Genomic DNA, 288,358 nt, shown 5'->3' with positions numbered 1-288,358 from the left:
ATAGGAATATCGTCAGGTGAGGCCAATAAATGACGTCAGAGAATAGGGCAGTGACGTCAGACACTCACCGGTATTTCTTGGGGTCACTGGGAGATTTAATGATTTCCACGTCCTCGGTGTTCTCTCCTGCCTCAGACTCCATCCTGCCCCCGGTATTATCACGCCGAGTGGCGGGGCACGGGCAGGCGGCTTTGTGAGAGTTCCTGGCCGGCATGTCTCGCTGACTCGGTGCCCAGAGTTCTCTGGCAGCCGGTATCCCAGGCCTCGCAGTGCCGGGGGTGAAAGCCTTGGCCAATCGGAGACTTACGAGAAGTGCACGTGACCTGCTCATGCTCTGCCAACAGGGAGCGAGGGCGGGGCTGAGAGTGGGAGGCGGGGAGGTGACCACGTGACATGGATGCGGAAGTAGGTACACGTGGTGGTGTGGGGATCATAGTGAGTTCAGTGTGGTGGATGGAGGAGGGGGATGAGTATGGAGGGGTCAGGGGCTGTACGGAGGGAGGGGGGATTTGGTACTCTCTGCTTTCATTGTACTATAGATACTATGGAAGGAGGTTGTACATTGTATTTTCTGAATTCCTTAGGCTGTTTGCTTAGGTGGAGTAGGGGATGGATGCAGGTAGTGTGCTTTCAGGACATTATGGGAGAGATTTACTAAAATTGGAGCACTCAGAATCTGGTGTAGCTGTGCATGGTAGCCAATCAGCTTCTAACTGCAGCTTGTTCAATTAAGCTTTGGCATTCGATCACCTCTGCGGTTTTTATTTTTTGCTAAACAAATAAAAAAAGACCGAAAATTTTGAAAAAAATAAAAGTTTTGCTTTTGTTTCTGTTAAAAAATTTTGTAAATAAGTAAGTTTTCTCTTTCACTGATGGGCACTGATAAGGCGGCACTGACATTGGGCACTGATATGCAGCACTGATGGGCATTGATAGGCGGCACTCATGGGTGGCACTGATAGGCTGCAAAGATGAGTTCTTATGGGTGGCACTGATAGGCATCCCTGGTGGCACTGGCAGTGGTAGGCATTGTGAGTGGGCACTGATTGGCAGCTGCCTGGGCACAGATTAGTATTTCCCTGGGGGTCTAGGGGGCATACCTTGTGGTCCAGTGTGGATGGCTTCCCTGGTGGTCCTGGGCGGCTTCCCTGGTGATCCTGTGCTGATAAACAATCAGCACAGACCCCCCCCCCGTCAGGAGAGCAGCCGATCGGCTCTCCTCTACTCGCGTCTGTCAGACGCGAGTGAGGAAAAGCCGATCACCGGCTCTTCCTATTTACATCATGATCAGCCGTGATTGGACACGGCTGATCACGCGGTAAAGAGTCTCCGTCAGAGACTCTTTACCTAAATCTGTGTTGCAGGGTGTCAGACTGACACCCCGCAACAACGATTGCCGCGATGCGCGCCCCCGGCGCTTCTCGGCCTTTTGGCTAAGATCAAGTGTAGTATCTGTTCTTATCAGTTTCCAGAGGAGGCGCTGTGTCACTCTCGTTGGGGAGGGCCAGCAAATCCAATGGTGTCATAGTACCTGGAAAGGTGATACTCAGCAGGGACTACGCCGTGTTGCCCGACAGTATACTGGGGACCGGCCAATGATTGAGTCTGAGCCGCCTGGAAGGGTGCTCCTGGTAGGGATGGGTGCTGCATTTTGGTCTGGCTGAAGGGTCGGGTCCCTGGCCTTCTGGCCTGGATTGTGGTGGCTTTAGCTGCTGACAGTTATTTGGGTAGGAGAACGCTTACTCCCCTTTTGCTGGAGGGGGGGAGTGGCTAGTATCCATTTACCCAAATGTGAAACTGGAAGAGGTGATGTGAGTGACGGTGGAGCCTTCGGGGCAAGGGCTCTCACCAAGCTTCCTGAACCTCATGCCTTTTCTGTCTGCGGTGGGGGCTGCCGTGGTCTAGGCTGTGGGCCAGGGTAGGTCTTGAAAGCCTATGGAGTAGTGTCCCTGGAGTGGCAGTCCAGGGGTGCCATAAGATCACTGTGAGTGGCAGTCACTTTGATTTTGGGCACCACGGTCACTGCACCATAACACAGCTTTTTTTGCACCTGCCTCTTGGGCCGGGCCTTTTGGCTAGGACCAGAGGAATTTTTTATTCCTGGCCGGAGGGCCTGGTCATTGTGTTACACAATGGCCACTTCTTTTCACTCTCCTCTCCACTATCCCTTCCCCCACTTTTTTATTTATTTTTTTTTATTGAAATCCTGTGTTGTCACGTCTTGTTTTACACGTTTGTCCCACTGTGTGTTGTGATGAGTAAGGATGCGGGTCCTCGGGCCAGCCCTGAAAGTCTTGGGAAGGGGTGGACATGGCCTTTTGGCTTAGTTCGCCCTCTCTCATGGGGTCTCCCTTCGGGGGAGCCCCACCTAGTACTTGGGTGGGTCCTGTCTTGGCAGGCCCTCCAGAGAACGGGGTCTGTCTGGTTTCGGCCAGATAGACCATTGTAAGTACCTTTGTCCCCACAGGAGCCTAACGCCCCGGGGGATCAGGGAATTGGCACGTCTTGTGTACCCGTGGCACTTTTTTGTGAACACTCCTTATGTGTGTGCACATTTTTTATGCACCGGGTGAAGTTTTTTGGGGTGTGTTTTGCACGCCATAGGCTTTAAAAAAAAAAAAAAAAGGAGGGGATGGATACAACACCTGTCAATGGGGTTTATTTACTAAAGCTGGAGGGAGCAAAATCAGGCTCACTTCTGCAAAGAAACCATTCAGCTTCTGTATTTTATTGCTAAAGCTTAATGGACAGGGCAGATCCAAGGGTCACAGACGCCTGGGTGCGGAAATATTTTGGGTGCCCCCATGTGGGCATGGTCAGCTTACTAACTCCTGCAGACATGTTACAAGAAATGGTGGGAGACTGCCCAATCAGTGCCCATCAATGCAGCCTCACCAGAGCCCATAAGCTTAGCCTCATCAGTGCTGCCTCACCAGTACCCATCAATGCAGCCAGATGTGGGGGGTCAGCTGTGTCAGGGTCTCTCACCTCAGCGATGTCAGCTCAGCAGGTCCTTGCACGGCCTCCTGGGGGGCTGATTCTCCTGGTCCTGGGGTCAAGTTGTTGCAAACCAGCGTCTAGCTTCACAACCTGAGTGTGTCTGGTGTGCCCTGCCTCCAAGACTCTGGGAGTTTCCTCTGCACCGCTCTCAGTTCTCCACCCCCTCCCATTCTGCACAACTCCCCCTAGTCTGTTCAATCCCCCTCACCCCCAGTCTGCACCCCCCCGTCTGCCCAAATCCCCCGTACCCCTAGTCTGCACAAGCCCATCTCCCCCCAGTCTGCATAATTACCCCCTCCCCTAGTCTGCACAATCCCCCCTCCCCCCACTCTGCACAGTTACCCCCCTCACCTAGTCCGTACAATCCCCCCCTCACCTAGTCCGTACAATCCCCCCCTCACCTAGTCCGTACAATCCCCCCCTCCCCTAGTCTGCACAATCCTCCCCTCCCCCCAGTTTGCACAATCCCCCCTTCCCCCAGTCTGCACAATTACCCCCTTCCCCCGTCTGCTCAACCCCTCCTTCCCCCAGTCTGCACAATTATCCCCCCAGTCTGCACAATTATCCCCCCAGTCTGCACAATTACCCCCCAGTCTGCACAACCCCCCACTTCCCCCAGTCTGAACAATTACCCCCCCCCCCCAGTTTGCACGGGGGGGGAGTAAGAAATGAGAGAGAAGTAGAGGCAAAGCAAATAGAATTCAGGGGAGAGAGGGAGTTGTGCAGATAGCTCATGTATCGTCCCCCTCGAGTTAGTCTCCACAGGAGTCCATGCAAAAGACTGGAGTGTGGGCGGGGTTTGAGCGGAAACAAATGGGAGGAGGAATGTCGGATTGGACAGGAGGCCGAGTGGGGGAGGAGCTAGGAAGACAGTGGCGACGGGCGACAAGCAGATACAGCCCGACTCGTGTGTTTGTGTGTGAAACAAACAAGGAGAGGGAGGATGGAAGGGAGCATTCTGGCACTTTGGCGCCCCCACCTCTGCAGGCGCCGGGGTGCACCGTGCACCTGCCTCGGATCAGCCCTGTTAATGGAACAAGCTGGGGTTAGAAGCTGATTGGCTACCATACAAAGCTGCACAATATTCTGAGTGCAGCGGGTTTAGTAAACCTACCCCAGTGATGTAGTAAACACACAGCAGGGATAGTGGGAAATCTTCCGGTAGGGACACTTCTCTCAGTGACCCCCATGGGACAGTCTGGCCTCATGCACTTCGGGGGGGGTTTGCCCGGATCTTCTGAACACCTTATTCCTGGCAGGAAAAAAGCATTGTTAAAGCAGAGGTTCACTTCCCCACAAAAAAATAAAAGTCAGCAGCTACAAATACTGTAGCCACTGACTTTCAATATATGGACACTCAGCTGTCCAGGGAGCCCGCGATGTTGGCACCCCAGCTGATCTTCGGATCGGGTGCTGCCACTGCCATTCCTAGTAAGGGAACTCGGCAGTGAAGCCTTCACAGCCGGTTCTCTACTGCACATGCAGGAAACATGCCGCGCTTTCTAATTGGTCCAGCTGAGGAAGGAGGAGGGGGCTGAACTTCCGAGAGACCGGGCTGCAGGCCCCGTCTCCCAGAAGTGGGGAACGGTACCTGTCAAAAACAGGTCCCGTCTCCTACCCCCTGAAAGGTTCCAAATGTGGCACCGGAGGGGGGAGGAGACGGGTGAGTGGAACTCCGCTTTTAGGAGCATTCAGGAGTTCATTCATTGGACAGAAAGTGCTAAACACACCTAACGCTTAGGCCAGGGGTCAGCAATCTTTTTCCACCTAAGGGCTGAGATTTAATGTATGTGAATGCATGGAGGGCCATATTCACCTGCTAATAAATAAAGATAATAATAATCCTAACATAGTGACAACAACAGTACAGATTTACCTCACTTTAAGGTGCTTCACTAATACAAAGCCAGTTCGCCCTGAGGGAGCATGTGGCTGCAGATTGGGATTTTACTGCCTCGCCCCCATTCTGGCACCCAACGGTGGCTGATGCCAGCCAGCATGGTCTGGAGATGGGGTTCCTGTGCCCAGGGGAGATGGGGTCCCTAATAGGGTCCCCCCCTTTGTAGTGTCCTTTGTCCCCTTTCACATCACTCTCATAGTGTCATCTGCCCCCTCCTCTATAGTAATTTTCCTGTGCCCCCCAAAACAGTGTCCTCTGTCCCTGCATCCCCCCCCCCCCGTAGTGTCCTCTGTCCCAATAGTATCCTCTACCCCCATAGTGCCCTGTGTCCTCTGCCCCCATAGTGTCCTTTGTCCTCTGCCCCCATAGTGTCCTCTGCCCATAGTGTCCTTTGTCCTCTGCCCCCATAGTGTTCTCTGCCCCATAGTGTCCTCTGCCCACATAGTGTCCTCTGCTCCATAGTTTCCTCTGCCCCCATAATGTCCTCTGCCCCCATAGTGTCCTCTGCCCCCATAGTGTCCTCTGCCCCATAGTGTCCTCTGCCCACACAGTGTCCTCTGCCCGCATAGTGTCCTCTGCCCCCATAGTGTCCTGTGTCCTCTGCCCCCAAAGTGTCCTCTGCACCCCACCCCACAGACACAAAAACACACCCTGTGTAGGTAGAACTCTCTTGCCTTACACAGGTGTAGAGCACAGCGGCGAATGGCTGGTATCACAGGGCTGAATGGGGACAGGAACTGCGTAAGTTAACTTTTTAAATCAATAATAATAAATAGCAGCGCTAAGTAAACTAAAAAATGTACACCAATATTAATATATGATGTGAAACAATAACAGTGTATGTGACATAGACAAAAATAATGATACAATAATGTGATAAACTAGCCCATAAACTCCATTGCAGTGAATTTAGAAATGGCAACTCTAAAATGGTCATTAATCAAGTCCATCTAGATGCAGATATAAAAAGTCCAAAAACTTAAAATGTATTCTTCATAATGATGTTGATAAGTAGCCAATTGATTCCACCACCGCACCACTGTAATAACACCAGTAAAATAATGTGCTTACCACAAGGCAAGCTCAAATAGGCTTGTGACCTTAACCCGGTCGGGGCCTTTAACCAGAGGGGATGATTGGAAGGCGATAATCCACCAAACCACCTAGAAAGATCAGCCACAGCAACGAACCCTTCGTGCACACCTCCAAGAAGCTAGGCGCCACCGTCCTCTCAGCCCTAAGATCCCGTTCACATGCAGATCACCGCCCCGTCCCCACGCCGGGGAAGCCGTCAAATGCTGCTTCTCCACAGCTCTCGCCACTTCCGTCACGGCGACGGAAGTGGCGAGAGCTGTGGAGAAGCAGCATTTGACAGCTTCCCCGGCGTGGGGACGGGGCGGTGATCTGCATGTGAACGGGATCTTAGGGCTGAGAGGACGGTGGCGCCTAGCTTCTTGGGGCCCATACCCAGGGAACTGCAGGTGGCATGTACAATCAGCTAGAGAAGTGAATGACTGATTACGCTATGTCGATTCCCTCTTTTCTCTTGGGGAACCCCTGAGTGGTAATTGTTCCGGTGCCTTGGAGGTGTGCACGAAGGGTTCGTTGCTGTGGCTGATCTTTCTAGGTGGTTTGGTGGATTATCCCCTTCCAATCATCCCCTCTGGTTAAAGGCCCCGACCGGGTTAAGGTCACAAGCCTATTTGAGCTTGCCTTGTGGTAAGCACATTATTTTACTGGTGTTATTACAGTGGTGCGGTGGTGGAATCAATTGGCTACTTATCAACATCATTATGAAGAATACGTTTTAAGTTTTTGGACTTTTTATATCTGCATCTAGATGGACTTGATTAATGACCATTTTAGAGTTGCCATTTCTAAATTCACTGCAATGGAGTTTATGGGCTAGTTTATCACATTATTGTATCATTATTTTTGTCTATGTCACATACACTGTTATTGTTTCACATCATATATTAATATTGGTGTACATTTTTTAGTTTACTTAGCGCTGCTATTTATTATTATTTATCTGAATAGGTGTGTATCTCACTTATAGCAGCAGCTCTTTTAGGTGCAATTTTATTTTATTTTTTTAGGTCAAAAACACTGTATATTGGTCTTTTATCACAGCGCGGTATTTTCTGTTTTTTAACTTTTTAAATCAACAGGCTAGTGATTGGTTACTAGGATCGCCCTGCAACCAGTCACCTGCTGTTTAATGTAAAAAGTTAACTTCAGCAGTTCCCGCCCCAATCCAGCACTTGTGATACTGACGGACCGGACAATTAGCAGTGGCTGGCCAGGTGCGGGCCACTAGTTGCCGACCCCTGGCTTAGGCGCATATTCCCGTGTTTAACATTTAAGCCTGGGTTCATACTATTGCGAACACAGACATTGCATGTGATTTGCACCACATTACTGTGCAGATCACATGTGATGTCTGTGCAATGTGAATTGAACTCGCATTGGATTCACACAAAAATAGTGCAGGTATCTTTTTTTCCCACACTGGAATCGAATCGCATGGGTGTTCACACCCATGCGACCTGACTCCTGTCAGAATTCAAGTTTGTATTGACACCCACAGCGGTTAGCAGAGAGCAGTGTGAACTGCCTGCAAGGGAGATGCGATGCGGGAACCCACACTAGAATTGGTTCCTGCATAGCAACAGTGTGAACCGGGGCTAGACGCCAATGTGGGCATGGACAAAAAGTCACAAACCTTAACCACTTGCCTACTGGGCACTTACAACCCCTTCCTGCCCAGGTCAATTTTCAGCGCTGTCACACTTTGAATGGCATGATAATGCATGATAATGCAACACTTTATATTTATGACATTTTTATCATTTTTTTTTTTTTTTTAGATAGAGCTTTTTTTTTGGTGGTATTTAATCACCACTGGGTTTTTTATTTTTTGCTAAACAAACGAAACAAACAAAACAAAATGAACAAAAATTTGGAAAAAAAAAATTAAAAATCTGTTTCGTTTCTGTTGTATAATTTAGTAACTTATGCCGCGTACACACGGTCGGACTTTTCGTCTACAAAAGTCCAACGGACGCTGACGGACTAAAGCTGGCTGGTAATCCGATCGTGTGTGGGCTTCTCCGGACTTTCAACGGACTTTTTTAGCCTCAAATCCGACGGACTTTAGATTTGAAGCATGCTTCAAATCTTTACGTCGTAACTACGACGGACCCCGAAGTCCGCTCGTCTGTATGCTAGTCCGACGGACAAAAAAACGACGCATGCTCATAAGCAAAAACTAAACGGAAGCACTCGGTCTAGTAAAACTAGTGTTCGTATTGTAGGTAGCACATTCATCACGCTGCAAAATCTGTGATCGTTGAATGCAGCGCATTTTATTTCTTCTTTACGAAGGCTCTATAAAGAACGAAGGTGTTTTGCTGTTCATAATCAGAGTTCTCCCAAACTGATTTCTGGATTCTTTTTCTCTTTGATCTCATGAATGATATAGTATGCATTTTAAAAACAATGTTTCCATACTAATAATACTTTTTCCCCTTTTTTTTTTTTTTTTTTTAGGTTTGTAAAGTTACCACAAAGAACCCATTATTCTGTTTTTTTTTTATAGTGATTATTTTTTAGTTTTTAGATAAAGTTAACCCAAAGCACCGTTTTTGGTTATGTAAATTTTTTTATTTTCAAGACTTACCACTTGAACATTATTAACATTAGTAATGTATTTTTGGTGTGTTTTTTCCAAACTCAATGAGATTGTTGTCCCTTGTTAATTTAACATTGTGTGTAAAATCAATGATTTCAAAGAAAACACATAAAGTCTTTTGCTAAACTCAAAAAAGATCCATTTATTCATGGTCAAAATAAAATAAAGAGGAAGTCAACGCTGGAAAAAGTAGGTGTACCAGAAAATTGGGATCTTGCGGAGTCCATATAAGAGGGAGCACAATCTGGTCCAAGAATCCCAGAGATCAACAGCACCAGCAGATGATCTAGATGTCCCCAGACTGTGGTCCTACAACAGCCTGCGTCTTCTGTCAGACCAGACTGAACCCAGGTCATCACTTTCTTCTCTTCCCTGCAGCCTTTCCTCCACGCTGCCCTGCAGCCTTCCCTGTAGCCTTCTTTTGAGGCTGTGGCTCTGGTGTTTCAGTTGTGGCAGGAGGAGGAGGAGGGGGGGCTGCCTCATGTAGTTGGGTGTTTTGTGTTAGCGTGCCCTGCAGCCCCTTATGGATTGTTTCCCCAAATAGGCGCTCACAAATGTGGCGCTGCTCCCAATCCATCTGAAGAAGCCTGCTGGCTAAGTAGCAGCCATAGGATTCTTCCGCTTCGGGGGGGCTCCTTAAAAAACGGGTGGCCTCTTGCATGAGGCGCAGGGATGCGTCCTGTGTGACCATCCCCTTCCTGGCCCTTTTTTTGGGAAGGTGGAGGGGAGGCACTTGGGATTCGGTCAGGCTCCTACTGGGCCCAGCCACCTCACTTGGCCCAGCCACCTCACTGGGAGCAGCCACCTCACTGGGAGCAGCCACCTCACTGGGAGCAGCCACCTCCTGCCTGACACTGGGCCCAGCCTCCTCCAGGATGATGGTGAATCAGGCTGTCCATGGGCCCGGTCTCCTCCTGCCTGCCACTTTCCCCACATTCCTCCTGGATGGACTCATCCTGTGTATAAAAAAAGGACAATAGTTTGAGTATATTTTTTTGGGTTTATCAATGACACACAGTTTGCTTCTCATGACTAGCAAATTCAATGTGAATACATCTCTTTAATAAAAGAGTCTAATCAGACACCCTAATTATTTCAAGCAGGTGCCAAACATATTTAGCCACTACTGTCAATTGATATGTATACACAATTTTGAGTGCCAAATTATTTTAGACAATTATAACATCCAGTTAACATCATTAATATTAGTACAGTAAATATTTGTTAAAATAATTTACCTGACTCCAGATGGTCATATCTGGTTCATCCAGGATGGAAGACCCAGCTTGCTCCTCATCAGCCTCTGCTGGGGTGGAGGGAAGGGTGGAGGGAAGGGTGGAGGGAAGGGTTGAAAGTGATGGCCTGGCTTCATTCTGGTCATCCAGAAAACGGAGTTGATTGTAGTACCACAGCCTGGGTACATAAACATCATCTGCTGATGCTCCTGATCTCCTTGATTCCTGGATCTTCTTATGCTCCCTCTTATACATGTTCCTCAAGACCCCAATTTTCTTGAGCAATGTCTCCATTGTTGCTTCCGGGATGGTCGCCTGGACAAAGGCCAGAAGTCTCTCCAGCGTTGACTTCCTCACATGCTTTGCATAATACTGAGGGTGTTTCACCTCCCACAAATTCCTCATCTCTCGATATTTCGAAATAAAAGCTGTAAGGAACTCTGGATCCTTAAATAGGGGATTCATTATATCTGGAAAAGATGAAATCACAAGACAAAAAACACTTTTATTATAGGTTTCTGCTAACCCCTCATCATCTTCTCCCTATGTAGGCCTCATCAATCTATCAAGCCATATAGGCCGCTTGCTACAAAGTCATGACCATAAAACCCAAAAAATATATATCTAAAATTACCTTCGTTTTGTAACGTCCTGGTCCACTATCACCTACCACAGAACGTACGTACGACACGTGCGCAAGGGCCCTCTTTATACACTACGCATGTGTGAAACTCCGCCTGCGTCGCCCGCCCCTGACGTTCGAAATTAACTCATGTTCTCCGCCCCCTAATTCGACGCACAGAACGTACGTACGACACGTGCGCAAGGCCCCTCTTTATACACTACGCATGTGTGAAACTCCGCCTGCGTCGCCCGCCCCTGACGTTCGAAATTAACTCATGTTCTCCGCCCCCTAATTCGACGCACAGAACGTACGTACGACACGTGCGCAAGGCCCCTCTTTATACACTACGCATGTGTGAAACTCCGCCTGCGTCGCCCGCCCCTGACGTTCGATTTTAACTCATGTTCTCCGCCCATTTTTTGTTACGGCGCGTAGTGGAGTTAAAGAATGGCGGAGACACCTGAAATGTTGACGACCTCAGGTAGTGGAGACAGCCCGGAGGCTGGAACGTCAACGAAATCTATGAGGCCTAGATTTAAGGCCTCTAATATGAGTTTTAAAGAGATGGTGGAGATGGTGGCCATTCTTCACAAAGACGACTATGATGGCAATTATGGGCCGTACGCACGGCCAAATTTGCGCAAGGCCAAAATAATGGCGAAGGTCGTGGAGACTTTGCAGGCATCTTTTGGGGTCCAGCGCTCCAAAGATCAATTGAGAAAAAGATGGTCTGACCTGAAACTCAGGGAGCCGGATCAATACCGACGTATCCGGAAAGTTCTTAAAAAAAGTAAGTACTTGTCGTGTTTTTCTCTTGTGTTTATTACCTTGTATACTGCTCCATGTGCTTTTCCTTCCTATACGATTTTTTGTTCATCGTTTTAAACGATCTTTTAATAAACCTCGTTACATATCTATAGATAGATCTATATATATATCTATATCTATATATAGATATATAGATAGATATATATATCTATATATCTATCTATATAGATATATAGATATATATATCTATATAGATATATATATATATATATATATATATATATATATATATATATATATATATATATATATATATATATATATACATATCTATATAGATATATACAGATATATATATATATATATATATATAGATATATACAGATATATATATATATAGATATATACAGATATATATATATATATATATATATATATAGATATAGATATATAGATATAGATAGAGAGAGAGAGAGAGAAATATATAGAGAGAGAGAAATATAGAGATAGGTAGATAGATAGATATAGAAATGTAAAACATTCTTTTTGAATATTTGAAGTTATCTTAATTTTTTTGCTTTACATTTAGTTAGATATTTAGAGATTTTGTTCCAGATATAGAGAGAGATCAAAAGATTATTAACTATATTTTGAGATATTGATATCTATCTATCTGATATGTCTTTATAATTTTAAATATTGAGGTAAAATAGGAACTCTACACAAACCACTTCACTACAAATGTTGGAAAATTACTATGTACTAAAATATCTGTGTGCTAATTAGATTAATAATTTTTTGTTTCACATAGGGGAAAAATCACTCAGCCAACAACAAGAAGACAGTCCACCCCAAGCAAAACATGATTGGGAAATCAGCCCAAGTCCCATTGAGGATGTGGAGGAAGGAGAGGTGGGCGACATGGGCACCCCACCAGGTGAGTGTCTGACACACCAGCTTACGTTAATCTATGCATGGCTGCCTTTTGTTTAATGTAATTTGTCTACTCTATTTTAGGGGATCTGGTTGTGCTTCATTCAAGCAACAGTGCCACCCCCGAGGATGTGGAGGAATTAGGCTACATGGGCACCCCACCAGGTCAGTGTCGGAGACAACAGCTTTATTTATGGTAAGGTAAACTATGTATGTGTGCATATTTCTAAAGACATTTTTTGGTTTCATTCCACTTTAGGTACAACAACAAGAAGTGACTATTTCACCTCTGAAAGTGCCCAACGGCTAATTGGTCAAATAATGGCCTGGAATAAAGACATTGATGAAATGCGTAATCGGCTGGATCGTATGCAGCAGGAAATGAAGGACATGATTGATGTTTTGGGTCGAATCTAAATGCCCTTTTTTAAACCCCAAAACATCAATCATGTCCTTCATTTCCTGTTTTGCTGACCCCATTCTGGGCCTTCTCTTTCTTTTTTTGGCAGAACATAAATGGCTGTTTAACCTAATGTAAAAAAGGAGGGCTGTTTCTCGTAAATACCTCAAAAATCCACAAAAAAATAAAACTTGATTTTCTAAAAAACACAAAAAAAAAAAAAAAAAAAGTGATTTTAAAAAACCAAAAAAAAAAAAAAAATTGATTTTAAAAAACCAAAAAAAAATAAAAAAAATTGATTTGCAAAAACCAAAAAAAAATAAAAAAATTAATTTTAAAAAACCAAAAAAATAAAAAAATTGATTTTAAAAAACCAAAAAAACTAAAAAACTTGATTTTAAAAAACCAAAAAAAAATAAAAAAACTTGATTTTAAAAAACCAAAAAAAAATAAAAAAACTTGATTTTAAAAAACCAAAAAAAAATAAAAAAACTTGATTTTAACCACTTGAGCCCCGGACCATTATGCTGCCTAAGGACCAGAGGTCTTTTTCCAATTTGGCACTGCGTCGCTTTAACTGCTAATTGCGCGGTCATGCAATGCTGTACCCAAACGAAATTTGCGTCCTTTTCTTCCCACAAATAGAGCTTTCTTTTGATGGTATTTGATCACCTCTGCGGTTTTTATTTTTTGCGCTATAAACGGAAAAAGACCGAAAATTTTGAAAAAAAATGATATTTTCTACTTTTTGTTATAAAAAAAATCCAATAAACTAAATTTTAGTCATACATTTAGGCCAAAATGTATTCGGCCACATGTCTTTGGTAAAAAAAATGTCAATAAGCGTATATTTATTGGTTTGCGCAAAAGTTATAGCGTCTACAAACTAGGGTACATTTTCTGGAATTTACACAGCTTTTAGTTTATGACTGCCTATGTCATTTCTTGAGGTGCTAAAATGGCAGGGCAGTACAAAACCCCCCCAAATGACCCCATTTTGGAAAGTAGACACCCCAAGGAAATTGCTGAGAGGCATGTTGAACCCATTGAATATTTATTTTTTTTGTCCCAAGTGATTGAAAAATGACAAAAAAAAAAAAAAAAAAAAATATTTACAAAAAGTCGTCACTAAATGATATATTGCTCACACAGGCCATGGGCCTATGTGGAATTGCACCCCAAAATACATTTAGCTGCTTCTCCTGAGTATGGGGATACCACATGTGTGGGACTTTTTGGGAGCCTAGCCGCGTACGGGGCCCCGAAAACCAATCACCGCCTTCAGGATTTCTAAGGGTGTAAATTTTTGCTTTCACTCTTCACTGCCTATCACAGTTTCGGAGGCCATGGAATGCCCAGGTGGCACAAAACCCCCCAAAATGACCCCATTTTGGAAAGTAGACACCCCAAGCTATTTGCTGAGAGGCATATTGAGTCCATGGAATATTTTATATTTTGACACAAGTTGCGGGAAAGTGACACTTTTTTTTTTTTTTTTTTTTTTTTTTTTTTTTTTTTTTTCATAAAGTTGTCACTAAATGATATATTGCTCACACAGGCCATGGGCATATGTGGAATTGCACCCCAAAATACATTTAGCTGCTTCTCCTGAGTATGGGGATACCACATGTGTGGGACTTTTTGGGAGCCTAGCCGCGTACGGGGCCCCGAAAACCAATCACTGCCTTCAGGATTTCTAAGGGTGAAAATTTTTGATTTCACTCTTTACTGCCTATCACAGTTTCGGAGGCCATGGAATGCCCAGGTGGCACAAAACCCCCCCAAATGACCCCATTTTGGAAAGTAGACACCCCAAGCTATTTGCTGAAAGGCATGGTGAGTATTTTGCAGCTCTCATTTGTTTTTGAAAATGAAGAAAGACAAGAAAAAACATTTTTTTTTTTTCTTTTTTCAATTTTCAAAACTTTGTGACAAAAAGTGAGGTCTGCAAAATACTCACTATACCTCTCAGCAAATAGCTTGGGGTGTCTACTTTCCAAAATGGGGTCATTTGGGGGGGTTTTGTGCCACCTGGGCATTCCATGGCCTCCGAAACTGTGATAGGCAGTGAAGAGTGAAATCAAAAATTCACGCCCTTAGAAAGCCTGAAGGCGGTGCTTGGTTTTCGGGGTCCTGTACGCGGCTAGGCTCCCAAAAAGTCTCACACATGTGGTATCCCCGTACTCAGGAGAAGCAGCAGAATGTATTTTGGGGTGTAATTTCACATATTTCCATGGCATGTTTGAGCAATATATCATTTAGTGACAACTTTGTGCAAAAAAAAAAAAAAAAAAAATTTGTCTCTTTCCCGCAACTTGTGTCGCAATATAAAATATTCCATGGACTCGACATGCCTCTCAGCAAATAGCTTGGGGTGTCTACTTTCCAAAATGGGGTCATTTGGGGGGGTTTTGAACTGTCCTGGCATTTTATGCACAACATTTAGAAGCTTATGTCACACATCACCCACTCTTCTAACCACTTGAAGACAAAGCCCTTTCTGACACTTATTGTTTACATGAAAAAGTTTTTTTTTTTTGCAAAAAAATTACTTTGAACCCCCAAACATTATATATTTTTTTAAAGCAAATGCCCTACAGATTAAAATGGTGGGTGTTTCATTTTTTTTTTTCACACAGTAATTGCGCAGCGATTTTTCAAACGCATTTTTTGGGGAAAAAACACACTTTTTTTAATTTTAATGCACTAAAACACGCTATATTGCCCAAATGTTTGATGAAATAAAAAAGATGATCTTAGGCCGAGTACATGGATACCAAACATGACATGCTTTAAAATTGCGCACAAACGTGCAGTGGCAACAAAATAAATACATGTTTAAAAGCCTTCAAAAGCCTTTACAGGTTACCACTTTAGATTTACAGAGGAGGTCTACTGGAAAAATTACTGCCCTCGATCTGGCCTTCGCGGTGATACCTCACATGCATGGTGCAATTGCTGTTTATGTTTGACGACAGACCGCCGCTTGCGTTCGCCTTAGCGCGAGAGCAGGGGGCGACAGGGGTGTTTTTTTTTTTTTTTTTTTTTTTCTTTATTATTTTTTTGCTTTTTTAATCTTACTTTTAAACTGTTCCTTTCATATTTTTTTTTTAATCATTTTTATTGTTATCTCGGGGAATGTAAATATCCCCTATGATAGCAATAGGTAGTGACAGGTACTCTTTTTTGAAAAAATTGTGGTCTATTAGACCCTAGATCTCTCCTCTGCCCTCAAAGCATCTGACCACACCAAGATCGGTGTGATAAAATGCTTCCCCAATTTCCCAATGGCGCTATTTACATCCGGCGAAATCTAAGTCATGAAATACTCGTAGCTTCCGGTTTCTTAGGCCATAGAGATGTTTGGAGCCACTCTGGTCTCTGATCAGCTCTATGGTCAGCTGGCTGAATCACCGGCTGCATTCTCAGGTTCCCTGTTGAGACAGGAGAGCCAGAGAAAAACACGGAAGACGGTGGGGGGGGGGGGGGGCATTCCCTCCCACGGCTTGTAAAAGCAGTCTAGAGGCTAATTAGCCGCTAGGATTGCTTTTACATGAAAGCCGACCGCTGGCTGAAAAGAATGATACCAAGATGATACCTAAACCTGCAGGCATCATTCTGGTATAACCACTCAAAGTCGTGAATGGCGTACCTGAAGACAAAAAAATGGTTAACAATGGTTAACAATAAAGCACAGTAAAGTGTAAATAATTACACACCTGAAAAACAAACATGATAAAACATAATAACAATAACAATAAAACATTGCAGAATAGAATACAGTAAAAAAGAGCAGAACAATAGAGAGAGAGAATAGAGAGAGAGAGAACAATAAAACAACAACTATTTTTTTTTATTTCATATTTTTTTTTTTTTTACACTTTTTTTGTAACTAACTTTTATAACTGTAACCGGTTCCAGGTTCGGGTCTCTCAAAATGCGATGGCATCTTGGGAGACCCTGTGAAAGTGTGCCTAGTCTGTGCAATGCTGTACCCTACGCTAATACTCAACTAGTGAATGGTAGCGTTCAAAACATTCACCAATGCAAAGACCAGGATTGTCAGGACAGGAGGGACAATAATAGCGGGTGTCACGCCTATATCCGCGCTTTTTTGGGGGTTCGTTGGGTAGGGGTACTCGGGAGGACATAAAAATGCCTCTCATGCAGCCGACTGCATTTGGTTGGGGATGTGAATGGGGGAAGTACGGGCGCTGCAGAAGCGGTGGGTTCCCAATTAGGATTGGCGAATGCAGCAGGAAGGGCACTATGGGCACGATGGGCCTGTGTTTGTCTTTTTGGTGACAGCGGGACACTACTTGTGCTTGCCACCTCACCAGCTTCAACTGCACTTATGGGACTCGCCACGTCACCAAGTGTTACTGCAGTGCTGGTTTGACTACGACCGGGGTGTACTAGGCCGCTGGCGCTTGCCAGTTCACCAAAACGCTACCAAAAAACGTTAGCGATCGCAGGGATCAGGCCTGACTCTGCGAACGCTGCAGTTATGCGTTTAGTGTTTTGTAAGTGACAGTGATCGATCGATACTGCACTTGGGTGGGCTGGGCCGGGCCGGGCGGAGGGGCAAAACGCAGGTGCTAGCAGGTATCTGGGCTGATTCCGCTACCACTGCGTTTTTGGGAACCCTAAACTGCTGGGGACGCTAGTATAGATCTGATCGGATCAGATATTGATGCGATCAGATACTATACCACTAAGGGAGGTGTACGGTGCGTGCGTGGGTGTTAGCGGTACTGGCGCTAATCTGACGCTGCCTGGGGCTGGTGCTTGCCAGTTCACCAAAACGCTACAAAAAAAACTGTTAGCGATCGCAGGGATCAGGCCTGACTCTGCGAACGCTGCAGTTATGCGTTTAGTGTTTTGTAAGTGTCAGTGATCGATCGATACTGCACTTGGGTGGGCTGGGCTGGGCCGGGCGGAGGGGCAAAACGCAGGTGCTAGCAGGTATCTGGGCTGATTCCGCTACCACTGCGTTTTTGGGAACCCTAAACTGCTGGGGACGCTAGTATAGATCTGATCGGATCAGATATTGATCCGTTCAGATACTATACCACTAAGGGAGGCGTATGCTGCGTGCGTGGGTGTTAGCGGTACTGGCGCTAATCTGACGCCTGGGGCTGGTGCTTGCCAGTTCACCAAAATGCTACCAAAAAAACTGTTAGCGATCGCAGGGATCAGGCCTGACTCTGCGAACGCTGCAGTTATGCGTTTAGTGTTTTGTAAGTGACAGTGATCGATCGATACTGCACTTGGGTGGGCTGGGCGGAGGCACAAAACGCAGGTGCTAGCAGGTATCTGGGCTGATCCCGCTAACACTGCGTTTTTGGGAACCCTAAACTGCTGGGGACGCTAGTATAGATCTGATCGGATCAGATATTGATCCGATCAGATACTATACCACTAAGGGAGGCGTATGCTGCGTGCGTGGGTGTTAGCGGTACTGGCGCTAATCTGACGCTGCCTGGGGCGACGCATATCACCGCCGGGCAATCAGGGGGCTAAACCTTTATTTGGTAATAAACGGCGGGTGCCCTGACACTATAAAAAATAAACAAACTAACCAGCGTCAACCGTAACAGTTATACGGTGATCAGTGGTGAAAGGGTTAACTAGGGGGCAATCAAGGGGTTAAAACATTTATTAGGTAGTATATGGGGGTCCCTGACGCTATAAAACGCTGACGGCGAACCTAAATATTTACCTCACTAACTAGCGTCACCAGCGACACTAATACAGCGATCAGAAAAATGATCGCTTAGTGACACTGGTGACAGGGGGTGATCAAGGGGTTAAAACTTTATTAGGGGGGGTTAGGGGGGTACCCTAGACCTAAAGGGGGGTAATACTCACTGTCCCAACACTGTAACTGTCACAAACTGACACTATGCAGTAATCAGAAAAAAAAAAAAAAAAAACTGCTGGTGTCAGTTTGTGACAGGGGGGGGGGGGGTGATTGGGGGGGGGATCGGGGGGCGATCGGGGTGTTTTGTGTGCCTGGCATGTTCTACTGTGTTGTGTAGTGTTGGTGCACTCACATAGATGTCTTCTCTCCTCGGGCCGGAACGGAAAATACCGACCCGAGGGGAGATGACATCACTTCCTTTGCTGCTGTTTAGCATACAGCAGCAAAGGAGTGTTTTCATTGGCCGGCGGCGATCGCGAGGGGGGGGCCACGAACGGATGGTCTCCCCCTCATCACCGATCGCCGCTGGACAAAAGACGACCGCCTCGGGCACCGGGGGGGGGTCCGATCGGACCCCCCACCCGCGGAAGGCAAATCACGTACCCTGTACGTGATTTTGCCTGTCCGTGCCACTTTGCCGACGTACATCGGCGTGAGGCGGTCGTCAAGTGGTTAAAAAACCAAAAAAAAAATAAAAAAACTTGATTAAAAAAAAAAAAATAAAAAAAACTTGCTTTTAAAAAAAAAAAAAAAACAAAACTTGATTTTCCAAAAAAAAAAAAAAAAAAGCCTGTCTGCGAAAATCAAAAAGCCAAAAATATTTTTTTGTGGATTAGGTAGAAATATTTAAATATAATTATATTTTGCTACATTATTAAGATATCATTATATTTTTGTCTATGAACATTTTATACTAAATGCAGACCTGAATGCATAACAACCATTAATAAAAACATCTCCTTATAGGATTTTAAAAAATGTGTGGTTTGTTATTTCAAGGCTCAGTATCAGTTTGGTTATAATTGTAAAAAAGTTGTTTACAGTGGCAATGGAGCTTATTTAGACATTTTTTAAATTAAAATACAGTTGGCACTACAACTGCTCGACCATAACCTAGGAGACAGCCCAAAAGAAAGGCAAGCAATAAATATAATGCCAGATTTCCGCAATATTTTTTTTATTGTAAAAAATTATATATCCTGGCCCATTGCAATGGCCCCCCTACCCATAAAATAATTAACATATTGCTGTCTAACTTGACGGGCACTTTGGGGGGCCAAGCCAGGACGGACAGTATCCAGGCCTGTAAGGTTGGCTTCTATTTGTCCGGCCTCAGGCCCAACTGTGCCTATATAATTGGTAGAATGCTTGTTTAAAAAGTTGTGCAGAATGCAGCACGATAAAATGATAAAATTAAGTTTGTATTCCGCCAAATTAATGGCTGTTTGAAACAGGCGGAACCGGCTGGCCAGAATTCCAAACGCATTCTCAACCACTCTTCTAGCTCTGGCCAGCCGGTAATTAAAAACCCTCCTCTCAGGGGTGAGGGTTCTTTGGGGGAATGGCCTCATGAGTTGCTTGCTGAGAGCGAAGGCTTCATCGGCAATGAAGACAAAGGGGAGTCCTTCCACGTTATCCGCATCAGGTGGCAATCCCAGGCCACCACTCTGGAGACGCTGGCAGAACTCCGTCTGGGCAAATACTCCTCCATCCGACATCCGGCCATTCTTCCCCACGTCCACATATAAAAAATCATAGTGTGCCGACACCACCGCCATTAAAACAATACTGTGGAACCCCTTATAATTAAAATAATATGACCCCGAATGGGGTGGTGGCACAATGTGGACATGTTTCCCATCTATAGCCCCTCCACAATTGGGAAAGTCCCAACGGCTGGCAAAATGGGATGCCACAGTCTGCCATTCCTGTGGCGTTGAAGGAAACTGGGGAATCAAACAAGAAAACCAAAATCAATTAATTTGGAAGCTAACATTGCAAGAAAATTAGACAATTAAAAACATTATTCCCCAGCATCAGTATAACATTCAATAATTTAATTCTTCTGGAATAACTAATATGGAAAGGCACACTTATCAGATTGCTCACCCCCTCTGATGGAACATTGATTACATTTTAGGGGGTTGTGAAATCCCTAAAAAAAATTACTTTTAGGACACGCAGGAATTTAGGGACTAAAAAGGCTACAAGACTGCAGTTGTCGCACTCTGCAGGTGCAGTTGCTAACCAGCTTACAGTAAATGAGGTAATGTAAAAAGGCATTCATGTTGCAAGGAGTACACAATCACAGGCAAGGGCAATTAATGAAAACACTTTGAGGCTTGCATATGATTTGATGATGGAAATCAGCAGAGCTTCTGCTCATTTACTAAAGCACTGGAACAAATGCACTTGTAGAGTGCACATGCATTTTGCAAACTGCAACATATATTTGCTTTAGACAAATCAACACACAGAACATTCAAGCAAATTTTAACGAGGGTGGGGGTGGGGGGGGTTGTGAAATCTAGATAATTGCTCATTAGCAGCACACTATTTGGAGTGAGTTTAGGTGGGGGGGGTGGGGGAGTTGTGAAATCTAGATAATTGCTCATTAGCAGCACACTATTTGGAGTGAGTTTAGGTGGGGGGGGGGGGGTGGGGGAGTTGTGAAATCTAGATAATTGCTAATTATAAGCACACTAAATACACTCAAACAAAATACATTCAAAATGAGTAGACTAGGTGGATATGTTCCCATCACTTCATGCTGGGAAGGTTATTGAAGGAAAATATACATGCATGACAAAAAATAACAGGAAAAAATTCCAGCATGTGTGAGGATAAAAAGGGGACATTCACACTATATTGCAATGATGGTAAGTAGTGTTTGAAGCAAGAAATACATCACATTATCAAAGATTACATAAAAGAACATGTGATGCTAATAAAAGAAAAATATCTTACCTTAATATAGTCCTTCTGCAGGACCTGTATGATGGCAGAACAGGTCTCTGGGATAATGATCCCCAGAGCCTGGGGGGAGATGCCTGTCGAGAACTTAAGGTCCTGCAGGCTTCTCCCTGTGGCCAAATACCGCAAGGTAGCGACCAGCCTCTGCTCCGGAGTGATGGCTTGCCTCATGCAGGTATCCTGCCTGCTGATATAGGGGGTCAGCAAAGCCAACAAACGGTCAAAAACGGGGTCCGTCATCCGGAGAAAGTTCCTGAAATCCTCAGGATTATTCTCACGGATCTCACGGAGCAAAGGCATGTGACAGAACTGGTCACGCTGAAGCAACCAATTCTTGGTCCATGAACTCCTCCTCGCCCTGTTCATGGACTGGTCTTGGGCTGAAGAATAAACTACAGCACCAAGCACATACAATGCACGAGCTCTACGACGAGTACGTACAGGTAACATGGCTTCAAAACGGTCGGCTGGTCAGAACGCACTAAACAGAACGCACTGAAGAACAGCAAGGCCTGTGAAGAACGACCTGAAAATCAGGAACGAGCGGCCAATAAAACAAAGATTTCTCAATGCCAACTGACCAAACGCACTGAAAAGCAGATACAAACCTCACAAGCACAGACTGAACAACAGTTAAAACGAACTGAAAAATACGAGTCTCACAAGCGCGAATCGTCTCTCACCAAACTTCTACTAACACGAGATAAACACGAGATTAGCAGAAGGAGCCCAAAGGGTGTCGTACGGGCTATTGAACTTCCGTTTTATAGTCTCGTCGGACTTGGTGTACGTCACCGCGTACTAGGCTGTCGTACTTTTGTGTGGTCGTGTGTGGGCAAGTCCGTTCGTAAGAAAGTCTGCCGCGGGGGGGCGTGGCCTGGACATGGCTGAATAGGGACGTGAGTTGTGTGAGCTCCCGGCCGTCTCCCCTCACCGCAGCTAATCCAACCGTTTTTTGCAAGCTATGCAACCATCCAGAAAGAGAACCGGGAAGAGGAGCGGTAAACAGCCTAAAATAATCCCACAGCAGCCCTCTCCTAACGAACTAAGGAGGCGATTTCAGCTCTCCCTTCTCGGCTCGCCGGAATTCAAGATGGCGGCGTCACGAGGAGACCGCGCAGAGAGACAGACGGCGAGCGGATCTGTGTCACCGCAGGGAGATTCACAAGCAGGCGGTTATGATGGCCTCCCTCCGGATCTCCGCTTTGGCCTCGGTGAGTCATCTCAACCCGTTTCTCAAATCCCTAGAGGAGATGAGGATCTGCGCTCCATATTGCTAGCACTACCCACTAAAGCTGACATTACAGCCCTCATAGCAACAGTAGAAGCATCACATAGGAAAGAAATGCAAACTGTAAAAGCTGAGGTGCGCGCCTTAAACTCCAGAATAGAGGCAGGGGAGAGCTCCCTGGTGACATTGGAACGTCGCATGTCAGCCATAGAAAGCAAACAGGAGACGCACACAGAGGCACTACAAGAACAAGCATTGAGATTGGAGGAAATTGAGGACCGGAGTCGCAGGAACAACTTGAGACTCCGGGGTCTGCCAGAAGCTACGGGACCGGAGGATTTGATGGATACAGCTGTGGCCATCTTCCGCAGCCTCCCAGGGATTGACCTACCTGACCGCATTGAAATAGACAGGATCCACATGGCCTTAGGCCCTAAACCTACTGACCCCCTGAGACCCAGAGATGTGATCTGTAGGATCCACCACTATATTCATAAAGAGCAGATCCTGCGGAAGGCCTGGGAAGCGGAAGATCCGGAGCTAGATGGGGCTACAGTCAAAATTCTTCCGGACCTCTCGCGTGCAACTTTACAGAGACGTGCGATAATGAAACCCCTTCTGGACTTGGCCAGGCGAAAGGGTGCGACATATAGATGGGGATATCCTCTGTCTGCCACATTTAGAAAAAATCAGAGGTCTTTCACTCTCCGCAAACCAGATGCACTACCAGCCTTATTCACCTTCCTGGAGGCAGACCCAATCGCCGTACCAGACTGGCTGGGCCCTCTCCCAAGACCACCTGGACGGCTAGCTGCACCTAACATGGGACAGAGCTTCCAACCAAGGCGGCAAAGAAACCGCCGTCAATCCAGGGCCTCTTCCCAAGAAGACACACGCGAGTCCTGAAACATGAACACCCCTTGTAAAGTTTAGGAATTTCATTTCCAAAAAATCCCTTTTTTCTTCCTGGTTAAAGTAACAGTGACCGAGTTTTTTGTTCTTTTTAAGATTGGAATGTATGGGTTAAACCTTCCCTATAAGGAGCACTAATCCGCCCAGGATCAACAGACCTTATGGGACACTCAGAGGAGTCCATTTTCTGAGCGGCTTTTAAAGTGACTCACAGAGTAAGATGGAGACTACGCCCTTAAACAGGACACATTCAATGGAAACCACACGACCCAGGGACTGTTCCCTAATCTGTGAAACCACAACGCTGGTAAGCAAAGTTGATCACTTTTACTACCTAGAGATGTGATTAAACCTACGGGACTACCTGCGGCCACCCCGAGGGTCTACGAGGAATTTCAGTTTGCTGTTCCGGCATCAATTATGGAAAAGAGACAGCCATGGGATACCCATGAACACTTGCTCTTACCCAAATACAGGTGATATGATGGCTTACAGAACCGGTATGAGATGGTTCAATGGGAGGGCATTTCAGCTCCTCTTTGGTGGAGTGACGAGATGCCTGCCCGGTAACCATGGAATGACACCTCATGCAGGACTTTCATTTTTTAAGATAATATACATATTTGCACACAGAAAGGTTTAAATGTGTTAGATATCTCAGACAAAACCAACAGGAGGGGATATGAGATAACTGTCATTGGATGGCGTAAGGAGAATTTAACCCAGGTTAAGCTATATACACGTTTAAGTTTATATTGAGGTTTTAATTTTGTTTATACTCAGTTACATTACAAAAAACCAACCACAAGGGTTATCTGTTTGGTATTATAGAACTTTAGAGACTCAATGATCAAACGAAATGCATAGCTTTTTTCAGGATTAACTTTGTTGGACATGCTGGGACGGGGGGATGGACGGGAAGCTCGGTTCTCTGAGCCTTGTCCTACCTCGCTTCCAACTAGGCCAGCATATATCTGCGGGGGGCAAAATTTGTGTCCCCTGGCAGTTATATGCAGAAATAACACCCCCTTAATCTAGGGGGAAAGATTATAGACAGGACTCTAGGCCCTGTCTTTGTTTGGTAAATTTTCTGGTACTCTCATTTTTCTAACTCTCCTCTTTTATTCTCTATACTTACCCTCCCCTTCCTTCCCTAGCTTCATCCCTACCCTCCCTCCCCCTCTCTTCTCCCTCTTCCCCCATCCCAATACAATATGGCTGTAAGCAAGATCAATGTGATGTCCCTTAATGTAAAAGGACTTAACATACCCGAGAAGAGACGCATGTTACTAGACGACTTAAAACGAAACCGTACAGACATAGCTTTCCTCCAAGAGACACATTTTAAGACCAACAGACTGCCATACTTACAAAATAGACACTTCCCGACTGCCTTCCACTCTATGAACCCAGACTCCAAATCTAAAGGTGTCTCCATCCTCATTTCAAGTAAGATCCCATGGCAACTCCAGAGTTCCTCGATAGACCCGACAGGAAGATACATCTTCCTCAAAGGCACAATTGGAACTATAAAAGTAACACTGGCAACCCTGTATGCCCCCAATGAACAACAAGCCACATTCCTACAAGAAACACTAGAGAAACTACGAGACTTTAAAGAGGGACACTTGATCCTAGGAGGAGACTTTAATACCCCCTTGATCCCCTCTATGGACACGTCGTCAGGCACAACATCAGTACCACCGAACCAACTTAAAAGGATAGCTAAAACGTTCCTTAACTCACAACTGATAGACGTATGGCGATTACAACATACAGGAGAGAAGGACTTCTCCTTTTATTCCCACATACATCAAATCTATACCAGAATAGACTATTTCATGATTCCTCATTCACAACTTCATGCTGTCGAACAAACATCAATCGGTAACAGGACATGGTCAGATCATGCACCAATATTCCTGAGTTATCGCCTATCAGATACTCACTCACCCAGACATCGCTTCTGGCGACTTAACGAAAGCCTACTACAAATACCAGAAGTACTAGCAGATGTGACTAAAACTCTAAATCAGTATTTTCAAGAAAATGACCAAACAGATTGTGACCCAGGGATACTGTGGGAGGCACATAAGGTAGTTCTGAGAGGTACCCTTATTTCGCATGGAGCCCGCATTAAAAAGGAAAGGAATAAAATTCTTTCCCAACTCTTGCAGGAACTAGCCACTTTAGAAGCCAGACACAAACACGCCCCAACTCAAGCGTCAGAAACACAGTTATCGACCATTAGACTACAAATCACAGATATCCTACAATACAGAGCAAAGGCGGCCCTACAGAGTGGCCGAACAAAAAATTACGAATTTGGAGATAAATGTGGAAGACTTTTAGCTAACACGATCAGAAGCCATAACCAGTCGACATATATCCCCCACATTACCACATCAGGCGGTAAAAAAGCATCCCTACCTACACATATATCTGAGGAATTCCGGCAGTTCTACTCTAAATTGTACAGTCTATCACAGGGAACCCCCCCCAATGCAATGATTGAGGAATATATTCGTTCCTCCCAAATGCCAACCCTGGCTCAGGAGCTTAGAGAAGAACTAGACTCGCCCATAACCATAACAGAAATCCAGAATGCCATAAAGACAATGAAACCGAGTAAAGCCCCAGGCCCAGACGGCTATACGTTACAATATTACAAAACCTTTTTGCCTATTCTGGGGTCCAGATTGGTTACATTATATAACAAGATTGGATCGGGGGCAGTCTTCGCAAGGGAAACTTTAGGAGCTCACATTTCGTTAATTCATAAAGAAGGTAGAGATCCGACAGCATGCGGGAGCTACAGGCCCATATCTTTATTGAACCTAGACCTTAAGATCTTTACTAAAGTTCTTGCTGTCAGGTTGGCGCAGCACCTCCAGAATCTTATTCACCTGGACCAGGTCGGTTTTATACCCTCCAGGGAAGCTAGAGACAGTACTACGAAAGTGCTGAATCTGCTATATATATCTAGATCCAAGAAGACCCCTTGTGTCCTTATTAATACAGACGCAGAAAAGGCCTTCGACCGTGTCAGTTGGCCTTTTATGAACGCGGTACTCCGACACATAGGCCTAGGGGAGGTGATGCTCAACCGGATAGCGGGTATTTACTCTACCCCCACAGCACGAGTGAAAACGAACGGTATTCTTTCGGACCCCTTTGTAATTACAAATGGGACAAGGCAGGGATGCCCCCTATCCCCTCTCCTATTTGCACTCTCTCTCGAGCCATTTCTTTCCAACATTAGGCTGAATCCCAACATACACGGAATACCAGTAGGGCCCCTGCAACATAAAGTTTCAGCGTACGCGGATGATTTACTTTTCTCGTTAACAGATCCAATAGTGTCTCTACCCAACCTACTAAAAGAATTTGAAACGTATGGGAAATTGTCAAATTTAAAAATTAATTTTTCGAAATCAGAAGCCATGGGTATATCTATACCAACCACCGATCTTACAAATTTACAATCAAGCTTTAGGTTCAAGTGGACTACTTCTGCCCTGACTTATCTGGGTACGAAAATACCACCGGATCCGGTACTGATATACGACAGTAACTTCCCCCCCCTATTAACGAGAGTCAGACTTCTATTGGAAGAATGGAATAGGGGTCTACACTCCTGGTTTGGGAGGTGCAATCTAATTAAAATGTGTATACTGCCCAAGTTTCTGTACCTGTTTCAAGCCCTGCCAATCAAAATACCACCTATATACTTCAGACGCGTCCAGACTCTCTTCACTCGCTTTGTTTGTTCTAATAAGAAACCACGCATCCCCAGAACACAATTATCCAGGCCTAAACACCACGGAGGGATAGCACTCCCGGACATCCGGAAATATTATTTCGCAACACATTTAAGTAGAGTGATAGACTGGATTAGGAACAAAAACCATAAATTATGGACACAAATTGAACAACAGCAAACAGACATACCACTAGAATCAGCTTTATGGTGCTACGAATCACTTCCACTAGAACTGAAATCCCACCCCTTTATAGGTAACACCATACGGCAATGTCTCCATCCCACTCTACAAACATCAGTATCGACCACAGAGTCCCCCATGACCCCGATATTGGGAAATCCAAAATTCCCCCCGGGAATGTCATCTGGACAGTTCCAGATACTGAGAAACTCTGGATACACCAGAGCTTCACGGTTTGTGACGCAAGACAGATGGCCAACCATGACAGAATTAATAGATCCAGACGGCCCGTTTAAACTTACATTTTGGAACGCAGCCAAAATCCACCATTTCCTTCAAACAATCCCAAACCCACAATCCTACACTAGACCACTGACGACATTTGAAGATATATGCTCAGACACGGAACCGATCAAACAGTTACTATCCCAGACGTACGCTCTATTGAACACTCCTTTACAAACGCCTGATCTACCATGTATTACAAAATGGGAAAAAGACCTTCAGTGTACTTTCACATCAGTCCAGAAACAAAATATAATAGTTCTCTCTCTTAAATCCTCCATATGCACTAAAATACAGGAGACAAATTTCAAGATCCTGACCAGGTGGTATTTAACACCTAGTCGCTTACACTATATGTTTACTGAATCATCAAAATACTGCTGGAGGTGCCAGAGAGAAGTGGGAACGATCTTACATGTGTTTTGGTCCTGCCCGCACTTGACAAATTTCTGGACTGCTGTCCGTTCCATTTCCCAGAAGTTCACTGAATTTCAGATCCCGAATGACCCAGCATTTTTCTTACTGCATGTGTCCTCTATTCCGCTAAAAACCTATAAAAAATCCATACTAAGACATCTAACAAATGCAGCGAAGTCCTGCATACCTGTAATGTGGAAAAAACAAACCCCCCCTACAGTATCAATGTGGCTACGGAAAGTGGAAGACATAAATAATCTGGAAGACCTAATTCTGACATCACAAAATAGACAAACAACTTACCAAAAAACATGGGCACTATGGAATATGTTCAAATATTCAGAGGAAGGTAAGGTCCTATTTGGAAACTCGAACTAATTAATAGACCCAATATATGTAAAGGGTGACACACAAACTAGAATCCCCAAATGATCAAAATAACATCCTGACAACCGTCCCTTTTCCCTCCCCAGCTCCCTCCCCACCTTTCCTACTTCTCTTTCCCCAACTTTTCCTTCTAACTGTTTCTTCTATTTTATCTTTATTTTGTAATACTATATTTAAGTTGCAATCTCTTGATGGATATCCATCAATAGGCATATTGCATATTGGTAGAATGTGAAATAATTTAGTTGCTGATCAATCTCCCTACCCATAGTTATTAAACAAGTTAAATGATAACAGCAACGGGAGACACATATGCACCAATAAGAACACCATGAGACAAAGATTTACTAGTATTATGTCTGTAAAATGCTGATGTATCACTCTGTCGTATCATCGGGAGGCTGCGACCTTCTCTCCCCCCCTCCCCCCTCTTTATTGCTTGTATTCCCGGGCTTTGCCCAAAAACTTTTGAAAAATAATAAACTATATATTTGAAAAAAAAAAAAAAAAAAAAAAAAAAAGAAAGTCTGCCGCAAGTCCGCCGAAGGTACGTCGGAAGTATGTCGGACAGGCTGTCGGACTTTTGTAGGTGAAAAGTCCGACCGTGTGTACGCGGCATTAGTCATTTTTCTTCTTTGCTGATGTGCAGTGATGAGGCTGCACTGGTGGGCACTGATATGTGGCATTGTTATGTTGCACTGATTATCAGTGTAAATGCGCCCTGTCACAGGAAAGCCGGTTATTGGCTTTCCTTTCCTTAGACAGTGAGAGCGCTTAGAAAAGCAAATACTGATGTAGCTGGGAGCTGGCTATCTTACCTGCAGTATCAGATGACACTCTGCAACATTGTTTCAGTGAGATGGTTTCCCTTAAGAGCCCTTGCACACTGGGGCGGTTTGCAGGCGCTATTGCGCTAATAATAGCGCCTGCAAACCGCCCCGAAAGTGCCGCTGCTTTCATTCCAGTGTGCAAGCCCCGAGGGCTTGCACACTGGAGCGATGCGCTGGCAGGACGGTAAAAAAAGTCCTGCCAGCAGCATCTTCGGAGCGGTGAAGGAGCGGCGTGTATATCGCTCCCTTACTGCTCCTGTCCATTGAAATCAATGGGACGGCGCGGCTATACCGCCGGCAAAGCGCCTCTTGCGGTGGTATTTAACCCTTTCTCGGCCGCTAGCGGGGGGGTAAAACCCCCCCGCTAGCGGCCGCATACCGACGGTAAAACGCCGCTAATAATAGCGGCGTTTTACCACCGCCCCCCGCCCCAGTGTGCAAGGGCTGTTAGTGCCAGCTAAGACTTTGTGTCATCACATCTTGTCGGCAGAGTGATTACCACCAGGGAGCAAAGCATAAAGGGAATTGTAGTTCCAGGACTCAAGTTTCACATTCAGATTGAACTGTATGGAATTGCAAGAGCCAGCATGCTCTGGAGAAGAGGAACTAAAGACTCCATCTTGCTTTGCTGAGGGATTTTCAGAGAGCACGAGGCGGAGGAAGAGATCAGACCTAAGGGAGAGGTACTGCCTCTTAGGTGATTTCACCATGCGATTTAGGCCTCCACCGTCAGTCGGGACATCCAGCCTGAGAGTCGGGACATCCAGCCTGAAAGAAGTCAAATGGACACTGTATACAGACATCATTGCTGTTAGTCATCTTGCTGACACTTGTAGTGCCACGGGGCTAAAGATTATTCTTTGATGTCTGTATGCAGTGTCCATTTGACTTCCTCTGTGGTGCAGTGTCCCCGTTTCCTGCAAATGGGCAAAAGCCCCCTCACCCAATCCTGTGATCAAGGCCCAACGAACATCCTGGAACAAGCAGGTTCTCCTGGCGACCCGACTGGTCACCTCACACTGGAACGCTTCACCGTCGGTGCAGGTGCACCTGGACGTGCAGGTGTCCCCGGTCATCCATTCCCAGGGACACTGTATACAGACACCATTGTCCTTTCACATTGCTGAGAAAGATCCTGCCTTCCTCACTTGATAATCCTGGCCAGTTGTGTTGTTTAGCCCTGCTTTTCAGGAGTTTAAGTGCACCAACGAAAGTGGCAAGCTGAAGACACGAGGGGTTATTTACGAAAGGCAAATCCACTTTGCACTACAAGTGCAAAATGCACTTGGAAGTGCAGTCGCTGTAAATCTGAGGACTAGATCTGAAATGAGGGGAAGCTCTGCTGATTTTATCATCCAATCATGTGCAAGCTAAAATGCTGTTTTTTATTTTCCTTGCATGTCCCCCTCGGATCTACAGCGACTGCACTTCCAAGTGCACTTTCAGTGCAATTTCAAGTGCACTTTGCACTTGTAATGCAAAGCGGATTTGCCTTTCGTAAATAACCCCCAAAGTAAATAAACTCCAAAGTTGGACCTGTGGTGTCAGGGGACAGAAGAGAGAGGTCTGACATAAGAGGGTCATTCCTCTGCTCTCCTCCTGCCTGGACTCATAGAGCCGACCTGAGTAAAGGTAACAAATCTGGTACAAATTTCCATATTGTGATTTATTGTTATTGAAGTGTTTGCCTCTGTTCTTGGGGTTATTCTCAGGTTTTGAATCTCCTGAAAGCAGCCTGAATATTGTATTGAGCTATATTGCTCTTAATCTCAGTTATTGCTCTCCAATTGCATGACTTGAATATATATGGTTACTGTTTGTTACTGTTTTCCACAAAAATATTGCAGTAAAGACATAGTTGCCAACATTGAAAAAAAAATATGTGGGACACTTTTTTGGCTGCAGGCGGAGCCGTACAATAATTAGGGGCGGGGCATTCGTTGTAGGTGTGGCTTAGGAAAATTGATAAGTGCGGCGCGCGAAGCAGCGAAAAATGGGCGTGGCTTACGTGAAAAGTGGGCGTGGTTTATGTGAAACGTGGGTGTGGCGTACGTGGAAGTGGACGTGGCTTAAATGGGCGTGGCTCAAGAGGGTGTGGTTAGAGTCTGAGATGAATGAGGGACGGAGAGGGAAAGGGGGAGAAGGAAAGGGGGAGAGGGAAATGACGGGACAGCAGCCCCAGATCCTACACAATAGAAATATATGTATTCTAGAAAGTTTAACAATCAGCAGATAAAGATACTCCAAACGCCTGGTGTTAACGCTTCAATCATCCTGGCACCATGGTTGTTATGGTGTCAGGATGATTGAAGCGCATTATTTCTATTATTACATTGTAATATAAAAATTAAATCATTCAACTCACCATAATGCCGAATCAGTGGGATCCCTGAGCGTGTCACCTGCCACGTCGCCTGCCACCAGCAGAGTCTGTCCTTGCATCAGGTGCCCCCGGCAGAGTCTGTCCTTGCATCAGGTGCCCCCGGCAGAGTCTGTCCTTGCATCAGGTGCCCCCGCCAGGGTCTGTATAGGCCCCCTCAGTGCAGACCCCCTCCATCAGTGAAGATCCCCTCCATCAGTGCAGACCCCCCCTCAGTGCAGCCCCCCCTCTATTATTGCAGCCCCCCCTCTATTAGTGCAGCCCCCCCTCAGTGCAGCCCCCCTCTATTAGTGCAGCCCCCCCTCAGTTAGTGCAGCCCCCCCCTCAGTGCAGCCCCCCCCAGTTAGTGCAGCCCCCCCTCAGTGCAGCCCCCCTCAGTTAGTGCAGCCCCCTCAGTTAGTGCAGCCCCCCCCTGTTAGTGCAGCCCCCCCTCAATGCAGCCCGGCCCCCGCTCAGTGCAGGAGCGGCCGGTGTTCTGCCGAGAAAGTTCCACTCGGCAATGGAGGACCCCCTGTACTGCGCAGGCGCAGCGCTTGCGCAGTACGGGGCTGGGAGCTTTCAGCAAGACATGGCGACGACGCCGTGTCTTCTGCTCGCTTCAGTGGAGAGGGGAGGGGCCGTGCAGCTAAAGAAGGTGCTTCATTGGCTGCACGGATCGAGCCCACTTTCCCTCTCCACTGAACACTAGAGGAAGAGAGAGCGGCGGCGCCGGCCGCCATTTTGCTGGAGCCCGCTGCTCCAGAAAAAAAAAAAAAAACAACATTCCCGATTTTCCTTATGGAAAAATCCCGATTCGGGACACTCCCCAATCGGGACGAGGGTCCCAAAATTGGGATTGTCCCGGGAAAATCGTGACTGTTGGCAACTATGTAAAGACAATTTCTGAGTTTTATCATAACGTGTGTGTTTCTTATTGGTTGTTGCACTTACACTATTGCCAGGTGTGCCAGAGGGGCTGAGACTGTTCTTAGGTTGAGAGGCAGAGTACAGAACCAAACATACTTAAGCGACTCCTCCGCGGATAGCGCTACACTGATAACCAGCATTTGTTTACATGTGATGAGCTGTGATTGGACACAGCTGATCACATGGTAAAGGGCCTTTTACCTTCATCTGTGATCAGCTGTGCCTGAAGAACACAGTGATCACAAAGCGCGCCTGATGTGCACCTGGGTTCTGGGAGGACATCAATAGACGCCCTCTTAGAAATGTGCGACCACGCTGTAGCTGTCATTTGGCTATAGCACGGTCCGTAAGAGGTTTAAAGTGGCATTTTTTAAAGCCCAGTGTGTATGAGGCTTTGCACATCCTGACGTTTTCATGTTCTAGGGAGGCAAAGGTGTTGCTGGACGCTGTACTGAGTGATGCTCGCATTTAGGGCCATGTGTGTTTGAAGACATATTCCCAGAATAACACTATATATTGGGGGAATTTAACAAACTAGAGCAGACAGAATCTAGAGCAATGGTTCATTATAGGCAATTAGCTTCTAGTTACAACTTGTTCAGTTAAAGTAGAATTTCAGTCTAAACCTAAGTAATCTTAAAACTAGGGATGCACCTATAGCAGTTTTTTAAGACGAGTACCGATACTTTTTCTCAAGTACGCGCTGATACCACTTACTGATACCTATTTTGCCCTTGGATGCATTTGTTTTTTTATGGTTCGCACCAGTGCAATTTGACATTTCAAAATCGCATGACAAGTTGCCTGCAATGGAACAGTTTACATCACTGTGACTCACGTTGTAGCGACTTTGAAAAAGGTTCCTGCACTACTTTGTTGCAATTTCATTGTGATTTGCATTGACTTATGTTAAATGAAGTCCCAAGCCGTATTGAACTCAGAGCTCCAAATCGTACTGAGCGGCTTTGAAATCGTGCTACTTCACTGCGACTTGCATTGCCTTCTGTTAAATTAAGTTGCAAGCCACAATGAAATGGGAAGTCCAAATTGCACTGATCTGCGGCTTTGAAATTGCATTTAAGTAGTGCAGTTTAAAAGCTGTAGATCAGTGCAATTTGGACCTCTGACTTCATTGCAGCTTGTAACTTCATTTAACAGAAATCAATGCAAGTCACAATGAAATTGCAAAAAATTATAGGAGCATCTGTACAAGTACAAGTGCTTATGCAAATGCTTAGTATCTGCACCAATATTGGTATTGGTACAACACTACTTAAACCTGCCCCCCCCCCCCCCCCCCCCATCCTAACTCCTATGCTGACTAACCTGTATAAAGTGGGGTGCACACAGACAGGTTTTTTTTTTTTTTTTAACAAGCAGGTTGTGGAAACAGGGATCTCCTCCACCGTGCTCAGATTTCGACAGCGGTGGCTCCTCCCCCATCAGAATGCACAGATCAGCACTGCAGCCGCTGTTGGTTGAAATGGGAGATCACATGACTGGACTAGAGTGGACTGAAAATAGGTAAGTACATAGCTGCCAACTGTCCCGAATTTCCCGGGACATTTCCGGGACTTGGACTTCATTCCCGGATTTGTGGTGTCCCGGGAAATGTCCCGAAAAATTCGGTTCCGGTTTTTGAAACCGCCGCCGCCGCCGCTAGAGGTTGGCGGCCGGCGGAGACATTGTCTCCGCCGGCCGCCATTTTGTTGAAGTTCAGGAAGACGGCTGGGGGGAGGCTAGACGAAGCTTCTGCGTCGCCGCCCACCCCCTGCCCCGCTCCGCCTCGGCCCGCCTCGGCCCGCCCCGCTCCGCCTCGCCCCGCTCCGCCTCGGCCCGCCTACCCCCCGCCCCGCTGCCAGTCTGATATGGAAAGGGGCGGGGGTTCTAGGTGGGGGGTGGGACACGATGTGAGTGGGGGGGGGCACTGGGGACACCTGATGTGAGTGGGGGGGGCACTGGGGACACCTGATGTGAGTGGGGGGGGCACTGGGGACACCTGATGTGAGTGGGGGGGGGCACTGGGGACACCTGATGTGAGTGGGGGGGGCACTGGGGACACCTGATGTGAGTGGGGGGGCACTGGGGACACCTGATGTGAGTGGGGGGGGCACTGGGGACACCTGATGTGAGTGGGGGGGCACTGGGGACACCTGATGTGAGTGGGGGGGGCACTGGGGACACCTGATGTGAGTGGGGGGGCACTGGGGACACCTGATGTGAGTGGGGGGGGCACTGGGGACACCTGATGTGAGTGGGGGGGCACTGGGGACACCTGATGTGAGGGGGGGGGCACTGGGGACACCTGATGTGAGGGGGGGGCACTGGGGACACCTGATGTGAGGGGGGGCTCCGCCGGGGACTCCTGGTGTGAGGGGGGCTCCCTTGGGGACTCCTGATGTGAGGGGGGCTCCGCCGGGGACACCTGATGTGAGGGGGGCTCCGCCGGGGACACCTGATGTGAGGGGGGGCTCCGCCGGGGACTCCTGGTGTGAGGGGGGGCTCCGCCGGGGACTCCTGGTGTGAGGGGGGGCTCCGCCGGGGACTCCTGGTGTGAGGGGGAGCTCCGCCGGGGACACCTGATGTGAGGGGGAGCTCCACCGGGGACTCCTGATGTGAGGGGGGGGCTCTGCCGGGGACTCCTGGTGTGAGGGGGGGCTCCTCCGGGGACTCCTGATGTGAGGGGGGGCTCCGCCGGGGACTCCTGATGTGAGGGGGGGCTCTGCCGGGGACTCCTGATGTGAGGGGGGGCTCCGCCGGGGACTCCTGGTGTGAGGGGGGCTCCGCCGGGGACTTCTGATGTGAGGGGGGCTCCGCCGGGGACTCCTGGTGTGAGGGGGGCTCCGCTGGGGGCACCTGATGCAAGGACGGACTCTGCTCGGACATCTGTAGCAAGGACGGACGGCTGGTGGCAGGCGACGTGGCTGGTGACACGCTCAGGGATCCCACTGATTCTGCATTATGGTGAGTTGAATGATTTCATTTTATATTACAATGTAATAATAGAAATAATGCGCTTCAATCATCCTGACACCATAACAACCATGGTGCCGGGATGATTGAAGCATTAACACCAGGTGTTTGGAGTATCTTTATCTGCTGATTGTTAAACTTTCTAGAATACACATATTTCTATTGTGTAGGATCTGGGCCTGCTGTCCCGTCATTTCCCTCTCTCTCCCTCTCTCTCCCCCTCTCTCCCCCTCTCCATCCCTCATTCATTTCAGACTCTAACCACACCCTCTAGAGCCACGCCCATTTAAGCCACGCCCACAATTCGTGTAAACCACGCCCATTTTTCGGCACTTGTCTGTTTTTGCCAGGCCATGCCTGCTGACGAATGCCCCGCCCCCTAATTATTGGACAGCTCCGCCTACAGCCACAAAAGTGTCCCACGTTTTTTTTTTTACAATGTTGGCAACTATGTAAGTATATAGAAAACCCGCGGGTACACTGCGCTGCGGTCAAACCACACTGAATCAGTGTGAAAGGCAGGAATTCTAGCTTTCATTTTCAAAGTAGAAGTAGAATTCCAGCCTCAACCTAAGGCCCGAAAGCTAGAAGTTGATGGGTTACCGTGTACAATGTGATTGGTGTGACATGTAAAAAAAACTCATGTGATATCTATCTAAAAAATAGTTTACTAATAAACGTGCCCTATATAACAAACAGGAAAATATTAGCTGTCCCCTCAAAATAACCCAACACACAGCCATTAATGTCTAAACTGCTGGCAACAAAAGTGAGTACAACTCTAATGCCCTGTACACACGGTCGGACATTGATCGGACATTCCGACAACAAAATCCATGGATTTTTTCCGACGGAACTTGTCTTGCACACACACGGTCACACAAAGTTGTTGGAAAATCCGATCGTTCTGAACGCGGTGACGTAAAACACGTACGTTGGGACTATAAACGGGGCAGTAGCCAATAGCTTTCGTCTCTTCATTTATTCTGAGCATGCGTGGCACTTTGTGCGTCAGATTTGTGTACACACGATCGGAAAATTTTATATCCTGCTCTCAAACTTTGTGTGTCGGAAATTCTGATGGAAAATGTGTAATGGAGCCCACACACGGTCGGAATTTCCGACAACAAGGTCCTATCACACATTTTCCATCGGTGTACAGGGCATAAGTGAAAATGTCCAAATTGGGCCCAAATCGCAAAAAGTGCTCTGGTCAGGAAGGGGGTAAAATCTTCCGAGGCTGAAGCGCTTAAATACCGCATGAAACCACGCAGTAAGTTATCGCAAGCATCTGATATGATGCTTTTTCAAAAAAACGTATGACAGTCAGCAATTTAGACATGGCTGATATGGCATGGCTTCTCTGTGTTGAGTGCTCAAGGTACCCTATGAGATGAGTGTAAAGCTCCATGATAAGGGCTTAACCCTTTGATCGCCCCTGATGTTAACCCCTTTCCTGCCAGTGCCATTAGTACATGAACAGTGCCTATTTTTAGCACTGATCACTGTGATAATGTCACTGGTTCCCAAAAAAGTGTCAGTTGGGTGTCTGATTTGTCCGCCGCAGTATCGCAGTCCCGCTAAAAAAAACGCTGATCGCCGCCATTACTAGTAAAAATAAATAAATAAATAAATATGGCAAAAAAATATCCCATAGTTTCTAGACGTGATAACTTTTGCACAACCCAATCAATATACGCTTATTGGGATTTTTTTTTACCAAAAATATGTAGCAGAATACATATTGGCCTAAATTGATGAAGACATTAGATCTATTTACATTTTTTTTATTTGATATGTCTTACAGCAGAAAGTAAAAAATATTGTTTTGTTTTTTTCAAAATTGACAGTCTTTTTTTTGTTTTTTGGCAGAGGTGATGTAACGTAGTGCCGTATCGCAAGAAATTGCCTGGTCATGAAGGGGGGGGGGTTCTAAAACCTTTCCGGGGCTGAAGTGGTTAACGATCTTTTTGGTGTTTGCGGCTAAATACTGCATACGAGCAATGGTGAATTGACATTTTCATTATCGCATGCGTAAGGTGGTCACGTGACCGTCGTAACGCATGCGATAACCTTAAGTGAATAGTGCCCATTGCCCCAAATGGAAGTACCAGTGTCTGCACTATCCAGCCACAGCCGTTGTCAGGATTTCATGCAGTTTTAGAAACTGACTGAGGCACCTGTGTCCTCCGTCTACACCTAAACGCCAGAGCCGGATTCACAGCGCCCAGTGTGCATGGTGCCTAAGAATGTTTTCATAGATGCATAATATTTTTGTGTGCCTTCATTTACAGAACAATCCCCTCTAGTACAATGTTATTTATTTACATGCCTGAGCTAGGGGCAGAACATTTCCACACTGATACATTGATTTCTTTTGCAGAGTTCACCCCATTGTTATTTTGTACATTCCTAAAATATTAACTGCCTGTACCATGAGATAAATAATAAATGTGCAGGTTTTTTTTTTTTTCTTCTGCAAATTGACCAATGTTTTTTTTAGAACACATTTGCAGTATGTACCTTAAAGGGGTTGTAAACCTTCGTGTTTTTTCACCTTAATGCATCCTATGCATTAAGGTGAAAAAAATGCCTGGCATTGACCGGCCCCCTAGCCTCCCCCCGTTTTACTTACCTGAGCCCTGAATTTTTGTCGCCACAGATATGCTCTCCCTCTCTCCACAGGGGCCTGGCTCTTGATTGGATAGATTGATAGCAGCGCAGCCATTGGCTCCCGCTGCTGTCAATCAAATCCAATGACGCGAGCGCCAGGGGGCGGGGCCGAGTCCAGCATTCGTGTCTATGGACACAAGTGCAGGACTCGGGAGCGCGCCCGCAAGGTAACCCCCCCGGGAGAGCGCTTCTCCTAGGGGCTTATCTGATGTGGGGAGGAGCCGCCGGGGGACCCCAGAAGACGAGGTTTCGGGGCCACTCTGTTCAAAACAAGCTGCACAGTGGAGGTAAGTATGATATGTTTGTTATTTAAAAAAAACAAAAAACAAACCCTTACTATCACTTAAGCGCCCGTTCACACCGATGCGGCTTTGAAATCATACTAATTCAGGGTGATTTCAAAGCCGCACATCAGAGCGATTTGCACTGCCCATTTCATTTCAACTTCATACAACGGAAGTCGCAATAAAATCAGTAAAAAGTAGTCAATGAACTTTTTTCATAATGTCGCAGCGATATAACCAGTTTTATTGCCGGCAATGGGGTGTGACTTGTCATGCGATTTGGAACTGTCAAATCGTATGACAAGACGCACCGGTGTGAACGGGGGGCTAAATGTGATATTTAACATTGATGAGTCAACTTCTTTCTTATTGCATGCGATATTTCTAAAAAAAAAAAAAAACACAAATCTCATGCAATTACCACTAGTGAATTGACCCCATTATAATAAAGCAGAAGTGGTTTAGGTGTATATTTGTAAATCTGTATGCAAGTCACACTGCCTCGTCAAGGCCCCTCTGCTCTAAACAAAGACTGCGGCTGGTAAAAACACGTGGCTGAGACATTTTTTATTGCTTTTCAACTGCTCCCAGTTATGCCCCGTACACACGGTCGGATTTTCTGACGGAAAATGTGTGATAGGACCTTGTTGTCGGAAATTCCGACCATGTGTAGGCTCCATCACACATTTTCCATTGGAATTTCCGACACACAAAGTTTGAGAGCAGGATATAAAATTTTCCGACAACAAAATCCGTTGTCGGAAATTCCGATCGTGTGTACACAAATCCGACGCACAAAGTGCCACGCATGCTCAGAATAAATAAAGAGATGAAAGCTATTGGCCACTGCCCCGTTTATAGTCCCGACGTACGTGTTTTACGCCACCGCGTTCAGAATGATCGGATTTTCTGACAACTTTGTGTGACCGTGTGTATGCAAGACAAGTTTGAGCCAACATCCGTCGGAAAAAATCCTAGGATTTTGTTGTCGGAATGTCCGAACAAAGTCCGACCGTGTGTACGGGGCATTAGAGTGGTTGTAAACTCCTTACATATAGCCAGTGATGTGACAAGCCTCAGGTGATACACAGGGAGGAAACAAATCCTCCTATACAAGTTGCACATGTTTATCTGCAACCCTCTCTTCTCTACAGCCTCCTAAAGGCACACATTTTACACAGCTTTACTGAGCTTCGGAAGGCAGGGTTCTGATGTCACACACTGCACAGAATAGAGCAGAATAGGGGTGGTGGGGTCTCAGGATTCTGTGGTGTCCTTATAACCCATCAGAAGTGATTCATGCAGATAGCATGAGGAGGAGAGAGCAGATAGGAACCACACTAAGTGCTTTGGATTGAGGTTAGTACACACTATAGAATGATATGCTTTGTTCATTTTCCATTACAGAGGTTTACAACCACTTTAAGCCGCAAAGGCAGTGGACAGGGGTATACTTACGAAGAACTTATTCTAACTGTCACTCTCAACAATTTGGGTTTTTAGGGGACAAAACAGACTTATTTCATTATGTCTCCTCCTTAACACCTGTCAAATGCCTTCTGAAGAGCAATCCACTGCATATTGCTCTTCAGAGGGCAACACAAGTGTAAACAAGCCCTAAAAAAAAGCATCCGTTGTGGAACCCATACAGCAATAAATACACGAGGGAAGGTATATCTTGAAGGAATTAATTCCTCCTTAAAGATGCAGAGACACACCAGAAATACAGCACAAAGGTAGCTGAAGACCTCCAGTGTGTCCCAGCAAGCAGTGACTAGCTTATAATCTTTTTGTTGCCAGAGCCAATTTCATACTTTTTTTGCACACATTTAACTGCTTCAGCCCCAGAAAATTTTCCCCCCTTCCTAACTAGAGCACTTTTTGTGATTCGGCACTACGTCGGTTTAACGGACAATTGCGCGGTCGTGCGACGTTGCACCCAAACAAAATTGACGTCCTTTTTTTTCCCACAAATAGAGCTTTCTTTTGGTGGTATTTGATCACCTCTGCGGTTTTTATTTTTTGTGCTATAAACAAAAAAAGAGCGACAATTTTGAAAAAAACGCAATATTTTTTACTTTTTGCTATAATAAATACCCCCCAAAAATATATTAAAAAAAAAAAAAATTTCCCTCAGTTTAGGCCAATATGTATTCTTCTACATATTTTTGTTAACAAAAATCGCAATAAGCGTATATTGATTGGTTTGCGCAAAAGTTATAGTGCCTACAAAATAGGGGATAGTTTTATGGCATTTTTATTGTTATTTTTTACTAGTAATGGCGGCGATCTGCGATTTTTATCAGGACTGCGACATTATGGCAGACACTTCAGACAATTTTGACACATTTTTGGGACCATTGGCATTTTTACAGCAATCAGTGCTATAAAATTGCATCGATTACTGTAATAAAGTCACTGGCATGAAGGGGTTAACCACTAGGGGAAAATCAACGGGTTAATGTGTTCCCTAGTGTGTGTTCTAACTGAAGGGGGGAGGGGACTGTGTAAGGGAGATGACAGATCGCTGTTCATACTCTGTATGAACAGACAATCTGTCTGTTCTCCCCTCAGAGAACCGGAAACTGTGTGTTTACACACATGGATCCCGGTTCTCCGTGTGCCCTGAGCGATCGCGGTCCTCTGGCGGCGCACACGCACCCCCTAGTGGCCACAGTGCAAAGCGACGTTACATAATGTCGTTTCGCCCAGCCGTGCCATTCTGCCGCAGTACAACTGCGGCGGATGGTCGGCAAGTGGTTAAACATTTATTTTAGGCCTATAAATTCATTAAACCCCCCCAAATGCCATTTCTGAAAGCAGAGACCCTGAAGAATAAAATAGTGGTAGGTAGAATTTATATGTCACGATATTAGCTTAGCAATTTATCAAGCACACATTTTCAGACTAAGTATACTAACATTAATTTTAGTGCACACAGGCACAATATATAATTTAATCTATTGGTAAAATATAGAAGATGAGGTTGGACCAAGTAAATACCCAACCTGTCACTCCTTAAGAGCCCTTGCACACTGGGGCGGGGGCGGCGTCGGCGGTAAAACGCCGCTATTATTAGCGGCGTTTTACCGTCGGTATGCGGCTGCTAGCGGGGTGGTTTTACCCCCCGCTAGCGGGCGAGAAAGGGTTAAATACCACCGCAAAGCGCCTCTGCAGAGGCGCTTTGCCGGCGGTATAGCCGCGCCGTCCCATTGATTTCAATGGGCAGGAGCGGTAAAGGAGCGGTATACACACCGCTCCTTCACCGCTCCGAAGATGCTGCTGGCAGGACTTTTTTTACCGTCCTGCCAGCGCATCGCTCCAGTGTGCAAGCCCTCAGGGCTTTCACACTGGAATACAAGCAGCGGCACTTTCGGGGCGGTTTGCAGGCGCTATTATTAGCGCAATAGCGCCTGCAAACCGCCCCAGTGTGCAAGGGCTCTAAGCTGCGTGTGCCTGTGAAACAACAACAAACGCTGTTCTCACTCCAGCATGCACGACAATATGGAACATGTAATGCAATCAACAATTTCTTATGTAGGCATCTCCTATTCCTGCATATGGGGACAGGTTGGGCTCAACATTTTTTTTAGAGGGGGGGGGGGGGTTTAAGTGCTTGGGGGTATTTTTTTACACTCTCTTTATAATGTATATTTCACTTGCCAATATCCCCTATGTGATAGCATTTTTTACATTGACAGGTTCGTTTTATTCGGACATCAGGGGTCAGTGGGATGAAGGAGAAGGCTGAAGGACACTGACATCTTTACTGGAGGCACTGTGATCTATACTGGTCACCTACACCCCCCCCCCCCCTTCTTCTCAGTGTGTGTTACAGAAGTAGCACAGTTCCCAGCACACTATGCAGTTAATTTACTAAAATTGGAGAGTGCAAAATCTAGTGCAGCTCTGCATAGAAACCGTTCAGCTTCCGGGTATTATTGTCAAAGCTTAATCGAACAAGTTGAAGTTAGAAGCTGATTGGCTACCGTGCACAGCTGGATATGATTTTAAGTGAAGGGTTAGTGTGTGGGTGTGGCGCTGTCCTAATTTATAGAAATACTTGGTAAATTGTGTATAGCCAAATCCCATATGTAAAGTCACATAAACCAAAATTGCAAATAAAAAATTCAACGAAAATAAAACCAAACATAAAACAGCAAAGTGACCCCCTTTGGAGTGTGTAGGTGTAACGTTGTCCTAGTTTAAAAAATACTTTGTAAATCGTGTGTAGCCAGATCCCACATGTAAAATCGCATGTAAATTATAAACAAAATATAAACAAAATCACATATAGCAAATATAATGGCTAGGTTGGCCCCCTTTGAATTGGGGGAGGGGGAAGGGGAACAGGGGATGAAGTCAAAAAATGACTTTAGCCAAAGCTATTCCATCCGCATAAAAACCCCATATAGTGATTGACAAACATAACATTGCTGAATAATTACATAGGTTAAATCGTGACTAGTGCTCAGTGCAGTTTAAGTGAAAAACTTGACATCTTTGTAAAACAAGGCAGGTATTTGTATTAATTTTGGTGACCAGGTGCTCGTGTCTTGTGATCATGCGGACACTCACCAGCTTCTTTAACCCCTGCGGGGGTAATGCGCAGTCACAGTGTATGCCACTGTGCGGCAATCCACAGGCTGTTTCTGGGTCACGGTGACGTTTTAGGCATAAGAGAAGAAAGAGGAGATTCCATAGCGTAAAACCATAAAACACTCTTTATTGAACGCAGATGACAGAATGGTACTCACATTTAAGCAGTTTATAATAGGCAACCAAATATCATCAAAACAGGAGAGCGTCAGATTTAAGTTGGTGATCCTCTGGGAGATGATGCAAAAGCGTCAGAATAGGCCACGCCCTACGTGTTTTGTCATAGGGACGTCAACTGGAGCGTCAACTGGCACGCTCCAGTTGACGTCCCTATGACGAAACGCGTAGGGCGTGGCCTATTCTGACGCTTTTGCATCATCTCCCAGAGGATCACCAACTTAAATCTGACGCTCTCCTGTTTTGATGATATTTGGTTGCCTATTATAAACTGCTTAAATGTGAGTACCATTCTGTCATCTGCGTTCAATAAAGAGTGTTTTATGGTTTTACGCTATGGAATCTCCTCTTTCTTCTCTTATGCCTAAAACGTCACCGTGACCCAAAAACAGCCTGTGGATTGCCGCACAGTGGCATACACTGTGACTGCGCATTACCCCCGCAGGGGTTAAAGAAGCTGCCTAAAATGTCACCGTGACCCAGAAACAGCCTGTGGATTGCCGCACAGTGGCATACACTGTGACTGGGCATTACCCCCACAGGGGTTAAAGAAGCTGGTGAGTGTCCGCATGATCACAAGACACGAGCACCTGGTCACCTTGCTGTTTTATGTTTGGTTTTATTTTCGTTGAATTTTTTATTTGCAATTTTGGTTTATACTTTATATGCGACTTTACATATGGGATTTGGCTACACACGATTTACCAAGTATTTCTATGAATTAGGACTGTGCCACACCCACACACTAACCCTTCACTTACCTTCTGTTTTTTCCACCTTGGTGGAAATCACATTTGTGGAGGCAGCAGTCCTTTATGCGATTTCTTCCATTGTTTCCATTTTTTTTCATTTTCTCCACTTTTTTCTCCACTAGGACAACGTTACACCTACACACTCCAAAGGGGGTCACTTTGCTGTTTTATGTTTGGTTTTATTTTCATTGAATTTTTTATTTGAAATTTTGGTTTATGCGACTTTACATATGGGATTTGGCTACACAGAATTTACCAAGTATTTCATTAAATTAGGACAGCGCCACACCCACACACTAACCCTTCACTTACCTTCTGTTTTTTCCACCTAGGTGGAAATTACATCTGTGGAGGCAGCAGTCCTTTATGCGATTTCTTCCATTGTTTCCATTTTTTTCCATTTTCTCCACTTTTTTAATTTTCTGTTCCGTTGCGCGGATACACCACTCATATTTCATGGATATGATTTTGCACGCTCCAGTCTTAGTAAAGGAATGTATGTCACAGTTCCTGTCTCAGTGGTGGTGGATCCTGCTGTTGATCATTAAACACCCATGCATGGCCTGGCTGCTAGCCCTGTAGCAACCGCTGATACCATGCGACTGAGCCGCACAGCGTCGTGGGTCTCTATAGGCTGCATAACAATCTCTCAATGGGTGACCATGCTCATTCCTCCACAGTATCTATGGAGGGAGACATGGGCTGCTCACCTAATATGGACTACAAACATGTCCATATCTCCATCTTCATAGCATGGGGCAGGGCAATTGGTAGTTTACATAAAATAGCTAGGAATGAAGATATTCTTCTGTGTAACTTACAAGGAGTGACAAGAACATCATATTTCTGGCAAGATCAACAGGTATTTTCTGTATTTGCAGAAATGTTCTTAGCTATAACGCTATAACTTTTGCGCAAACCAATTAATATACATTTAGGAGAGAGCTCCGCCGCTCAGATGGATCCACCTGCAAAAATGTCCTTGATCTCCAGAGAGAAGTAGAGCCCCAGGTGCTGGCTATTGCATTGTAGATGAGGATAGACGGAGAAATTCTGGGCAGCCGCACATCGGTAGAATTTTCTTATGCCTTTATTTGTGAACCAGGATCACAAAGTATGTATGACACCAAAGCAGAGTGGTACAGAAAGACAGTTGACGCGTTTCACACTTTTACCAAGTGCTTACTCATAGCTTATTAATTAATATACATTTATTGCAATTTTTTTTTTTTACCAAAAATATGTAGCAGAATACATATTGGCCTAAACTGATGAATAAATTCGTTTTTTTAGATTTTTTTATTTGGATATGTATTATAGCAGAAAGTAAAAAATATTGGGTTTTTTTTCAAAATTGTCGGTCTATTTTTGTTTATAGCACAAAAAATAAAAACAGGAGAGGTAATCAAATACAACGACGCAGTGCCGTATCACAAAAAAATAGCCTGGTCATTAAGGGGGTAACTCCTTCAAGGGCTGAAGTGGTTAAAGTGGTTGTAACCCTAAACAAAAACAAAAAATTAGGGCTGAAACAACTAATCGATTAATCGACAACTAATCGATTATGAAAATAATCGATTACTATTTTCATAATCGATTAATCGGCCAGTAACATAATGGGGTTAAAAAAAAATTAAATTGAGCCTTTTATAGTACAAAAAGAGCAAATAATCGCTACTGTAAATGTTACTTTCACAGTTCTACAGTAAAAAAATGAACCCCTTACAATAGAGATTATTTGCTTTTTTTGTACTATAAAGGGCTAATTTTAGTTTTTTTTAAACCCCCATTATGTTACTAAACCTCTTAGACGTGGTTCACATCTGTGTGTTTTTTGGTGCTTTTTGCAGAAACGCACTGCAGTTCATTTACATGGTTTCCTATGGGACACGTTCACATCTATGCTTTTTTTCAGCTGCTGCGTATTTGGAAAGGTTCAGGGACTTTTTTTTATGTAAAACGGTGCTTTTTTGGTTCAATACACTTCAATGGAAAAGCTGCAGAAAAGCATGTAATGCGTTTTTGTAGCAATTTGTGTTTTTTAATCTGCCCAACAACAAATTGGGCCAAAAAAATGCAAAAAAAAATGCAAATTGCAGCAAAATCACGTGCGCAAAAATCAAAACGCACAGCAAAAAGCATTGCAGAAACATATCAAAAGCAAACTGCATAGGTGTGCACCGAGCCTTATGCTGGCCACACGGATCAATTTTCAGAAGAGAATATTCAGATGAAAAATCTTTGTACATTCGCTGAATGAAAGAATGTTTGAAATTTTCACTTGTTTTTAACATTCTGTTTTTAAAATGAACGAAAACCACATACACCGTCTGAAAATTCCTTTGACCAAGAAGTTTTCTATTTACAAATTGTCACCATGGTTGAAAATGAACGTCAATTTGACCCCACTAACAATTAAAAAATTGAACAAATGTTCTTAAAATGCCATTTTTTTTGAAGGAAGACATTGTTTGTTTTTTAAATAAAAAAAAATTGATCTCTGAGTCTGATGATATTTACCAGATTCACCCTTTTTTAATAGTATATATCCTCTAATAGTATATACAGTATATCTCTCCTCTAATAGTATATACAGTATATCTCTCCTCTAATAGTATATACAGTATATCTCATCTAATTGTATATACAGTATATCTCTTCTGTCTGTTATTCTCAGAGTGGATTAGATATGTTGCTCCCTAACCATATAGTTATTTATATTTACCACTGCATAGAGATATTTAAGAATAAATTGCCTTTTTTTTAAAACTTTACATATTAACTAAATTATACACAACACTTTTTTTTTTTTTTAAGCTTATCAACCGATTAATCGATTAATCGAAACAATAATCGGCCAACTAATCGATTATGAAAATAATCGTTAGTTGCAGCCCTACAAAAAATACAGCATAGTGCTTGTGCATTGTCATTTGTCCCTCTCTATGCTGTAAAATACCTGGTTGATCCTGCCTGTTCCTGTGTCCCCCTTAGTGTGCTGACTGCGGTAAACATGGCTGCTGTTCCATGATACCATGGTCAGTTTACGTGCCTCTGTCATCCTGCTACTCTCCCCTCCCTCCCTGTCTGTCAGCTCGGGAGTGTGTGCCTGTGAGCCATCTCCTCACCTCCCCTCCCGCCGCTATGGCTGAAAAATCACTAATCCCAAATTCTGGAAGCCCCTCTGTTACAGAAAGATATACTGTGCAGTATCTAAGTTTTAAAAAAAATACCCGATTTCAGAGCACCGCTGTGCACTCATGTGACCTCCCGCCACTCTTCTCCTCTCTTCCCAGCTGATGTCAATGGGGAATCTCAGCCCCTCCCTCTGTAGTCCTCAGATCGGGGAAGGAGAGCGCCGAGAGGTCACGTGAGCACATATTGGCACTCTGAAAAAAGGTATTTCCCTGCATAATTTTTAAAAAACAGACACTGCACAGTATATCTTTCTATAACAGAGGGGATTCCAGGATTTGCGATTAGTGACTTTTCAACCACTTAAAAAAAAAAAATTAATGCAGTCATCACATCTAATGACTGTAAGCTGCAATATATTAAATTATTGTTCTTAGGTTTTGTTATCCTTTAGTCCTTCTGTTGCTAGACCATTTTTTAAAATTTTTCACTCACATGCTAAAATGTGTATTCTTGACATGAAAATTTACTTAAAACTCCCCCAATATATAACTTGCCTAAAGAATAAAATACCTTTACAGCTCATCAATTTACAGCTAACCATAAATAATGGCCCTAAAATTCCTACGGCATGCACTGGGATATCTTATTTGTTACTTCTGACACTGACAATTTACTGACAGAAAAAAAGTAAAAAATATTTTTTTTTTCAAAATTGTTGGTCTTTTTTTTTTTTGTGGAAAAAATAAAAAACCCAGCAGTGATTAAATACCACCAAAAGAAAGCTCTATTTGTGTGAAGAAAATGATAAAAAATTTGTTTGGGTACAATGTAGCATGACCGCGCAATTGTCATTCAAAGTGTGACAGCGCTGAAAGCTGAAAAATGGCTTGGGCAGGAAGGGGGTGTAAGTGCCCAGTAGGCAAGTGGTTAATATGTGTGCAATGTTGGGGCTTCTTTAAAAACCTGTTACATTTTTCTTGCAGTATACAGTATTTCACATTTAAAATTTCATCATAGTTTTCTTTATTATTCTCTTGGCATCAAGGTTCTTCTGGATACATGGGGAACATAGACTGACCTTGTGACATGGCCAAGACGTCCAGGGAAATGAAAGACTTGTCCTTGGCTAAGTTGTGTGTCGCCTTAATGTCTAATTCTTTTTTTTTTTTTTTTCAGTATGCATCAAAAATGTATCTGAATGAGCATACCATAATTTAAAGATGCAGTCATGGGTCCCAAAACACTATTCTAAGATATACTCTACTAAGTACTTTATATAACATAACTATCATAAATTCGGAGAACCTGTTAGGTCCTTGCACAGCCAAGCTTATCGACTAGCACTGGAGGGTGTCATTGACTAACCTGTTATTGTGGTGTTAGTCCTGAGGCTGAGTAATTCTTCAGGTATATATACAGTTAGATCCATATATATTTGGACATCGGCACAATTTTCATACTTTTGGCTCTGTATGCCACCAGAATAAAATTAAAATGAAACAATCCAAGTGAATTTGAAGTTGCGACATTCAGCTTTAATTCAAGGGGTTGAACATGTACATGTTGGTCAAGTATAAATTTTAGGAACTGCAACCATTTTTGTACACAGTCCCCCCATTTTTAGGGGCTCAAATGTAATTGGACAAATGAATATAATCATAAATAAAATGTTCATTTGTAATATTTTGTTGAGAATCCTTTACTGGCAATGACTGTCTGAAGTCTGGAACCCATGGACATTACTGTGACGGAACCACTTCTCACACTCCATTTGAGTGCTTCCGTCAGTTTATCGCTTCCTAAACTCTAGAACACGAGATTAATGAATCTGGCTATAGTTACCCCAAGAACGAGGCAACACCAGTTCAGTTTTGGAGTAAACCAGGATAAGAACTGTTTATTTGAACAAGAATACAGGCTTTTATACACCCCAGGAGGACATCCCCCTCCTGATCATATTACCCCAACAATACAAACTGCAACCAGGAATATAATTACAACAACCAACATATACTATAAACATTACGTTAATTAGCCACCTGGATGACTCGGAGGTTTCATTGTAGGTACAATACACATTATCATAAGTACAAACACAGAACACCTTCAGGCAATAGCAGGAGATCCCAGTAGCAGACTGACTGGCTCCTACATTGAACAGATTAGTTCTCACTTATACATGTGGGGCAGAGGTCATTGACACTGTCCAGCTGCCAGCGCTTCAGCTGGGTGGTTTTTACCATTCAGTGGCTCGGTCTGCTGCTGGGGAGAGGGGCTGATCACCCCAACTCCCTGAAGATGTGGAGACACTTTAGGTGCTAGGCGGAGGCCAGCAGCGCTCTGCCCTTTTGCCAGAGATTCAGCTGGGGGTAGGAGCTTCACTACATCAGCTTGTTGCTGGGGAGAGGGGCCGACTGCCCTGGCTTTCTGGAACCCTGTAGTTGTTGCCAGTGCTGGGCAGAGCTTGGCAGCACTCTGCCCTGTTGCCAGCACTTCTGCTTGGGACCCCACATAATCTGCTCCGACTGTTAGGGAGGGAGGTCAATTTCCTTCAACCTGGCTGACTGTTGGGGAGGAAGAACAACCTCCTCTGCCTTCTCCCCTGAGGGGTCACCAGCTTCTCACCCTGGGCCTCTGGAACTGCCACAGGTGTGGGGCAGAGGTCTTGGACCCTCTGATTGTCAGTGCTTCAGCTTTGGGGACAGCAATCTCCAGAGTTTCCACTGCCGATTCTGGGGCATGGTGCTGAATGTGTTCTAGCAGTTTCCTCTATTCCCTTTCCAGATGCTGTTCTTTCCTTGGCAAATATTCCAGATCGGGTTTAAGCTCTGAGACCCCTACAAGACAGAGCATAGTCTCTCTGTATTCTTGCAGGTCCTCAAAGTTCAGGTTCTCCTTCATCGCCAAACACAAAAACATTTGTAAGGCTCTCCCACAGCAATCCAGGGCCGCCAAAGTCATATCCCTCTGGAGAGCATTCTGTTTTACCTAAATATTCCTGCTCTGCATGCCATTGCAGAGCCCGATATCGATTGTCCAGCTCTATCTTCTGCTGGACCAGCCTGTCCAACTCACTCACCCATTTCTCCTGGGGCTGCTCTCCCAGGAATGCCATACGCAACTCCCGTTGGTCACTGACCTGTTGCACTGGGGTTGGAAAGCACCTGCCCTGGTGTATACCAGTGACCTGTTGGGCTCCAATCCCTACTCGAATCTGCTGCCTGAGCTCCAGGTATTCATCCACAGACACAGTCAGGAGTATTCTGAAAGGACAATCTGCAGCCCCAGGAACTCTGATACCAGATCCATTTCTCCGCTGGGGTGACCGAAGTCTGCTATCCAGATCTTAATCCCAGTGAAGGTTTGGATGTCCAAGCCTTCAGGAAGCATCCCACTGCTGCCAACCAAATGTGACGGAACCCGGACAACCTGACTGGGTATCTCCGCCAAGACATTGCTTCCCAAACACAAAACGATCTGTTTATTTGAACAAGAATACAGGCTTTTATACACTACAAGAGGACACCCCCCCCATCATATTACCCTAACAATAAAAACTGCAACCAGGAATATAATTACAATAACCAACATATATATATATATTACGTTAATTTGCCACCTGGATGACTCAGAGGTTGCAGATCAGACTTGCCAACTTCAAGCTCAGAAGGTACAATACACATTATCATAAGTATAAACACAGCACACCTTCAGACAATAGCAGGAGATCCCAGTAGCAGACTGACCGGCTCCTACATTGAACAGAGGCCAATCTGATCAGCTCTTTCAATTAACATGTATAGTTCAGAATCAGACAAACTAGGAATAGTCTCTATATATTTACTGGGAGATATTGTGGATAAATATTACTGTCCCATCTGAAGTAATCCACACCACATTCTCAGTGTCCATTAAGTGGTGGTCCATCGTTAGAAAATGATCTGCTCTCTCCCTGGGCCATAGTCAGTGGGTAAGCGGTTTGCTCCTAGTCCTCTCCAGAAGCCCCTATCTTAGTAAGGTCTGTCACAATTATCAAAGACTGGTTTTCCTCCTTTCTGATGCTTTGCCAGGCTCTATTTGCAGCTGTCTTCAGTTGTTCTTTGTTTGTGGGTCTTTCTGCCTTTAGTTTTGCCTTCAGTAGGTGAAATGCATGCTCAATTGTGTTGAGATCAGGCGACTGACTCGGCCATTGCAGAATATTTTACTTCTTTTCTTTCAAAGGCTCCTGGGTTGCTTTTGCAATGTGTTTTGGATCATTTTGCCCATCTGTACTGTGAAGCGTCATCCAATCAACATTGTTGCATTTGGCTGAATCTGGGCTGACAGTATATCTCTAAACACTGCAGAATTCATCAGGCTGCTTCTGTCTTCTGTCACATCATCAATAAACACCAATGACCCAGTCCCACTGGAAGCCATGCATGCCCATGCCACCACACTGCCTCCACTATGTTTTACAGATGACATTGTGTGCTTTGGATCACAAGCTGTTCCAAGCCTTCTCCACACTTTTTTTCTTCCTGTATTTCTGGTACAGATTAATTTTAGTTTCATCCGTCCAAAGAATGCTTTTCCAGAACTGGTCTTGCTTTTTTAGATGTTTTTTGGCAAAGTCTAATCTGGATTTTCTATTCTTCAGGCTTATGAATGGGTTGCACCTTCTGGTGAACCCTCTGTATTTGCTCTTGTGAAGTCTTCTCTCGATTGTAGACTTTGACAATGATACGCCCAATGATAATCTCCTCCTGGAGAGTGTTCGTCACTTGTCTGGATGTTGTGAATGGGTTTTTTTTTTTTTTTTTTACCATAGGGAGGATACTGCGATCATCCACCACTGTTGTCTTCCGTGGACATCCAGGCCATTTTATGTTGCTGAGCTCACCAGTGTGTTCTTCTTTTCTCAGAATGTACGAAACTGTTGATTTGGCCACTCCTAATGTTGCTGTTATCTCTCTGATGGATTTGTTTTGTTTTTGAAGCTTTACAATGGCCTGTTTTACTTGCATGGACATTTCCTTTGAACGCATGATGTAGGTTGACAGCATTAGATTCCAAATGCAAATACCACACTTAGAATCAACTTCAGACCTTTTACCTGCTTAATTGATAAAGATATAACGAAGGAGTAGCCCACACCTGGCCATAAAATAGCTTTTGATTCAATTGTCCAATTACTTTTGGTCCCTTGAAAAAGAGGGGATGCCTAATCTTAGGAGCTGTAATTCCTAAACCCTTCCTCCGATTTGAATGTATATACCCTCAAATTAAACCCGAGAGTGTGCACTTTCAGCCCATATTCATTGTATAACTATAGTTTGAATATGTTTTGGTAAATACCTGAAGAAAACTAAAATTGTGCCTGTGTCCAAATATTATATATATATATATATATATATGGACCTAACTATACCTGATTAAGGAGGGGGTGTATGGGACCGCAGCAGAGACAGCAACAGTCCATAGCTACATGTTACTGAAGGGGGGGAAAGGCTCTGTTAGTGGCAGTGCAAGCATTCTTATACTGATATGACAGCTAAGACAATGGTGTTATATTATGCTGCACCCTGATGGGTGAGATTTTGTATACAATTTTCATTTACCATCTTTAAAAAATTTGGCGTTTGATAGTTAAATGATGGTTTAGGCTTGGTGGTAGAGGTTCTTTGCAGAAGAGACATGCAAACAAAACAAAAACTTCTTCCTCTTGCTCCTGGCAATTTTGCTATTTTGATTGCTCTACCTGTAGTGTATGCACAATGCAGTGTACACTCCTAGCAAGATATGGGGAATGAAGCCGGGGGCATGTACCATCTAACTCCAGCACATATGCACGTGTGTTGCGCCATTAGTGGCAGACTCAAACGCCAGTCACACTAGAAGACGATATGATGCAATATAAAAGGTATAAGCCCAAGTTCATTCCTCCAAACAGCTGTGCAGTGTAAAAGATCCAGCTGAGTCCACCATCGCCCTATTCCTGATGTATAGTTGAAGTTTATCCCTTGTGGCTGGTGCTGTGTGTAGCAGTCCAGTCTTTGCACCTTTGCTCCTGAGGAAGCAATATGCAAACTTTATGTGAATGGATGGTGGCAATTCCTGGACAATCATATCTGTATCTTTGATCTGTATGTGTATGAGTGCGAACTCTTACCATAACGAGGGGTCACCACCATAACCAGCATAATGGTGCAGGATGCTACTACATTTCACTTTTAATGTGATCTTAATTGATTTTAATTGTGCATTAACAAAGATTGTATTCACTTTTAAACACATTTGGTGTTCTGCCTATAAAGTCCATAGACTGCGGTCCACTATTTCTTCTAATTGATCATTCCCTTAGGAAAGTTGTATTCTGAGCATCAGCTGGAGGCCACCATAAGTATGGCTTTCCCATAGGAGTGAATGGGCGTCATGATGCGCATAAGCAGTGCAAAAGGGGACAAAGGCTCTGTAGTGCGGAGCAGGGCTGAAAGTGATGGGAACTCTGAAATTATATAGTTATCCCAGGAACAGGAGTAGAGGAGAAAACTTCTAAATGGGACACTTCTTGAATAACTCCTGGCAGTAGTGGAATTTCTATTTAGTTCCTGTTGTGTCTGGGGACAGAAAGTACAGGGAAATATCCCCACGAGGACACAGCAATAAAAAATCTAATAGAAGCACTATCCCTTGTATCTGAAATAACACTTCTGAATGCTACTTTAATCCAGAAAGTTACAGACTTGGCGAATGCATGGGTTAATCTGGAGCTGATACATGTTCAAGGATGTTTCCTTGTGACGCATTTCATTTTAAAGTGAATCTGTGAAGACAAAAATATGGTAACTCCCATTGCTGACTTGTTTTTAAAGGTTATTCTGGTTCCAGTTTTAAAACCGGGTTGGCACTAACCAAAAACAAGACTGCTGCCAGTGAAGTCTGAAGAGGCTCAGCTCCTGTCCTGTATACTTGCTTCATGTGAATGACTCAGTGGGTAGCAATGCCAGAACCATAGCAAAAGCAGCTTCCATATCTCAATACTTTCAGGTTCTCTATGAGGAGAATCACTTCATGCTGCAACTTCTCGTTCCCCTTCAGTTACTATGCCTTATATGAAAAGCAGACAGTCAGATGACTGTGGCGCAACAGATAAACTGTCATGTGGAGATAAGGAAGGGATTATTCTAATCAGAGAAGATTAGGCGGAAGAGAGACATCACAGCAGGAGGAAACAAATTGCATATGTTGTGTCTGGATCCACCTAAAATCAGCAATTTAAACATGGGAGAAAAAGTTGAAATTATTAAGGATTAGTTTCACATGCAATGTCATAGTAGCTTTGGTTCTGCACTAAACAAGATGCATTGCCTGGCATCGACAAAACAGGCTCACCTTAAAGCGTAGTTCCACCCAAAAGTGGAACTTCCACTCATTTGTCTCCTCTCCCCCTCCGGTGCCACAATTGTCACCTTTCGGGAGGGAGGGGGACAGGATACTTGTCTTTGACAGGTATCCTGTTCCCACTTCCGGGAGTCCGAACCGCGGCCTGTGACATCACTGCGGGGCCCCCTCCTCCTCCTCTCCCTGTCGCCGGGCCAGTAGGAGAGAGGAGCGAGGGCTCGCGCACGTGCAGTAGGGTTCCCGGCGTGAAGCCGTAAAGTTAAATTGCTAGGTACCCTTACCCACAATGGCTGCGGCAGCACCCGACAGCTGATGGAAACATCGGCTGCAGTGCCGACATCGCGGGACTCCAGGACAGGTAAGTGTCCTATTATTAAAAGCCAGCAGCTGCAGTATTTTTTTTTGGGGGGCGGAACACCGCTTTAAGTCCTTATGCACACTGGACGTTATAAAAAAAAAAACAGTAACGTTAGCTGTAGAAAGCTGTAGCTGTAGAGTGAGTTTTTCAGAATTTTTGGCGTTTAAGCTGTAGCGGCATTTAGCAAAACTATACTCCCATAAAAGCCTATGGCTCAAAAACGCTGCTAAATGTAGAATAGCTGTGTTTTTCAGTGTTTTTAAGCTGTTTTCATCTTTTTTTTTTTTTTTTTTTTTTTAGAGGTTTTTTTTTTTTTTTTTTTTTTTTAAGAGTTAGAGCGTTTTTACAGCTGAAAACGCCTCTCAAACCTCACTAGTTCTGTTTTTTTTTTTCCCAGGCAGGAAACGCCCCTGCCAAAAACTGCTGATAACAGCCTATATGTGCATAATTAATAATAATTTAAAAAAAATATTTGAAATCCATGCTCCCCCATACCTTTTCTGTACATCGCTTCCGGGTGGACCAGAATGATTCTGGTCAGCACCTGCACAATGAATCTCTCTGATCCATGCCGGAAGTGCTGCACAAGGTAGAGGGAAAAGAGGGATTTCAAATCACTGGACCGGCTGAAGTAGCACTGACAGCTCAGCATAGCTGGAGGTAAGATCAATTGGGGGGGGGGAAAGACCGTCCAGTGTTCACTTCTTCATTTTTTTTCTGTAAGGGTGAACAAACATTTTACGTAGAAGATGTGCAGCGACAAGGTCTCTTTAAGCTATACTAGCTAATGATAGTAGTAAGAGTCCTGGTTTGGTAGAATACAGAAGGGTGCTGATTGCTGAGTGTAACACTACTTTCATGCAATGATTTTCATTGATTTTTATTCTCTGTTCTTGATCTGTCCAAATTTTGTTCAGCATTGTTGAAATTTATTACATACAAAAATGAAAAAGAAAACATACAACCAAGATTCATTCCTAACAAAGAATGACTTTAATGGCAATGTCTTTAGATTTAACATCAAAATATATTTATATATGTACATTTCTAAAACATTAAAAAATACCTGCAAACACATTGAAGACACAAAGATTTCAACAGTAATAAAAATGCAAGTTTAAGAACAAAAACTAACACAAATCACACAAGTAAGACAATGTAGTCACTGTAAGTGGGCAAGGGCATGCTGCCACCTTCGAGACTCAGCATACACAGTTGGCACGGCATGCTGGAACTTATAGTTCATCAACTGATGAACAGCTAATTCTTACGTCTCAGTGAAAAAGTGGACTTCCACCAAAATTCTGTCCCAAATTTGACCATATGTAGTTGAGACCATTGCCCACCTTTGGTAAAATGTGTTTTTTGTCACATAAGATCATGACTGGTCAATTTTGGGACAGTTGGGGTGTATATTGTAGGTTGCCCTTGCTTAAAGCATAATATGACACACAGGAATTACCCTTCTTTTGCACACAGAGGTCAGCAGCTAATTTCTAGGGATTGATATTCTGCTTTGTGGGATCAGATCCCAGCCCTTTTATCTGGGGAGAGTTCTACGTATTGGTATAGTGGCTCCAATGAAAATGTTAACATGGTTTGGAGTTCAAGGGGTTTTGGTTGGTCCCAGACAAGGTGGTAATTGGGTTAACATGAACACTTTTGTTGTATAGGGGGACTGGAGTCAAAGCGCAAGTTTTTGCCTCCACTGGCCGCCGAATGCTCATTTTCAAGACTCTCGGACATCTTGTCGCAGATGATATCAACAAGGCGTTCAAAAACCTGTTTCACCTGAATATTCTCCTTGGCACTGGCTTCAAAGAATTCAAAACCTGTGTGTATAAAAAAATATGATTAAGGACTGAAGTCGGTATATATTGGGCACATTTAGGTGGAATATATTAGGTACATTAGGTGGAATTATACACAAAATGAAAAAAATACATATACAGTGCCTTGAAAAAAGTATTCATACCCCTTGAAATTTTCCACATTTTGTCATGTTACAACCAAAAACGTAAATGTATCTTATTGGGATTTTATGTGATAGACCGACACAAAGTTGCACGTACTTGTGAAGTGGAAGGAAATTGATAAAGGGTTTTCAATTTTTTTTACAAATAAATATCTGAAAAGTGTGGCGTGCATTTGTATTCAGCCCCCTTTACTCTGTTACCCCTAACTAAAATCTAGTGAAACAAATTGCCTTCAGAAGTCACCTAATTAGTAAATAGAGTCCACCTGTGTGTAATTTAACCTCAATATAAATACAGCTGTTCTGTGAAACCCTCAGAGGTTTGTTGGAGAACCTTGATGAACAAACTGCATCATGAAGGCTAGGGAACACACCAGACAGGTCAGGGAAAGCTGTAGAGAAATTTAAAGCAGGGTCAGCTTATAAAAAAAAATTATCCCATCTCACGGTGCACTGTTCAATCCATCATCTGAAAATGGAAAGAATATGGCACAACTGCAAACCTACCAAAACAAGGCCGTCCACCTAAACTGACAGGCCGGGCAAGGAGAGCATTAATCAGAGAAGCAGCCAAGAGCCCTATGGTAACTCTGGAGGAGCTGCAGAGATCCACAGCTCAGGTGGGAGAATCTGTCCACAGGACAGCTATTAGTTGTGCACTCCACAAATCTGCCCTTTATGGAAGAGTGACAAGAAGTAAGCCATTGTTGAAAGAAAGCCATAAGAAGTCCCGTTTGCAGTTTGCGAGAAGCCAAGTGGGGGACACAGCAAACATGTGGAAGAAGGTGCTCTGGTTAGATGAGACCAAAACGCTATGTGTGGCAGAAAACTAACACTACACATCACCCAGTCTGAGTGCTGACGCTGTAGAGAGCAGACCTCCAGTGTAGCAGCTCCAGCCATCCGTCCACCCAGTCGCCTAGGGCTCACCCCGGACTCCCCCAGCAGAACTGCACCGGGACCCCCCCTACCTATCCATCACGCCGTCCACACCATCTGGACGCTGCGTTCAGTCCACCGGCCACACAGGCCCATCCCGCAGGACACTCCGTGGCTCCGGCCAGCTCCGAATTGCCGCCTCACCTCCCACAACTGATCGGCTGGCCCACGCTCCCCCTCCTATCGGATCCATCCTCTCACCGGATCCATCCTCTCACCGGATCCATCCTCTCGCCCATCATAGTAGCCGGACCGGGTACATAGCGCTCGGATAGCCCGCAGCTCGGGCCTAGCCGGCGGCCATCTTGGTACTCCCTAGCATCCGGACGGCCCGCAACTCGGGCCTATCCGGCGGCCATCTTGGTCCTCCCTCCTAAGGCCACATGCACTCCACCGGCCCTCGGTGAACATTCCCGCCACCTCCAGGTAGGACCCACCATCCCACGGACCCCCTCTCTGTTCACAGTCCCGAACCCACTACTACCCCCCCAGGGCACCAAGGGCACCACCGCAGCCGCCGTCCAATCACCCTGCTCTCCAGCCACTAGACTCAGGGGACAGACCACGGCTGCGGCCTAGTTCCGGCCAGCCAGCCACCTCATACCCCTCCCACACTTGTCCAGCGGCCCCTGTGCCCCTCTACACCTGGAACACCCCCTCCTCGCTACTGGATCTCACTGCAGGGGCACAGGTTGACACCAGAGACCAGGATATCCACGGCTCTGGCCCTGCCCAGCATCCATCTTAGATCCTCCTAGACGCAGCCGCAGCACCAGTCCAACCAGTAAGTAGTGGCCAGATCCCCCTCACCCCTCCACTGCCCCCCCTCCCCTCCTCTCTCCCGTCTTTCTTCTGGACCCTGTACAGGTAAGCCCACCGGGGTACCCTAGCAGTTGATCCAGGGTCCTCGAGTCCGATATCGCCCCTCGGGGGGGGGGGGGGGTCAGGAAGGAATTTTTTTCCTCTGCTGTAGCAACTGGCCAGCTCAGCTAGGGGTTTTTTGCCTTCCTCTGGATCAACAGGAGGACGGTAGATAGCCCCTTCATCACCTCCTCCAGAACTTTCCGCACCATCATCCAGCCCGTCAACTACACTACTCCAGTAGCAGTGGCAGCCATCTGATACCTCTATCCCCCAGCAAACTCAACATCGCTACATCAGTACCATCATTAGATCATCCTTCCTTCAGCAACTTTGTCTCTCACCATGTGCAATTTCAAATACACAGCGGACGCCCTCCACAGGCTAAGAAACACCACCTTAACTTTACCAACCGCCACTCAAAAAAGACTAAAAAAAGAAAAAATTACTAAGGACCAACCCACAATCAACCATCAAATACAGGGGGACACCAATCCAACCACAACAACTAGCATGCGCCCTGATCAACACCAGATCTGCAGTCAAGCACAGACTGGAAATCCACAACTTCATCATCGAAAACAACATAGTTTGCCTCTTCATTACGGAGAGCTGGCTAACATCTGACTGCAACACCATCCTAACTGAATTGGTGCCTGAGAACTACAGTATCCTAACTGAGCATAGAATAGGAAAAAAAGGAGGAGGCCTAGCAGTGATCTTCAAATTGCACCTTGTGTTCACCAAACCAACTTTACAGAACTCAGTGCCTTTCATGGAGACACTCTCCCTGCATCTTCAAACAACACTCCAAGACACCATTCACATACTACTATGCTACAGACCACCAGGACCAAAGACCAATCTCCTTACACCACTCGCTGAATTCATTTCAATACACACCCTGAAAACCAAAAACTTTCTGGTACTTGGGGACTTTAACCTCTGGGCAAACTCTACCCAAGACCCTATCGCGACCGCCTGCATTAACCAACTGGAAGAACTAGTTCTTCAACAGCTGATAAATGCTCCCACGCACAGTTCAGGACACACTCTAGACCTCATCTTCAAACAGAATATGGACATCAACATATTCGACAACACACCACTACCATGGATGGACCACCACGCTATCAAATTTAAAATCACCAATAACACCACCCTCCAAAAAACAGAAACACGCAACAACAACACACTGGAACAGATCTCAGAAGAAACTACACTCTGAACTCTTCAAAACCACATTATTAAACAAAATACCATTGTTAAAAACTTAAACCTCTCAACGGAACAAACACTCAACTCCCTAAACAAGGCATTACTACAAACAGCAGACTCAGTGGCGCCAAAACGCAGAACACTCATCCGCAAAAAAAACTCGAGATGGTTTAATGGCACTCTCACCCTACTCAAGCAAGAATGTAGAAGAGCTGAAAGAGCATGGAGAAGAAATCCTACCAAGGAAAACCATACAAACTACAAAGTACTCACTGTGAAATACCACAAAGCAATCTTCAAAGCCAAAAACATTTCCCAAACACCATCTCAACTGCCTTAAACCGGCCGCGGGAACCTTTTAAAATAGTCGCCTAGTCAATGAACCCAACCTGCTTAGAGTCCCCAGCAAACGATACTCAAGAATTCTGCAATGAGTTATCAAATTTCTTCATCGACAAAATCGACAACATTCGGAAATCAATTCAACAGAAAAAAACAACCAACCTCACTCAACCAAAGCAAAAAGAGGATATCGACACGAACATCACACAGCCACCGAATTTCTCTTTGACCCCAATCACTGACACAACTAAAAAACATTATTAAAAGCCTTCGAGACAGCACATCACCAAACGACATAATTCCCACAAAACTCCTGAAAGAATGTTCCGACATCTTGGCCCCTACTATAACACACCTCATAAATCAGTCGTTCAAAGAAGGGATTGTTCCAACCACCGTCAAGCAAGGCATCGTCAAACCCCTGCTAAAGGAACCCAATCTCGACCCTAAGGACCCTAACTACCGCAGACCGATAACAAGCCTCAACACCATCTCCAAGATTATGGAGAAAGAGGTGGTACAACAGCTACAATGCCACCTGGACACACACCAACTCCTGGACCCTCTGCAATCAGGCTTCTGCCCAGGCCATGGCACAGAAACAGCACTTCTCAAAATATGGGACGATGCCCTTGAAGCAGCAGATGACGGAGAATCATGTCTCCTGGTACGTTTAGACCTCAGTGCAGCATTTGATACAGTGGACCACAATACTCTACTTGTCCGCCTCACAGAAGTAGCAGGAGCCACAGATTCTGGTCTAAAATGGTTTGCATCCTTCTTAGAGAATCACTCTCAGACAGTTAAACTAGGAGCATTCACCTCTGAAACACGCACAATCTCCTGTGGAGTCCCTCAGGGTTCACCCTTGTCACCAGTGCTATTCAACATCTACATTCGCCCACTCCTCAAAATCATCAGAAAATCGGACCTCTGCTTCCACTCATATGCTGATGACACCCAACTCTACTTTCCCATCGCCGGACAAAAAGACCACCATCAGCAATTAGAGAAATGCCTCACTTTGATAGATGACTGGATGACCATTAGCTCCCTCAAACTCAACGGTTCAAAAACAGAACTTCTTCTCCTACACGCTAACCAAAATTTCAAAACCAAGACTCCGTGAACACCTCCCACCATTTTTGGACAGACCATCTCTCCAAGCACCAAAGCCAAGAGTCTCAGATTCATCTTTGACTCAGAAATTACAATGTACGCACAAATAGGATCAGTAGTTAGCGGATCTCACCATCTCCTCCGCCTGCTACCTAGACTCATCCCCTTCATCCCAGAAGAGGACAAAGCAGCAGTAGTTGGAACAATCATCAATTCCCGACTCGACTACGCAAACTCGCTCTACATAGGATTACCCAAATATCAGCTTGCGCGCCTACAACTCATCCGAAACGCGGCGGCAAGACTGCTAACAGGAAAAAACCCTGGGAGTCCATTTCCCCATCCCTGAGGAGCCTACATTGGCTAACTGTAAAGAATCTGATCACATTCAAGACCCTCTGCCTCACCCACAAATGCATACAAGGAAACGCTCCTCAATACCTTCGAGAGAAAAAAAAACACTACACACCCAATCGCAATCTTGATCATCTAACCAAAACCTCCTCCTCATTCCCAAATACCGCTACAAAGCAAAGGGAGAATGAAGATTCGCAGTCCAAGGACCTCGGCTATGGAACGCTCTTCTGACTTACATCCGCATGGAAGAAAACCATCAGGCCTTCAGGAAAAAACTTAAGTCCTACCTCTTCTAAGAAGCTGACAACACAGAATGCATCTAGCTCCTTGAGGCGATTCAGTTCGCATTTGCAGCACTTTACAAATCATTCATTCATTTATTCACCCTGAACACACCATCCCCACCGTGAAACATGGTGGTGGCAGCATCATGTTGTAGGGATGCTTTTCTTCAGCAGGGACAAGGAAGCTGGTCAGTGTTGATGGGAAGATGGAGTAAAATACAGGGCAATCTTAGAAGAAAACCTGTTAAGAGTTTGCAAAAGACTTGAGACTGGGGTGGAGGTTCAGCTTCCAGTAAGACAACAACCCTAAACATACAGCCAGAGCTACAATGGAATGGTTTGGATCAAAGCATATTCATGTGTTAGAATGGCCAAGTCAAAGTCCAGACCTAAATCCAATTGAGAATCTGTTGCAAGACTTGAAAATTGCTGTTCACAGACGCTCTCCATCTAATCTGACAGAGCTTGAGCTATTTTGCAAGGAAAAATTGGCAAAAATGTCACTCTCTAGATGTGCAAAGCTGGTAGAGACATCCCCAAAAAGACTTGCAGCTGTAATTGCACTGAAAGGTGGTTCTACAAAGTATTGACTCAGGGGGGCTGAATTCAAATGCATGCCACACTTTTCACATTTGTTTGTAAAAAATATTGAAAAACATTTTATCATTTTCCTTCCACTTCACAACTGTGTGCCACTTTGTGTTGGTCTATGACATAAAATCCCAAAAAAACACACTTACGTTTTTGGTTGTAAGTAATATGATAAAATGTGGAAAATTTCAAGGGGTATAAAAAAACAAGGCACTGCATATGCTGTTTTTTCCTCTGGTGGTTGAGTCAAATCAGTTTTTGCTTAATGGTCCTTACTGAGGTACTCCCACTGATTTGAGGAATTTACCATTAAGTATGAAAAATATACATGTTATTAATGGGGAGAACCTGGAGTGCTCAATTCAGTGTATACAGCTTTTGTTAATACAGCTTACATATTTTTTAATTTTTTTTCAAGAGTCAAGAAAAAAATTGGTGCAACTGCTGCAGTTGGGCATTTTTGCATGTCTTTTTCATGTGTAAAAACGTGTATCATGTGCTCATGCGTATCATAGGCTCTGCCATTGAAGTTTATGAGGCCAAAAATGTCTAATATGCAAAAAAAACAAAACAAAAAAAAACGCTCATGTATTTTTTGAGCATAGGGCAACTGAGTGTACACGGGTAAACAGGGACAATTAGAAATATGCATAATAAACATAGTCAGGCATGGGGAAATGAGCAGAAAAACTCCAGTGTGAATAGGGTCTAATAGGTTTGTGTTAACACAGATTACATGTGTTGGAGTGCCGCAGTGCCAATTACACCCCAATACATCTGTGTTACAGTGCACTACAATGCATTGCCAGGCAATGCACTAGTAAAAATGCAGCAGTGTAATTTTTGGTCCATTGTGGTGCATTAGGCAGCCTGTTTAAATGAACAGACTGTCTTTATGCAAAGCATGTTATTATGCAATGTAATCCATGTTAAATGCACTGCAACAGACTTGATGTGAATGGGCCCTTAAATGACCTGTCTATAGGGCAACCCTTATAAGTTAATTGCCTTCCTCCCAAACTGGCCCTCGTGAATGTAGTAGTGGAATTAGATTGTAAGCTCCTTCAGTGGACACAGACTGATGTAAATTGTTCTAAGTGCTCTGTAAAGAACTGTGCAATAAGTCAGTGGTGTATAAACACAGGACATAAAATAGGTACTTTCCAGTGTTTTGATGAGGGATGAATCTAAAGCTTCAAATTTACAAAATTTAAATAACTAAAGACATTTTTTTTGGAGAGTGATTAAAGCACCTTTCAGTTTTTTACTGCTGTCTGTTCCCTATTGGGGAGATCATGTCCTTCAAAGTGAAGTAAAAGAAAATCCCAAATTTTGGGTTATCCGCTGAACAGCAAGAGTGGAAATCTTCTAATGGAGACACAAAAGTTTTGATGACAACCAGGGATGCCCTCACTTTGGAGAAATTTACACTTGCTCCCTAATTGGTATTTGGACAGGATATAAAGGTATATTTCCCAATTGGACAAAGATGGCAAATCATTAAAAAAATTGACTTTAACCCCTCACGCCAGCGGTACGCATATATGCAGCCTCTCGGCGAGCGGCCACATATATGCGTACCAGAATGTAAACAGAGCTGTGTACGCCACTTGCGATCGAGAGCTTTTCCATCATGTGACAGTTGTTACAGCCAATCCCGGCGGTCACATGATAAGAAACCCTGCTCCGCCTCCCAGCATCAGAAACCTCTTAAAGGGCTGGGAGGCACCGGCGTTAAGGTTCTTGCATAAGCCCAGTCATAACTGGTTCTCTTCAAGGAATCTGCAAGATATGATCTTATGTTTTTTTTTTTTTTGGTTTTTTTAATATTTCAATTTTCTTGAGCTTTAGGACATGCTTATCAACAGAAAAAAAATTAAATCTTACAGGACTTTAGTGACTGGACATAAAGGTTTCATTAGAGATGGATAGAGCATAGTTATGTTTTGCCCCTATCTAGTCTGGATCAGAAGCTGGGATGGCTCTGCTAGCTATACAGCAGGTTTACAATGTAGACTGATGACTAGGGATGTTCTATAGAACAACACTACAATGCACACAATCAGCTGGAAGGATAACAAAGAGGAGCATGGATTTCAGCTGATGCTGTACTTGTGACTTCTTTACAAAACCATCAGTGGCCATTGTCCTCTAGTGCTGATCGGAGCTGCAGGATGATGGAGAAAACGTGGGGACATGTGGTATACCATACTCATATAGCAAGAGACCTGAATCGCTGCAGGGCTCATTCAGGCACCACAGGAGTTAGTCTACCCCACTTCTACAATATGACTTGCACCTCTCCTTCAGAAAAAAGAATTTAAATGCACCACACAACAGGGCTGTAGATTCTCCCTCCAGGAAAGATGAAATCCTGGGAAGATTGCTTTGCAAGCATCATGCATATCCTCTGCTCAGTACAGGTCAGAAAAAATCCTGTAGGGTGTCTGCTAAAAGCTGATCTAAAATTAAAGTTCAGGTCTGCCTTAAAAAAATAAGGGGTTGGGAAGGTGCACAAGGGTGTTTAAAATCTGTTTAGCACTTTTATAACTAGGTCACGTTCATGTTATTAAAACTGATGGCCAAGTTTTTAAGTGCATCGTTATGCCTGCAAATACCTGCATTAGTCTTAAAACTGAGCTATGTACCCCATAGAGCCCTTGGAATCCTAGAACCCAGTCTGTACATGGATTCTCCATTTCATCTGTCATGCAAGGCCTTAATAATCAGTACAGGCTCTGACATTTGACAGCCGAATGATGGAACAGTGGTGGTCAAGTTTCTTAATATGGTGGGCTTCAAATGTGGTCCTCAATATCACCAAATGGCTGCACATAAAATTCAGTGAATATTTAGCATAAGAAACAGCAGACACACAACAGGATACAAGAGATGGTTGGAGACGGCAGACAATGGCACAGGAGAAATTCAAGGACTGCAGACATGATGCAAGAGATGGTCAGAGACTACAGACGTGATTCGAGAAATGGTCAGAGACTGCAGATAGGATACAAGAGATGATCACAGACTGCAGACGTGGTACAAGAGATGGTCAGAAAGTGTGGACATGATGTTCGAGATAGTCAGAGACTGCGGACATGATGCTAGAGATAGTCAGACACTGCGGACATGATGCTAGAGATGGTCAGAGACTGCAGACATGATACAAGAAATAGTCAGAGACTGCAGATATGATACATGAGATGGTCAGAGACTGTGGACATGGTACAAGAGATGGTCAGAATGTGTGGACATGATGGTAGGGATGGTCAGAGACTGTGGACACGATACTAGAGATATTCAGAGACTGCAGACATGATACAAGAAATAGTCAGAGAGTGTGGACATGATGTTCGAGATAGTCAGAGACTGCGGACATGATGCTAGAGATAGTCAGACACTGCGGACATGATGCTAGAGATGGTCAGAGACTGCAGACATGATACAAGAAATAGTCAGAGACTGCAGATATGATACATGAGATGGTCAGAGACTGTGGACATGGTACAAGAGATGGTCAGAAAGTGTGGACATGATAGTAGGGATGGTCAGAGACTGTGGACACGATACTAGAGATATTCAGAGACTGCAGACATGATACAAGAAATAGTCAGAGAGTGTGGACATGATGCTAAACATGGTCATAGATTGCAGACATGATACAAGAAATGGTCATAGCCTGCAAATATGATACATGAGATGGTAAGAGACTGCAGATATGATGCTAGATTTATACATGAGATTGTCAGAGGCTGAGAACCTGCTAATAGAATAGTTGCCAATAGTCCCGATTTCCCGAATTCACGAATTTTGGAGCCTCGTCCCGATCCTATTGTGTCCCGCTATTTGTCCCGAATTTTTGCGCTTGTCCCGAGTATCGCAAATTTTTGGGCAATAAAGCGTTAATTATTATATCGCCGCAGCCTCGTATCCTCCCCCTACAACACTGCAGAGCTTCCCCTCTTGCCTCATTTTGTCCTTCTTGTCTTCTATTGGACAAGGAGGACACATGCTCTTTCTGCTTGCCTTGATTTGCCAAGTATGGCAAGCGGGGGCGTGGCTACTTAAGTTACCACGCCAGCCCGCCCAGACCCGCGCAGTCGGGGCACATGGATGGATGGGGGAGGAGGTGCGCCGCTGTGTCACGCTGTCTGACTGTTGCTGCGGCTGCTGTGTCAGTGCCAGGACTCGGAGGAGGTTCGCCTTCTCCTGTTTACACTGCTGCCTCAGGCTCAGCCTGGGAGGGACCCCGAGGAGGAGAATTTGAAAGGTCCGGGGGAGCCCGAGGCCAGGACCAGGGAACACTCGGTGCCACGTGGAGGGAGCGAGCGAGTCACTTTACACAGACACGGTAAGTCAAAGTGCTCCCAGCTTCTGTTTGAGGGGGAAAAGAATAAATTCTCCCTCCCTTTTGGGGGGGGGGGGGGGTTGGTACAGCGGGTTAGTGTGCTCTCTTAGGGGGAAATTGTGTGGTGTTTTGTTTTTTTTTCGTGTTTTTTTTTTTTGGGGGGGGCACAAAGAGTTCAGTTTTTTTTTTTTGGGGGGGGTGATAGGAAGCGACAGTGAGCACAGCCTTGATGGGTGGGATTTTTTTTTTTAGGGGGGGGGATAGGAAGTGGCAGTGGGTGACCCCCTTATGGTGACAAATAGCTGATGTTGGCCCAGTTAGATTTTTGTGTATTTAAAAAATGAACAGGGTCACCCACCGCCACTTCCCATCTACCCCCCCCCATCAAGGCTGTGCTCACTGTCGCTTCCTATCACACCCCCCCCAAAATGGAAAAAGAAAAGGAGGGGTCCACCTTCAGCCCTCCAACCCCATAAAGGCCACCTACTGCCGTTTCCTATTACCGCTCCCACCCCAAAATTTTAATTTTTTTAAATACACAAAAATCTAAGGGGTGGGGGGCGGTAATAGGAAGCGGCAGTGGGTGGCCTTTATGGGGTTGGATGGCTGAAGGTGGACCCCCTCCTTTTTCTTCTTTTTTTTCACATTTTGGGTGGGTCTGATAGGAAGCGACAGTGAGCACGGCCTTGATGGTTTTTTTTTTTGGGGGGGGATAGGAAGTGGCGGTGGGTGACCCCCTTATGAGGACAAATAGCTGATGGTGGCCCGGTTAGATTTTTGTGTATTCAAAAAATTAACAGGGTCACCCACCGCCACTTCCTATCCACCCCCCCCCATCAAGGCCATGCTCACTGTCACTTCCTATCACAACCCTCCAAAATGTGAAAAAAAAGAGGAGGGGGTCCACCTTCAGCCATCCTACCCCATAAAGGCCACCCGCTGCCGCTTCCTATTACCGCCCCCCCCCCCACCCCCTAGATTGTTGTGTATTTAAAAAAATAAAATAAAAATTAGTGGGTGGGGGGTGGTAATAGGAAGCGGCAGTGGGTGGCCTTTATGGGATTGGGTGGCTAAAGGTGGACCCCTCCTTTTTCTTTTTTTTTTTTTTTCTTTTTTTTCCATTTTGGGTGGGTGTGATAGGAAGCGACAGTGAGCACGGCCTTGATGTTTGTTTTTTTTTTGGGGGGGTGGGGGAGATAGGAAGTGGCGGTGGGTGACCCCCCCTTATGAGGACAAATAGCTGATGGTGGTCCGGTTAATTTTTTAAATACACAAAAATCTAACCGGGCCACCATCAGCTATATGTCCTCATAAGGGGTCACCCACCTCCACTTCCTATCCCCCCCCCCCCCAAAAAAAAATAAACCCATCAAGGCCGTGCTCACTGTCTCTTCCTATCACACCCAATGTCAGTTCTTTCTTTCTCTTTTTTATTCGCTGTCCTTTCTTTCTCGCTGTCCTTTCTTTCCTTCTCTCTTTCTGTCCTTACTTTCTTTCTGTTCTCCCTCTGTCTTTTCTTTCCTCTCTCTTTCTTTTTGTCCTCCCTTTTTTCCTTCTTCCTTTCTCTGTCCTTTATTTTTTTCCTTTCTCTCTTTTCTTCCCTCTGTCCTTTCTCTCTGTCCTTTCTTTCTGTCCTTTCTTTCTGTCCTCCCTCTTTCCTTTTCTTTCTTTCTTTCTTTCTTTCTTTCTTTCTTTCTTTCTTTCTTTCTTTCTCTGTCCTTTCTTTCTGTCCTTCTTTCTTTCTGTCCTTCTTTCTTTCTCTTTGTCCTTCTTTCGTTCTCTTTCTTTCTTTCTTTCTTTCTTTCTTTCTTTCTTTCTTTCTTTCTTTCTGTTTCTTTTCTTTCTGTCCTCCCTCTCTTTCTTTCTTTCTTTCTTTCTGTCCTCCCTCTTTCTTTCTCTTTTCTTTCTTTCTCTCTGTCCTTTCTCTCTGTCCTTTATTTCTTTCTGTCCTTCTTTCTTTCTGTCCTTCTTTCTTTCTCTTTGTCCTTCTTTCTTTCTTTCTTTCTTTCTTTCTTTCTTTCTTTCTTTCTTTCTTTCTTTCTTTCTTTCTTTCTTTCTTTCTTTCTTTCTTTCTTTCTGTCCTCCCTCTCTTTCTTTCTGTTTCTTTTCTTTCTGTCCTCCCTCTCTTTCTTTCTTTCTGTCCTCCCTCTTTCTTTCTCTTTTCTTTCTTTCTCTCTGTCCTTTCTCTCTGTCCTTTATTTCTTCCTGTCCTCCCTCTTTCCTTTTCTTTCTTTCTCTGTCCTTTCTTTTTGTCCTTTCTGTCCGTCCTACTTTCTCTCTGTCCTTCTTTCTTTCTCTCTGTCCTTTCTTTCTCTGTCCTTTCTTTCTTTCTCTCTGTCCTTTCTTTCTTTCTCTCTGTCCTTTCTTTCCGTCCTTCTTTCTTTTTCTCTGTCCTTCTTTCTTTCTTTTTCTTTCTGTCCTCCCTCTCTTTCTTTCTCGTTCTTTCTTTCTCTCTGTCCTTTATTTCTCTCTGTCCTTTATTTCTCTCTGTCCTTTATTTCTTTCTTTCTTTCTTTCTCTTTCTTTCTTTCTTTCTTTGTCCTTTCTTTCTTTCTCTGTCCCTTTTTTTTTCCTTTTCTTTCTGTCCTCCCTCTCTTTCTTTCTTTCTCTCTGTCCTTTATTTCTTTCTGTCCTCCCTTTTTCCTTTTCTTTCTCTGTCCCTTCTCTCTGTCCTTCTTTCTTCTCTCTCTCCTTCTTTCTTTTCTCTGTCCTTTCTTTCTTTCTCTCTCCTTTCTCTCTGTCCTTCTTTCTTTCTCTCTGTCCTTTCTTTCTTTCTCTTTCTTTCTCTGTCCTTTTTTTTTTTTTTTAATTTTCTTTCTGTCCTCCCTTTGTCCTTTTCTTTCTCTTGTCTTCTCTCTGTCCTTTCTCTCTGCCCTTTCTCTCTGTCCTTCTTTCTTTTTCTCTGTCCTTTGTTTCTTTCTCTCTGTCCTTTCTTTCTCTCTCTCCTTTCTCTCTGTCCTTCTTTCTTTTTCTCTGTCCTTCTTTCTTTCTTTTTCTTTCTTTCTTTCTCTGTCCTTTTTTTTAATTTTCTCTCTGTCCTCCCTCTTTCTTTCTCTCTGTCCTTTATTTCTTTCTGTCCTCCCTCTTTCCATTTCTTTCTGTCCTTTCTCTCTGTCCTTTTTCTCTGCCCTTTCTTTCTTTTTCTCTGTCCTTTCTTTCTTTCTCTCTGTCCCTTCTTTCTTTCTTTCTGTCCCTTCTTTCTTTCTTTCTTTCTTCTTTTCTTCCTTCTTCCTTTCTCTCTGTCCTTTCTCTCTGTCCTTTCTTTCTTTCTCTTTTTCTTTCTTTCTCCTTTTTTTTTTCTTTTCTTTCTGTCCTCCCTCTGTCTTTCCTTCCCTTTCTCTCTTTCTTTCTTTTTCTTTTCTTTGCAATGTAATAGAAATAATGCACTTCAATTATCACAGCACCATGGTTGGTATGGTGTCAGGATGACTGCATACTTGCCAACAGTCCCAATTTTTAATTTTTTCCCCGGGACAATCTCGATTTTGGGACCCTCATCCGGATCAGAGCTCATCCCGATTAATTTCTCAGGATTTTGCCTTTGTCCCGGGAAAATCGGGATTGTTTTAGGAAAAAACATTCCCCTTGTGTTCGGTGGGGAGGGGCAGCCAATTGGCTGCTTCCCTCTCCACTGAGCACACGAGAAAGCCGGGAACTGTAGCTGTCGCACTGCTGGGGGACACAGATCGCTCTGTAAGGAGGGCTCAGCTGCTGCTGCCAGGGACACTGAAGTAAGGTGGGCTCTGTTGCTTGGGGGCACAGATCGCTCTAAGGAGGGCTGCCAGCTGCTGGTGACACTTAAGTAAGGAGGGCATTGTTGCTGGGGGACACAGATCTGTAAGGAGGGCTCCGCTGCCAGGGACACCAGATGTAAGGAGGGGCTCTGCTGCCAGGGACACAGATCTGTAAGGAGGGCCTCTGCTTCTAGGGGTACCTGATGTAAAGTCAGACTCTGCTGGGGGCACCTAATGTAAGGACAGGCTCTGCTGGGGGCACCTGATGCAAGGACGGACTCTGCTGGGGGCACCTGGTGGCAGGCGACGTGGCAGGTGACACACTCAGGTGTCCCACTGATTCTGCATTATGGTGAGTTGAATGATTTCATTCTATATTACAATGTAATAGAAATAATGCGCTTCAATCATCCTGACACCATAACAACCATGATGCCGGGATGATTGAAGCGCTAACACCAGGTGTTTGGAGTATCTTTAGCTGCTGATTGTTAAACTCTGGATTACACATTTCTATTGTGGTGTACGATCTGGGGCTGCTGTCCCTCCATTCCCCCCCCCCCCCATTTCTTCCCCCCCCCCTTCCCGCTCCATCCCTCATTCATCTCACTCTAACCACACACCCTTTGAGCCATGCCCAGTTAAGCTACGCCCACCATTCGTGTAAACCACACCCACTATTTGGCGCTTATGCCACACCTACTAACACATGCCATGCCCCCTGATTATAATGTGACTCCGCCTACAGCCAAAAAAAGTGTCCCTAAAATTTTTTTTACAATGTTGGCAACTATGTAATAGGAGTTGTTGTAGACTGGGGATAAGCTTCAGGACATATATTACATGAGTCTGCTAGAAATCACTACTATAACAGGGCAGTAGGGCAGTAGGGAAGCACAGATTACTCTCTGCAGGAGCCCTGAAGGCTGCACAAAGAGTGTCATGGGCCATAGGTTGGGCACCAGGGGCATAAACAGTCGAAGCAAATATATTTTTACTATTTCACGTTTTAAAGAAATTGAAATTCTGTTCAGCCCATCTTACACTCTATAACCCTGCACAGAGAGACAGGCAGGTGACTTCCGGTTTCACCAATGCAGCTTTAAATATGTAATTCCTCTGGCTCTAGCCTGCTTAATGCCAGATGACCAAGCATTATCACCTCTGTCCAATGTGCAGGGATGCTAAAATAGGAGGTAGCAGATAATTGAATGGGACAAGGAGGCCGGGTGGATGCTAAATATGCATTTTCTGTAACCGTGGATTCGCAGCAGAATTTTGCGAAATTCAGTTTGCCGCAAAACTACCAACTTCACTTTTTGGGCAAAATTTTGTCAATGTTTGCTTCCAATGTACGCCAATGCATTCTGCTGCAAATCATCGTTCATCTCTATTGGTAAGCAATCTTCCATTCTAGTATCATCTTCTGCTGTAATTATCACCATCTTTCAGTGTGTCCAGCTGCCATCATCATTTTAAGGGTATAAAATCTATTATTTTTGAGCAGGTTAGTAATAACTAGCAGTGTATCAGTGGGAATGCGAAATTTTGCAAAAATAGCCATATAAATTTAGGACTGATCTCACTGGGTAGGACATAAAGAGGAAAATCTACACAATAGACAATATACTTAGCAAAAAGTGCCTTTAAATTTGTCTGAATGCCAGTAGAGGGTGCCGCAGCACAACACATACCAAGTTGTTCAGCTAGGTGCTTTCCTTTCTCTGCAGGTATCACTCTCTCATCCTCCATATCACACTTATTTCCAACCAATATGACCTGTGCATTGTCCCAGGAATAGGTTTTTATCTGTGTAGCCCTAAAGAAAAAAAAAGAAGAAAAAAAGAAGACAATGTAGTTTAAGGAATCAATTATTAGACTTTTGTATAGATTTCCTATACAATCACAGGTGCCAAATGACATCCCTCCTTACCAGCTGGCTTGGTGGCGTGTAAGTCCTTTCCTGCAGGGAGTCATTTCATATACGGAAAGAAACTTCCATTGACATTTATTTAAAAAATGAACATCTGAGATAATATATTTGATTTGGTGCAATAATACAATGACAAAATGTTGCACTTGTCTTGTTCATAATTTAACTTAAAGAGGAACTGCAATCAGCTCACATTATTTGTAATAAAAACATCTTTGCCATTCTGAAGCTTCCCTCCAATCACTTTGCATATTATTTTATATATTCTGTGATTCTGTACTTGCCAAATATGCTGCAGAAATCTCCCTCCACTAAGTCTGGCTGCAGCCATTTTAACTGTGGGCAGCTGAAGCTGCTGCTTGTTCACTTCCTGAATTTACACAGAGGCACACCTCCAGCTCTGCAGCTCTCATTGGCCCTCTTATGACTCACCCCCCTCCTTTCCAGGCAAACTCTCACGAGAGTGGGAGAGTGAGCTGTGTATGATGTCATATGTCTAGGCTAATTACCAGACAAGAAACAGGAAGTGGGTTGTATAAGGTATTTACTGACAGAAAAAAAATGTTTTACTATCCGAAGTTAAAACAAGGCAGAAGATTTTAATAAATGGAAAGTTGAAAAAATGACTGAAGGTCCGCTTTAAGAGCAGTCTAAGTATGTCAGATCTTAGCATATTTAAAGCCACTAACATACCAGTTAACCACTTAGCATCCAGGCCATTTCTGACACTTCGCTCCTACATGTCAAAAATCATCATTTCTTTGCTATAAAATTACATAGAACCCCCAAACATTATATATGTTTTTTTAGCAGAGACCCTAGATAATACAATGGCAGTCATTGCAACTTTTTATCTTGCACGGTATTTGCGCAGCAATTTTTCAAACGCGTTTTTTTTGAAAAAAAAACAGTTTCATGCTTTAAAAAAAAACAAAACAGCAAAGTTAGCTAATTTTTTTGCATTGTGTGAAAGATGAAGTTACGCCGAGTAAATAGATACCTAACATGTCACGCTTCAAAATTGCACACGCTCGTGGAATGGCGCCAAACTTTGGTACTTAAAAATCCCCATAGACGACGCTTTAAAATTTCTAGTCTAGGGCCAAAATTATTGCTCTCGCTCTAACGTTCACGGCGATACCTCACATGTGTGGTTTGAACACCGTTTTCATATGTGGGCGGGACTTATGTATGCGTTCCTTCTGCGTGCGAGCTCACGGGGACAGGGGCGCTTTAAAAAATTTTTTTTTTTTTTATTGTTAATTTTACTTAAAAATTTTTATTTTTACACTTTAAAAATTTTTTGTTTTTTTTGGATCACTTTTATTCCTATTACAAGGAATGTAAACATCCCTTGTAATAGGAATATGACACGATCAGTCCTCTTTACAGTGAGATATGGGGTCAATAAGACCCCACATCTCACCTCTAGGCTGGGAAGCCTGAAATAAAAAAAAAAAATAAAACGATCGCCGCTTCACAGCCGAAGCGGCGCCGTTTTTTTTTAATGCAGAGGCCGGGCGTGACGTCATAACATCGCGCCCGGCCTCCGAAAGATCATAGAGACTCCGGCGACCATCTGGTCTGCCGGAAATCTCTATGGTGAACATCCGGCGCCGGCGGATCCGCTGTCCGACTCACCGATCGCTGAGGTGAGTCGGTAGTAGCACCGGAGGGTGGCGGGAGGGGGGGACGTCCCCTCCCGCCGCCCGTAAGAACGATCAAGCGGCGGAACAGCCGCTATGATCATTCTTATGGTGTACGGAATCGCCGGCTGAAAATGCCGGTATCTGAATGATGTCTGTAGCCTCAGACATCATTCAGATATAAGCCCCGAAAGTCGAGGACGTCATATGAAGTCCTCCGGATGGCAGTATTAAACTCAAAACCAAATATGTAATATATTGCAGCTTACTCATTAGATGTGGTGGCTGCATTTCTTTTTTTTTTTTTGTCTTTTTCCCTCTTTTCACCTGCTGATCTGGCCAGTAACACACCTCCTGCACACAGGAGTCCTCTTTCCAGCAAGGAGCTCTGATTTTCCGGCAGCATCCGCCGCACCTTCAGAGCGCATGCGCCGCCGATGTCAGCAGCTGCATGCAAGGCGAATATTCATTTTACCTACAGGTAAGTCTTATTATAGGCTTACCTGTAGGTAAAAATGTGAAAGTGGGGTATATAACCGCTTTAAAGCAAAACTCCAGCCAACACTTTATAATCAGTTAGAGCCCTTGCACACTGGGGCGGGGGGCGGCGTCGGCGGTAAAACGCCGCTATTATTAGCGGCGTTTTACCGTCGGTATGCGGCCGCTAGCGGGGGCGGTTTTACCCCCCCGCTAGCGGCCGAGAAAGGGTTAAATACCACCGCAAAGCGCCTCTGCAGAGGTGCTTTGCCGGCGGTATAGCCGCGCCGTCCCATTGATTTCAATGGGCAGGAGCGGTAAGGGAGCGGTATACACACCGCTCCTTCACCGCTCCGAAGATGCTGCTGGCAGGACTTTTTTTACCGTCCTGCCAGCGCATCGCTCCAGTGTGCAAGCCCTCGGGGCTTGCACACTGGAATACAAGCAGCGGCACTTTCGGGGGGGTTTGCAGGAGCTATTATTAGCGCAATAGCGCCTGCAAACCGCCCCAGTGTGCAAGGGCTCTTACAGCAAACAGGTTTTTTCACTTTGAGATAAAGGTTTTGCATAAATAAATTAAAACTATTATTTTAGTCACTCCTGCCAGTGTTAAAGTGAAACTTCAGTCATTTTTTCATCTTTCCATCTATTAAATCTTCTGCCCTTGTTGTTTTAACTTTGGATAGTAAAACATTTTTTTTCTGCCAGTAAATACCTTATACAGCCCACTTCCTGTTTCTTGTCTGTAAAAAAATCCTAGGCTTATGACATCATGCACAGCTCTCTCTCTCTCATTCTCCTGAGAGTTCGCCAGGAAGGGAGGAAGGATAAGTCATAAGAGGGCCAATAAGGGCTGCAGAGCTGGAGGTGTGCCTCTGTGTAAATAAAGGAAGTGAACAGGCAGCAGCTTCAGATTGCAGCCAGACTCAGTGGAGGGAGATTTCTGCAGCATATTTGGCAAGTACAGAATCACATTATATATAAAATAATATGCAAATTGGTTGGAGTGGAGGGAAGCTTCAGAATGGCAAAGATGTTTTTCTTACAAACTATGTGAGCAGACTGCAGTTCCTCTTTAAAGCGGGGGTTCACCCACACCGCCAAAAAAAAAAAATATTAAAAGCCAGCAGCTACAAATACTGTAGCTGCTGACTTTTAATACATGGCCACTTACCTATCCCAGGGTCCAGCGATGTCGACAGCCGACGCCGATAACCCGCTCGGTTCTCGGCAGCTGCCGCCGCCATCCTAGGTGAGGGAATCAGGAAGTGAAGCGTTGCGGCTTCACTTCCCGGTTCCCTACTGCGCATGCGCGAGTCGCGCTGCGCATCGTAACTGGTCCCCGCTATCTCCTGGGACCTGTGTGTTTTCCAGGAGACAGCGCGGAGGGACAGGAAGAGGCATAGACTCCCATGGGAGTCTATGCCGGAAGTGGGTGCAAATACCTGTCTTAGACAGGTATCTCCACCCCCCTCCCCCCTGAAAGGTGCCAAATGTGACACCGGAGGGGGGGGAGGGTTCCGAAAAGCGGAAGTTCCATTTTTGTGTGGAACTCCGCTTTAAGTAATTTGTCCCATCCATAAAACTGATACATTCTGCTGGAGAGCTTTGAAAAACAGACTTGCTGGCTGAATCACCAGATGAAAAGTAAAGAAAGAAAGCCTAAACAAGGAAACTGATGCAGTCATCACATCTAAGAATTGGTAAGCTGCAATATTATAAATAATTGGTTTTAATACTACTTTAACCGCTTGCCGGCCAGCGCACGACGATGTACGTCAGCACAATGGCACGGTATGTCCCCTTTAAGATGCGGCATTGTGGGCGTGCGCCCACTGCATACTCTGTGAGCGTGCCCACGGTTCCCGCGGACTCGATGTCCGATCGTGACACCGAGCGACAGAACAGGGAGATGCCTATGTAAACAAGGCATTTCCCTATTCTGCCAGCAACATGACAGGGATCTACTGCTCCCTGTCATCGGGAGCACAGATCTCTGTCATGTTGTAGTGAGCCCATCCCCCCCCCCCAGTTAGAATCACGCTTAATCCCTTGATCGCCCCCTAGTGTTTAACCCCTTCCCTGCCAGTGTCATTTACACAGTAATCAGTGTATTTCTGTAGCACTGATCGCTGTATAAATGACAATGGCCCCAAAATAGTGTCCGATGTGTCTGCCATAATGTCGCAGTCACGCAGATCGCCGCCATTGCTAATAAAAAAAAATTAATTAAAATGCCATAAATCTATCCCATATTTTGTAGGCGCTATAACTTTTGCGCAAACCAACATACGCTTATTGCGATTTTTTTTTTTAACCAAAAATATGTAGAAGAATACATATCGGCCTAAACCGAGGAAGAAATTTGTTTTTTTATATATTTTTTGGGGATATTTATTATAGCAAAAAGTTAAAAATATTACTTTTTTTTCAAAACTGACGATCTGTTTTGTGTATAGCGCAAAAAATAAAAGCCGCAGAGGTGATCGAATACCAACAAAAGAAAGCTCTTTTTGTAGGAAAAAAAGGGCGTCAAATTTGTTTGGGTGTAATGTCGCACGACCGCGCAATTGTCAGTTAAAGCGATGCAGTGCCGAATCTCAAAAAGTGCTCTGGTCAGGAAGGGGGTAAATTCAATGTACTTCACATAGGGGACCTGGGATCTGGGGGCCCCCTTGATAAAAGTGGCTTCCGGATTCTGATAAGTCTCCCCCCACACCCCCACAATCACAAGGGCCCTTGTCCTCATTAACATGGCAAAGCACCTCCCCATGTTGAGGGCATGTGGCTTGGTATGGTTCAGGGGGGGGGGTTTGTGCTAGTCCCCCCCCCCCCCCTCCCACTTTACTGGCCTGCCAGGCTGCATGCTCGGATAAGGGTCTGGTATGGATTTTAGGGGAGACCCCCACACTGTTTTTTTCTACAATATTATATTGCCGGCAATTGTTTTGTTTACAGTCAGCTGTCAGCGGGGGAACCCTGCTAACAGCTGATGATTCGTCCGTTGTAAAGGACATGGTGGCCTCTGCTTAGAGAAAGAAAATGCTGGGTGCCGGCATTTAGCAGAGTTTAAGAGTTTTAGAGGCAGTAAAAACAAAAAATGTCCGACGCCCCTAACAGTAGCGTCAAAAACGTCTAGTGTACATGAGGCCTCAATACCCAACCCCAATAATAATATTTTTTTCAGTAAAAGAGTATAAAAGGTCTTACCGAGATCTTTTATCCAAAACATGACTGAAACCAGTAACAAAATTAACAAATGGCATGCCTTATTTACCATCAAAACTGCATAGTTTTCCCCATCTACTGTACAGTGCCTTGAAAAAGTATTCATACCCCCTGAAATTTTCCACATTTTGTAATTTTACATCCAAAAACATCATTGTAAAATGGATGGAAAATGATGAATGGGTTTCAATATTTTTTACAAATAAATATCTGAAAAGTGCGGCGTGCATTTGTATTCAGCCCCCTTTACTCTGATACCCCTAACTAAGAAGTCCTGTTTGCAGTTTGTGAGAAGCCATGTGGGGGACACAGCAAACATGTGGAAGAAGGTGCCCTGGTCAGATGAGACCAAAATTTAACTTTTTTGGCCTAAAAGCAAAACGCTATGTGTGGCGGAAAATTAACAGTTCACATCACTCTGAACACACCATCCCCACCATGACCAATGGTGGTGGCAGCATCATGTTGTGGGGATGGTTTTCTTCAGCAGGGACAGGGAAGCTGGTCAGAGTTGATGGGAAGATGGATGGAGCCAAATACAGGGTAATCTTAGAAGAAAACCTGTTTGAGTCTGCAAAAGACTTGAGACTGGGGTGGAGGTTCACCTTCCAGAAGGACAACGACCCTAAACATACAGCCAGAGCTACAATGGAATGATTTAGATCAAAGCATATTCATGTGTTAGAATGGCCCAGTCATAGTCCAGACCTAAATCCAATTGAGAATCTGTGGCAAGACTTGAAAATTGCTGTTCACAGACGCTCTCCATCCAATCTGACAGAGCTTGAGCTATTTTGCAAAGAAGAATGGACAAAAATGTCACTCTCTAGATGTGCAAAGCTGGTAGAGACATCCCCAAAAAGACTTGCAGCTGTAACTGCAGCGAAAGGTGGTTCTACAAAGTATTGACTGAATACAAATGCACACCACACTTTTCAGATATTTATTTGTAAAAATTTTGAAAACCATTTATCATTTTCCTTCCACTTCACAAATTATGTGCAACTTTGTGTTGGTCTATCACATAAAACTCCAATAAAATACATTCAGGTTTTTGGTTGTAACATGACAAAATGTGGAAAATTTCAAGGGGTATGAATACTTTTTCAAGGCGCTGTATGTTTACTTGTGAGGAGCACTGCCAATTACAACCCTAACCAAGACTGAGATAAGGAATCTTCAGTTTAAAGCAGAGTTCCACCCATTTAAAAGTCAGCAGCTACAAAAAGTGTAGATGCTGACTTTTAATAATCGGACACTCACCTGTCCCACGGTCCAGCGATGCGGGCTCACGAAGCCTCGCTCCTTTCTGAGGCGCCGACATTCTAACTGCGCATGCGCGAGCCGCGCTGCGTGCTATGAATGGTCGGGCAATCTTCTGGGACCTGTGACGTGTCCCAGAGGATTGCAGGGAGGGAGGGGGGAGAGGTGAACTTCCTTCTGGTGCTGTGGAGCCCGGGCAGGAAGTGGGAGCTGAGTGCCCATAAAAACTGTGTATCCGCCCCCCCCCCCCCCCAAAAAAAAAAAATTACATGCCAAATGTGGCATGTCAGGGGGTCACCATCACTTAAAGCGGAAATTCAATTTTTGGGTGGAACTCCAGTTTAAGGTACAACTATAGCCAAAATGTTTTATCTATTTTTAAATCATTTGGAGAAACCTTAGAGTAGCTTTGTGAAAGGTCACAGCAATAAATGGCTTGGAAGTGCAGGAAGATTGGTTACTAGTCAGGATCTATTTTGGTGACACTTATAAAATGTGACTCTTCCTAGAACATTTACAATTTATAAGCTTTCAGCAATTTGGACATCACAGAATGAGTTCAAACCAAGAAATACAAAGAGACTTTATTTGCTTTGTCTAGAAAAAGTGCTCCTTGCCTACCATTATCTCCAATTTGTTCTACAAAAATTTTATTGTAACAAGATGTGCAACATAGATACAGTTGCACTGCAATGTATTCAAGGATAGGAAAAAATATAAAATTATACATTTGTAGCGCTGGTAGATTTCTAATCTACTGCTTAAATGTAAATTTAGTGGGTCATCTGTTCTGTACATAGTTCAAATTTAATCTATGGCTAAATTAGCCTCTGTTCCAACATTGGCTGTGTTGCGTGCAGTTCCACATTTGTTGTCTGTAGGTGTCGTTGTCACCATAGGTCGGTGTTGAAAAGCAACAAGCTGAAGTATATTGAGTGCTCTTCTTTCCCAGAGGTAACTCGGCAGAGGTGGTCCACTGCTGCGTTCTGGGAGAGAGTACTTAAGGGGCAGACGCCATTTCTCTTTCTCTTTCACCTGCTGGCCCTCCTGGCCTAAAGGTATGTGATAGGGAGTTCTACTTCGTGGCCCTCCACGCCGGAGGGCTGCGATTCTGCAGCCATGCAGGTAGGCCCAGAAGCCTGTCTGGGGTCTACTGCTGCGGAGATGGTCCTGTGCTGTCTGTCCTGCGGGAAGGAGCCGGACAATTGAGAAGACCCAGGGGAGGACCCGTCTTTGGAGAGGACCGTGTGGAATGCTGGTGTCTCAAGAGGGGCCTGGTGACTCAATTGGAGGATGCATCTTAGCCCAATCTATCGCACAAGTACTGCCGGGTCGGCTTAAAGGTTCTGGCACTGTGTTGCAGTTCATCTAAAACTACTACGTCCTGTGGCAGAGGATCGTCCAGTAAAATTGTTCTTTTCAAGTCTGTGGCAGAGACTTTTTGTTCGTGCTACGCTCCAGCCTCTAGGTCAGTGGGAGAGACCTATCCGGGTGGGCAAAGATTTAATCCTGGACTGAAGGTATATTCATCCCCAAGATTCCAAATTCCTTGGTGTGCTAAAGAAAAGGTTTTTGAACTTCCCTGCAACTCTTCTTCTACCTCTTTCCTGCTACTTCTTCAAGTTACGTCCTATTAAAGCATTGAAAAAGTACTAAGTGACTGGTGCCTACATTGTCGGATACAAGGCTCAACATGGACTCTAAGTTCTAGTATTGGTGAAACTACAGGTAAGGAGGTGACGGTAACAGCCAATCAAAAATCAGCAGCTCCTTCAGGGGTTAGTGCTACACATTAATGCCATGGTACATCTGTCCATAAAAAGTAGCACATTATTATCGTTGTAAACACTTATACCCAGCTAAGTGACTAGCCACAGGTAATACACAAAGATTAAAGAAGTATAGCCAAAGCTATTATGGTCATACTTCTCCTGTCGATCTCATGAGTGTAGTTCGTTCTGCACTCCTGTGACCCGTTTTCAGCAGACAGCAGGTTGAAACCTGCTATCAGCTGACGTCACAGAGCCAGTCCAGCCTGGACTGGCACCTGGATCAGCCTCTCAGCGATCCACCGAGAGCCTGAGCCAGCCCCTCCCGCTCCCTCCACAGCTCAGCCTTCCAGTGAGCACTGGAGGGGAGAGCAGAGAGCCAGTGATTGACAGTCATGGCTCTCTGCCCAGAGTGGAGAGGAGAACTGAGTGACCAGTCCTAGAAGGGGACAGATGCAGCATTGGATCGATGCTGCATCTACCTAGGTGAATATGTTTGTTTTCTTAAAAACCCCTTACTTCTCTTTTAACCTCTTGGCATCCACGCTATAGCTGAATGACGGCCACAGCGTGGACCTGAATTGACGGCCTCCCCTGTGCACGCGCCCTGCGTGGTGTGCGCTGTGATCACCGAGTCACTGAGACTCGGGTGGTCACAGATCCAAGTAGGGGCCGGTCAGCGTGAAGAGAAAAAAAAAAGCAGATCGCCAGCTTATCTGCAAGAGGCATCGGTCCGGAAGAGGCAATTATGCCTCATCTGTGCCCACCGGTACCAGTGCCACCTACCATTGCCACCTGCCAGTGCCCACCAGTGCCACCTATCAATGCCCATGAGTGCCACCTATCAATGCCCACAAGTACCACCTATCAATGCCCACAAGTAGTGCCAATCAGTGCCACCTAGCAGTGCTGCCTATCAGTGTAACCGATCAGTGCCCATTATTGCCACCCATCAGTGCCCATCACTGCCACCTATCGGTGCCCATCAGTGCCGCCTCATCAGTGTACATTAATGAAGGAGAAAAATTACCTGTTTGCAACATTTTATAACAAAATATTTTAAAAAATAATTTTTTTTTTTAATTCGGTCTTTTTAAATATTTTTAACAAAAAATAAAAACTGCAGAGGTGATCAAATACCACCAAAAGAAAGCTCTATTTGTGGGGAAAAAATTTCATTTGGGTACAGTGTAGCGTGACCGCGCAATTGTCATTCAAAGTGCATCAGCGCTGAAAGCTGAAAATTGGTCTGGACAGGAGGGGGGTTTAAGTGCCCAGTAAGCAAGTGGTTAAACAAATCCTCCCACATTAGTTGTACCTGTTTATCTGAAGCCCTCTCTCCTTTACATCCATTTAAAGTGTACAGTTTACACAACATTCCTTCGCTCCAGAAGACAGAGGCAGGAATCTGATGTCACACAGCACAGTATAGAACAGGAATCGGAGTGTATTCCGAGACCTGGAGTGGAGGAAGTGGACTCACAGTCTCAAAGGTAAACATGCACAGCGAGGTTGTCATTCACCTGCTGTGTGCTGGGGGAGGAAGGGGGGAGGGCATCTCCCAGGATTCCCTGGTGTTGGCATAGACCAGTGATGGCAAACCTTGGCACCCCAGATGTTTTGGAACTACATTTCCCATGATGCTCAACCACACTGCAGAGTGCATGAGCATCATGGGAAATGTAGTTTCAAAATGTCTGGGGTGCCAAGGTTTGCCATCACTGTCCTAGACTGTCAGAAGTGACTCATGCAAATGGCAGAGGAATGACTGAGCAGACAGCAATCACAGTAGGTGCTTTGGATCAAGGCAAGTACACACTATATAACAATATGCTCTGTTCATTTTTCATTCCAGAGGTTTACAACCACTTTAAGGAAAGTGAAAATAAGTTTAACATTTAGCACTCATCAGTAAATATGGAAACTAAAATCTTGATAGAGGACTAAGGAATGTGATCATTTTATTATTTGCAACACATGGTTTTATTTTTCTGCACACTGCAATGCTTTATCTGTGCAAGGGAGGTAAAAAAAAAGGCTTAATTGAGGCATATTTCAGGATTCTTTACTGTAGGAGCTGTGAAAACATGGAATAGTCTCCCTAAGACAATAGATTGCTTTAACCACTTCAGCCCCGGAAGATTTTACCCCCTTTCCTGACCATAAACAAAAAAAGAGCGTAAATTTTGAAAAAAACAAACATTTTGTACGTTTTGCTATAATAAAATATCCCCATTTAAAAAAAACAAAAAAAAAAAAACTAATTATTTCTCAGTTTAGGCCGATATGTATTCTTCTGCATATTTTTGGTAGAAAAAAAAAAAAAATCGCAATAAGCGTATATTGATTGGTTTGCGCCAAAGTTAGTGTCTACAAAATAGGGGATAGATTTATAAAATTTTTATTATTATTTTTTTTTACTAGTAATGGTGGCGACCTGCGATTGTTATCGTGACTGCAACATTATGGCAGACACATCGGACAATTCTGACACATTTTTGGGACCACTGGCATTAATACAGTGATCAGTGCAATAAAAAATGCATTCATTACTGTAAAAATGTCACTGTCAGTGAAGGGGTTAACACTAGGGGGCGATCAAGGGGTTAATGTGTTCCCTAATCTGTGTTCTAACTGAAGGGGGGGGGACTGTGTAGGGAAGAGATAGATCGCTGTTCATACTTTTTATGAACAGACGATCTGTCACTTCTCCCCTCAGAGAATGCGGAATCTGTGTTCACAAACAGAGGTCTCGGTTCTCGCCGTTTTACGAGCGATCGCAGGAGCCCGGCGGTCGAGACTGCCGGGCACTCGCATCGGCTCCTGGGACAAGCAGCGGGCACGCGCGCTCCCCTAGGGGCCGCCTCGGGTACTGACGTAACATGACGGCGATTCGCTCAGCCGAGCCATGTTGCCGCAGTACAACTGCAGCGACTGGTTGGCAAACGGTTAAAAAGCGATACACGTGTTTATAAATGAACAAAATATAAATGGCTACTAATATTTGTTTAGGAAAAAAAAACATTATAGAGCGTTCACCAGCCAACTCATCATGTGACCAGATTATTGATGTTTGATTGGTTGTAATATCTGTGTAGTTTATATATATATATTTTAGTAGTGTAGGGGATGAGTTTGATGCCCCAGTTGAAGTCCAATTGGACAAAACGCGTTGGACGAGCTATACTCTTCCCTACACTTGTTTTTATCAACGTGATCACGCTTTTTAATTGTTTTGTTTATTGGTGTGACCCAATAAATATACCATTTTTGATCTGCACTATTGACGCATTTCATTTTTTTGCCTCTTTGCACTCCGGGATTTCCACGAGGTTTGGACATTACATCACTCTCCCATGGTTCCTCCTGAGTGTCAGTCTCCATCCTGATCGGTAAAGCAGAGAGGGGATACCCCACTGAGATCCGGGGTTCCTGGGACGACCACCTCCATCTTGGATCTCTAAGCCTGTTCGATTCGGTGTCACCGGCATCGGAATCCACCATCTCTGGTAAGAGTATTCAATCTATTTGTCATTCGAGATTTTCATGCTGATGAAATACAGATTTAAAGAATTTCCATTCACTTTGGACTCACCTTTCACTCTTCATGATGGGACTTTTCTCACTTATTTTCATTGCGGCTTAGTTCTAATATACTTTAGTCGTTGAACTTTATATATTCATTTTTTTTTTCCGTGTCTCAGTGTATTGTACCCACTGATTATCACATCACTCTTTTTTGTTCGTTTTAGCGCTACATTTTTATTATTATAGAGCGTTGTTTTAGGGCGTTACCAATTTCCTTTAAAGGCTTGTACACACTATAAGAAAATCGGGCCAACATTTTCATCTGAGGAACAATTGTACGATTTTCTGATAGTGTGTACACAACTTTCGACAGCTAATTCCGACCTTCTGAACGAAAATTTCTGAAGTAACAAACTCCAGGTTTTTTTTCCTATGGACCGGAGCGGACGATTGTTGTTTAAAATGTACTGTTTATGTACGAATTGCATATGAGAAAAATCAGAAACTAAAGACTTTGCATGATCTGAAACTATAAACAACAAACAAAAGCCTTTGTCATACGAGAATTTTCGTACATTATTTCCTTCCTCGGTTCCGACTTGCTGTTAAACAACAAGCAAAATCAGATGATCGTTCGCACAATTTTCTTATAGTGTGTACCCCACTTAAAGTGGAGTTCCAGCCTCAAAAAAGTTTTTTTTAAAAGTCAGCAGCTACAGGTACTGTAGCTGCTGACTTTTAATAAGGACACTTACCTGTCCAGGGAGCCCACGATGTCAGCCCCCCCGAGGCCGATTCGTCCACAACTAATGCCGTGTACACACGAGCGGACTTTCCGGCGGACTAGGTCTGATGGGATTAGTCCTACGGACAATGTGATAGTGTGTGGGCTAGTCCGATAGCTTTTCGGGATAAAAATCCGACGGACCTAGAAATAGAACATGTTTCAAATCTGTCCGACGGACTCAAAGTCCAATGGACTAAAATTGGGAAAACTGTTCGTCTGTGTGCTGGTCCGACGGACCAAACACGACGCAAGGGAAGCTATTGGCTACTGGCTATTGAACTTCCTTTTTTAGTCCCATTTACGTCATCGAGTTCAAACCGAACGGACTTAGTCCTATCGTGTGTGGCCAAGTTCGTTGGTTCAGAAAGTCCATCGGACCTAGTCAGAAAGTCCGTCAGAAAGACCGTCGGACCTAGTCCGCCGGAAAGTCCGCTTGTGTGTACGCGGCATTAGGCCGTGGAGGCCGATTCCCATTACAACTAAGGGAAACCGGCAGTGGAGCCTTCAGGCTTCACAGCCCGATTCCTACTGCGCATGCGCGAGTAGTGTGGCGCTTTCTGAATGAGCACCTTGTCTTCTGGGACACACACAGGTCTCAGAAGACAGCGGGGAAGAAGGCGGAGGGCTTGCGGCAGAAGAGGAAATTACATATTTCGCCGCGGCCCGGCTAGGACGGAAGTACACTTTGTACTTCTTAAAAGGTAGGACAGAAAATAAAAATTATATATATATCCAAAAACGAGGGGTGGTCTCTAGTTTGAGACCACCTTGTAAAGTTGGGTGGAACTCCACTTTAAGGGTTATGAAATGGCTTTCCCTTGTTGGAACAACTTCATTCAAAGGGTTTCTCATCTTTCACTGAATGGTTGAACTATCCTCATGTGCTTTTCAGGATTGAACCCACTCCCTCGTAACCCAAAGGGGAATCCATTGCTGTGCCTTCACTGCCATTCAGTAGCAACATTTCTATCCTCTAAGGGTCAATACATGTTTTCTCTTAAACTGAGCTACTAATGTCAATGGTCCAGGTGTCTTCTTTATAAGTATACTTGGGGAATGTACTTGGGTTAGTGACAACAGCAACTCATTTAATATGTTGGTATTGTCAGAGGTGTAGAGCCTCCCCTAGTCAAGGACATGGGCAGCAGTAATGACTAGCCAGGTAATCAAACTCTGTCCTCCACTAAAAATGAGGAGATCCATTTTAAAGCCAACCCATACTACATGTCATCCTAAAACCAAACTCCAGGTACACTCAATGGTTTTAACAGTAAAAACCATATTAAAATTTGCATGCCCTTATTGCTATATTAGAATCCTGGCTGTCAAGCCACATGTCCACTGGTTTCTCAGACAACAGCATATGATGTAATTATGTTTGTCATACAAACTGAAACAGGGTTGCACAGTGGCCAACTAGGAATAACCCAAGAAATAGATTGACAAATAAAATCAAATTGTATAGCGCCACCTTACAAAATAATGTAACAATAATAATGTCCAAATGCTATTACAAACAAAAAGAAAGTCCTACATACTGTTTCCACCGTGGACATAAAAAAAAAAAAAAACAGTCTTCTACCACCTTCCTGTGTATGCTCACTCTTCTTTTCATTAATTAACTAATCACCACCTCCCTGTGAAATAAAAACTCACTGGAACAAAGGGCTGTCATAACAACAGCATAAACACTCATGACACATATAAGGTCCTCCCAGATCACATGCATCAATCCTCCATTGAGGTGCTGTTCAATGACACCTCAGAGTGGTCTCCGGCTATGATAAATAAAGTTTGCCAAGAGCCACACATAGTACACACACTGCTCCCATTGCAGTATTTTTATTTAAAATTATGTATAAAAACATCCAAAATAACATAGCAAACAATTCACAGTAATGGCTGCTGCAGACCCGGGATCACGCAGCGGTGTGACATCAGCACCAGAAGCTCCACCCAACACATTTCGTACTATTGGACGTTATCAAAGGGTATATTACCCCTTGGTAATGTCCAATTGGACGAAATGCATCAGGGTGGAGTTTCTGGTTTGCCCTTTGCTTGCTATTTTGTTTGGGCACAGCTTCCAAAGTTCAGATCCTTTTCCACACAGTGAACATAGGAACCTGAGCGCTGCCATTTTTAATTTGTTTTTAAAGATGCAGGCTTCAAAAATGTAAATCGGGTGCCACCCCCCCATCCATGCATCCGGCCCCTAATCTACATACAGGGTGCCGGATGCATGGATTCCAACGGAAGCGGTGTTTATTTTTTAAGCATGTGATTAGAGCCAGAGGCTCTAATAGGCTTCAAAAAAAGGTGGGCTTGGGGCACAGAGCACTGCGCTCCGAGCCCACCCAGTTGTGTGACAATAGCGAATGAATATTTGATTCTCCTCCCAGCCAACCAGGAAGTGTGTCGGAGTCATCCCAGGCAGGACATCCACCTCCTAAGGTAAGGCCCATCTCCCGTGGCGGGGGGTGTTCCCCGCATCGATGTCCATCTCCCAGGGGGGTGTGTGATCCGGCCTCGTCTCCCGCTGAGAGGGGAGGCCCTGGCGTTGGTTTGCCCCCCCAAAATTATCGAGCACCAGCCGCCACTGACATGACCCTAGCTTCACTACCTATTGAGTCACAGAACTGACAAAATGGGAGTTCATACTTTGACAGCATGCCTTTTCCAAGCAGGATGGCAATCCTAGGCCCAACAGCTCAGCTCCCCCTTGCTCCCTCTTTCACAGCACCTGCTCTGTGTTTAAATTAGTGATTGGAAGGGCGCTGAGTCACTGCTGGGAGGGGGAGCATGGAGAAATCACATTCTCACAGAATGCCTCGGCTGACTTCAATGCTTTTGCTGTTTAAGGAAGAATTGCTACACTATGCCTCCAGCTACAGGTGTCAACAATGGCTTGTTTTAAAGGATAAGTTCACCTTTTCAGAAAAAATAATAAATGCACATTTTTTGTTGCAAGAGCTTGGAAAGCAGACGGTCAGCATATCAGGTTACCTGTACATCCAGGTACATACGGGTAAGCTGATACTCCCTAACAGGAACACTCAATGAGCTACCACAGCGCCATGGTGGTTCATTGAGAACTGTAAGCTGAAAACCGCTAAGGATGTCGGGGCTTGTAGTTCATTCACACACACTGAGATGTTTTTTTAAACAGTGGCGGCTGGTACAGGGAACTTCTCTCTGTACTGCTGCCATAGGGGGGGAGGCAGCGGGCGGCGGCTGCAGCACTGGGAACATGTTACATGTTTCGAAATATAAGTGCCCTTCGCGCTACTTGGAGTATAAATAGTGATGTCTATCTTAAAAATAATAATAAAGTGATGTGTCCAAATAATTGCAGCAAAATCTATTCATGTTCACAATAACACAAACCTAAAGCTAAAAATATACATAAAGTGATTTCGCGCAAAATGAAAAGTTGACTAACTTGAGAAAAATTAATTCTCTAAATACATGAGCAATGACGCAATAATGACTAGTAAATGAATCATGAAGAGCAATAATCATCAAGTGAATATGTTTTTATGTGATTAGACTCATTAGAAGACACTCACAGGAAATATTTTTATCACTATTTGCACATGACACTTTTAATATATATATATATATATTCTATATTTATTTATGATTTTTTTCAGCATTTGTTATTATTGTCACTATATATATATATATATTGGTATTTATTTGCAGTTTTATACTCACATTTAATTGCACAGTGACACTTTATTCACTTGATGATTATTGCTCTTTATGATTCACTTACTAGTCATTAGTGCATCATTGCTCATGTATTTAGAAAATTAATTTTTCTCAATTTAGTGAATTTTTCATTTTGCGCAAAATCACTTTATGTATAATGTTACACGTTTCACCCTAAAATCGGTTGGAACATGTAAGGCCCCTTTCACACAGGCGCCTTCATTGATCCCCGCTGAACAGGCGGATGACAGGTCCATCTCCGCGCACTGTGCAGAGACGGACCTGTCAGAGTCCCGCTCTCCTCTATATCCTGTCTGTTTTCATCTGATCCGATAGCGGCGGATGTCAGCGGATATGTCACCACTGACATCTGCCCCTCCATAGGAGTGAATGGAGGGTCCGATCAGGTCCCCCTGAAAAACTGATAGGGAGATCCGATCGGACAGCCCATGTGAAAGGCTCCTTTCATGTTTCCAAAGTTGAGCTTATCCTTTAAAGCTCATTCACTGTGTTTGTTGAGAATGTGTAAATAATTGAATGTCTATAGCATATATTCCGCCGATCCCCGCTGAGCAGGAAAATGACAGGTCCGTCGCTGCACACTGTGCAGCGACGGACCTGTCAGAGCGCCGCTCTCCCCTATGGGGGATCGGATGATGACAGACCGTAGAGTCCGTCGTCACCCGATCCGAAAACAGATGGAAAAGTAGGGTTTTCCTCCGTTACACTTTTTGGATCGGATCGGGTCAGATGTCAGCGGACATGTCACCGCTGACATCCGACGCTCCATAGGGATACATGTATGTCCGTTTTTCATCCGAAAACGGAAGGATGAAAAACGGACATACGGATCCCCCGTATGAAAGAGCCCTATGTGCTCAACTTGTGGCCCTCCAGCTGTTGCAGAACTTCAAGTCCCATGAGGCACTGCAAGGCTGACCATTACAAGCATGACTCCCAAAGGCTGAGGCATGGTGAGACTTGCAGTTCCGCAACAGCTGGAGGGCCACAGGTTGAGCAGCCACTGTCTACTCTATAGCCTTCCCACAGTTACAGCCCAAGCTATGTTAGTAGTTCAGCTGGAATAGCAACATAAGAAGTAAACAGGAGGGCTTCAAAGCTCACTTTTGTTAGATAAATGCTGCCATCTAAAGCATTGGCCTTTGCTCAAGTGACCTCTATCTGCGCCGTTAGATTACATACAGTGAGAATCTCCTGTTTACTTGATAGCCTCTGTAATAGAAAGACCTGTCTCCTGGGCTGCCATTGTACCAGTGTTCTGTCTATCATAGGAGATTCTCACTGTATGTAATCTGTCAGCGCTTGTCCCGCCCCCCTCCCTCTCCCCTCTAGGCTGCAGATGGGCATCGATCAGGCTGCACTGATGGCAGTGGTGAGGCTGCTGCATTGAAGGCAATGGTGAGGCTGCTGCATTGAAGGCAATGGTGAGGCTGCTGCATTGAAGGCAATGGTGAGGCTGCTGCATTGAAGGCAATGGTGAGGCTGCTGCATTGAAGGCAATGGTGAGGCTGCTGCATTGAAGACAATGGTGAGGCTGCTGCATTGAAGGCAATGGTGAGGCTGCTGCATTGAAGACAATGGTGAGGCTGCTGCATTGATGGCAATGGTGAGGCTGCTGCATTGATGGCAATGGTGAGGCTGCTGCATTGATGTGGACTGATGAGGCTGCATTGATGGCACTTGTGAGGCTGCAGATGGGCATTGATCAGGCTGCATTGATGGCAATGGTGAGGCTGCAGATGGGCACTGACCCTTATTTTGCTTCAAAGTTCTTTATGTAAAATGTAAGTTTTCTTCCTGAAACGTCCCTCTTAAAATGAATGTGCGTGTTATACGCCTGTGCGTGTTATACGCCGATAAATATGGTATTTATTTTGTCTATTGCTCTGCCTCATCAGGCAAGCATGTTAACATGGCTTTACATCCAAGTTAAAAAATGTCAGTCGGGATGAAGATATCCAATAATTGTAAATAATATCAAGTTATTTTTATTTTACTATTGGTTATGAGTATTGTTATTATCTGCACTGAAAAATAAAAATCCGATCCCCACTGATTTCCAATCACTCAATTTAGTAGATGTGGTAAGGACCACTGCTGGATAAAACTGAACTGTGCACTTGACATTCCTGGAGCATTTATCTTGCAGCTCCACACTGAAATCTACTTACCAGTCCTGGACAGCATTATAGGACTCCTCATTTGTGATGTCATACATCAGTATAAATCCCATTGCACCTCTGTAATAGGCAGTTGTGATAGTCCTGTATCTCTCCTGACCAGCTGTATCCTAAAAAGAAAAAAATTAAAGTAAGAATTTAAATTCTGTAATGTACTTAAAAGGACTATATAGTGGACATATATATTATTTCTTTTACAATACCCCGGTATTCAAATACATTTTTAGGTCAGTTAATATGACATATTACATATTAATACTGTAGTCTAATGTCCTACCAGAAGGTGGCACTCTAATGTTTTAATTACATAACCCTCGGCTGTGCTAAAAGAATCACTTTTCTTCATAGAACTGTCATTAGCGCGTTAACTCTTTCCTTAGCAGACATATCAATCTAAGGTTTCTATCAGGCAGATGAAGCTACAAAGCAAGCTGCACTGCTGTGCTGTTTGTTTTTTCCCTTTTATTACCTGTAGTGTTTTGGGGACCCATGTGTAAATAAAGGGAAGAAAAAAAAAAAGCTTAAAGAGATACTAAAGTCTATTTTTTTTTTTTAAGTTTTTATTGTGGTTGAAAAAGACAACTGAAAACATATTTGCAGGTGCAGCCGCTCCACAAACAAAAATACAAAGAGGTATATAATACAATACAAATTGTTTCTAATATGACAAAGAACAAATTGCTATCAATGATGCACATCTTGTGCGACTAGAGTCTGGTAAAAGCTACGTGGACAACGTCGATGTAATAAAGTCTATTTTTTTAAATAAAAAAGAAGTCATACAACTATATTGCACAGAAAGGTCCTTTACCTCCTCTTCTAGCAGTGCCCCTGCTAGCGTTGTCACGTTCTTAAGGTGACTTCTTAGCAAGCCAGGTGCTAGAAGTCACCCATATGTACACCCTTCTGAACAGGAGCCCAGGGCTCTGCTGTCCAAAGTTTCTCCTGTAAGGCTGGATTCACACCTATGCATTTTTTGTGCTTTTTGCATTTTGCAGATTTGCACTACAGTCCATTCAACATGGTTTCCTATGGAGCACATTCTGTAGTGCAAATCTGCAAAATGCAAAAAGCACTAAAAATGCATAGGTGTGAATCCAGCCTAAAAGCAGAAGGGAGGAGAGCTTTGCTACATCTGGAGACGTGGTGAACACGCCAGGTAGGTGTTTTGAGACTGGGGAGCTAGGATAGATAGTGGGGTGTTTTGTTTTTTTTACCCTAATGCAGAGAATGAATTCAGTTAAAACACTTTAAGGCTCTGTTTCCACTACTGCGACTTGTTTTGCGACTTGACACATGTCAAGTCGCATGACAAGTCAAAACCATGTCTGACACCGCCACTTTGTTGCGACATCCACGGAAGTCTACGGAAGCACATGATCTCTGCTCCTCCCAAATACATCACTTCCTATATTGATGTACGTGAGTGTGGAAGACAGGAAGGGGAAGTAACTAAGCAGGATAAGGAATTACATCACTCTGGCTAAATCGCAGAACATCAAAGTCGTTTTTAAAGTCACATCAAATCGCAACATAAATCGCATTGTAAAGTTGCAGTGTAAATCGCGCAACTTTGGGGACGCACTAGTGGAAACATAGCCTAATGCCCCGTACACACGGTCGGATTTTCCGCTGGAAAATGTCCGATCGGAGCGCGTTGTCGGAAATTCCGACCGTGTGTGGGCTCCATCGGACATTTTCCATCGGATTTTCCGACACACAAAGTTGGAGAGCAGGAGATAAAATTTTCCGACAACAAAATCCGTCGTCGGAAATTCCGATCGTGTGTACACAAATCCGACGGACAAAGTGCCACGCATGTTCAGAATAAATAAAGAGATGAAAGCTATTGGCCACAGCCCCGTTTATAGTCCCGACGTACGTGTTTTACGTCACCGCGTTTAGAACGATCGGATTTTCCGACAACTTTGTGCGACCGTGTGTAGACAAAACAAGTTTGAGCCAACATTCGTCGTAAAAAATCCTAGGATTTTGTTGTCGGAATGTCCGAACAAAGTCCGACCGTGTGTACGCCCTATAAGACTTTGAAACCACTTTAACCCTCCTGGCGGTAATCCCGAGTGTGGATCTGGGTTCAATTTCAGTACTATTAGCGGTAACCCTGAGCCACACTCGGGACTGCATTGCAGAATCCTGAAACAACATACAGTGCCTTGCAAAGTATTCACCTCCCTTGGATTTTTACCTATTTTGTTACATTACGGCCTTTAGTTCAAATGTTTTTTTTCCTTGTCAAAAGAAGTTTATTGAGTATACAATGTTATAAAGATACATAAAGATACATAAAGTAAGTTTACAAGGATCTATAAAGTAAGCTCATTGTTTTACAGTAGGGTTTATATAGGTAAATATCATGAAATTTCAAATATTAAACATTGGGTTCACGTAAACCTAAATTAAAGATATATATCATTTCCTTAGTTACTTTTGTAGGTATTTAAATGATTTATACCTACTATACATATTGTTTACAAGTAGAGTGTATATAGGTCAAATAAATTCTGATAATGAGCTTTAATCATAAGGTGGAGAAAAGGAAAGAGAAAGAAGAAAAAGGGTTGAAAGGTAGAGGTATGGTCCACAAGGTTGTCCCGCTCGTCAGTTTATTATTCTTTTTAGTTCTCTTTGAAGCCTTAGAATGGGTGTCTCTGTAAGTCATTTAATCTGTTACCATGGCAACAGGACAGAGTCATTGAAATTTGACAGGAACTGTTGTTTTATCCAAGGATGCCAAAGTTTTTCAAATTTTGGAATTTGATTTTGATCGATGGCTACCATCTTAGCATGGGACATTGTATTATTCATTCTGTGAATTGTTTCTGCTAGTACCAATGTAGGAGATTTCCATGCCTTGGCCACTGTTTGTTTTGCAGCCGTTATTAGTTGGATCATAAGTTTGAATTGAGAGAGTGTTAACCATTCCGGTTTTAGATTAAGTAAAGTCAAATATGGATCTGGTTGTATTATTTTTTTAAATATTTTAGATGCAATCACGAAGACTTCCTTCCAGAAGGTTTGGATTACTGGGCACGTCCACCATATGTGTAAATATGTGCCTATTTCTGGGCATCCTCGAAAACAAAGAGCTGAGGTATTAGGTGAATATTTTGCCACTCTAGCGGGTACAAGGTACCAGCGAGTTAGGACTTTATAATTTGTCTCCAGTGCCAAGATGTTGGGTGAAGATGACTTAGATGTGAGCCATATATTAGACCAGTCCGTGTCTTCTAAAGTTCGTCCCAGGTCCTCCTCCCACCTCTGAACGTAAGAGGGTCTATTAAGATTTGCTACTCCATATAATTGATTATAAAGTGATGAAATTGTACCTTTAGCAAATGGATCTTTTGTACAGATTGATTCAAAAATGGATAATTGGGATAATGGTGTATCCCCCTTTAGGAATGGTGTATAGAAATTTTTGATTTGGAGATATCTAAATATCTCAGAGTTTGGTAGATCATATTTTTCTCTAAGCGATGGGAATGAAAGGAATGATTTAGATGCTATGAAGTCATTTAGTGTCTGAATGCCTGATGTTGTCCAAGCCTTAAAAGAATTTGGGTAGATCCATGCCGGATAAAAGGCCGGATTTCTGATAAAAGAAAGGAGAGGATTGTGTGGAGATTGTAACTGATATTTGGTTTTTAGTTTATCCCAGAGAGATAAGAAGTGTTTAGTTATGGGATTATGAATTTTAAAGCGGTCTTTAGGATCAAGCCATAATAAATTTGATATTAATAGAGGGTCATTTTCTGAAGCCTCTATAAATACCCATAATGGGATTTCCTGTTTTGCATGGTATTTGGACAGACTGGCCAAATGTGCTGCTCTGTAGTAGTTAGTAAAATTAGGGTATCCCAGGCCTCCTTTATTTTTGGGAAGATGTAGTGTGTGTATAGGTATACGTGGTTTAGAAGATCCCCATATAAACGAAGTTGCTCTTTTTTGTACTATTCTCAAAAAATAGGAAGGAATTGGAATAGGGAGGACTCTGAATAGATAAAGCAATTTGGGTAGAATAGTCATTTTGATTGCATTAATTTTCCCTATCCAGGATAAAGGAAGTTGCGATCATTGTTTTATTAGATTTGTGATCTGTCTTAATACAGGAGGATAATTGGTTGAGAATAAGTCAGAATGAGATGCTGTTAAATGAATTCCAAGATATGGGATTGATTTTTCTGCCCATGTGAATGGGAGTGCAGCCCTAGCCGGGATCAATTCCATGTTTGTGAGTGAAATATTAAGCACTAGGCATTTCTTAGGATTAATCATAAGGCCGGATAGGGCTGCAAATCCATCAAGAGCTGGTATTAAGTTAGGACCAGAGACCTGTGGTGATGATAGAAAAAGTAATATATCGTCTGCAAATATACATAATTTGTGTGTAATACCTCCTACTTCAATGCCAGTTATAGTTTGGTTTGTTCTGATGTATTGGGCCATGGGTTCGAGTATAAGGGCAAATAATAAGGGAGATAATGGGCAACCCTGTCGGGTACCTCTTTCGATATTAAAGGCTTCAGATTTGTATCCAGCATATTTTATATAGGCTTTGGGTTTATTATATAATGCTTTGATCCATGTTAAAAAGTGGGGTCCAAAACCCCACTTTTGTAATGAATATTGCATATATTGCCAGGATACTGTGTCAAATGCCCTCTTAATATCGAGAGATAGAAAACATAAAGGGATTTTCCGTTTTTTAGCAATATGTGCCAATAACATTGCCCTGCGTATATTATCGCCTGCCTGTCTATTTGGCATGAAGCCTACTTGATCTCTATGTATTAATTTTCCTATAATGCTATTGAGGCGTTTTGCTATTATTTTTGCTAATAATTTAATATCGAGGTTTAACAGAGAGATAGGCCGATAATTCACACAGGAAGTATCATCAGAAAGGGGTTTTGGGATCATACAAACAATTGCCATTAGTGTTTCTTGCCGAAAAGAATGTCCATCTAGAAGTTTGTTAAAAGTTTCAGTGAGAATGGGAGAGAGTATTTCTGAGAATGTTTTATAGTATAAAGCCGAGTAGCCGTCTGGGCCTGGTCTTTTGTTAAGTTTTAGGTCTTTTATGGCGTTAGCAACTTCATCTATAGTTATAGGCTCATCCAAACTGCTTTTTTGATTCTGAGATAACTCAGGTAAGGTTATTTTTGAGAAGAAGGATTCAGCTTCTGTAGGATTAAATTCATTGTTTGTCTTGTATAAAGTTGCGAGATGTGAGTGAAATTTATGGACTATTTTAACTGGATTACAAGTGTAAACATTTTTTGATAATTTCAAACGTATTGGTTTGAAAGATTTGTTAGTTGAATTTAATGCCCGAGCCAAATATGTACCTGGTTTGTTTGTATTTATGTAGAAATTGTGTTTGGAGCGTTTGAGGGATTTATCAACTGACTCAGTGAGAAATAGATCGTATTCCAATCTAGATTTTTCCAGATGAGATTTTGTACTCTGAGATGGATTATCTTGAAATGATATGTAGGCTGCATTAAAATTGAGTTCTAGTTTTTTTGCTAGATTTTTGCGTTCCCGTTTAAATAGTGCCATTTGTCTTTGTATTGTACCACGCAAGACAGGCTTATGAGCTTCCCACAGTGTTATTGGGGAGATGTCTGTTGTATTATTAATTGAAATGTATTCCTTTAAAGCTTGTTCAATGGCCATCTGATGTAGTGGGTGTTTGAGCATTATGTCCGGTAAGTACCACGTTGGGTCATGCGCTTTTGGTATGGCTGAGGCTATAGTAGTGTATACTGCATTATGGTCAGACCACGGAATTGGAATTATATCTGATGCAATAATTTCTGGTATCATTCCTATTGTTAGAAAAATATGATCTATTCTGGTGAAGGTTTGATGAGGGTGCGAGAAATAAGTGAATTTCTTTTTCATTGGGTTACTTTCTCTCCATGAATCTACCAAATTGTATTTGGAAAGAAGTTGAGAAAAAGGTAATCTAGAGGTTATTTTGGATGGTGTAAAAGGTGATTTATCTAGAAATGGGAGGAGGACCTGGTTCGAATCCCCACACATTATCACTGTTCCTATTTTGTGTGTATTAATAACTTGTAATATATGTGAGAGGAATGGTGTAGGTTGTTTGTTAGGAGCGTAGTAGGAAATCACCGTGATTGCTGTATCCATTATATAACCCATGAGTATCAGGTATCTACCTTCTGGGTCTTTAATTTCTGATGATAAGGTGAATGGTGTGGATCGGTGAAATGCAATTAGAGTTCCCCTTTGCTTGGTACAGGCAGAAGCCGTGTAAATTTGTTGATAAAAAGGAGAAATATATTTTGGAGTAGAATCTTTGGTGAAGTGTGTTTCTTGGAGGCATACTATGTGAGCCTTCTTGTTATGGAAAGTACGGAAGGCTTTGGTCCTTTTTTGAGGGACATTTATTCCCTGAACATTCAGGGAAAGTATATTCAGTGGTGCCATGGCAATAGATCAAATAGTTTTGACTTACTTTTTGTTATGCAGAGCTGACTGCGCAGATCAACCTGTGTGGACTGAAGATATGAATAGATAGAAAAGGAACCAGTGAATTCTGGAGTAAAGAGTAAACAAAAAACATATGAGATTAGATGATACATTGTATAAATTATTTTTTGCAAGTAATCACAATTTACCCGTGAAAGAGAATAAATATCTCTCTCAGGGGAATAAGTGCCTTCGTCACACTCCCACATAATATGGTTGGGAGAATGAGGAGGGCTAATGGGGGTACACGGATCTTCCGCTTACAGGAGAGAAGTGCTATGTCAAAAGACATCAAAATGATGTTTCATTAATTGGAGTGCAGAATATAGTTTTTGTTGAAATTATTTATTCCAGGGTGGTTGTATATGGTTAGTCTTGCCCTAGGCTAAATAATTCAGTTAGAAAGGTACTGTTAATAACTTTGGTATTGATGAAGATAGTTTGAATTATTTTGGGATTTTAACCCTTTTAGAGTAAACAATTACATATTTTATTCATATGTAACTGTTTAGATATGTTAACTCATAAAATTGAGGTTGTATTGCTTCAGATTAGAATAAACAAAAACATAATTCTAGGAACTAGTTAGGTAATAATATATTTGTTTTAAGAAAAGAAAGAAAAAGCTTCCATTACTTCTGGATTATTGAACATATTTGTCCTAAAAAGTAATAAATCTATTGTTATTACCTGATAATATATAACTGAACAAGAATTTCCTTATTTCACTTATATATTCTAAGGCTATATGAATCAGAACTAATAAGAAATATAACTGGAATGTAACATGATCCCACACAGTGTGTGACTATCAGAATGCAGTTACATTCAGTTATAAATATAGGTTTTTTATAGAGAACCATCTCTTAGTATAATAAATGAAGAGATATCAGGAATTAGGATGTCAGTCCATTGAATCTTCTTGGTCCATGGATGATGTGGCATAACGGCCTCTTTTGTGAGAATGATGATTCCCATTTTGTTCTGAAATTTTCTGGGTGCTGCCTGAAGGTGAAGATGACGCTATTCTTCTGCGTGTGGGAGTGTTGCTGTTTGTGGGTTCTGTCAGATTTAATTTTAAAAGGGTTTGTTGTAGTTCATCTGCTGATCTGCTTCTGTAAATTGTACCTTGGTAGTTAAATCTGACTGAAAAGGGGAAGCCCCATTGATACATAATGTTGTGGCGTTGCAGTTCCATTAGTTGGGGTTTCATGGATCGTCTTTTAGTAATAGTAAGTTGGGATAGGTCAGCAAAAATTTGATAATTGTGTCCTTGAAAATTAAGTTCCTTTTTTTCTCTTGCAGCAATTAGTATTTGTTCTTTCGTTCTGTAATAATGAAATTTTGTGATTATATCACGTGGGGGTCCATCTTTCTTTTTGGCTGTGAGGGCTCTGTGTACTCTGTCCAGTTCTAAACGTTCCATAGGGATATCTGGCTTTAGTTCTTGTAATAGAGCAGTAATAGTAGATTGCAGGTCTGTCACAGTTTCAGGTATTCCCCTTATGTGCAAGTTTGAACGTCTGGCTCTATTTTCGTAATCTTCGAGCTTAGTTTGAAGTATTAAATTCTCTTTTTTTAATTGTTCCAATTCTGTTATATTTTCTTGGGTTGTAATTTCAAATTCATCCATTTTTATTTCTAAGGCTGCGGTGCGGTTTCCCAGCTCTCTTATTTCTTTGGTTAGGCTTTTTGTTATTTGGTCTGAGGTTTGTTTTAAAGCCTTATGAAGCATCTTTTCAAATTGTAATAATATTACTGGGGATACTGAGGAGGCTTGTGGAGAAGTTTGTGAGAGGATTTGTTCTGTATCTGACTCAAATGGAGAGTCTTGCTGTGACATTTTCTGTCTGTGAGAGCGCCCTGATGCTGTATCTTGTGAGGTGACTGGAGCTGCTTCAGCTGCAGTGAGTACCTGTGAGCTCTTTGTGAGGTGATTTTTATTTCTGCCACGGTTTCCTCCCAGTACCATATTTCCTGCCCAAACTTTCACAGTTTGTTCCCTGGGGCAAAAAGGTTCAAATGGATACCTTTTGAGCCTGCAGGCTCCGCTTTGTCCTTCTCTTCTCTCCTCAGCGGTGTGGAGCTCTAACAATGCATGTCTGCTCTGCTAGGCTCCGCCTCCTGCCCTCCGTTCAAATGTTTTTTTAATCTGAATTATATGTGATGGATCAGAACACAATAGTCTAAGTTGGTGAAGTAAAATTAGAAAAATATATATATAAAACAATTTTTCAGAAATAAAAAAACGATAATTGTCACGCACATATGTATTCACCCCCTTTGTTATGAAGCCCATAAAAAGCTCTGGTGCAACCAATTACCTTCGGAAGTCACATAATTAGTGAAACGATGTCCACCTGTGTGCAATCTAAGTGTCACATGATCTGTCATTACATATACACACCTTTTTCAAAGACCCCAGAGGCTGCAACACCTAAGCAATAAATCCAGGCAAACCTATCTACTCCTAAAAATGCTCCCTCCTCCCTCTTAATACCCATTATGATTACCTGTGTAAGAAAGATTGGTACTTATGTAGCGTTACCCCACAGGAGGAGCTAATAATTGGGGCTATTTCCCACATTCACAGCATGCACAGCCACAGTCAGGCATGCAGCATTTTCGCATTCTTCCTCTGGCTTAAGAATCAGTCTAGGGGTTTCTTTTTAGGGTTTTTATTGAACAGGAACAATCAATTTGGATAGGGCTGGGAGCATAGGATACACTGAATTGTAAACCAAGTATATATTGAGGACTGCTAGGCTTCTGGCTGCTCTGTACAAAATGCTGGGTGTATGGCACAACCTTAGATTGCACTGTACTGTCTATTGGCTAAACGTGTGGAACTCCTGGCTGTATTGCACAGCTCCTGGCTACAATGGATACACTTAGGCGGTAATTCTCAACTCCTGACTTTATTGCACAGCTTCTGGCTCTTAAGCAGACTTGCACTGCACAGCTTTTATGTTTAAGCTCCCCACAGTCACTTCTCCACTGTATAGCAGGAGTAGCTACTCACGCAGTCCAAGAATAGTGGAGTTTCTTCACAGCTGCCCATAACCCCCCGATCTGCCTAGCTGGGACCTTGATGTCTTTACAGGACTCCTGAGGCCTCTCCTCTCTCTCTCTGCCCCAGGGGCAAAGCCCCTAGCCCTGGGGTCTCCTCCTGCAGGATGGACCCTGGAACTCTGCACCTTGGCTGCTAGGCCACAGAATAGACTCTGCAACCCCCTACTGGATACTGGACTACTCCCCTCCAGGGATTGGCCAGAGGTCCATAAATATTCAGGCTGCTTGTTCTGCTCTTCCTCCCACTATACTTCCAGAACCATCCAGAGGGAAGTAGCAGAACAACATCCTGTGAGACCAAAGCAATTAACCCCTGCTCATTTGCTTACAGTGAAGCAAACTAAATTTGCCTAATCAGCCTACTCTAACTAGAAGGGTGCTACACTTAGCTATTTTCAGGCCACTCTAGTCAGGTCACGTGATCTCCCTGTGTCAGCCAGCTGCAGAGGAGAGAGTGTGCTCGATAATGGCTGGTAATGCCTGAGAGCAGAGACAATACCCATGGGCTCCCAAGGCCCATCCAATGTCAGCGCTCCCTCTTCTCCCTTGCAGCCACCACTGGCTGAGGCAGGGGAGCTGAACCACACAACTAAACTGGAACAGCTTGAAAATAAGTAAGCATACAGATCTTTCTTACGCAGGTTAGTCAGAATACATGTTTGGATGGGCGAAGGGGCATTTTTTAAAGGAGTAGTTATGTTTTGCCTAGAATTCACCTTTAATAATATTGCATGTATTAACCACATACAGGTATCAGAATACAGTATTTTTTGTGATAGAACATAAACACAGGAATGAATTCCAAGAAACCCCCTCAGGCTTTAAGGATACCAATTTTCCATATATGTACTGAAACCACTGATTATTTTAACTGGTAAAAATAGTATTTATACAACTAAAATAGCAAAATCCTTAAAAAGAAAAAAATCATACATTGCTCCAGTCAGTGACTCCCCCCCCCCCCCCCCAAAAAAAAGGGGGGGGGGATTGGGGAAGCGAGAAGTCAAACTAAATGGGTAATAGCCCTCAACACCTCTACAACTCCCCAAATTGACTTCAACCACACCACTTAAACTGGACTCACTAACAAGTGTGAGATATTACAGATACTCGTGCCATCGGATCAACAAGTATAAGTACATAAGTGGTCCATAGTATGAACTTGGTGTTGAGTTATTTCACTTTAAGGTCATCACAGAGGACAAGGGGGCACGTTTTATGTCTGGAGGAAAGGAGATTTAATCTCCAAATAAGGAAAGGTTTCTTCACAGTAAGAGCTGTGAAAATGTGGAATAGACTCCCTCCGGAGGTGGTTCTGTCCAGCTCAGTGGATTGCTTTAGCCACTTCAGCCCTGGAAGATTTGGCTGCTCAATGACCAGGCCATTTTTTGCGATTCGGCACTGTGTCACTTTAACTGACAATTGCGCGGTCGTGTGACATTGTACCCTGTGCGTGCCTGCTATCCCGCTTAAAGGAGCCAACGTACAGCTACGACGGTCCGCAGGATCGTGCCCACCTGCCGCCGTATAATGACAGCGGCTGGTCGGGAAGTGGTTAAAAAAAAAAAAAAAAAAGGCTGGTTTCTTTCCTAAATGTACACAATATAACTGGGTACTGACATGTATAGGTAAAATATTTCCCCCCCCCCCTTTTTATTGTTTTTTCAACCAGACTAACTATGTAACTAAGTATTGATGCACATCTACAAAACGCGTAGAAAATTCCAACGCCCATCACCAACCACATGGCACATGAGAATCTGTTATACATTATATTTGTTAGTAGTATAGTAATATTAGCTCTTAAATATAAGTGGTGTAGTTGAAACCTATTTGGGGGGTTGTACACTTGTTGGGGGGCTAGTACCCCTTTAAAACAGTGAAAATAATCGGTGGTTTAATTTCATACATTGAAAGTTGGTACCATTGTTCTGGAATACATTCCTATGTCTATATTCCATATACGTTTGGGATGTAGGTACTTGATTTGTGCTGACATTATTGATGCAATAATATATAGTATTCATAATGATAGCAGTTCTTCAAAAATGGTATTTTGAAAAAGAAGGTCACAAAAATTGCTGCTTTAAATTAGGCATTCCAAAGAGTCTACGGTTAATCCACAATCCTCAATCATTATCTTTCTTACATCAAAAGTTTTAAGCCAGTAACACAATATATATTTAAATAAAGATTTTATGATTGGTGTCTAAATTTCTCAGCTTAGCAGGTTAAAAGCTGCCATTTCACCACAGCAGATCTGTCCTTTTAAACACTCTAAAGGTCCATCTGTATTTCAGTGCAGGTCAAGTCGATCTTTGATGACAAGTCATTTTGCTAATGACCTGATCCATTTGCCTGCAGCTGAGCAGAGCAATTTATACATATCCAGTGATTATGCACAGCAATTAGCGGCATCAGTAAAATGAGCACTTTCCACGAGAAGGTTACACTCTCTTTCAAAACTCCTCCACAGCATCAAATTGTACCTATGGGATGGAAAGTGAATTGGGAACTCTTCAACTATGATTGTGAAACAGCTACGTAAGTATCTAGGCAGAGTGTAGAGAGGATAATGGTTGTTGACTTGTCCTCATGCAAGTCCTTACAGAGAAGAGGTTTTGCAAAAATATCTGTTGCAATTTATAGTTAAAGAGAACCTATCATTGAAAAAGTATATTTTATTAGTAAAATAATCTTTCACTACTTTTTCATCCTTTGTTGCATCTCAATACTGCTGATCTGCAGCCTCTTTGCACTCCTTTCCTGGCTTCATGGACTCCAGCAATGGCTGCATGGAATTTCTCAAGGTGATTTTCTGCACAGTGACAACAGTGGATTGTGCCTTTGTAATGCGTGTTGAAACAGCTACTAGTTTTCATCAGATGTTCATGGGACAGAGTAACAAGACAGGAGCACAACTGGGAGACAGGGACAGAGCATTGTCACCCTATAACAGGAAGTGTCCAAACAAAGACCTTCATGGCAGGATCATTACGTATTATTTTAATGAAGGTGGTAGACTTATATTAGCTACTTTTAAAATTACATTTGTGCCATGCTAAAGCTTATATGAAGTGTAATTGCGTTTACATATAATTAATAGGAGTACTAAAAAGGAGTTCCAGGCTCCCCCCACAAAAAATTAAAAGTCAGCAGCTACAAATACTGTAGCTGCTGACCTTTAGTATAAGGACACTTACCTGTCCAGGGTTCCAGCAATGTGCTTACCCGAGCTTAAACTTTAATCGGCTTTGGATGCAGGCATCTGAAGTGAGGCCAACAGGAAGAGAAGCCTTGTGGCTTCGCAGCCGGTTTCCCACTGCGCATGCAAGAGTCGCACTGTACCTTGTGAATTGTCCCATAGTCTTCTGGGTCCTGTGATGTGTCCCAGTAGACTGCGGGGGAAGGAGTGGGGGGGGGGGCTGAACTTCCGGCTCAGTTTATCATGACGATCTGAGCCAGAAATGAGCACAGGTACCTATTAAATGGATTCTATGCATTAAAGTGGAATTCTACCCACAAATGGAACTTCCTCTTTAAGTGATGGTGACCCCCTGGCATGCCACATTTGGCATGTCATTTTTTTAGGGGGAGAGCGGATTCACTCTTTTTAGAGGCATCCAGCTCCCACTTCCTCCCGGGGCTCCGCGGCACCGGAAGGAAGTTCACCTCTCCCCCCTCCCTCCGTGCAATCTTTTGGGACACGTCACAGGTCCTAGAATATTGCCCGGTCATTCACAGCGCATAGCACGGCTCGCGAATGCGCAGTGAGTGCCCGGCTGTAAGGCCACAGCCGGGCGCCCACAGTAAGAATGCCGGTGCCGTGGAGAGGAGTGGGAGAGGAGCGGGGCTTTGTACACCCGCATCGCTGGACCCTGGGACAGGTGAGTGTCCGATTATTAAAAGTCAGCAGCTACACTTTTTGTAGCTGCTGACTTTAAATTTTTTTTTCAGCGGAACTCTGCTTTAAGGTGAAAAACCTTCTATGCTGCAGCTGCCCCCAGAGCACCCCCTTTTTCTTACCTGAGCTCATCTGTTCCAGCAATGTGCATGACCCCAGAGGCTCCAGCCTCTATCTCTGTCCTCATTGAGTAGATTGATAGCAGCGGCAGCCGTTATCAAATCCAGTGATATGGGAGCGGGGGGCGGGGCGGAGTCCTGCTGTCTGTGTCAATGGAGGCAGCAGCAAGACTCGCACAGGTGCTCTCATAGAAAGCAGCTCTCATGGGGGCACCTGATGAAGGGGAGGAGCCAGGAGAGCCATTGGGGCACCCCAGAAGAGGAGGATCGGGGCTGCTCTGTGCAAAACACTTTTGCACAGAGCAGGTAAATATAACATTTTTATTATTTAAAAAAAAAATGGAACCTTTACAATAACTTTAAGAGACACTGCAGGCGCCAGTAGCTGTCCATCAATGTGTTTGGAGGGGGAAGAAGGAAGGAGTAGGGGCATAGCTTGCTATGGACTGTGCTGCTGTATGGATGTGTGCAGTGTACAACACATAGCATATATGTTCAGTTGTAGTCCCAGCTGAGGTTCATAGGTCAATGTGAAGGAAAAGAGCCACTTTTGAACTAGAAAGTGCGACCAGCAATGATTTCACTGTTACAAGCATACTAATATAGCTTTTCATGTCTTTTTAGACAGAATACTGCCAAACAGGAACAGAAACTAATGATGCACCGAAATTTCGGCTGTTGAAAATTATCGCTCAAAAATAGTTTTTTCAGCGTTGTGCCGAAATAATAATGGCTGTCGAGAAAGCAACGATTTTGCTGAGATTTTACCATGATTTTGACGCAATTTTACCTTGCTTATGATGTGTTTTTAATAGGTCATGTGACGTTTTTGCTGCGTTTTCAATGCATTTGAATGGGGAGGCTCGTTTTTCGTGCAGTTTGTCAAATATACACTAAAAATGCAGCAAGCAGGATTTTTAACACTGCTTCAAAAAGGTGCCGATAATGGCCGGCAATAAATTCATATTCATTTAAATTCATCATATTAATTACAAAGTCAAATATAATACAATTATTTATAAATATATATATATTTTTTAAAACCGTCAATTTTGGTTTCAGTTTCGACCAAGTACATCCTGAATTTTTGGTACCAAAATTTTCATTTCGATGCACCACTAACAGAAACATGTATTGTCTCTCAGTTAGGACCATATTTACTACTTTAAGGCACCTGTGGGATCTAGGACAGAAGATGCCACAAAATATAAAAAGGTATTATTACTAGTTATAAGTGAATACGTAAGGATCAAGCAAATTCATCCCTGCAATAAAATTTTTGAAGTGCGGATTATTCACCATTGCCCAATGGCAGTCAAGTGAACTGGCAGTTCACTACTGCATTCTGTGCTGGCTTCTGCCCCCTCTAATTTGTGAGTGACTGGCCCTACAGCTGGCTGTCAAACCTATATAAACTGGCGTCGAGCACCAATATACTCATCCCAAATATTTTTCCCTCCCCTGGCCACCTCGAGACATCTGTGACTAAATCCAAATAAAGCATAGTAGGTAGCAGACAAGGTCCACAAGATAACAATTTCTTCTCTTGTGCAGAAAATACGTGCCGTTCTCAATAATACATTCTATTTTGCAAAAAAATTTAAGTGACAAAAATGAGCCTGTACAAAAGGATGGTGTCATCGTGTACGCCCAAGGCAGCATGATGGCAAAATATCCTCTAGCTTTCAAGTAACAAATGACAGCAGAAGCAAAGAACAATCAAACCCATTTTGATTTCCGTCACGCCGGTGCCAGTGGTATACATGACTGGTCTATTGAAGATAACTGAAAAATAAAAAGAGTCTTCTGTGACTTGTTTCTGTAAAGCACCTCTCAGGCATTGCTCAGAATAACTTGCAAACATCAGGTCCTTATCTCACAGACACACTCACATCGCAGATCCGGCTCACTTTGCCATGCTGTGTATACTGATGAGCTATGCTGACTCAATAAAAGATAATTACACATCCTGTTTCAAATGGGATATCAATCTGTAGGTGAAAGAGTTATTAAAAGTGGTCAATGGTCAGCAAAATCATTTAAAAAAATAAAAACGTTCCTCCTACTCACTATAGGGTGTAGGTCATATTTATCACATTCTTTCAGGTGGCTTGGAGTATATAGAGACATTGCTGGTCAGTCATTTATGTAGCCTGGCAGAAAAGCCAACCTTTCCTTCTTTATCTACATGTACCAGAGATGGAGGCACACCACATATGTCCCTCATCTAAAGTCCCAAAAATCCCCCCTTTTTTCGTCAGAAAAGCCAAGATCCCAGTCTGCCATGTAGAGAAAGTGATGCATTGATTGAACAGAGATCCCGGACAGCTCTGAAGACCCAAACACGTCCTACCACTTACACCAAAATAGACTATGGGGTTGATTTACTAAAACTGGAGAGTGCAAAATCTACACAATATGCCGTTCTGCAATGAAGCCAATCATCTTCCATTTTTTTTTTTCAAAGCATAATAACAAGCTGAAGATAGAAGCTGATTGGCTACCATGCAGAGCTGTACCAGATTTTGCACTCTCTAGTTTTAGTAAATCAACCCCATGTTCGGAGGAGTTGCTCATTAAGCGCAAACAGATTTTGTGTAAAGTGCAGTAAGAAACACTACACGGCCAAACCTTTGTGGGCACCTAACCATCACAGCTGCACTATATGGTTAAACGTTTGTGGACACCCCTCCAAATGATTGAGTTCAGGTGTTTAGGCTCAGTTCACACTGCTGCAAAGGCAAAGTAGTACAACTTTGCCCTGCAACTTCCTTACGACTTAATCTGACTTGTATGCTATTTAGGAGCCTGTACAAGGGTTGAAAACGCCCTCAAGGCAGACCAAAGTAGTGCAGAAACCTTTCCTAAAGTCGGAGTGACTTGTGTAGTATCGGTTAAGACTCATAGGGAAACATTCAATTTGACATGTCATGCAACTTGGGGTCTTACAAGTCATATCCCATGTCACAGCAGTGTGAACCAAGCCTGAAGGTTCCAGCATGATCGTACTTCTGTGTACAAAGCCAGTTCCCTAAAGACATGGTTTGATGAATTTGATGTGGAGGAACTCTAGTGGCCTGCAATAAGTCCTGACCTCAAAACTATTGAACACCATTCAAATGAATTGGAACACCAACTGCAAGTCAGGTCTTCTCATCGAATATCAATACCTGACCTCACAAAAGCTCTTTTGGCTGAATGGCCAAACATTTCTATCTGTCATGATTTTGCAGAAGAGTGGGCCTATAGGGATTGGGGGGCGGTGAACTACATATTAATGCCCATGTTTGAGTGGGTTGTCCAACAACAAGCTCATATTGGTAGGATGGTCAGGAATCCACAAATGCTTGACCATATAGTTTAACAACCACACTTTTATCTCGGGAAGCGTGGAAGGGAGATCAGTTAAGGAGGTATAATGATTGGCTGCCGTTAAATATGACAGAGTTCAGAGGCTTTATTCAATATTATCTTCAACTGTATTTTTTTATGAGTTGTTAAACACAGAGAATAATATTAAAGCAGATGAAAGCAACAGGTACAAGTGTTCTCACGATAAAAATAAACTAGGTGTTTCATCCTCTTTCGTCACACTCAGGAAACCTTGAATACCTTAATTCTGTAAAAGACACAGAAGTATTAATACTACAAGTGTTACCAGATTAGATGTTGTCCTGTATGGTCATGGTTCAGGTTGGACTTGATGGACTTGTTTAAGTTGGACTTGATGGACTTGTGTCTTTTTTCAACCTCACCTAGTATGTCATTTTTGGAGCTATGAAATAGATACATTTAGCCTAAGAAAAGTTTCTGAACTGCTATACTGCATGCATTAGCAAGAAACATTTAAAGCAGAACTCTAGCCTAAAACAAAATAAAAATGTCTAAAGCTAAAAATTACAAAACCAGCTTTTGCTACAATATTCACCTTTAATGCAGAGATCTCCCTTGCAGTACTTTTTTCTGGCACTAGTCTAGTGGTCATCATCACATAATGCACATTCTCTGAGCCTGGGTTGTCCTTGACCTGTCCCAGCCTGTTAAAGGAGAAGCAGCATAGTGATGAGCATATCTTTTTCTGCTTCCTCCTTCTATCAGCATGTTCCTTTCAAACAAACACGTGCTGCTTTCTCCTCTCACACTCCAGCCTTGCTGTACAAAGACTGCAAGAACCTTATACCAGGTCACATTCAGGTATTTGCTGCTTTCAGGTACAATCTGTCTATGTCCAGGGCAAGTCACATGCAAACAGTAGCAGACAACCACAGCCTGTCATTGCTTTGTACAGACTAAGTGGCCACAGCTGTTCCCACACACCTCTGATTCTAGACGCATGAATTCACTGATTCTCGCCACTGGAATCCATTGTCCAGCCATAATTGGCCTTAAAGATATATGAGAAGTGTAGGGAATGAGAGTGCTTTCATTCAATTTATTCTATTACTTTATAGATAATATAATTAATCTTTGTAATATTTTTATAGTTAAGTATACATTATAATGGAATTTTAGCACACATTTTGGTTATCAGGGAAGTAGGTTGTATTTACTACTATTAAATATATATAAGTTAATAAAAATTAAAAAGAAACTGCTCTTGAAGAAAGATTTACAATCAAAAACATAAAAAAAGGAAACAGAGTGAAAAAGCAGCAACTCTACTGTGAGATATTGGCACAGTGGGACTCAAATTAGCATAAAGAGTCGCAATACAAAAAAGTCAGCACGTCGCTCCGCCATATGTGTTTCGTCACAGGTGACATCGTCTGGGGCACGAGCGCCATCGCTGTATATGTACGCAGTATGTAACCAAGCCTCAATCTAAGTCGCAAGTTGACAAGCAAAGGGAAGACCTGGACAGCCGCACTCCAATGCAATCACCTTTAATGAAAAAAAACATAGTCCATGCAGCAAACAGAGGTACAAAGATCAGCTGTAGCTAACGCATTTCACACCCTTTTTTGTGCAAGTTGGCCATTCAAAACTACAACCAAACCTCAATTCCAGACTCATCTATTCAAGACTGGAACACATTTAGCAAGGAAGTTAACCAAGCCTCAACGTCATGGGCATCTAATTACATCAGCAATGTGCCTTTAATCAAAACACATGACAGACTGAATATACTCACACTCATGGCTATTTATATAATCTACAAAACAACTAACCATATGAGTGTAATCAAAAATCAATCTGTTAGATGTAAATCGTCGCCTGCGCATAGCGCCTGTGCCCCAGACATTCTCACCTGTGACATAACGCGTAGGGCGGAGCGAAGTGCTGACGTCATTGTGTGTATCTGTTCCCGAAAGTGCAGTTTGTCTGCTATATGCCGGCCAGTGAGGATTTCTTTTAAGGCGTTTGTTGCATTGTATGGATGTAAGTGCAATCTTATATTTTTAATAAAATCATAAAAGGTTTTATACTATGTGGAGCATCTTTTTCCATGTCCTTGAGGATGAGCCTGTGGGGATAATATGGAGATGAGTATCACTGCACGGACATCTACCTCCAAAGGAACCCTATAGGAATACTATACAGAGATCTATGTGGGGTTGAGAGACCACATGCTCTACTGACCTTTCTTCCTAGAAGGTCTTGTAAAGTTGATAAGCCTCCATTATTTATGAGGTGGTAGTGTCACATCCTGAATTTATAATAGTGATAGATGCTTACTACACACATGGAATTCTTTGAATATATATATATATATATATATATATATATATATATATATATATATATATATATATATATATATATATAAAAGAGGACTACATTTTCTTTCACTGAATTATACTTCGACTTTTTGTTGATTGGAAAATTTTTGAGCATATTGTTTATGATTGTTATATATTTATTTATTCCTGTAATAGTACACTTTTAGATCATGCTGCTGGTAACAGTCACAACATTTTTTTTTTGTTGCTGTTTTTTCAATTTTTTGTAGTGTGACTCTCTTCATATATAAAGTGGATACCCCAAAAATATTACTAGATTTAGATTTTAGCTATAGGGCATGTTTAATAGAGATTTTTAGATATAACGACATTTTGGGAGGGGATCACAATTATTTTGAAAGTGCATAATTTATTATCTCTGTTAGAGATGTATTAGCAAGTTATTTATAAGGTAATCACATAAAGTTTGGAGTTTAATATCAGAGGGGGGCTTGGGGAGGAAGGCCGTTATTGTTATTTTATAGCAAGTACTCAATTTATTATCTCTAAAGTGGCATTACATTTAGTGATAAGTTACTGTGTAAGGCAAAACTCATTATACTGTAGATTAAAGTTTAATATAGGGAGGGGAATATTATTTATTATCATTATTTTTTATAAGATACTATAATTTATTATCACTTTAGTGCCATTAAATTAGTTGATTAATTAAAAGATAATCCCATTATAAATTAGAGTGTATTGTTTAGTGTGATTTGGGAGGGAGCAAGATTATTATTAATTTATGGATAATACTATACTGTATCATCTTTGTAGGGTCATCACATTTAGTAATTAGTTAGAAGGTATTATACTGTAGATTAGGGTGGGGGAGAGAGGCAGTTTTATTGATTGCTATTTATCTATTACAATGTACTCATGGTTAAGCAAATGGGAAAAAATGTGTTTGCTGCTGTTCATAAGAAGTGTAGTGATGTATATGTTCCCCTTTTGGTTTTTAATATCTGGACAATTCCTGGACAAATACTGCAATGTAGTTTCAGAGGTAAGTCAATAATGTTATAGGTTATTAGACATACTGTACATGGGACAGGCCACGTTACTAAACTATAGGCATTATTATTGGGTCAAGTAAGGTCCGATTTACAATTAGCAAGTAACGGGTTTGCTTTACACCCCACTTTCACTTCCCACTGCAGTTTAGAACAGATCCCAACATGTGATTGGCCAAGCTACTGTATACTGAAACTCTACTTTCTTAGAGCTTAGTGTACTAAAAGAATCAAACCACACAGATTACACACACAATATGTTTTAGCTGTCACTTATATTTTATGATATAATGATATGGTAGACCAGTTTACGCCAAACTTGGTTTAAAGCCCAAATAGTCTGCCCTGTTGTATTCCCTGAAATAGATCCATATGTTGCATATTGCAGGAGAAAGGACACCATCCAGAGACAGGTACGCCCCAGCTGGGGGGCTGTTGCTATCTGCATTGGGAAATCTGGATACCGTTATATCAAGTAGGCAGTTTTGGAATATGGATAATAGCAATATTTACAAGGCAGTTTTTCTATTAATTGCATTATTATTTTTTTTATTATTTTTTGTTTTCTATCGAAAACAATAGCTATTACAAATGAAACTCCTGGCTTTAGGCAATTAAGGCAAGGTCTCTGTATGGCAGTTAGTTGATTAACCCATTGATCGGTAGCTCCAAGCTCTAGACCTTCAGCTGGCTAACGTTCGGGCCCAGTCCTAAACCACTTCCCACCCGGCCTATAGCAGAATGACGGCCGGGCAGTGGTTCCGTTACCCTGACTGGACGTCATATGAGGTCTTTCAGGATAACAGCCGCACGCGCCCCGGCGATCGGTGGTGCAGCGTGTCAGTCTGCATGACACCGCAACACTGATCGTGGTAAAGAGCCTCTGATGGAGACTCTTTACCACGTGATCAGCTGTGTCCAATCACAGCTGATCACGCAGTAAACAGGAAAAGCCGTGTATCGGCTTTTCCTTATTCGCGCCTGACAGACGTGAGTAGAGGAGAGCCGATCGGCTGCTAACCTGAGAGGGGGGGGGGCTGCACTGATTGTTTATGGTCCATGGTCACCAGGGATGCCAATCTGTGCCCAAAATCGATGCCAATTAGTGCCCACAAATGGTGCCAGTCAGTACCCAGTAATAATGTCTGCCAGTGCCTCCTTATTAGTGATGCCCATCAGTGCCATCTATCAGTGTCCATCAGTGCCACCCATCAGTGCCACCCATAAGTACCCATCATTACAGCCTTTCAGTGCCCATCAGTGCTGCATACCAATGCTAAGCATCAGTGCCTCATCAGTGCCACCTCATTGGTTCCACCTTATCAGTGCCCGTCAGTACCGCCTCATCAGTGCCCATCAGTGAAGGAGAAAACTTACTTATTTACAAAATTTTATAACAGAAACAAAGAAAACCTTTTTTTTTTTTCAAAATTTTCGGTCTTTATTTGTTGCACAAAAAATAAAAACCCCAGCAGTGACCAAATACCACCAAAAGAAAGCTCTATTTGTGGGAAAAAAATGATTTCAAATTGCTGGGATACAGTGTAGCATGACCGCGCAATTGTCATTCAAAGTGCGACAGTGCTGAAAGATGAAAATTGGCTTGGGCAGGAAGGGGGGAAGTGCCTGGTATTGAAGTGATTAAGGTGGTGCACATGAGTACAGTCCCTTGAAGTTCTGCATGCAGTGATTAGAAGCTACTAGGTAGATGGAACAGCAGCCACTCCCCAGTCCCAGAGATACAGAGAACCCCTGATCTAGGCACTCAGCTGTCAGTAACTCCACTGGCTTTGCACCCAAGGTAACTCCGGTCCCCAGCACACAGGTTATCAGAATTCCGGTTGCTTGTCTCAGACTGCTATTTGTAGCTGGCTAATGTGCGCACAGGAACAGTGATGCGCATCCTCCGATCTCCTCGCAGCAAGAAGTTCTCCACGCCACAGCATGGGAAAACTCAGCTTCTTTTTCCTCCTCCACTTTATAGTCTTTCCATGGGAATTGTAGTCTATTGGTCCATTGACTTTCATAGCAGGATCCATCCTCTCAACCACATCTCCCACAGTTCAGTGCTGTCTGCACCAAAATCTCTTGAGCGCCTTCTACTTGTTAGCTCCCTCTGCTGACTGCAGGTGAACAGCATCAACTAATTCAGCATGACAGTCCAGTGAAGGTACACAGAGCAACTGCTATGCAGTGTCCTGAATTGCTCTCTCTCTAGCCAAGCACCTGGCTACAAATGGCTTGAAGAGCACAACAGGTTTGAGATGTTGACTTGGCCTCTAAATTCTTCAGTCCTTTCGGTGAAAATACCAACCTGCTTTCTTTGCCTATTACAAAACCGGATACTCCATTTTATTTTGGCCCAGAAACATTCCAGGGTCCCCAGATCCACCCTATGTTCACAGATTTCAGGGGGGTCTGGAGGTCCCCAAAATTTCCAGATATTGCGGCCCAGATTTCTCAACTATCTATCCCCTATGCAGTTTTGGATGTCCCTCTTTGGATGCTTCTAAAACTACCCAACTGTTCCCTGACAGCACTTCAGGCTTTACTCTGGCTTTCACGCAAACTACACCCACCCTTCCGGGGCCCCTCGATGATGCATAGCTTGTGGGTATGGGACTCAGTCCGCTATTCGGACAACCTGATGTCCCCATATTTTGCCGCTACGATCCATCACCCACAATCCCCTTTTCCCCCTGGGCCTGGAAGAACTCTAAGCTTTTTCTTGGTGGACATCATGCAGCTTTATGAAGGTGCATTACTTTCTCTCTTCCTGATCTTTTCTAACCTGGGAGGCCCTTAGAGAGACACATGAAGCCCCAGTGAAGGAACAATTTTGTTTTCTTCAACTGAAGCACTGGGTTTTTGCTCTTCACCGCACATCCACATACCCATTCCACTAGACTAATTTTGAGCACACGTGCCAACACGCCCCATGTTCTCCTGGTCTCATTTCAACTATTTATGCCTCCCTAAATGGCCCAACTGTCATCAGCATCCCTCTTAAACATGTCTCATTGGTAACGGGATTTCCAGACTTCCATTGATCTGGCAGGCTGGAGTAAGGCCTGGACAACAATCGCCAAATGTTCTTTCAACTCATATTTGCTTGAGGCTGCATATAAGGTCCTCCTTATAAGGTGGTACTGGGCCCCTGCCCGGGTTGCTCATGCTTACTCCAGGTATAGTGACAGATGCTTTGGTGGTCCTTTCCAAGATTGGTAGGGTTCTGGTCTAGGGTGTTCGGACTACTCCAGACTATTTCATGTTTCATGTGACGGTGATCTTGGCCCTTGTGCATGGACCTGTACCTGGCCTATATGCTTCCCAAAAAAATTTGTCTGCCTATCTCTTTATCTTAGCTAAACGGACTATAGCCAAGACCTGGAAGACCCCAATTGTTGCGTTCCAGGGGTAGAAGGCGCAGAGGAGCGCTTTGATGCTCAATGAGCAAATGTCCAGTATTTTGAAAGATTCATGCTCTAAATTCCTTTAGGTTTGAGAACTGTGGATTCCCCATGCTCCTCCTCACTTTTCCTTCATCTACTTTATCTTATTTCCTCTTCTGATCTCTTTCTGCCCATACTTTTTTGGTGCTTGCTATCCCGCGCGGGGCTAGCTCCTTCGAGTGGGGTGGGGACGGTGGCCTTGCCCTAGGGTCAGGGTTTCCTTTTGATTGTCGTCAGTTGCCATTCCTATGGCTCAGTGTTGTCTGATATTGGCAATCGTGTTTATGGTTTTCTCTAGTTCTTATATTACCTATTTAATGCCTGGCCCCTGCATGGGCAATTTATTTGCTTGCCTCTGTACTTGTTGAAACACAATAAAATATTGAAACAGAACCTCTGCTAGGTTAAAATGCGGTTTGTGTTCCCCTTAATATTTCTTCCTAATTTCTATTCTGACTGATATACATCATCCGAAAGGAGGAAAGTATTCCCAAAAAGTGGTGTAGTGGGGTAGCACTCTTGCCTAGCAGTAAAAAGGGTCCCTGGTTCAAATCCCTGGTTCTCCCTGTGCCTGCGTGGGTTTCCTCTGGGTACTCCGGTTTCCTCCCACACTCCAAAGACATGCTGGTAGGTTAATTGGCTTCTGTCTAAAGTGGCCCTAGTATATGAATGTGAGTTAGGGACCTTAGATTGTAAGCTCCTTGAGGGTAGGGACTGATGTGAATTTACAATGCGTATGTAAAGCCCTGCATAAATTGATGGCGCTTTATAAGTACCATAAAGCGGGGGTCCACCTATCTATCGTTTTTTTTTTTTTTGAGTTCATTCACAAACTTTTCTTCTCAGCATTACATACTCACATATTGTGTGTAATATGTCCGCCTGTGTCAGATTTCGTCGGAAAGAATAACTTATATTATTCACTGCAGGCGGTTTCCATCTTCATTGTGGGCATTTGAAGCCCACAAGCATTTATTTCCTGGATGTGGTGAATGCTGTGCTCCCAGCATTCACCGCTCATTCCCACACATGCTCAGTGGCATCCTGGGAAGCCTGAGACTAGCTCCCAGGAGTCTGGGAGAGGCTAGAAACATGCCTACTCCCACGGGAGGAGAACCAGGAAGTGCAGAGAAGAATAGAAAAATAAAAGGTAATTACAGCGATTTAAATTTTTTTAAACGGCATGTCAGCATCTAGGCAAGGAAGAGAATACATACAGATATTGTTCAAAATTTGGGTGGAACCCCTCTTTAAATAAACAAATAAATAAAGGTCACAGACAGACATGAAATCTTGAATAAGTTTCTAACCCATTCCTACTATATTAGAAAAAATGTGGATTTTTGTACTCATTATAAAATCCCTAAAAAGAATACAAAAGACAAAGGAAGTCTTTCAACTTTGGGTTATACTGCAGTCCACAGATGGAATAGAAATTGGCAAAAATAAAAATTGTAGGCCAGACCAGGCCTTCTACAGCTTTTCCTTTGTTTTGTAGCATGCAATACAGAGAGCATGAGAGGTGGGACCCGTGTCCCTCAAGTGACTCCAAGAAAAGGATTTTACATTGAGTACAAAAATCCTATTTTTTTTCTCGTCTATTGAGGGACAATAGGAAGTCTTTCACTTTTGGGATGCCCAAAAGCAATCCAACTGTTTGGTGGGCAACCCTGCAAACAAAAATGCTAACAGGCCCAGTATAACCAACAGAGAACCAGGGACTGTCTATAGCTCTAAAGCCGCGTGCACACGGTCGGAATTTTGGCCCACAAAAGACCAATGAGATTTTTTTCGTCGGAAAATGCGACCGTGTGTATGCTCCATTGGTCTTTTGCTGGCGGAATTCCAGCCAGCAAAAGATTGAGAGCATGCTTTCAATTTTTTGGCCGGGAAAAGTTCCTATCCGAAAATGCGCTCATCTGTGGCAATTCCAACGCGCAAAATCCCTAGGCATGCTCGGAAACAATTCGACGCATGCTCGGAAGTATTGAACGTCATTTTCTCGGCTCGTTGTGGTGTTGTACGTCACCGTGTTCTTGACAGTCGTAATTTCAGCGAACTTTTGCGTGACCGTGTGTATGCAAGGCAACCCCGTCAGGAAAAGCTGTCATATCTTTTTCCGACGAGAAAAACGATCGTGTGTACGCGGCATAAGAGCGGCCTTAAGGACTTTACGCTCAAAGCGGGCATAAGAGGATGCTGCAGCATCCACCTGGCAACCTTGAAAATCTGGGAAGCAGCTGCTTGATGCACAGATGATCTGGCTTAGCCACCTAGAGTTGGTAAAACAAGAAGCCAACGTACACCTATGGGGACCAAGAGGGAATTTGTCTTTCTGAAAGATGCAGTGGCTGAGAGAAAACAGCCTGAACCACATCCAGACAAAGGAGGGAAATTTCCGTTTGGTGAACTAGAGCTGGACAGAGAGACAGGTGAACAATGTCCTGGTTGAAGTGAAAATCAGACACTACCTGGGCCTCAACACCAATTTTTCCCTACACAAAATCAAACAGGGTTCCTTGCAGGATAAGGCCGTCAGTTCAGACACTCCCAGGGAGTCACAGGGGAACAAACAGCAGGAGCTATATGGGAGACTGTAAAAAGGTCTTAATCAAGGAGTGAGAGGCCAGTGGTATCTGAAACAAGATAAAAAGAGCAGAAACCTAAACTTTATCAGTGCTGGGATCCAAACACTTTTCCAGACCCAGTAGCGGGAAGGAGAGGTACAGCCGGGCAGAGGCAAAATGATCACCCACCCTGGGTGCTGTGCTACAGAAGGCACAGCTGCCTCTGCATCACCCAGATGTCCTGCATTGTGCAAGTTTGAGCTGTCAATTTGACAGCTGAATTCTGCAGATTACACTGGTGGAGCAGCTTTCCTTGTATAACCAGCAGCACTCTGCTTTGCTATCAATGTATCAGCCACTTGCTCTGTGTGCGCCAGGTAAACAAGGCATGGGGTACAGCTATCACAGTGCTCAGGTGATTACACAGGGAGAGCTGCATTCTCCCTGTGTAATTTATAGAACTGAGCTATCAGTTTGATGGCTCCAGTCCGGTTCGGTATTTATAAATGAAAGCTACTGCTGTAGCTTTTATTCACAAATTACTGTTGTGCTCAATTTATCAACTTTTTAAAGAAATATTTTAGCCTACTTTGGGAACCCTACTTTTTTTTTATTAACGTCTTTATTGCCTTCTTCCCCTAGCATTTTTTATTTTGCCTTTTTTTAAATTGTTTGCATGCAATTTATTTAAATTTGCACTTATTCTTGTTTGTAGTGCCAAATTAAAAAAAAAAAAAGTGTTTTGTACAAGAAACATGATTCTAGCGCTTTTTATAAAATGGGACAGGCAGGTATACAATTAATTAAGCCACCTATGTTTTTGAAATTATCACATTTATTTTTACATGTAATTTATGCAAGTATCAGAATTTGCCTTGTTATCAGCCTTTGTTGACCTCTGAACAATAGAACCCAGAAAAGTACAAGGAGGGTCAACTATCTGAGCCAATCAGGCTTTCCAACATAAACTTGCTGACATAAGGAGAGAGAGATAATCTCATCAGTCTGCTGCTGCTCCTTCACTGTCCAATCACAGGCTGGAGGCGTGATGACCAGGCTGCATTTATTCAACTGCTGTAGAGAAAAGTTAGGTCAGCTTTCTGGCAGGGTTGTGTACATATACAAACTGGCTGAATAAAGCAAAAATTCTCCCGCAAATAAAACAGTGCTTATACATTATTTTTAGCTTTGCTTTCAGAGCATACAGAAGCGATTAAAAAATTCTTTAAAAACATAAATTAGATTTATTTAGAAAAAATACAAAGTGTTCACATTAGTCATCGAGTCAGACCCATTGGCAGTCTTATTAGACTGACATCTGTACATGTCACAGGTTTTAGAGCAGCTGTGTGTATCCAGATCCTGTGTGCTTGATCTGAAAATAGTGCTACTGTGACAAGTGATATGATGTTTGGACAGCTGCTGTTGTTCCCCAAGGAGTAAATACTAAATACAGTATTGTGCTAGCACATCCGTGATGAACTATTTTCACAAAATGCATGAAAAAATAGGATAAATCACCATGAGGGATGGCAGCTGGCTGCTAAAGGGGTTTTCCGGAAACGGTGAAAAATGTTTTTTTTTTTTTTTTTTTTTTTTTTTTTATAGGATTTGTCTTGATCCTTCAGAATTTAATCTGTAGCATCACAATATTTGGAATACAATCTGATGGGAGAAGGCTTATAATGTTGTGTGGCCAAAAATACACAAAAACGGTTTATTGCTATAGACTGTGTAAAGTTCTGCAAAGTCTTTAGGACTGGTAGCAGAGACAATCAGAATCAGCAATACAAGCATTAAAGTGTTACTAAACCCAGGAGCCTGCATTCACAATATCTGGTCTCCCACGGTAAACAGAACATGGAAATGAAATTATTTTAGTAAATATAAACTGCTAAATACCTTTTCTCGTCAGCAGTATATAGCAGTCTTGTGACTTCTATCAGTGTCTGGTTAAAGCTTGTAGGAGGAGTTTTCAGTCCCCTCTGACTGTCCTATGAGGCTGCAGCACCCTTGACCCTCTGGACAGTGCTGATTGGCCCTGTGCTGATCACATTCACCCTCCCCAAAAAAATAAAAAAAAAATAAAAACCTCTCTAGCAATACACACCAAACTGAGCATGTGCAGAGTGACTCCAAAGGCTTTGTCTTATCAGCAGATGGATTGGGGACAGTAAAAGAAGGGGAGGATCAGCAAAGACAGGATCAAACAGCCTTTTTTACACAATGCGGAGGATTAACCCCTTAGGTTCCATTGTGAGTATAAGAAGCATGCCTGTTTAGTAACACTTTAAGCATTGCAACCACAAAGTATATCTAAATCAACAATGTAAATGTTTTAGTTTTGGATAGAGGGCTAGCAATCTTGTTAGGATGTCACAGCTATTCATACCCCCACAAGGGAGATTAACTCTGTCTTGGTGATCACTAGTGATGGAAAACCCAAAATGTTGAGTTGTCACTCACACCTGAGCTTTTTCCCATGCAATTCTCAAAGCACAACAGGTGTCAAGATGAAGAATCCCATTATCCTCAATAGGCCTGTTCACACCAGTGTTGTGTCGCTTGTTGCCTGTCATGTGATGCTCAAAAATGCACATTTGTGGTCTATAGACTTTAATGGGAGCAATCCTATTAAAGTCTATGGGACCAAATGTTTGCGATTCTGCTCCTGTTCTACAAGTCTTAAAAGTGCCTGTCTACGCACACGCTAAATGGAAATAGGGTCTCAAAGTTGAATAAAAGGGAGAAGAGTAAGAACCCCTAGGACGGTTTTACTGCTATCCAGGGCTCCAGTAAAGTGGCCACACCCTTTTGATCATTCAATCGATCATTTAATGCAACTAAATTGATCAAATCGAATAAAAGGTTACAAACCAGAGACCCTCCATTGGATCAATTTAGAGAGCTCTTGATCAATTTTGACTCTGTTATGTTGATTGGCTGTGGCTACATTTTGCTGATCACTTTGGAGCACTAAAATATCCATGTGCGAGTTAGAGAACTGATCATAATACTAATCGATTGGGCGATCAATTTTCATTGATCATTTACATTCATGACTAATCATATTTTTAAACTATATTTTCAGTTGATAACAAAGCAGGGAACAATACAGTGTGTGTTTTGCATCATTTAATATTTTAAAAATCGACAATTAATCATTTATGATTGCCCATACTTAGATTAATTACTAATAATTATACACTATATGTTTGGTCACCCTTAGAAATATTTCCCCTCACGTATTGTCACAGTGACAACAATTTCACCAGAGAGGAATTGAGTAAAAAATCTGCAACACGGACAATGACAGAAAGTAAAAAACTGAAAGGTTCTAGTCCTCCACGTTGATGTTGCGGATTTTCTCTCACTTCCTGTCTGGTTAAACTGTTGTCACCAAGACAGTAAGGTCCATGTCCCACTGGTGATCCTTTCAGGGCTGTGCAGCTTCATATGCTGTTAGGCGTATAAGCATAATAAAAAAATAAATGAAATAAAAAACAACAATTAAACAATCTTTACTTCTTATGATGCCTCCATGCCTGCATACCAAGAAGTAAAAAGCAAGCCTTCGAAAAAATTGTGGCAAAAAATGATATCAACTTGGAATGTCAATTTTCCAAAACAGGGTCATTTTGGTGGTATTCTTACTATCCTGGATTTTTTTATTTTTTTTGTATTTGCTAATATTTACAACAGAAAGGAAGGGAAGCTTTTTTTTTTCTTCCTTTCCATGGTAACAAATAAAAAAACAAAAAAAACACCAAAACTACAAAAAAAGATGTACTGCGGCCTTTTCTAGCCGCGACTAGAGCAGTGATTTCCCCCTAGTGGAGATTAACTGACATGCCTTCCTCCCTTGGGGATTGGGCTACTGAAGTGGACCATATCAGAGACTTGGAACGTCTGTTGGCCCAAGAAGATGGAAAAGAGGAGCAATTTTCTATCACTTGGACTTCCTGGTCCGTGTTCCAGTACTCCACAGAATTTCCTGGGCTGAAGGCGAATCAGTCACAAATAGTTACATAGTTACATAGTAGGTGAGGTTGAAAAAAGACACAAGTCCATCAAGTCCAACCTATGTGTGTCATTTTATGTCAGTATTACATTGTATATCCCTGTATGTTGTGGTCGTTCAGGTGTTTATCTAATAGTTTCTTGAAACTACCGATGCTCCCCGCTGAAAACACCACCTATGGAAGGGAATTCCACATCCTTGCCGCTGTTACAGTAAAGAACCCTCTATGTAGTTTAAGGTTAAACCTCTTTTCTTCTAATTTTAATGAGTGGCTGCGTGTCTTATTAAACGCCCTTCTGCGGAAAAGATTTATCCCTATTGTGGGGTCACCAGTACGGTATTTGTAAATTGAAATCATATCCCCTCTCTCTTCTCCAGAGACAATAAGTTCAGTGCTCGTAACCTTTCTTCATAACTAAAATCCTCCAGTTTCTTTATTAGTTTTGTTGTCCTTCTCTGTACTCGCTCCATTTCCAGCACATCCTTCCTGAGGACTGGTGCCCAGAACTGGACAGCATACTCCAGGTACGACCAGACCAGAGTCTTGTAGAATGGGAGAATTACAGCTTTATCTCTTGAGTTAATCCCCTTTTTAATGCATGCCAATATTCTGTTTGCTTTGTTAGCAGCAGCTTGGCATTGCATGCCATTGCTGAGCCTATTATATACTAGGACCCCCAGGTCCTTTTCCATCCTTGATTCCCCCAGAGGTTCTCCCCCCCAGTGTAAAGATTGCATTCATATTTTTGCCACCCAAATGAATTATTTTACATTTTTCCACATTAAAACTAATTTGCCATGTAGTTGCCATCCCCATTAATTTGTTCATCTACTTGCAAGGTTTCCACATCCTGCGGAGAAGTTATTGCCCTGCTTAACTTAGTATCGTCCGCAAATACAGAGATTGAGCTGTTCACCCCATCCTCCAGGTCGTTTATTAATAAATTAAATAGGATTGGTCCCAGCACAGAACCCTGGGGGACCCCACTTTCCACCTCTGACGATTCTGAGTACTCCCCATTTATCACTAACCTCTGAACTCACCCTTGTAGCTAGTTTTCAATCCATGTACTCACCCTATGGTCCATGCCAACTGACCTTACTTTGTACAGTAAACATTTATGGGGAACTGTGTCAAATGCTTTTGCAAAATTCAGATACACCACGTCTACGGGACTTCCTTTATCTAGATGGCAGCTCACTTCCTTATAGAAGGTTAATAGATTGGTTTGGCAAGAATGATTCTTCATGAATCCATGCTGATTACTGCTAAGGATACAGTTTTCATTACTAAAATCTTGTCCCTTATCACCCCCTCCAAGAGCTTGCATACTATTGATGTTAGGCTAACTGGTCTAATTCCCAGGGATGTATTTTGGCCCTTTTTTAAATATTGGTGCTACATTGGCTTTTCTCCAATCAGCTGGTACCATTCCAGTCAGTAGACTGTCAGAAAAAATTAGGAACAATGGTCTGGCAATTACTTGACTGAGTTCCCTAAGGACCCTCGGGTGCAAACCATCTGGTCCCAGTGACTTATTAATGTTAAGTTTTCCAAGTCTATTTCTAATTCTGTCCTCTGTTAGCCATGAAGGTGCTTCCTGTGATGTGTTATGAGGATAAACACTGCAGTTTTGGTTACTAAAGCCCCCCCAATTCCCTCGTGAAGACTGAAGAGAAGAATAAATTCAATACCTTTGCCATCTCACCATCCTTTGTAACCAGATTCCCTTCCTCATTCTTTATTGGGCCAATATGGTCTGTCCTCCCTCTTTTACTGTTTATATACTTAAAGAATTTTGTGTTCTATCTTAGCTGCTCTGTTTGCACCCTTACATTTCTTATTGCATTCTTTGTAAAATCTGAATGCTAATGATGAGCCCTCAGCCCTGTATTTTTTGAAGGCCTTCTCCTTTGCTTTTGAATGCATTTTTACATTGGAGTTAAGCCATCCAGGACATCTGATCGCTCTTTAAAATTTATTTCCCAATGGGATGCACTGGCTAATGCCCTTATTTAATATGCTCTTAAAGCAAACCCATCTCTCCACCGTGTTCTTTGTTCCTAAGATTTTATTCCAATTAGTTATGTCATCTCTCACATTCACTTGTACATTATTCTTGATATACAGGCATACCCCTCCCCCCTTTTTACCCTCCCTATCCCTGCGGTAAAGGAAATACCCTTGAATGGTTGCCATCCAATCATGAGAGCTGTTGAACCAAGTCTCTGAAATTCCCACAAAATCTAAATCCTCCTCGTACAACAGTATCTCTAGTTCTCCCATCTTTTTTTGGTGTGGCTCGAGGTACTGGTAGTATTTCTGAGAATAGCACATGATCTTGCTGTAGTGTGACTTTCTTCCTTGCCTATCTTCCTAACCTTTCCTTCTACCACTCCCCCACCCCCTTTTTACAGGACTCAAGACCTGCCTCTGAACTTATAGTCCCATTTGGAACACTAGTAAGAAACGTCATTTCACCTTATACAAACAGTAAGTGATCCCTGCAACATATCCATTTCTAGAAGGAAGAGCCTATCAATATATTATACAATGATTCAACAATTACATTTATGTTAGTTTTTCTTCAGGGACTGAGGTTAAGATGCTTATCTACTTGATGTATATTCTTATAATGTTTTTGTAGGTTATCTTTTTAGAGATATCAAATATAGAATTTATGACAAATTTTGCTTGATTGCTCTTTCATTTAATACGAAATATGTCAACACCAATACTGTAAAAGAATGAAGAGAAGGCGCACCAACCTTGCACATTACCCAAGTAATATTTATTAAAATCAAAAAGAAGGACACAGACTCACAAACAAGTGGATGGTAGAAGCATATCAAAGTCCACAATGGACAAAAAGCAACCAGGTCACCAGGACTGTCAGACACACCGAAGGACCTTCCAGATGATTGTCGCATTTCACATTCTTCCTCAGAGCCCATTCTTTTACAGTGTTCTGTTGGGTATCCCCTGATCTTTGAAGGCAGCAAGGCCTGTGCATGTACTGGGAGCCATAGGAATTCCAGGCTTCTTAAATTGCCATTGCACTACTGTTGAGTGCAGGAGATTGTTTGACTGTGATGTCAACACCAATGTTACATGTTCTGAAGCAACCTTATCTTGTTATGCTTTCTTTCAATAAAATAAGATTGAACTAAAAAAAACACCAAAAGAAAGCTCCATATGTCTAAAAAACTAACATAATATCCATTTGGGTACAGTGTTACATGGCCAAGAAATTTCAAACTATCACAGTACTAAAAACTGGCTTCCAGAACAACATACTCAAAGAGGTGATGGGAAGTTTTAGACTTGCACATATAGTCAGATGAAGGAAAACTTTAAACAAGCTCAATAGCTCTGGTAAGGTGGCTCACACACAGCAAGGCTTCCATTGATGGGCACCCAATAGTAGCTCAAACCATAGAAATACAGAAAGGAGTGCCAGATCGCAACTGAATGAAAGGCTCAAGGATAAGTGATGGTAAAAAGTGCAATAAAAATAGCCAATGTGTTTTGGCAAGTCAAGTTACTGTCAAGTTGTTACTCCATCTGGAGAGTTCAGTACTGGCTCCACTATAGATCTGTGAAGTCACTGTTTTCTGAGAATCCATGCAAGTTTTACCCTGTGAAGAGCCCTGATGAAGGGAGAGTGGTGTTGCCCTATTGCTGGTGCTTATCTTCTTCTGGGTCTAGACTCTTAAGCCTCTTCACTTGTTAGGCCAGGATGATGTAACTGCTGTGTATGCACATGGGAGTTACTTCATCCTGGCACTGTGCTGAAATTGTACACTGAGCTACTCATGCGCTGCTCACTGTACAATCAGAAAAAAAAAACACTGACAGGCAGGGAGAAAACAGAAGAGACAGAGGGATTGATTTACTAAAGGCAAATAGACTGTGCACTCTGCAAAAGCAATTGCTCCAAAGCTCAGTAAATGAGCAGAAGCTCTGCTGACCTAAAGCCGAGTTTCACCCGAAAGTGGAACTTCCGCTTATCTATCCCCCCCCCTCCGGTGCCACATTTGGCACCTTTTGTGGGGAGGGAGGAGCTTGTATCGGTTTTTGACAGGTACCCTGTCCCTATTTCCGTCGAACCTCGTCGTGGTGAGGTATGTCAGAAGTTCGTCCCCTCCTCCTCCTTCCTCCTTTCCCTGATGCTGGGCCAGTAAAAGAGTGCATGCGCAGTAGGGACCCGGCTGTGAAGCCGCAAGGCTTCACAGCCGGGTCCCCTTACAGGCAATGGCAGCACCCGACAGCCAATGGAAACATTGGCTGCAGTGCCGACATTGTTGGATTCCAAGACAGGTAATTGTCCTAATATTAAAAGTCAGCAGCTACAGCTGCTGACTTTTAATTTTTGGAGGGGTAGGCCGGAACACCGCTTTAAATCATCCAATCATGAGCAAACAAAAATGCTGTTTTTTTATTTTCCTTGCATGTGATTGGATATTCTTTGCAAAGTGGAGCTTCACCTCATTTACTAAACTCTGGAGCAAGTCTTTTAGTAAATGAACCTCAGAGTCTCTTTTGTTATAAAAAGCCTACTTGTCAGCATTTTTAAAATGAATTTAGTGATAGTGGTACCCTAAACTCAAAAAGTGAAGCTTAATACATTTTAGATAAATATCTGGGGTTCCTCAAAGCAAATTATTATTTTGTGCAAAACGGACTTGGCTCCAAAATAAATAAAATGTACACTGAATGGAACGGGTGGGAAGCCTGCAGATATGAAGAAGTGGTTAATGAACCATATAAAGGGTTAACCCGACATGAATATAACATCTCATTATTTATCCTAGCATCTGTTCAGCCGCACCAGTTCAGAGGTATTTGACAATAACCATCAGATATATGACGCCTTAATACAAGTCTGCTCCGATCTTGTCAAATAAAATCAAGAATTGATGCCGATCCTCCCATCATCTCTAAACTTCCAGACAGAAATAACTGTGAAATGACAGAACCCTTGGGAGAGGGATGAACAGCAGCCAAGCGGAGAGATCGCTGAGAATACTAATGACATACATATGAAATGAGCGGTAGAAGGACAAGTGTGTATACATGATAGAAGTGAAGGATGCTTTGCATAACAAGTGCAGGTATGGGACCACTTCCTGGACCTAGACCAACTTTTTTAAAGCCAACTTCCAGCAAGCAGCTAAATACACATTTTTGATATATAAGTGGGAGCCACTGTTCCTGTATCTGTAACTCTGTGGACAGTTTTGTGATTCAGGTACTCCTTGCCAGACAGAGCAGCCAGATCCTTGACCTGCAGCAGCACAGCTTGGTTAAGAATCAAACCACACCTCTAGATTGAGGACTGGACTATGACGCAACAGCACAGGGAAGAGTTCATCCCCCTGCTCTTACCCTTCTGGTATCAATTTCCTTTCAGCACATGTGCATGCAACACCCAATTGGCTCCTAGTGCTGGCACTCCTCTACCAGTCTGACTGCTGCAGGAGGCTGATAGCAAGTCAAAGATAGAGAATTACAATAGTTGCAAATAAAGGAAATGTTTTCCAAGAGAAATATGGGGGGCTGCCACTTTTGACCACTTTCTGAAAATACTAGCTGCCCGAGCTCTTTCTGACCTTCTGGCTTCAGTACATTTTGGGTCACTGACCCATAACCACAAATCCTTTTCTGCACACATTTTCTGATTGAGGAACTTGTGGTATTGATGTCAAAGTTCAGCTTGACTGGGAGGCAACCAACATTTTCAGAATGAGAAGTCTTCATTTGCCTTTAGATTTTATGAAAAGGTAATGTATTAATTTATTGTTTTAATTTTTTCAAGTTTTTATTTTTGTCTGTGTCCCCCGCTGGGGAGATTCCTCTATCTGTTCTGGTGATCATTGTAATCAGGACAGAGAGTGAAGAAACATCCAAAATTTAAGGGCTCATCCGCACTGCCACGTGGGGACCGTACATACACATTGTTTTGGAGACTGTGGAATACAGTCTGAGCCAGATCTTTATTGGATTGGTTAGATATAATAGTTAGATATGCACTGGAAACTCCTCACAACTATATATATATATATATATATATATATATATATATATATATATATATATATATATATACACATGTTTTGTATGGTAAGGGTATTTGAAGACCTAATTTCGATTGGTATAGTTACAAGAGCATACGGAACCTGTGAAAAATCTTCCCCCCAAAGACACTACTGCTGCGTACAGCCATCCAAAAAAAGCAACACATGGATATGTTTTTTTTAATGAGAAACGTATAAGTGGAATTATTGGACCTCTGGTGTCAATGTTCTAAAATTCTTTTATGGTATTTGGCTTCCTCATCAGATGTCCCCTAACACCTATCCTTTTAAATATCCTACCTGAATGGGCAGCGTAGAATTCTTCCTTTGGTCTTCTTCTCCCAACCCCCTGTAACATACCATGCTTACCTCTGCCTTCCGCTCCCTTGAAACTGCTTTAATATCGGAGACCAGTTTGCAAGCAAATATGTTTTACTTTTTGTAAATCAATAGAGTTGTGATAATGCAATTTACAATTTTTATGCTTATTATTACCCTGTTTTTGCTTTATTGTAATCTTTATTTACCTGCCAACTGTACCCATTCCCTTAAAACCCAATACAATTTTTGTGAAAGAGAATCTTTTAAACATATTCATGGATACCCATAAGAAATGCTTGACTTATGGTCCACTTGGATCCAATACGCCCATGCTTTGCTTTAGTCTGAAAGCTTTATTTCCTATTTTGGGTCCCCCTTTGTTCTCTACTTATCTATCTAACATACTTGCTCTATTCTATTACAGAGACTTTACTGCAGACCACTTTCACAATAGTTGTCAGTACTTTCACTTGACTAGCTACCAATGAAGAGATGCACGTGGTCTTACTGTATATTAACATTCTTTATTGTAAACTAATTGTAGGTGGATGACAGTAATATGCGATTAACTTTTTTAAAAATTGTATTTCTAATACAAACTAGTAAAAGTAAAGGCAATGCGGCTATATGCAGGCACAGTATACGCCAATACACGTGTAAACATGGGCATGGACGCACAACCCTGGATGCAGAGTGTTCTTTTTATACTTAGCTCTCTGATGGCCCCTGTGTTCTACCCTCTGACTCCTACCACACTGCTGATGGAGGCTATATCACTAGAACACAAAGGCTGGTGGATGAGTATAGCAGCTCTTCTATTACAGGGAACTTTCATCTTCATTTTTGAATCACAACAGAACAATAATAGAATTGCTTTAAATATCAAACGAGGGCAGCCAACCCTCATTCTACTAGCCATTGCAGGTGTGAAGACCCAGGAATTTAAGAGATAATCACCAATGCTAGAAGGCCATGGCAATTCTCATTTGTAGGCATGTAACGATTCACCCCAACTTGTGCACTGAATAAAAAATGTATGAACTCAATCAAGGTTCAGGAATTGTATGAATAACAATAATAATAATAATTCTCTGCAGATCACACGAGTTGCCAGATATTGAATATGTGTTCCTAGATGTGTGGCTAGCAGAGCACTGCCCTGCATGGATTAGCTATAAATTCAAAGGATGATTCCAAATAAATCTTGAGTATAGTATTTACAGTGGATATAAAAAGTCTACACACCCCTGTTAAAATGTCAGGTTAAAGATAAATAATTTCAGAACTTTTTCCACCTTTAACTACTCCAGCACCGAAAGGATTTACCCCCTTAAAGACCAGGCCATTTTTTGCGATACAGCACTGCGTTGCTTTAACTGACAATTGGGCAATCGTGCGACGTTGTACCCAAACAAAATTAATGTCCCTTTTTTCCCACAAATAGAGCTTTCTTTTGGTGGTATTTGATCACCTATGCAGTTTTTATTTTTGGCGCTTTAAACAAAAAAAATATATATTTTTTTTACTTCCTGCTATAATACATATCCAAAAAAAAATATAAAAAAAAAATATTCATCAGTTTAGGCAAATATGTATTCTGCTACATATTTTTTGAAAAAAAAAAAAAAAAAACGCAATAAGCGTATATTGATTGGTTTGCGCAAAAGTTATAGCGTCTACAAAATAGGAGATAGATTTATGGACTTTTATTATGCTTGTACTGGTAATGGCGGCGATCTGCGATTTTTAGCGAGACTGCGACATTACGGCGGACTAATCTGACCCCTAGTGACACTTTTTGGGGACCAGTGACATTATTACAGTGATCAATGCTAAAAAAAGGCACTGATCAATGTATAAATGTCACTGGCAGGGAAGGGGTTAACATTAACATTAACATTAGGGGTGATCAAGGAGTTAACTGTGTTCCCTGGGTGTGTTCTAACTGTGTGACGACTGGGCTCACGGGGACAACACAGAGATCACTGTTCCTGATCAATAGGAACAGCAGATCTCAATGTTGTCCCCTGTCAGAACAGGGATCTGCATTGTATCCGCCCACAGTATCTATTACACGAAACAATGTACAGGTACGTCGTTTCACGCAATAGAGTCGCCCTGCCGCAGTATATGTGCTGTGAGCGGTCTTAAAGTGTTTTTTATGACCTATAAACTGTACAACTCGGTTGAACAACAAACTGAAATCTTTGAGGTGGAGGGAAGTATAAATAAAATAATATGGTTGCATAAGTGTGCACACCCTTAAACTAATACTTTGTTGAAGCACCTTTTGATTTTATTACAGCACTCAGTCTTTTTGGGTATGAGTCTATCAGCATTGCACATAATAATTTGGCAATATATGCCCATTCTTCCTTGAAAAAACACTCCAAATCTGTCAGATTACGAGGGCATCTCCTGTGCACAGCCCTCTTCAGATCACCCCATAGATTTTCAATCGGATTCAGGTCTGGGCCCTGGCTGGGCCATTCCAAAACTTTAATCTTCTTCTGTTGAAGCCATTCCTTTGTTGATTTGGATGTATGCTTTTGGTCATTGCCATGCTGAAGGATGAAGTTCCTCTTCATGTTCAGCTTTCTAGCAGAAGCCTGAAGGTTTTGTGCCAATATTGACTGGTATTTGGAACTGTTCATAATTCTTTCCACTTTGACTAAGGCCCCTGTTCCAGCCCCAAAGCATGATGCTGCCACCACCATGCTTCACAGGGGGCATGGTGTTCTTTTGGTGATGTGCAGTGTTTTTGCACCAAACATATCTTTTGGAATTATGGCCAAAAAGTTCAACCTTGGTTTCATCAGACCATAACAAATTTTCCCACATGCTTTTGGGAGACTTCAGATGTGTTTTTGCAAAATTTATCTGGGCTTGGATGTTTTTCTTGGTAAGAAAAGGCTTCTGTCTTGCCACTCTACCCCATAGCCCAGACATATGAAGAATACGGGAGACTGTTGTCACATGTACCACACAGCCAGTACTTGCCAGGTATTCCTGCAGCCCCTTTAATGTTGCTTTAGGCCTCTTGGCAGCCTCTCTTCTCATCTTTTCATCAATTTTGGAGGGACATCCAGTTCTTGGTATTGTCACTGTTGTGCCATATTTTCTCCACTTGATGATGACTTCTTCACTGTGTTGCATGGTATATCTAATGCCTTGGAAATTTTTTGTACCCATCTCCTGACTGATACCTTTTAAAAATGAGATCCCTCTGATGCTTTGGAAGCTCTCTGCGGACCATGACTTTTGCTGTAGGATGCAACTAAGAAAATGTCAGGAAAGACCTACTAGAACAGCTGAACTTTATTTGGGGTTAATCAGAGGCACTTTAACAGGGGTGTGTAGACTTTTTATATCCACTGTACACTAGGAGGTTACTTAGCGTTTTGTTGTTAAAGGACAATGGTTGATAGAAACATACAGGCTGCCACTGGTGACCTGCTTTCTGAAAATATTAGTTGCCTGGCAGGCAGGCATACAGGTCCTCCAACTTTAGCAGATTTTAAGACACTGACTTGAAACAAGTATACCAATCAGAACACATAATTTCACTTGCTGTATGCTTGTCAGAAGTAAAGTACTGAGAACAGATGGAGCCTGGCATCCCTCATTCATTCAATTTCCCACACAGAAATTGATAAAAAGAAAGGAGCGCTCGGTGTCCAAAGAAATGTGACTTCTAAAATATGGTTCATAGACGTTTATTAAACATTAGCAACATGTACATCAAGACAATGCGTTTCAGGGGAATAGACACCTTCATCAGGGCAGAAACCAGGATGGCAGGATGCCGGCTTTAGTTGTATAGGCAGCAATGCCTATACAGGCAATGCTTCCTTTAACTAAAGCCGGCATCCTACCTTCCTGGTTACTCCCCTGTAGCAGGGGGAGTCTATTCCCCCGAAACGCGTAGGCTTGATATACATGTTGCTACTTTTTAATAAATGTCTACAAACCATATTTTAGAAGTCACATTTCTCTGGACACTAGGCTCTCCTTTCCTTTTATCTATGTCTACATGCTGAAACAACCTTAAGGTGGCACAGAAAAGGCAACAGCCCATTGCTCGAGAAGGCCCATCACCACCATTCATCACTGGGCACTATCCATTGGAAGCCATTTCTTCCTTTTTGCCCCCAACGAATACCCATTCAGGACCGGTGACCAATCCAGTCAGTCCAGTGGGTCTCCAACACATGCTAGATCATTCTCAGAAATAACCTCTTTAAACTTTTCAATATGGAATTCCTTAGAACAAGTGTTCTGTACTCATGTTTAGGCTGTAGCCTGCGTCATCCCTGTGAAATCCAGCCAGCACATGGTTTACCGGTAAACTTACAAATTATCACATTATGGTTCTTGTTTTTCTGGCTGTGAGATGTAACAGCACATGCAATGAAAGCTGAGAAGCCTTTAGAAGCATTAAACATCACCTTCTTCAAATCAAGAAAAGCAGATGCAGTGTTGATTCAGTAATGGAACAGGTTGCACTGCAGGCAATGTGTTGACTGGGACCCACAGAATCGATGACGCTGTCCAAGAAAGGCGTTATTTTTTCTTTGGGTAGAAAAACTTTATGGAACACATTTTTTTTTTTTTTACGTACAAAACAGTGTATCCAAAAACAAAAAGATGACTCAGGTAAACAGCTTTTCACTGCACTTTTTTTGTCCCTGAAATTATTAAAGCTTCCTTATTGGGGTGCAGTCTTAACAGTAAAACGCAGATGATCAGCAACAAGTGTAAGGAGCTTTGGACCATCCACCCTTTATGTAGCTCCCCACACACCCCACTATTGGGTTTTCTGGCTAGTCAGCAGCATCAGGAGCCATCTCTGTGCCATCTAACATTTAGAGTCTTCCTTTATAATTTTGATTCTGCAATGTTCTTTTTGGGTAGCTAGTAACTGTAAACATCTCTCTAAAGTAGCAGTTTGATGAACGGGCCTCACTGTATTACTATTGTAAGGTCAGAGCTACAGCATTCAGCTACAGATGGCTTAGTGCCTGGGTGTTATTGCCGTCAGGAGCAGCTACTGATTATTCAATGCTGATAAGCGTCCCTGACGTCAGCCTGGCGACTATGATTGCAGAAAGTTACTATCAGAGACCCATCTATCACTTTATACAATGTGTGGGCTTTAGAGTCCCAGCTAATCCATTTGGCTCATCCGTACAGGTCCCTCTGTGCTGGAAGCAGCTGGCGGGGCTAAAAATAAATCCATTTACTGAGGCACTCACCCATCTAACACTCCTCTCGCTGTTTAACGCGCCTTACATCAGACAATGCCTGTGTTAGTACCCTCACCGATGAACCTTGCTTAGTATAGCTCAGCTTCTAGTGGCTTAGGTTGATTCTGGATTCAAGCAAGTAGAAGTAAAGATCTCCGCGCTCATCATCAGTGGCCGATGAGCACTGTGCACGCCCCAATATTCACCCAGCAATTAGTGTACATGTGGAATTTGGGAATAGTTTGTCAGAAATGTGTTTATTGAATACTTGAGAATCTTTCATCCTGCTACATAAAAGAGCAACTGATTGGGATCTGTTTGCAGAGAGAATTTAAAACCTTGGAACATTTAGAAGTCTGCAAGTCTGAGATCAGATGCCGGGCCAAGGGGACAGGTCTAACAGTAGGGCATGCCACAATTAAATGCAGGGTACATGCTGCGTGTTGTGAAAAATCCAAAAGTTTTACAGGGTCGCACCTGGGTGCACTACAGCAAAACATGGGGATAATATGGTGTGACAGTGGCAGGCCAGCAGGGTATTACATTTTGCTATTAAGGTCCTTTAAAACAGCGTTGAATTTACAATATGTAGAAAAATGGCCAACCATGACAATATGCATGCAGCAAATGAGCAACCATGGCAAAACGTGGGCAACAAATGGGTAATCATGACAATAAGTGTCACTGACATATAATAAAAGTGACAATCCAATCCATTAATTTACTCCAATATTTCATATAATTCCATGCACCCTCCAGTGTCCTCAGTGGCCAGAAGGAGAAGTGAGCAGAACTCACACCCCCGTCCAGCTCTACTAAATTATAATAATTGCGGCTGGTGGATGACACCGATTTCACTACTTCGGTCAGTGCATCAGCAGCTAAACTCCAGGTGGCCCAGATACCCAACAATCAAACACATTTTCTGAAGTCCACAAGTGATAACTAGGAAGTTCCCCGTTATCAAATTTTTCCTCTTCTGTACCCGGCTTCCCTAATGAGTCAGTATTTTTATGAAGCACACCCAAACCCTGAACTTAGGTTGATTTTAACATAGTTACATAGTTGGTAAGGTTGAATAAAGACACCAGTTCATCCAGTTCAACCTGGTGTGTGTGGGTTTGTGTATGTATTTATGTCTTTACCAGTTCCCATATCCCTGTATACTGTGTATGCTAAGATGCCCATCTTAAGTTCACTCTGTGTAGCCATTCCTCATAACTGAGATCCTCCAGCTCCCTTATTAGCTTTGTTGCCCTTGTCTGGACCCTCTCCCATTCCATCACATCCTTTCTGAGGACTGCTGACCAGAACTGGATGGCATACTCAAGATAAGGGCAAACTAGAGTTTTGTAGAATAGTAGAATTATAGGTTTATTTCTTGAGTAAATACCCTTTTAATGCATGCTTTTAGTCTACTGACCTTGTTTGCTGCAGCTTTGCATTGCATGCTATTGCTAAACCAGTCATATATTAGGACCCCCAGATCCTTTTCCATCCTCAATTAACTTACAAAGAAGAAGAGTTTAGGACCATTTTATGTCTGAAATCTTATCTGGGATCAACCCTGCTTAATCTTCCTGCAAATGCAGCCACTTTATTGCCTTGTGAAATCTTTCTACATACAATATATTATAGGTCTCCAGATGCTGATGGCAAATCTGGATCTCTCGTGATATTGCATCTTAAAAGGAGGAATGGGCTAAACCCCAGGTAAGTTTGCACTCATATATAGTCCTCCTACAGACTAGGTCAGGACCATGCATTGTACTTTCTACCTTGATGCACTGTGTGGTTTCAATGCATATTGAGTGGGGGAAAGAGTGAGTGAAAGGGTCACCTAAAGGATTACATTAACCAACAAAAGGCTTGCTCCAAGAACTAATTGGCACCAGGCTGGCAGGGTCGAAACACAAGAACCACTAGCAGATTTGTTGGTTTATGTTTAAAATGTCTGAGGTCTAAATAGAACTGTTAAAATAAAAAAGTCCCCTTACTTTTTACCTTGGGACTCCAGGATGTACTGCCTACTCCCAATGTATTGTTGGCAGCCACAACTCCTGCCATGCTCTAAAACAGGGGTCTCTTTTTAAACAAAAGTCCAGTTTACTGTCCTTCAGACTTATAGGGGGCCAGCCTGTGGCCAGTGAGAGTATAAAATGCCCCAGAGTCACTGGGAGTAAACAATGCCCCATTATTGGTGCCAGAGGAAAGAATATTGCCCCATTGTTGATGTCATGGGAGAAATAGTGCCCCATTGTTGGTGTCAGTGGGAGCAATAGTGCCCCATCAGTGGTGTCAGTGGGAGGAATAGTGCCCCATCATTGGTGTCAGTGGGAGGAATAGTACCCCATCATTGGTGTCAGTGGGAGGAATAGTACCCCATCATTGGTGTCAGTGGGAGGAATAGCGCCCCATCATTGGTGTCAGTGGGAGGAATAGTGCCCCATCATTGGTGTCAGTGGGAGGAATAGTGCCCCATCATTGGTAACAGAGGGAAGAATAGTGCCCTGCCATTGATACCAGTGGAAGGAATAGTGCCCCAACATTGGTATCAGGGGAAGGAATCGTACCCCATTATTTGTAACAGTGGGAGAAATAGTGCTCTGCCATAGATGTCAGTTGGAGGAATACTACCCCTTTGTTGGTGTCAGTGGGAGGAACAGTGCCCCAAGGCCCAGATTAAGGCAAGCAAAGTGCCACATCCAGCCCACAGGCCATGTGTGATTAACGTTATAAAAAAGGAAAAGAAAGGCGCCTCTAAGTGCAGTATGTAAAATTTAATAGAGTGCACAAAGGGTTAAAAGCACTTACAAGATTGTTGAGTTAAAAGACATGATAAAATCAGGAGTCCTCATCTGTGGCATGTGTCCATCCTCAGCACGGTGGTAGAGAGCAGTGTAGAGCCGTCCAGCAGCTGTAAAAGCTGTAATTACAGCTGCTGGACGGCTCTACACTGCTCTCTACCACCGTGCTGAGGATGGACACATGCCACAGATGAGGACTCCTGATTTTATCATGTCTTTTAACTCAACAATCTTGTAAGTGCTTTTAACTCTTTGTGCACTCTATTAAATTTTACATACTGCACTTAGAGGCGCCTTTCTTTTCCTTTTTTATATCTTCAGAGTTGCTTCTCCTCTAACCAAAGTGCTGCCAAAAGTGCCATCTTATCACTATCATCCCTCTGACCAGCTACCCACCTCCACCAGAGCGCCCTTATCACCTCTCTGTGATTAAAGTTAAGCAAGCCAGGAGCCCTAGCCCCAGAGATAGAAAGGGAGTGAGTTTGCAGGCACAGGACTGCTAAAAAAAGTTACCAAGATGTGTCTACTCTAGACCCCAAGGCTTTGAAAGTAACAGGGCTTACATATGCTTTAAGCTGCCCCACATGGAAACATTTAAGCTTATTTCTATTCTGTTCATTTTAAACTGCATAAATAAATGGATTTAGGCTACATGCACAGAGCTGTACAGGGGTGTATAGCGCGTATAGCCTACATAATTACTTTCTCAGGACTCTCTGTCACTGCATACAGTCACCAGTTGAATTGCATTAGAAGAGGCGGCTGTATGCGATTGCACTGATGTATGTTCGGAATGTAGATTGTGCATGTTCGAAGCATAGGTTAAGGCACATGCAGGTGCCATAAGCACCCCTGTGCAGGAGGCATAAAGAGTGTATTGATAATTGCCTATAAATTAAGGTGACCAGATTTTCAAAATGAAATCTGGGGATTTCCTACGGACCACATCCACTTTTATTGGGGTTGGGAGAGGGGCAGAGCAGGGGGTAGGGATAACAGCTGCAGGCAAAGTTAACACCTGAGCCTATATTGCTCTGGGTCAAGAGTGCAGGTTCAGGTTTGTATAGCAGGTCACCATTACAAGCAAGGACAAGGTAGCAAATAATCCACATCCTTACCTTCCACAACAGAGTCTGAATAACCCAAGAGGAGAGGGACTGTGAAGAATACAATGAAACATTGGCATGTGACATCATTAGAATCCCAGGACATAGCTGGGAACAGACGCACAACCCCGGTACCAGGGCACCGCACAATTGTCAGAAAGGCTGCTTTCACACTGAAAGCGCCAGCCGTTAGTGGTAAAGCGCCGCCGTTTTAGTGGTGCTTTCCCACTGTTTAAGCGGCGCGTTTCAGCCGATAGCGGGGTGCATTTAACCCCTAAGAAGGGGTTGAAAACTCCCGTGTTGCGGCACTTCTAAAAGCGCTTTTCAGGTGCCATTGCAATGGGCGCTAACGTCCCGCAAGCTCACCGCCCGGGTGTGAAAGCACCCATTACAATGAATGGGAGGCAGTTTTCAGGTGCTTTACAGGTGCTATTTCTAGTGCTAAAACGCCTGAAAACTGCCTCAGTGTGAAAGAGGTCTTCAAGTAACGCAGTGCCATATCGCAAAAAATGGCCTGGTCATGAAGATGGTAAAACCTTCCGGGGCTGAAGTGGTTAAAAACATAACGCAATATTTACACAATGTCTACTGTGTAACATATTAAAATACCAGATTTTACAAACTGATTAATGACAGTTTAATTTTTGTAAGCCTTTAACCACTTGCTTACTGGGCACTTAAACCCCCCTCCTGTCCAGACCAAATTTCAGCTTTCAGCGCTGACACACTTTGAATGACAATTGCGCGGTCATACAACACTGTACTCCAATGAAATTTTTATCATTTTTTTTTCCCCACAAATAGAGATTTCTTTTGGTGGTATTTGATCACCTTTGTGGTTTTTAGTTTTTGATAAAAAAACTGAAAAAGACCGAATTTAAAAAAAATTTTTTATATTTTTTAATAATTTGTTATAAAATTTTGCAAACAGGTAATTTTTCTCCTTCATTGATGTACGCTGATGAGGCGGCACTGATGGGCACCGATAGGTGGTAGTGATGGGCACTGATGGGTGGCAGTGATGGCCACTGATGGGTGGCAGTGATGGGCACTGATTGCTTACACTGATGGCAGCACTGCTAGGTGGCACTGATTGGCACCACAGGTGGGCATTGATAGGTGGCACTTGTGGGCATTGATAGGTGGCACTTGTGGGCATTGATAGGTGGCAATGGCAGGCACAGATGAGGCATATGTGCCTCCTTCCTCTTCGGGACCGATGTCCTTTAAGATAAGCCGGTGATAGGCTTTTTTTTCTCCTCACGCTGACAGCGTGAGGAGAAAAAAACAACGATTACGGAGCTTTTGTTTACATCATCTGATCAGCTGTCATTGGCTGACAGCTGATCACATGGTATGGGGCCGGGATCCGAGTCTCCGTGACTCGGTGATCACATCACGCGCACTGCGCGCCCTGCAGGGTACGCGCGGTGCGCGTGCACAGGGGAGGACGTCCCATGACGGCCTCCCGTAAATTGAGGTCCGCGCTATGGCCGTCATTCGGCTATGGCCCGGACCTCAAGTGGTTAAAGAAAAAGTTTGTACAGCAATCCTAAAATACTGATTGACTACATTACTGGAATATAAATTCTTTGATTTACAATCACAGCACTGACATCATCCCTGAAAGTATCCCTCCAATCCCCCCCCATATAAATGTTGATCATCGAATGGAGAAGTATACTGTAGGAAGTAGCTAATCACAGAGTAAGACAGGAAGGGAGAAAATGCAGATAGCCAGCATTCAGCTCGTTATCCCATTCAGGTTTCCAGGAAGCGTCTCCGGGAGACTGAAATGAAAAAGTTCCACTTGGCTGAGCTGGTTATCACGTCAGCTGTGGTCTCAGCTAGACAGGTGAGATACAGATACAGGTCACTAACTATGAATCACTTTGTAGGTGGAAAGCTGTATCCATTAACCCCTCCCGCGCCACCACATTTGAAGCTGTCCACGCTCCATTATTCTGTCTGTACTCATCAGAGCTAGAATTGTGATACAACAATGCATGTTTGTGTCTCTATGGTATAGTTTAAAGAATATGTAAACCCAACATTTCATATTCCTGATCTGTGCTTGCTGTACCATGTGCTTGAATGAAAAAGTATTCTGTTATCTTTGAATTGCTTCCTTTGTTTGAAATCCCTGTTGTTCCTGCCTGTCCATCTGGCTTTCCTATTAAAAACTGACCACAGGTAAGCAGGAGAACACACCATGGTCAGTTCTCTAGCTGTGCTGGGAACTCGGGTCTGCTCTCCTCCAATGATCAAACTCTTGCCGATACACTTCCCCTGTAAAGCCATTCACTGGGAAGATCATTGTGTGCTGCTGTGTCTCTTCCCTCAACTTCTTATGCAGCTAAGAACAGAGGAAATGTGATCACTTATTTAAAAAGGCACATAGTCAAATGACGTCCTTGATTTTGTGTGGGGATATCTGAATGATGCCTGTAGCTGCAGGCATCATTCAGATATCATTCTTTGCAGCCGGCAATTCTGTGCACGATAAGAATGATCATATTGGCAGTTCCGCCGCTTGATCGTTTTTATAGGCGCAGGGAGGGGACGCTTCTCTGGTCTCTCCCGTGCAATCGGGGGCCCGGAGAAAGAATCGGCCGGCGCTGGATGACGACAATAGAGATTTCCAGGGACCAGATGGTCACCAGTCATCTCTATGACTGTCAGAGGCTCGGGCGCGACGGTATGACGTCACGCCCGGGTTCCCGGATGTCAACAAAGCTGCGATCACGGCTGTCAGCATGAGATTGGTGAATTTTTTTTCTCGATCTCATACTGGGGTCTTATTGACCCCGCATCTCCCCATAAAGAGGACCTGTCACAATAGATTTCTATTACAAGGGATGTTTATCCTTGTGCTGCTTCTTTCTCCTCCCCTCTCGCCTCAGCTGTACAGGGACATCAAGAGGCTAATACTGTACTATGTCACACCAGGTACGTACATTGCTTGCACCTAGTGGCACTTATGCTGTGTACACATGGTCAGATTTTCCGATGGGAAATGTTGGATGTGAGCTTGTTGTTGGAAAGTCCGACCGTGTGTATGCTTCATCGGACATTTGGTGTCGGACTTTCCGCCCACAAATGTTTAATAACAGGTTCTCAAATTTTCCGCCAAAAAAATTTGATTTTTGGAAAGTCCGATCGTGTGTACACAAGTCCGCGCACAAAAGTTCACGCATGCTCGGAATCAAGTACGAGCCGGAAGCGCTCGGTCTTGTAATGCTAGTGTTCGTAATGGAGATATCACATGACTATTGAACTTCCTTTTTATCGGCTCATCGTACGTCTTGTACGTCACCGCGTTCTCACGTTCGGAATTGTTGGCCTACATTTGTGTGACCGTGTGTATGCAAGACAAGTTTTAGCCAACAACCTTAGAACAAAAATCCAAAACGTTGGCGGAAAGTCCCATCGTGTGTACAGGGCATTGGACTTTGGAAAGTAAGCACCCAGGGACAAATATTCATAACGCAGTCTGAATTCTGAGTATTCATCCCTGGGCGCACATTGCCCTAAAATGTGAGTACCGGTAGGAGCAACATCCAGACCCAGCAGCTGGCAGCCTCTTAAAAAGTTTGACAGGCTTCTGGCCAGCAGGGCTGGATGGTTCAGTTGTGTCCTCTGCCCACAGCTAAATGCCAAACCTTCATTCATCAGGGTTACACTACCAGCATGCATGAAGCCTAAACCATTTCTAGTAAATGTATAGTGGTTCTAGTTAAGACTAAAAATACCATTTAGATTTTTTTTCATACAATGCAGCAGCTGCAGGAATGATGGGCATGGATGTCACAGGACAAGGAGGCACAAAAATGTACCTTCTTTAATTAATTGATTTTAAATGATTTTTTACAGGGCCAATTAAGCTGAGGGCACAGACTTTACAGATAATAAGATACATCCTCTACATGTACTCCCAAGTTTTTCAACCTGGAATCCCCAGATATTCCAGAACTTAAGGCTGGGCTCACACTATTGCAAATTGGATGCGGCTTTCTCCGCATCCAATTCGCAATAGCAGGAGATTGTGACCGGCTCTCTATGGAGCCGGTTCACACATCTCCACAGCAGCAGCTCCGGTGTGAATTGTGCAGGAACCCGGTTCTTCTTTTGGTCCGTTTCAGGGCCGAATTCAGCCCAAAATTCGGGCTGAAATCAGACGCAAAACGGTGAATGGAGATGCACAGGACTCCTGCTGTGAGCCGCTGCGTTCTCCAGTGTGAACCCAGCCTTAAAATGAGTTTGTTATCCAGAAGTAGTTGGAGTTTATAGGTAAAAGGTGCATAGCGCAACTTTTACAGAGGAACATCTGAACAAAAGCTCAATACATTTACAGAATGTACAGTAGCATACTGTACCTTTCATCCAAATAAAATCTCCCACCCTCTTAATCTTAAACAAATCCATGATGAACTTTGACCTCTGGGCATGTAATCTCTTCTTAATGTACAGAGCTCAGATTAGACAATCCTTGCCTTCAGCAGAGATCATGTGACCAAATGTCTAGCCATCTGGTCACATGATAGTCAGCCAAGGAATCCCAGAGCACTAGTAAAATCTCAGCCAAACCCTTTGAATATACTGCAGTAGAGAAGAATTTAGAACCACTGTCCTGTCCGAGCCCTAGACATGATGATTTATTTTACATTGTTTTTATTGGTATTGGTAGGCATACAGATAGGCATAGGAAGGAAAGGAAAATAACATGGGATAATAAGGAATGTCATGGATCACAGAATGAAAGGAGCCAGAAGATCATAACAACTTGTGTACATAGGCCAAAGAAAGGATATACTCCCTAAGCCCAGGAACCCCATAAAGGACTCTGAGTATAACATTGGCTTCCACGTGTTTTTCCTGAGTCAAGTCCAATATTGAAGATCCATATCTTGTTATGGAGACTCATACCAGTGTTTACATGTGAATAGGGCTTTTGACCAGCCCTGGATGAGTCCAGGGGCAGTGGTTCTGGCCACAAATGGGATACAGCTAACCATTCAGATGCAAAGTTTAGCCATATTTGAAGCCACCTGTCAGGTCACCTTGAGGCTAGGTGACAGATGCACTCTGTAGGAGTCAGAAGTGCACCGCTAGGTAGTGGACCCTAGGACTGACTGCTGCGGATTGAACCCTGGGAGGTTCAGGAAGCAGGTCTACTGGATCACTGACACAGATCCCACTGGGAGCTAGAGCATAGATTCCCCAGGGCACGGAGTCTAAGAGCCAGCAGGTGTTTACCAGAGTCTTTAATGGTAAGGATGGACTGCGCTGCAGTCTGGCTCCAGGTCGTGGCCCCCAGGGTCTCACAGCTCACGCTCACGGTAGACTACAGAAGAAAAAGAAGGAGGCAGCAGGCTGGAACAACAAGGAAAGTAAGGGACAAGCCAAGGTCGAGGCCACAAGCACACAAGAACAACAGAGTTCATGCCAAGGTTCAGGGTCACAGGCAACAGGGATGGTCGGGGACACGCCAAAGGTCAGGGTCACAAGCAGACAGGAATAGTTAAGAACAGGCCAAAGTCAGTAACTGGAATCAGACATAGGAAGCACAGCAAGTACACACGAAAGCTAACACACAATGGTTGATCAGCACTGCTGGCTTGCAGTGCACAGGTTAATATAGGGTTCCCTGATAGGGCCTGGGGTGGGGCCATGCTTAGAGGAGAGGTTATAAAACCAGTCAGGTGAGAGGCAGCTGGTCTTTAGAGAGGAATACATGGAGACAGGTAAGCTGACAAAGAAACTCTATTGCATAACCATGATACCACCTCTAGTCTCATGTCTGAATGAGCCCTAATACATATGATAAATAGTACATTTTTAATATAGTGACAGAGGAACTTTCTCTCAAAACAGAGACAAATCCCTCTAAATAAGGGACAGTTGGCTGCTATGACCATAGTAACATAGTAAGTTGCATTATATTACATTTTAGTTAAGATACACTTTAAAGCAGTATTGATTCCCCTGGTGATCTTGCCAGTACATCACAGTTATCTTGCAAACCTGGTCTGTTAGTGGGCCCTGAGCACAGGGTTGATGACCACTGAGTTAGAGGGTTGAGACAAACCATTTACCACTCAGAGGTGCTTACAATGTTCAGCCTTTTTACATTTATATAAAACCTTTATCCCAAAAGGATAAAAAAGACTGTTGCTGTAACTGCTTAAAGTGTTAGCTGGAATTTGTCTTTTTTATTGTTAGTCAAGCCCATCTAAAGCTACACTCTTCCCAACTGACAATGCTGCTGTTCAAGGGTGCAGACAGCATTGCTCCTCAATCAGAGTTGAGCATTGCTCCTCAATAAAGTGAAGTCACCCTAAGACTGTGTTACTGGCTGGGTCACCACGTGAAAATAAAAACTTAAAGTGGTTGTAAACCCTTTACAACCACTTTAACCTACAGGTAAGCCTAGATTAAGGCTTACCTGTAGGTGCTTGAAATATCTCCCTGACCTGCACGGTCTAGGAGATATTTGCAAATCGCCATAGAACGATTTCTTCTGCGCATGCGCCGGAGTTAGAAAGGGCACACTGTGCCTATGCAAAGCATAGTAGCCCATTATGCTTTACCTTTGCAGGGAGACAAAGAGGAAGTAACACCCATCAAGGTTTACTTCCTCTTTAAAACAATCAAGGCAGCCAACACATTTAGGCTGGGTTCACACTATCTTCGCACGTGGCTCACAGCAGGGGTCCGGTGCGTCCTTGTTCACTGTTTCAGGTACGATTTCAGCCCAAATTTTTGGCTGAATTCAGACCTTAAATGGACCAAAAGATACACAGGGCTCCTGTGCAAATCCACACCGGAGCCACAGCGGAGATATGTGAACCAACTCCATAGAGAGTCGGTCAAAATCTCCTGCTATTGTCCGCATCCAATTCGCAATAGTGTGAACCCAGCCTTAAGGATTGGTAAGCTGAAATATATTACTTTTTTATTTTTTGGAGGAGTTTAATCCTGCTTTATGTGAAGCCCTTTCATGAGGTCAAGGGTCACCATGTCAGGAAGTGAATGTAAGGCTTTCTAAAAAAAAACCCTACATAGTAGTACGAACCTGTAGGAATTCCAGTCCTTTCCCCCTTGACATATACTTTAACAGTAGTTACTTAAAGACTACAACTACTGGTTAATTAAAAAGAGACTTTTTTCATGAACTTAAAAGAGAAGTATGGTTTTCTGAAAAAAACAATTATACTCACCTAGGTGGATGCAAGATCGATCTGATGCTGCATCTGTCCCCCCGCCAGCTCTGCAGTGAGAACTAATGCCCTGTACACACGATCGGAAATTGATCGGACATTCCGACAACAAAATCCATTGGTTTGTTCCGACGGATGTTGGCTTAAACTTGTCTTGCATACACACAGTCACACAAAGTTGTCGGAAAATCCGATCGTTCTGAACGCGGTGACGTAAAACACGTACATTGGGACTATAAACGGGGCAGTAGCCAATAGCTTTCGTCTCTTAATTTATTCTGAGCATGCGTGGCACTTTTTTTGCGTCGGATTTGTGTACACACGATCGGAATTTCCGACAACGGATTTTGTTGTCGGAAAATTTTATAGCAAGCTCTCAAACTTTGTGTGTCGGAAATTCCTATGGAAAATGTGTGATCGAGCCTACACATGGTCGGAATTTCCGACAACAAAGTCCTATCACACATTTTCCATCGGAAAATCCTATTGTGTGTACAGGGCATAAGTTGTCAAAACATGTCTGATCGTTCAGTTCTCCCCTCCGCTCTGAGCAGAGAGTCATGATGATCAGTCTCTGGCTCTCTGCTCTGCCCCTCCAGCACTCACTGGAGCGATGGCACGTGGAGGGGACGTGAGGGACTGGCTCAGGCTCTCGGCAGGTCACTGAGAGGCTGAGCCAGGTGCCGATCCAGGCTTCTGGGTGGATCCCGGCCATATGGTCAGGATCGACCAGCTCTGCGATGTCAGACGAAAACGGGTCAAAGGAGTGCAGAACTAACTGCACTCCTATGATCCATAGGTGACGTATAGCCAAAAAAGCTTCGGCTATATTTCTCCTTTAAGAAGTACAAGACAAATACTCAATTCTTGTAAGAAATTACCACCAATATAAAGCATTGTTGTCAGTACGTATGTTAATTTAACAATACGTCACAAAAAAAATTTCAACAACGCAAATAGCTCATAGCGAATGTAAAAACTTGACAGCTCCGTAATAGGGTAACTGGCTAGAGAGATCTGAAGCAACTGAAGAGCAGAGCCAGTTTTTTTTTTTTTTTTACAATATTCTGTCAATTTTAGATTATAATTTGTAATCTATGTAGACATAATGTTTATTTTTTTTCCATTTCTTTGTGCACATCCTCTAATTAATGAAAACCAAATGTGTTTAAGTGGAAAAAAAAAAAAGTTAGCACAACACAATCTGTGATAAGAGAACAGACAGGTCTACGCAGAGAGTGGTTGAGCAGGATGGCTTGCAGGTGTAAATCTGCAATTTGTCTCTTAGTAACCGGTGTCTCGGGAATGCTTAATAAGGGATTGGCCTGTGTGCAGGGACCCTAAAATATAAAAATAAATAAGCCTTATAAAAGCACACACATACATGAGGGATTATATTTCACACACTCCCAGCAAGCATGCAGAATCCATTTATTCCACACTTATATTTACTGCACATAAAATTAAAAAGAAAAATAAATGGGGCAGTATAACCAAAACTGACATTTATTTTATGGTAGTGGCTGGAGAGCCGATAGTTTTTTATACTAAGGGCTCATTCACACCAGTGAACACTGGTATACAATGAACACTGGTATACATTGTGCATAGCGATGCATGGTTACAACACATCACGGTACTTAATATATTTCTTAAATTGAAATTACACTTTATGTAACTTGATGCATTGCAGTCATGTTCTGCACTGCGATAAAATGTAGTGCTGCACCAGTTTACCATAGTGCATTAATGTGAACAAGCGCATACAAAGCAAGACTCTTTTCTTTGTCTTTGCATTCAGATTGCATTGAGCAGTAGCCCAACCAGGCTGGTGTAAATAAGCTCGAAGGCCTGATTCCCACCTATGCAGGTTGCACTTTGCATATTGCAGGTGCATTTTTTCAATACACGCTTTTGATTCATTGAAGCCCATGGGACCAAAAACAAGTCCCTGTCCCTTTCCATAAAATGCACAGATGTGAACTACATCCATAGGAAACTATGTTAAATGGACTGTAGTGTATTTCTGCAAAACTGAAAACGCACTAAAAAATGCATAGGTGTGAACCAGGCCTTAGGAAGTATTTTGGTGAAATCTTGCGTGGAGTTCTTGACACCTGTGTGGAGGTCTGGACACTTACTGTGGCATAAATGGGGTTCTTATTCTCCTGTTGGGTTTTGCATTCTATATTATGGAAAATGCAATGAAAGTGCTGAAGTAGGGAGTAGGAACACAGTAAATTCCTAAGCAGAAAGAAACAGAATCCAGGTATTGTTAGGAAACAGAAGCCAGGAACCTACCAAACGCCAGCCAAAAAAAAAAAAAAAAAAAAGAAACCATACCAAGGACTGGCTTTTAGGGAACAGGCATGCTGGAAAGCCCACATGCGATCAACGCTTGCAGCCAATGGCTGCGAGTGCTGATCACGGTGTTCTGGTGGGGGGGGGGGGGGGGGGGGGCAGTCCCCCCCTGTCAGAACACAATAGCTCAGCAGGAGAGATCTATATCAGAGTAGTTATGACCACGCTAAAAAATTTTAAAATCTGCAATATGTTACATCAATCTAAATAATTACAGTATCTCACAAAAGTGGGGACACCCCTCACATTTTTGTAAATATTTTAATATATTTTCATGTGACAACACTGAAGAAATGACACTTTGCTACAATGTAAAGTAGTGAGTGTACAGCTTGTATAACAGTGTAAATTTTCTGTCCCCTCAAAATAACTCAACACACAGCCATTAATGTCTAAACCGCTGGCAACAAAAGTGAGTACACCCCTAAGTGAAAATGTCCAAATTGGGCCCAAAGTGTCAATATTTTGTGTGGCCACCATTATTTTCAAGCACTACCTTAACCCTCTTGGGCATGGAGTTTACCAGAGCTTCACCGGTTGGCACTGGAGTCCCTTTCCACTCCTCCATGATGACATTACGAAGCTGGTGGATGTTAGAGATTTCACAGATGCTCAATAGGGTTTAGGTCTGGAGACTTGCTTGGCCAGTCCATCACCTTTACCCTCAGCTTCTTTAGCAAGGCAGTGGTCATCTTGGAGGTGTGTTTGGGGTCGTTATGTTGGAATACTGCCCTGCGGCCCAGTCTCTGAAGGGAGGGGATCATTCTCTGCTTCAGGATGTCACAGTACATGTTGGCATTCATGGTTTCCTCAATGAACTGTAGATCCCCAGTGCCAGCAGCACTCACGCAGCCCCAAACCATGATACTCCCACCACCATGTTTTACTGTAGGCAAGACACACTTGTCTTTGTACTCCTCACCTGGTTGCCGCCACACACGCTTGACACCATCTGAACCAAATAAGTTTATCTTGGTCTCATCAGACCACAGGACATGGTTCCAGTAATTCATGTCCTTAGTCTGCTTGTCTTCAGCAAACTGTTTGCAGGCTTTCTTGTGCATCATCTTTAGAAAAGGCTTTCTTCTGGGACGACAGCCATGCAGAGCAATTTGATGCAGTGTGCGGCGTATGATCTGAGCACTGACAGGCTGACCCCCCCACACCTTCAACCTCTGCAGCAATGCTGGCAGCAATCAAAAGTCTATTTCCCAAAGACAACCTCTGGATATGACGCTGAGCACGTGCACTCAACTTCTTTGGTCGACCATGGTGAGGCCTGTTCTGAGTGGAACCTGTCCTGTTAAACCACTGTATGGCCTTGGCCACCGTGCTACAGCTCAGTTTCAGGGTCTTGGCAATCTTTTTATAGCCTAGGCTATCTTTATGTAGTGCAACAATTCTTTTTTTTCTGGTCTGTGAGGTGGTGCTACCTAATATGATAAAATAAATGCATATTAGCATATACAGTACATAATATGTATGTATCTATGACCACCTCCTGTACCATGTCTGCATAGCCTATGACCATCTCCTGTACCATGTCCGTACAGCCCCTGACATGTCCTATACCAGTGATGGTGAACCTTGGCACCCCAGATGTTTTGGAACTACATATCCCATGATGCTCATGCACTCTTCAGTGTAGTTGAGCATCATGGGAAATGTAGTTCCAAAACATCTGGGGTGCCAAGGTTCGCCATCACTGTCCTACACCATGTCCGCACCACCTATGACCACCTCTTGTACCATGTCTGCACTTTTAACCGCAATTTGCTTTATATATATATATATATATAGCCCTGTGTGCTTTTATATCTGTCTTATCTATATATAATACACTCTTCAAATTCTTCAAATGTGCTTTAAAATGCCCAGTCTGGCCCTGTTGTCTAGAGTGTACCTTTAAGGCAGCTGCACAGCAGATGTAACATCTAGCTTTTATTAAAAGCAACCCATTTCTTAGATTTGCTGGCATTTCAATTAACAGCAGAGGCCGGTGGTTTACGCAGCCAATGAAGGCCTTTTGCACATGTCAATTTATAAATTGAAATATTCATTATTCTTCCTGAGTTACAAGCTCTGTTTTCAACCCATTGCAGTAATTAAGCCTGGGGATAGCTAAATGTTCCTGGAAAGAAGGAAAGCACACAAGATAAGAACAGAGCCTGTGCTGTCAATTAAATACTAACTCCAGGTTCTGGGACGTTGTGCATTGATGCATGATCTTTAATTTAAAAAAAAATACAGTCAGCTATAATAACCAATCAAATCACTTTTATTACATACCGATTTGTTAAGCCGATTTTTAATTGGCTATTATAGTGAATTCCATTTCACTGATCTTTAAAACATTAAAGGCCAAGTTCACCATTGTAACAAAATTCACTACGCAGTCAATGGACCCTAGTGCTTTTAAAAACACTAACTTTAAAAAAATGGAGTTTAACATAAGGGTCATACCTGTAAGCCCTTCATGGCTGAAAAACTATTTATGGGAGAGAGCAACACTGTCCTACATGTGATCTGGTATGCTCTGTGCGTTGGGTACATTCCCAGCACCACTGGAACGAGCACCCTCCCTCTTTCAAGACCTGCATATGTGCAGTGCCCCTTTGTCAATGCTCAGTGCTGCTGTGACAGGGGAGGGAGAGCGCACTGCGCATGTGTGAGACTTTAAAGAGGGAGAGAACTCCTTCCAGTGATGCGGGGATCACGCCCAACATACAATCCTCAAATAGGGGCACTTGTTCTGGTGACAGCTGTCTGGGCGGGGATTTCTTCTCACTCTGGAGAGATTTCCTCTGACGTCCTGTTCCTCAGTGGGACAGAGTTGGCAATAAACCTGATATATATACCGTATTTATCGGCGTATAACACGCACTTTTTTCCCCTTAAAATCAGGGGAAAATCGTGGGTGTGTGTTATACGCCGATCCCCTGCGATCCTGAGCTTCAAAATCGCCGACCGCGATTTGAAAATGGCGCCGCCGGCGCCGAAATACACAGAGCTGGTCCTCGGCTCTTCTCGGCCACTTTCGTCTTCACTCGAGCACCGCCCGAACCTAGCCGAGTGTACTCGGCTAGGTTCGGATAGCTCCGCTCACAGTCACGCCCATCCCGGGCGGGACTACGAGTGGAGCCGAAAGTGAACGAGAACCGCCGAGAAGAGCAGAGGACCGGCTCTGTGTATTTCGGCGCCGGCAGTGCCATTTTCAAATCGCGGTCGGCGATTTTGAAGCTCAGGATCGCAAGGGGATCGCAGGGGAGCCATTTTCAAACTGCAGTGACAATGAAAAGTCACTGCAGTTTAACTGCAGCCTGAACAAGGCTGCAAATGGACACAGAAAGCTGCAGATCAGCACTGACAAAGCTGCAAGGCTGCAAATGACACCAAGGCTGCTGACTGCAAGGCTGCAAATGACACCAAGGCTGCAAATGACTGCAAGGCTGCAAATGACACTGGACAAGCATGCAGATGGACGCTGTGCAAGGCTGCATTGATGGACATTTAAATGTAAGTTTTTTTCCTTAAAACATTTTTTTCCTTATAATTCCCTCCTAAACTTGGGGTGCGTGTTATACGCCGGCGCGTGTTATACACCGATAAATACGGTAATGTTTGGGGGTTCTAAGAAATTTTTTAGCAAAAAATAAAAGAGTAATAGTCACCTTTTTAAAAGCCCCAGACATTCCTAAAAAGCACCTCTGCCTCATAAAAAAACATCAACCCTTCATATTTTTCCATCCTGGGAATTTTTTTTTTTTTTTAATTTCCACACCACTGCATCGGGTTATTGAAATGAAATCATCTTTATTTAGGCTTTTTGATTTAACATATTGATGTACGGTACTTTCTCTGGCCTCTCCATAAAATACATCCAAAAAAAATACAAATTGAGAAATAGCCTTTGATAGGGTAAATTCAGGATTTATGCAGGAGACCCCACCTCAAATAGGCCTTGGCCCCAATCGTCTTTACAGGAGCCACACGTGTCTATTTACTAAATTTACATCAGTGAAAGATAAAGACCAAGAATTGGATTTTGATGATAGCAAGCTGCGTCAAGTTTTCATACAGAGCTACTATGCAAGGTAACAAAAATCAAGAGAAAAAAGGAAATGTCAGCTGTTCGAGCTGCAGAGACTCATTTGACTCCTCAATAAAGTAAAAACATACAAGCTAATACTAGAACTAAAACATTTAATTGTGCTGTACTAGGCCAACATGTTCCTCATGAGCCCCTATGACCCAACATTAAACTCATCACCAGATATTTAACAATAAGCATTCAGAATCCAGACATTTTTGCTGGTACTCGATCATATACCTAACATGTACTGTTCTTTCTTCCTTCTATTTTATAAGTCCTAATGGTAAATCTAATAGAGGATAAAAAAAGTACTCCCACAGGAAAGTGAGTCATAAGTTACATTAAGATGATAGACTGTCCATTATATAGCAGAACATGTCCTATGAGATTTTATACAGCATCAGAGTCTGTCAGGACCTCTCTTTGCCACTCATATAGAGTCGTATGTCACATGTTACTGTTGATAATAAAAGTGGTCATGGTCCTGGCAGGTAAAACTCCACATGATCAACGATATTTGCAAAGATTAGGATGTACGATCCTGTGCTCTTAGCCAGGACACATCGAGATTTGTAGTTCTTAAAGAGAAACTTCAGCCAGGTTTGCAAAAAGTAAAAAACTTAGTAGCTACAAGTAATGTGATTTCTAAAAAAAAAGGTATTTAACAGCCCATGGTCTCCAGCGCCGTCTTAGTACAACCTGAAACCTTCAGTACTGTCTTTGGTTCTGTGTGGCCATCTTGAATTAGCTGTGATTCCTTATCAGTTACAACTGACTCCCCATTGTGTATGCGCAAGATGCATGGATTGGAGAAGCCTGACCCGAAGTCTCCTGAGATGTTTGACCCAGGCAGTATGTATGTATGACCCAGGCAGGATGCTTCTATACCCCAGAGGATCACCACGGTCCCCTTGGCTTTTAGTGTAATATATTAAAAATGGAAATTGAAGCTCCACACCAGTGCTAAGAGGTCCAGATACAACTTTATTCTAATATACACTATGTGGTCAAAAATATTGTGACACCTGCCTTTACATGCACATGACAGTTTAATGACAGATTCACACACTGAGCGGCTCTAGCAAGCCTCATGATCTGCTGAATGTGGAAACTGTTTCACAGCAGCACAGGCTACACACTCTTTGGATGAAACATTTCACAGCAGATCTTGGGAGACGGGACAGGGTGATTAGGTTGTGCCCAGGCACACCCAGCACGCCCCGTGCGCACGCCTATGACTGACATCCAATTCCTCATTGAGGCCCCCCCAGGCAAGAGGGTGTCAAGGATAAACATCCAATAGGTCTCCCATTGGCAGAGCCCCTGGAAACATTCTGCCTCGGGGAGACCCCTGGGCATAGCCTCAATGATCCACACACGCAGACCCTCTGTAGACTGATCATGAAATTCCTGAAAATGACAAGGTACGCTAGGTTTATCCTTGCCCTCCTTGATAAAGCGGCGATGTTCGCCAAATCTTTTCCGAAGAGGGCGGATAGTGTGACCCACGTAAAAGAGGCCACAAGGACAGGATAAACAATATGTCAATATGCTATATGACATGATCCGTGGAACAACAGTAAAAATCATCAATGGTATAGGTATTACCTTTGACTGTAAAGTCGTTTTGTCCATGATAGACAAACCTGCAGGTTTTGCACAATGGTTTGAGGCATTGATACATCCCTTTAAGCGGATGCAAACAGAGTTGGTCAGTGGGGCAAACAGAAGACTTGGGTTTAAATTTACTGGGCGCTATTCTGTTTTATAGGTTAGGTGCTCTTCTATAGGTAATGTTGGGCTTAGCCTCAATGATATCCTGTAAATGTGGATCTTGTAAGAGAATAGCCCAGTGTCTATTGATGATGGATTCCATCCTATCCTCCAGGAATTAGACAAAATCTACCCTTATGCCCCGTACACACGGTCGGATTTTCCGACGGAAAATGTGTGATAGGACCTTGTTGTTGGAAATTCCGACTGTGTGTAGGCTCCATCACACATTTTCCATCGGATTTTCCGACACACAATGTTTGAGAGCAGGCTATAAAATTATTCCGACAACAAAATCTGTTGTCGGAAATTCCGAGCGTGTGTACACAAATCCGACGCACAAAGTGCCACGCATGCTCAGAATAAATAAAGAGATGAAAGCTATTGGCTACTGCCCCGTTTATAGTCCCGACGTACGTGTTTTACGTCACCGCGTTCAGAATGATCAGATTTTCCGACAACTTTGTGTGACCGTGTGTATGCAAGACAAGTTTGAGCCAACATCCGTCGGAAAAAAATCCATGGATTTTGTTGTCGGAATGTCCGATCAATGTCCGACCGTGTGTACGGGGCATTACAGTGCCCCCTCTACACTGCAAGGATTAAATGCGCATTAGGTCTGAGTCTGGATGTGCTCCAGCGGGATCCATTACTCTCCTCTTCCTCTGGCGCACCAGGCTTTGGGCTGTTCCTCCGCATCATCATGCACATTTCAGGACTATTAAATCTGCATTAACTTCTTCCCGCCAACCATATGGGTGGGCTTTAACACAGAGAGGCTATATATATGCAGCCCTATGTAAACACATTACTGTGCTGAGTGCACGCTCCCTGCATGCACCCGGCACAGTAACCGGCCGTTACCAGAAAGCTCCCGATGCATACCTGCATCACATGATTGGAATGCCCCCCTCTTCCTCCTGGCATTTACAACTTTGTAAAGGGCCTGGAGGCGGCGGTGGAAATGTGTTAAACATAGAGAAGGCAGAAATGTAGAGAAGGCTCCATGGAACCAGCCGCACTGCTGGTGGGAACCTTTTTGGGCCCTGAAAGGGTCTCTTTAGCACTCTATCCAAAAATGAAGTGTTTTGGCCTGGGATACACGTTTAACTATAACTAAAGGCAACATTTGTGTTAGTTTTAGATAGAGCAGAGAGGGATTAGAACATCTGTCAGGTCTTTATTGATGTCTGTACCCCGGTTAGGGAGGTTTACCATCTCCATTTGCCCCATTGGGGACACTAGTTCTGGTGACAACCAGGGATTCCTTTACTTTGGAAAGATTTCTTTTCACTTCCCATTTTGGCTATAGAATGAAAAATGAAGGTAAAATTCCCCAATGGGATAGATAGAGAAGGTAAAAAATGACAGGAGTTACAAATCGCTTTTACACTATCCAAAAGGTTTGATCTTCAGTTCTACTTTAATAAAATACAATGTAAAATGTTCATATTTAAATGAACTTCTACCCTTAGTTTTAGGTTTCACATATATATTTTTTAAATAGATACAGCAAAGTTTTCACTAGTGACAAGCACATGAAGCCTTGGGGACAAAAATGATTTGGAATTTCTGCTTGAAGCACTGGAAGACACATCTAGCAATCAGCACCACAGACAGCTCCATAACGAAAGTCATTATGGAAGATAATAATGACAATAACATATACACAAACGTCTGTATTTCTATGACATCTAATTATGTCAATTTATTTCTGTACTCCTTAGAAAAACACAGGACAGAGATGTAACCTACGCAGTTTATAAAGCCATCATAATTCTTCCAGCAGAACATGTGCATGGAAGATGGTTCATTGTTTCCTAAACTTGTCCCCATATTTATTAAACTTGAACACAGAACAAGTCATACTAAAAGCAGAGGTGGAAAAAACATCATTCTGGATATAAAATCATGTAAGAGAAATATTAGATTTAGATGTATAGAAGATGCCACTGTGATGGCTGTAAATGGGAAAGATTTGTGGATCTTGTTGTTCAAGAAAAGATAATAAAAAGTACAAAAAAAAAAAAATCTACTTCTGCTCAAAATAAAAAAAAATGAAAGGTTATTTCAACAGGCCCTATCAGCTCCTAGCAGATGGATGGAAAAAGTGAATTCAGTGAGAGATGCTTTTTTCTGGTTCTAAGATCCGTGATCTGTATAGATGGCGACTGCAGCTAGGGAATTAAAGTGGACCTATATTTAGATGTTAAAGCTAAGTTAGCAGTCTTGTGGTGATAGATAAATAAACTGTCACAGAAGGATTAAATGATTTGCCTTTCCTGGAGCAAATGCTTCTCCAGACTCTCTCCAGTGCTGGCCTTATGTTTGAAACCCCAGGCATTTGGGCATGTGAGCGCTATTGAAGAAGGAAATCAGAGTTCAGATTGGCTAACCCTCCCTTTTAGTAGAGAACGCAAATGACTACACTTTTAGATCTGGGGCAGGAGGGAACATGGAGCAGCACTTTCTTTGGAAAAGGTGATATTTCAGCCCACTTCTCTTGGGTTTCTCCATCCATAGTTACTGAAGAAGTCCCCACCTTGGATGTAAAGCTTATAGGGGAGTGTAGCCAAAGGCGTGACACAACCCACGGTCATCTTAGCTCCCTGCAAGAAGCCGGTTATGTGTTGTTCCTTATTCTGGGATTTTATTCACAGCAGCCCCCTAGTCTGGGGAGTGGGGGGGGGGGTGACCTCAGGCCTGTGCTCGGGTGTGGAAGGGACCCTCTTCAAGACATATGGAGGTGTCCTGACCGGAGGCACGGGAACAGGAGGAAAACAGCAGGGGAACACTTCCGGACAAATCTCCAGGGAGGAAGACAGCCAGGTGGGCTGGTGAGTGTTGCAGTCAGAGGACTGAGAGGCATGCCTGAGAGGACTGAGGAGAGCAGTCTGGGATGGATGCAGAGTCAGTCAGGGAGGACTGTGGAGTCTTAGACAGGAGGGCTAGGAAAAGGGGTAGCTGCAGCCAGATGGGCTGGCAGTGCATTAAGATGTGGTGCAAGGATCAGTTGCCACAAGAGGAGGACAGCTGGGCACTAGGACTTTTTGCTACACTACCAAAGGGGCCTGTGGTCCCTGACTGTAAAGGGCATTTGCTATGGTCTGATTGCGCTCTTGTCAGGCCATCCATACAGTGCCAGCTGGTCCTGGGATTTGTTGTTCTACAAGCATGATTGTGCAGGAGGTAGGGAAGCAGTGTATATACAGACTGTATATAGTTGTGTCCCTGAGTTCCACTATTCTGATCAAGTGGACATCCCATAATACCCTAATCCCTATCCAAGTTCAATAGTTGGTCTCCATGGCTGTGCTCTCTGTTGGTTCAAATCTTACCTATCTAACTGCGCCTTCAGTGTCACTTACAACTCCACCTCCTCCTCTCCAACTCCTCTTACCATTGGGGTCCCCCAAAGTTTTGTCCTTGGACCTCTACTATTCTCGATCTACATATCCTCCCTGGGTCAGCAGATAGCCTCCTATGGCTTCCACTACCATTTATATGTCGATGACACCCAAATCTATCTCTCTGCCCCTCAGCTCACCCCACCAGTCTCCTCACGCATGACTGATTTACTAACAGACACATCTGTCAAACCATTTCCTCAAACTGAATCTATCTAAAACCGGGCTCTTAATATTTCCTCCCCCACATGCCCCTTCCCCTGACTTCTCTGTAAAGATCAATGGCACATCTATCAGTCCGTCCCCACATGCCAGGGTGCTAGGGTTAACCTTAGACTGTGAACTGTCCTTTCAGGCCCACATACAATCCCTGTCCAAATCATGCCGCCTTAGCCTCCGCAACATTTCTAGAATATGCCCCTTTTTAACTGACACCACCAAGCTTCTAATTCACTCCCTGGTTATCTCTCGCCTCGACTACTGCAACTCCCTCTTCATTGGATTACCTTCACATAGACTATCCCCCCCTTCAGTCCATAATGAATGCTGCTGCAAGTCTCATCCACCTTACCAATCATTTAGTGTCCTCCACCCCTCTCTGCTAATCCCTCCACTGGCTTCCACTCACCCAACAAATAAAATTAAAAGTACTAACAATTTACAAAGCCATCCATAACTCTGCCCCCTGCTACATCACTAACCTAGTCCGAAAATACAAACCAAGCCACTCTCTTCGGTCCTCCCAAGATCTCCTGCTCTTTAGCTCCCTTGTTACCTCCTCCCATGCTCGCCTCCAAGATTTCTCCAGAGCTTCTCCCATCCTATGGAACTCCCTACCCCAATCTGTCCGACTGTCCCCTAATCTATCCATCTTTAGACGATCCCTGAAAACCCTTCTCTTTAAAGAAGCCTAGCCTGCTTCTAACTAATAGTTTCACTTCCTCCATCAGCTCATCCCCCACAGCTATTACCTTTTGTATCAATTGACCCTCCCTTTTAAATTGTAAGCTCTAATGAGCAGGGCCCTCTGATTCCTCTTGTACCAAATTGCAATGCAACTGTAATGTCTGCCTTAATTTTGTTAAGTGCTGTGCAAACTGTTGGCGCTATATAAATCCTGTATAATAATAATATTAATACTAATAATAATATTACCCCTAATAAAATACAAAAACAAAGCTGCAAGGCCTGATTCGTGACTTCAGCGTGTGGTCGAAAATTCTGTGTGTCTGGCTGTGCAGGGTGGAAGATACACCATTCACCAGCGGCTCCTGCGGGGGTAGAGCTACATATACAATTGCGACACAAGTCATATTGTAATTGAATGTTATTAAAAATTACCTTTCCTTTTCAATCTGCAGCTCTGTCATTTTCTGTAAAATGCAATGCAATATGATATATATATATATATATATATATATATATATATGTATATGGCAATATACCTGGAGGTGTTCTGTACACATAATGTGTACAAAATGCCCCCTCCCCAAGAAACATAATGTCCTGCTTGTGTGATTGGCTCACGGATTTCACAGATTTTCCCAGAAGTCTGCACTAAGATACAAGCCAGATTTCAGGCATCCCCTGCAAAAAAAAAATATTATTTTGGTGAGATACTCCCAATAGGAAATCGTGTCTAAAGAGTAAGTAAAGACACTGCTGCTTTACTCATTAGAGCCATCCAGGTGCAGCAGCTGATTGAGAATTATAAAACCACTCCCATTCTATTCATGTGGGCACATGCAAACACACAGGGATTTCTTCAGAATAACAAAAGGTAGGAATCTGCAACAAAGTTGGTTAAAATCCCTGCAATGTACATAGATCACCAAGACCGGAATTTTTGTTTTCTCAACAGAATTGGAGTTACTCTTTAAGCAAGATGTCACTCAGTTTATGATCACAGTGGTGATTAAGTATCTTGGACTTTACTGTAGGATTATAATTTGTGGATAGGGATGAGCTTCGTGTTCGAGTCGAACCCATTTTCGGCTTGAACATCGTCTGTTCGCCCCGTTCGCTGAATTGCAAACGTTATGGGCCATTCGTGCCAAATTCGTGTGGCGCGTCACGGCCCATAATTCACTGCGGCATCGCAGTGCATTGCTGGCTGATGATTGGCCAAGCATGCACTATGACCCGCATGCTTGGCCAATCACAGCGCCGTCTGTAGAGAGAGCTATAATTGGCCAAAGCCAGGGTGGCTTTGCCCAATTATGGCTCAGGGGGTTTAGTACACGCCCCACACTATATAAGGCCGCCTGCACGGCGGCCCTGTGTAGTGTGTTCTGGCGTTGAGAGACAGAGACAGAGTGTCATTTGATTTAAGTTAGATAGATTAGGCAGGACACTCAGTCAGTTAGCTGCACTTACAGTGTATTGTGTATATATATGCATCCCAGGTGTTATATATCAGTTTAGCTAGATCCGTTCCTGTTATTATCTTTCTGACAGGCAGGAAGGTGTTGTTACAGTACAGCTACCTGAAGAAAATTGCTGGTGTTCTTCTGATCCTATTAGTACCACAGTCAGGCAGCTACACTATTTACAGTTAGTGTAATGCGTCCTCCTCACAGTGTTCAGCTAAAGCTACAAGTTAGTTTAGTGCGACCTCTGCACAGTGTTCAGCTAAAGCTACAAGTTAGTGTAGTGCACAGTGTTCAGCTAAAGCTACAAGTTAGTGTAGTGCGTCCTCTGAACAGTGTTCAGCTAAAGCTACAAGTTAGTGTAGTGTGACCTCTGCACAGTGTTCAGCTAAAGCTACAAGTTAGTGTAGTGTGTCCTCTGAACAGTGTTCAGCTAAAGCTACAAGTTAGTGTAGTGCACAGTGTTCAGCTAAAGCTACCTGTAGAATGTTGGTGGTGTTTTCCTGATCCTATCACTACCGCAGGCAACTACATTATTTACATGTTAGTGTAGTGCGACCTCTGCACAGTGTTCAGCTAAAGCTACCTGTAGAAGATTGGTGGTGTTCTCATACTACAGGCAGGCAGTTGATTTTGCTAGCTGCAGTATCAGTGTATATATATATATATATATATATATATATATATATATATATATATATATATCCCAGCTTAGTGCAGCTATATCTCACTGCAGGCCATTAGTATGTCTGGAAGGCCAACAAGGACAGGCAGACAGTCACAAGCCAATAAAAGCAGGCTCTGTGTCTAGAGGCAACAGTGCTGGTCGTGGACACGGTGCATCCTCATCAGCACGTGGCCGTGGGACACGCTTGGCCTGTTTTTCGGCAGCTGGCCGTGTTGAGCCGCAACATGCAGAAGACTTGAACGAGTGGATGACCAAGCCGTCCTCATCCTCCTCATCCTCTCTCACCCATGCTCAGGGTACTTTGTCTGGCAAAGCAGCTGCCAACGCGGCCTCTTCCCTCGGCTCAATGGCATCAGTGACTCCTTCCCTAGCCCCACCATGTCCTCCTGAGGAGTCCCTCGAACTGTTTGACCACAGTGTTGGGTACATGCTCCAGGAGGATGCCCAGCGTTTAGAAGGCTCTGATGATGATACCGAGCTAGATGAAGGCAGTAACGTGAGCACGGACAGAGGGGGTGCCCAAGAAGGACAGCAATCTGCTGCAGCATACTGCCAGGTTTGCTCCAGTGATGAGGAGGGAGGGGATGATGAGGTCACTGACTCAACGTGGGTGCCTGATAGGAGAGAGGAGAAGGAGGAGGAGGAGGAGAAGGCACATCACCAACAAGGCAGGATGCCCTCAAGGGGCCAGCCTAAGGGCAGCACACTGACTGCATCACACCGCAAAGCTCCGCATGTGCAGAGCGCTGCTGTCTCTACGCGTTATTCCAAAAAAGTTCTTTGGTGTGGCCCTTTTAGGAGACGAGTGCATCAGATCACACCGCTGCAATTTGCAACATATGTCTCAAGCGTATCTCGCATGGCCAAAACATCTCCCGCTTGGGCACCACATGCTTGACCAGACATATGTTGACCTGCCATGCAGTTCGTTGGCAAGCGTACCTAAAAGACCCACACCAAAGAACAAAGAGGACCTCTCCTTGCTCCTCATCAGCTGAGATCTCCAACCCCACTATACCTTCAATCCTCTCTGAGACCTGAACTGAGAGGAATGAAGGTGTAGAATTAGGTGTGTCACAGCCAACTACTTGTGGGCAATCTGCTTTCGGTACACCGATGTCAGATTGTACCAGGCAAATTTCCCTGCCCCAGCTGCTGCACCACCGAAAGAAGTTCTCATAGGGTCAGGGGAGCTTGTTTTTTTTCCCATGCATGCACTGTCCTGTCACCATTTGAGGAGGCCACGAGGATGGCGAGCAGTGACAGTGCATGCATCAGTGACACTGTCCCCCTTGTCCACCTGTTGGAGCACACGCTGCGTGGAATAATGGACAGGGCACTTGAGGCAGAACAGAGGCAGGGAGAGGAGGACTTCCTTAGCTCTCAAGGCCCCCTTTATCCAGACAGTGTTCTTGCGTGCCTGCTGATCACACAGGAAGAGGAGGAGGATTGTGTCAGTATGGAGGTGGAGCCTGGCACTCAGCATCAGCAGCAGTCTTTAAGGGATCATTTACAGTCCCAAGAAACACATGGACTTGTACGTGGCTGGGAGGAGGTGGCTGCGGATCATTTCGTCCTTAGTGACCCAGAGGACTCCGGACCGAATGCCTCAGCAAACCTACTCTGCATGGCCTCCCTGATCCTGCAAAGCCTGCGGAAGGATCCTTGTATTCGTGGTATCAAGGAGAAGGAACAATACTGGCTGGCAACCCTCCTTGATCCACGTTACAAGGGTAAGTTTGCGGACCTTATCTTGCTGTCGCAGAGGGAGCAGAGGATGAAACATCTTCTGGAGGCCTTGCAGAAAGGTCTGTGCAACGCGTTCCCAGAGACTGGGAGGTTACAAACTGTTTCTGGACAACGTGTTGCTGAGGCTTCGGTCAGTCAAAGAAGGAGCGGTGGAGAAGGTGGCCGTCTGACCGATGCTTTCAGACAATTTTTTAGTCCGCAGCCCCAAGGTATGATCGGTTCCAGCAACCATCGCCAGCGTCTGTTTTACATGGTGCAGGAATACCTAGGGGCAAGATCTGACTTGGACACCTTTCCCACCGAAAATCCTCTGGGTTACTGGGTCTTGAGGATGGATCACTGGCCAGAGCTTGCACAGATTGCAATTGAGCTACTGGCCTGTCCTGCATCCAGCATTCTTTCGGAACGCACATTCAGTGCTGCTGGAGGCTTTGTAACCGATCACAGGATGTGTCTGTCCACCGACTCGGTCAATCGACTGACCTTCATAAAAATGAATCAGTCTTGGATCACCACCAGCTACCAAGCACCTGATGCTGATGTAACCGAATACATTTTTTTGAAATGTCAGATCCCTTCAAAGACTGCCTATGCTGATGCTGAGTGACTATTCTCCTTTCCACTGATGCTTTATCACCAATCCTTGTTTCACAAAAAAACCCCAAATTTTCAAAAAAACATTTGTCATTGGGACAAAAAGTGAGGTGAAATCTTCTGAAGAGGAGCATAGACAGCAAAACAAATGTCACAGGGGTGATAACCCTACCCTAGGTTTTCCAAAAAGCTTAAAATAGATTTTTTGGCTGGAGCTAAACACGTTAAAAATGTACCAGTTCAAAATTACAAACAGATTCTACTTAACAACAAACCTACAGTCCCTGTCTTGTTTGCACCGCCTGTATACTGCTGTTCAGAGTATATGGGGTCTGGGGGCCCCACACCTTTCCTTTTTTAATTTGGGTGCTGGGGTTCCCCTTAATAACCATACAAGACCCAAAGGGCCTGGTAATGGACTTGGGGGTACCCATGCCATTTGTCTCACTGATTTTCATCCATATTGCCAGGACCCGACATTACATTAAAGCCGCAAGCAGTTTTAAATGACTTTTTTTCCTCTAAAAATGGCATTTTGTGCAGGGACTGTTCTAAGCACGGGAAACACGGGCCACTTTACAGGCATACTATAGACATCCCCCAGGTACAATATTTAAAGGAATATTTCACTTTTTTTTTTTTTTTTACTTTAGGCATCATTAAAATCACTGCTCCCGAAAAAACGTCCGTTTTTAAAACTTTTTTTGCATTGATACATGTCCCCTGGGGCAGGACCCGGGTCCCTAAACCCTTTTTAGGACAATACCATGCAAATTAGCCTTTAAAATGAGCACTTTTGATTTCGAACATTCAAGTCCCATAGACTTCAATGGGGTTCTAACGTTCGTGCAAATTTTTGGTCCGTTCGCAGGTCCTGGTGCGAACCAAACCGGGGGGTGTTCGGCTCATCCCTATTTGTGGACTTAAATATATTTGATGAGATTCGCTGATTAATTATTTTAAGGTTACGCTACACTATATTTGATTTTTGAATTTGTTCAAAGTGTGGTGAAATCACTTTTTGTGTGTTTCGCTGGCAACCTATTTCTGTCTATATATTGATTGTATAATTATTTTACTCTTTTTGATAATTTGGTTGTGATGAATGATTTTTGATCCATAATAGCTATAAAGCATATCTATGGTCAAAATTTAAAATCCTAAATTAAATTTCCACATTAATCTGAGCAATCCTGAAGTTTGTAAACTTTTGATGATCCCCACACATTTACTTCCTGGAATTCTGTGATATGTGTTCACTATGCCCTGTGTCACACATTTCCCAGAGCCTGCCTTCTGAACTACAGAGGAGCTAAAATTAGTTTTCAGGAGGTGGAGTCCGTACCAGAATCACTGCTTGCAGGCAGCAAGGTTCCATGGGATATGTAGTCCTTAGAAATGGAATGTAAACGACAGGGGAGAAGCTGCAAAGCATGCAGGGAATCCAGGAAGTTGTGGAAAGATACAGCCAGACAGACGGAACTCACAACATTAAAGGAGATATGTCAAGTAAGCTTATATTGGATTGTCAAAAACTACTATTGATTGTTTTATTATTACAATGTTGTTTTAAAAAATGAAAGTGTATGCTGTGAATATAGGTATTACTGAAGTTAACATTTGAGTGTGTGTGTGTGTATATATATACATATATATATATATATATATATATATATATATATATATATATATATATATATATATATATATCTCTCTCACACACACTCACTTTTTTTTTTAAAAAGGACAAAAGCTATGGCAAAACTAGAAAGTCAGAGAAGGCAGAGCATATGAGATTGGCAACAAAGATTACTATAGTTGAGGTGATGGCTTGCCTAATATTATTAACTTATAGCATAAAAAAAAATTGAACAATGAAAAACAAATTTCAAATGTTTTAGAAAAATAGTGGTACAAGCTCTTCGGACTTACCCCCCATTTTTAAGTTGCCTTAGGGTTCACACTTGTGAAAGTACAAGCCCGGCTTGCTATAACCTTGACACCCAAGGGGGTAGTTTACTAAAGCTGGAGAGTGCAAAATCTGGTGCAGCTCTGCATAGAAACCAATCAGCTTCCAGGTTTTATTGTCAAAGCTTAATTGAACAAGCTTAACTTAGAAGCGGATTGGCTACCACACATAGCTGCACCAGATAGTGCACTCTTTAGTTTTAGTAAAACCAACCCCAATATGTCTAGTCTTTCTGAGATGTGCCGTGCTTCTTTAACATAGTGATGGATGACCTCTACTCTTACTGTCCTTCAAGTTGCAATCCTCTAAAGATATAAGAAATGTTAAAAAGAGGATCATCACAGCAGATACTGGAAATGCAGAAGGAATATGACTGGTAAATGTTTTACAGCAGCATCTTTGGCCATTGTGACATAGTGATGGTCTGTGCTATATATGAGGGCGCCTAACACAATCACTCACTAATCAAGCAAAGAAAATGATTAGATAAGCGTGATGCAATAATGGCAGAGTAGACACCCCCTCACTGGAAGGCAGAGGTGAGGATCCGGGTGATCCCAGGCTTAATCACAATGCTCATTATATGCCTGAGATAATGTATAGTCATTAAGGACTGCAAAATGGCAGAATTCGATAACACGTTACTTTATTTTAAGACATGAAGTTCTTTTATTAAACAGAATTTTCATCATTAACCCCTTCAGGGTATAATCTGCACATACAGGATCCATATTACGGGTCAGATTAAATGTTTCAGAAATAGCCAGATAACATCATAAGAAATCAATAGTGTGATAGTGCGAAGAAAATACTCAGTACTTCAAGGAATGAAAGAGCATGTACATAATTTTCCTTCCTCTCATGTAACAGCACACGTTCTTAAGGATTTTTCCAAGGGCTGTCACATAAGCTCCATGGACACAAGGTCTTCTAGCTTGTGTGCATCCCTCCTGGCATTTTAGTGCTTCCAGGAGGGACAAGTGTAGTGTTAGCCACGCCGCCTGCACCATGTCAAAGTCTATAGCAGGCTGCGGCTGGACAGAGCTGATTGCTGAACTGAGTGGTGCTCGTGTTTAGGGCCCCGTGCGTTCAAGGACAAATGCCCATAATACAGACCTGGGGACATAAAAGCAAACTTGTTGCCTTGACAGGTTTGCTTTAAATACATGGATTGCATTTGGGTGTGTTTCAAAATTCTTCTTTTCTGAAAGGAGAGGTCACCATTAACTACAATGGAGGTCTTCATTAAATTAAAAAAAACAAAAAAACACAACAGCAGTCTCTAGGACCCGAATCACCACTTTCAACCCCACATACTGCCATTGCTGGCCATCAAGTAGCATTGTTTCCAAGCATATGGGGAGACTGGGGAAACTTTTGCAATGCAGAATGTCTCTTTATAACTGTAGAAGTGTGAATTTAAGCATATTACAAAATAAAAACACAAATTGCAGGCAGCAAAAAGTGTATCTGAAGCAGCACACCATTAAACTCCACATTGTGGGCAATACAATGAAGGATGACATATTGAACATAACCCATACCTCCCAACATTTTGAGATGGGAATGAGGTACACCTACTTGCAAACGTATGTAGGCATAAGACACGCCCCCTGACACACACCCTTAAAGGAGAATAACCCAATAAAAGGTTAATTAAATCTGCAAGGACTTTTTTTTACCACTCCTATTCCTTTATATTGGCTTTTAAATTTACAAATGCAGCAATTTAGAAATTGGATGAAAGGTTTAGCATTGGGAAACAATTTTGAAAGATAAAATGTGCATTTTAGATACAACTATATGGATCAGACCAAAATGAGGGACAAATGAGGGGCAAAGAGGGACAGAGGGGCATTGCTCCAAATCAGGGACAGTTGGGAGCTATGCATAACCCATTCCATATACCGGTATCAGCAAGGCAGGAGGCAAACGTGGTCATAGTTCTCCAAACGTAAGGATTAAAATAATAAACTATGCAGTTAGCTGAAGTAAATACTAGCAGATGATTCACAAATCTGTGCCATAATCAAAGTAAAGCTAATTGTCTGAATTTAGGCAATATGTCAAATTTGGCATTTGCTTTCTTGCTTTCACTGCTCCATATACAGACAATGGGGTGGATTTACTAAAGGCAAATAGACTGTGCAGTTTGCAAGTGCAGTTGCTTTAGAGCTTAGTAAATGAGATGAAGTTTCAGTTTGCAAAGAATACCCAATCACATGCAAGGAAAAAAAAACAAAACAGCATTTTTGCTTACACGTGATCGGATGACGGAATTTTGCAGAGCCTTCCCTCATTTGCCAAGCTCTGGAGCAACTGCACTTGCAGAGTACACCTTGCTACTTTAACTGAAGAAGAGCAAAGGCGGTTCTTTTCTCAGAGAGGGCTGTGCTGTGTACCAGAGCTCTGTAAATATCAGAACTGGATGAACAGAAATACAAATCCTTTGGTTAGTAATACAGATACCCCTATAAGAAGTTCCACTGTTTATCTATCAGATTGCCTGGAGTTCAGCTTTAAAAAGTCTATAGTGAAGTTCCTTGGCTCTCATGCTAATACAATGACTTCAATGCCTTCCAAGTCCTTTGAGAACAAGTATGCCAGTCAGGAGTTCAGAATTTACTCAGAGACACAAATAAGCATACAGATCTGGAAAGTCAAAGTATTCAAGCCAGACACGGCCAGGCAACTAGCTTTGATGGGAATCATCAATGGCAGACTTAATTTATTTTAATGAGGAGGTATCAATTAAAGTTTCTCTATTTTAAATTTTTTAGGTTAGATAGAGTAGGGAAGGTTTATGGATATTTTCTGTTTCAATAGATTTAGTTAAAACTAAACCTTTGTTTTTTTTCCAACAGAAAAATATCATAAAGAGCTACAAAATAGGAAACCAACTGTAATATCATTACATACAGCCAGCACATTCTAGAAATATAGTTAGGAGAACTGGAAAAGAAAAAGCACCCTGAAATTGTTACGGATAAGCAGCACTTACTGTACGCCCAGTATCAAAAAAATAGATTGAAGGTATACAAAAATCTCCCATGTTTTTAAACTTATCGATAGTGCAATGGACAAAATATAAAAGGAAAACAATAGACAAAATATGCTAAAGAAACATAAAGTTGTCTAGTCGGAGCAGCTAACCATGACGCCATGCTCAGATAGTGGTAGTTTTTGTGAATGGCTGCCCTAACATGTGTACCTAAAGCGAGGATATTCATCCATCAAAAAGGTGTATCAATAGGACTACACAATAAGCAGCTTTGTTGATAAATAAAAAGAAAGTAGAAAAAGAGGAGAGGAGAGAGAAAAAAAAAAGACAAGGGGGAGAGGAGAAAAGGGAATTGAAAGAGAAAAGATAAAAATCCTGTCCATCCAGAAGCTCCCCACCGACCACGTATTGCCATTAAACATCCGTTACTTGTAAATAAGAAAGCCAGGGCTTCCATATCTTATCAAACAGTGCTTGTTTATCCCATAGGATGCTCACAATATTTTTTTAAAGCATAATCAAGGTCAACTTTTGCTTCAACAGGACCAAGTCGATTACAGGGCTCTTCCAAGCTGTTGCAATGGCTATTTTGGCCGCTAAAAATATAAAGTAAATCAGGATCTGCTATGTCTTGGAATGTTATCTACTGGCATGTTCAACAGCACACTCCGAGTGTCCCCAACAATATTAACCAATGTAACTGAATATATCAAAGAGTGGACATGTCCTCAAAATCATCTAACCTTAGGGCATGTCCACCATATATGAAGGGGTGTCCCCATCTGCCCACAACCCCTGAAAGCACGAAGATGAAGAACCTTTAACATTTTTGATAGGCGTTCTGGAACTAAATACCACCTGGAGTAAATGTTATAGCTCCCCTCTACCAGTGCTACATTCATAATACCCTTATGTATACGAGCTTTTCAGGTCTACAAATCCGCATCATTGGTGGACTTAGTTAAGATCCTTCTCCCATGCCAAGTGATAGGGCAATTTGGAGGATGGGGCAACAAACAGTATGTACAGCATTGAAATACAACCCGTTGCAATGTGGCTTGCAAACATTCTATTCTCAAACACCATTTGCGTTGCAAGATCAGCACTCAGTTTTCTAAGAGAGTAAGTAATGAAAAATTTGTTGTGGATGAATCAGAGGGTGGCATTTCCAAATTCTGCAAAAAATATGGAGAGGGGGGCATATGCCCCTACCCGAAATAGTCCATTATCCTTCCATCATCGAAACTGATGAGATTGTTGGCCTGGGATGAAACAAGGGGTTGTTAAAGAGGGGGGCGATTGGGATATAGGGGGAGCAAAGGGTCCATCTCCTACAGGAAGAGTCCCATAAGCCTACTGAATGAGAAAGGGTTGCCAAGTATGGATATTTTATACACATTACATTGGTCCACCTTAGACCAATGCATCTATGTATGTGAATTACCTGGCTGATGCCCCACTGAAGATGGAAATCACTGAAGTAGACATCACTACTCCAGTGATGTCCACTTGATCCGCATCCCGTGCTGAGTGGCTGGCCTGATGCATTGTGAATACAAGAGGTCGGCCACTCAGCATGGTTGCCATTCAGAGAATGTTTAGCATTTTAGGAATGAATGCAAAGCATTCTCTGATTGGACAAGGTAGAGAGGCAGGGTGATGACTTAACTCTCTCCATCTTGTCCAATCAGAGAATAATGCAATGCATTCTCTGAATGGCGCTCATGCTGAGTGGACCCAGAAGCAAGTGGAGAGGACTTGAATAGTGGTATCTACTTCAGTGATTTTCAGCTTCCAGGAAGATCAGCCAAGTATGGTATATACATAGTAAATTGGTCCAAGCTAAAATGTCCATACCTGGAATTCATCTTCAAAACCCTGTCATTTTTTTTATCTTTGTTTTTTTTGCTTTGAGTCCTGCTGAAGAGATTTTGCCTTCCTGTCAGTGAGGCACAACGGGAAGTGAGAGGAAATATTTTGATAGGGAGGGGAAAATCCCTACTTAGCTATTCCCTGTTCACACTGCAAGATTTCCCCTTACCTCCTTCTACAGTTACAGTTATACAATTTTGGATTTCTTATTTTTCTTTTCCAGTCACAATGGTCACCAAAAAGCTTTTCCTACTACTCTATCCAATACTGAAAACATTTTTTGACTAGAGATGAGCTGTAAATAGGAAAATGCAGGTCAGCAAGTACAAATCCACTGTACAACCCCAGCACATTGTATCTGAAGTGAATGCATGGTATTAGGTCATAGGAATTATTAGAAAAACCTTGTGCTGTGAACTCGCCTTTGACAAGGATACATCTCAGTTTTAGTGAAGTCAGCAGATCTGAGCAGAAGTTCACGGCCTAAATAAGGCAAACACAGCTTCTTCAACCAAGTCCAATCTGACATAACATGCCTGGAGTAGAAATAAAACAGATGCTACAGGACGTTCAGCAAAGTGTAAACATAGAAGATCTAACCAGCTCTTTACAGGCTGGTGCGTGCTTGGCCCCACAAGGGGTTAAAAAAGGAATTGATGATTAACCAGGCCTCAGCCATACATTTTTTTTACAGGTTCAGTCACAGGACATCCTCCATATATACAATGTGAGGCACATGGTCACCATACTTGCCTACTATAGAGGAGTTAAAGGGCAAACCGAGCCAATACTGGATCCTCAGTTTTTTATTTTTGCTGCCAAGCTCACACTCATATCTTCTACGCCTTGTACATATGGGCTTCAGTAGAAAGTATTTGCCAAGCTCTCAGCAAGCCTTAAACATTGTTGAAGCCTTTACAGGAAACTTCAGTTCCAGAAAGGACAACAGGAAACCACGTTTAATGGGAATGCTAACTGTCACTTCATCTCCGGAAGATTTCCCCCCCTTGTTAACAAGCCATCTTTTTGCGATATGGCACTGCATTACTTCAACTGACAATTGCACGGTCATGCAACGCTATACCCAAATACATTTGTGTCCTTTTTTTCCTTTTGGTGGTATTTGATCTCCACTGCATTTTTTATTTTTTGCACTATAAAAAAAAAAAATTAAAAAAAAAAACTGCTTCATAAATTTAGGCTAATATGTATTCTGCTACATGTTTTTGCTAAAAAAAAAAAAAAAAAAAACCCGATAAACGTTATATTGATTGGTTTACGCGAACGTTATAGCGTCTACAAATTATAGTATAAAATTATGAACTTATTTATTTTTTTATACTAGTAATGGCAGAACAGCGGCGATCAGCCATTCACAGAAAGCGATGTATTCTATCAATGAATACAAAGCTTCCTCTGACAGGCATCAGAGGTTGTGACATCATTAGCCCGCCGCTTTTCCGGGTACGAGACTGGAAGTCTCGGCTCGAACCCAGAACACAGTGTGGTATGCTGCATGTAGCCGCAGCTCAATACAGTTTATACTGCACATCCAGCGGCCTCACATGTTAGTGAGGGACATAGTTTGTTTGGGCCAAGCTGACCCAAACAAACTGTAAAGTATAACAAAAGATGGAGTTCAGCTATAAAGCCACCCTATTCTTTAGCAACCCATCAGGCCCCTTTCACACTGATGCGCTTTTGCTGCTCTAAAAGGCAGCTTTAAAGCGCATTAAAAACACAATGAAAATATTTTTTAAATCCTATGCAACTCTTCATATCAGTACACTGCGGGTGCAGTGCATTTTGAAAAGTCCTGCATGCAGCATCTTTGGTGTCCTGCTTCAAAAATACATAAAATATGCAGAAATCAATGCGTGGTGCTCATAGGGAAAACACCCGCTGTGTGTTTTTTGGTACGTTTTTGGAGTCACTTGTCCAAATTTCACAAGTGTATGCTGGGAGTCAGGAATCCCAAAATAAATAAATAAAAAACACACTAAAAACACATTAAAATTAGTCTTTGCCTATGGTGCTGCCCAAAGCTCCACCTATACTGGACAGGGGTCATCCCAACCATTAACAAGGTATTCCCAATGATCCCAAATTGTGTATATTGGGAATCCTTGATGGCCTGCCCATTGAAGATAACCCCAAACAGGCGATTGCAAGGGTTCTCTTTCAGGCTCGTCTATTCGTCCTTAGGTGATGGAAGGCGACAGAGCCTCCTACTCTGAAGGAATGGGAGTCACCCTGCGCTTGGGCAAGTATATTTTCCAACATCTGGGCCGACCTAGTAAATTTGAGGCGTTATGGTCCTCATGGTTAAATACCCCTGGACTATCCCCAGTGGTTAGATTACTTCTTTAAATTCACCCGTCAGTATAGCGTAGGGTTGGTTTGACTGTATGCGTAGTATTGTAAAGTTGTAATTACTGTGCACCATGGAGGGATTGGGAGGAGGGGGTCGATATTCTGTGTTATGACCTTTGGATATTGCGATATTGACTGTATGAACATGACAAAAATTATTAATAAAACTTGTATTGCTTGGTTGTTTTCTCATGTTTAAATCTCCATAAAATCCTTTTTTGAGGAAAAATAAATAATTTTTTGCAAAACACATACTGGGTTTTTAAGCACAGGGCCCCTACACGGACCACAACAATGATCTGATCAACTTTGTATGTCGCATTTTTGTTTTTTGCCAAGTGCTAGAAGTATTAATTGTGAATAATGGTAAAATGTAAAATTAAGTTTTGTAAAAGGTTTAGGGTAAGGAAACAGTGGATATGATTCGTAAGATACACAGTACACATAGGCCATAAAAAACTGCTCATATGTACAGAGAAGGGTGCTGTGAGGTTGCAATTGCTTTTTTAATCCCACTGATGACACACAAATGGAAACACTTCCTGTCCAGGTGACCAATGTCAGAAAGAAAAAGAAAAGAAGGCCAAGCACCCAAAGCTCTTTAGAAAAATGTTACTTGGCTATGTCTGGCTACATCAGTTCTTAGTCACAAACCCGGTACACATATGCGGCAAATGAAAGCCATAAAAGTCGTTTCATACTGTCTTTGTACTTGTTTCAAGTGAATGACTCAGAATTGTTTTGAAGATAAATTCTCAGCTTGTTGGCCAGGCAAAACTAGCATTTTCATAGGAAAAGGTCCATAACAGTAGCCTAAATTCATCTCACATTTTCCGCTTCCATTTACAATAGTACATTAGAAATGCAAAACTGAACGACAGTCTATTATGGTAGTTTTGATAAAGTGTATCTGTAGCTAAAATTCCTTTTCGTTGTTGGTTTTGATAGAGAAAGACTAGAAGCCCTGTCAGGTTTTACTTCCATTGTAGGCTCTGCTGAAGAGATTTACTTCCTGTCTTAAAAAAAAGTTGTCCCCAGGACAAAAATCAACAGCAACACAGATAAGTAAAATGCTTTAAGTTATAGTATAACTACTGTAAAAGATTTGAATAGAGTGGTGAAGGGATGAAACCCTTGTCTGCTTTTTATTGCTGTCTGTGTCCCAATTAAGGAGATATAATAATATTCCCAATTGTGTACAAAAATAGTTGAATACATGGGACTTGGAGGCTGGGTTCACACTATTGCGAATTGAATGCGGCTTTCTCCGCATCCAATTTGCATTTCCAGAGATTGTGACTGGCTCTCTATGGAGCCGTTTCACACATCTCCAGTCTGAATTGCACAGTCCTGTGCGTCTTCTGGTCCATTACAGGTCCGAATTCAACCAAAAATTGGGACTGAAATCGGACCTGAAACTGAACGCCCTGGACCCCTGCTGTGAGCCACTCTATGCGGCAGTGTAAATCCAGCCTAAAAGGTGCATATATACTACCCTCAGGAAAAAACACACATAAAGAACATGTATAAAATAATTTTTTTTTTTATTATATCATAATATTAAAAGAAAGGGTTAAACAACCCAGGATTAAAAACTGTTTGAATGAATATAACAAAAAAATCAACCCCCCCCCCCCCCATACACCTTCCCCAGATGAGATACTTCAATTTTTCTGGAAATACATGTCATGTTGTATAGATTGTGGGGAGGTGTATAGTGCCAACGCGTTTCACATATTGAGCTTCTTCAGGGGTTGCAAAATCCAATTTATCAAACGATCAAAAGAGAATTACTGCTCATACGGGTGGGTCCTTCCTACCCCTATTATTATTTTTATACACGATTTATATAGCGCCAACAGTTCATGCAGTGCTTTACAATGTAGAGGGGGGACAGCACAATTACAATACAGTTCAATACAGGTGGGCCCTGCTCGTAGAGCTTACATTCTAAAGGGAGGGGGTGGTGGTACAAAAGGTAATAGATGCAGGGAATGATTTGATGGTGGGTGGCTCAGGGACAGTTGTTAGGTGGGTGTAAGATACCCCTATAGTGCATTTCTTGTATAGAACAGTGGAGATATCAGGGGCTGTGAGTCTTATTACTTCTCCCTCATGTATATCATCTGTGTCCTGGGCTGGTCCTTTTGAGCACGGTTCCTCTGCTTGGTCTGCGCCTGTCCTTGGCTCTGCGTTGTGTGTCTATTGATGGGCCTCCATCCGTATGAACAGTAATTCTCTTTTGATCGTTTGACGATATGTTTGATTTTGCACCCTGCTTTGGGACTATACACCTCCCCACAACCTATACAACATGATATGGATTTCCAGCGACATTCAGAATTTTTTTGACCACCATTTTCAGCGGGATCAAATGTAAATACAAAATTTTGAGTTGGGATAAAAAACTATTTCAATTTCAAGTCTTTCAATGTGAACACGAACACTTCCCATGACATGTAAGAGGGGATTTTCCTTACATTGGAAAGATATCTGCTCACTTCCCATTTAGTCTACAGGACAGGAAGTGAATGGAAAGACACAGATGGCACAAAAAAAAAATTACTGTGGTTTTTACCCTCCCCTAATCTATTCATGAAAAAAATATGTTTTGCTGTTCGATAAACTTTAAATCCTAATATTACCTAAAACAAAATAAATGAGCACAAGGGACATTGCATACCTTCATTGAGATGTGTCAATTGTGCTGCTGTGTCCTCCTTTTGCTGAAGTCTTCTGATGACCCCCACCACCGTAATATTCTGGTGCAGCAGGGGGTTAACAGAACTAAGTGGCTGTGACAGGTACTCATCAAGAGTGCACCAGTATGCTCACCTGTTCCACCGAGCTGCTCCATTCATAGAAGCTATTATTATAGCTTCTATGAATTAAACCTGACCTATGAATGGAGGACGGGCAGATGAATGATAGGTCTGCCCCCCTATTCATAGATTGCATTTCATACATAGATGCTTAGGCACCGACTTCTATGACTAGAGCAGCTGGGTAGAAAGGGCGGATATAGTTGGGCACTCTTGAACCCCCTGGTTCTATTAATCTCTGCTGCAATGGAAGATTGCAGCAGTGAGGGGGATCTGGGACATTGGAGGAAGGAGGACACAGCAGCACAATGGACACATCTCAATGAAGGCATGTAATGTCCCTTGTGCTGATTTTTTATTTAAGGTAAACTTAGGCTTTAGGTATGTAAATGCTAGAACCCCTGTCAGCTTTTCGTTGTTATCCGTTACCCTGTTGCAGATTTTCCCTCACTTTCTGCCTGCTAAAACACTATCTACAGAAAAGGAAACAAAGGGAAAAAGCTCTAAGGAAGCCCCGCAAAGCAGTAAAACCTGACAGAGGTTATTTTCCCAATTCTTTACATAAAAGAAAAAGATTGAGGTATAAATGCATTAAAAAAACATATCCTTACCCAAATCTGCAGCTTCACCCTCTTGTCATTTCGGTAAACGGTCTTCACCTTAAAGTCAATTCCCACCGTGCTAACAAAGGCAGATGTGAACGTATCATCGGCATACCGGAAAAGAAAGGAGGTCTTCCCCACGCTGCTGTTCCCAATGATCAGAAGTTTAAACATGTAGTCAAAGTTTTGGTCTGAGACATCTCTATGTCCATATCTCGCATCTGTGGCTGAGGCCATCTGCAACACACAAAGTCAGAAATCACAGGCTGGGGAACTATGAATTCCACACAGAAAGCAACAACTACAGAAAATGCAAGTTGCAATGAGAGGTGAGGTTTAAAGGGAGGGCTAAACAAAGTAACTGAAGCATGCCAAGACATTCCTCACGTAGGGTGCAGATCTCCACACAGGAGTGAGAGGAATGCGCTACACGGCCCAGCTACATCTATACAAAAACATTGGAATACCTTCTATTATTCTACCATCTCAAAGGCATACTGAAGTGAATATTGCCAATTCTGGTAAAACCACATATGAAGGTATTGTTACTGCAACATTTGGAAACCAGTTGACATTCATGTTTAGGAAGTGGCAAACATTAAAAGTATATATAAACCCAAGAACAAAGATTTACTATTGTAGCACCCTCTAGTTAGGTAGGTGCTATAGCAGGGGTCTCAAACTGGTGGCCCTCTATCTGTTGCAGAACTACAAGTCCCATTATGCCTTTGCCTGAGTGAGTCATGCTTGTAACGGTCAGCCTTGCAATGCCTCATGGGACTTGTAGTTTCACAACAGCTGGAGGGCCGCCCGTTTGAGACCCCTGTGCTAGAGATTCGATTTTTTTCATAGAGTAGGAAAATTTAGGCAGGCCTAGCTGGTGGCTAGGCCTGTTTCTTTTCATTCTGGGCTGAGAGTGGCTCAGGGCAGGGCTGGGTGACTCATTGGTAGCATCACTGTCGTCTCCCTCTTCCTTCTAGAAGGTGCTAGAAAGAGAGGGGGAGAGGTGGAGCCGTCTAGGGTATTCTGAAGAGCCTTGACCAATCCCCAACTTGGATTGGCAGGGGACAGGCCTCCTTAAATACTCGGTGTAACCCAGCCGGGGAGGAGTTCACAAGTGGAAAATCTGGAGTGAGAGTGTGGAGGCTGTCAGGGCCCACATGGAGCTCCACAGTCTGGGGGGGGGGGGTGACCTTGGGCCTGGACTTGGGTGCAGCCAGGAGGAGAAGAGATCCTAGGAGGAGAGGCACATAAGAGAGCAAGGAGAGGACAGAGAGACAAAGAGACAGAGAGAGGAGAGAGGAGAGAGAGAACTGCTAAGAGACTCCAGGGAGGACAACTGGTCAGAGCAGGGAGAGCTGGTGTGTGAAGCACAGTCAGGAGGACTGGGGAGGCACACCTGAGAGAATTGGGAGTTTGCAGTTTGAGATGGGTGCAGAACCAGTAGAGTGGACTGTGGGAAGGGCAGTGGAAAGAGGCAGCTACAGCCACAAGTGCTGGCAGGGCCTGAAGAGGGTTTATCAGTAGCCGAGTTGAGGACAGTTAGCACAGGAACTATTTCTACATCATAGGGGCCCAAGGCCCCTGTCCGCAAAGGGCAGTTCACTGAGGCCTGGCTGAGTTAGTGTCAGGTCTAACCATGTGGTACTAGCTGGTCCAGGAATCTGCAGCAAGTGAAGTGCTGGAGGAGTAAGGAAAAGAGGTCTTAAGCAAGAGTTGTGCTGGAGAGAAGACTGGAGTGTATATACAGGAGTGTATATAGTAGTTCCAAGCAAGTTAAACTGAATTGTTCTGGGCATCCCATAAAATTCCCTTTCCCCATCCAAGTTCAATCCCCTCAATAAAACATAAAAAAACAAAGCTTATGGACTGTTCTAGGTCTCCGAGTATCTGAGAGATGGATGTCGGGCTGGGAAGGGTGACAGGTGAACCACAATATTCAGCAACCCCTACGGGGGCATAACTACACTATATTGCAGCTCATCAGTTCTTAGATGAGGTGGCTGTATTAGATTTTTTTTATGCCCATTTCCCTTTTGTTTTTTCTATATTGCAGCTCATCAGTTCTTAGATGAGGTGGCTGTATTAGATTTTTTTTATGCCCATTTCCCTTTTGTTTTTTCTGGTGATCCTGCCAGTACCACAGTTCCTGTCTTGGAATGACAAGCCTCATTCATGAACAAATTACATGTTAAAGCATATATGACATTTTAGTGACTGGGTTTATTTTTATTTTAGGCCCATAATATGCAGCTTGCAACATTCCAAGCACCGCAGAACTACACTGTGTGTCCTGACATACTGTGTTATCTACAGTGTTGGAAAAAAGTATTTGATCCCCTGATGATTTTGTACCTTTGGCCACTGACAAAGAAATGATCAGTCTATAATTTTAATGGTAGGTTTATTTTAACAGTGAGAGACAGAAGAACAAAAAAATCCAGAAAAACGCATTTCAAAAAAGTTACAAATTGATTTGCATTTTAATGAGTGAAATAAGTATTCAATCCCCTGTCAATCAGCAGGATATCTGGCTTCCAGGTGTCTTTTATACAGGTAATGAGCTGTTACCAGTATAAAAGACACCTGTCCACAGAAGCAATCAGATTTCAATCTCTCCACCATGGCCAGGACCAAAGAGCTGTTCAAGGATGTCAGGGACAAGATTGTAGACCTACAAAAAGGCTGGAATGGGCTACAAGACCATCGCCAAGCAGCTTGGTGAGAGGGTGACAACAGTGCGATTATTCACAAATGGAAGAAACACAAAATAACTGTCAATCTCACTCGATCTGGGACTCAATGCAAGATCTCACCTCATGGCGTTTCCATGATCATGAAAACGGTGAGGAATCAGCCCAGAACTACACGGGATAATCTTGTCAATGGCAGATGGGACCATAGTCACCAAGAAAACAGTTGGTAACACACTATGCCGTGAAGAACTTAAATCTACATTCACATTGAAAATGCATGTCAACGCATAAAGGAAATGCATGCTGATGCATGCCAATGCACCAGCCTAGGGCTACAAAAAGCACACACACACACATAGATCTAAATGGGCTGTAAAGGGCCAATTTAGAACACAGAGCAAATTCAGTTTGCTCATCTTAGGACCTTACAGTAAATACTTCACACAGTACCTGCATTTTACTTCATTCATAAAATGCAGAGCATAGTGCGGAACCTGCGGTATCCTTAGTGTACTCTGCATACCACTGAAGAGAACACTGTGATAGGACGAGAGCTCAAACACATGACCTTTTTTATCCCATTCATGTAAATCATTGTGGTTGCTCTTGCTTCAGTTTTAAAGCAAGTGATAAAAAATTTATATAGCTTTTCTTAACAAACGTTTTCTTTGAAAAGCACCATTAGGACCACGGGTAAGACCATACTTCTGCTAACTTAATAAATGCACCCCCCCTAAGACAGCAAATATAAGATTCTGCTGTTGCTTACAGTGTACCTGCTGGGGGAGACAACTGTTCCATATTGTGAAATGGATTTCCAATAGTAATATAAAATTTTAAAAGAAACCCTTGACAGATACCGTGTTTCCTCGAAAATAAGCCCTACCCCGAAAATAGGACCTGGCGTGATTATCAGGGAGGGCTGCAATATAAGCCCTAGTAAAGTTCATTAAAAAAAAAAGATTTAATCCGTTTTGCAGAACGATTATACCACTATAAGGTGTGTGTGTCTCCCTTTGTAACTGTATTATGTAAAATACTTTATTTACAGACCTGACGGAGGTCTTCTCCTGTCCTCCTGGCTGATGTCTACGGCCCCTCCCACTTCAGTGCACGGAGCGGGCTGACGTCAGCAGGGATCTCAGAGCAGAGAAGAAGAGCTCAGGGAGATCATGTGACGCCCAGGGGAGCATTACATTTTATAATGATTTTAAGACTTTTTTTTATGTCAAAATACTGACTACTGACCTGAGAAGACAGGGGACACAGGAGAGGGATAAATGACACAGCACAGGCACTGTGCAATCTATCATGCTTTTATTTTTTTAGGGTTACAACCACTTTAAGATCATTGTACATGCCGTAAATAAATAAGACATCCCCTGAAAATAAGCCCTAGTGTGTTTTTTTGTAGCCAAAATTAATATAAGACCCAGTCTTATTTTCTGGGAAACACGGTAGATCAATTTATTTCATGTAGATAAGTAAATTCATCTCTGTCATTTAGAATTTAAAGAGTATGTTATCCCAACATTTCATATTCCTGCTATGTGCCTGCTGTACCATGTACTTGTGTTAAAAAAGTATCCTGTCCTCTTTGTATTGCTTCCTTGGTGTCAAATACCAGTGATCTTTCCAGTCCCCTCTGCTTTCCTATTTCAAACTGACCAGGAGAACACAGATACACCTCAGCATGGTCGGTTTTCTGACTGTAATGGGAGAACATCCTGTCTGCCCTCTAATGCTCAGACTTGTGCTGACACACCTCTCTGCAGAGCCATTAACTGTGAAGATCAGTGTACTGTAGTTTTTCCACTCTCACCTCTACAAGCCCCTTATGTAGCTGAGAACAGAGGTCAATAGATCACTTAAAGAAAAAAGAAAAAAAAGGTATTTACAATAGACATCTACACATACACTGATCCTCGTCTTCTAGGGTCCCCCGCTAGCACTCCTGGCTCCTCTGCCTTCTGAGTACCCCCCCCCCCAGCAAGTGGCACACTGTGACACAGCCCCTCCCCCTGCTCCTTCATTACTGGATTTGGCGGCTCCTGCTCCTCTCACTGAGTCCAGTGATGGATTGAGATCAGGCTCAGTTAAGTATTTTGGGGGGGGGGGGGGATGCTGCAACTGAAAGGTTTTTTTAAGTTAATGCAGAAAATGCAATAAGGTAAAAAAAACTTTAGCCTTTAAAACCACTTTAAGTATTACATCACAAAAAAAATCAGAACACTTCTGCACAGCATCACCATTTCAGGGGGTGAAAGAGTTAATGTGATATATTCCGGGGCCAAAGTAGCAATTGTGGTGCCATTTAATAAAAACAGCAGCTTCATTAATGAGCTTCGTTGGCTCATGATTACTCATCTACCGATATTCATGAGCTCGATAGAGCTTCCAGCCCTAATCAACATCTAATTTCTATGATGTGATGAAGGTGTCATTTAACCCTCTAACTACAGCAGAATGCATACAGATTATAGGGTTGGAATAATTTGGTAAAAATGATTGTAAGTCACTTTTGTGACCCAGTAGTCAAACAAAATTGTGGAGCAGGGAGCAGAAGCCTAAAGCAGAACTAAAGTGTAAAAACAACAAATTAAGAGCAGGTAGGCCATTTATCACAGAAGAGACATGTACTGTCTCTTCTGCAATAAAATAAACTTACCTTCCTGTTCACAATCTCCTTTACAATGTACATTGGGGCTGCGCTTCTGTAGCTCAAGGTACATTCTCGGCACAGCACCAGAGTGCCAGAATGAATACATTCCTGCACATTCCCAAAGTTACATTATCCCATGCCAACCGATAAAGACGGCCAAAGACCCAGCTCCCAGGAGCAGTAGCGAGAGGAGGCGCCGAGGGAAGTGACGTCAGGAGCCCAGGCGCTGAAGGAGTCAGATTTCGAGGGACCACATAGCAACAGGCATAAAAAAGTTTAAAAAAAAAAATGGTTCTCCAAATGTTTGTTTTTTTTAATTTATTTCATGGGCATTAATGTGATTTTTTTTTTTTTTTTTGGGTGGAACTCCACTATAAGCATTTCTTTAGAATTGCCAAACTCATTATATACTCCTGGAGTAAAAATCTAATAACATGTTATTGGTTATGGTATTAAGGTTTGAATATGCACTGCAGACAGATTTAGCAGTTGCGATATATAATGTCTTTATAAATAAAACCAAGTTTCATAAACAAACAAAAATACTGCTTTTTGACAAAAGGAAGAATTACAACTGAAAAATATATACATAAAAAACAAAAACAAAAAAACCTGTAAACTCTATTGGCTGTAATTGCACATATTACCTGAATGTCGTACCAACATTAAATATTAAGAAAAAAATATATATAAGAAGAGCATTTCTTAATTTTTATTTTCTTTTAGCAGCTTAGTAGATACCTCCTTATTATTCATATGTGCTAGTGCAGTGTTAATTTTGACGTCAAAATTTAAATTTAGTTTTAGCCATAGTCTTGACTAAAATGCCATTTTAGTTTTAATTGTATTTTAGTCGACTAAAATTGTATTCATTTAGTTGACAAAAATATTTTAGTCGACGAAATTAACAGTCGACGAAATTACAGGGATTGTAAAAGTATTTTTTTTTCTCTTGGGATTTCTCTTGTTATCTGCAGTGTTGCCAGCGTGCTTTTGTCAACTCTCAACCAATCTTTCAAGCCCTCAAATGGCTGAGGTCACAGCTGATCAGATATAAATATATAAATATATCTTTGCCTAGCCGATGCAGGCCCTGACCTTAGCCTACCTTTGACTATGAACTTGGCTGCTGATTCTACCATTTCATCCTCTGCCTGTTACTGACCTAAGCCTGTATTATGAAATACGTCCTCACCTGCCGTCTTTATGCTGTCTCTGCCTGCCTGTTGCTGACCCTGGCTTGTTTTCAGACTTTGCCCTGCTGCTTGACTTTGCCATAACCCAATTCTGCCTCTGACATGTGCCAAACCTAATTTCTGTACCCACCATCTTAAACATAATCAGACACTGATATCTCTGCACTGGCAGGGCCCCAGCTGCTTCTGGTTTGTCTATTCTCTAAGCCACTTCATGCCCAGGAGAGCTTGAGCTGGAGGTCCAAGGGAGGCCCCCCCTTATAAGCGCATTCTCCACCAGGAGTGTGACAGCCTGTCAAAATGTTACATAAGGAAGAAGATGCAAAGCTAAATACTTCTATCTTTTTTTCTGTAGCTCCCGCTTTCTTCCCACCCTCTTCTCATAACACGAGTGGCATTCACACCTAGCTCACCTACAAATGGTGGGTCTGTCTGAACATAGCTCTTGACGGTTGACAGTAGCCATGTGTCCCCCCAACCTGTCTTGGTTCCAGGAATGGTAGTAAGAAGACAACTGGTAGGGTATCATACTGCTTTTATTAGCAAGTTAAAGGATAGGAAAGTGGCAAGAGATTGATATGTTAGAAAGGTAGTTTTAACTCTCTAACTTCAAAATTTGGAGTCACTGACCTGTAACAGGTGGCAGATAAGAACTCTGAGACTTTACTGATCAGGATTTCTGCTCTAGGTCAGCAACTCAGCCGTAGTGGCCTAAAATAACAGCCAGGCAGCAAGTTTAACTGCTGCAGGTGAGCAATGGTAGTCTCTGTATTTGTCCATCAACAGGTTTACTTTAAAAAGAAACAAAATCTTTGATCACGCACAAAAACCTTTAGCTGAGAAAGGAGGAAACAAAAGGAATGCAAATCTTGTAACTGCAAGATCAGTTTGAATAAGTGACAAGTACTCTCAATGCTGGCAAAGCACTCCCAGAACAATTTTCTCCTTAAACGTTGTGCAAAACAAAGCCCAAATTACTGGACAGTGCTGTGGAGCAACAAAGGAGAGGTAACATTACCACAGCTGATATACTGTATCTATATTTATTTAGGTCACTGACTCATAGTAGTAATAGTGACTGTTTCGCATTTCCAAAACAAGTCAGCAATAGTAGCCCCAACACTTCATGTTCCTCATCAGCAACACGCAACATTTTAAAGTGATTCTGTAGCTAAATTTAAAGAACCTCATGCAAAGAAGACATGGAATCACATCTCCTGCTGCTCACGCCATAGACCTTTGCAGAAGTGAGGAGAAACCACTGGCTGTAGACCCTGAACAAATCAAAGTGTAGAGGGGAACTAGGAACCCAACACTCTGGGAACAGTCAGATTCCTCATCCCCTGCTGCACTTCATTGTATGATCCGCTGGCCCCTACGTCACTACTGTATCCTGTAGTGATGAAAGGGCCAGTGAAAGTAACCATAGAGAGCAGCAGAAACCATAGAGAGCTGCCTGAATCTATCTATCTATGGCCACCGCTGCCACCCCCTATTCAGGCGCTTGGCGCCTGAATTACAGCGGCGGGGGGTGTTTTCTTAAGCACCTGATTAGAGCCATAGGCTCTAATAGGCGTTAAAAAAGGTGACCTGTGAGCGCCATGCTGGGTGCTCGCAGGTCACTCAGCTGTGTTAGAAAAGCAAATGAATATTTGCTTTCCTAACACTAAACCGCCTCTCCGCCAACCAGGCGCTCGGATCTGTTACCCGTCACCTGATTGGACGCCTATCAGGCATCCAATCATAGCAGAGGACGGGAAGAGAGGACAGGAGAAGACTTTGAGGTGCTGTCCCACCGCCACCGAGACAGGATAAGTACAGACAGCGGGCGGGGGGCACACTGGCAGCATTTGATATGGTACAGTGGCTGCATTTGATGGGGCACAGTGAGGCTGCGTTTGATGGGGCACAGTGAGGCTGCGTTTCATGGGGCACAGGTGAGGCTGCGTTTGATGGGGCACAGGTGAGGCTGCGTTTGATGGGGCACAGGTGAGGCTGCGTTTCATGGGGCACAGGTGAGGCTGCATTTGATGGGGCACAGTGGCTGTAATTGATGGGCACAGTGGTGGCAATTGATGGGCACAGTGGCGGCAATTGATGGGCACAGTGGCGGCAATTGATGGGCACAGAGGCGGCAATTGATGGGCACAGTGGCGGCAATTGATGGGCACAGTGGCGGCAATTAATGTTTTTTTCCTGAATGTTTCAGTTTGTTTGCGCCCCCCCAAAAAAATTTTGAGCACCAGCTGCCACTGGTCCAGGTCACTTCCTGTGACCTGGACAGCAAGCAAAAGTATCTTATCTTTCTTATGCAAAATTATTAATTCTATCATGCTCCATGTAATGGAGAATAACAACAGCAACATGATTGAAGTCTAGCCTGGGTGGCAACCATGGCTCCCTCCACAGAGGGTAGAAGAAGGTTTAGACCATTTTCAAGGTTTTTTTGCTGCCTGTGCCACCTTAATTCTTTTCTCCTTGACACACAGTAATAGAGGTTGGCACTGAGACAGCAATTCACAGAGAATCTTAACCTGGACATATACATGTGGAATTTTATTCAAACATTTTTCATTTCGGAATGTTCGTTTAATTTTCTAATGGTTGGTGAAGTCAAATTGACATTCATGTTCGACTGCAGTGATGAGAAAATTCAAAGGAGCAGGATGTAACATTTTTCTTGAACCAACAATTTCCATTCAAGCAGCAGGTCTGGGCAAAATTTGAAAGGCTTGCGAATTAAATTAGTTGTCAGGCTCCGGATCTGAACCTGCAACCTCTGTGGTGTCCAGCTGTAGCTCTTCTCTCCGTGCCACCTGAGATGCTGGACAGCTCCCTATCTGAACTCTTAGGACAATCTTGCCTTATCACTTGTTTCTCTTGAACCTTGAACTCTTTGCTCCTCCCACGAACTTCATAATTTAAGTTATGTCTCTGCACTGTTTGCCAGATTATTGTGCCCTCTCCAGCATACCCGCAGCTGTCCTAATCTTCACTACCACTTGTTACCGACCTTTGGCTTGTTCTTTGAATATGCTTCTGCTTGAACCCAACCTGCAACCACTTGGTACTGACCTTTGGCTTTTTTACTGACTTCTCTTCTGCTTGATCCCTACCTGCTATATCTGCTAATTGACCCTGGCTTGCTCACTCCTTGTAGGGCAATCCTGAGGACCTTGACCTGGTACTAACATGCAACAAAACCCATCTCCATTAGGAGCTCTGGTGAATACCAGTTAGTGTTAGACCCCACACCTCAGATGAGCCTGCATGAATACCATGATACTTATCCTACTGGTCAGTGGGAAACTTTCTACTGCTAGAGCTACCGGTCTCCGAGCTTGACACTTGACCGTGACATTAGTTGATCCAACAATGGCAAGAAAGAATAATGTTTTGACGAACAAGATTTCTACAAACGTTAAAACAAAAATCTAACCCTTTAGTTTAGACGGTTATTCTTAGTATGTAACCTGTGTTACAACCCCTCTCCACTGTATACAAAAGAAATGCAAAAGTTTTGCCTGTAGTTTGGCTTCAAGTGAAAAATGAATTCTGAAATAAAACTTATGTGAAATAAAACTTAAAGTGTTACTAAACCCACAACAGTAAAATCATTCTGCATAGGCAGTAAAGCATGCTTGTTCTACTCACTGTGGAACCTAAGGGGTTAATCCTCTGCATTGAGTAAAAGGGCTGTTTGAACCCTGTCTTCTCTGTTCCTCCCTTTCTTCCACAGCCCCCAAACCATCTCCCGATAGAACAGAGGCTAGGACAAGCTGCACATGCTCAGTTTGGTGTGTATTGCTAGAGAGGTTTTTTTTTTTGGTGGGGGGGGGCTTCTAATCAGCACAGGGCCAATCAGCACTGTCCAGACTGAGGTCCAGGGGTTATGCAGCCTTATAGGACAGTCAAAGCAGAATGAAATCTCCTCCTACAAGTTTTAAACAGACACTGATAGAAGTCACAAGACTGCTATATACTTCTGATGAGAAAAGGTATTTAGCAGTTTGCTTTTACTAAGGCTCGGTTCACACTGGAACCCGCTGCGGATCGCACAGGAGCGCTGTGTGTCCCTGTTCCCCGTTTCAGGGCCAAATCTATGCCTGAATTCGGCCCTGAAACGGAGCCAAAGACGCACAGCGTCTGCAGCCGCAACGGAGATATGTGAACCGGCTTCCTAGGGAGCCAGTCACATTCTCCTGCTATGCGAATTAAATGTGGGGAAACCCGCATTTAATTCGCATAGGTGTGAACCCAGCCTAAAAGTATTGCATTTCCATGTTCTGTGTACTGTGGGAGACCAGATATAGTGAATGCAGGGTCCTGGGTTTAGTAACACAAGTTATATTAAATCCTTTTTTGTTTAAATTAATTTTGAGCAGTCTAGAAAAAAAATTTAAATACAATGTGGAAATCATAATGATTTTACATTTTGACCATATATACTCTATAAAGTAGTATTAAACCCTCAAGGTTATCTAGCAGATCACATTGAGCACAATATAATAAACTTTCCCCAGTAAAAGATTTGCTAAAATTCTTACCCCAGCACTTGCACTTTACAGCCATTTCTCTAACCTTCCAGTCGCAGAAAATAGTTAACCATGAACAGCGCAGTCTGGAGTCTGTCTGTTAGTCTGGAAAGAGGAGGTGGGAGAAGGAGGAGGAGGAGGGGGGAGGGGCAGGAGGAGTAGTTGAGGGCCTTGCGATCCCAGGCTATGGGGCTGTGTATTTCTATTGATGGACACAGAGTAGGGAGATGGAACTCTAGTCCCTGCATGCAAGGGAGACCCCCATAGGATGCTGCCAGAGAAAGGAGCCACCCTGAAACAGGAAACCAGCCTGAAGTGGAACATAGGCAAGGATTAAAGTTAACGAAGCTGCATACCCAGTAAGTGATTAAATCAGCGGCTAAAAGTACTTAAAAAATAAAAAAATAAACACACTTTTTAAGCCCTGCAATAGCAATTTATTTTTCATATAAAAGATGTAAGCAGTACAGATTTATCCTTTCATAATCGCTGGAATATACGCTCAAACAATTCCATATAACAAGATGCCAAAATAAAAATTCTACAAAAAAAAAAAAAAAAGAAGAAGAAGAGAAGATGCCACGAACATTAGAGGTACAGTTTAGAAGGATGCAGTTGTCAAATTAATAATTCAGCTGGATACAAATGCTAGCCCTCTATTTTTATGTTTTTCACCTTTTCCATAGACCCCCATATAAAGGTCATGCTTCTAAAACCAGACTAGCCTGCCCATACCAGTTGTCATGCCGATGGAACATGGCTGGATTTTTTTTTTTTTTTTATACTTCATTAACTACAGAGAACATCTACCTTTGTGTCTTAGAAGCAGACCTGCGTGGATTATGAACCTTCCTGATGAACCGCCATTACACTTCTTCCATTTAATTCACACAAAGCTTGTGAAATAAGTGCAGCTTTTAAATTGCTAATAAGAATTGTGTCATATCGCGTTTTCACAATCTCCAGTAATTCGTAATAAGAAATTCATGCTGTGAAATGTGATGTCGAAAGAGAACTTTGCATACTTTTCATACCCACTCAGCGTAGAACACCATTGTGTTTATGAATTTAGGGTCAGTTCCCTAAAGTATAATATATGCAGTTATTTTTTTTCCTGTGGGCCATTTTATACTTTTTCCCCCCCATTTTTTTTTTTTATTCTTTTATTATTATCTACAGTTTTCTTTCATAGATCTTTTGTTTTTACTAGAAAAAAAAAACATTACAAAAAATATTATAACATTTTTTGAATTTTTTCCCCCCATGTAAAAGTCAGTTCACTGTAATTATTATACAAGTTAAAAGATAACTAAAGGCAAAACATTTTTTTTATGTTCTTCTGCTTTACTTACTTCCAGGTTTTCCTGAATTCAGTGGTGACGTAGCCCCAGTTGCACAAATGCCCCCTGCTAAGGCAATATCACCATTGGCTTCAAGGAAATCTGGTACTTAAACTGCGAGATTGTCATACAGTACATGTATGACATGATGACATTTTGTGCATTTGCTGTACGAAATCACCTTTGCTGGGGGAAAAAAAAGCTTCTCCTCGAGATCTTGCAAGAGTGTCTCTCTCCCCCGCCCCCCCCCCCAACAGATGCCAGTAGTGTTGTGCCATGCATGCGCAACATGAAGCGCACAACGTCGTGCGCTTCATTTTGCGCGTGTGCGGGATCACAGATGGTTTTAAAATGGTGGCGCAGTTATGGGGACCCAGACAGCACAGAGAAAAGACATTAAGAGGCAAGTATAAAGATAAAAAAAATCACAGGGATATACAAAAGGTATGGGGGATTGTGGGTCCTCTTCAGTTACAATTTATTTATTTATTACAGGTACTTATAATATCTCACAAACCTCACATTTTGGTAAATATTTTATTATATCTTTTTTTGTGACAACACTGAAGAAATTACACTTTGCTACAATGTAAAGAAGTGAGTGTACAGCTTGTATAACAGTGTACATTTGCTGTCCCATCAAAATAACTCAACACACAGCCATTAATGTCTAAACCGCTGGCAACAAAAGTGAGTACACCCCTAAGTGAAAATGTCCTAATTGGGCCCAATAAGCCATTTTCCCTCCCTGGTGTCATATAACTTGTTAGTGTTACAAGGTCTCAGGTGTGAATGGGGAGCAGGTATGTTAAATTTGGGGTTATTGCTCTCACTCTCACTCACCCTCATGGCAAAGAATTCTCTGAGGATCTGAAAAAAAAATAATTGTTGCTCTACATAAAGATGGCCTAGGCTATTATAAGATTGCCAAGACCCTGAAACTGAGCTGCAGCACGGTGGCCAAGACCATACAGCGGGTAAACAGAACAGGTTCCACTCAGAACAGGCCTCGCCATGGTCGACCAAAGAAGTTGAGTGCACAAGCTCAGCGTCATATACAGAGGTTGTCTTTGGGAAATAGATGTATGAGTGCTGCCAGCATTGCTGCAGAGGTTGAAGGGGTGGGGGGTAGGGGCAGCCTGTCGGTGCTCAGACCATACACTGCATCAAATTGGTCTGCACAGCTGTTGTCCCAGAAGAAAGCCTCTTCTAAAAATGATGCACAAGAAAGGCCGCAAACAGTTTGCTGAAGAGAAGCAGACTAAGGCCTCTTTCACACGGATGATCCGTATGTCCGTTTTTCATCCATCCGTTTTCGGATGAAAAACGGACATACAGTCATCCCTATGGAGCGTCGGATGTCAGCGGTGACATGTCCGCTGACATCCGACCCGCTCCGATCCGAAAAGTGTAACGGAGGAAAAACCTACTTTTTCCTCCGTTTTCGGATCGGATCGGATGACGACGGACACTACGGACCGTCATCATCCGATCCCCCCATAGGGGAGAGCGGCGCTCTGACAGGTCCGTCGCTGCACAGTGTGCAGCGATGCACCTGTCATCTTCCTGCTCAGCGGGGATCGGCGGAGCTATCCCCGCTGAGCAAGCGGATGTTCACGGGGCGGATCATGACTGATCTGCCCCGTGTGAAAGAGGCCTAAGGACATGGATTACTGGAACCATGTCCTGTGGTCTGATGAGACCAAGATAAACTTTTTTAGTTCAGAGGGTGTCAAGCATGTGTGTCGGCAACCAAGTGAGGCGTACAAAGACAAGTGTGTCTTGTCTACAGTCAAGCATGGTGGTGGGAGTGTCATGGTTTGGAGCTGCATGAGTGTTGCCGGCACTGGTGAGCTACAGTTCATTAAGGGAACCATGAATGCCAACATGTACTGTGACATACTGAAGCAGAGCATGATCCCCTCCCTTCAGAGACTGGGCCACAGGGCAGTATTCCAACATAACGACCCCAAACACACCTCCAAGACTACAACTGCCTTGCTAAAGAAGCTGAGGGCAAAGGTGATGGACTGGCCAAGCGGGTCTTCAAACCTAAACCCTATTGAGCAGCTGTGGGGCATCCTCAAACAGAAGGTGGAGGAGTGCAAGGTCTCCAACATCCACCAGATCTGTGATGTCATCATGGAGGAGTGGAAGAAGACTCCAGTGGCAACCTGTGAAGCTCTGGTGAACTCCACGCCCAAGAGGGTTAAGGCAGTGCTGCAAAATAATGGTGGCCACACAAAATTATTGACACTTTGGGCCCAATTTGGACATTTTCACTTAAGGGTGTACTCACTTTTCTTGCCAGCAGTTTAGACATTAATGGCTGTGTGTTGAATTACTTTGAGGGGACAGCAAATTTACACAGTATTACAAGCTGTTCACTCACTACTTTACATTGTAGCAAAGTGTCATTTCTTCAGTGTCACATGAAAAAATATAATAAAATATTTACAAAAATGTGAGGGGTGTCCCTACTTTTGTGAGATACTGTATATAGCACCATCAATTTACGCAATATGCCCATATATATATCTATATAGATATAGATATATATTTATTACATTCACATCAATCCCTGCCCTCAAGGAGCTTACAATTCAAGGTCCCCAACTCACACTCATACATACACATACTAGGGTCAATTTTGACAGGAGCCCATTAACCTACCAGCATGTCTTTGGAGTGTGAGAGGAAACCCCTGCAGGCACAGAGAGAACATGCAAACTCCAGGCAGCTAGTACCAAGGTTGGGATCTGAACCAATGACCCTAGTGCTGCTAGGGGGAAGTCTTAACCACCTAACCACTGTGCTGCCCACTCTGTTAACTACAAACACCTCTTCCTATGTTAGAGTGGGGGACGTGTTACACAGTCCTAATAGACTCTCTTCCTAGAGTTACAATGCTGCTCCTCCTAGACAATGTATGGTTGTCACCCTAGGACAGAAAATTTGTTAATGGCAGGATCACCGGGTGGAAATAAAGAAAAAAAAGACTGTGGAAAAAAAAATCCAGCCACTGTATCTAAGCAAAGGCAGGCTGCAAGTCATGACATTTTTGTTCTCAGGTTTAGATACACTTTGTCAGAAGGGAGTAGGATTTAGGTCAACTTGGGCAAAAATTGAAGTTTTGTGTAGAGTCTTAGCCTAAGATTCAAGAAGGTCCATACATTAAAGGAAGTACTCATAGGCACTACAAGATCGGTATGTTAACTAGGATACCTTTAAAACCATGATAAGTTAAAAAGGGCCCATTTGGGACTCAACAGCCCATTTATACTACAGTACATAGGAGTTGGGCAGGTGCTGGGACCCTCTCCCTCTATCATACAGGTTACTCTACATCAATCTATCTATTCATCAATACAAATAAGTGTTTGTACTTTGGTAGCAATTAAATGGGGGTTCAAAATGTGTTCTCACATAGGGACTGAGCAATGTCTGCCACTGGTGACATGTTTTTGAAGGTACAACTTTCAGGGGCCTAGTGACTTACTAACAATTACCAAACCTTAAAGCAATTTCTTATGTAGGAAAGGCTTATCTGCTCTGTTATATATAAAATAGAAAACTTTGGTCTTGACTGTTTCGTAAAAGAATAGAAAGCTAGTAATCTTTAACTGTATATTATAGCAAGCAAGAAACAGAGCCAAAGGACCAGAGCAATACAAAAACGTTGGTCCCAAACAAATGCCCTCAAACAGAACTGAGGATGGAATTTTGAAATCTACAGTATTTGATCCTATAAATATCCTATGAAAAGGAAGAGTTAGTGCTTTCTCTGTTCAGTTGGGTTCCTGAAGCATTGCTCTTCGATGACCTTTCCCCAAACTTGCCTATGGCTCTCGTGGCTTTTTAGAACCATGCCTGTCAACCAATGACTCTTTAGGGGCCATTTCATGGTCATTTCACCCCACAGCATTATTTCTAGTGCATGAATCAGAGACAGGAACAGGCTTTTAGGTTTTAGAACAGATTCTTTATGCAACTACAGTAGTTTATGAGAATAAACAGTGACAACGTCAAGAAGCCCTGGAGTTATGGCAAACAAAAATTCCTGCAACATTAAAAGTAACAAGAGAACTGGTGGGAAGACACTGCATCTGATTACACAAGCAACATACACTCCTATGTGTTAAGAGCAGTCAAAATGTTACTCTGGAAAAAAAAAACAAAGTGTCAAAAATATAAATCTGAAAAGAAACATGTTCTAGGAAACAAATATGTAGGCTAACATTGCTGAGCTGATTTTGAAAATACTAGTCCCCTGGCTGTCTCTTGCTTCAATACCTTGAGCCACTTGGGCCCTAAACAAAATGTTTCTTTATACCGATGAGCTCAAATACATGACAGAGCTGTAAAGCAGCCTGAACTAAACTGATATAATTACTGCTTACCTAGCAGCAGACTGGAAATAAATCCAGCTCTACAGACACCAGATGGGAAGCTGAAAATGCTTCTGTGTTAATCACCTGCAATAAGCAACTAACAATATTGTGTACAGCGGAATCTGATTGATGCATGAAAGCACAAGCTCGTCAATTCTGCATTGTACAGGTAATCTCTGTGCAATTTTCAGTGTCAACATTCCAGTATCCAAGAGTAAAGTGTAATATATTTAGACAGGAGCTAAATAAAATCTCTAATATAACTGTTGTACATTGTCTATCAAACTGTAATCTCACCATATATAAAATGTAAATATACAGTATATACACCCGTGCCAAATATAGGCAACAAATTGTCCTTTAAACAAAAAAAAAAAAGTGTCCAAATATATCCACACATGAACTTCCGGTATAGTGATTTATTAGGTACACTCAGCGGACTCCGCTTTGCACAGTGGGGGAATCGATCCGTTGATCCCCACTGAACAGGTGGATGACAAGTCCGTCTCCGCTCACTGTGCAGAGACAGACCTGTCAGAGCCCCGCTGTCCTCTATGGGGAGATCGGATGAAAACGGAGCCTGTCCATTTTCATCCGATCCGCCAGGTGGATGGAAAATAGGGTCTCCATCCGTCTGGATTTCAATGCCAAGCTGTGGTTTCCAAAGCGAGATTATTTATATCATTGTGCCCCTGTACAAATCATTACCTCATCTGGAATGTGCAGTTGTAAGAGTCCAGGGTTTACTACGCATGCACCAATGGCGCTTTGCCGCAAGAGGAAATCCGTGCCAACTGAGCATGCGCTAAAGACGCCTAAGTGAGCCAACCCGCACCTGCACAAAAGACTTGATGGAAAAAGGCAGGAAAATGCCCAGGACATGCACAAGAAGTGACCCCAACCTGATGGAAAAAGGCGGGAAAATGCCCATGAGGCGCACAGGAAGTGACCTCAAATTGCTAGTGTGTGATCTGTCTGAACTTGTTATGACCTGGAAACCTATTTGACTACTCTTGATTGCTGCTTGCCATTGACCTCGGATTTGTACCTTGACCATTCTACTTCTTTGTCCCTTTTGTACTCGGCTGCCAAATTGGAACCAACCCTGGCTTGGATCTCGACCAATCTTCTTCTGATTAACCCTTTTATACTTCCTTACTAAACTGGACTTGACCTCGGCTGGGATCTTGGACTAAGGCTTGCATGGTGCTCCGCACCCCTGGCCCCCGTGCCAATCGGTGTCCACCAAGTCTCTGTCTCCATCTCCAGAGGCTTCAAGGACCCGAGGTGCAAGGGAGGCCTCCCCACTACTTCAGTCTCACATCAGGTAAGTGGCCTCGTCACAGCAGTTCAGTTTTGGGCACCAGTTCTCAAAAGTGATATTGGGGAACGGGAGAATGTGCAGAGAAGGGCAACCAAACTGATAAGAGGTATGGAAGAGCTCAACTATGAGGAAAGATTTGAGGAACTGAATCTATTCCCTCTTGAGGAGGAGATTAAGGGGGGATATGAGCAACATGCACAAATACAGAAGTGGTCCACATAGTGAACTTGGTTTTGAGTTAGTTACTTTGTCATCACAGAGGACAAGGGGGCACTCTTTACGTCTAGAGGAAAAAAGATTTCATCTCCAAATACGGAAAGGTTTCTTTACAGCAGGCATGTCCAAAGTCCGGCCCGCAGGCCAATCGCAGCCCGCGGTCCGGTTTCGGACAGCGCGCCTGGTAATTTTGACATATATATCTTTTGTGGCCTCCAACAAATCCCCGAGCGCCGGGGGCCACAAAAGATAGATATGCTGGCTGCCTTGGAGGGGGCGGGACAAGCGCCCTACAGGATACAGGAGAATTTCCTGTTTACACGGCGTCCTGTCTAAAAGGAAGTCCCGTCTCTTGCGCTGCCATTGGACAATTGTTTTTTCCATCATAGGAGGCGGGACTTTCAATTAAAGAGGCCGCCGTGTAAACAGGAGTTTCTCCTGTATATCTGTTGGCGCTTGTCCCGCCCCCTCCCTGTCTCCTCCAAGGCTGCAGATGGACATGAATCAGGCTGCACTGACGGCAATGGTGAGTCTGCATTCATGTCAATGTGGGGGCTGCCGTATTTATGTCAATGTGGTGGGGGCTGCATTCATGTCAATGTGGTGGGGGCTGCATTCATGTCAATGTGGTGGGGGCTGCATTCATGTCAATGTGGTGGGGGCTGCATTCATGTCAATGTGGTGGGGGCTGCATTCATGTCAATACAGTGGGGGCTGCATTCATGTCAATGTGGTGGGGGCTGCATTCATGTCAATGTGGTGGGGGCTGCATTCATGTCAATGTGGTGGGGGCTGCATTCATGGCAATATGGTGGGGGCTGCATTCATGGCAATACGGTGGGGGCTGCATTCATGGCAATACGGTGGGGGCTGCATTCATGGCAATGGAGTGAGGGCTGCAGATAGGCACTGATTAGGCTGCATTGATGGGCACTGACCCTTATTTTGCTTCACAGTTCTTTATTTAAAATTTAAGATTTTTTTTCCTGAAACTTCCTTTTTAAAGTGAAGGTGCGTGTTATAAGCCAATTAAATCCGGTATATCCAAATAACACGCCCAAGCTCATCTATTCATCACACACAGCACAAAGGCAAGAGAATTCTTGTTGGGCCGTGTATTAGCGCTCGGACGGACACACTTAGACCAAATTTTAATGGTTTAAGAATGTCAGGCAAAATGGTCGGCCCTCAAGCATGTTCTATACATCAAATCTGGCCCTCTTTGAAAAAAGTTTGGACACCCCTGCTTTACAGTAAGAGCTGTCAAAATGTGGAATAGACTCCATATAGAATAGATGGTTTTGGCAAGCTCAGTAGATTGCTTTAAAAAAAGGCTTGGATTCTTTCCTAAATGTACGTAATATAACTGGGTACTAACATTTATAGGTAAAGTTGATCCAGGGAAAATCCGATTGCCTCTCGGGGGAACAGGCAGGAATTTTTTCCCCTGCTGTAGCAAATTGGATCATGCTTTGCTGGGGTTTTTCGCCTTCCTCTGGATCAACTGTGGGTGAAGGATTGTGTATATGGGATTGTACTTTTTATTTTTTGGTTGAACCAGATGGACTTGTGTCTTTTTTCAACCTGACTAACTATGTAACATCAATAATCACACAGTGTCTTGATTCCTTTCCATGGTAAATCACTATACCAGAAGACCAAGTGCTAATATTTCTGGACACGATATGGACACTTTTATTTAGCACTAAACAAACAGAGATAAGGAAAATGTGTGTTTTGTTTCTTATTTTTACAGATTGGAATTTTTTGTTATAGTGCTAGCGGCTTAAAACACTATTTTGGGTGGGTGGGGGGTTTAAATAGGAAGGTGTGAAAAAAATGGGATGTCACAGGATACATTTAGAAAGGAGAACCCTGGATATTCTCAGTATAAAGGGCTTACATACAAGAGACACACAGTACATACCTCCTTCAGCTAAGGATATGGTGCAGCCTAAATAGACCAAAATGTCAAAAGATTAGGACGGGGCTGGGTTTGGTGTTCCATAGTGTCTGCTGTGCCTGCAGTGACAAGCCAGCTGTGGTGCACCATATCACAGCTGGCTTTTTGCCACTGCAGGCACAGCAGACACTCCAAAACATCATTATCATATTAGGACAGAGACTGCAGTGCCTAGACTAAGAAATCTAACACTATTAGAGCTTGAAGATGGGGGAGCCCCAATCCCCTAAAATGAGCTAGCTAGGTTTTATGTTATATCTAGGTTCTTCAACTGGCTGGAGTTTGCAAGACTTTCTATCCTGCACAGAGATCCTCACAAACCCTCACATTTTTTTTTTTGTCAATTCTTTATTTATGCGAAAAGACAAGGGGGTGTACACTGTACACAACCAGTAGAGAGAACAGAACACATTCCTCAATACATAGAACGGTAAGCAGACATACAGACAATCAAGCCAAGTAGGTATGTATAATATACCATGCAAAATACAGATGGTGGAACAGTCCGTCCACAAGGTCTGCACGTCCCCCTGTTTTTTCCAACCAGATAAATGGAAAAGAAACAGAAAAAAAATTTTTTTTATATATATATATATATATATATATATATATATATATATATATTTTTATTATTATTATTAATAATAATAATAATAATAATAATATGGATGTATGCATTGACATAAAAAGCATACCATAATAAGGAGTATCCCAATAGTGAGAGCACCCAGGACACAGAAAAAAAATAAAAATTAAAAAAAAAAAAAAAGGAGGAGGGGAGAAAAGGAAAGTGAAGGGAAGGGTGAAAGAAAGATGGAGAGAGGAAAACAGCGGTTTAAGGAGTTTAATGGGGCCTGTCCCTGTCCCTAGCCGATGATGACAACGGCACCCCTGAACACTCCAGGATGGATCCATATTCATCAGAATAAGTAAATTTGTGCCAATAGAAATTTTTTTTTTCAAAAATTTGTCTCGGGTAGCCAAATCTTCACATTCTTAAAAAGGTACCAACTTCAAGGACCCTCCCTGATTTAAGTTGCCACAGACCTTCTCACCACCGGGAAGGTCTCGTGCTACCACCACATGTGTACTACAAAGTTAAACTTGTGGGAAGAGACAGAAATGGAGCAATTGCTCAAAGCTACAGTACATATGTGGTGAGGGGGAAGGAAACCAGTTTATCTCTGAGCACATGATGGAGAGATGAACTATTGGAGCCAAATAATACCCAGAAGAAAAAACTCCAGGGGTCACTCATATGACCACAGGAAACCACCAAACAGCTGCTTGGGAGAGCGTTCTTCTGCTGTCGCTCATCACTCGGTTGAGTGATAGTGGGGAGAGGATCACATGCCCCTCACCCTTTCGGTGGACTTCTGGCATAATGATGGTGAAATAAGATACATGTAGTGGTGCTTTTGGCCAATTTCCTCTACTTACTGAGCCAAACTAGTTACAGTTTTTTTCCTACTGAAGGGTTGTGGGCGAACTGTGACATGACAGATAGCTTTGGTGTACTTCAGAGCCATCCATGGCTTTGCAACAGGTTGCTGCAATGCACATCTCAAAGGCCAAGAGTAGCACCAACCAGAGAATGCAGCCACAACATTTCAGAAATGGTAAGCTGCGTCACATTACCTTTTTTTGAGGGGGTTGAGATACACTTTCAGTAGTTTTCACAGGAAAAGAACTAAGAAGGCCCTGTCACTCAACTTACATTGCAGCTGTAAAGGGCAATTCCAGTTTAAAGGTTTCCTTGCCTACCAGATGGTCTACTGGAGTCGCAGAGGGGAGTCTAAAGCTACACAAAAACCAAACACAAGAAATTGAGCACATGATCCTTCCAGAATCTCCTCACTGTATGACAGCAATAATGGCAGTCCTTAATCTTCCCTGCTTTATCCAAAAAAAAAAAAAAAAAAATAATAACATGTTGATTGTCAGATTCTTTCAAGCCGTTTTTTGTTTTGAAGCCTGCAGAGCATTTCACCTGCTATTAGCAGATTGCACATCATAGGTGTGCACAGCCTACTGCATTAGGGTGTGCATCCCAAAGCTCAAACATACATGCCTTTTTCTGCAGCCCCAACTACAAGGGTCAGTGAATGAACGAGAAGAGCTCTGTGCTGAGTGGCTTCCTGTTCATTCACAAACTGAAGCATAGTAATCACTGTTTGCTATGCTTTAACTATGAATGGACACAGTGAGCGAGTGTTCACTGTGTTATATTAGTAAAGGAAGGTGTCAGTAAATTACACATTCCTGAAACATCCCCCCCCCGCCAGCTGCAGCAGCCGGGGGGGAAGCCAGTAGCACTGCAGGGTAAACACAGGGGAAACCCCAGGCAGTAGGGGGAGTAGACACTGCACGTAAGGATTAGGGTGTGCCCAGGCACACCTGGTACACCCCCTATGCACGCCTATGTTGCAAATGCAATGTCAGTCTCTTGAATTCCGGTAGGGGCTTTCAGTTACAAAGCTAGAGGAATAATAAATTAACTATGAGTGTGCTGAGCAGCATGCTTACAGCCCATTCAAACTACAAGTACGTCTGCTGTGGTGGAAGACAGTACTTGTAGTTATTTAATTCACAGAACACAGTGAATGAATGACGCAGCTATGTGGGCAAAGCCCTGCACTGCTACGCTATTTTCAAAAAGTGACAGCGGGTTTGGGAAGAGGATCCTCTGCCCATGGTCACAGAGCAGAGAGTGCTGGTGTCAGGAGGCAGGTGCATAGGAGCATGTTACACCCTAAAAGGTGAACTTGCCTTTAAAGGGTTGTATGTAGTGCAAAATAAAAAAAAAATAAAAAATGTTTTTTACAAGAAACATGATTTTAGGACAAAAAAAAAAAAAAAGGACAAAATTGCAGAATAGAATTTGTTAACCATAACAAATTTTTTTTAACCCTAAAATTTCTAGCAAAAATTTTAGTTAGCCCTATTTTTTTAATTAATTCAATTCCCTTTTTTTACCATTTGTATATAAAAGTTTTGAATTCAGATTTGTTTTTGTAGTGCCAAATTAAAGAGCTGGAGTGGAAGGCACACTTTGATGTCCTCACCTCTGGTGCCGGGGGGCCTTGTCCTGGCACTGGCTGGATATTGGACTGAATCTGTAAACAAAACCAAGCATTTTTTCATAAAATTTATATATATATGTATATATATATATATATATATATATATATATATATATATATATATATATATATACTGTATTTATTGGCGTATAACACTCACTTTTTCACCCTAAAAATTGGGTGCAAATAGCACATGCGTGTTATACGCCAATACTTCAATTTTAGATGCCTCGGAGGGGACAGGGAGGGGGGCGGGATGAGCGCTGTCAGATTACATACAGTGAGAATCTCCTGTTTACTTGGCGGCCTCTGTAATAGGAAGTCTTGTCTCCTGGGCCGCCATTGGACCACTGTTCTGTCTATCATGGAGATCAGGAGATTCTCACTGTATATAATCTTTCGGCGTTCATCCCGCCCCCCTCCCTGTCCCCTCTAGGCTGCAAATGGGCATCGATCAGGCTGCACTGATGGCAATGGTGAGGCTGCTGCATTGATGGCAATGGTGAGGCTGCTGCATTGATGTGGACTGATGAGGTCGCATTGATGGCACTTGTGAGACTTCAGATGGGCATTGATGGGGCTGCATTGGTGGCAATGGTGAGACTGCAGATGGGCACTGACCCTTATTTTGCTTCAAAGTTCCCTATTTAAAATTTTTTTTTTTTTCCCTGAAACTTCCCTCTTAAAATTAATGTGCGTGTTATACACCTGTGCGTGTTATACGCAGATAAATACGGTATATATATATATATATATATATATATATATATATATATATATATACACACATACACACACACACACACAATGTATTTTTTACACAATCCAGAGCTCCCAACTGACCCTCATTTGGAGGGACTGTCCTTCTTTTAAAACCAAGCCCCGCTGCGCCTATTTTTGGTCTCATGTATACACCTTAATGGAAAAAATATACTATTTATCATTAGTTTTAAGACTCATTCATCTGAACAGAGCCCCACTTTTTGCTATTACTGCATGCAAACTGCATGATTAGCTGCACCCAGTTAGTACATTTGTGGTCAGATCTGCTGGGCCTGAATGCAAACGGTCTGTACCCAGGGCCGGTCAGAAGCCCTATTCACACGCAACCACTGGTATTGAGCAATTATATTTTAACAGCGGTGGCGACGGCCATTGATTTGTGCAGGGTACAAATCTGGCTACGGCTGTTCACACACAAGGTGTGTGCCCGTCTGAATGAGCCCTTCTATTGCACTTAAGCCTTTCATCTAACCTGTAAGTTATTTCTATTTTTTCTATGAAAAGCTAATATAAAGTAAAAGTAGTGATGAGAAAAACAGCAGTCAGTATAACCAGTCAATTTTGCATAATAATTCTGCATGGTCCACATAACTGAGGGTGTGGTAGGGGTGTGGCCTTTGTCTACATACTTCATGCTACATTGTGTCCATCTTGCCCTTGGGAGAAACTTCGGGAGGTATGATATTGTTGTGTAGCATTTTAAAGGGTTAATTTACCTTGGCCAAAAAACTGTCTGTGCAGGTAATGGGTGCCTGTAGATAAAAACAAACTGCACAGCTTTGACTAAAGTTGTATATTGCCCTTACTATAGATATAGGGCATTAACGTACCTCCCAAAGCCTGGCTGAAAAAACTTCCAGAGATATCATCCTGTCCTGCTTTATTGCTAGAACATTGCTAAGACTCTCCAAACCGCTACTGCTCACTCCCACCATCACTGCAGTGAGCTTTTAAAGAGGAACTGCAGTCTGCTCACATAATTTGTAATAAAAACATCTTTGCCATTCTGAAGCTTCCCTCCAACCACTTTGCATATTATTTTATATATACTGTGATTCTGTACTTGCCAAATATGCTGTAGAAATCTCCCTCCACTGAGTCTGGCTGCAACCATTTTAACAGTGGGCAGCTGAAGCTGCTGCCTGTTCACTTCCTGGATTTTTCACAGACACACCTCCAGCTCTGCAGCTCTCATTGGCCCTCTCATGACTCATCCCCCCTCCCTTCCTGGCAAACTCTCAAGAGATTGAGAGAGAGGGCTGGGCATGATGTCATAAGCCTAGGCTTTTTACCAGACAAGAAACAGGAAGTGGGCTGTATAAGGCATTTACTGGCAGAAAAAAAAATTTTTACTATCCAAAAGTTAAAACAACAACAAGGGCAGAAGATTTAATAAATGGAAAGTTGAAAAAAATGACTGAAGTTCTGCTTTAAGTCCCTTCACTTGTGTGATCCACTATCTCCTCCATCACAGCATTGCTGAGATAAGAGCTACTGCGAAAGGAGAGAAAGTGTGCATGTGAGTGGTTTTGCATAGGTTGGGAGTATCTTAGCAACACCCTAGCAACATACAGGATTGGATAATGCCATTTCTGTGAATTTTTCAGTTAGGCTTCAGGAGGTAAAAGGCCTACACCAATAGCAAGGGCAATAAAAAAGTGGTTCTATAGCAGTAGGTTTTTTTTAATCTAATGCATTCTACGCATTAAGGTAAAAAATCTTCTGGGTGCAGCTCCTCCTTATACTTACCTGAGCCCATCTCGATCCAGTGATGTGCATGAGAGCAGTGTCTCTCCTGGGTCCCTCACTCCTCATTGGCCGAGCTACGCTGTGTGTGATTGGATAATGACGGGAGCGAGCCTGCTTGAGTACCCCCATAGCAATAGGCTTGCTACTGGGGTATAACATGTTTGTTCTTTTTTTTTTTTTTTTAATTGCAGCCTTTAGAATCACTTTAACTTTGGTCAAAGCTGCACATTTTGTTTTTAACTAGAGGTGACTCTTACCTGCATAGATCGTTTTTGGTTAAGGTGAACTTACCTTTTAAAGCTCCACTCTGAGATGGGTTTTAACTCCCACCCCCATCTATCTTTTTGCTGTAAAGGAAAAAATGTAGTTTCTCTAGCTAAATGCCTTTTTTATATACCTTACCTCCTCTTCTATTTACTTCCTGGAAGGGTCCTTTTTCAGGTATCCCCAGTGCCTGCATGACATGGACAGCTGACATGTCCAGCAGCGAGGTCCTCTCAGTATCCAAAAGAGGCCATCGTCATCATCATGCATAACTCCCAACTGTCCCTGATTTGGAGGCAATGTCCCTGATTTGGAGCAATGTTCCTCTGTCCCTCTTTGCCCCTCATTTGTCCCTTATTTTGGTCTGATCCATACATACATTAGTTGTATCTAAAATACACTTTTTATCGTTCAAAATTGTTTCCCAGTGCTAAAATTTATAAATTGCTGCATTTGTAAATTTAAAAGCCAATATAAAGGAATAGAAGTGGTAAAAAAAAAAAGTCCTTGTGAATTTGTTTTACTTTTTTTGGTTAATTATCCTTTAAGGGGGTGTGTCAGGGGTGTGTGTCCTATGCCTAGTTTGCTAGTAGGTGTCCCTCATTCCCATCTTAAAATGTTGGGAGGTATGCATCATGCAGGACCGACAATCTCCGGGGCGTTGGCGGCAAATGCAGAGCTGGATCAGTGGTCCCCCTACCCAGGATCGGTGGTGATGAGGGACCTGAAGGGGGGACTTTGAATATATCTGCCGGAAGGAAGAAGGAAGGAAGGAAGGAAGGAAGGAAGGAAGGAAGGAAGGAAGGAAGGAAGGAAGGAAGGAAGGAAATGTGTGCATTCATAAAAGTGAAAGACCACTCAGTGCTGCGGTGCTGTGTGATCCATCTGCCAGGGCTGTGCATTTACAGGCCGCATATAGTTCACAAATCACTGCAGCTGTAGGAATAAGCGTTATAGCACCTTACAGTAACAAGCATAGACCTCATGTGGCAATTTCCTCCGATGTTACACACATAAGAAAAAAGGAAGGAGAAGAGACAAGTGCCTGTTTGGCATCACAATAAAGATTATTAAAAGTGTATCTATTGTCAAAATGTAAAATCATACATTCATTTCCACATTGTATTTAGATTATTTCCTGCCTACTCATTATTCTGAAGGATCTTGACGTTTGTAATCAAATTTTAATTTTTATTATAAACTTCAACATTTCCATTCAATATTATGCATTCTTATATTTTACATTAAGAACACCCAAATAAACACCCTGAATACTGAAAAAACTGAATACTAAATTATCTTGTCAAAGATTTACCAATTATACTACCCCCCTAAGGAGACAAAACAAAACAAAAACAGAACACAACAGAACAAAACAAAAAAATCAAAAAAAGAGAATACTCTTCAGTTCCCTCCTCCTCCTTCTCCCTCTTCCCCACCATCCCTGGGGTAAATCTACTCCATCCCTTCCCCCTTCCCACTCCATTCCTTCTACTTTGAGTCCTGTTCACTCCTACTGTGCCCTTCTGTGTCACAAAGAAAAAAAAAAAAAAGTGTTGATTCCCTCTCTACCAAAACCTTGTGTAATATAAGAGGCCACTAATGGCCATTATGTCAAAATAGAAAAAATAAATACATAATTGTATCATGTGTTAAAATATTCTTCTTGATGTTTGTAAAAATACATTGTGAAGCTCCCCACACATTTACTTCCTTGAATTCTGACACCTAGTCACTATGTCCTGTTAGTAGGCGCTGCTGTGTCACACTTTTCACAAAGCCTGCCTTGTGAACTACAGAGGTGCTGAGAGGAGGAGTTTCAGGAGGCGGAGTCACTACAGGATTCACTGCTTGCAGACAGCAAGTTACCATGGGATATGTAGTTCTTAGACCAAGCTTACACGATCCGTCAGATTTGATAACTGAGGGGCGTTAACAACAAAATGTGCTTACTGCGCAGGGCGTTCCAGCATGGCCACTATGCGTTCCAATAGGTTTCCTAATCTGTCAGAACACGAAGGCGGAAGCGGACATCTTGTTACAACCAAGCAAGTCTTGAATGCCACACTTATTTTAGCATTAAAACTGAGTTTACATATACTGAAATACACTATATCGACACGACCGACTGAGGGTGTACCAGGATGGCCGTCGCCACTTTCCGACTGCAGCCTTGTCGCTGATTTTAACATGAAGACAGCATCACAGATTTACAATACTGTATTCCACTATATAAGTTGACTTTACTGCTAAAACAAGTGTGAAATTCCAGACTTGACTGGGTGTAAGAAGATCTGGGTGTAACAAGATGTCCACTGCCACCTTTGTGTTCTGTAAGAATAGGAAACCTATTGGAACGCATAGCAGCCATGCTGGAACGCATTGCGCAGTAAGCAATTTTTGCTGGTAACGTCACTTCCGTTACCAAATCTGATGGAACACAGGAATTCCATGAGCATCTTTGGCAGCTCCATGAACGCCTGCCAAAGTTGTGAGAATTGTAATGCCCAGTGTTGTTCACATAGTCACATTAGCATTGCGTTGCTGTTATGGGTGCGCATAAGAAACTTAGAGGTCAATTAGTAAAAGCAGCACACTTTACACATAGTTAGGCACATATTTAAACTCTTGATTGCCCTAGATTTTAACCCCTTCCCAGCTAGTGTCATTAGTACAGTGACAGTGTATAGTATTAGCACTCATCACTGTATTAATGTCACTGATGATGTCAGTGGCAGTTAGTCAGTTCCCCCCAGCATCAGTTAGTGTCAGATTGCCCACTGCACTGTCACAGTCCCATTATAAGTCGTTAATTGCCACCATTAGTAGTATTAAAAAATAAATAAATAAAAATGTAAAAGAAAAATTCCAGTATATATGCACACCATAGTTTTAGGCGCTATAACTTTCACGCAAACCAATCAATATACACTTATTGGGATTTTTTATTTATTTTTCTTCAAAAAAAAAAAAAACACATAAAGCAGGATACATTTTGGTCAAAATTAAAAAAAACAAAAAAATAAAAATAAATAATTTAGATTTTTTTTTTATTGGATATGTTTTATAGCATAATGTAAAAAATATTGTTTTTTTTTTCAAATTATTTTTTTTTTTTCGCAAAAAATAAAAAACCCAGTGATGATCAAATACTACCAAAATAAATCTCAATTTGAGTAAAAAAAAGATATAAATTCTGTATGGTTACAGCGTTGCATGACCGTGCAATCGCCAATTAAAGTAGCGCAGTGCCGAGTAATTAAAAAATGGCCTGGTCATGAAGGGGGTAAAATCTTACGGAGCTGAAGTGGATATATTTAGTGGTGAACCTGTCATTAGGTAAAACAATATGAACCAGCTTTTTAATGGAATAGGAGCCACGGTAGGGGGCTTGTGTAAATAGGCTTTTGATGGCATTAAAACTGCTTCTCTCCTCATACAAGTCAATGAGGAACGCATAAGCAGCTTGAAGCCGGCTCATGCAGCTTAGGAGGTGGTCAAATGTTTAAACTAAGAAAATATACCATTTTAAGAAAAAAATAAGACGATTTTGAAATTGATGACAGCAACATGGGAATTTGGGACAGGACAACAAAAAGCTGGCAAAATAAGTGGTACTAACAAAAATTAGCTGGAAGAATATTTTGCAGTAACATGATTAGGTATACAAAGAGCATCTTAGAGAGTCTGAGGGAAATTTACTAAAACTGGAGCAGCTGTGCATGGTAACCAATTAGCTTCTATCTTTCATTTTCAAAGCCTAACTGAACAAGCTGAAGATAGAAGCTGGCTGGTTGCTTTGAACACCTGCTCCAGTTTTAGTAAATTCCCCTAGAGTGTCTCAGAAGTAAAGATGGGTAGAGGTTCACCAATCTGTGAAATGCTGTGTCTTAAAATTGTCGAACAATTTCAGAATAAATCTTCAATGTAAAATACAAAGACCTTAAATATAACATCATCTACAGTACTTGATATCATCCAAAGAGTCCTACAATCTGGAGAAATCTCTGTGCATAAGGTTGAAATGCAATATTGGATGCCTGTGATCTTCAGCCCCTCAGACAGCACTGCATTAAAAACAGGCATGATTCTGTAATGGATATCACTGCATGGGCTCAAGAATACTTCCAAAAATTATTATTATTATTATTATACAGGATTTAAATAGCGCCAACAGTTTGGGCAGAGCTTTACAACATCGGGGAAGACAGTACAATTACAATTCAATACAGGAGGGATCAGAGGGCCCTGCTCGTTAGAGTTTACAATCTAGAAGGGAGGGTCAAGTGGAACAAAGGGTCGTAGCTGTGGGGGATGATCAGATGGACAAAATGAAAATACAGTTGTTAGGTGTGGGTAGGGTAGGCTTCTCTGAAGAGGAGGGTTTTCAGGTAACGTCTAAAAGCTAATAGAGTAGGAGATAGACGGACAGATTGGGGTAAGGAGTTTCATAGGCTTGGAGAGGCTCTGGAAAAGTCCTGGAGATGAGCATGGGAGGAAGTGATGAGAGAGCTAGAGAGCAGGAGGTCACAGAAAAATCATTATCTGTTAACACAGTTCGCTGTGCCATCAAAAAATTCAAGGTAAAGCTCTATCATGCAAAGAAGAAGCCATATCTGAGCACAATCCAGAAATGCCGCCGTCTTCTCTGGGCCAAAGCTCATTTGAAATGGTCTATTGCAAAGTGGAAAACTGTTCTGTGGCCAGAGGAATCAAAATTTGACAACCATGAATGCTGCATCCTCCGGACTAAAGTAGTAAGGAACCTTCTTGCTTGTTATCAGTGTTCAGTTCAAAAGCCTGCATCTCCGACTGCATGGAGGTGCAATAGTGTGTATGGAATGGGTAGCTTGTACATCTGGAGATTCACCATCAATGCTGAAAGATATATCCAGGTTTTAGAGTAGCATATGCTTTCATCCAGATGACATCTTTTTCAGGGAAGGCCCTGGATATTGTTGAGCAGGACAATGCTAAACCGCATACTGCATCTATTACAACAGCATGACTTCGTAGTAGAAGAGTCCGGGTGCTTAACCTCCCTGGCGGTATTCCCGAGTGTGGCTTGGGGTGGAATTTCAGAACCAAAAGCGGTAACCCGAGCCAGACTCTGGATCGTATCGCATGATCCAGGAAGAGCTTACTTACCTTGTTCCCTGGATCCTGCGATGTCTCCCCACAGTGTGAGCGGCTCGTCCTCCGCTCGATTCATCATGGAGCCGGGCTCCGTTCCCTGAGAGCGCTGCGATGCACGGGGAAGGAGAACGGCGCCAAATTCAAAAATTTAAACACCCACAATACATACAGTACACTGTAATCTTACAGATTACATTACTGTATGAAATAGTTTCACATCCCTTTTGTTCCTAGTGGTTTCTCCAGTGCCCTGCATGCAGTTTTATATTATAAAAATGTTCTTTCTGCCTGGTAACTGGAGATTGTCCATAGCAACCAAAACCATTCCTTTACATCAAAAGGGGTTACCAGCTAGAAAACAGCGATAATAAATTAGAATCACTTGCAGAATTGAGCGATTGTGATTTGTGGGGAGATCCGTCATCAAACACTGAAAAGTGATGACAGTGACAATTCTGCAACTGAGCAAATTTCAGTGTTTTTAATTTGATTATATTATTGAATACTTTTTATTATTATTATATTATTATTTGGTATAATTATTTATAGTTATTTATTATATTATAATTTATGATTTCATGTTTCAAACTTTATCATACCCGGGATGTCTACTAGACTCTTGTTTGGACAGATTTAAGTGAGTTATTCCTAAGAATTACAGGCCTGTAATATGAAACGCCAAATTTCCATGCAAAATAATGGTACCACTTTCAGCATCAAAAATATGAAATAATCATACCGCCAGGGAGGTTAACTGGCCTGTCTGCAGTCCAGACCTTTCACCAATAGAAAATATTTGACACATCTTGAAATGAAAAATACAACAAAGACCCAGGACTGTTGAGCAGTTAGAATTCTATATCAGGCAAAAATGGGATAGCATTCTTCTCCCAAAACTCCAGCAACTGGTCTCCTCAGTTCCCAGATGTTTAAAAGAAGGGTGTTAAAAGAGGGGATGCTACACCGTGCTAAACATGGCCTTGTCCCAACTTTTTTCAGACGTGTTGATCTCAATTTCAAAATGACCGTTTTTTTTTTCCTTAAAAAAAAAAAAAAAAAAAAAAAAAAGGTACATTTTCTCAGTTTAAACGTTTGATATGTTTTCTAATTTCTATTGTGAATAAAATATGGGTTTATGAGATTTGCAAATCATTGTATTCTGTTTTTATGTAGATTTTACACAGCGTGCTGAACAGGGACCATACAACTTGTGTTTACTAAGGTTCATAATACAAATTGAAGAAGCATCTGATGCATTTGAACTATCCATCTACACTGGAGATCAAAATTAGAGAACAATTTATGAACACTTGATTTTTTTCAGAAATAATGTAATCTTCATTGCTTAACATTTGATGGACTTTTTGGTGTCGCTGTACCATGCTAATAGAACAAGGTTTTTCAAAATAACCAATATACTTCAACAAAAAAAACCAAAACTTTATTTTGTAGAAAAACGCAATGATGAAAATTAGAGAACAGCAATGATTGTAGCACGGAGAAAGATTACAACTAACATTTCTGAAGGTTACAAAACTCAATTAGTAGGAAGTCTACAGGCCCTTGCCTTTTTTGTTTTTTGTTTTCAGTTTACAAACGATTTTATTATTGTAAAAAGTCATAATTCAGTACAAATATATATTAAAAAAAAAAAAATAGGTATTTCAAATATAAAGCATGTGTACATATAGAGAAGTTTAAATAAATTAAGGATCGTAACAATACAACAGAGGAACAATGAGAATGAAATATATTGTGCGTTATCTATAGGGTTGTATATTTTTTATTATAGCATTCTCTTTATAATGACATTTGGAATAAGAATATATGAAGAAATATTAAGGTGATGATATGTCCCAGGGGGTCCATTTAAGAAAAAAAAAACGTGCATGGTGTCAAAAAGTGTATGGTGGATGTGCTCCGAGAGCTTTATTTGTTCCATTCTGTTTATCACCTGAGGCCATGGAACAGTTGTTGAACGCCAATTAAAAGCTATTGTCCAATGAATGTAATTGAACAAGGTGTGTATCAATCTATTGCTGTATGTAGGTAAATCTGGTGGAGATGCAAACAATAAACACTTCTGAGGGGTGAGGGAAATTGTTTTACCCGTTATCTGTTCAGTTTTGGTAGCTGCTTGTTGCTATAAAGGTTTCAGAACTTTGCAGTTCCAAAAAGTGAGTAAAAGTACTTTGATCTGGACATCCCCTGAAGCATGTGGGTGAAGCAGATGGGTAAAATGAGTTACATTTATATGGGGTTAGATACCATCTGGTATGCAGCTTGATGGCGGTTTCTTTGACTGATATTGCCCGGATACATTTTAATAGGTTCTGTATCGTGGTGTTCCAATCTGATATTGAAAAAGATTAGTCCAAGTCGATTTCCCATTGAAGCTTTGGTTAAGATTTTTCTGAGAGGGAGAATTCATTTAAACAATGATATAAATGTGAGAGATCAATCCCCTATGTCTTTGTGAGGAAATACATATTTGCTCAAATTGAGAGTAAGGAGTTTGTAGAGTTAGGGAATAGAATTTGTGATAGAATTCTTCTATTTGAGCATATTGTGGTAATTCTGATAGTGGGAGATTATGTACTGCACGTAGTTCAATGAAAGAGCAAAATTTATTATCTGAGATTTTAAAGTAGTGAGGTTATATAATTTCCATATAGAGAAAGGGGTTAAAAGCAGGGGGAAAATTAGGATCACCTAGGAAGGATGCTAGGGGTGGGGCTGTAGATACTACAGGCATGGGCGTCCACAGAACTTTTTTCAGGGGAGGGCATCGTTTTAGGGTCACCCATGCGCCGCCCCTTTTCGACAATGTCATTATCACATTATCATGGTCAGAGACTGCAGATGTAGTACAGTCCCTAGGATAAATAATAAATAATGGCCTATAGGCTCTCTTTACCAGACCCAGCAAAACAACAGCAGTGATCCTTCTGGCTGGACGATCGCTCACTCTGGGCTCCCCGGGAGAGACTCTGGTCAGTAGTGTAGCATGTCTGTACCCTGGCAGTGGCTCAGTCTCTCTCTCTCTAGTGGCGCTGGGCAGCGTGGCTCTCTCTGGTGGCGCTGGGCAGCGTGGCTCTCACTCTCTTTGGTGGCGCTGGGCAGCATGGCGCTCTCTCTCTGGTGGTGCTGGGCAGGGTGGCTCCCTCTCTCTCTCTGGTGGCGCTGGGCAGCATGGCTCTCTCTCTCTCTCTGGTGGTGCTGGGCAGCATGGCTCTCTCTCTCTTGGCTGTAGCTTCCTCCCTGTGGAAAATGGAGCCGCCAATCTTCAGGACTACATGTCCCATGATGCTCTCCTCTCCTAGTCTCCTTTGATTGGCCCTCAGTTATGGGCAATGGGGAAGGAACGGAGTGCCCGCAGTCACACTACTGGGGGGGATTGACAGCCCTTTGATGGTGTTACCTGACTTTACGTTTTTTTTTTCACTATATTTAGCTGGTTTCTAAGGAGGGTGCCGGGAAGCCGGCCGCCGCGTCCTTGACAACCGATGAGTGATTAGCTGTCATTCCCCGCTGAATGTAAAAAAAAAAAAAAGGAAGAGGAGTTGCCAACTAAAAAAAAATAAAATAAAAATAAATAAAGCAGCGTGGGGTAACCCCCCCCCCAGGTCCATACCAGGTCCTCGGGTCTAGTATATATTCGGAGGGGACCCCCCATGCCAATTTTATTTTTAAAAATGGCGTTGGGTCCCCCCCAAAATCCATACCAGACCCTTATGAGCATGCAGCCCGGCAGGTCAGGAAAGGGAGGGGAGGAACGAGCAGGGGGGCTCTGCATTTGAATTCACTCTGCCATGTAGCTTTATCAGAGGCCCAACTCCTGCAGCAGAAAACATCCCCCAAACCACGACTCATCCCCCTCCATCCTTCACTGGCTTCTTTACACACTTTGAGTTCAGTCTTTCCCCAGTTTAAACGACGAACATAATGTATCCCATCGGAAGCAAATTAATTAAACTTGCTTTCATCGCTAAAGTGAACTTTGGACCAGTTCGTCTCTGTCCACACAACATGCTCCTCAGCAAAGGTTAGTCTAGCCTTTTGATTATTTCTGCTAATGAGAGGTTTGATCACTGCAGAGCGGGCTTTCAGTCCAAAGTCTCTTAAACGGGGAGACACTGTATGATGAGACAGATCCTTACTCTGTTCAGCACTGAACTGGCGAGCAATCACAGCTGCAGTGTTGAACTGATTGCCCATTGAGATTCTCCGCATTATCCTGTCCTCTCTTACATTTGTCTTTCGTGGACGACCAGCCTTCTTGGGGGATTTGAATGAGTTTGTGACGTTGGAAAGATGCAATATTCTAGAAAATACAGATTTGGATTGACAAACTTCTCTTGCTATGGCGGAAAGGGTCATCCCTTTGGCCTTCATCTGGACAACCTGCTGCTGAAGAGTTTCAGTCACTTTACAACAACTCCACAGCTTGCAAAGTCAGTGAAAACTGGAAAGTTAGAGCCCTTTTACACTGAAAGCACCCAGGCGTAGGCGGTAAAGTGGCGCTATTCGGCCGCTAGCGGGGGTTAAAACAAGGGTTAAAACCACCCGCAAAATGCCGCTGCAGCGGCGGTTTACTGGCGGCACTGCCCATTAATTTCAATGGGCAGGGGCGTTATAGGAGCGGTGTATTCACCGCTCCTATAGCGCTGCAAAGAAGCTGCTTGCAGGACTTTTAGTGATGCCCTGCCAGCGCAGTGCACCAGTGTGAAAGCACTCGGGCTTTCACACTGGGTTTGCAGCTGAGGCTTTTTTCAGGAGCTATTTTTAGCGCTAAAGCGCCTGAAAAATGCCTCCAGTGTGAAAGTGGTCTTAGGCTGCCCGTTAAAAGGGGTTGTAAAAGGTTTTTTTGTTTTTTTTTTTAAATAACAAACATGGTATACTTGCCTCCTCTGTGCAAGGGTTTTGCACAGATTGGCCCCGATCCTTCTCTTCTGGGGTCCCCCAGCTGTGCTCCTGGTTCCTCCCCACATTGAGTGCCCCCTCGGGGACCTGCATTCTATGGGGGCACCCGTGCAGGTGCGCTCCCGAATCCTGCTGCTGCATCCATTTACACAGACAGCAGGACTTGGCCCCGCCCCCCATGTCACTGGATTTGATTGACCGCAGCGGGAGCCAGTGGCTGCTGCTATCAATCTTTCCAATGAGGACCCGAGACAGGGGCTGGAGCTGCTGTGCTCGTTCTCGTCGCTGGAACGATTGGGTTCAGGTAAGTAAAAGAGGGGCTCTGGGGGGTGCTGCACTACAGAAGGTTTTTCACTTTAATGCATAGAATGCATAGAGTGCCAGATTAACACCAATAACTGGGAGGTATCGGAAAGTGTTCTCTAATTTTGATCAATGTTCTTTTCTCAGATCTCATTGCATTTTTTTTATTCTGTGCTTCAAAATATATGTAACTCATGAAATATGCTTAACCACTTAAGCCCCGTCCCACTTCGCTGGCCAAAGACCAGAGCACTTTTTGCGATTTGGCACTGCGTCGTTTTAACTGACAATTGCGCGGTCGTGCGACGTGGCTCCCAAACAAAATTGACGTCCTTTTTTTCCCCACAAATAGAGCTTTCTTTTGGTGGTATTTGATCACCTCTGCGCTTTTTATTTTTTGCGCTATAAACAAAAATAGAGCGACAATATTGATTTTTTTGCTATAATAAATATCCCCCAAAAAATATATAAAAAAAACAGTTTTTTTTCTCAGTTTAGGCCGATACGTATTCTTCTACATATTTTTGGGAAAAAAAAAAAAAAAATCGCAATAAGCATTTATTGATTGGTTTGCGCAAAAGTTATAGCGTCCACAAAATAGGGGATAGTTTTATGGCATTTTTATTAATAATTGTTTTTTAATTAGTAATAGCGGTGATCTGCGATTTTTATTGTGACTGCGACATTATGGTGGACACATTTTTGGGACCACTGTCATTTTTACAGTGATCAGTGCGATTAAATTGCACTGATTACTGTAAAAATGACACTGGCACTGAAGGGGTTAACCACTAGGGTGCTAGGGAAGGGTTAAGTGTGTCCTGGGGAGTGATTCTAACTGTGAGGGGGAGGGGCTGTGCGTGACACATCACTGATCATAGCTCCTGATCACAGGGATTGTCACACGTTGTCACTAGGCAGAACGGGGAGATGCTTGTTTACATTAGCATCTCCCTGTTCTTCCTCTCCGTGAGACGATCATGGGTATCTGTTCGCGGGACCCGCGGTCGGACTCACGGAGCTCGCTCGCGCGCCGGCGCGCACGCGATGGCATGGCAGCAAATTTAAAGGTACGTACAGGTACGCTCCTTTTGCCTGTCCGTGCCATTCTGCCGACGTACATCGGCATGCGCCGGTCGCTATGTGGTTAACAAAACTGCTCTTTTACTCCTGTTTAGATCATTTCAAATAGGACGAAGCAGTGACCTCGAAATTTTGGAAATTGCAGGTTGTTCTCTAATTTTGATCTTCAGTGTATATTGCCAGTATCCCAGAGACCGACACAAGATTGCCTTTTTCTGCATCTACAAATCAAAGTCTAAAGAAATAATACAAAAACAAGTAAGAAAACAAACTCACTTGACTGTACACGAGGCACAGAGGGATTCATAATTACTTTTAATGCCAGCATGTCTGAAATGTATTATGAAATCTGCAAACTTCCAGGTCACTTCCAGCACACACACTTCACTTCAAGCCTTTGATTAGCGGTATTTAGACACAATAAATAATGAGACGCAATTCATTTGAGAAATGTTACTTTCCGAAATGTTGGAGAGTGCAATTTCTACAGAGTATTTCATTATTGCAGTATATAAAAGCATCACCTGTTTATCACTTTGAAGTACTGGTATATACAACCTTTAAATCCCCCATGCTGTTTACTCATTAACTGACGTCAGCCATTCACCAACACGCTCACCTTGTAGACTTCTAAGTTAACTATTTTAGCCCCACATTCAATGAATGTAGGAATATACATTATATATATATATATATATATATATATATACATACATACATACACACACACACACTACAGTAACAAGCGTAAACCTCATGTGGCAATTTCCTCTGAGATTACACATATAAGAAACAAGGAAGGAGGAGGACAGACAAGTGCCTGTGTGGCATCAGGACAGAGTTAGATGAATGCAACAAGTGTACCTGATTAACCACTTCAGCTCCAGAAGATTTACCCCCCCCCCCATCATGACCAGGCCATTTTTTTTTTTGCGATAGGGCACTGCACTACTATAACTGACAATTGTACCCAAATAAAATTCATGTCCATTTCCCACAAAAAGAGCTTTCTTTTGGCGGTATTTGATCACCTCTACGGTTTTTATTTTTTTGCGCTATAAACAAAAAAAGACAATTTTTGAAGAAAAAAACAATATTTTTTTTACTCTCTGCTATAAAACATATCCAATAAGAAAAAAAAATGTAAAAAAAAAAAAAAAAAAATCGAATTTCTTCATCAATTTAGGCTAATATGTATCCAGCTACAAATTTTTGGTAAAAAAAAAAATCCCAATAAGCGTATATTGATTGGTTTGCACAAAAGTTACATCGTCTACAAACTATGCGATATAGTTATTTTATTTTATTTTTTTACTAGTAATGGTGGCAATCAGCAACTTATAGTGGGACTGCCATATTGTAGCAAAAAAGCGGACACTAACTGACACTTTTTGGGAACCAGTGACACTAATACAGTGATCAGTGCTAAAAAAGATTTGCACTGTCACTGTACTAATGACACTGACTGCAAAGGGGTTAACATCAGGGGCGATTAAAGGGTTAACTGTGTGCCTAGCCAGTGTTTTATTACAGTGGGGGAGGTGCTTTTACCAGGGGAAGACATGGATCCATGTCCCTGCTTTGCAGGAACATAGGATCCATGCCTTCCCTCCCGTCAGAACGGCAATCTGTCTTGTTTACATAGGCAGGCTGCCATGCTGCCTCTATAGGATGATCGGCAGGTGCCAGCAGACAGTGTTCGCGGTACCCACTGATCGGCTCCCGCTGCATATAATCACAGCGGGAGCAATGTGCCAGCGGCGCGCATTCGCACCTCCTACCTGGGAGTGCAGGATGGCAGATAGATAGATAGATAGATAGATAGATAGATAGATAGATAGATAGATAGATAGATAGATAGATAGATAGATAGATAGATAGATAGACACAATCCTGCGCACAGCATCCACCCTGCAGTAGTAAAACTGCTAAAGGGCGGTCGGCAAGTGGTTAATAAAGCGTGTCTATGGTCAAATTGTGAAATCATGCATTAATTTCCACATTGTGTTTTGATTATTTCTTGCCTACTCTCATTATTCTGAAGGATCTTGAAGTTTGTAAACGTACATTGTGAAGATCTCCAAAGCATTTACTTCCTTGAATTCTGTGACTCATAGTCAGTGTGAGAAGGCACTGCTGTGTTACACACTTCTTAAATACAGAGGTGCTGAGAGGAGGAGATTCAGGAGGCGAAGTCAGTATAGGAATCACTGCTTTCGGACAGCATGGTACCATGGGATATGTAGTTCTTCGACTAAGTTTACACTAGCTTCAAAAGCAGGCATTTCATTAAGCATTTTTGAAGCTCCATGAATGCCTGTCAAAATTGTATGAATTGCAATGCCCAGTGTTGTTCACATGGTCGCATTACCAGTGCTTCCCAAATATTTCTATTGATGTAAATGTAAATGTGCCTCAACCATGCTGCAAATGTGCCACAAATGCCTCTATGGCGTTTACAACATATTTGAGATGTGTTTAGAAAGCGTTACTAACTCTAGATTATGAAACTGGGATTAGGTTACGTTTGTTCAAGAGTTCATGACCGAGAAGGTTAAGATACCCAGATTAATATGTTGATATGGATGATATGATATTGTTGAATAAATTAGCTTTACCTTGTAGGATAGGAATGAATTGCTATTATTATTAACATATGTATGTTATAATGTTTGGAGCCTTTATTTCTTCCTCTTTAATAAAGAATAAATAATAAAGAAAGCATTACTAGCCAAGATGATAATGCAAAAGTCTACACAATAGAAAACTAACACGGGGGGGAGGTCTGGCAAACGTTTTTTTAACGTGACGCAAACATGTCAAAAATACACCAGAAACATGCCTTCAACGCATCTTGACGCATTGGGTGTGGTTAATGGGCACTCATATTTCCTACATGTCTTAATGAACCCTTAGGAGTTGAAAGTAAACAGCAGAGGAAAAGCTGCAAAGCATATAAGGAATCCAGGAAGCTGTGAAGACGGCCAGCAGACAAGCATAACTTACAACATGAAAGGAGATTTTTCAAGTACCTTTATACTGGATTGTCAAAATAACTATTGTTTGTATTGTTATTACAATGCTGGTTCAAAATTAAAGTATATACTGTGACTATAGAATTCCATTAAAGGAGAAGTATGGCCAAAGTATTGGATATGGATCACAGGAGTACAGTTTGTTCTGCACTCCTGTGACCCGTTTTCAGCTGACAGCTGGCTAAAGCCCACTTTTGGCTGATGTCACTCAGCCAGTCCAGGGTCAGGAAAGATCCCAATCATATGGTCAAGGATCCACCCAGAAGCCTGGACCAGCCAACTCATCCTCTCAGCGATCCGTTGAGAGACTGAGCCAACCCCTCCCGCCCCCTCCACAGCCCAGCGCTCCAGTGAGCACTGGAGAGGAGAGCAGAGAGCCACTGACTGACAGTCACCACTCTCTACTAAGAGCGGAGGGGGGAACTGAGTGATCAGCGGTGTTTGATCGCTCAGTTCTCACTGCAGAACCCGTGGGGGACAGATGCAGGATCAAATCAATGCTGCATCCACCTAGAGGAGTATAAATGTTTTTTTTGGTTTTTTTTTTTTTTTTTAATCCTGAACTTTCCTTTTAAATATATTTAGTAGTGAATCTGTCATTAGGCAAAACCATAAGAACCAGAGTTTTAGGCTGGGTTCTCACCAATGCGCATTGGATGCAGGTTCCCCGCATCCAATTCGCAATAGCAGCAGATTTTGACCGGCTCAATATGGAGCTGGTTCACAAATCTCTGCTGCGGCTCCAGTGCAAATTTGCACAGGAGCCCTGTGCGTCTTTTGGTCCATTTCAGGTCTGAAGTCAGCCAAAAATTTGGGCTGAAATCGGACCTGAAACAGTGAACCAGGATGCACCGGACCCCTACTGGGAGACGCATGCGGCGATGGTGTGAACCCAGCCCTAATGGAATAGGAGGTATGGTAAGGGACTGTGTCAATGGCATTTTGATGGCATCAGAACTGCCTCTCTCTTTATACAAGTCCATAAGGAATGCAAAAGCAGCTGGAAGCAGACTGATGCAGCTTAGGAAGTGGATAAAATGCAGGTCAGAAGACTACCAACTGCAGATAAAATAAACCTGTTAAGGAACCCCTGATTGATCTGAGAAATGTCACAATCTGATCTTAAATGTATCTGAAAGCAAGCTGCATTTGCACATTGACCTTGAGGCACTGTCACACAACATCCACCGAGCTAAACCGAGTTCCAACACACAGCAAGAGGAGTTTCCTAGAACATCAGCATTTACATAGGATTTACATATCTCCTATGTAAATGCTGACATTTCTCAAAGTCATCACCATCAGGACCCGTTGGAAGAGAAATAAGGTAACTGCCATTGCTGTCTAGTTCATGACTTAAAAAAAAAAAGTATGCAGCCAGTAAAGTCAGGACATGACTCACTTAAAGCAGGATGGCAAGATCAAAACGTAGACCTTTTGATCTTTGATTTGGACCTTGGACCTTTGTTCAAAGCTTTGACCTTTGATATGGGCTTTGAACCTTTAATTGGACTTTTGATCTTTGATTAGGACCATAGACTTTTGATCAAAACTTGGACCATTGCCAATGGCGACTCTCATATCGCTATCATGAAAGCTTCACTTTATCGTAACCCTGTAAATATAATCAGACAACATATTAACAGCAGGTGTCTGCATACATTCCTTTGATGTTTAATCTGAAAACCAGAGAGAGTTTAATTTAATGTAATCTTGAAGCTCAAACAACTTAGTTCTGGCAACCCCAGTGCCACTCTGAACTAAAAAGAGGTTTGCATGCCTCTTGTCTCTCTACCTGGTGTTAAGCCCAATTCTCATACTTACCCAGCCAGCCAATCCAGTGATGTCCTGCTATGATCCATCATGCCTCTGTCACATGGCTGTGTCCTGTTCTGCCATCTTCATTGCTGACATCATCAGGTGCTGGCTGCCTCTTCCTGGTTCAGGCAGCCCGGCCCTCCCCGAAGACATACAGCCGGGTCCGCCTTTCAACGGCCCACTGTATAGAACCTGAAGTATCCTGGGATACATGATGTGCATATCCCGAGAGGCTTCAGAACAGATAAGACACCATTCTCATCTAGACAAGATTGGCGGATAAGGGGGGGAAAGGGCAGACTAAAAAAAGAAAAAATATTTTGTTACATTGTTTAGGAGGAAGGGGGGGCTGCAATAATGTCTAATTCTTCCACTGAGTTAAGGTCAGCTTTAAAAGCAAAGTTCCAGATCAACCAGTGAACTGCAGTTGACCAGGAAGCGTTGCAAATGTGATAAAAACTTAGAAAGCCCGTTCAGTTCTCCAAAATCTCAGTGCATAGCAGTCATAATTCACAGAGCTCCACACATGTTCATTGGGTGGTCTGGTTCCTGATGCCTGTACTGGCAAGAGGGGTGACTGCTGCACCACAGATATAGATGATTGATAAACTAAAGCTCCAATCAGGTTGGCCTAATTTGACAGGAATATCCCTGTAAGTGCATAACACCAGTTAAACATCATGTACACTGTATACAATGCTGAAAAAAATAAAATAAAAAGACAAAATATATTGAGGCTAAGTGGTGAACTATAATGTGCTGTATCTTATCTTGAACAAGATAGTGGATGACCACACTAAAGTAAAAAAAAGACTTCTTTATTGGTACACATCCATTAAAAACATTACAATAGAAGTCTCAATTTTCCTGCTGTATTGGCTTTAATGGATTTGTACCAATAAAGAAGTCTTTTGTTACTGGAGTTCGGTCTTCCACATATAGTGTTTATTACTATCTCAGCAATTAACTGGATGTGCACCCGTTGCCGTGCGGACATGATGGACCAGCCTGGAGCGGTAGTGTATTGATTTTGTCTGAATTGTATCTTGCTTATCACAACCAGCCTGTGGGCAGAGATACTGGTGTAAATAGAGGAGTCTCGACTTCCCTATTCCACAATGTGATCTACTTCCAAGTCCAGGGGCTATTACATACACATATTCACATTGAGAACACACCTTAGTCTATGCAAATACTGACTTTCAGAAAGTCACAGCCTGCAGAAAACCTTCAGAGGCTCCAACTAACCGTGCCTCTTAGACAAATACTTCTTTGCGCAGTACAGGTACACTTTTAATTGATCTTATATTTGTTCTGCAGCTGTAAGTCTGTAGTACACATTCATCTCATTACTTCCAATAATGGCCAGGGCAACCACTTTTTTTTAATCACAGAGGAGCCCTTAAAATCATGTTCAGGTCTCAGGGAACCCCTGCTAAAATAAGTTCATTGGGGATCGTTGGGAAAATTCCCCTTACGTTGGTCGCCAGTGAAATGACACCTGTAACATACATTAAAACGGGCAGCCGCTAGCAAGAATCCGTAGATTGTTGGCAGCGGTTCTAAAGGCTGCATGCGTACAGTGTGTGCGAACAGCAACAGCTGTCAGATTTGTATTCTGTACAAACCAATGGCTGGTGTCGCGTGTAGTCACTCATCTGAGGGGGTTGCATGCAAATAGAGGCTCTGACTGACCCTGGACACGTTTCTGCGGAGCTTCTTGCTGCACATAAAGTGGTTTCAGCTAATCAGCCAGTTTGTATGCGGCCATAGCACAAAGTGTATTAGCGTCCATAGGCTGCATTTCGCAATCTCTGAACGCAGCAAACTATTAGGCCCCCATTGCCTGTGTGAATGTAACCTTACAATGGTAGTCAGAATGGCTGTCATGCTCATCAGGGATGAGCTCAAGCATGTTCAGAGTCCGAACATGCATGAGCTATCCCACCAGGAAGCCATCACTGTGGACAGCCAATCATATGTGGTGGAACCATTCCCCGCCCTTTGTGTATGTGCGGCTGTGGGGAGAGGAATGCACCAGACGCTTATATTTGGCTGTCCGCAGTGACATCTTCCTGGTGGGATAGCTCATGTGAGTTCGGACTTGTGTCTTAACCCATCCATAATGCTCATGGCTTTGCCAAGTGGTATTGGCCCTGAGACTATTCAGGCATCATCAGATGAGAGGCCAATCAGCCACAGCTCAAAGAACCCCTAAGGCCCCTTTCACACAGGCGCTCCGATCATTTCCGCCTGTCAGTTTTTCAGGCGGACCTGATCAGACGCTCCATGCCCCTTTATGGAGCGGCGGTGTCATGTCCGCTGACATCCGCCGATATCCGTGCCGATCCTGTCCATGAAATCCAGACGGATGGAAACCCCTATATTCCATGCATCTGGAGAATTGGATGAAAATTGACAGGCGGTCCGTTTTCATCCGATCTCCATAGAGGACAGCAGGGCTTTGACAGGTCCGTCTCCACACAGTGAGCGGAGACAGGCCTGTCATCTGCATGCTCAGCGGGGAGCGGGGGAATCGATCCCTGCTGAGCAAAGTGGAGTCCGTACATGGACAAGACAGTGTGAAAGGGCCCCAACACCCTCAGCAGCCATTCTCAACCAGGATTCTGTGGAACCATAATGTTCCTCCAGAGGTTTCTAGTGGTTCCTTGAGCTGTGGCTCATTGCCCTCCCATTTGATGGCGCCTACATAGTTCTGGGGCCAATGCCAGTTGGCAGAGCCAGCAACATGGCACCAATAATCTTTTCAGCTGCCTGTAAGAGTGGAAAATTGGACCACCCCTGTAAGGGGGGTAGTCTCATTGACCACCAAACGTATGCACAATTATCCCACTGATCCCTGGTAATTTGGTTTTAGCAGAGGATCCCCCAAGAACTAAAAGCTTTACATTTTAAAGGTTCCCCTGGGGCAAAAAGGTTGAGAAAGGCTGCTCTGGAGGAAATCTGGTCGAGAATGTCTGGACTACATTAATTAATAGCAGGGTTGCCAACTGTCATGAAATTTAAGGACGGTTTGTAAAATCCATGTTTTATACATCTGTCCATAAATACCGGGCATTCACGCACAGATGTAAAAATCACAGATTTTACAAACTGTCCGTAAATTTAATGACGGTTGGCAACCCTGATTAATGACTTATATACATACATGAACTGTGTTAGAACAGCAAAGCAACATAAGTAGCATGAACAGAGCCACATTCCAAACAAATTTACAATAATTAGTATAGCAATATCCAGTGATGGGAGTAAGTCACACATGTGCAAGTCACAAGCAAGTGTCAAGTCTTAACCTTCAAGTCACAAGCAAGTCCCAAGTTACTATGGCAAAAAGCAAGCAAGTCAAGTCAAGTCCCTGCTAGAAGTCAAGCAAGTCAAGTCAAGTCATTTATTTTGGTCAAGTCACAAATTAAGTCAAAATACTGATCTACCCCGAAGCTGGGACTTGGGGGGAGCTTTCTTTTGTGGGGGGGGGGGGGGGGGGCGGCTTTTGCCTAGGCCAAGACACAGCACTGGTGGTGCCAAGTCATTGCAAGTCAAATAGCCCAAGTCAAGTCGCAAGTCATTAGTGACAAGTCAAAGTCAAGTCGAGTCATTTATTTAATTTTCTCAAGCAAGTCGCAAGTCCTCAAACAGGTGACTCGAGTCTGACTCGAGTCAAGTCATGTGACTCGAGTCCCCCACCTCTGGCAATATCAATTTAAAATCATTATGTCAGGGATACCAAACATGTTACAATCTGACCAACAAAATTCTGTAGATTTACCAAAACAATGTAATACGAGGCAGATCTCTATAGGTCTAAAAGAAATGTTACAATCAGATTGTAATGTGTGTGGTGAGCTTAACAGAACACCTTTGTGATGTATCAAGATAGACTAAGCAAACTCCTTCTTCCATAATTACATAGTTGGTGAGGTTGAAAAAGTCCATCAATTCCAACCTGTGTTATTTGCTTATATGTTAACCACTTCAATACCTTAGGGCGTCATGTGACGTCCTTGACTTTGTGAGGGGATATCTGAATGATGCCTGTAGCTACAGGCATCATTCAGATATCATTATTTGCAGGCAGTGATTCTGTGCACAATAAGAACGATCATAGCGGCAGTTCCACCAACTGATTGTTCTTATAGGCGACTGGAGGGGATGCCCCCCCTTTCCCGCTGCCATCCGGTGCTTCTCTGGGTTTTCCCGTGCCATCGGGGGGGGCCCGGAGAAAAAGAATCGGACGGCGCCGAATGACGACGATAGCGATTTCAGATGGTCACCAGTCATCTCTATGACTGATGGAGGCCCAGGTGCGACGTTATGATGTCACGCCCGGGTTCCCAGAAGTAAACAAAGCCGCGACTGCGGCTGTCAGCATGAGATCGTTGATTTTTTTTCACGAGCTCATGCTTTCCGGCCTGGAGGAGAGATGCGGGGTCTTATTGACCCCGCATCTCTCCATAAAGAGGACCTGTCACAATAGATTCCTATTACAAGGGATGTTTACATTCCTTGTAATAGGAATAAAAGTAATCAAAAAAAAAAAAAAATTTTTTTTTACAAAGTTTAAAAATAAAAAAATTAATTAAAATAAAAGAAAAAAAAATTTAAATTTAAAACGCCCCTGTCCCCGGTAGCTCGCGTTCAGAAGCAAACGCACATGTAAGTCCCACCCACATATGTAAACGCCGTTCAAACCACACATGTGAGGAATCGCTGTGTGCGTTAGAGCGTGTGCAACAATTCTAGCACTAGACCTCCTCTGTAACTCTAAACTGGTAACCTGTAAAAATGTTCAAAGCGTCGCCTATGGAGATTTTTAAGTACCGAAGTTTGGCGCCATTCCACGAGTGTGCGCAATTTCAAAGCATGGCATGTTAGGTATCTATTTACTCGGCATAACATCATCTTTCACATTATACAAAAATAAATAAATAATTAAAAAAATAAAAAAATCGGGCTAACTTTACTGTTTTGTTATTTTTTAATTCATGAAACCGTTTTTTTTTTTCCAAAAAAAAGGCGTTTGAAAAATTATTGCGCAAATACCATGCAAGATAAAAAGTTGCAATGACCGCCATTTTATTCCCTAGGGTGTCTGCTAAAAAAAAAAAAAAAAACATATATAATGTTTGGGGGTTCTGAGTAATTTTCTAGCAAAAAAGATGATGATTTTTACATGTAGGAGAGAAGTGCCAGAATAGGCCCGGTACTGAAGTGGTTAATAGTACATTGTATACCCCTGTAAGTTGTGGTCCTCAAGGTGCCCATCTAATAGTTTTTTGAAATGATCGATGGTGATACCAATGCTTGTGGAAGAGAATTCCATATCTTATGCACTGTGCAGGTAAATGATCAGTAAATAGAAAAGCAAAGTTTTTAACAAAGATCAATGGAATAAAGCAGGATGCAGGATTTGGGGACCTGCGAAGCACCTGCAGAACAGTATGTGCCTGCTGGGGGTTGTAGTTCCCCAGCAGCTATTACAGGTTGTCTGAAAACTTTCTTACCTTGGTCTCCTGGGAGCCTTCTTGTGGATGCTATTTTGCTGAGAGGCACGGTCTGTCTTCCTCTGAGCCCACCTTGGTGTGAAATGAAATCCCCCCCTCTAGTCTTGTCTATGTGACCCTACTGTAATGCTGCCAGCTCCAGCTCTCCCTGCAAGCAGTCAGATCCCAGCCTCCTAGTGATCAGCCCTGGTCATATCTCGTACACAACTTTCCATTCTCTCTCTTCTGGTTTAAATCCCCTTTCATATAATCAGCTCAGGTTTACAAGGAGCAAACCCTTGCAGGCGTGGCCAGCTGTCATGACGTCAGAAGGGTGTATCTAAGCCACCCAGTTCTGCATCCCAGGGGGAGAGCTGGCATTAACCCTGTCTGTACAAGGTGCATGCTACAGAGGCTTAGGAAGGAGCTGCTGCCACTGCCAGAATGATTGCTCCTTGTGCTAAATGTAATAAAGAAAAAAAAATCTGTTTTACATTTCTTGTGGCCATAGCCACTGATATTACACATCATGCATGGAACTAGCTTTTTTAAGGGTCACCATAGTCGTTACAATCTGACCATACAATCTTTGTACAATCGACGGTTCATTTACCAAAATGACATAATATAAGGACCTACCTTATCTATCCAATCACTTTGTATCCAATCAGGCAGACCCTTGTACTACATAGCTGATGATGGTAGGTATCAAGGAGATTGTAAAATCAGATTGTTAATGTGGCGAGCTTAAGGACACATTTACACTTGCAGTTTAGGGGCAGTAAACCCCTGCTGTTGAGCCACATTTTTACCGCCCCTCAACCACTCCCCCTTTAACCGCGAAAGCAGTGACCGGGGGTGTGTATATGCTGCAGCCACAATGTCTTGCTTGGTGGCCATGGCAAGAATGATACCCCCTCATTGGGGGTGCATTGCAATTGGCATGCATGATGTATGCAGTTGCAGGGAAGTAGTCTAGCCATTAGTGGGGGGGGGTAACACAGGCGGGGAGGAGGTGATACAACACCTCCTCACCGCCTGTCAAATACTGTCCGAAGAGTGATGCAAACGTGGATCGTTCTTCAGGAAGCAAAGCAAGTGTAAACAAGCCCTAAAAGTATACATACACTATTCAGCCCCACCCCCGTTCACATTGGAGCAATTTGTCATACGATTTAACAGGTCACAACGCATGACAAGTCACATCCTATTGCCGGCAATGACAGTGTTTGCGGTGCTGCATTGATTTCAAAAAGTAGTACATGCACTACTTTTGGTGATTTCGGGTCAGGTGCGACTTCAATAGACATCTGTGCATGAAGCACAGATGTCTTCAAAGTCGCACCAGAAGTGCGGCTTTAAATTAGCGTGATTTCAGATGAAGTCGCACGATTTCAATGCTGCAGCCAATGAAAACGGGGGGGTCTACCTGATTGTACAATCCCGTTTAGATCTACCAGCAACTATAGAGCCTTCCTGACTTATTACAAATGCAATTAATTGTTTAGGGTTGTGTTCATATTACATCATTTTTGTATGTCTAAAGCTTACCACACTTGTCACAATCTGGTTGTACAATCTCCATTGGACCTACCAACAACTATGTAGTGCAAGGGCTTGTCTGATTGTCCATCTCCCCCCCCCCCCCCCCCCCCTCCGGTGCCACATTTTGCAATGGTACTGTTCCACACTTTCGGGAGACAGGACCGCGCCCCCCCTCCTCCTTCCTCCGCCGCCGGACCAATTAGAAAGTGTAGAGCGCTTCGTGCATGCGCAGTAGGGAACCTGCTGTGAACCTTCACTGCCGGGTTCTCTTTTCAGGAATGGTGATTGTGGGCTCCCTGGACAGGTAAGTCTCCATATAGACCTCCTCTTTAAGTGAAAATTTAAAGTCAGCAGCTACAAAACTGTATTAATAAACAGCCACTCACCTGTCCCAGGATCAGGGTGGATAAAAATCGATGACTTTTTAAAAGGAAAAAAAAAAATCTTTTTTTTTTTATTTAAATCTTATTTTTTTTTTTTTTATCAAATTTAATTTAATAAAATGCTTTTGGAGTAAAAATCTGCTCCCTCCACATCCTCATGCTTCCTCCATTGATGGCACTGGCTTGACGCACTCTGATGCTCTGAGATGGCGGGTCGGCAAGCCCAGATCACGATCAACAGGTTGCTGACCTCGAGCATGTGCTTCCCTGTTTTGAGGTTGAGGGCCAAATCAGAGGGTCTGCGAGCCACAGGTTGAGCACCCCCGATCTATGTTAATACATAATATAATTTCCAAAATGCTACTGATACAGCTAATTGTAATAAACTGGATACATATGAAATACCGTATTTATCGGCGTATAACACGCACTTTTTTCCCCTTAAAATCAGGGGGAAATCGCGGGTGCGTGTTATATGCCGATCCCCTGCGATCCTGACCTGTCAGATCTAAAAAATCGCCGACCGCGATTTGAAAATGGCGCCGCCGGCACCGAAATACACAGTGCCGGTCCTCGGCTCTTCTCGGCCACTTTCGGTTTCACTCGAGCGCCGTCCGAACCTAGCCGAGTGTACTCGGCTAGGTTCGGATAGCTCCGTTCACCGTCACGCCCATCCCGAGTGGAGCTGAAAGTGAACGAGAGCCGCCGAGAAGAGCCGAGGACCGGCTCTGTGTATTTCGGCGCCGGCGGCGCCATTTTCAAATCGCGGTCGGCGATTTTGAAGCTCAGCGAGCTGTAAGGCTGGACTGGGGCAAGGCTGGACTGGGGCAAGGCTGCAATGGACACTGGGGAAGGCTGCACTGACATGGCTGCACTGGTAAGGCTGTACTGGGGCAAGGCTGCACTGAGAAGGCTGCAATGATGGGCATTTAAATGTAAGTTTTTTTCCCTTCAACTTCCCTCCTAAAAGTTTTTTTTTCCTTAAAATTCCTTCCTAAATTGGGGTGCGTGTTATACGCCGGTGCGTGTTATACGCCAATAAATACGGTATTTGATCTTTCTGGGCAGTCTAATTTTGTCATGAAGATGTGTCTGTAAAAAGTTTGATATGCTTCATTTTTTTGAGCTGTAGGGCTCTTTCACACAGGTGGCTGGGGGGTGGTAAAAACAGGTAGCTACGCCATAGTTTTACAACCCCCAGCCACCCACCGCAATTCTAACATTACTGTACACATACACTTTGCAGCCACGGCATTTTTAACTTGGGCTGCAGAGATTGACAGGCAGCACCACCCATTGAGGTCAATGAGGCCACACTGCAACTAAGCGCCAAACGCTTGGCTCGCATGAGGCGCAGTCCCGAAATGTAAAATTGCTGTTCGCATTTTAAAAAAATAAAGTCCTAATTGTTGGAGATGTGGGGATTCCAAAAAATACTCCCTACCATAATATTTTGGTTATGGGATTATCCCTTACAGATGACCCTACTGCATGCCTTTTACATATTATGCCCTGTACACACGATCGGACATTCTGACAACAAAACCGTGGATTTTTTCAGACGGATGTTGGCTCAAACTTGTCTTGCATACACACGGTCACACAAATGTTGTCGGAAATTCCGAACGTCAAGAAAACGGTGACGTACAACACCTATGACAGGACTATAAAAAGGAAGTTCAATAGCCAGTGCGCCACCCTTTGGGCTCCTTCTGCTAATCTCGTGTTAGTAGAAGTTTGCTGAGAGACTGAGCTCTTCAGTTTGAACTTGTGGGTTCGTATCTGTTGTTCAGTGCAGAAAGATATATGAATGCAGCGCTAAACACAAATTCAAATATTAGCTACCACAATACATATTAGTGACATATATGTGACAACCAATCCTTCAACGTGATGGAATAACAACCATATTTGAGAAAAAGAGGGAGGGGTAAACCTCATTGAGTGAAAATAATGTTCATAATCAAATAAATGTCCATCAATTTAAACAGCATATTCTCTCCAGTGTCAAAAAGAGAGAGCGTGTATCGTAGGTGCACTTTAAATCACATGAGTGGTCTTCATATATTAGGAATCCACAGGTAAAAATGGAAAGAGCAAATACGCTTACCAGAAAAGGTGGACACGTTCGCCGTATGGCTAGGTGTCATTCAGGCTTGTGGATCCACCGATCCAGATAGGTGCTTGCGAAGAAGCGTATGTGGCAGGTTCAAATGGTTCCTTTTGAAGCGACCGTGGACAGCCTGGGGGACTTCTGATGTTCAAGGTATAGATAAGATCACCTTCCCAGCAAATGGATGACTGGAAAGTGTGGCTTTCACTAAGCCAGTGTGGGGACATAAAAGGAAGGGAGAAGACTCCACATAGTGCATGAATCAATAAAAACGGGTTTATTGTAAACCAAAAAAATGAACAGGTACAAATATGAACAGCAACTGCGATGGGTAGAAAAGTGATCACAAATGGAATAAAACAGCGTGGTACCAGAGGACAGATGGCTTTGTTCTTCAATGCGTTTTGTCAGCTCGTTCCTGTCTTTCAGGGCGTTCTATCTATTAGTTCGTATCTGTTTTCCAGTGCATTCTTGTCCGCTCGTTTCTGATTTTCAGATCGTTCTTCTCAGGTTCTTTCTGATTTTCAGTGCGTTCTGTTAGTTTGTTCTGACCAGCCGACTGTTTTCTAGCCATGTTGTGGGTACATACTCATGGTAGAGTATGTGCTGTGCAAGGGCTTGGTGTTGGAGTTCTTGCTTTGACCCAAGTCCAGTCCATGAACAGGGCGAGGAGGAGTTCATGGACGAAGAATTGGTTGCTCTAACATGACCAATTCTCGCACATGCCTTTGTTGTGGGAGATCCGGGAGAATAATCCTGATGATTTCAGGAATTATCTCCAGATGACGGACCCCGTTTTTCACCATCTGTTGGCTTTGCTGTCCCCTTATATTATGAAGCAGGACACCTGCATGCGGCAAGCCATCACTCCTGAGCAGAGGCTTGTCGCCACCTTGTGGTACTTGGCGACAGGAAGAAGTCTGCAGGACATCAAGTTCTCGAATGGAATCTCCCCCCAGGCTCTGGGAATCAATATTCCAGAGACCTGTTCTGCCATTTTATAAGGTAAGGTAAGTTTTCTCCTTTAACATCACATTCTATGTATTTAATGTTTGCTAATGTATTGTATTTATTTCATCATTCCATTGATCTGTATGTGTTTGTTTTTCTTTTTCCTTTCCCTCAGAGATTTTTTGTTTTGTTTTAACATTTTACCTTCTGCTAAAACTTTTGTGAATCAGTACTGCTTGGACCTTGAAGAAGGGGACACACCCCGAATGCTCGTCCATGAAAAATTATATGTTAGTGCAAATAAAAAAAGTATCACGGACAGTACTCAATTTTCTCTTTCATCATTCCCTAATTACCATGACTGTAATATGCTGCAAATGTCCCCTTTGTCCTCATGCATGTTGGAGGCTTTTATTGCTCCTTTTTTGTCCTTCATGCATATTTGCCTTCACTAACCTCCCCAGCATGCTATCCTGGGCCCATACACACCTAGCCTAGTCACTTAACAATATATTTTTTCACCTCCATTGTAGTGCTTTACCCTAAACACCCCCTAAAATGTGTACAAATAATATTTTTGTCATTAAATTTATGCATAGTGCAAGAGGCTTTTTTTTGGGGGGGGGGGGCAAACTCATTTGGAACCTCCCCTCCCCAACCGCTAGGTCAGCTGATACCAATACTCTATCTGCTGACTTTGCCAAAAACATACACACTACTTCTTTTGTGGTTAGATTTATGGATGAATTCACCAAAGCATGTAGTGCAAGTGCCTGCCTGAATACTTTCAAATGGTACTGTTTAAAGTTTTGTTCTCCCAATATCTTGATAGGTAATTGCAGAATCTAAAAATGTGCTTCAATTTGTACAGTGTGTATTCATATTTTTGTATTATGACACTTCTTACCTGTCCAGTGGGCTACCAATAATGTAAGTAAGGAGGGGCTGGCCAAAGTAACACACATTATTTATGTATTCAGCTCTCAATGAAGTGGAGAGGGTTACCTGTCCAAAACACCCCCCCCCCCACCATAAAATTTTTACAATGGGCCATCAGAGGGGGTGAGGAATCTGATAAGTGTACCTTATACTTTTGATTTTAAATACTCCTTAAAATAAATGTTATACTTATGTTGGCCAAGAATGTTTGTGTCTATTTTTTTTTCTTGTTTGACTCCACAGTTTCCTTCAAACCCACAGGAATGGCAGACTGTGGCCTCCCAGTTTGCCCAGCAGTGGGACTTTCCTAACTGCAGAAGGGCAATCGATGGGAAGCACGTCCACATTGTCCTACCCCCCAACTCGGGGTCATACTATTATAATTAAAAAGGGTTTAATAGTATTGTGCTGTTGGCGGTGGTGTCGGTGACATACGATTTCCTGTATGTGGACGTGGGGAAAAATGGCCGGATGTCGGATGGTGGAGTCATCGCCCAGACGGAGTTCTTCCAACGTCTCCAGAATGGCAGCTTGGGCTTGCCACCTCCGGAAGACAACGTGGCTGGTCTCCCGTTTGTGTTCATCGCTGATGAAGCGTTCGAGCTGGGTGATCACCTGATGCGGCCTTTCCCCATGAAGACCCTCACCCCGGACCAGAGGGTTTTTAATTATCGGCTGGCAAGAGCCAGAAGAGTCGCGGAGAATGCGTTTGGAATAATGGCCAGCCGGTTCCACGTATTTCTGAGAGCAATCCATATGGCAGAATATATACTGAATCATATTGTTCTTGCCTGTTGCATTCTCCACAATTTCCTACGGAAAAATGCTTCAAACTATGTGGCCTCAGTGGGGACTGAGACCAGGTACAAAATCCAAATCCAACTACCTTGACCACAATTGAACCTGGCCGTCCTGGCTGGCCCTCCTAAAGTGCCCGCGAAGTTAGACAGAAGTATGTTGGCTACTTTGCGGGTAGGGGGGCAATTGATATGCCAGCCAATGTGTGAAACATTTTTAAAATATTTTTTTTAGTATGAACCAAACTCATATTTTATTTGATTTACTGCTTGTGTTTCTTTTAGCTGTTTCCTAGGTTCTCCAATGGCCTTTTTTTTGGCCATTTTCTTCAATAGTGCAAACGTAATTTATTTGATACATGAGGTGACAATCTCTCCTTCAGCTTACTATTAATGTTGTGGGTCTGCTACACACACATTGTTTTTGTTGTTAATGTATGTAATGCATTAATGATAAAAATAATCATCCTTTTCAGCTCCATGAATGAATTGCTTTAAGTCCTAAAAAGTGGCGTGATTGGGGCAAATTTTAGAACACTGTAGCAGTTATTTACTAAAGGCAAATCCACTTTGCACTACAAGTGCACTGCAAGTGCACTTGAAAGTGCACTGAAACTGCACTGAAAGTGCACTTGTAGTGCAAAGTGGAGTTTCCTTTAGTAAATAACCCCATTGTCACTGTAAACTACACCAACTTACTCCAAAAACTGGTATTGAGCATTGAAAGAAGAAGCCACACATTGTTGAGTATAAAACATTTTACTCCGTGCACATTCACATGTGCGTTAGAAAAGGATTTTTTAACAAACCAACATCTTTGGTGTATAACATTTTTACGGTTGACAGTAGAAATCCTTTTTTTAGTTAAACAGGCATGTTTAAAACCATAACATACACAACTCAGGAACTTACAAAGATCAACTTTGATAAATTGAAGGCAATATGTGACAATTAGTATGTCATAGCTGTGTTGATCTTGCCTTCGTCAGATGGGGCGATGTCACCCCTGTAAAAGCCAAATTTTGAAGATGCACACAAATTGGGAGTCAAAATGTGGATTTCCCTCCTGATCCCATGCCTAATGTCAACATGTGCTAGCTCCCATCATGAGGGATCAATGGACGTGTTTCGGGGTGCAACACCTTCCTCTCATCTACTTTAGTTGCGAGGAAGGGGTTGCACCCACAAAACACGTACATTGATATCCCGTGATGGCAGATAGCACATGTTGACACACTGTGTGCATCTTCAAAATTTGGCATTCAAATTACGTTAAAACATTTTTAAAATTAAAAAATATAACGACAAACTGTAAAAAGTTTTGGGTGTTTTATATTCTGCCTAAAACATCAATTATGTTGTTCAATCTTTTTTCAACATTATTGATGTTTTCCTTTATCTTCTCTAATTCCCGATTGCACACCATGATCTCCCCGATGAGGATCTGTGCACTTGCACCGGTGAAATTAGTTTCTTCTTCCACAACATCAACATCACCTAAAAATAAAAAAACACACCATGTATTATAAATATGCAGGCATACATCTATTACCTGAAGCTGTGGTCTCAGACACTGACTTGTTGTGGTCATTATTTCGCCCACTTCATGAACCTCTCCTCCCTCCACATCTTCTTTATGGTGTGTGGGGATTTCCCCTTCTTCATGAGTAGTGGGGTTCGTGGTGTCCTCAGATGTCCTGAGTCTTTTCTCCCCTATGTGAATAATAAAAAGGTATACTTAGTACACAGATATTTGAGGCAATAAATAGGAATATGAAACATTGCTTGGAAGTGTTGTACAATTGTCTGTTTTGGCAGAGTTCCAAGCTGAAAACATGTTTTTTTTTTTCCCCTTCTAAAGCTGGAATACTTTCCTTTTTTGTTATTAAAGTTTTACAGATGGACAGTATCTAGTATCCACTGGAGCACCTGCTGACACGTACCTTGGAGGAGAGCCTGACGTGCACAGGGAGACCTCTCGTACGGCTCTGGTTCAGGGATCACTGGAGTGGGAACAGTGACCCTCGGAGCACAGCAGAGTAGGAGAGCCTGCAGGGTCCGCTTGACTGAAGATGAAGTCAGCTTGGCAGAGACAGGAACAGGCTTGATTGCTGCGGATGCAGGAACGCTGAGAAGTAGAAGGCAGGTGCGCACAGATGCAGGACTTGTAGGCAGAATCTCACATATGCAGGACTTGTAGGCAGATGCACACAGATGCAGGACTTGTAGGCAGATGCACACGGATGCAAGACTTGTAGGCAGATGCACACGGATGCAAGACTTGTAGGCAGATGCACACGGATGCAGGACTTGTAGGCAGATGCACACGGATGCAGGACTGGTAGGCAGATGCACACAGATGCAGGACTTGTAGGCAGATACACATGGATGCAGGACTGGTAGGCAGATGCACACAGATGCAGGACTTGTAGGCAGATGCACACGGATGCAGGACTGGTAGGCAAGCGAGCACTGGCGCAGGACAGCAGACAATCAGACAGAAGCAGCAGGCAGAGAATGGTCAAGTCCAGGCAGAATCAGCAACAGGAGATCAAACAAACAGGAACGCAGAGCAGGTCAAAGGCAAGCCAAGGGGTCAGGACTGGAGACAGCAGCGAGGTCAGGGGAAGCCGGGTAACACTGGAAGCGGATGCGGGTTCAGGATCGGGTACAGGATGAGCTGCAGATCAGAGAGCAAGGATGCATTCTGAAGAGGCCCTTTTAAGGATCACTGGGCGCCAAAGCTGTGTTAGTGTGCACGCGTCCTCGTTCTGCGCACGTGCATGCGCATTGGCGCGCATCTATTCACTGCTGAATGCCTATGGACTGGGGCGGGGAATATACTAGAAATAAGGTCAGGGGTGGAGTTTCACGCATGCGCAGTGTAGATAAAGCATAATACGCGTGCGTCTTACGTACGATCTGTGAGTGGAGGACGGAGTAGTGTAAGCGCCAATCGTGCAAATGAAGGTACCATTTTAACTTGGGGCATCAGTGGTTAGTGGCTTATACTGCTTATAGATTGAGGCCTATATTGGGACAGGATTAGAAGAGTTTAGCCTGACATTAGGGTTTGTCTTGTGTTGTGTCTTGCAGATAAAATGGATAAATTTAATGACCATGACTTTCTCCCCAACTTCATTGATAAGTACAGAGAGCTGCCCTGTCTGTGACAAGTGAAACACCAATTTTATAACAACAAAATAAAGAGGAAGGCAGCACTAGATCAACTGTTGGAATTGGTGAAGCCGGTGATTCCCATGGCAGACATCAGCTATTTGAAGTGCAAAATTGGTGACCTGAGGAGCACATATAATAGGGAGCACAAAAAAGTCCAGGATTCCATGAGATCAGGAGCATCAGCAGATAACATATATGTCCCCAGGCTATGGTACTATGACAGACTGCGGTTTTTGTCAGACCAGAGTGAACCCAGGCCATCACTCTCAACCCTTCCTTCCACACTTCCTTCCACTCTTCCTTCCACCTCAGATGAGGCTTCCGACGTACAACCTGGGCCTTCCACCCAGTAAGAAGATGTAGAAGAGCCCAGCTTGAGCCAGCTATAGCATTGTTCAACAAATTTCTTGTCAAAAAATGAATGATGTTAACTAGATGTTATTATTGATCACTAATTTTTGATTTAACAAAGTGGTTTACATATCAATAGACAATAGTAGCCAAAAATGATTGGGACAAGAATGAAAAATGCTGGGGTTAGAATGATAGTCTTTTCTATTTGTTAACATTCAATTTGCAACAGTCATGAGCTCAAATTTGTGTGTGATTGATGACCAAAAAACTAAAACTATGTCCCATTTTTATACACAGGAAAGTCTCAGCCAGGAGGAGGCCGTGGAAAGTGGCAGCCAGGAGGTGGCCGTGCCTAGTAGCCTGACCGAATCCCAGGTTCCTACCCTCCGCCTTACAACAAAAAGGCCCAGGAAGGGGAGGAACGTGGAGGAGTCAGCAGCTGCAGGCTACTGCGGTACTCACAAACACCCCTAATGTCCAGGAGGCCTTTGCATGTATGACGGCCAGCAAAATGCAAGAAATGGAGGAGGGCCAACGCCTTATCTGTGAGGAAGTCATATTTCAGGCCCTAAATAAGGGGGTGAGGGGCCAACTCTCCAATAAAAGTCACGTATGTGAGTTGGACCATACTCCTCCTCCACCTCCTGCAACACCTCCGACAACACAGCTACAGCCTGTAAGGAAGCGTGCAAGGAAGTCTTGAGAGCGATGGCCTGGGTTCGGTCTGGTCTGGCAAAAGACGCAGGCTGTTGTAAGACCACAGCCTAAGGACATACATGTCACCTGCTGCTGATCTCGATCTCCTGGAGTCCTGGACCGGATTGTGCTCCCTATTAAATGGACTCCTCATGCTACCAATTTGGCCTGTCAAATAATTGATGTCTGCCCTGGGGTACAAAGGCTTTACCAATTTAAACAGTTTATCTGCGTTGCCTTCCTCCTTATTTTGTTATGACCCCTGATAAATTTGTAATTTGTTTTTTAGAAATACTTGGCTATGTGTTTTAGTGCAAAACGGACAGTTTGTGAGTAGGCAGGTACATTTCAAAAATACAATGTCAAATTAAAAAGGGACACCAACACCAAACAACCTTTTTTGATGTTAAAAAATAAAAGATAATAATGGCGTTGTGGTAACTTGACACACAAAACCACAAAAAAAATTATGGAGATCGCTATAAAAAAAAAAAAGAATTTCGGGAGATCTGGAGAAAAAAAAAAGTAGATCACTATAAAAAAAAAAACAAATAAGCATTATTCTAGAGATCTGACGAAAAAAATAAATTGATTATTCAGGAGATCACAAGAAATAATAAGAAATCAGTTTGTCAGAACTCATCTATTCTAGCGTTATAAAGAAGAAGAGAATGCGCTGCATTGAAAGATTAAAAAATTTGCAGTGTGACGAATGTGCTATCTCCATTACGAACGCTACTTTTACAAGACTGAGCGCTTCCATCTCGTAATTGATTCAGAGCATGCGTGGAATTTTGTGCCTCGTACTTGTGTACACACACTCGGAATTTCCAACAACAAAGTTTTTTGTCTGAAAATTTGAGAACCTGCTCTCAAACATTTTTTGTCGGAAATTGCAACAGCAAATGTCTGATGGAGCATACACAGGGTTGGACTTTCCGACAACAAGCTCACATCGAACATTTCCCGTCAGAAATTCTGACCGTGTGTACGCGGCATTAGTTCTCTAAACGCGGCATTAGTTCTCTCAAAACAGAAATATCATCACTACCTTGTAATCCATCTTCTAAATGCGGGCAGGACTTGTATTCAAACCAACTGGAAACCCAATTTAACACCCATGGTAGGTCAGTGGGTCAGGCCAATAAATGAATAAAAAACCATCCTGCGCTTAATCCAGGGAAATCCTCAAAGAAGACTATGGTGGGCAATAATTTCAACAATGCAGACCAAGCAATCTTCCAAATACTGTAAAAACATACACAAGAGGGCGCAAACGCCTAGTGCATTACCACAAAAAACATTTATTAAATAGCTCTGAGGAAGAGGGTCTGTCCCCCGAAACACGTAAGCTTTTCCACCGCGTGGCATCAGATGAGATACCCGACTCACCTGCTGGAGCTATATACTTAACAGGCTTAATTTTATTCCAGTTTTCTGCGTATAACAAAGTTGTGTGTTTTTAATAAATGATATCTATGGTAATGCACTAGGCATTTGCTCCCTTTTATGTATGTTTTTACAATATTGGGCAGGAAATGACATCAGGATCTCATGATGTCCTTGAGAAAGCAGGGAGCACGGTTTCACAAGATGTGGTTTTACTGGACCCAGTTCCAGTTTTCTGATAGGAGAATCAGACCATCCTGATTGCTGTTATCTCCTTATGAGATAAGCAGTGTTGGCAGCATCTGTTAGTGCTGCTTGTCTCCTCCCCAGTACTCTCTTTATTGATTGTGAGATCATTCATAGGTCTAGGTGGCCTCACAATACACAGTATGTTGAAAATCATTTTAATCTGTGGTAAGTGAAATATACTACAGCTGTGGAGACCCCTGTAGATGTCCTGTGTGGTCACCCAATTCACAAAATTACAGCTAGCAATGACTGGTACAGACAAAGCAATTTTTAACGTATACTTCAATGCAATCATTAAAATCTCTTATATTCTTTAACATTTTAGTGTAATTTACAAAGAGTTTTTCAATATTTTTAGATCCATAACTTTAGTTAAAGTAAAACCTGGTGATCCTGCTATAAACATCCTTGTTTAGTCACTCCCTGAAGTCCTTTGTTGCCGATGTAACGATGGTGGACTATAAGTGTAATATTGTGTGCTCTCTCATCCCTCATCTATTGTTGTGTCCCTTTAATGCTGGGCGCCAGTGTCATCATATCCGTGAGCCCAACCCAATGGATTGTGGGATTAATAGTCTTTCTGGCCGGGGATTCCATTGCATAACCATACACCGGGACTGCACATCCCAGGGTCCTTGCTACCATTCAAGGAGACTTCTGGGAGAGACTATAAAGGAGTCAGGAGATCCGCCTTGGACTCTCTTCTTCCTGGGCTTGCGTGATGCACATCTCTCCATGACGGGGAGGGAGAGGCTGCGGCCTACCACGCGGTGTAAAAGAGATTCCAGCCCGGCCTCGGAGGGCCTACAACCTGCTTGCTGTTCGTCAGGCATCTACACGGCACCCACTCAGCAGCTCGACATCACGTTCGTCCACCTTTTGCACCTGTGAGTCATCATGAACAGATGTCTCTTCCCGGGTCAATGATTCCAAGGCATCTAGTTCGGTCCAGTGCTTGGTGAGAGGACAATTGCCCATCTTCTGCAATCTTGTCCTGGTTACTTTATTGGAACACTGTGTACAGACACCTTTACCTTGGGAACACTTTACTGCACTTCTATTTGAACACTGTACGTAGACACCTTTACCTACAACTATTTCAAGGAGTACCATTAGCCTGTTTAAGTCAGTCATTCTGTCAAGACACCACTGTGCCTTATTGGATATATATATATTATAGATATATATATATCTAATGAGCTCCATCTGCCGGTGAAGACTATCAGGCCTGCATCTCGGACATTACTGTTTATGCTATTTAAAGGGCCCTACACTATCTTATTTCTGTCTGATCTCTCATTAGGATTTAAAGGTTAAATAGGCCGGCCTGGGATTCCCCTTTAGAGTGTGACTACCTGCATTAAACACTTAACCATTCATTGTCCTATAGGCCATGCTTCAGGTGATTTTCCATTGTACATACAGTATATGTATATTGAATCTTTATACTGTTAACTGTTCTTAACCACTTCCGGACCGCCGCACACAGATATACATCCTAAATTTGAAGAGTAATATCGTTGTTATGGCAGCAGCTATCTGCCATAACCCCGGTATCCTCTTCTTCGGCCGGCGGTCCAGTTTCTGATAATAGTGGTCTCTGCGGTGCATTCACCGCAAGATCACTTTTATCGGCCGCGGGAGAGGGACCCCCCTCCCGCCACACTCCATTGCCCTCCGCAGCTTACTGGAGCCGTCGGCAACAGTGGAGGCGATCGGATCCTCTTCCTTGCTGGGTATGGAGACGAGTGAGGGGAAGATGGCCCCTACCTGTCTCCATACCAGTTTTTTAAATGACAATTTTTATTTTTTTTTATTGCATTTTAGTGTAAATATGAGATCTGAGGTCTTTTTGACCCCAGATCTCATATTTAAGAGGTCCTGTCATGCTTTTTTTCTTTTACAAGGGATACTTACATTCCTTGTGATAGGAATAAAAGTGACACAATTTTTCTTTTTTAAAAGAACAGTGTAAAAATAAAAAATGTTTTCTTGGATTTATATATTTGTATATCACTTTCACTGAGTGTTATAATTTATATTAGTTCATATTGAATTTATTGAATAATTTATTTTATTTAATAATTTTTACTTTTTGGGATATTTAGCAATATATGTTTTTTCACTTTTTCTCTAGTCACGTCTGTATTCAGCTCACTGGCTGGATAAGAGTGTCTGGCATCTCCCCACCTGGGGATAAGCGCCACTATTTCATCTATAATTTTCCTTTGGTGAATTCGGTTTATATACATTTTATTGTTAAGTGGCAGCTTTGGTAGGGTTTTGACATTTATTAACATAGCGCGGAGGTGGTAATACAGGTCAGGGGTGGCGTAATTTGCACCTGGTTATCTCCGGTTTTTAAAAATAAAAAATAAAGGGTAAAAAAATAAGAAAAAACATTTTTTTAAACACGCCTCGTCCCGTCGAGCTCGCGTGCAGAAGCGAACGCATACGTGTGTAGAAAACAGTGTTCAAACCACACATGTGAGGTATCGCCGCGATCAGTAGAGCAGGAGCAATAATTCTAGCCCTAGACCTCCTCTGTAACTCAAAACATGCAACCTGTAGAATTTTTTAAACGTCGCCTATGGAGATTTTTTAAGGGTAAAAGTTTGTCGCCATTCCACGAGCGGGCGCAATTTTTAAGCGTGACATGTTGGTTATCAATTTACTCGGCGTAACATTATCTTTCACAATATAAAAAAAAAAAATGGGCTAACTTTAGTATTGTCTTATTTTTTAATTAAAAAAAGTGTATTTTTTCCAAAAAAAGTGCGCTTGTAAGAAAGTATTGCAACGACCGCCATTTTATTCTCTAGAGTGTTAGAAAAAAAAACGTATAATGTTTGGGGGTTCTAAGTAATTTTCTAGCAAAAAAAAATGTTTTTAACTTGTAAATAATAAATCTCAAAAAAGAGGCTCGGTCCTTAAGTGGTTAAGCTGTCTTTTGGGGAATTTCTCACCCGGATCTGGGCTGTTATTCAGACCTCGGTAGACCTATTGCCCTCTGCTGTAAATGAATGCTACTTTGCTTACTCCAGTAAAAGCTGAGATAATATAAACATATTGACTCGTGACGTGTCATTTAAAGGTGTTTGTGAAAGATGTCTGAACCCAGAGTGTCAGGTGGGTTGGAAGGTTCACAGGGTCATGGTGATGCAGATGAGCAGCTAAATCCAAGCAGCCCCCAAGGTTACCATGCTACACCACCATCAGGAAACATGCCTGAGATTGGCCATGCAGCCATCACTAAAGTGATGCCCCATCATATTGAATTAGGCTTGGAATCTTCCACTGATTTAATGTATATTATATACTCTATGTTTTTGAACTGAGAGAGAAGGGCATAGCAGGGGGTGACTGACAGCTTCAGATCTGCAGTCCCCTCTGTAGAGCTGACACAGTGTCATATTTAATTCACTGAAAGCACACTTAATAAATATGTAATGGGGCCACAGGAGGAGTTGGCAAGCACAATAAACACCCATACCTGGACACAGGCTTCATGACCGTTGTAGATTACATTTTTTTCTGTTAAGCTTTATCCACACCAGCCAATTGTAAAACGTATTTGTTATTGTAACATGTGGTAACACACGTTGGTGCATTGGGGTACCATTCATTTTGAATGGTACTCCAATGCGCCTCCACAATGTGCCCGCATTTCAACACGTGGTAACACTACCTCACGTCGTGTTGCCCTGCATTACCAGTCTGGTGCAATTTTCAGGCTGTTGCAGGTGTATTAGGAGCCTAGTTAAATGAATGGACTTCCCTAACCGCTTGCGGACCAGCCGCCGCAGTTATACTGCGACAGGTTGGCTCTGCTGCGCGAAATCACATAGCTGTACGTGATCTCGTGAGGTACGGATAGCGGGTGCGCGCGTGTGCCCGCCGCGAGCTCTGTGAGTCCGACCGCGGGTCCTGCGGATTCGATGTCCGCAGGGATACCCGCGATCGTCTCTCACAGAGAGGAAGGAAGGGGAAATGCTGATGTAAACAAGCATTTCCCCATTCTGCCTAGTGACACTGACACTGATCACAGCTCCCTGTAATCGGTAGCGGTGATCAGTGTCATGTCAAACATAACCCTCCCCCCCCCCACAGTTAGAATCACTCCCTAGGACACACTTAACGCCTGCAGCGCCCCTAGTGGTTAACCCCCTCACTGGCAGTCACATTTACACAGCATTTTTAATCGCACTGATCGCTGTATAAATGTGAATGGTCCCAAAATAGCGCCAAAAGTGTCCGATCTGTCCGCCATAATGTCGCAGTCACAATAAAAATCGCTGATCGCCGCCATTACTAGTAAAAAAAAATAATTAATCAAAATGCCTTAAACTATCCCCTATTTTGTAGACGCTATAACTTTTGCGCAAACCAATCAATAAACGCTTATTGTGATTTTTTTACCAAAAATATGTAGAAGAATACATATCGGCCTAAACTGAGGAAAAAAATGTTTTTTTATATATTTTTTGGGGATATTTATTATAGCAAAAAGTAAAAAATAACGCTTTTTTGTCAAAATTGTTGCTCTTCTATAGTGCAAAAAATAAAAACCGCAGAATTGATCAAATACCACCAAAAGAAAGCTCTATTTGTGGGAGAAAAAGGACATCAATTTTGTTTGGGAGCCACATCGCACGACCGCGAAATTGTCAGTTAAAGCGACGCAGTGCTGAATCGCAAAAAGTGCTCCGGTCAGGAAGGGGGCAAATCCTTCCGGGGCTGAAGTCACGTGACATAACACGCATGGGTTAATCGAACCACAATGAACGGACATGGTGTGAATTGGCTATTAGTGTAAGTAGACAGCTGGGTTGCTCTGGATATTAGTAGGTTACTTTCTCTGTCCCTAACTCAAGTGTGGCTTTCACACACGTGGCTCTGATATTACAGAAACATACCCAAAAGTGCTCTACCCTCCTTTGTTGTTCACATAGGTCTCTCTGGTTGCTAAGTTAACCTTCAAAGAGCTACAGAACCAGGGACTCATTCAGCCCACTTGTGAGCACTGCTCAACCACCTCAGTTGACTATGAATGTTCTCCTGCAACTCTGGGGTTTCTGTTCTCTTTGAAACTTCACACCAACAGCTTGGTCCCAGGCTCTGCCCATGAGAACTTCCACCATCAATCATACCATATATTTTCATAAGATTTCCTAGACCCACTGCTATAACACATACAAAGTTGATCTGTACTCTGCAGCTCTGCAAGACACCTTATGAGTTGGAGATAATTTACTTTCTCCAGATTTTGCAAAGAAACAGCAGATAAAGTGGAGTTCCACCACGGCATCTGTCACATATGTGGTGGAGACAAAACTGAAAAGAGGGCTTCTCTTACACCTCTTTCCCAACAACCCTTAGATGTGGCAGGTAGTACTGGCTGTCAGATGTGTGGGTCAGATGACTGCAAGGCCATCTTAATGTATGGGCACCCTGGGCACTGCTCAGGGGCCCTAAGTGCATGTGAGCCCCCTGATAATCTTGCATTACGTACTATTTGCCAACTGTCCCGGATTTGCTGGGACAGTCACAGTTTTTACTAAGCTGTCCCGGGGTGGCCCTTCTGCCTCCTCCTCTGTACTGTGCCCTTTGTGTTGATTAGTCTTTGATTTATGGCATGTTTTCTTATTGTTTAAAATTGATTTGATTTAAAGTACTGATAATTATAGGTTTAATTTTATCAGCTTTTTATACTTTCATTTTTGAGAGTAGGTGTATACATTGGGGCAGGCTGGTAAGGGTCCCAGTGCATTACATTGCCTAGAGGCCCATGATGCTATTCAGATGGCCCTGGACCACTGCAATCCACTGGGTAGGAACCAGATGCAGGCCCACAACAGCACCTGAGCAGGACGCAGAAGCATTAAAAGTGCTATGTGTGTGGATGCGCTGCTCTCATTTATACTCTCTTTCCTATCTATGTGTATCCTATCTGTTAGACATAATCTTATTCACCATCCACCTATATAAATACATCACATTAAGCAACAACCATATGCAAATTATATAAATCATATAAAAGTCCGGTGACATGTATCACATGATAATAAAGTCCCTTCATATATGCTTGCAAATCTTCCGTTAGTTTGACGTGATCGGCGTGCTCTTGTGTTTGATCAATTTAAAGTGACTTAGTGCTTCACCACCACCTGTGAGATTGGCCACTCACCAGATATTTCTTTAAAACTGCACCTTTGGTTCATTCATAAGGATAACCACTCCACTCAAAGGGAACTTCTCCAATAGCTATACTAGGACCTTAGTGTTCCTCATAAAAATGGATGAAAACGATCATCGCACAATAACGTTTAAAACCTTTATTTTATAAAACACAGAAAAACTATGCACTCACATTTCCAAGTGCCATTAAGCCGGCACAGAGCTTTTCCAGCAGTTAGGGACGGGTGGGCGCTGCAGCCCGGTTCGCCTAGTGTGTGCTGTGCTGCCTCCGTTTGCCGCTTGCATTCCCCCCTTGTGTCCGTTCGCGTCCTCACCAACCACGCTCGTTCCCGGTCACGTGGGTGCAAAAATCTCCCAGCAGCCTCTACGCGTTTCGCATTCCAATGTGCGTCATCAGGACGCAGAAGCATACCCAGGACATGTGGCAAAGGCTGGTAACAGCTGGGCAGCGAGGTACCAAATTAGAAAACACGTTTTGGATGGAGTAAGGTAAGGTTAAAACCCCTGGCAGTTTTTTTTTTGTCATCTGTGTCCCATTGGGGAGCTTTCTCTTCATGTCCTGTTCCATAGCTAAAACAGTGAGAGGAAATCCCTTCAAATTCAGTTATTACCAGGGTCACCATATCTACTGCAGCCGAAGATTTCCCCCTATTCCTGTTCTGGTAACAACACAAAATTTGGCATTTTCTTTCACTTTCCATGATAATGGAAAACATGACAAATAAAGAGGGTGAATCTCCCTGATGGGGACACAAACAGCAATGAAACCCTAACATTTGTTCTAACCCCTCTACACAAAAGTAAAAAAAAGGTTGGTCGTTATTTACAGTATACTCTAAGTCAAAAGAGATCATTTTTATACAGCTATTTTAAACAGAATCAACTGATAAACTACTATATTTTTATGGTATATTTTAACCACATGCCGACCAGCGCACGACGATATACGTTGGCATAATAGCACGGCTGGGCAAATGGGCGTACAGGTACGTGTCCTTTAAATCACGGCATTGTGGGCGCACGTGTGCCTGCCGCGTACTCCATGACCATGCCCGTGGGTCCTGCAGACTTAAAGTCCGCCGGGGGACCGCGATCATGTCACGGAGCGGCAGAACGGGAAGATGCCTATGTAAACAAGGAATCTCCCTGTTCTGCCAAGTGACATGACAGGGATCTACTGCTCCCTGTCGTCGGGAGCGATGATCGCTGTCATGTGAGTGGAAGCCCATCCCCCCCACATTTAGAATCACTCCCTAGGACACACGTAACCCCTTGATCGCTCCCTAGTGCTTAACCCCTTCCCTGCCAGTGTCATTTACACAGTAATCAGTGCATTTTTATGGCACTGATTGCTGTATAAATGATAATGGTTCCAAAATAGTGTCAAAAGTGTCCGATGTGTCTGCCATAATGTCGCAGTCACGATAAAAATCGCAGATCGCTGCCATTACTAATTAAAAAAAAAAAAAAAACAATTAAAATGCCATAAATCTATCCCCTATTTTGTAGACACGATAACTTTTGCGCAAACCAATCAATATACGCTTATTGCAAATTTTTTTTTACCAAAATATGTAGAAGAATATATATTGACCTAAACTGAGAAATAATTTTTGGGCATATTTATTATAGCAAAAAGTAAAAAATATTTTTTTTTTTCAAAATTGTCACTCTTTTTTTTGTTTATAGCGCAAAAAATAAAAACCGCAGAGGTGATCAAATACCACCTAAAGAAAGCTCTATTTGTGGGGAAAAAAGGACATCAATTTTGTTTGGGTGCAACGCTGCACGACCGAGCAATTGTCAGTTAAAGCAACGCAGTGCCGTATTGCAAAAACTGCTCTGGTCAGGAAGGGGGTAAATCCTTACGGGGCTGAAGTGGTTAATTTTTTCCCAAAATAGCTTGGGTATTTATGAAGTGCGGGCACCAAATAAATTCTATTCCAAAGCAGCAAGGCAGGACTGCTTTCCTTAAAAGTGTAAAAAAAAAAAATGGCAACTCAGAGCTGCAAGAAAAAGTGCAAATGATGAAGTTAGTCATTATGAATTGGAAAGGAGGGTTTTTTCAGGACATGGGCTAAGTCTGTTATGAAAACAAAACTCTGTGTATGGAGTGGAGAGAAATGAGAGTGTGCGGATCACTGAGGTGGCTTATATAGATTTCCATGTTTATGAAGATATAAATCTGATCAGAGAGTTAAATTCCAACATGTCGGTTTATGACAAAGCCTGTTACAGCTTTCAAAGCTTGGAAAGAATTTCTCTTTTAAACTGTGCGACCTTTAATGTCAGGCTGGAAGTGCTTTCAAGTTTTCTGCCTGATGCCAGAGGCTTCAAAAAGACCATCACTCAATATAAATAATGACTTATTCATGGGATCCCTAGTTAAAGTAAATGTAAACTATAATACCATAGGTGTGTGCAGACTATTGCATTAGGGTGTGCACCCCAAAGCTCAAACACATATGCATGTGTGTGTGCATGTGTATATATACTGACGGTGTCAATGTGGATTGACACCGTCAGTGGATGGTGTCCTAAGGGCAGAGATTGGTGTTATTAGGGCAGTGGGTGGTGTCAGTAGTTTTTATTATTTTATTTCATATACATTTTTACCGTTGTATTTTTTTTTAGTAATATTTTCCAAATTTTTTTAGGAGAAAAAAGCAGAACATTTTTCTATTTGGTGAACTATCAGGGTTCTAAACTGGGGGAATATGCGCCACACAGGATGATTAGGGTGTGCCCTAAAATATTTCCTATTTAAACGTAATGGCAAAGACAGCCCCAGATGATGTCTTTTAAGACGAAACGTGTCGGATTCAATTCCTCTTTATGCCATTACGTCCTGTCTTGATGTCTACAAGGAATATTCTGATGTGCGCTTTTATATCTACTGAAATGTGAGTGTTCTACATTATTTAAATTAAACTCCTGCCATATGGTTTTACACTATGTCGAGTCTTCTGTTTTACCTTCTTGGATTCATGTGTTGATGGAGAGATGGTGAAAGGATTTTATCTACTTCTGAAATCGACTTTGATGGTCCTGCATAGCTGTGTGTAACCTTGCTGCAATTTTTTACGGTGGAAGTCGATTATCCCCCAAAGCGGTTAAAGTTTGGCCAGAATGGTGAGTCTATATCAGGTGTTCAACACCACTGCCTGTTTAGACCCATTAGGTAGAAGCCTATTGGTTCCACATGTTGCAGTAAGCCCCCTGATGTCTTATTGGTGGTAGACCCTTTCACGGTGGTGACCCTCTATGGTGTCTTTGGGACCTATTCATCATTTCTTGGATTACCATCCAGACCATCTACTCTATACGCCTAATTTTTTTGCATTTTGGACCGCACTTTTTCCAGCCCACACACCTTGTGGGCATTAGTGATAGTCACGTGTTCATGACCATAGTTATTTACATTATTTGAGTTTTTTCAATTTACATAATGACATTATTTTCATAGTTCTATGTGTGTTGCTACACTGGTTCTCAATATTTGTTAGCACTTTATAGTCACAATTTTTATTGTACTTATTGCTTTATATGAATTTTTTTTATTCATGTGATTAGCGCTGAACTGTTTTTATTTCATGCACAGTACTAGATTGATTGAGGACACAGGTATGTATTTAGGTAGGTGGGGGGGGACAGTAAAATGAAAATGCTTTGCCTTAAGAACCACTTTAACCACTTCCAGCCTGCCATATTGTCAAATGACGGGTGGGTGACGGCACTCTCATTCTGGGGACATTGCCCCACTCTTAAGCGCGCACCGCAGCTATCACGGTGTACTCTGTCCCTGGGACATGGCGCATCACCGATCGCAGTAAATAACTGATGGCAAGGCTTTTTACCCATGTGATCAGATGTGTCCAATCACAGCTGATCATAGGTAAACAAGAAAATGCCGGTTATTAGCATTCCCTTCCTCACACTGACAGTGTGTGAGGAGAGAAGAGCCGATCGGCTGCATTTCCTCACAGGGAAGATCTACACAGATAATTAGGGCACTGATTATTAGTGCCCTGATTATCAGTGCAGCACCAACAGTGCCCAGCAGTGCTGCCTTTCAGTGCTGCCTTTCAGTGCCTGCTCATCAGTGCCATATATCAGTACCCATCAGCGCAGCATATTAGTGCCACCACATCAGTGCCCTTCAGTGACCCCTCATCAGCACACATCAGTGAAGGAGAAAAATTACTTAGTTACAAAATGTTATAAGAGAACTTTTTTTTTCAAAATTTTCGGTCTTATTTCATTTTATAGCAAAAAATTAAAAAACCCAGTGGTGATTAAATATCACCAAAAGAAGATTCCCACACATTTACTTTCTAGAATTCTGTGACACGTAGTCACTATTCCCTGTGAGTAGCACTACTGTGTCACACATTTCACAGAGTCTGCCTTCTGAATTACAGAGGTGCTGAGAGTTTCAGGAGGCGAAGTCAGTAAAAAAATCACTGCTTGCAGGCAGCAATGTACCATGCATAGCTCCCAACTGTCCCTGATTTGGAGCAATGTCCCTCTGTCTCTCCTTCCTCCTCATTTGTCCCTCATTTTGGTCTGATCTATATAGATGTATATAAAATACACTTTTTATCTTTCAAAAAGTGTTTCCCAGTGCTAAACCTTTCATCCAATTTCTAAATTGGTGCATTTGTAAATTTTAAAAGCCAGTATAAAGGAATAGTAGTGGTGGGTAGTAGTGGGTTTAACTAATCATTGTTTTTCTATAGTTCTCCCTTATTTGTATAGTTCTGACCCTCATTTGACGGCGGGGTGGTGCAGCTCTCGTTCTAGTACACCGTCATATGACGGTGTCCCAGAATGGCCACTCTCGAGCGCCCGCGGGGTCGCGGGGTTGCGCCGATCGTGTCGTGATCAACCCCAATCGCTGTAAAGAACGGCGTCCGTCGCTCTTTAACCATGTGATCGGCTGTGTCCAATCACAGCCGGTCACATGTAAACACGGAGATGCCGGTAATTGGCGCTCTTTGCCTCACACTGACAAAGTGTGTGGCGAGGAGAGCCAATCAGCAGCATCTCCTCACAGGAGACATCTACACATGTAATCAGGGCACTGATCATCAGTGCCCTGATTACAATAGTGACACCAGTGCCACAAATCAGTGCAAGCGATGAGTGCCCACCAGTGCCAGCAATCAGTGCCCACCACTGCCCACATGTGCCACCAATTAGTGCCCATTAATGATGCCAGTCCGTGCTGGCTATCAGTCCCTCCTATCGGTGCTGCCCATCAATGGCCATTATTGCTGTCCATCAATGCCCATCAGTGTCGCCCATCAGTGCCACCCATCAAAGTCCATCAGTGCCCATCAATACCACCTATCCATGCTGCCTATCAGTGCCCACCAGTGCTGCCTATCAGTGCCCAGCAGTGCCGCCTATCAGTGCCACCTATTAGTGCCCATCAGTGCCACCTAACAGTGCCCATCAGTGCTGCCTATCAGTGCTCATCAGTGCCACCTATCAGTGCCCATAAGTGCGGCATATTAGTGCCTCCTCATCAGTGCCACCTAATCAGTGCCCATAAGTGCCGCCTCATCAGTGCGTATACGTGTCACCTCATAAATGCCCACCATTTCAGCCTATCAGTGCCACCTCATCCGCGCACATCAGTGAAGGAGAAAAATTACCTAATTACAAAATTTACGGACAGAAACTAAAATAAACTAAAAGTAAAAAAATATTTATCAAATGATTTGTTTTTTTTTAGTAAATAATAAAAAAACAGCAGTGATTAAGTACCACCAAAAGAAAGCTCTATTTGTGTGAAGAAAATTATAAAAATTTCATCTGGGTATAGTCAGGGGCGTAACTATCACCATAGCGACCCATGTGGGCGATATGGGGCCCGCAGCCGAGCGGGGCCCAGTGAGGATAAGAGCACCGCCGGCACAGTCTCCCAGCCAGGAGAAGAGAGAGGAAAGGAAGAGGCGAGCTGTCCGTATCAGCAGAGAGCTGAATTGCCCGATGAAAGAGCTTTCATTAGAACTTCCAGTGTTCCCGGGGCTCACGTCACATAGCTCCACCTTTTGGCCCGGTGCCTTTGATAGACAGAACGCCAATCCAATACGGGACGTGTGACGTCATCAAAGGCGTCGAGCCAAGAGGTGGGGCTATGTGACGATGAGCCCCGGGAAGACAGGAAATTCAAATGAAAGCTATTACAGCGGGCAATCCCGCTCTCTGCTGATCTGGGTGGCTTGCCTCTTCCTCTGCATAGGTGGGGCTGTATGGGGCACAGGCAGACCAGGCTGTATTGGGCACAGGTCATGCTGTATGGGGCACAGGTCACGCTGTATTGGGCACAGGTCACGCTGCATTGGGCACAGGTCACGCTGCATTGGGCACAGGTCACACTGTATGTGGCACAGGTCATGCTGCATTGACACTAGGGCCGCTGTGGGGGGGGCTGTTTGCAGGGGGGCCCCATACAACATTTTGCTATGGGGCCCTGCTATTTCTAGTTACGCCCCTGGGTACAGTGTAGCATGACCACGCAATTGTCATTCAAAGTGTGACAGCGCTGAAAGCGGAAAAATGGCCTGGGCAGGAAGGGGGTGTAAGTGCCCTGTAGGCAAGTGATTAAAGGGATGTGGCAGGAGGTGTGTCCTATGCCTACATATTTTTGTTAATAGGTGTCCCTTGTTCGTTTCCATCTCAAAATGTTGGTAGGTTTGTACCATAGGATATGTAGTCCTTAGCAATGGAAAGTAAACAGCAGAGAAGAAGCTGCAAAGCATGTAGGGAATCCAAGAAGTTGTGGAAAGGGACAACCAGCAGACAGGCAGCACTCACAACATTGAAGGAGATTTTTCACATAAGGTTACTGTATATTGAATTGTCAGATGCTGAAAAAAAACACCAGAAGAAACTGACACTCAGGTGTGAATGGAGCCTCGGGCCTTGTGTGCATTGGATGCACATGGCATAAAGAAGCAGGATAATGTCATAAAGGCTTTGTTAGTTCTGGCTAAATGCATAACATTCTAATAGAAATTCTATTTTTCCGGCAAACTCACAGTAACCACTGACAAAGCCTGTTTGTTCTGAAATATATTTTAGAGTTGTTTTTTAATATGGAATTAATCATGGTGTCTCCTTAAAGTGACATAAATTGTAGGCAAATATAGGACTTACTGCTATATGATAGTACTGGTTATTTGTACATTCATTTTATAGGAGAGAGTTGTCTACCAACAGCTTGCAGCTTCTTTCGTGAATGCTGGTCCCTCTAGTGGTAAGAAATAGCACTACACCACTTTCAAATGTTGGCTATAACTGCCATTTCAATCTGCTAAGTAACATCTACTGTATTTTAGACAGGCTGCCTGGATTCTGTTACAATAAAAAGTATTAATAAAGAGGCTGAGATTGCAATGCCTCTGTTGTGAACTTTGAACATATGTTTCTCCACAATGCCTATAGCAACAGAGGTGAATGAGGGCTTGCTTTAAAAAGGGATGTAATTGCTTGTTCAGAATATGTAAATATTTTAGTGTGCATAGTCTGGGCATAGGGTCTATTTAAAGCTGATCCCCCATCCTATCTCATGGTTGGCAATGTGCAGTGACAGCTACCTGGCAGGATTGCTCAGGTGGGTTGGGACTAGGATCCGAACACGCCTGAGCCCATCCCTAGTTTAGAACCCTTGCCAGGTTTTTACAGCTGTCTGTGTTGTGCCTGGGTAAATTCAGCCCCTCCATTTATCTTGGTGGTCACTGTGATAAAAGTGATGGGAAATCCAACATTTTTCAGGTGTCACCAGAACAAGAAATAAGTGTAAAAATTCCATTATGGACATCTTTTGTGGTGTCAGCTGTCTGAGAGGAGATTATACCTCACTTTGTAGAGATTTCTTCTTATTTCATGCTGCCCAATGGTACACACAAACATCAAAAAATAAACTGTCAGGGCTTTAAATTCCTTCCCTAATATATCCAAAAACTCTAAAAAAAAAGTTTTGGCTATACAGTACATATACTTGAAATGTTTGAAAGATGTTTGATGAACTGCAAACATTTCATATTTCAGTGCGCTGAAGACATTAAGGCAGGCCATACATGGGGTCGAATTTCGAAAGAATTTTCTTTCGAAAATCTTATCTAAGAATTTTCGTTCGTATTTCGCACCATTAGTGGGCTGCAGCCGATTTTCGTGCGGCAATCAAATTTGAGTAATCGGACATGGTGGAAATTTTTTGAAAAACAAACGATTTTCTAATCAACGATGGGGGAAACGTGCAAGAAATGTAATCGAAAAAGAAATGCGCATGTGCAAGAAAAGAAAATTCCCGTAACGAAAAGAAGGTTCCCAGCCATGAAAATTCTTTTCTGTAGCAACATGAGGTTAAATTGAAGGCTTGGTTGGCCGAATTTCGAAATCAATGGTGGTGCCATTGGATCACCAAATGCAGGAATTTTCTGATTTTCAAAATTAAATTCTTTCGAAATTCGACCATGTATGGCCAGCCTAAGTTCTTTGTACTAAACTGTCCACTGCTAGCAGCATCATTATGATGCTCCACGCACACTGAAGTTCATAAATAGGCGTTTTTTTGGGAGTTTGGGTGTTTTTTTTAACAGCCCATAAACTCCCCTCTATGTTATCCTATGTGTCCATGCACGTTTTTGGATGTTTATCAGCAGTGGAGTTTAAAGGCTGTTTTCTGACCGCCATAAAATCGCGTTCAGGAGTCGTTTTTCTGACCACAAACAAGCCGAACGCTCATAAACGCTGATAAACAACGATTGATGCTTGTAAACGTGGCTCACCAGCGTTTTTTTAAATGTTTTTATACCATTGCAAAATAAATGAATAAATAAATAAAAACCGCTAACGCGGAAAAATGCTACAAACCGCTAAAAAACGCTATTGCAAAAACGTTAAAAAACGTTGAAACACGCACTGCAAGGCTACTGCCGTTTTTATAAAGTTATTTTTAATGTCCAGTGTGCATGGAGCCTGAACAGTGTGCCATCTTTTCAGAAGGACGTAAAGCAAAACCCTGCTATGCACAAATGTGTATGGAGTCATCAAATGCATTTTTTTGTGCAACCTGATTATTTTGGGAATTATAGACACACTGGGGCTGATTTACTAAAACTGGAGAGTGCAAAATCTGGTGCAGCTCTGCATAGAAACCAATAAGCTCCCAGGTTGTTGTTTTTTTTTTGTAATAAGCTGAAGTTAGAAGCTGATTGGCAACCATGCACAGCGGCACCAGAGTTTGCACTCTCCAGTTTTAGTAAATCAACCCCACTGCAACAAGACCTCACAAACCAGCAAACAATAGAAAATGACTAAAAACCATCCAGGTTCCGAAAACACCTGTTTTTATTTTCCTCCTGCATTGTTGTAACGAAGAACTGCTGAAGACTCAGTGTGCTCATACTTTTAGACCCCATTCACACAGGGGCAACACGACTTGCCGGTCGCCTTAGCGAGGCGACCTGCAAACGAATGGCCGGGCGACTTGCAAAACGACTTCTGCATAGAAGTCTATGCAAGTCGCCCCAAGTCGCCCCCGAAGTCGTACAGGAGCCTTTTTCTAAGTCGGAGCGACTTGCGTCGCTCCCCTTAGAACGGCTCCATAGTACAGAACGGGAGGCGACTTGTCAGGCGACTAGGTCGCCTGACAAGTCATCCCTGTGTGAATGGGGTCTAATATCACAACTGCACAAAGGAAAGTGCTCATTAGTCATCTATTCCACCTGCGAAGGAAGCGGTACCTATCAGGTCCACCTCTGTTTCTAGGACAAACAATTTAGCCAATTTAAAGAGGTTAACGTTCATGTCAGAGACTTTCAAGACAGATCAGGTAAGTTTTAGTTAATTCCACTACGTACATTGTTTATTTTCTTCATGTACAGTGGCAACAATGACCACTTTTAAAAATAGGGTAGCATTAAGTTAGATCCAAGAATGGCAAACAAATAAGATGTTGCTACCCAAATTCTGTCACTACACTATTTATTTTCCCATGTTTTTGAATGGACAAAATATCTAACTGCATAAAAGAAAAGGAAACCGTGCCTGTGTACCAAAATAAATAAGTAACAAAAATTTACAAAAATGATAAACTAATAGTCTATGAGATATTTGTCATAGTATTAGAACATACGGTATATGAAAAAGTTCATAACACACCATATGCTAAATTGGACCAAATACATGTGTTAAAAGAAGAAAAAAAAACAGCACAATCCCTGTGTCCATATATAAATTATCCACGTGAACAGTCCACTTGCAGAATCCCATCAAAGTCCCATATGAAGATAAGTGATCAGTATTCCACCACCACTACCTCTTGTTAGAACCACCACCTTGAAGTTAAAGGGGTTGTAAAGGTAAAAGTTTTTTCACCTTAATGCATTCTATGCATTAAGGTGAAAAAACATCTGACAATACTGCCCTCCCCAGCCCCCCGTTTTACTTACCTGACCCCTCGAAAGTCTCGCACTCGCCCCCGATATCCTCTTCGCCACTCAGCCTGGCCGTTGATTGGTTACAGTGGATGGATTGAAAGCAGCGCAGCCATTGCCTCGCGCTGCTGTCAATCACATCCAATGACGCGGCGCGCCAGGGGGCGGGGCAGAGTGATACAGTGAGTGCCACTCAACACCATGCGTGGGAGCTCGCATGAAAGTGTTGAGTCCTTGCGGGAGGGAGCCGAGACAGCCGCCGCGGGACCCCAGAAGACCAGGTTCGGGGTCCACTCTGTGCAAAACGAGCTGCTCATTGGCGGTAAGTATAACATGTTTGTTATTTAAAAAAAAATAAATAAATAACTTTAGTGATCCTTTAAGGATGTAAGCTTACCAGCATTAGAGGACCCTTTAATCAACCACTTGCCGATATACGTTGGCAGAATGGCACAGCTGTGCAAAACAACGTATGGGTACGTTGTTCCCGTTAAGAGCTGCCGGAGGCAGCACGGCAGGGGTCCCGATGTGCGTGGCCGGTGGGCACAATCGTGGGCACGAGTGCCAGCACAGGGATTTGTGTGAGTGAACAAATAAATCACCTGTTCTGTCAGGGGAGAGGAGACATATCGTCTGTTCCTAGTAAGTAGGAACGTTATGCCTCCTCCCCCAGTCATTCCTATCCCCATACACTTAAAAACACTAACTAGGGAACACATTTAACCACCTGATCGCCCCCTAGTGTTAACCCCTTCCCTGCCAGTGACATTTACACAGTAATCAGTGCATTTTTATAGCACTGATCGCTGTATAAATGTCAATGGTCCCAAAAATGTGTCAAAAGTGTCCGATCTGTCCTCCGCAATGTCGCAGTACCGCAAAGAATTGCAGATCACTGCAGATCACTGCCATTACTGAAAAAAAATGCCATAAAATGCCATAAATCTTTCCCATAGTTTGCAGAAGCTATAACTTTTGCACAAACTAATCAATATACACTTATTGCAATTTTTTTTACCAAAAATATGTAGAAGAATATATATTGGCCTAAACTGATGAAGAAATGTGTTTTTTAAAAACATTTTTGGGGATATTTATTATAGCAAAAAGCAAAGAAAATATATATATATTTAAAATTATTGCTTTTTTTTGTTTATAGCGCAAAAAAAAAAACAGCAGAGGTGATCAAAAACCACCAAAAGAAAGCTCTATTTGTGGGAAGAAAAGGACGCAAATTTTGTTCTGGTACAGCGTCACACAACCGCGCAATTGTCAGTTAAAGCGACGCAGTGCCAGATTTTAAAAAAAGCTCTGGTCGGGAAGAGGATAAAATCTTCCGTGGCTGAAGCAGTTATAGAGAATTCAATAATGGCTCATAAATTAATCATCATCCAGAATGCATACAGATGCCAGTTATCGCCATGTGTATCGTATGAGTTGCCAATTGTCCACTTTATTACGTTTTTAATTACCACTACACTCAGATGCCCTCTGCTGTTCAAATATGTTGCCGTAGAAAATCTTCAGTTTCTCAAGAGGTTCTGCACCAGTGTCTTGGAATTATGCCTGAGCCATTCCATAACCTTCCAAGAAGACAAGAGACAATGGTATAAGGATGAGACGCAAAGCCAGGAAGATGAAACTCAAAGCCATAAAGTGTCACTATCATCTGTCTCAATACTGACATGCTTTAATAAAATGAGTATTCCCCAGTACTTTCCTCCATCTGCCTGCTAATTCATTTTCTACACAATAAAAGATAGTTTATCCCACTAGCTGGCTATAGCTGACCAGGATAGCTTTTGCCCAACTCTTTGTATATTAGTATTTTCATATGATGGGGGACAGATTTATTAGTAGATGCAGGTAGGATTCTAGAAACCTCATATTAAAGACCCAGGGCAATTGTCCACTCACCCCCACTCCTAATCTGGGGCCATGGTGGTAATGCTTAATGATTGTGACCCATGGCCCCCTGCAAACTATAAAAACAATTACAAGACTAAAAGATGAAAGCTTTGTAACCACATTCAATTTTTATACATATACGGTATATATATACACACACACACATATGTATATGTATATATATATATATATATATATATATATCACTGTATATGGCAATATGGGGTACCACATATTGGTCGGGTCAACTTAAACAGTAACACCACCACCCAACGTGCAGCAATAGAATATATATACAGTACACTACTGTGAAAAAGTTTTTGCCAGGTGTGGAAAATGCTGTAAATAATGCTTTCAGAAATAGAAGTTTTAACCATTTATTTTTTTATCCGTTATCAAAATGGAAAGTAAATCAACAGAAGATAAATCCAAATCAAATCAATATTTGGTGTGACCACCCTTTAAAACAGCATTAATTCTTGTAGGCACAATTGCACAGTTTTTGAAGGAAATCGGCAGGTAGGTTTTTCAAAACATCTTGAAGAACTAACCACAGATCTTCTGTGGATGTAGACTGCCTCAAATCCTTTTGTCTCTTCATGCAATCTCAGACTTGATGATGAGAAAAGGGCTCTGTGGGGGCCAAACCATCACTTGTCATTATTTTGCTACAGAATAAATTTAGAGCTAATCACATGTGTATTTATCAGCATTGAGGACACCATTGATCCTGACCAAATTTCCAACTTCATTTGCAGAAATGCAGCCCCAAACTTTCAAGGAAGCTCCACCATGCTTCACTGCTGCTTGCAGACACTCATTATTGTACCACTCTCCAGCCCATAGATGAACAAACTGCCTCTTGCTACAGTCAGATATTTCAAATTCTGACTCATCATTCCAGGGCACCTACTGCCATTTTTCTGCACCCCAGTTCAGATGTTTTTTGTGCATAGTTGAGTGGCTTTTCCAAGTCAAAGGTATGGCTTTTTGGCCACAATTCTTCCATGAAGACCACTTCTGGCCAGACTTCTCTGGACAGTAGTTGGGTGTACCTGGGTCCAGGGCTGGGACAAGGGGTGGGCACAAGGAACAATCGCCCTGGGCACAGTGTTATGTGAAGAGGAAGGGGCGCACTGCAGCCACCTCACTAACAGGAGCAACAGCAGTATCATTCTGGTGAGTCAGAGCGGGGAACTCGACAGCTGCTGGAGGAAGGAGTCCGTTCTTTCCTCCCTCCAATAGAAACCTGTGGGTGGAAGACAGGAGATTACCCACTAAAAATACCTCCTCCTGTGTGCAGGAGGCGGCTGGAGAATTAGACAAGACTGCCTTCCTTCCTGTTTCTTTGGCCAACGACTGTAGGATACATAGAAGCAATCATGTGAGCAGGGCCGGTCCCAGGCGGGTGCACGGGGTGCAGTGCACCCAGGCGCCAGAGAGGTGGGGGCGCTGAAGCGCCAGAGTGCTCCCCTCCCTCCTCCTCCTCCCCTCCGTGTCCAGAAATAGCTCTGTCCGCAGCAGCTCACCGCCGCGGAGCGGCCGCGCCGGCGCCGCGCCGGCGCCGCTGTGCTTTACATTGCTAGAGCGAGCCTGTCCCCCCTCCCTCCTCCTCCTGTCAGAGGAGAGCAGCCGCCGGAGATCGGAGCGGCTGGTCTCTGTGTTGAGAGAGACCAGCCGCGCAGTGACTTCGCTGGGGGGAGGGGGGGCGGCCCGTGCCTGCAGCCTGACACAGGTTCTCTCTCTCCTCCGCTGTCTCTCACTCCCGCTCGATCTGTTCTTCACCCGGGCGGCGCGGCTGCACTGCTGCCCGGGTGTTAATGTGTCTGTCTGTACTGATAGAGGGAGGTTTGTTTGTCCCTGGGGGGTCTGTACTAATGGGGGGGGGTTGTCCTGGGGGGTCTGTACTAATGGGGGGTTGTCCTGGGGGGTCTGTACTAATGGGGGGGTTGTCCTGGGCGGTCTGTACTAATGGGGGGTTGTCCTGGGGGGTCTGTACTAATGGGGGGGTTGTCCTGGGGGGTCTGTACTAATGGGGGGTTGTCCTGGGGGGTCTGTACTAATGGGGGGTTGTCCTGGGGGGTCTGTACTAATGGGGGGGGTTGTCCTGGGGGGTCTGTACTAATGGGGGGTTGTCCTGGGGGGTCTGTACTAATGGGGGGGTTGTCCTGGGGGGTCTGTACTAATGGGGGGGTTGTCCTGGGGGTCTGTACTAATGGGGTGGTTGTCCTGGGGGTCTGTACTAATGGGGGGGAGTTGTCTTGGGGGGGTCTGTACTAATGGGGTGGTTGTCCTGGGGGTCTGTACTAATGGGGGGGAGTTGTCTTGGGGGGGGTCTGTACTAATGGAGGGGGGATTTGTCCTGGGGGGTCTGTACTAATGGGGGGGTTGTCCTGGGGGTCTGTACTAATGGGGGGGGAGTTGTCTTGGGGGGATCTGTACTAATGGAGGGGGGATTTGTCCTGGGGGTCTGTACTAATGGAGGGGGGTTGTTCTGGGGGGTCTGTACTAATGGAGGGGGGGTGTTTGTCCGGGGGGTCTGTACTAATGGAGGGGGGGTCCTGGGGGGGTTCTGTACTAATGGAGGGGGGTTTGTCCTGGTGGGGTCTGTACTAATGAAGGGGGGATTTGTCCTGTGGGGGTCTGTACTAGTGGAGGGGGGTTCTCCTAGGGGGTCTGTACTAATGGAGGGGGTTTGTCCTGGGGGTCTGTACTAATAGAGGGGGGGTTTGTCCTGGGGGTCTGTACTAATGGAGGGGGGTTGTCCTGGGGGGTCTGTACTAATGAAGGGGGGCTTTGTCCTGGGGGGGATCTGTACTAATGGAGGGTGGGTTGTCCTGGTGGGGGTCTACTAATGGAGGGGGGGTGGTTTGTCCTGGGGGGTCTATACTGATGAAGGGGGGTCTGTACTGAGAGAGGGGTTTATACTTAGTGGGGGTCTATACTTAGTGGAGGGAGGTCTGTACTGAGGGGCGACTAAAGTTGGTGGAAGGAGGGTGACACCATGTTATACCGCACCTGGTGACACCAACCCTAGTGACGTCACTGCAGCTGCAGGCTCTTCTTTCGCCCCTTCCCCTCCCTCTCCCTCTCCTCCGCACGTGCACTGCTATACTAGTGAGCGGCGCTGGCCAGCACAGCCTCCCACTATGTTTCTTCCCCCGCCTTCATATCAGCCAGGGAAAAATAGAATAGAAAAAGGAGAAGAGGATTGTGGGACATGTAGTCCCGAGGACTGGCAGCCCCACTGTAACACGGAAACTGCAGTCCACACAGCATGCTCAGCTAAATGGGAGAGAGAGAGAGATACAGGAGCCTGGGAAAGCTTTCAGGGAAGTGCACCCAGGACTCCAGAGGGAGAGGGCAGTGCTCAGGGAACACCATCAGAGAGGAAACCCCGCTGCCCTGCGCCACCAGAGGGAAAGCCACACAGCCTGGTGCCATCCCTGGCGGAGAAAGGAATGGAGTCATTGCCAGAATACAGATCTGGGTGCTACCCAGCGGAGTCACCACGGGCAATTCAGAGTGAGCTTACTCCTGATCAGAGGAACCATCGCTGGGTCAGGTGAGAGGGCCAATCGGCCATTATCTACTAATGTCCATAGGAACTGCAGTCTCTGACCATCTCCTGTATTATATCTGCAGTCTCTGACCTTCTCTTGTATCATGTCTGCAGTCTCTGACCATCTCCTGTATCATGTCTGCAGTCTCTGATCATCTCCTGTACTATGTCTGCAGTCTCTGATCATCTCCTGTACTATGTCTGCAGTCTCTGATCATCTCCTGTACTATGTCTGCAGTCTCTGATCATCTCCTGTACTATGTCTGCAGTCTCTGACCATCTCCTGTATTATATCTGCAGTCTCTGACCTTCTCTTGTACCATGTCTGCAGTCTCTGACTGTCTCTTGTATCATGTCTACAGTCTCTGACCATGTCCTCTACTATGTCTGCAGTCTCTGATCATCTCCTGTACCATGTCTGCAGTCTCTGATCATCTCCTGTACTATGTCTACAGTCTCTGATCATCTCCTGTACCATGTCTGCAGTCTCTGATCATCTCCTGTACTATGTCTGCAGTCTCTGATCATCTCCTGTACCATGTCTACAGTCTCTGATCATCTCCTGTACCATGTCTGCAGTCTCTGATCATCTCCTGTACCATGTCTGCAGTCTCTGATCATCTCCTGTACCATGTCTACAGTCTCTGATCATCTCCTGTACCATGTCTGCAGTCTCTGATCATCTCCTGTACCATGTCTGCAGTCTCTGATCATCTCCTGTACTATGTCTGCAGTCTCTGACTGTCTCTTGTATCATGTCTACAGTCTCTGATCATCTCCTGTACTATGTCTGCAGTCTCTGACCATCTCCTGTACTATGTCTGCAGTCTCTGATCATCTCCTGTACTATGTCTGCAGTCTCTGATCATCTCCTGTACCATGTCTGCAATCTCTGATCATCTCCTGTACCATGTCTGCAGTCTCTGACCATCTCCTGTATTATATCTGCAGTCTCTGACCTTCTCTTGTATCATGTCTGCAGTCTCTGTCCATCTCCTGTATCATGTCTGCAGTCTCTGATTATCTCCTGTACTATGTCTGCAGTCTCTGATCATCTCCTGTACTATGTCTGCAGTCTCTGATCATCTCCTGTACTATGTCTGCAGTCTCTGACCATCTCCTGTATTATATCTGCAGTCTCTGACCTTCTCTTGTACCATGTCTGCAGTCTCTGACCTTCTCTTGTATCATATATGCAGTCTCTGATCATCTCCTGTACCATGTCTGCAGTCTCTGACTGTCTCTTGTATCATGTCTACAGTCTCTGACCATGTCCTCTACTATGTCTGCAGTCTCTGATCATCTCCTGTACCATGTCTGCAGTCTCTGATCATCTCCTGTACTATGTCTACAGTCTCTGATCATCTCCTGTACCATGTCTGCAGTCTCTGATCATCTCCTGTACTATGTCTGCAGTCTCTGATCATCTCCTGTACCATGTCTACAGTCTCTGATCATCTCCTGTACCATGTCTGCAGTCTCTGATCATCTCCTGTACCATGTCTGCAGTCTCTGATCATCTCCTGTACTATGTCTGCAGTCTCTGACCATCTCCTGTACTATGTCTGCAGTCTCTGATCATCTCCTGTACTATGTCTGCAGTCTCTGACTGTCTCTTGTATCATGTCTACAGTCTCTGATCATCTCCTGTACTATGTCTGCAGTCTCTGACCAGCTCCTGTACTATGTCTGCAGTCTCTGATCATCTCCTGTACTATGTCTGCAGTCTCTGATCATCTCCTGTACCATGTCTGCAGTCTCTGATCGTCTCCTGTACTATGTCTGCAGTCTCTGATCATCTCCTGTACCATGTCTGCAGTCTCTGATCGTCTCCTGTACTATGTCTACAGTCTCTGATCATCTCCCGTACCACGTCTGCAGTCTCTGATCATCTCCTTTATTATGTCTGCAGTCTCTGATCATCTCCTGTATTATGTCTGCAGTCTCTGATCATCTCCTGTACCATGTCTGCAGTCTCTGATCGTCTCCTGTACTATGTCTGCAGTCTCTGATCATCTCCTGTACCATGTCTGCAGTCTCTGATCGTCTCCTGTACTATGTCTACAGTCTCTGATCATCTCCCATACCACGTCTGCAGTCTCTGATCATCTCCTGTATTATGTCTGCAGTCTCTGATCATCTCTTGTATCATGTCTGCAGTCTCTGATCATCTCCTGTATTATGTCTGCAGTCTCTGATCATCTCTTGCATCATGTCTGCAGTCTCTGATCATCTCCTGTATTATGTCTGCAGTCTCTGATCATCTCCTGTACCATGTCTGCAGTCTGATCATCTCCTGTACCATGTCTGCAGTCTCTGATCATCTCCTGTACCATGTCTGCAGTCTCTGATCATCTCCTGTACCATGTCTGCAGTCTCTGATCATCTCCTGTACTATGTCTGCAGTCTCTGACCATCTCCTGTACTATGTCTGCAGTCTCTGACCATCTCCTGTACTATGTCTGCAGTCTCTGACCATCTCCTGTACTATGTGTGCAGTCTCTGATCATCTCCTGTATTATGTCTGCAGTCTCTGTCCAGCTCTTGTACCATGTCTGCAGTCTTTGACCGTATCCTGTATTATGTCTGGGGACTCTTTCTAACAGAAGCCCTCTCTGTGTGCATCAGAGAGGTTCCCCTCCAGGTCTCATTAGTGTTCTCTCTTCCTGTATTTTCTTTATTGTTAAGAGATCATGGGAGGATTTCAGGGTAACAAAGACTTCTTAGGGGAGCAGCTCTGTATTTGAGTCGTTGCCATAGAATCATTTGTAAAGGGGTGGAGTTGGTAAGATGACCACGCCCATGTGGGGGCGCCAGAAATATTTCTGCACCCAGGCGCCGGTGACCCTAGGATCGGCCCTGCATGTGAGTGCAATCATTGCCTATGCATATACCTCCATACAGCTGCTGTTGCATCAGATGCCCCAGGAAGATGTTCCACTGAACGAAACATACGCCGGACGGAGAATAACGGTGACGTCAACATGGACGCCCTGAGTACTGGCGGTGCGGTCTTTTAATGCACATATGCTCTTATGTTTGTGAGTACCTTTTTGGATTTGTTTTTAATAAAATAACATACAGCACTTCACTATCAAATGTTTTTGTCTTTCCTTTGTATGTACCTGTGGTGGTGAGATGGGATTGAGTCATCCTGTGGTATAGTATCTTCATGAGAGAGATTTGAGGCATTGACAGCTAAATGATCAAGCAGTCTGGAACCATCCATCCATCCAAATGGGATCCTGTCTCATCTAAATGCTGTTTTAGACCTCTTATAATGTGAGGTCTAAACTTCTGGTCAGTAGCTTTCCTTTTCACGTGGTGGCTGGTGCACTTTGAATTCATAAAGATTTTCCCGGTGGATTTCTTATAACCAACACTTTTGGACTTTTATTAATTTATGTGTTTGTTGTGATGTAATATCATTTATACAGCGGGGACGGAAAGTATTCAGACCCCCTTAAATTTTTCACTCTTTGTTATATTGCAGCCGTTTGCTAAAATCATTTAAGTTCATTTTTTTTCCTCATTAATTTACACACAGCACCCCATATTGACAGAAAAACACAGAATTGTTGACATTTTTGCAGATTTATTAAAAAAGAAAAACTGAAATATCACATGGTCCTAAGTATTCAGACCCTTTGCTGTGACACTCATATATTTAACTCAGGTGCTGTCCATTTCTTCTGATCATCCTTGAGATTGTTCTACACCTTCATTTCAGTCCAGCTGTGTTTGATTATACTGTTTGGACTTGATTAGGAATGTCACACACCTGACTATATAAGACCTTACAGCTCACAGTGCATGTCAGAGCAAATGAGAATCATGAGGTCAAAGGAACTGCCTGAAGAGCTCAGAGACAGAATTGTGGCAAGGCACAGATCTGGCCAAGGTTACAAAAAAATTTCTGCTGCACTTAAGGTTCCTAAGAGCACAGTGGCCTCCATAATCCTTAAATGGAAGACGTTTGGGACGACTAGAACACTTCCTAGAGCTGGCCGTCCAGCCAAACTGAGCTATCGGGGGAGAAGAGCCTTGGTGAGAGAGGTAAAGAAGAACCCAAAGATCACTGTGGCTGAGCTCCAGAGATGCAGTCGGGAGATGGTAGAAAGTTGTAGAAAGTCAACCATCACTGCAGCCCTCCACCAGTCGTTGCTTTATGGCAGAGTGGCCCGACGGAAGCCTCTCCTCAGTGCAAGACACATGAAAGCCCGCATGGAGTTTGCTAAAAAACACCTGAAGGACTCCAAGATGGTGAGAAATAAGATTCTCTGGTTTGATGAGACCAAGATAGAACTTTTTGGCCTTAATTCTAAGCGGTGTGGAGAAAACCAGGCACTGCTCATCACCTGTCCAATACAGTCCCAACAGTGAATCATGGTGGTGGCAGCATCATGCTGTGGGGGTGTTTTTCAGCTGCAGGGACAGGACGACTGGTTGCAATCGATGGAAAGATAAATGCGGCCAAGTACAGGGATATCCTGAATGAAAACCTTCTCCAGAGTGCTCAGGACCTCAGACTGGGCCGAAGGTTTACCTTCCAACAAGACAATGACCCTAAGCACACAGCTAAAATAACGAAGAAGTGGCTTCACAACAACTCCGTGACTGTTCTTGAATGGCCCAGCCAGAGCCCTGACTTAAACCCAATTGAACATCTCTGGAGAGACCTAAAAATAGCTGTCCACCAACGTTTACCATCCAACCTGACAGAACTGGAGAGGATCTGCAAGGAGTGTTGAATGTCTGGTTTCTATATTCTGGAAAGGGCAAAATTGGGTGAAATTTCAGGAGACTTGACAAGCATTATGACTACATACGGTGTCATTCCTGTTACTAGGGAAAATTTAATCTTGACACCACCCACAAAGTCTGAAATTTGACTTTTCTAAAATCACTATTAGCATAGAAAAGAAATGCAGTCTCAGTTGAATGGATGGGGAGAAACTTCTGGAGGCTTCGGGCAGAGCTGAGGTGCCAGTTTCTGCAGTATCAGATACGTATTGATATGCTATCAGCTACATGCTTCTGTCAATTTTTCCTAAAGTTTGTTTACCTGCAAAGTTTGATTTGATGTAGAAATTAGGAACCTTTCATCTGCTTACATGTTGCTTCAAAAAACAGTAAGGACCTATTTACACCTCCACATTCTCATCTAATGCAATAATACCTGTTACATTAAGGCAGCCAATTCAAATGAGTAGGCTGTGAACACTGTACAATGCCCAAAAAGACAGACATGCAAAAAGTAAAAGAAAATCCTAAATTTTGGGTTGTCACCAGAATAGGAATAAAGAGAAATCTCCCAATGGTGACACTAGTTCTGTTGACTAAGAGGAATTTCCTCTTAGTTTGGCAATGGGACACAAAGTGAAGGGAAATCTCCCCTAATTGGACACAGATAGCATAGAATTTGACAGGAGTTATAATTATCCCTTTTTTTTTAAATCCAAAATAAAAAGAGAAAAAGCTTTACTTTTAGTACTACTTTAAGTCCTATACACGAGTCCCTAAAGGCTGCTGTTGGCATGCACTTTTGAACAGTGCCAAGTGCTTCCTGTCGCTTGGCATATGACATTTCTATTGAGTTAAACAATAAACACAAGCTGTAATGTCTGTCCCCTGTGGGTTCCTGAAGGTCTAATTTTCGTTATAAGGCAATGCAGGTAGGCAGAGGCAATTCTTTCCTACATTTTGTGGAAATGAATGCAAAATTAGCTTGAATAAAAATAGCATTTTGCTGCATGAGCAGCATGTGGCAGAGACAGTTCTAGCTTCAGTGGCTGTCAACATTATTTTTTTGTGATTCTTGCATTCACTTCCTCTCATCGTTGGATATTGACTTGGAAGGCAAGTACTGCTAAAGTGGGTCTGAGATAGTGACTGTCAAATCACATTTGTCAAAGCACGTATGAGTGGGTTGTGTGAGACAAAACAATACACGCACCAGACAGCTTGCTGTTCCCTCTATATCTTGTGGTGCTCACTGGTCTCTTTTTTGTTTCTTTTATTTTTTTAGTTCCCCTGCCCAGGGATGGACTTACCTTAAAACATTTAGGCAGCTAATAGGTTTAGAGAGGAATGCACAATGCCTCAAAATGTACAACTTGTACAATTCACCTTTTTCTTTGTTTTCTTCTCTTATTGCCTTTTGTGGATAAATATAGCAAGGTAAGGGAAAAGGGTACGGAGGAGTCACTAAGTCGAATCAGAAGGTTCTGTACAGTTCAAGAAAAATTAAATAATATTTTTTTTTTCTGGTTTGGAGGTCTATAGAGCTGAAAAGTAGTTTGCACATAAAGCAGTCCCTACTCCCCCTCCACGAGTGCATTCTAGCAGTAGTTAAAGCAGAGCTTCACCCAAAAGGGGAAGTTCCACTCTTCCTCCACCTCTGTCCTCTTCAACTTTCAGCATTATATTTTTTTGGGGGGGGAACAGGTACTTCTCCCTTCCTGCCAGCAACCTTCTGGAACACGTCACAGGTCCCGGGAGGCTGCGGGACTAATTACAGGGCTGGCTTCCCACAGTTAACATGTCGGCACCAGGGACCTGAAGTCCAGCGAAGAACTAGTCTTAGCGAGGATGGTGGTGGATACCTAGACAGATGAGTGTCTGTTTATTAAAAGTCAGCAGCTACAGTTTTTGAAGGTGTTGATTTTGAATTTTTGAAAACCTTGATGAAGAACCTCTTTAAAAAATATTAATCATCACCTGGTGTATGGAAAATAAAATGTACAAAAGGACGTCACCATTCAGAAATCTAAATATATTCTTGCCTTTATCTGTTTACATTCCTAGCCTTCCCTGACATTCCTAGCGGTAAAATAAAGCGTGCTACCATAAATGATGGCAATTTCCATCAGTTTGATTGGGCTTATCTGGTGTCCACTAAGGTGAATTCCATTTCCATTTTTTCATGGCATTTCCCCTGTGACAATACCAGGTAGTCCTTGCACCACCATGACCATTTTGTAACTAATATGCTTCTTCTGAGACAATTTCCATAATGAACAATAAAACCATTATGCTACTATCTCTGGGTGAAGGGTACCTGCCGGTGGCAGCTTCCCTCCTCCATGTCCTGGCCTCCTTGTCTCCACCTCCATCTTGAAGCCTACCCTGGCAGGGGATAGGTACAGCGGGCACAGCACACAGGCATCCCTGGCTCCATACTGAGCTCCGGCTGGAGGGAGATGACAGTCTATAGAGCGCGGACCACCCCTCTCCTCTGTGACGGCTGGTGGGTCAGTCAGTCGGACTTCCCCTGCGTCATCTCCTCCCTCCTTCTCCCTCCTCCTAGGCCAATAGGATAGTTTCTCCTTTCGGCCAGTCAGGAAACGGGTCTCAGGAACCATTTCCTGATTGGCCGGGAGGAGAATCAGTGTGACAATAGCGAATATTCATTTGCTATTGTCACACAACTGGGTGGGCTCGGGGCACAGTGTTCTGTGCCCCGAGCCCACCCTTTTTTGAAGCCTATTAGAGCCTCTGGCTCTAATCACATGCTTCAAAAATAAAGCCCCATTGGAATCCATGCGTCTGACGCCCCGCATGTAGATTAGGGGGCCTGACACATGGATAGGGGAGCGGCGCACGTATGCCCCTAATAGATGGAGCGCCACTGTCTATATTTACTTGGTAAAGACTTTGATCCCTCAAAATTATCTCTTATACAAGCTGAACATGTGAAACAGGCCATTGTGTGCAGAGCATATTACTGTTGCTTTCCCATTCCATTTCCATTTGTCCAAAAGGGAAATGGAAATAATAAATAATGTGTGGTTTGATAGCTAAAACTCTATTATTAGATGAATATCAGTTCCCAGTAGAAGCTTTTTTATGTAGCAATCTAGAAAAATCCTCTTGGAGGGAGAGAAATAAAAGTTAAAATGCCTGTAAAAGCAGCTTTTGTGTTGCAGTGTGCATGAGCCCTTAAAGTGTAAGTCCAGCCTATTCCTAACTAAGCCTAAACCTGCTCCCACCACACCATCTAAATCTCAGTCTATCTACGTTATGAAAGGAAGATGTGCATACTTACCTATTCTGAGAGCGATCAGGTCCAGTCACATGATCAGCTGTCAGCGGCAGCTTCAATTTAGAGGAGGGAAAGCTGACAATGTATGCCCCATAGTAAGTCTATGGGTGATGTTAGTGCCCAGGCACTGCAGCCATTTTTGACGATCTCTCCTATTCACTGTACCTGGCCGCTGGAGAGATTACATGACCGGACTGGACCACTCTCAGAACAGGTAAGTATATACATTTTCCTTTCATTTAAGCTTAGTTAGGAATAGGCTGGACATCCACTATAAGGAGAATCTGCCGCTATGCCTATAAAGTGACAGTCTCTTTTTAAGTCCCTGACTCACTCATACTAAATATCCCTAAGTTTCAGGGTATTGGGAGCATATGACCACCTTAAAGGATTCAGTGCTGTGACCTGAGAGGCCAATCATTAGGCCCATGATGAACATGATGATGAGGATGATGGCCTCAACCCTGTATGTGCTCCAACACCATGACATACAGAGGTTACAATGGTTTTACTCCAAGCTCTAAAAGAGGAACTGAAGGGTAGGGGAGTGCCAAGAAGGTAAGTATAATTGGGTCAAGGGTTGGTTTCTAAGACCTTGTTAATTGGCCCATTCAGGGCAAGGTGAATTGTCTCTTTAAAATTCAACATTTTTTTCAAAGTTTTATATAAACAGTTGTTAAAAAGGAAATCAGCCTGAAGAAATAATGTTATGACTGTTCTGATGTCTAATATAAAAAAGAATAGCTTAAATAGCTTATCTATTAAATGAAAGAATAATTTGTTGACTCTTCCCAACCATTGGAATCAAGTGGAAGATGTGATGTACCTGTGCCTCTCTCTCGAGCATTGGTAAATATGACATTCTAGGGAGGTGGTGGGGTTTCTATTTTTTCTTTTTGAGTCATACGTGTATATGACCATTAATAGACAAGGGCCCCTACAAACAGTATAGAGCCTGTTTATAGTGGAGAAAATGGACATGCTGCCCCCTATTGGACATGGCAATGTTTACTCCACAGTGTTGCTTTATCGTTGAGGCTCTGAATGTTTTTTTTCCTCAGAAGGGTTTATGTTTAGGTTTGTGCTAGGCTTGGATACAAAGAGTGCTTAAAAGAGGTCTTCTAAATTTACTAAATTGAATTGTTAGAGGCCTTGCAACATGTAGTAGCTCATATAGGCTGCAAAATAAATGCTGACACACCTGCCATGATGGCCAGTTGTCAATTTGGGGCCTGCCTATATTTTGATGGGTGGGTCTAAGTGGTATGAAAATTATATCTGGTCCTCCGATTACCCCTCCTTTACCTGAGGCATCCCACAACACCACTTCTGCCCAGTTACCTTCTCCATATACTTACCAGTTTAGCACCAAAGCTCCTCCAAAACCCCTGACCTGTCACTCAAGTGTCTCTGTGGTGTCGATTAACCGCTGGCCGACTAGCCGCCATCATTATACTGCGGCAGGTTGTCACGACTGCGCAAATCGCATTAGGTGTACGTCGGCCACTTTAAGAGCAATAGCAGGCACGCGCACCCGCACCCTGACGCCAGACCCGATGCACGTGGCTGGCGGCTGCAATGTCCACCGGCCACCCGCGATCATTCCACAAATAGCCAGAACAGGGATCTGTCAATGTAAACAAACAGATCCCCATTCTGACAGGGCAGTAGAGAGAGATCATCTGTTCCTAGTGATCAGGAACAGCGATCTCTCTCTACTCCCAGTCAGTACACATTCCCCCCACAGTTAGAAACACCTCCCTAGGGAACATTTAACCCCTTGATCGCCCCCTAGTGTTAACCCCTTCCCTGCCAGTGTAATTTATACATTAATCAGTGGCTATTTTTAGCACTGTTCGCTGTATAAATGACACTGGTCAATAAAAAGTGTCCGATCTGTCCGTCGCAATGTCCCGCTAAAAATCGCTGATCACCACCATTACTAGTAAAAAGAAAAAATTATAATACAAATGCCACAAATATATCCCCTATTTTGTAGATGCAATAACTTTTGCGCAAATCAATAAATATACGCTTACTGCGATTTTTTTTTTCTTACCAAAAATATGTAAAAGAATACATATTGGCCTAAGCTGATGAAGAAATTAGTTTTTTTTAATTTTTTTTTTTTTGAGGGGGGGGGGGGGGGTATTTATTATAGCAAAAAGTAAAAAGTATTGTTTTATTTCAAAATTGTCGGTGTTTTTTTGTTTATTGTGCAAAAAATAGACCAAAAGAAAGCTCTATTTGTGGGGGACAATGGACATAAATTTTGTTCGTGTACAACATCGCATGACCGTGCAATTGTCAGTTAAAGCGCCGCAGTGCCGTATCGCAAAAAAATGGCCTGGTCATTAAGAGAGTAAATCCTTCTGGGGCTGAAGTGGTTAATAGATGAAAAGAAAATGTACAGGTAAATAGACATACATGAATTTGGAGGGTGAGAATAGGCACATGAGTTCTGTAAACATGTTGGAGCAGGGGGTAATGTAGCAGCTCCACTCCCCCAACTGGGCATGCTTGTTGTAACCCCTGCAACAAATCCTCTGCCCATGTACTACAAAATTCAAAAGCTAATGCGAAGGGATATAACAAATGGAGCTCCCATAAATGTGTTAAAATTATTTGACAAACCTACACTGCAGAGAAAATTGCCGATGACGCATTTGGTGTTAATGATTTCAGATGGGAGGCTCTGGCAGTCCGGAAACTCAATCTGTTTTGAAAACACAAATCTATATATGGACTGAAGGAAGATAAGTATGTGCAGTTCATTAAGGTTGCTACGCACTTTTCCAAGTTTATGATTACTTGATGCTACAAATAAACTGGGGAAGTGGGCATATTAAAGGGGGTTTCCACATTTAAACTAAAGCGCTGCGCAAACTGTTGGCGCTATATAAATCCTGTATAATAATAATAATAAATCCTAACAGCTGCTCAACCCATTGGCAGGTTCTGAGCTTCTACCATTCTGAACCAACCGAAAAAAAAAAATCAGTAGGTGACATATAATGAACAATACATTATTAATAATAAACATCTAAAATGATTTATTTATTTGGAGGGAAATGTCAGAACTACTGTCAGACTATTGGGATGATTCACTTTATTACCTGTATCTGGGATAGGAAGTGATTGAAAATGTTTCTAATCGGGACAGGGACAGAAACAAAAGAAAAATGGAGAAGGGTTAGAACCTCTGTCTGCTTTTTAGTAAATGTTTTTTTTTTTTTACTTTTCTCATATATTAAAGTAACACTCAAAGCAAGTAGGAGCAATCAGTACACTGCTCAGTTCCTGCAGTTTGTTGTAATCTGTGTAATCTACTGCAGCACAAACCTGGAGACCATCTCACATGGCCACTGGAAGTGCCCATTTTTTATGCTTCCTGCATCATCAAACGCATTCAATAAAAAAAGTTCCAATAAACTACATTTACGTTTTTTGGTTGTAACTAGTGGCGGCCCGTGCACTGTGGGCGCACGGACGCCGCACCCCCATCCATGCGCCTGGCCACTTTCAGGACATGGAATCCTATGGCCGGGTGGGAGGTATTTTTTGAAGCACCCGATTAGAGCCAGAGGCTCTAATAGGCTTCAAAATAGGGTGGGCTCACGGCGCAGACAGAGCGCCCTGATCCCACCCAGTTTTGTGACCATTTTTCACACTAACCTTCCGCCCCGCCAATCAGGAGGCAGGACGTCAGACTCACTCTGGAGCGAAGGTCGCAGCTCTGAGAGGATCTGCTGCAGACAGTGCTGCGGTAAGTCCCCTCAGCTTTGTCTGAGCCGCTGGGGGGGTGCCAGAGCCACGATCCATGCGGGGGGGTGCCAGAGCCACGATCCGCATGCCCGGGGGGTGTTGATGCCAGAGCTGCGATCCATGCCAGAGTGGCTGTGTTTGATGGGCACAGTTGGCTGTATATGATGGGCACAAGTGGCTGCATATGATGTGCCCATCATATGCAGCCACCTGTGCCCATCAAATGCAGCCACTTGTGCCCATCATATGCAGCCACCTGTGCCCAAGTGGCTGCATTTTATTGGCACAAGTGGCTGCATTTGATGGGCACAATGGCTGTGTTTGATGGGCACAAGTGGCTGCATATGATGGGCGCAGGTGGCTGTTGATGCCAGAGCTGCGATCTGTGCCAGAGTGGCTGTGTTTGATGGGCACAGTTGGCTGCATATGATGGGCACAAGTGGCTGCATATGATGTGCCCATCATATGCAGCCACCTGTGCCCATCAAATGCAGCCACTTGTGCCCATCATATGCAGCCACCTGTGCCCAAGTGGCTGCATTTTATTGGCACAAGTGGCTGCGTTTGATGGGCACAATGGCTGTGTTTGATGGGCACAAGTGGCTACATATGATGGGCGCAGGTGGCTGCACTTGATGTGCACAGATGGCTGCATATGATGGGCACAGGTGGCTGCATTTGATGGGCACAGGTGGCTGCATATGATGGGCACAGTGGCTGCGTTTGATGGGCACAGTGGCTGCATTTGATGGGCACAGTTAGGCTACAATTGATGGGGGGGGGGGTTCAGTATTTTTCAGTTTGTTTATGCTCCCCAAAAATTTTGAGCACCAGCCGCCACTGGTTGTAACATAACACAATGTGGAAAATGTCAAGGGGTGTGAATACTTTTTCAAGGCACTGTACCTAGAGTTAAGCTTTCAAATCCAAACTGAAACTCAAATGTTCAGTGGCAGTATAATTGTTAGGCATTTAATGCACACAGCAAAAACTCCACTGAATGTGCCAATTGTGAATTTACACTCCAGAAAGGTCTGCCAGACTTTCACAGATCAGTCATTCATATGGGTCCTAGATCAATAAATGATGGAACCTGCCAAAACAATGCTGATTTATATTATAAATCCACAATACCAGTTGAATCTTATAATACTGTGACTGACTAAAGTGCTTTAGGAGCTGTCTCAACAGGCTTTTGTCCGAGCCAGGCAGGTTTTGCATTCCCATATACTACTATGTGTATTTCAAGATCCAGTTGAAGCAGGTAAAATGCAAGTCAGGAGGTGGTCCACGTCAGTTAATTCTGAATGATCTCAGAAGCATCTCAGACTGACACACAAGCCCAGAATCCATCTACACAGGCCCTATAATGTTATCCAAACCTAATGCAATTACAAACGCCACAATCACTTTCACATTTATGTTTTTTGTGGGGGAAATCACCAAGAAAGGTATTGGGTCAATATTTTATTTACAGCCAGTGCAGGGTAACAAGTGGCAAATTTATAGGTCACCTAAGATCAATGTTGCATCCACCACCATACTATTTTCCAAGCATGTCCTTGTTTTGGAAGAAATTACATTGTAAGAGAGAAGAAAAAAGATCTGAATTTAAAGTTTTACTAACCCCAGAACCCTGTATTTACTATATCTGTTCTCCCACAGTACACAGAACATGGAAATGCAATTATTTTAGTAAATATAAACGGCAAAATATCTTTTCTCATCAGCAGTATATAGCAGTCTTGTGAATTCTATCAATGTCTGGTTAAAGCTTGTAGGAGGAGTTTTCATTCTCCTCTGACTGTCCTATGAGGCTGCAAGACCCCTGTTTGGACAGTGCCGATTGGCCCTGTGCCGATCACAGGGACCCTCCCAAAGAAAAACAAAAAAAATTCTCTAGCCATACACATCAAACTGAGCATGTGCAGAGTGCCTCTTAGGGTTCTGTTCTTTCAGCAGATGAATTGGGGACAGTAAAAGGGGAGGATCAGAGAAGACAGAATCAAACAGCCTTTTTACACAATGCAGAGGATTAACCCCTTAGGTTTCATAGCGAGTATAACAAGCATGCTTCACTGCATATACAGACTGATTTTACTTTTGTAGGTTTAGTAACACTTTAAGTAAACCACAGGGTTGCAGACTGCACACACCTAATCCAACCTGTTTGCAGGTCATTGTCAGCTTTGTAAGAGGGCATAAAAGCTATGTCATTTATTTGATCATAAACATTGTAAAATATACCCTATTCCAGGCACAGCATCCTTCTTTAATAGAGCATTGAGCTATACATCTTCCATATGACATATAGGGGGTTATTTACTAAAGGCAAATCCACTTTGCACTACAAGTGCACTTGGAAGTGCAGTCGCTGTAAATCTGAGGGGTAGATCTGAAATGAGGGGAAGCTCTGCTGATTTTATCATCCAATCATGTGCAAGCTAAAATGCTGTTTTTTTTATTTTCCTTACATGTCCCCCTCGGATCTACAGCGACTGCACCTCCAAGTGCAATTTCAAGTGCATTTTGCACTTGTAGTTTGCACTTGTAGTTTGCACTTGTAGTGCAAAGTGGATTTGCCTTTAGTAAATAACCCCCATAGTTTTTGAGGTTAAATCATTTAACTCTGCTAAATGACTGTCAGCATAGTAGCTCTTAAGGGTCAGACTCTTTTTGTTACATGTAAACGTGTTAGAGGTCATAACAAATTTGATAGTCTAGAGAATTTCTTGCTTGTTCATGCTTCATGGACAAGAAGAGGCAATTGCAGGGAGGTCTTGTGCTTGCGGCCCCAAATGAAAGGGTCTCGCTCCAGTCATAGAACCTACAACGTCATACCAACCCTCCTTATAAGGTGCTCAAACTATGATACACTTTGCCCTGCTTCAGCACCCCCACATTCCCTATGTCCCAACCACAACTACCTGCCTGGAGTTTGCATGTTCTCCCTGTGCTTGTGTGGGTTTCCTCCAGGTATTCCGGTTTCCTCCCACACTCTAAAGACATCCTGGTTGGTTAACTGGATCCTGTCTAAAATTAGCCCTAGTATGTGTATGTATGTGAGTTAGGGACCTTAGATTGTAAGCTCTGTGAGGGTAGGGACTGATGTGAATGTACAATGTATATATGTAAAGCGCTGCGTAAATTGACGGCGCTATATAAGTACCTGAAATAAATAAAATGTTAAACCCGATCACTGCTTCCACACCTGAGTATAAATAGCCACCAAAGAAAGTGACTGCACAATACAAGAGTCTGGTTGAACTGCACTGGTAACCAATCAGAAGCTACCATTGAGAAGTCACACTCCTTCTGAGAAAATTTAATAAATAAACTCTGGATCATGAGATGACCAAAGTAGAGTTGACTGTCCCATCTGTTATCAATAGGGGAAGCTTTTGTAAAGATTATCTATGTCAATGATGGAGGGGTTGCAAGAATTTTTTTTATGGTGTAGCATTACTACGAGATGGTGGGGAGAGCACAGGCAAGCTTTTTCATTAACTAACAGTTTAATTTACTAACCTGTCATTCATGCTTTATTTAGAGCCCTGTAACTGTCCTTTTCATCCATTCATTAGCCATCATTTTTGAAAATAATGAAAAAAAAAAAAAGAAAAAAAAAAAATATATAAAACTCTAGCACAGCCCTTAAAGCGTATGCCCAACATTTCATAGTCCTGATATGTGCCTGCTGCACCATGTACTTGTATGAGAAAGTATCTTGTTCTCTTTGTATTGCATCCTTTGCGTGAAATCGCTGGTGACCCTGCCAGTCCCTCTGCTTTCCTAATAAAAACTGACCACACTAGGCAGGAGAGCACACAGTGGTCAGTTCTCTAGCTGTGCTGGGAACTCAGTGTGCTCTCCAATGATCAGACTTGTCCTGACACACCCTCTGCACAGCCTTTCACTGGGAAGCTCAGTATGCTGCTGTTGTCCTATTGAAAAAAATGGAAATTGCCGTAAAACTGCACCGCGTTTGGTGTTTTTTTTTTGAGCCATGTGTATTTTTTATAGAAGCAGGCTACCAAAAGTACAAACAATAAGTGTTTAAATTTATTGTATAAATTTTATTGTTAAGCATCATCCTCTGAAATTTTTATTTCTCTGGGAGATCCGATGTCTTTATGAAAGAATTCCAACTGCATAATTTAGCAAAGTACTCCCTTTGGGACAGGTACAGGTGCATAGGTAATTGCATAGGTAATTGTAGGATGAGCTGCTTGTGGTGGCAGTGTTTGTTCTCATGTAGTGAAGTGTATTTTACAGAAGACATCTTTTTGGAAGATTTATGAAATGTATATTATTGTGGTACTATACTCAGGGCCCTTTCACACTGCTCTGTGGCAAAATCAATTTTGCTCTGTTGCCTGTGCTATGCTTTTCTTGTGCGTTTTTGGTAGCTTGCGTGGAAAAAAGGATGAAAATACTGCGTTAAAACCCAATAAACCGTGAATGGAAAGCTGCTAACACACAAACAAACCAAGTCTAATCAAAAGTGCAAACAATAAGTGTAGCGCTAAAAATTGCAAAACCTGTATGCATCCAAAACGCCTCAATCACGAAGGCCGAATGGGTGCAAAAAATGTAAGTGAATAATATTTTATATAACATCAAAATAAACCCCAAAGTGTTGTGAAATAATGGCAATGAACATAAAAAAAGGGGGGAAAAAAAAGAAAAGTCCACATGTATAGTGTGTAGAGTGTCCAATGGTGGGGGAACTTTCTCCTCAATCTCCAACCAAAGTATAAAATGAACCAATGAACAGGGGAAGACATTCAGATAGCAGAATGGGTACTCTTACCGGATCAGTTGGACGCACGTACCGTACGGCAGTGCGTCTATAAGGCTTTGGGATACTAGATCCCCAGTGGTGATGCCAAACTGGATGGTCTCCTGCAGGCTGCAAACTCCAATCTGCACGAGGTTGGGTGGTGATTGAAACGAGAGTTTCCAAGGCTAACGGCCGCCAAACCGGTCCAACAATGAAGGTGGTCCAAAGATGGTCATCAATACTCCAGCATGAGGAAACAAGAGAAAAAGGAACTCCACATGGCGTAGGTCAACCAAGGTAGGTTTATTGAAGGGAAAATACTATATAAAAAAAGACGATCACAAAAAGTATAAAAATATATTTAATGGCAATGTGGGAAGCAGGATGTGCTGGTCCGACGCGTTTCGACTAACAAGTCTTCCACAGGGGCATATCCTTGCCTCTCCACATTGCTCCTAAATATAAACTGTACATCAATTATTAGGTAAGATAGATCCGCCCCCGTCATGGTGAAACCAGAAGTAAATTCCAGAAGTAGATTCAGGGACTTGCGTCCCAGGCCTCACATACAGTAACATAATAAATGCATACAGTAACATAATAGTCCCTGGGTAATGATCATATGTGTCATAAACTGGTAATAGCCTGATAGTACTGCTGGACGCAGACAGATCTCTCGCCGTCTGCGTCCCATCTGTGTTCCAAGCCTCGAAAGCGAAGAAGGAAGTGACGACATTGTCACTGCCGGAATGTGAGGGGTTTGCATTCCAAGCCTCACACTGGATGTAGGGGGAGCCATCGCGTGTGAAAAGAAACCACCGCGTCACTTCCACCGCATAGTCAGCATGTCACTCAAAGGTCATCTGGCCTCATAACCGCCCACCAGCAACCTCTAACCAAGAGATGACGTCAGGGGAAGTGGAGATAACGAGAGGGGACGCAGGACAGTGCAAAAGACAAGACAAATGTGAAAGGAAGAAAAATAAAAAGCTGGCCAATCAAAAAACAATAATAAAAACGGTATTAAAAAGCGAAAGGGGAAGTACTCCTCTGGCAGAGCCCGGTAGATAGGCAAGTAATACGTGGCCGAGGAGAGAAGCCAGAAGGCCAACAAGAGAAACATGTAGAAGAGTGCCTCCGCTCCCATAACGGGTGCAAGGCCACTCATCAATGTCCACCTGAAGGCACAGATGGACCTCTCACAAACACATAGAAAGTGTCTAAAGGGGGGATGCCCGGGATATTACTACCCACAAAATATATACAGAGGAAATGCCCCTAAAAGGGTGTGTCACGGATGAGACCATGAGAAGAGGTGCCACTCACGCCCGGTTAATGAAGCAATTGATATCCCAATCTACATTCATGCCATGGGGCGAGTAGCACCTCAACTCATAAATCCAATAGGTCTCAAGCCGCGACACACCTCTAAAGCAAGACTCGCCCCTCCAATGTGGGACGAACCTATCGATAACCTGAAAAGAAGTGCCCGTGGGGTCTTTATCATGGAACTCCAGGTAATGGCGGTGAACACTGTGCTTGGTACAGCCCTTTTTAATTTTAGCTATATGCTCATTCACCCTGATGGAAAAGGTCCTAATTGTGTGTCCAACATATTGCCTCTTACATGGGCATGTAATCAGGTAAACAATGTGTTATGTAGCACACGTGGTGAAGTGTTTCATATTGTAAATCTGTGATGTTACCGTTGAAAAAAAGGTTTAAGATTTACGTCTACCACACACATTGTGCAGGCACACATTACACCTCCTGCAAGGGTAATACCCCTTGCATTCTGGAAAGAAGGAAACAGCGCAGGGAGGGTCCATGGTGTTGGGAGCGACCTCACCCTGAATGGAGCGAGCACCCCGAAAAATGATGCCCGGCCGATCAGGTAAAACCGGTCCCAACACACGGTCACTCAATAGAACCTTCCAATGCTTGTTTAATATCCTTTTAATTACCTTGTGCTGTATAGAAAACGAGGTGAAGAAAGACCATTTAAATTGATTCTCCCTTTGTACCTTAGGGCGATCAGCCAATAAGGAGTTCCTATCTATGTCAGTGACCTCCCGGATATCCACATCAAGCTCTAAGGGTTTGTACCCCTTCTCCACAAATCTCTTTTTGAGAATCTGAGACTGGGAAAGAAAGTCACCAATGTTAGTGCAGTTTCGTTGAAGACGAAGGAACTGTCCCTTGGGTACAGACTTAAGACATTGATGGTGATGACAGCTTTCGACCGGGATATAACCATTACGGTCCGTGAGTTTAAAGAAAGTCCAGAACATCAACTGGTGCTCCTCAACCGAGATCTCCAGATCCAAAAAATGAATGGACTCAGGGCTTGCCTCAAACCTCAGGGAAATGCCCCTATCATTGGCATTCAAATAGGACATAAAACCATCCAAAGATGTTCGATCACCCCTCCAAAGGAGGAGGATGTCGTCTATGTACCTAGCCCACAGGACCAACTCTGGTCCTTTGAGGGCATAGACGACATCCTCCTCCCACAAGGCCATAAACAAGTTATCCAGACTGGGGGCATACTTAGCCCCCATCGCAAGGCCCTTGATTTGTGAGCAAAAAACCTCCTGGAACCAAAAATAATTATGTTCCGTAGCGAATTTGAGTAGTTCCATAATGTAGTTTCTGTGAATCAGGGGTAGACCTGAATTTCTGGAAAGAAACAAGTCAACTGTGGCCAGACCCAAATCCTGTGGGATAGACGTATAAAGTGCGGATACATCCGCCGTCACGAGGAGGAGATCGTCATGGTAATCAACCTTCTCTAGCAGGTTAATGGTATCCCGGGTGTCTTTAAGATACGAAGGCACCTGCTTGACCGAGGCTTGGAACACAGATGGAACACAGATGGCGAGAGATCTGTCTGCGTCCAGCGGTACTATCAGGCTATTACCGGTTTATGACACATATGATCATTACCCAGGGACTATTATGTTACTGTATGCATTTATTTTGTTACTGTATGTGAGGCCTGGGACACAAGTCACTGAATCTACTTCCGGAATTTACTTCTGGTCATGACGGGGGCGGATCTATCTTAATAATTGATGTACAGTTTATATTTAGGAGCAATGTGGGGAGGCAAAGATATGCCCCTGTGGAAGACAGATAGAAGAATGGGATACTCTTACTGGATCAGTTGGACGCACGTACTGTACGGCAGTGCGTCTATAAGGCTTTGGGATACTAGATCCCCAGTGGTGATGCCAAACTGGATGGTCTCCTGCAGGCTGCAAACTCCAATCTGCACGAGGTTGGGTGGTGATTGAAACAAGAGTTTCCAAGGCTTAACGGCCGCCAAACTGGTCCAACAATGAAGGTGGTCCAAAGATGGTCATCAATACTCCAGCATGAGGAAACAAGAGAAAAAGGAACTCCACATGGCGTAGGTCAACCAAGGTAGGTTTATTGAAGGTAAAATACCATATAAAAAAAGATGATCACAAAAAGTATAAAAATATATATCCTTGCCTCCCCACATTGCTCCTAAATATAAACTGTGCATCAATTACTAGGTAAGATAGATCCGCTCCCATCATGGCGGAACCAGAAGTAAATTCTGGAAGTAGATTCAGTGACTTGCATCCCAGGCCTCACATACAGTAACATAATAAATGCATACAGTAACATAGTCCCTGGGTAATGATCATATGTGTCATAAACCAGTAATAGCCTGATAGTACTGCTGGACGCAGACAGATCTCTCGCTGTCTGCGTCCCATCTGTGTTCCAAGCCTCGAAAGCGAAGAAGGAAGTGACAACATTGTCACTTCCGCCGGAATGTGAGGAGTTTGCATTCCAAGCCTCACACTGGATGTAGGGGGAGCCGTCACGTGTCAAAAGAAACCACCGCGTCACTTCCAACGCATAGTCAGCATGTCACTCAAAGGTCACCTGGCCTCATAACCGCCCACCAGCAACCTCCAACCGAGAGATGATGTCAGGGAAGGTGGAGATAACGAGCGGGGACGCAGGACAGTGCGAAAGACAAGACAAATGTGAAAGGAAGAAAAAAAATCAAAAAACAATAATAAAAATGGTATTAAAAAGACGAAAGGGGAAGTACTCCTCTGGCAGAGCCCGGTAGATAGGCAAGTAATATGTGTCCGAGGAGAGAAGCCAGAAGGCCAACAAGAGAAACATGTATAAGAGTGCCTCCACTCCCATAACGGGTGCAAGGCCGTATATATAAAATATTGTTCACTTATATTTTTTGCACCCATTTGGCCTTCGTGATTGAGGGGTTTTGGATGCATACAGGTTTTGCAATCTTTAGCGCTACACTTATTGTTTGCACTTTTGATTAGACTTGGTTTGTTTGTGTGTTAGCAGCTTTTCATTCATGGTTTATTGGGTTTAGCGCAGTATTTTCACCCTTTTTTCCACACAGGCTATCAAAAAATGCATCAGAAAAGCATAGCACAGGCATCTGAAACAGAGCAAAGTTGATTTTGCCACAGAGCAGTGTGAAACAGCCCTGAGTATAGTACCACAATAATATACATTTCATAAATCTTCCAAAAAGATGTCTTCTGTGAAATACACTTCACTACGTGAGAACACACACTGCCACCACAAGCAGCTCATCCTACAATTACCTATGCATGTACCTATGCACCTGTACCTGTCCCAAAGGGAGTACTTTGCTGAATTATGCAGTTGGAATTCTTTCATAAAGACATCGGATCTCCCAGAGAAATAAAAATTTCAGAGGATAATGCTTAACAATTAAATTTAAACAATAAATTTAAACAATAATTTTATGAAGGATTGTTTAAATTTTATTTTTGAGCATCATCTTCTGGAATTTTGTATATCTATGGGAGATCTGATGGGACAAATCCAACTGCATAATATAGCAAAGTATTCTCTTAAAGAGACAGGCGCATAACAACCAAATATTGAGTAGGTCATAATAGTAAGGTAAGCTGTTTGTAGTGGCAGTGTGCGTTCTCACATGGTGAAGTGTATTTCATTGAAGACATCTTTTTGGAAGATTTATGAACTATAATATTATACAATACTAGGGACTCACTGTGGATCATGTGGACTTTTAAACATTCATATACCACATGTTAATTGTTTTAACTATAATCAATTTAAGTTGTTCTTGAAAATAATGGTTGGTATGCCAATTAGCAATTGTTAGAGCTTGGGAAATTGGGCCTATTGACTGTCAGGGTGTAATAGGTGTAAGGCTGGTTCACACATGTCCAGCGTTTATGTTCACTGGTTCAGGGGCATATTTTTCCCTGAATTTGCACCTGAACCAGGCCCGAAAAAATGCACAGGACCATTTTTCAAACTGTGCTGCAGTTGCTCCGGACATGTGGGAACCGGCTCCATTAAAAGCAATTCACATAACATACACCCACCATATTTGAACGCACTGAACTTTCCCCCCACTTCTTCCCTTCTCCCTGAGATCCTCTCTTGGCTTTCCATCCCCCCATTGCAATACTCATTTGCCGAATCCACGGTTACCGCCTTTTCTTCCCCCCATCTGGTATGAAGCAGATCTCTGTGGGTAGATGAGAGTTCCAGCCCCACACTTCAATCTCCTGTAGCAAGTCAATACCCGACATGGCACCTGGTATATGGACTCAGATACTGCTATCCTGTACACTTCCCAGCATATACTATCCTAGAGATCCCAGACCAGGAGTCTCACTCCTACTGCTGCTGTCTGCTTTGCAGCGAATAATCGTCCCACTAGTTGCGGGAACCCTCATGGCTCCCGTCTTTCTAATTGTTAGATGCAACGTTTGCCACATGGCACAAGCAAGGTTTCCCTGGACTGGTTGGCTCCAGCAACCTGCACTTGTTTTTAACTTGGTGCATTGCCTACCCGGACAGGCCGGCGTATTAGACTGTTTTTGTTTTCTTTTTTATTTCTCTTGGTCGAATTTTTGGTTTATTGTTCAGTATATACTCTATGGGTTTATTGTTCAGTATATACTCTATGGGCTTGAAAATGCTAGATATTGGTGTTTCATTACATGAATGCTATACATTGCAAAAGAATCGTATATGTTGCCAGTCGGTCAGAGTTCTCATGGCATATGCCGCAGTGTCCTTGTGGGCTCACCTTGTGTCTTGGGGACATTAATACACTCCCTCTGGATTTTGGGATGGCCCAGGGCATGAGGGTGGGCACTCTAGATGTTGGGCACATAGCAATTTATTGTCTGTCAATATGGTTGACCTGAAATGTATTACATGGAAAGTGCGGGGCCTCAGAGCAAAGCCTAAACGTAATGCAGTACTATCATACCTCAAGACACAACGTGCAGACCTTATGGTGTTATTGGAGACTCACCTTACGGGCCATCTCCAAATGACACTTAAGAAACCGTGGCTAGGCTGAACATACCAGGCTCCCCATTCTGCGCACTCTAGGGGTGTTGCAGTATTGGTGGCCAAAACAGTGCGTTTTATGCTATTAACACTCAGATCTGACCCCCAGGGTAGATTCCTATTTTTGCATGCCAAGTTAAACGGTCTAGAAATACTGATCCTGGCGATTTACATACCACCCCCCTTCCAATTTCATGTGATCACCGAAGGTATAGCTTTTATGTCTCAATTTCCCTCAGTTCCAGCGATCTGACTGGGGGACTTTAATAATGTGGCACATGGTGCCCTGGACAGACTATCTGTAACTTCACTGGACCACCCCTCCCACTCATACACCAGGTTCGGGAGACTTCTTGCCGACCTGCACCTGGTAGATACCTGGAGACACAGACATCCCCTAGACAAGGCATTTTCATGCTTTTCAACCACGTATAACGCTATGTCATGCATAGATCTTATCCTAATATCCCATACTCTTCTTCCTATACTAGGAGAAGTGGGATTTAATCCCCGTGTCCTTTCTGACCATGCTCCCTACTGGGTTATAAATATATTACTCCAAGCAGAGGCACTACGAATGTGGAGAGCGAGCGGGTCGTCTCCTAGCTTATCTAGCCCACCTTGATCAGAAACCTCCCATGGTGGTCTCTTTGCGTACCACTAATGGTGTATTACTAAATGACCCTGATGAGGTGGTTGACGAATTTCGCTCCTTCTTTATATCCTAATACTCCTCCTCCACTGACATTCCTTTAGAGGAAATTGGGCCCTTTTTGGCGAATATAGACCTACCTACTCTCACACAACCCCAAATTGAACTACTGGAAGCTCCGTTCACGGTTGACGAGATTGCACAGGCAATATCCCTTTTAAGCCCCTCCAAAGCACCGGGCTCCGATGGCCTACCCCTAGAATTTTACACTACATATGGGGAGACCCTTATCCCCAAGCTCCATGAATTGTTCTCTTTTATATTCAAACACGGATCCCTACCCTCTTCTATGGGAGAGGCCTATATTGTATTAATACACAAACCCGGTAAAAATCTAGAACTTTCTGAATCATACCGCCCAATATCTCTCCTACAACTAGATATTAAAATATTGGCCAAGATCCTGGCAGTACGCCTCAACACTGTGATCCTCAACCTGATCCACCCAGATCAGACTGGGTTTATGCCAGCAAAAAATACAGTATATAACCTGCGTAGGCTTCATATGAATATGCAGGCTGCGCATGACAATCTGGGTTCTAGAGTGATAGTTTCTCTTGACGCCGCAAAGGCGTTCGATTCAGTTGAGTGGGATTACCTCTGGGAATGCCTTGCAAAATTCGGCTTTGGACCAAATTTCATCAAATGGATCCGTCTCCTCTACCAAAACCCGCGAGCCAGGATCTTGCTCAATGGTAAAATCTCTGCTCCCTTCCCCCTCTCCAGAGGCACACGCCAAGGATGCCCCTTGTCCCCCTTATTGTATGCCCTTGCGGTAGAGCCTCTTGCCTCAGCACTTAGAGCTAACCCAGGAGTCTGTGGGCTGAGACAAGGAGATCTGGTAGAAAAACTTAGCCTATATGCGGACGACATGTTACTATATTTGGGGATGCAGGCCCATCCTTACAGGTAGCCCTTGAGGTTATTCGACACTTCGGTAGATACTCTGGCCTAAAAATAAATTGGGATAAATCCCAGATCCTCCCTATCGACGTGAGTGCCCCTACGGAACTTCAGTCCTCCTCCCCATTGCTTAGAGTCAGCTCTATGACATACTTAGGGATTGTGATCACCCGCTCACAAGAAGACTTTACCAAACTAAATATAGAACCCCTAATAGCAAATCTAAAATACAAAATACAAACATGGGCTAAACTACCCCTTGGAGTGATGGATCGGGTGAATCTCATTAAAATGGTTCTCCTCCCCAAGTATATGTATGTCTTCTGGCATGCCCCAGCCTATTTGCCTCTTAGGATTTTCAAATCTATTGAAGCTGTCCTTAAAACCGGTACCTGTCCCTAATATGTTCTCCTCAATATCAGGCGTTATCCCACCCATTTCAAATCCTGCTTAAGGGCAACATGGGTACACATGGAGTAGGGAACCGCAAGGGGTTATTACACCACCACTGTAAGATCTGTGAGATAGTGGGTCGCAAATTAAAGATACCACCTACACACTTCCATACGCCCCTATGGGATAACCCCGCTCTGAAAGAATTGACAGCTATACCAGAACATACCCTCTGGCTTGGGCAAGGGATTAGATACCTATCAGATGTCTACTGTGACACTGCCTTAAAATCATTCCAACAACTTAAGGTAGAGTTTAACCTCCCCAACCATATGCACTTCCGATACCTCCAGCTCTGCCATGCTCCCAGGCCCAATTTGGTAATACCATCTCTAATGTAGAACAACTAGACATCTCATATATTATGATGGGACTAGACTCTCGTAAACTTATCTCAAGATTTTACAACTTACTACTTCTCCCTACAGCAAATATTCTTGCGTATAAATTAAAAGACTGTTGGTCTGGGGAGGTGGGGGGACTGGAGGACGATGAATGGGAGGATGCATTAGACACTTGTAAGGGGGTCTCCACGAAATTATCAGACCGTCTTACACAGCTCTATATCATGCATCGGGTATATCTAACCCCTCTCAGACTGGCTAAATACAAACCGGATCATAATCCGTTGTGCCCCCGTTGTGCTAGTCCATCCAGCACCTTCTTTCACTTTCTATGGTCCTGCCCCGCAATACATGACTATTGATCCCATATAGTGAAATTTATCCATGACGAGATGGGATCCCCTCTGAAATTGTGCCCTAAGCAGTGTCTGCTTGGAGTATTCCCTGATCCAGATTCAAATAAATTTCACAAAATATTCCTTCAGGAGACACTGTTTATTGCTAGACTGCTCATAGCGAGAAAATGGCTTCAGGTCACACCACCATCACTCCAAGAGTGGATCTCAGCTGTGAACAATGTTCTACCGTATAAGAAAGAGATTTATATTCATAGAGGCTGCCCTGCCAAATATGGCAAAATATGGGACACATGGCTCAAGAACGCAGCCACATGCAATGTATTGTCTGATTGATTGATATGTGTCACTACTATCCTTGCCCATATGCACACCTGATGTCTGGGCCTCGGACAATTTATAGATTGCAATTGTTTGAGCATAGCCTTTGCTAACATATACATGGATTGTACCACTTGATAATTGTATCTAGATTCTTGCAGAGATTGGATATATCTCATGTACTCTGTCAATGTATGCAAATTTTGTATATCCTTATTCTTTAATAAAAACACCTCAATATTTGTAAAAAAAAAAAAAAAAGCAATTCACATATATTTGAACCCAGCCCTACTGCTCCTTTAGTTTGCCTTCCCCTTCTCAAGTGTGGAACTGTATGTCTTTTGTAGGAAGGTCCTGCCCCTGGTCTATTTAGGGGAAAAGAGGGTCTTTGGAAGGAGTACCTGCCAGAAAGCGTAGTCATTGAGTAGTCGTGACTACAGAACTTGAACGTTGCAAGCTACAGTATATTTACGTTGGCATGGTTGAGTTCAGCTCAATACACACTTCTAGATCCAAAAGTTGAGGGGCACAAGGCTAGCAGTAAAAATGCATTCCAGGTGGTCCTATTAGGTGTACATGCATACTTAGTCATAACAATAGCTCCCCATTTAAAACGATATCCCATCTTTTCTTGTTTTTAGCTGTGGATTTGGAAAAGTAAACTGCATATCCCCCTGCAATGAAAACAAGACACAGGAAGAAAAAAAAATAGGTGTAACCTGCTGTACATTCACGCGTGGAAATAGCAGCTGATCACACAGGTGTCTCCTGCATTGTGACCCCCCCCATAAGGTGACGCTATAGCACACTGACTCCGACTGACAAACAAGATTATAAATAGATTTTCCAGGAAAAGCCTCTTACCTGTGACCTTTTGTACACAAGCTGTGTGGGATTTAGTGCAGGTTTCCAAGCAACTGACTTACTTCCTTATTTTAATATAAATTCATTGCTAGGTTAGGTGGTAAATCAAAATAACTCTTGGGAACGAAGACAGCGATGAATGAATTAATTTATGAATGAAATTTTCTTAGTCTGTAAAGGAAATATATCATATTTTATATTTTCTTTATGTATTTTCAATTGTAAAATAAAAGCTGTATTAATTTTAAATTCCTTTTAATCAGGTAAATATGGAACATTTTACAAATATTTCTTGTTTGCCCTAATTGCCACTTACAGGCATAGGTTTTGTTAATTTTATTTTAGAGCTCCGCAGTGTAATTTACAGAAATGGAAGGAAGATTTTACAGACTGCAGAATAAGTTAGTGAATAGGGGCATACCACATTCCTCTCTTCTAACAGATATAGGCCATGTCAATTATATATGTATATATATATATATATATATATATATATATATATATATATATATATATATATATATATTACACATACATACAGTGGATATAAAAAGTCTACATACCCCTGTTAAAATGTCAGGTTTCTGTGATGTAAAAAAATTAGAAAGTTAAATCATTTCAGAACTTCTTCCACCTTTAATGTGACCTCTAAACTGTAAAACTCAGTTGAAGAACAAACTGCAAACTTTTAGTGGGGGGGGGGGGGGGGGGGGTGAGGGAAGTAAAAATAAAAAAAATAAAATAATGTGGTTACTTAAGTGTGCACACTCTCTTATAACTGGGGATGTAGCTGTGTGCAGAATTAAGCAATCACATTAAAACTCATGTTAAATAGGAGTCAGTACACACCTGCCATCATTTAAAGTGCCCCTGATTAACCCCAAATAAAGTTCAGCTGTTCTAGTAGGTCTTTCCTGACATTTTTTTAGTTGCATCCTACAGCAAAAGCCATGGTTCGCAGAGAGCTTCCAAAGCATCAGAGAGATCTCATTGTTAAAAGGTATCAGTCAGAAGGGTACAAAAGAATTTACAAGGCATTAGATATACCATGGAACACAGTCATCATCAAGTGTAGAAAATATGGCACAACAGTGCCATTACCAAGAACTGGACGTCCCTCCAAACTTGATGAAAAGCCGAGGAGAAAACTGGTCAGGGAGGCTGCCAAGAGGCCCACAGCAACATTAAAGGAGCTGCAGGAATATCTGACAAGTACTAGCTGTGTGGTACATGTAACAACAATCTCCCTTATTCTTCATATGTCTGGGATACGGGGTAGAGTGGCAAGACAGAAGCCTTTTCTTATGTAGAAAAACATCCAAGCCAGGCTAAAGTTGTGGGAAAATGTGGTATGGTCTGATGAAACCAAGGTTGAACTTTTTGGCAATAATTCCAAAAGAGATGTTTGGCGCCCAAAACAACACTGCACATCACCAAAAAGAACACCATACCCACCGTGAAGCATGGTGGTGGCAGCATCATGCATTGGGGCTGTTTTTCTTCAGCTGAAACAGAGGGCTTAGTCAAGGTAGAGGGAATTATAAACAGTTCCAAATACCAGTCAATATTGGCACAAAACCTTCAGGCTTCTGCTAGAAAGCTGAACATGAAGAGGAACTTCATCTTTCAGCGAGACAACGGCCCAAAGCATACATCCAAATCAACAAAGGAATGGCTTCAACAGAATAAGATTAAAGTTTTGGAATGGCCCAGCCAGAGCCCAGACCTGAATTCCATTGAAAATCTGTGGGGTCAACTGAAAAGGGCTGTGTACAGGAGATACCCTCGCAATCCAACAGATTTGGAGTGTTTTTGCAAAGAAGAGTGGGCAAATATTGCCAAGTCAAGATGGTCCATGCTGATAGACTCATACCCAAAATGAGTGCTATAATAAAATCAAAAAGGTGCTTCAACAAAGTGTGTAAGGGTGTGCACACTTATGCAACCATACTATTTTAATTTTTTATTTTTACTTCCCTCCACCTAAGATTTCAGTTTGTTGTTCAACTGAGTTGTACAGTTTATAGGTCACATTAACCAGTTGCCGACCGCCTCACGCACATATACTGCGGCAGAATGGCATGGGCAGGCAAAATCACGTACCTGGTACGTGATTGCCTTCCCGCGGTCGGCTTTGGTCTGGGAGCGTTCAGAGATGAGGGGGAGGCCATCCATTCGTGGCCCCCCCCTCGCGATCGCTCCCAGCCAATGACAATCATCCCCTGCTTCTGTATAGTACACAGAGGCAGAGGAAATGATGTCATCTCTCCTCAGCTCGGCATTTTCTGTTCCGGCGCCGAGGAGAGAAGACTGCAATGTAAGTGTAAAACACACACACATACAGTAGAACATGCCAGGCACACAATACACCCCCCTTTACCCCCCGATCCCCCCCCATCACCCCCCAATCACCCCCCCCCCCCCCGGTCACACTGACACCAAGCAGTTTTTTTTTTTTCTGATTACTGCATGGTGTCAGTTTGTGGCAGTTAGTGTGGTAGGGCAGTTAGGGTTAGCCCCCTTTAGGTCTAGGATACCCCCCTAACCCCCCCTAATAAAGTTTTAACCCCTTGATCACCCCCCGTCGCCAGTGTCGCTAAGCAATCATTTTTCTGATCGCTGTATTAGTGTCACTGGTGACGCTAGTTAGGGAGGTAAATATTTAGGTTCGCCGTCAGCGTTTTATAGCGTCAGGGACCCCCATATACTACCTAATAAGTGTTTTAACCCCTTGATTGCCCCCTAGTTAACCCTTTCACCACTGATCACCGTATAACCGTTACGGGTGACGCTGGTTAGTTTGTTTATTTGTTATAGTGTCAGGGCACCCCATGGGCGGATCCAGAGTCTTGTCTCGGGAGGGGCACTGCCAGAAAATCTGTTTATTTTTGTGGGCAATTTATCGGGGAAACGGCTGGTGTTGGCGCTTCAATCATCCCAGCACCATGGTTGTTACAGTGTTAGGATGATTGAAGCGCATTATTTTCTATAATTACATTGCAATATAAAATGAAATAGTTCAACTCACCATAATGCAGAATCAGTGGGAGCCCTGAGTGTGTCACTTGCCACGTCGCCTGCCACACGTTGCGGATTGTCACTTGCCACGTCGCCTGCCACATCTTGTGGATTGTCACTTGCCTGCCACCAGATGCAGATTTTCACTTGCCACGTCGCCTGCCACACCTTGCGGATTGCCACTTGCTACGTCACCTGCCACACCTTGTGAATTGTTACTTGCCACGTCACCTGCCACACCTTGTAGATTGCCACGTCACCTGCCACACCTTGTGAATTGTCACTTGCCACGTCACCTGCCACACCTTGCGGATTGCCACTTGCCACATCACCTGCCACACCTTGCGGATTGCCACTTGCCACGTCACCTGCCACACATTGCAGATCGTCACTTGCCACGTCACCTGCCACACATTGCGGATTGTCACTTGCCACGTTACCTGCCACATCTTGTGGATTGTCACTTGCCTGTTGAGGTGTTTTGGTTGTCTCTTGCTGTGTCCCAGACTCCCAGACTGAGCCAGGCAGCAGAGAGATAATGTAATCTCTCTGCTGCCTGCCCACTGAGGGCGGAAGTTACTGCAGGGATGCAGGGCTGGCGGAGAAGTGTATACTGTATGTATTGTAACAGGGGTGGTGCCGCTCCAGGCTGTGTCACACTGTCACATTGGTCGGCTCTGAGAAACTTGAATCCGACCTCCGCCGTGACGCTGTGACTCACTCACTCACTGCAGTGTGAGTGTGACTGACCGTGACGTCACTCGTTGCTAACACCAGGGCCGCTTGGCGTCTAGCAACGAGTGCAGAGCAGGGAAGAGGCTCCGCCCACCTATCCTTCCTTCAGTGTCAGTGACCGCCGCCGCCGCCCGTACGTACCACACACGAGTCTCTCTCTCGGCGCCGCTGATCGGCACATGTGAGAGAGAGACTCGGGCCGGCAGTGGAGCGCAGGAGACAATTACATTCAGAGTGTGTGTGCTATTATTTCGGGGGGGGGCAATTGCCCTGTTGCCCCCCCTGGATCCGCCCCTGGGGCACCCGCCGTTTATTACCTAATAAAGGTTTAGCCCCCTGATCGCCCGGCGGTGATATGCGTTGCCCCAGGCAGCTTTAGATTAGCACCAGTATCGCTAACACCCACGCACGCACCGTACACCTCCCTTAGTGGTATAGTATCTGAACGGATCAATATCTGATCCAATCAGATCTATACTAGCGTCCCCAGCAGTTTAGGGTTCCCAAAAATGCAGTGTTAGCGGGATCAGCCCAGATACTTGCTAGCACCTGCGTTTTGCCTCTCCGCCTAGCCCAGCCCACCCAAGTGCAGTATCGATCGATCACTGTCACTTACAAAACACTAAACGCATAACTGCAGCGTTCACAGAGTCAGGCCTGATCCCTGCGATCGCTAACAGTTTTTTTGGTAGCATTTTGGTGAACTGGCAAGCACCAGCCCCAGGCAGCGTCAGGTTAGTGCCAGTACCGCTAACACCCACGCACGCACCGTACACCTCCCTTAGTGGTATAGTATCTGAACGGATCAATATCTGATCCGATCAGATCTATACTAGCGTCCCCAGCAGTTTAGGGTTCCCAAAAACGCAGTGTTAGCGGGATAAGCCCAGATACCTGCTAGCGCCTGCGTTTTGCCCCTCCGCCCGGCCCAGCCCACCCAAGTG

General features: G+C 43.2%; 2 protein-coding genes and 1 pseudogene across 3 annotated transcripts in view; 1 reads left to right on the top strand and 2 right to left on the bottom strand.

Annotated features, from left to right (window-relative positions):
- Positions 1–368, bottom strand: part of NRDC (nardilysin convertase) — a 113,893-nt gene extending 113,525 nt beyond the window's left edge. Inside the window, 1 exon segment of the mRNA XM_073593540.1 lies at positions 69–368. Within this exon segment, the coding sequence (XP_073449641.1) occupies positions 69–331 (263 nt within the window). The 5' untranslated portion in view covers positions 332–368.
- Positions 369–1,413: 1,045 nt separating this feature from the next.
- Positions 1,414–1,518, top strand: LOC141103983 (U2 spliceosomal RNA; annotated as a pseudogene).
- Positions 1,519–55,868: 54,350 nt separating this feature from the next.
- On the bottom strand, positions 55,869–283,682 carry RAB3B (RAB3B, member RAS oncogene family). Of its 2 annotated transcripts, none has more exons than XM_073593539.1 (5): positions 283,662–283,682; positions 174,026–174,253; positions 91,167–91,285; positions 72,324–72,448; positions 55,869–56,693 (listed from the first exon to the last, which is right to left on the bottom strand). In XM_073593539.1, exons 2-5 carry the CDS (start codon positions 174,251–174,253, stop codon positions 56,509–56,511), a joined length of 657 nt encoding a protein of 218 aa, XP_073449640.1. In that variant the 5' UTR covers positions 283,662–283,682; the 3' UTR covers positions 55,869–56,508. The 2 variants fall into 2 exon arrangements, with proteins under 2 accessions (XP_073449640.1, XP_073449639.1); XM_073593538.1 differs by lacking the exon at positions 283,662–283,682 and adding an exon at positions 222,039–222,350.
- Between the last annotated feature and the right edge of the window lie 4,676 nt (positions 283,683–288,358).

Source organism: Aquarana catesbeiana, linkage group LG07 (assembly GCF_042186555.1).
Source record: "Aquarana catesbeiana isolate 2022-GZ linkage group LG07, ASM4218655v1, whole genome shotgun sequence".
NCBI classification, from domain to species: domain Eukaryota; kingdom Metazoa; phylum Chordata; class Amphibia; order Anura; family Ranidae; genus Aquarana; species Aquarana catesbeiana.
This window is presented reverse-complemented; position numbering and strand designations above follow the sequence as displayed.

What these genes read in the sequence shown, in the direction of transcription:
- RAB3B (XM_073593539.1), bottom strand. Translation starts at nt 174,253, where the DNA reads ATGGCCTCAGCCACAGATGCGAGATATGGACATAGAGATGTCTCAGAC. An exon ending in GGGTGAAGCTGCAGATTTGG is followed by an intron (nt 91,286 to 174,025) that starts GTAAGGATATGT and finishes TTTTCTTTTTAG; the next exon opens with GATACAGCTGGTCAGGAGAG. An exon ending in TATAATGCTGTCCAGGACTG is followed by an intron (nt 72,449 to 91,166) that starts GTAAGTAGATTT and finishes TTTTTTCTTTAG; the next exon opens with GGCTACACAGATAAAAACCT.